The sequence below is a fragment of the Megalobrama amblycephala genome, linkage group LG10 (assembly GCF_018812025.1).
Source record: "Megalobrama amblycephala isolate DHTTF-2021 linkage group LG10, ASM1881202v1, whole genome shotgun sequence".
Taxonomy (NCBI): domain Eukaryota; kingdom Metazoa; phylum Chordata; class Actinopteri; order Cypriniformes; family Xenocyprididae; genus Megalobrama; species Megalobrama amblycephala.
The window spans coordinates 23,570,481-23,858,838 of NC_063053.1; the positions used below are offsets into that span (position 1 = coordinate 23,570,481).

Sequence of the window (288,358 nt, forward strand, 5' to 3'; positions counted from 1 at the left end):
AACCTTGGGTTTAGATAGTGTAAAACATCTTCTTTTTTTTTCCCTCCATAGAAACAGATATAGATAATTGGGGGAAGTGTGCAATTTTCAATGTTAATAGAACAATTTTATGAATGCAGTGACTCGTTTGACTGAATAATAGATGATTTGTTTGAGAAACCTGTTTGGAAACGATCATTATTTTTGCTATTCCATTTGCCACTAGTGCATAAATTGGAAAAAAGGGATAGTTTACCCCAGTGTTTCCCAACCTTTTTTCAGTCACAGCACCCTTTGAAAATTTTCAAAGGTTTGTGGCACCCTAGTGTCTAACTTGCATACTATACCTTGAAATGTATCGATATTCGATACCGCTGAGAAGAATATATACTGTATACTGTCATATAGATATTTTTATATCTATAACAAAAGTAATTCAGTCAAGAGCAGAGAGTGATTTTCTCTTTGTCTTTTGTTGTTTAATTAACATTAAAAACATGGACAGTAGCATGTTTATTAGGCTGCTTTCACTTTAACCCTTGTGCATTAAAAAAAAAAAAGTTACACTTAGGTTCAAAATGGACAAAAATGTCCATGCCAAAAAACTGTCATAGAAATATGATTTATTAATATTTTTTTCCACTTTCACTGATGTCAATTTTTTAACCAGCATCTGTTCTATCCATAGATACCAAACATTCATTAATTTTAAGAACTTTAACCCTTTAAATGCTGGTTTGTTTACATAATGCCATAGGTGTTTTTTTATGAAAAAATTAAAAATAGTAGTTAATTTTCATAAACTAAATGCTAAGCAGAATTTTTTTTCTTTGCTTATTAGATTCTTGGGTGGGTCAATGAAGAACAACAACATTAATTTTGAGGCATTTATATTTTTTATGTAGTGTCAAATTTTTAAAAAAACTAACACTTAGGTTCAAAATGGACAAAAATGTCCATGCCAAAAAACTGTCATAGAAATATGATTTATTAATATTTTTTTCCACTTTCACTGATGTCAATTTTTTAACCAGCATCTGTTCTATCCATAGATACCAAATATTCATTCATTTTAAGAACTTAAACCCTTTAAATGCTGGTTTGTTTACATAATGCCATAGGTGTTTTTTTATGAAAAAATTAAAAATAGTAGTTTATTTTCATAAACTAAATGCTAAGCAGAATTTTTTTTCTTTGCTTATTAGATTCTTGGGTGGGTCAATGAAGAACAACAACATTTATTTTGAGGCATTTATATTTTTTATGTAGTGTCAGATTTTTTACAAAAACTAACACTTAGGTCCATAATGGACAAAAATGTCCATGCCAAAAAACTGTCATAGAAATATTATATATTAATATTTTTTCCACTTTCACTGATGTCAATTTTTTAACCAGCATCTGTTCTATCCATAGATACCAAATATTCATTCATTTTCAGAATTTTAACGCTCTACAAATCGGTTTCTTTACATCCTCGGCTTCTAATGCACCTGTGTGCTCACTGTCAGTGGGCAGCACTAGCTTCAGAGCTTCCTCTGCTGAGTAACGTCTCTTCAAACAATGAAATGATCAACCCCTCAAGCACCACATATTTATAGGTTTGGCTGTGAGGATACCTGTGTGAACTCAAACTTTTTATAAAATCTACCAGACTAAAAAATCAGCATTTTCTTGTGGTGAAAACTAAAACAATGTGTTTAGGGGCTTCTGAACTTCTACTTCAAATTCAATCGTAACTTTTATCTCCGTACAAAAACAACAACAAGTGAAAAAGTGCAATCAAGGGTTAAAATGCGTGTTTGGTCAAAAAAGAAAAACCTCAAAGCCTTCTTTGACCTTTTTCATAGTTTTCACATGACCCTATGACCCTGCCATGGGTGTGACTCATACATGGAGTGGGATTTTTGATTGCCAGTACGATATAATTTCTTTCAAACTAATTACACACAATAAATTTTCAGTAAACACATGCAAACTACACTCTGACATCCTTACCAATATCCCCACACATTTATAGCTGCATTATTTTTCAAATTGACTTTATCATAGACTATAATATGCATAAGCAGAAAACTCAAATAAAGCGAGTATTTCTTTTATATGCCAAATTTTAAAATATGGCACAATCTAGTAAAAAATTGTAAAAATGTAAAATTTGAAGCCTTGCCGATAGAATGAATGCCTATTTGCAAATATTGTTTCATTTTATAGTCAAATGGCCCTGGGTTAAAAAATTGCAGTTTTAATGGGTTTCAATGTGGACATTTTTGTCCTTAAGGTCCTAAGTGTGAGTATTTTTTGTACAGAGGGTAAAATTGATTTTTTGAAGGAAATGAGGGTAAAATATTAAAATTCCAATAAAAATAAACACCTGAGCCAAAATTCATGTAGTTGGCATTAACAAAGGCACACTTATAACAAAAAACAAAACTGAAATGGACAAAAATGTCCATAAGGATGCACAAGGTTTAAGACCTGACGCACTGATCCAATATACTGTTGCACATGCATTTTCTTTCTGAACTGATTGTGTTTATGTGAATACTCTGCAAGACCGACATTGCAACAATATTTTTGTGTATTTGACCGTTTAAGTGCAACAAGCCGCAAAAAAAGAAATCAATTTGGCACTCACAAGCTGTTTGAGAGGTAGCTTTATGTGTGCGCACTTTGGATGTGAGCACAGGATTGAAAATTAGGTGCAACCCCCACAAGTGCACCAAAATTTAGACCAACCTTTCTTGTAACTTGCTATGCTATTTTCTTGTTACATTTTATCGGCACCCCGATACTCACCCTCATATCATTCCACACCGGTCAGATTTTCTTCTGTGGAAGCTCAGAGTTTTTTTGTTTTTTACAATGAAAGTCAATGGGATCCAATGTTGCTTTAGTCCCTCTGACATTCATTGTATGGACAAAAACAGTTCTCCAAAATATTTTCTTTTGTGTTCTGCAGTAGAAAGAATATCAAGTCAAGATTAAAACCCATTCCAAATGTGTAAAAACCTAGAGTAAAACCCCATGGACATGTCTCTTATGGACATTCTCTCCACATTGAATGGAGAGGTAGGACAAGTTGTGCTGAACCTGCGTCTCTTTGGAGCCTTTGAGGTCCAGCAGCGTCTCTATTCTTCTTCAAGCACATATTGTCTTCTGATCCAGCCTCCATCAATAGCTGACATCCACTTGAAATCTTTGAAGTAGTGTGTATATATGCCACAAGTGGTCTTCATGTTACAGTAGATCGCTTTACCCCGTCCCATTACTTACAGGTTTGACGGGGCGACTTGCATTAGGGCTGCGCCGGTGTCAGGGTTTGAGTGGCACATTAATAGCGACCCCTGCATGACACTTATTGTATTCAAATGACTGCAGAAACTGAGTACTTATACATTGTAATTATACACCTGATGTTGATGGACGACTCTGGTGTTTAAATAGGAGAAGAATTTCCTTTGTAAATTAACACTGCTCTAATTGCATCGTCCTTAAAATAACTGGGGCACTGACCCTGGCCAGAAGAATCCAGCAGTGTGAACCTCTCACTGATTTAATCACTTTGCCCTTAATAAGGTCTATTTTTAGAGCAGGGTAAGTGTGCTTCTATGGAGGGTTTCCCAGATCTATCAGTCATCGAGATGGAATGGCTTAAACCCGAACAGCTTCAAATGTACAGATGAAACCTATAAATGCATTAAAAATAATAATAATAATAAAAAATCAGATAATGTAAGGTACATGAGTCACTTTAAAATAATGCAAAAAATAAATAAATTGCTAAATAAATGTAAATAAAATAAATTAATAAATAAATATATGCATTAATCCAAAAATAAATAAAACCAAAAGTTATATTTTATCTAAATTAAGAGGAACATGGTAGTATGTTTTATTTATTTATTTATTTGTGTATTTATTTATTGTATAGCACTAATTATAATCTAATGAGAATCTCCTTTCAGAATAATAAGAATTACAAAAAAAAAAAAAAAAAGAAACGAAAAGGAAATGCACTGTAAAAAAGAATTGTTGGTCTAACTTTAAAAAGTAAGTTACCTGGTTGCCTTAAAAATTTTGAGTTCATTGAAATTAAAAATTTGAGTTAATACAATGAAGGTGATTGGTTTAATCAACAGAAACTCAAAATATTATGTTATCTGAACTACAATAATTATCTAAGTTGATTTGAGAAAAGAAAAAAATGTTATAACAAATCATGAATATATATTTTTAATGAGAATATGAGGAGGGAGAAGTCATGAAAATAGTGCAAAAAAAAAAAAATTTAATGCATATAACATAATGAATTGTATTTCAGTATAGTTTTAGATTAAATCTTACGTTACAGAATAAAACTGACATAACACTCACACCATAATATTATCACCATGTTTTTGGTAATGATGATATTCTTTTAAGTTACTTTGGCACTATATAAATGAATTGTACATTATGGATATGGTAATCACTCACTGCATGTACCATCATACTTTCTTATAATGAAATGTGCGAGTCTCGAAGTGTAAAGAAGGAGTGTGACGGCATTCTTTGGCATAGTTGATGATTTGCCGTGAGTTTTAATGGGCAAAGCTGATTTGTGTATTCATTCAGTACGTCTCATCTGTCTCTCCAGCATTCTCTGTGTCTATCCTGTGCTCATATAACCTGCATGATAATTCCATCAAACATCATTTATGTAAATGCAATTACTGGAGAAACATGATAGCTAGATGCAGGAAATTTATTGCTCAGAGGGGTTTGGCTCTAAACATTCAATTAAAATATTACGTTTCGATTTAATCAAAACATAATAAAATACAGGGAACAACTGGTCTACCAGTGAGGAGATGAGTTCCTCTCAAGAACTGAGATTCCGTGCAGTTCTTTGGTCACGTGTCATGTAAACTGGGGTGTGCGCCAGGGGACCGTGCCAGCTTTGGCCATGGTCGACACAGATGTACTACAGTGGGAACCCCTGGAATCAGACGTACATCAAAGAAAAGACCCGGGCTCAGGTTTCACACTCATTCTGTCCACCTGCGCTTGCTTTTATCTAACAGCTTCAAAGCTGTTTTAATTTTTCTTAAGCCTCATTACGGAACATTCCTCAATGTTGTCACAACACAAGAACTTTTGTAGCTCAGAAACAAACAGCTTTGCGGGCACAGATGTAACTTGAAATATATATATATATATATATCTCTTCCCAAGCAAATGAAATAAACACAATTAAGCAAGCCAACTGGTACTGTAATTAAAGGAGAAACGCACCATATTTACTTACTATTCTGTACACCATTTCTGAGTGTTTAACACGCCAGACTCGATGCTTACAGATGTGTTTCCAAGGTGATAAACCTTTCACTTTGGTAGGTGACGCGTGCTCAGAGGCAGGGGTGCTCGATTCACGCTGTCATACGCAGATGTCTCAGAGGCAGAGACCTGAGGAGGTGGAGGGCATGCAAACCCCAACCAACCCCCCTGCTAACAATTTACCAGCACAGAGAGGTGAACCATGCCACCTTTTTAATTACAATAGCTGTTTTTCATAGTATATGCAAACCAAAGCTTTGTAAGGTGATGAAACAACTGCAGAGTGAGAAGAAAAAAACAATTTATCAAGTTACCCCCTTGTCAAGCGCTCCCATATGTACCTTCCCAGGAGTCACTGCTGTGCTGTTACTCGCATAAGTTTTTCTGAGAAACAACAGAACAAAAACATCCATATTCAGTGTGCATTTAATACTTTATTTTAAGACCCATTATGCATATTTACAGACAAAACCCAATCTGTTAAGTTGTAAAAACTGTCAAAAACTGTATTGAAAATATCAGCATATTATGTTGTACACTGTGACATCCATACACATTAAGACAGCAGCAGTGTGTAACATCTAATAGAACTGGTTTTATTCAAAACTAGTTTAAACTGGTTTAAGTAAAAAAAGAACAATAATAATATTTTAATATGACTGAATCAATCTGGCTCCTTTACTGAAATAAAATTAATTTCAGGTACAACTACTAGCTCCTAAAAAGTAATACGCTATATCTACTACATAAAATTTTGGCAACAGATTATAAGCAATATTATTAATTAAATTCAACAAAGAGAATTGAGTTAGAATTAATCAAATTAATTCCTTAAATGTCAACCATTTAAAATGAGAGACGTCAAAGCTGAATTAAGAGCTCTTTATTTTGTATTGCCAACACTGAAGACACCTGGGACCTGTTTCAATAAGGAGGTTCAACCAACTCTGAGTTAAAGGTGCCGTAGAATGGAAAATTGAATTTACCTTGGCATAGTTAAATAACAAGAGTTCAGTACATGGAAATGACATACAGTGAGTCTCAAACACCATTGTTTCCTCCTTCTTGTGTAAATCTCATTTGTTTAAAAGACCTCATAAGAATCTCAACATAACACCGACTGTGACGCGACAGTTGGGATCATTAATATGTATGCCCCCAATATTTGCATATGCCAGCTCATGTTCAAGGCATTACACAAGGGCAGGACGTCTGGATGTGCACAGCTGAATCATCAGACTAGGTAAGCAAGCAAGAACAATAGCGAAAAATGGCAGATGGAACAATAATAACTGACATGATCCATGATATCATGATAATTTTAGTGATATTTGTAAATTGTCTTTCTAAATCTTTCGTTAGCATGTTGCTAATATACTGTTAAATGTGGTTAAAGTTACCATCGTTTATTACTGTATTCACGGAGACAAGACTGTCGTTATTTTTATTTTTTAAACACTTATGTTTATGTATAATTCATAAACACAACTTCATTCTTTATAAATCTCTCCAACAGTGTGTAATGTTAGCTTTAGCCACGGAGCACAGCCTCAAACTCATTCAGAATCAAATGTAAACATCCAAATAAATACTAACGCGATTAGACATGCTGCATGACGAACACTTTGTAAAGATCCATTTTGAGGGTTATATTAGCTGTGTGAACTTTGTTTATGCTGTTTAAGGCAGTCACGAGCTCGGGGGTGGGGAGAGCGAGCATTTAAAGGGGCCGCGCGCTGAATCGGCGCATATTTAATGATGCCCCAAAATAGGCAGTTAAAAAAAATGAATTAAAAAAAAATCTATGGGGTATTTTGAGGTGAAACTTCACAGACACATTCAGGGGACACCTTAGACTTATATTACATCTTTTGCAAACCTTTAAAACTTGAACTCTGAGTTGACTTACCCTGAAATGGGAAACTCTGAGTTTTCTGTTTCAGAACAGCTGAATTGAGTTAGTTCAGTCGACTCTGAGTAGGTTAACTCTGAATTAAGCGCGTGCACCATGACTTTGAAAAGTCATCATCAACGGAGCTCCGATATTACGATTCACCATGGCAACAGCACGTGACAAAATGACGTCCACATACTTCTGAGTCAATGCAAGTTTAATTCTTATCACTGTTATAATATCAAAGGTGAAAACTGGTAGAACGGTAAGTTGCTGAACTAATATTCATTTTCATTTTATATTTTATACATGCAGATATATACTATTTGCACCTCAGTATTGTAAATTAACAGCATGCAATAATATCAGAGGGTAAATTATTTTATCATTATTAAACACTAGTTAGGCAATTTACTTCAACTTTTAGAACATTTTCTTCATTTTTATTGAAAATAAATGCCTTTCTGATGTGATAAGGAAGAAGAGCGAGCTCGGCGTAAGGAAGATTCGAACCCAGTCAGTCGCATCACAAGGAAATTCTCCGCGCCCAACACGCTACCGCTTACACCACTGAAACCGTAAGATCAATGCATTGTTTTTAACCTTGTGTGATATTAGTGGGCGGAGCTACTGTAAATTTGTTGAAATAGACACTCCGAATAATCTTGTTTTCCATTTGCATTAAGATTATTTTTATTACCACACTGGCAAGTAAAATGCACTTAATTTAGAAACACGACTAAATATCTTATATAATTTTCTTATATAGAAAATCCATTTTGATTTGTACTTATAAAATAAGGAAATAAGACAAAAAAAAAACACTCGGTAAGAAAAGCATTTTTGCAGCGTGAATGAATGAATGAACTATTTACACATTACTTGCACTTTAAAAAGGGGGAGGAGACCGAAGGAAACTCTGGGTTTACCGAACTGACTCTGTGTAGAAGTTACCTCTCTTTCAGAAACGGGCTTGACTTACCCTGCTTTCTCGGGCTTGACATACCTCCCATTCTGAAATGGAAAACCCAGAGTTTCCCTCATTTCAAGGTTAACATACTCAGAGTTCTCACTTAACCTCCTTTCTGAAACGGGCCAATGATGATAACAAGCAGAATCACTGAAGGAAAGAGAAACACAAGAATTAACAGAGGTTTAGATGTTGATGTTGATTTTATCGAAAATGTTTGATCACCATTGTGGTGATCAGTGTTTCATTTAGTTGGGCAGTTTGACTCAGTTTTTTTTATGTCAGTTTGTGGTTTTTGTAATGGTGTTTGCTAATTTTACACATTTTAAATGATTGACTTTTAAGGATATAATTTGATTAATTAATAATATTGCTTGTAATCTCTTGCTATAATTTTATTGAGTAAATAGAGCGTATTACTTTGCTATGTCCACACTAGTGCGTTTTCGTTTTAACACGGTGTTTTAAAATGAAAATGATCCTTGTTCATACTAGCGTTTCCACTGCGTTTCAGAAAAGATCTCCGTCCACACTACATGACTGAAAATGTATGTCACGTGACCATTCATGCACACTGAGCATGCACGTACAATTGCATACATTTCTGGACATCCAAAAGTTCAGTCGCCATTCTTCGGGAACCACAACTTCATTGACAAACATGTCCCAGCAGGCACTGGTCCTTCCTGGCCTAACCCAAAACCGGCATTCCTTGCGCCACTTGAAATTAGATTTGTGGCCGATTTCTCTAATAATACATTGTCTATATAATGTAATATTGTTAACACAGTTGTTGAGGCTGATCTGTTATTGTTGTCTTCAAGTAGCGTAATGGTCATATGATAGAGTCTTGATGAATCAGGGAAGGACTGATCCAGAAGATCCAATCAGGGAGCGAATGTGGGCAGCCACGCCTTCATTTTCAAAAGTCTCCATTTTGGTTTGTTGTAGTAACAAATTGGGTATTCCACTGGGGTCTCCATTAGGACCCCACACGATCCCATTGGTTCAGATTGCTTTTAATATGTACTCTCTTTAGCGCCTGATTACAATTCCTACAAAATCATGTTATGATAAATACTGTTTCAACTACATTACGACCATTTATGTCTATATTAATCAAAGCTTATGTACTAGCATAACATACAGATAGCGATTAGCCTGATAGCTTAGTTTATACACGCATTTGCACTTACCCTACACATATTCACAATCGTCTTTAATGTAATTGTGTTATATTAAGTGTTAAATGTCCAAATATTTCAGTTATGAATAAAACAAATGAATGATATTCAATTATTCACTTAATAGGCTGTTATTATATTATTATTTATTCATTAACAGTTTTTGTTTTCTTATGCATTACACAGTAAGCTATGAGTATTTTAAATTAATATCATTTGTATATACTTAGGATAATTATTAACTGACAGTTTATGGAGACCCGATTTGATTTGTCATGACACCTTATACAATGAAATGCAACCCTGGAGTTCTCAAACTAAAACAGGGTCTGCAGCGTCTCCAAAAGTCTCCATTTTCGGTGGTCGAAAACTCTGGAGGCCAGGCGTAACTATAGCAAAAGTTATGCATTTTAAAATGAAAACATTAGTGTAAACGTAGCCTTAAAAGTCTCTTTTTTTGAGAGGCATGTGTTAGTTAAGTTGTAAAAAAAATATAAACAAATGATGTGTGTGAATTTGTGATGTAACAAATAATTTATATATTTAGAAATAGTTCTTACAGTAGCGTGATTTATAAATAGTGTTTTTTGGACCAGTTTTGCGTTTTTTCCTTTCCACTAAGGAGATAAGTTATTCTCATTCTTCTTGTAGAGGATAATGAGGCATTTTGTCCTAATTTCTTCAAATTCACATTTGAATTGCGTCTCAAAGGACAATCCATCTAAAATGCAAAAACATTCAATGTTTTATGAATACTGTTTCATTCTGATTTGCGAGTCGTTTAGTAGTTTCTCCTCCTTTGCATTGTGTGTCTAATCCAGGAACATGACCTCATTTCTGTAGTTTTTATTCCCTGTGCTTCTTCGCAGTGTTTTCCACATTTAGAGCGCACCCAAAGCCCAGAGCACACAGCTGAACGCAAAGGTCTGCGGCAAAAAATGGTGCATGGAGGGTGAATCCCATTAAAATGATTTATTTTATTTTATTTTTTTATATGTTCACTATATATTGCACTTTTTTGCTTTTTTAGGATCAAGTGGTCTGGCCATGGAAAACGAACAAGAGATTCTGGTGTTCAGTTCCAGATAAAATGTGAATATTATCATAGGAAATCAGTGGTTCCCAACTGATGGGCCAGATACCAAAAATGGGCCGTAAGTGTCCTCCCCTAGGGACCTGAACAGCAAGGAAAAATAATGCTACATTTAAATAATAAAATGCAACTCACTACATAATTGTGTGTATATTCAGTATAGTAAAATAAATTTATCAGCCTATCAAGTCTTATCGAGTCAACAGCAGGCCTATCACTGCTTGTGCTTCCTGTTCAGTACATCAGTGTTTCTCACAGAGTAAAACAGTCGTTTCTTATTAATGATCATCATTTCCTGTCGGTTGTGTTCCAGTAACTTGAGTGCATCGCAATAACATTGATCTGAAGATCCTTTAGCCGAGCACTTGATCCCCTGCACTGTGCTACTGATAGTCAAACCATGTTTTATTCATCTCTAATTAACTATTTTCATTTCAGATCATGAAACTATACACTACAGGTGCCGACATTATTCAACCAAAGTATAGACCTACCAGACCACCATTTTTGTATTTAACCCCGAATAAAACGGCACTCATTAGGTAGTGTTTTTATCTTTGACTTTTAACATTCTTTCGTTATGATTTAATTTATATTTTAGTTCAAGATATTATTTTAGTTGAACTTTGATAAAATCACATTTTCCCACCTCAGTTCTATATAGCACTGCATTATTTCCTTTCAAAATAACTTTAGAATTTGAATGCTGAATCACACATTGTAATGGAAAAATATTACTAAGCCGTGACATTTTAAAACATTCTGTATATTTTACCAATAATCAAACCATTATTTTTAAAGTCGAAATTACATGAATAAAACAACTAATTTTAGAAATATTTTTTGTACAAAACCCCTTAAAACATAATGTTAATGAATAGTCATACGCAAACTGCCTGATGTTGAATGATTTATTTAAAAGTCAAAGCTCTTTTGCATGATATCAGATCATTTCACTAACTTCTGTATCTTGCAAATATATCAGCTGTAAGTCAATACAGGATACATATAGACATATGGGCCTGCCACTGTTTCACACACTGACCCAACCTAACCTCCTTCCAGAACAAAAAGATTTGATAATTTACACTGTAAAAATGTGAGCATTTCACATCCAAACCTGTATGTTATAAATAGTCCTGGTATCATTAAAATGTATAGAAATTGTTATAATAATAAGTGTGTGTGTGTGTGTGTGTGTGAGAGAGAGAGAGAGAGAGAGAGAGAGAGAGAGAGAGAGAATGTGTGTGAAAGAGAGTGTGTGTGTGGTCCTGGTAAACCCTACGTTATGGGGACAAAATTTCCCCACAAAGATGGAAATATCCGAAATCCTTGACCTTATGGGGAAATTTGTTAGTCCCCATGAGGAAAACAGCTTATAAATCATATTAAGTGATGTTTTTTGAAAATGTAAAAGTGCAGAAAGTTTTCTGTAATGGGTAGGTTTAGGGGTAGATGATAAAAAATATAGTTTATACAATATAAAAATCATCATATCTATAGAATGTCCCTATGAAACATGGACAACCCAACTCTCTCTCTCTGTGTGTGTGTGTGCCTGCGTTTTTGTGACCTATCAGGACACAAATGTGTATAATGACATGGGTATGACACAGGTATTACAAGGAGAGGGTGACTTATGAGGACATTACACCATGTCTCCATTTTTCAAAAGGCTTATAAATCATACAGAATGAGTTTTTTTGAGAAAGTAAAAATGTGCACAGTTTCCTGTGACGGGTAGGTTTATGTGTAGGGTTGGTGTAGGGCGATAGAAAATACGGTTTGTACAGTATAAAAACCATTACGCCTGTGGAATGTCCCCACATTTCACAAAGACAAACGTGTGTGTGTGTGTGTTTCTCACATGTCCAGTGCCAATATTCTGTGAATTGCAGATGTCTCACAGGCTCTTTGAGGTTTGACAGGCTGGGATGTTCATCAAAGCAGCAGGGAAGCCTCCATTTCATTTCCATCTCTGCACACATCCTAATTACTCTGCCAACACTAATTAATTTACACCACCTTGCAAGTTATGAAACTTCTTTTTTTCTCATGAAAAATTATACCTGAAGCTAAATTTGAGCTTTGGACGAATATATACCAGCACAAAAACATCCTAGACATGACCTTAAAATGTCCCGGATGCACAAATGTCAGCGCTCGGCTGGTCTGCAGGGTGTCTCAGGTGACAGACGGGCCCGGGTGTGGGGTGAGAGCAGGGCCCGTGCGGACCGCAGTAAGGCCCGTGTCGTGTTGCGTCAGCAGTGAGGACGCACCATCTTCCTGTTTTTAGCGAGCAGGTTCACAGCACAGCAGGAGAATGTGCACACAGTCTCCACCTATCACCCTCTTTCTCACACACACATATCATTAGCTACTACACTTTAAAGTAAACGGCGGCAAAAGGCGACGAGCGCCTCGACACTTTAAATTCGATTTAGCTGTGCATGTGAAAATGCTCTTTGTGCACTTGCTGCTTGAATAAATGAATGGGTAATTGTGCTGTCTGCGACATTACGGAGGGGTTGATGGCAGCTCGACAAAGTCAATGTCGGAACGAGGTCGTTTTCGCATACGGCGTCGTTCTCTGCGTTAGTCTGAGATCCATCCACACCTTCGCGGTCTAAACGCAGGCGTCTTTTTGCGTCGGTGCCAAATGGCTGACACCGCAATTAATCACATCCTAATGAACATCCACCTCCCGCCCGTGTTGTGTCGGAGAGCTTAATGAGCTTAAGATTCGGAGAGCGTAAGAAGGATAGTTTTCATTTTCCCTCCTGTAAGCAGTGAAATAAATGATGCTGTGTCCACTGTGTTCTATTAAATTTCTCATGACCTCTTTTCAACGAGCCAAAGCCACAGCTCTGCGTTATGAGCCAAACAGGAGTGGCGAAAGGACGATGATAGAGCCGCGGGTTGTTCGTCCAGAGACGCCCGGCGTGTATGATTCAGTAGTGTGGTGTTAAACACACAGTCCTCCTCATACTGAGACATCCGCAGTGGCTCCTACAGGGAGACTCTATATGGGATCTGGCTCCAGCGTTGCCCAAATAAGGGCCTGTTGGTTGGCGAAGCCGTGTAACTCATTGGTGTTTATACCTCTGATGTGGAGATGGTGTTACCTGCGCCGGCTCATTTGCTGTATTTCATCCTGAAGTTCACTTCAAAGCGGTGCTGACGGCTGGAAAGTAAGGGAGTCACTGAGTGAGTTATGTTGAGGTATTAAAGCACCTCCCTCATAAACAGTGTGCTCATTTGTTTCTTTAATTCTCTTTAAAATGGCGTAGTATGACGTGCCTGTTGGAATGACTAGCCTATTAAAGGAGAAGTCCAGCCGAAAATGCAAATCCAGTCATTATTTACTAACCGTCATGGCGTTCCAAACCTGTACGCTCTTCTTTTATGTGACACCAGCGAAAATATTTTGAAGAAGCTTTGAACAATAGATCAAAATGACCACAAAAGAACCACAAAATGTGATCCATATGACACATGCACTATATTCCAAGTGTTTTGAAGCCGTTTGAAAGGTTTGCGTGAAGAACAGACTGACATGTAAGTTGTTATTGACTGAAAATATCTCAAATCTCATGCATCATATTTGAACTGGTGCATTACAACTGAGGCTGTCCAAACATTTGCGCGTCTGTCGCAAATCCATTTGTCCTTCGTGTCAGAAGTAGGGCAAGCACGTGGAGTATGTCAGAAATAGTACGGAGCGTTAGTTTACTGTCTGTGATTTGTTGCGTTGCGCCATGCTGATGGTGTTTGCATACGGTCTAGACAATAGACGATACAATAGTGTTTGGCAATGCGTCTATATGCCTTTCTTCTTCTTTTTTTTCTCTTTCTTTTGAACGCAAGCAATATTTCGGTGGAGGGCAAGATTATCAGTCTACAGTAACATGATAGTCTGTTCCTAACACAGAAGATATTGTATTGAGATAAAAATCTTATCTTATATTTAACATTTTTCTAAATTCATTCAAATTAATAATAGTTATATATTAATACATTGAATCATTGTTAAATACTAATAAAAAATGTATACAAAATACACTGTAAGTATATATACATACTTACAGTGTAAAATAAAAATCGTAAAATTTACGGTAAAATATGGCAGCTGTGTTTTCCAGAACTTTACCGTAAAAAATATGGTAGCAATGTTTTAGGTTTTATGGGACAGTACTTAGCTTAGGGACTATTTTACAGTTCAAAACCATATAATTTAAAGGTTTATATTGTAATAATTATGGTTCATAACAGTTTATTTTACACAGTGTAAAAAAAATGCAGTTAAATTTACTGTAAAAAAAACATATTTCATTAACTGATATAATGTTAATTTACCAACCTATTGAAGTACTAATATCTGTTTTGTACCTTTGTAATACACTTACAACCACAAAACAGTGGTGATGAGTCACATGATGAATCAAAAATGAATAAAAGGTGCACACTGTCATTCACACAAACACTAAACACCATCATGGTAACACACATGAAATTTTAAAAATGCAATAAACATTAATTTAACAACATTAGATGTAACATAAAACCCTAATGTACATAACTGATTAGGAAAAAAAACTAAGAAAACTATAAAGAAAGAGAGTTATTTCAACGAAAATACATCAAATGTGAAGTGTCACGCAGGGAATTGTGGGAATGTCAATTTACCATTTTTCACTATAAATTATACAATGACTTGTTATTTTTCACTTCCAAAAACTGTAAATTTACTGTAAAATGACATCAAATGTACCATTAGTCTATTACTGTTATTCACCATATATAGTACACCATATAACTGTCCCTTCGCCGGGAGTTTGATTGACAAGTGATCTAACCAATCATAACGCAGAATCCGTCATTTTGTCCGACAAAGCAGTCAGGAGTTAGAAGATTAACCTCAGTGGACTTGAACTTGAAAAATGGTGTGTACTGACGTCTTACCGCGTTTGAAACAACATTCCTTCTGATGTTCATTCATGTTTATTTGATGCTATAAATTAATTAGTAAGAAGAGATGATCGGTTCACGAGCCTCTTGAGCTGCGATCTGTCACGACACATTAAAGAGCCACAAAACGGTTTTTATTGTTCAAATTTCTTAAAAAATTACACGGTTTGAAAGCTGGGACTTAATATTGTTTAACCCTTAAATGCATGACTGTTTCACCAATCGTTCTTACATATTCGGGTCTTTATCGACCCGGATCTATATCTATCACGGAAGGATCTCTACCTGTCGCGATAATATAAAACTCCTTTGATATTAGAGTAACAATTACAGAAGAATAAAATAAAGCATATTTTGTTACCTTTTGGAGCTTGAAAGGGCTCAGTTTGAGCAGATGTTTTATGCCATCACCACTGTCCTCGTCAGAGCTCATTTCCCAGTAAATTCAGCAAATAACAGGCTAGTTTTCTGTTTGATGTCACGAACACGAGCCCATTCGCGATCTCAAACGTATTCTCAAAACTATATAATTTTCAACATCTTCAAAATCAATATTTCGATCGCTAACAGCTTCACCAGATCCATCCAGTAAGAGTTACAGTCATATTTGATTGCGTAGAGTACTTGCTCTGCAGTAAATTGCTAAGCCATTTCATGTTTTTCTTATTATTTCGTTTTCTGTAAAATATACGTACACTCATACACAGCTCGACCCTATACAATTTTTACAAAAAATGAATACAAAAATAGGCATTCTTTTATAATTGTATGATTTTCTTCTTGTTATATTCTTTATAATGAATTGATTGAGGAACACCAAGAAGGTTGATGTCTAACTTTAAAAAATGAATGAGGAGGAGGGTAGTGAATGACGTCCCGGGTCACTAAAGACCCGAGGTATGCATTTAAGGGTTAATATCATAAGTAACCTGCTCTGTCTTGTCTGTCGACGTGTTGTCGGTGTCCTCTTTGCTCCGTGATGTATTTTTCACTCTGTGTGGCGTGACAGCGCCATGGCTTGTCGGACAAAACAACAGTAACTAAGAGGGGGCGGGACTTTGCGAAGGGTCAATTAACTGTTTTTCACCAATGTACTGTTAAAATCACAGTCATTTTTTACAGTGTACATCACTCTCTGTGTTAAAAATTGCATTATTTATGTGAACATATAACTGGTAATACCATGCTTTCCTTTGGAGTACCATGTAAATACTAATGTATATGAATATGGTAAATTGGTAGGCTACAAGAAGTTACTTGGTATTACCATCTGACATCATCACTGTACTATTATGCAGCCATGAGCCCAAACACGTGTATTACGATGTGCAGGGTCACACCTGCAGCGTTCTGATTCCATTTGTTAAGTGCTTTTCACATTCTTTCCCATTAAGCTGATGCGAACAGTGCCGTAGGACTGCCAAAAGTTCTCCTTCCTCAAGCCAACAGAGCAAGGGTGCTGTCAGCTTATCTTGGGCTGGACTTCAATTAAAACTCAGGAGGGCTGGCCAGAAATACAGTCCTGTGTCAGGCTAGGAGAAATCTGAAGGAAAAAAAAACAGGTGTGAAATGTACAAGACTCTAACCTTCAGTGCCCTTGTGAATTTATTTCTGTGAGATTTTGACAGTGTTGGAGCGATGCCGTGTGCTCACTGTGTATCTAAGCATATCAAACGGAGCTGCATGTGGCAGAAATCTTTCGTGAAATGGCAGCGCAACCCCCGAACTGCTACAATAACAAACGTCCATTACGTCAACTGATATGATGTATATACAATTTGATTATTTATTTTTTTCTGTAAGACTGAAGTGGCGCGTTGAGTGTATAACTGCACTGATGTGAAAAGAAAAGCAAAGTTTACCTCACAAACTTTTGAGTGAACCTGGCAGTCCTTTGGTTTGTATGACTGCAGTACGTCAGTCTTTTCCTCGCTGTATAATCTTTTTATATCCAGTCTCTATTGATTTTATGTTTTTGTTGTCCTTGATTATTCTCCAAAGATCATGAAATCGTGCCCTTTTCACAGATCGGGTTTTCTAATTATACACTGGTCATAACCAATTAGAAACCTTTTAAAAGCCTGATAACCTTTCGTGTATTTTCTGGTTAAGTTCAGCTTGATCTTGATGCCTGACAATTAAATTGGGCTCTTTCATTAATCTCAAGTTGTCGTCTCTGTTTATGCAGGTTGTGATGATGGGTGGGGGTTGAGTGTGTGTGTGTCTTCATAATTGCATCTGCCACCTCAAAGCTAGATGGAAAACCAAAGGCATTACCTCACAGTGTCCTTGAGATATTTTCTGAATTGCTCTGAAATGTTTTTAATGGCAAATCACAGGCACCGTAATTATGCCTCAATGCAGAATAATCATGATTGTTTTAAGGGCAGATCACTTTTGAGGTTTTATGCGTATAGCTGGTCTCTGGATATTCCTAATGTGGTAATGGTGTTGACGTCATTTCACTCACTTTTTTAATCTCTCTACCTTCGCATTTTCCTTGCATTAATCTGATTTTCCACTTTCACAACGTATCTTCTTTCAGCTATGCAGCCTTTCTTGGCTTTATAATGAAAGCGCACTTATAAACCGGAGGGTTTAAGTTGAAAAAAAATTCCTCCTTTTCAAAAAGAGAGACTAGATAACCGCGCTAGGGGGTGAGCTGCTCAGTTGCCACTCTCAGGGGCTCATGGGTAATTATCAGCTGTCATCATTTGTCAGATCACCAGGTATTTCCTACATCCTCCCACATCTTCTCTTCTTGGATAGGTGCTCTAAGTGAGGAATAAGGTGAATAGGCATGACATGCTGCCTGAGACGGATCTTCAACGGTGACCCCCCCACCCCCTCGTCCCAGCAGGAAGGGGGGATTCGTCACTGTGCGACGGCCCTGTGCTCCGGGGCTGCTGCATGCTAATTTGACCTATTGTTTCAGGGTGACTGCTTTCTCAGTGCCTCCGAACAAAAGGCCTTTGCATGGATCTCTGTTTCGCCTTGTTTAATATTTACATTTGAATATTAGCCTGGCTCCAGCGCAAGGATATCAAAGCTACTGTGAAGAAAGGAATTTTGCTTTCTGCTCTTGACTGAAGGATTTTGCGAAGGGATTTGTGTCGACGTTTTGAAGTTTGAGACGCTGCGCGCATTCTCGTTAGCGCCAAAAGCTAGAACACAGAGAATATGTATTTGACAAAGATTAATTGTTACTTATGAGTTAAAACTCATTTTGTATGTCAAATGTTAAAAAATAGTCTGTCTGCACTGGTAAAAATGTACCTTAGCATATTAATCAGAAGCATATTAATGATAAACACCAGTTAATTATAAATGCTACACATTGCTACAAACGATTTCAGTACATAACAAACCAACACAGGTTTGAGGATAGTCCTTGATGCTTTTTTCTAAAATAGCACAATTTTGGGAAATTCGTAAAAATGCATGCAAACCACTTCATGAAAATGTAAAATAGTTGCATAAAATAAAGTTTTCTTGCTAGATTGGGTTGAACAAACTAACTGTATTAAAGCTAAAATGTGTCATTTCTGTTTCACTGGCATCAGCAAACAGAACTAGAAACAGATTTCCTGATTTTTGCCTCCACATTGTCAGCTATTGGTCAGCCAAACAGATAGTCCCGCCCACAAACTCACAGCATTGGTTGTTGCTATGTTGGGCCGATGTTACACATTGATACAAACGGTTTCAGTACATAACAAACCAACACACATTCATGGCAATTTGTAACTATTTTACGTTTTGGCGAATTGATGGCAAAATCATATGAAATTGTACAATCTCATTTGCACGTTTTTTAAACGATCTGCTTATGCCCCACTAAAGGGTTAGGTTTGAGGGTAGACCTTGATGCTTTTTTTCTAAAATAGCATAATTTTGGGAAAAATTGTAAAAATTGGAAATTTGGGAAAAACACGAAAATGTAAAATAGTTATGCTTTTTCGCGAGATTGGGTTGAACAAACTCAACTGTTTTAAAGGATTAGTTCACTTCAGAATTAAAATTTCCTGATAATTTACTCACCCCCATGTCATCCAATATACTTATGTCTTTCTTTCTTTAGTTGAAAAGAAGTTAAGGTTTTTAAGGAAAACATTCCAGGATTTTTCTCCATAGTGGACTTCACTGGGGTTCAACGAGTTGAAGGTCCAAATTGTAGTTTAAGTGCCGCTTCAAAGGGCTCTACACAATCCCAGACGAGGATTAAGAGTATTGTCTAGCGAAACAATCGGTCATTTTCTAAAAAAATAATAAATGAATCATAAACATTTTAACCACAAATGCTCATCTTGCACTAGCTCTGCGATGCACTACACGTTACATAATCACGTTGGAAAGGTCACGCGTGATGTCTGCAAGGCGAATGTGCAAAGAATAAGTCAAACGGCCTTTACAAAAAAAGGTAAAACAATGATGTCAGACAATTTTGAAGTTGGACTAGAAATGAGAGTTTTTCGCCCTACCACGGTACTTCCACCTACGTCACGCGTGACCTTTCCAATGTGATTACGTAATGTGTGGCACATAGCAGAGCAGTGCAAGATGAGCATTTGTGGTTAAAAAGTATATACATTTTTTTTTTTTTTTTTAGCTAGACAAGATCATTATTCCTCGTCTGGGATCATGTAGAGCCCTTTGAAGCTGCACTGAAACTGCAATTTGGACCTTCAACCCAACGAACCCTGTTGAAGTCCACTATTTGGAGAAAATCCTGGAATGTTTTCCTCAAAAAAAAATGTTTTTTCAACTAAAGAAAGAAAGACGTGAACATCTTGAATGACATGGGGGTGAGTAAATTATCAGGAAATTTTAATTCTGAAATGAACTAATCCTTTAAAGTTAAATTGTGTCATTTCTGTTCCACTAGCATCAGCAAACAGAACTAGAAACAGATTTCCTGATTTTACCTCCACATTGTCAGCCACTCATTAGATAGTCCCACCCACAAACTCACAGCATTGGTTGTTGCTATGTTGGGCCAGTTGGGAAGCTTAAAACAGAACAATCTTTTTAAAAGAATGAGTAAAAAGTGCTTTATTTAATTTATTTTTACAAGCAAAATAAAAAAATATATTACAATCTAAATTAGAAATGCAATTATTCCATTAAAATGTATTAAAATAAAAAAGGAACGGATATCAAAAGTGCACTTTCTCATTTGAAGTGCTTTAAATCAGTCTTTTTATTCTAATAATGGCTCTTGAGGAAGATGAACCATGTGCATGGCTGAATGAATCTGACAACAAAGTCTCATCTGAGGTTAGTTACCCACAGCACAGCTCCCTCGCACAAGCCCCATGTTAATTAACACAAACTCCATGCGTTCGCCGTGCCGTGCTGCCGCGGACAGTACGGTAACCCTGCGCCATATGATTACGGTGAGGATGGCCGACCAATCCCGGATCAGGATTTGTGCGTCTGGCTCCTTTAGGCCAGTGGGGAAGGAAAGGAGACGTCTCATAATTAGGAGACATCCACTATAGATACGTCTGCTGTCAGGATGGGTTCATGAGGGTGGCGTGTGCCGTGGAGAGGAGCGTGTCGAGGCCTCGCCGAAGCGCCTCTGTCATTTCTGGAACGCGTCCCGAGGAGACAGATTCATGGCAGGTTGCTGTGCGGTAATTGGAGATTTCTGGTGATTAAAATTCATTTTTTTTGCATTCTCTCGCATCTGCATAGCCACGGGAGAGCCCTGGAGCTGTGCGTCTGTAGGTTTTGGGACATGTCTGAAGAATGGTTCACTTACTCTCCCCCTCCCTTCTTTTATCTTCCTCTTGAACGAGCGGAGCAAGACCAGACTTGCTGTTTCATCTGAAGGCGGATAAGGGTCAGAGGTCACTTGTAATGGCTTGTAATGGCAGAACTGTAAGAGAGCACCGGGTGCCGATCCACTTCACTACACTCCCCGTTCTTTATGCCCACTGCCCTTCTCACGCAGATGACCTGGGCTGGGCCTGCGCTCGCTAATGGAGCGTTTGTGTGTGTGTCCGTGTTTCTAAGTGAAATATAGGAAAGTTTCTTGTTTGTTTCCAGCTGATCACCACATAAGTGATAATGCTTTAGAAATATATTAGAAAACATGTTTAGCTATGAAATATTACTGTAGTTTGATACTAGGTTACACTTTATTCCGATAGTCCACTTTAGACAATCTACTGCTATAAGTAACTTTGCAACTACATGTTACTCATGGTGAGTAGAATGTCTGCTGGGAGCATCAAAATAAAGTGTTAGCAGATATTAAGCACAGAGAGTTAGTTGAGTAAGTCCTCGATCAAAAATACAGTAAAATATTGTGAAATATTATTACAACTTAAAATAACTGTTTTCTATTTGAATATATTTTGAAATTTAATTTATTTCTGTGATGCAAAGCTGAATTTTCAGCATCTTATTGCATTTTATTATTCGATTTCAGATAACACATGATCCTTCAGAAATCTGATGCTCAAGAAACATATGTTAGTATTAACACAGGTGAAACTAGTTGTGTTGCTTTTTTTGTTGTTGTTGAAACCATACGTGTGCGACATAAACTATAATATAATTGTATATAAGATGCATGTCTACATGTTGTTGAAACGAATCCAATGAAATTATTTTGCTTGTTGCACCAATTGTGGTAACAAATGGAAATCTTTTTGAGTCTTCCAGTTGGGTTAGATAACATTGGTTGGAGTTTGTCTACCTGTTTAGCCAAGCGGTGAAAACTCTGAAAACTAATTTTTCAGTTATTGAAAATGATTTGATTAGTGAATTCTTTTTTGTGATTTGTCTTGTCACTTCACGTTTTATTATTCAATTCACTAAAGAAAATAGAAACATGTTATAACATGTTATAATGTAGTAATAACATGTTAATAGATTATTAAAAGTAATAATTTAATTAAATTATTTACTTAATTAATAATCGATTATTTGAATTTATTAATTAACATGACAGTCAGAATCTGAATATTACAACAACAACAACAACAACAACAAAAAGGGTGTCATTCTAAAAAGCGAAAATGTCAGACAAATCAAATTTATTTTTATAGAGCTTTCACAATATACTTTGTTCCAAAACAGCTTTACAGAAAATTATATACTTGATGTTTATAATATATTAATATCTTCATGCCTTATAGTCACATTATGAGATTAGAGATAAATGCAAGCAGATAAATGTCAAGTTTGTCATCCTAACAAGTGAAACTGTATTTAATGTATCCTGCATTTTTGTATTATTCTAGTTTTTTTGTTTTGTTTTTTTTTTCACGGATGAGGAGACGTCTCTCTATGGTGGCATTGGCTATAGCTTTTGCTTATTGACAAATGAATTTGTGCCAAAATATAATAATGTTAGATTGGACATCAATGACAAAAGATATATGAAGCATTTCCTCCTCCCTTTTATTTATTCTTTTTAAAGCCGTCCTAAGTATGCATGATCATATGATTAGTTGCATTTTATTACTTGTATTTAGCATTGTTCTCCCTGCTGTCTGAATCTTAAAAATAAGTGTTCTTTATTGGCATCAATGGTTCCATGAAGAACCTTTAACATCCATGGAAGCTTTCCATTGGACAAAAGTTTCTTTATAATGGAAAAGGGTCCTTTAGATTATAAAAATGTTCTTCACACAGGTTCTTTAAAGAAACCGTTAAGGGGAACCAAAAATGGTTCTTAAGTGGCATCAAAACGCTCATTTGGAACCTTTATTTTTAAGAACGCACTAGTTGCAAACATCTAAGCCATATGCTATTGCATAACTAATCGTTCCAGTGCCCTGACCAAATCAAACTATAAAAATCCCAAAAATGTCAATAACAGCCTCTACTGCCCCAGCTCTTTGACCTAAAAGTCATATGATATCTGTTGGACGCCTTTCATCCTACTGAACACTTAAACAGTACAAACCTACCTAAGTCGAGTATGTTTAGTGCTCTCAGCGTGATGTCTGTAAGCATACACAATCATGCGTCCTGCTAACGATCTGCGCTTGGCTTTCATCATGACATCCATCATGGCTTCTTACAGCTCAGAAGCAGTGTGTGTCGGATGTATGGCTTGTCGTGGTGCAGCGCTGTGGTGAGTTGTGACCGTTGCTGCCTCTTTCCTCTGTGGCTCTGTGTCAGGAAGCAGCTAATCGCAAGGCTAAGGAGAAGATGACAAGAATGCCATGCAGCCGTGAGAAATGTGCTCACTTCTTCTTCACAGACACAAACATTATACGTTCAGATTAGAGGAAAACAACATTTAAGCACAGGATCGTAAAAAGTACATGGTACAGTGATGATATCAGATGCTATACTATTGTACTTACACTGACTGGGATATATCGAAAATGCTGTACATTTAAAAAATAAATATTAAATTCATCACAAACATGAACGTATGAGAATTATTTAGTGACCAAAGTGTTTAAGAAATTAAAACTGTCTATTAAAACTAGTTGAGTAGATTCTGCTTACTTTGGTCATTCTGTCAACCAACTTCATGAGACTTTTGAACAGTATTGGAAGTAGATCACTTTTTGGCTGTTTTTTTGGGTTTTTTTTTTTTTTTTGCTCCAAACAACTAAAAGGAATGAACAAATAAATAAATAAACATGATTTGTTCCCACTTTATAGTAAGTGTGTTTAACTTCTATGTACTAACATTTAAACAATTTGATACATTGCACTTATTGTGTACATGTTTTTACACTGCACTCAATATTTAAAATACCTGCATGTAATTGCATCTATAGTTACACTGTTGACCCTTTCCTTACCCCTTAAAGGGATAGTTCACCCAGAAATGAAAATTATCCCATAATTTACTCACCCTCAAGACACCCTAGGTGTATATGACTCTCTTCTTTCAGCCACATTCGGAGCTATATTAGAAATATCCTGGCTCTTCCAAGCTTTATAATGGGAGTGAATGGTGCCATTTTTTTAAACCCAAAAAGTGAGTCCATCCATCATAAAAGTAATCCATATGACTCCAGGGGGTTAATAAAGGCCTTCTGAAATAAAGCAATGTGTTTTTGTAAGAAAAATATCCATAATTCTAACTTTATAAACTGTAATCACTAGCTTCTCGGTAACGTCTGTCCGCACGTTCACGAGAGAGTCGAGTTCTAGCGTATGACGTATTGTAGGATGTAGGAGTAGTGTAAGCTTAGGTGAGAGTAGACAGCTCTCGCGGTTCAAACAAATAGGGCTGGACAACAAACTCAAGCTCCTCCAACATTTCTCTTCAAAAATTCTCGTTTTAGACTTCTAATTCGTGACCGGTGTTTTGTTTTGCTCTATCCTGTGCGCTTCCGTTTTCATCAGTATGTCTTGCGTCAAATTAGAGGTTATTCTTCGACCGGAACTAGACGTGTGTACGACCGTTAATGGAAATCAGTTATTATAGTTTAGAAAGTTATAAATATGGATATTTGTCTTACAAAAATGCATAGCTTCGCTTCAGAAGGCCTTTATTAAAGGTGCAATATGTAAGAATTTTGCAGTAAAATATCCAAAAACCACTAGGCCAGTGTTATATATTTTGTTCACTTGAGTACTTACAATATCCCAAATGTTTGCAACTATTTGTAAATTGTGAGAAAATTGCAATTTTAACCAAGGCTCCGGGACGTGTGAGGAGTCGCCTGGCATCATACCCGCGCTACCCTCGGTTTCCGGTTTTATTTTGTAGAAAACATGGAAACACCAAAGACGCTTTTTGATATAAATAAGGGAACAACTGTTTTGATATATTCATAGACAGAAAACGAATTATTGTTAAATAGCTCAACACGTTTAGTCTTTTTGTTTAAATCTCATTTTCTTGATTTTTTTTTTTTTTTTTCATGAGTAACTTACCATGCTTTACCATGCCTCAGAGAAAAACACTATTTTGTGAAGTAACTAACATAGCATAATCAGATGCAGCTTTATTTTTATTAATACAGCATTTTCTCCATCATACAGTACATTTTAAAATTAATTGCTTGCCATTTATCAACACAAGCCATCCAGCATTTAAAATGATATTGTAAAATCGATCTATCTTACTGCAGTGTGTAACAGTGTCTCACAGCAGCCGCCGAGTGAACGTACAGAGTAACGTTATAACATTTTCAACACACTCAAATGAATCTAATATGATAAACAGAGCTGTGTTACCTCATACTCATGACCAGAAAAGCGGAAGCGGTGCCGGCGACTGTGTCATAATAAAAGTTCTGCTGCTCGTGAGGCGTGTGTTGATCAATCGCTCCAGCTCCTCGTTCAGCTCCCACAACACTCGGTCTTGCTCTGCTTCATACTACAGTAACGTTAATAATCGCATCCATGAACATGATTTCTTCCCAAGTCCTATCCCAATTCTTTTCCACCATCCGTTGAGGTGAAGACCACATGTCCCAAGATTCCGCGTTCAAACTTGACGTCATCAAGCTACGCCTTTGTTTTGAATAGGCCTCTAGCGACCTCTAGCGAACAGAAAATATTACATATTGCACCTTTAACCCTTTGGAGGCATGTAGATTACTTTTATGATGGATGGATGCACATTTTTGGGCTTCAAAAAAAAAAAAAAAAATAGTACCATTCACTCCCATTATAAAGCTTGGAACAGCCAGGATATTTTTTTAATAGTATAACTCTGATTGTGTTTGGCTAAAAGAAGAAAGACATACACCTAGGATGGCTTAAGGCTGAGTAAATTATGGGATAATTCTCATTTTTGGGTGAACTATCCCTTTTAACCCACCCTTAAACCTAACCAGACCACCAAACCTGACCCTAACCTTACCTGTATCCCACCTCAATAGAGGCTAAGTGATTTGCAATACGATATGAACACAAGTACTTATTTTGATGTAAGCACATAGTAGTTAAAGACACTTAATGTAAAGTGTGACCATTCATATTAATAATGTATTAATATCCAACCATGGTAATATGGTAAACATGTGTTAGTGTAACCTAGTTGTAAAATAATGCATTATGCCATTTCAGCAGTATACTGGTGGCAGTGGTGTGTTGATCCCAAGGGGAGGCGGGTGTGTTTGGGGGGAGTGAGTGCGCTGTTGTGGGATTGAGTTCAGCTCTGGCGCAGGAGGTGTGCTGGAAAGAAAGGCGATCCACATGATGCTGTTTTATTTTCCTGTGCAGACAATGGCTGTGGCCCGGGATGCGCATACCTGCTGTCTCGCTGATGGGAGTAGACACGACCTCCGAATGTGACACCAGAGCCTGCTGGAAAAGGGAAATTTAAATCTGCAATTACACCAGTGAAATCCAGTGAAATATGCAATGAGGTAAAGTACACCAAAACATGAAGATCATTTTACTAATCTGCTGATGATGGATAAATGAGTCCAGTATAGGACTGATCATGCGTTTGAACTGTCTATTATCATCCACTTATGCTTATGTTAATTATTTCCTAATACATAAAGCTGCACAAGATAAACAAAATATTTAAGGCAAGCATCAGAATTATACATTTATTGGGAACACTTTATAATGTCTCATTTGTTACATGCATTATCTGATGTAAACTAGCATTGAGAAATACATATATTCAAAGCATTTATTAATATTGGTTAATTTAAAGTTAGTTCCAAGTGCATTAACTAATGTTAAAAGATAAAACTTTTGGTAACACTTTAGTTTAGCTCCAATTCTCACTATTACTATAGTTGCTTATTAGCATGAATATTACTATTGGCTGTTTATTAGTACTTATAAAGCACATATTAAAGGTCCCGTTCTTCGTGATCCCATGTTTCAAACTTTAGTTAGTGTGTAATGTTGTTGTTAGAGTATAAATAAAATCTGTAAAATTTTAAAGCTCAAACTTCAATGCCAAGCGAGATATTTTATTTAACAGAAGTCGCCTACATCGAACGGCCAGTTTGGACTACATCCCTCTACTTCCTTCTTTAATGACGTCACTAAAACAGTTTTTTGACTAACCTCCGCCCACAGGAATACACAAGAGTTGCGTTTGTAGAGTGTGTTTGTCGCCATGTCGTCGAAACGCTGTTATTTTCATCCTGCAGTCCAATCACCGGGTCTGATTCCGGCTCAAATTGATAGGGTAAAATTAAAGACATGTTTACAATAACACTGAGCGCGTGCATCTCCACGTTATGGTAAGAGGCGTGACCTTTCCGGGCAAGGAGCGCTAAACTGCTGTCGAATCACAACACAGGAACCGCTGGCACAATCAGAACTCGTTACGTATTTCTGAAGGAGGGACTTCATAGAACAAGGAAGTCATCAGCCTGTTTTTATGACCGTGGAAACAGCGGTATACAGATAAGTAAATTATGTGAAAAATACTGTGTGTTTTTACACGCGAAACATGAACACGTTATATTGCACACTATAAACACAATCAAAGCTTCAAAAAAACACGAAAAACGGGACCTTTAATGCATGACCATATTCTACAACCCTTAATTCTGCCCAATAAACATAACAACTACCTTACTAACTAATAATAAGCAGTAATTGGGTGTTTATTGAGGCATAAGTCATAGTTAATAGTGAGAATTGGACCCTAATCTAAAGTGCGACCCAACTTTTGATTCAAGACATTAGTAAATGTTGAAATTCACATTAACTAAGATTGATAGAGCATGTTAACTCGTTTGATTAACTAATGTTAACAAATGAAACTAAATGAAACCTATTATTGTTATTATTGTAAACTCCTAACTCTAATTATCAACATACTACAGACATGAATGATAAATTAAATCATGTGAAAGAGGTGGTAGTACCATGAGTTTCATGTTGTGGATAATGATGAAATTAATTTTTTTTGTATTTTAACTTGGACTAGCCACTTAGCAACCTTTCAGACCACCCTAGCAACCACATATCAATGCACTAAAAAAATCAGAACACCTTATCAACTGCATAGCAACACCCTGGTAACCATCCACAACACCCAATCACTGTGCTAGTGAGTTCTGCAGAGGCACACAGTGCTCACATTCATTCTGGGAATGTTGAAAAGTGTTTTTTTTTTTTTACCTACCATGTTAAGTGTGTAGTTAAATATGTCATCTATAGTTATGTGATGTTCCATCAATTATATCAGTGTTGAAATGGTTGTAATATGAAGTAGCTCTGCAGGAGCGCTGTAACAACACTCATTATAGCTCATCTCCTGAAAAGGACAGCAGTCTCTCCATAAGGTGATTTAAACTTCAGTTACAGGTTCAAGGTCTTCTAGTGTGCTTGAATCAAAGCAATTACTTTTAGACAGTTCCTCTCTCTCTCTTCCGGCACTCGTCGCTCAATACAAAGTGGTGACCTTGCTAACTGTGTGAATACAATGAATTCTAATGAGCACATTACAGACATCACAGCCTTAAAAATATGTGTGTTTAAAGATCCACTTCTTAATCTATAAATGACTGTTGTATTGAACTATATGCGTTGGAGTCAATATTTACTTAAGTGTGTGTTTTGGTATACTGTAATTACTTTCCTCCAGTTTCAAGCATTAGTCTGGGCCACTAATTTGTCTTTTTATGTCATAGGGTGTGTTGTGTGAAAACATTGAGGTAGTGATGTCATAACGGGGGGCTGTAGGGGGCAGCAGGGGCTTTGTCTCACACACACACACACACACACACACACACACACACACACACACACACACACACACACACACACACACACACACACACACACACACATACAACAACAACAACAGCAGCTCTGCGAGAGTGTTTTACATCAGGTCAGCGCAGTGTGTTGCTGCAGCAGTGAGTGAGATAAGGCAGTGGTGTGTTGGGAGACCCTGTGCTACGCTTTCTAATTGCTGGATACAAAAAACATTTGTGTTCAGGGTTTTTTTTTTTTTTTTTTTTTTTTTTTTTTTTTATTGAAATGAATTGAAACTTAAAGCAAACACCCATAAATCCAATACACATATAACAAAATACACATAAAATCTGGTTATTATTTTATGTATGTATTTTTTTTTTTTTTCATTCTTTTATGTATTCTATTGTTTATTTGTGTGACTATTTGTTTACTTTAAAAAATTCATGTTACAATAAGCATAGCAAAAAGTGAGAAGGAGAGAGAGATTGATAGTAACATGCAAGTAAATGGATAAATATATGGAAAAAGAAAAGACAAATATGTCTAGAAGAATATTATAATACACATTTCATTATGAAAATATTATATTGACATCATTGTGGTTAATTTGATTTTAAATTCTATATACGCATAATCTATTTATTTGTTTAATGTGTGTGTGTATTACTTTTTCATTAATTTATTTGTTTATTTGTGTGACTATTTGTTTAATAATAATAATATCAAATAATATATTAAGTAATATTGTTTTGCAAAATTGGTGTTTTATTAAAACTTATAATATGTGTAAAATATATATAATAAATCATATATATATGATTTATTATATTGCCAGGGTAATAATATTAATATCAAATTATATTTCTGTATTAAATTTCTATTTTTTTTAACCTTTATATTTTATTTCTATATTTTTCGCAAAATTGATATTTTAATTTTACTTATTAATACTTAAATTGTAATATACATATCATTTTCTTTTATTATTATTATTATTTCTTCTTCTTTTTTTTTTGTGCCAGGGTAACGTTAAAGCGCCTTGAGATTTTGTGCATTGTGCAAGAGACAAAGAAAGCCCAGGCACCAGGTGATGTTTATTCGCACAGTGAATCCAAACAAATGGTAAATAAGAGAAGAAAAACAAAAGAAAATCAATTAAAATTACACACTGCCCAACATGTGCATTCACAGCTTAGAGGGAAAAAATAAAAATGAAAGAACAAAACAAATTAAAATAACAATACTCAAGGAGAATCACATTTGTTGTGTGTAAGATTTGTATTTCTCTTATGATAAATTATTTAAAAAAGAGTATGGAATAATGGCCTGCGATCAAACTGGAACTGTCACAGCATGTCTTAGGTGAAAAAGCATGCCAAAAATATGATAAAATGCCTTTCCATTTATTCACTTTTGTATATGTGCCCTTGAGAGAACACAAATAAATTTAAGACTCTGGGAGTTTTACAAAACAAACAAATATGTTTAAAAGGATAAAATCCTCCCTGAAAATTCATTATGGTTTGGCAAAATGTTACTTAACTCCTAATATATTGATACCAAATGCATCTTTCTATAACAAATGATGAAAAATAAAAGAGTGTCAAATATCCATATCGCTTTAGACATCATGCTACATGTCATTATGTAGGCTATAGGCTGCATGAGAGAAACAGATAAGTAACTTGTATGCAGTCGGTGTTGTTAACATGTTTGTGGGTTTGGGACGAGTTTGAGTTCCAGTACATAGAGATGTGTGTGTGTGTGTGTGTGTGTGTGTAAGAGACAGCGAGTACTGCACAGAGAGATTTATCGGTTCAGGTCTCTGCCTGTATATTTACAGTCTCACGACCTGAGCAGATCCACAGTTCAAGAGCAGGGCTCTAGTCCTCCGTATACACAAACAATCTAAAACCAACGTATAAACCTTTTTGTCTACAAATTCTGTTCATATAAACAAACCTCCATGCTAATTTTCCAAAGCACTGGGTCTATTTGTCATCATTAGAAAGGTCTGAATAATAATAATGCTCAGTTATGTTCATTTCAGTGAACTTTGGAATTTAATTATATATATATAAATATATATATATAATTTATTTAATCAAAAATACAGTAAAAACAGTAATATTGTGAAATATTATTACAATTAAACTTCTATTGTAATATATTTGAGTTAAGTAATTTATTCCTGTGATGCAAAGCTAAATTTCCAGCATCATTACTCCAGTCTTCAGTGTCACATGATCCTACAATATTTAATATAATTCTTTTTCACTGTATTTTTGCTCAAATATGCAGCCTTGGTGAGCATAAAAGACTGTTTTCAAAAACATAAAAAAAAAAAAAAATCATAATTATTCCAAACATTTGGCTGGTAGTGTGTATAGATTTAAATATAAACATATTTGTATTCCCTCATTGTAAAAAAGAATTGTTGGTTTAACATAAAAAAGTAAGTTACCTGTTGCCTTAAAATTTTGAGTTCACTGAAATTAAAAATTTGAGTTAATACAATGAAGGTGATTGATTTAATCTGAACCACATTAATTATCTAAGTTGATTTGACAAAAGAAAAAAATGTTGTGATAACAAATCATGAAAATATTTTTTTTTTTTTACAGTGCTGAAGGAAACAACTGATTGTAAGGCAATTTGTTTAAGAGAAAATTATAATTTTGACAAAATACAGAAAGTGGGAGAGTAACATGCAAAACTGATAGTAACATACAGAGTGAAGGGATACATTTGGAAAAAGAAAAAAAACGAATTGCAATTCATTATGCAAACAGATGTACGAAAGAATACCAATTGCATTTATGCAAATATTATGATGACTTCATTGCGCTTAATTAGATTTTGAGTCAGTTGGAGGCTTTCAAACTTTAATGTATTTTTTTTTTTATTCAAAACAATGCAAACCCCCTTAAAGTAATAAACTTTACACTATATTTCAGATATGCAGCATACCTGCCAAAAACTGATTAATAAAAATAAATTACAGCCCCGACATTTCGTAACAAACCCCTAAAGTGTTCAGCGAAAAGCTGAAACCCCGAGCAGCCGTGGTGAGCACTGACACTGAGCAGGGATATAGAGTCCTGTCTGACACCCGCTCTCCATAATCCCCTAATACACACAAACTCTGAAAGCAAGCACACAGGGAGATCCAGCTTACATCTCTATTTCTTTCATACGTTTTCTCAGACACACGCATACAGAGAATGATGGATTGCCGCTATGCTAACAGCATTAGCTGTCGTGCTGAGGGCAGACGGGCGGCTGAGCTGCGCCTCGTGAAGCCTGCAGACTCGGACACAACAGTTAAGATGCAGAGCATTAAATAACACAACAGATGCATGTTTATTTATCCAGCCCCCGGGCCAGCTCGACTGGTGAATCAACACCAGGGCCATTTCCATGCAAGCAAATGGCGCATGTCATGGGTGGAGCAAACATGAATATGGCTGAGAGGGTTTTTTAATCAAGAGACAATGCTTGATTTTTTTAACCCCCCCTCCCATTGTGCTTGTGCCTACTGGCTTTACATCTGAAAGCTTTTGAAAGTGACAGTTTTTACTCTTTATCTTTATGTGTGTTGGGTTTAGTTTGTTCCTTGTAGTAAGCTAAATATGACAAAATTTCCCTTTAGGGACAGCTGGAATATTGATTCATAAGTAAGTAAATAAACAAATAAATAATACGGTTACACCTTATTTTAAGGTGACATTATTAATTAACTACATATACTTAATATAGGGTTAGGATTTGGGGTTACACTTTATTTGGTAACACTTTATTTTAGCGCCATTGTTACGCATGTTACATGTCGTTACTGTTGTAATGACTATAAATTATGCATAATTACATGCAACTAACCCTCATCCTAACTCTAAACCTATAGTGAGTGCATGCAGTTACTTAATATTACTCACTACTTGAATGTATAATTACACTGTAACACGGAAACCTTAAAATAAAGTGTAACCCTTTATTTTAAGGTGTCTTTGTTACATTGTAATTATACATTTATGTAGTGAGTAATATTAATTAACTACATGTACTAGGGTTAGGGCTTGGTTTAGGGTTAGTTGCATGTAATTATGCATAATTTATAATTAATACTATAGTAAGTACATGTAACAATTACTCTGTAGAATAAAGTGTAACTGGGTTTGGTTTAGGTTTAGTTGCTTGTAATTATGCCTAATTTACCGTTTTTACTATAGTAAGTACATGTAATGGGTAACTATATCATGTTAAGTGTTGGATAAGTTACTCTAAAAAAGTAATTCATTACTACTGTAGCTACTAATTACATCTTCAACGGTGTAATTAGATTACTGTTCTAATTACTCTCTGGATTACTTACTACGAATTACTTTCTAAATCCCAAATCAAACTCGACCAGATGAAGAGTACAATAGACATGGAACTGCTCTTTTAATTCTTTCAAATTAACCATATTCAATTGCATAAATTATTTTTGAACTGACCAAAGTGTGTAAAGGGAGAAGGTTACATTAAAAACATACATTTTAACATTAAAGTTTGATGTTAAATCCACTATTGTTTTATGTGGAATTGTTGTATAGTCTATAAAGTATTTAATGCAGTTACATTAGAAGTAACTAATTAAATTATAGAAAAATTAAGAGTAGTCCCTTACTTTACTTTTTCAAGGGAAAAGTAATTAAATCACAGAAATTAGATTACTTAGTAATTATTTACACCCAACACTGATCATGTTAAAAATAAAGTGTTACACTATATATATATATATATATATATATATATATATATATATATAACAAAAGTGTATACACTAGGATAGTAAAACTTGAAATCACCTACAGACAACTGTTCCCTTGAGGAAAACTGCTCAATAAACACATTTTAAAAAATGCCTTAATAAAAATCGTAAAATGCAAAAAAAAGGTTTAGGGGATAGAAAATATATTTAGCTGAGTGTAATACAATAGAAGTCTCTGGTATGTGCTCATTTAGATAAGTAAACGTGTACTTGTGTGTGTGTGCGCGTGTGAAAGTCTCTTTCCCTCCACTAATCATGCCGTCGTATTCATGGCTTTCCTTTTCTTCCCACCTCTCTTCATGCCAGTAGAGCTCCAGCCGTGGCCACTCACTGCAGCTTTTCACTTCGCAGACAAAAAGAGGCGACACGGCGCGGCCACGAATAATGCGGTCAAAAAACGCACTGAGAGGAATTGCTGTGTTTTATGAGCCATTAAAATTTTATTCATCCCTCCACTGAAGCAGGTTTTGGCCAGGGGTCGTCATGCTTTAAATAAACTCAAGTCACTCCAGCACTTCACCCCATATCAGCATTTACCCTTGCCTTCAGACTCAATGGTCTGTTTATTAGTGGTGTTTGCTAAGGCAAGCATCACTATTACTCTTTCTCGTATACTCAGGGATATGGATTTAAACACTAAGAACTATACTTTGGTTTGAATTTTGTCCAACACCATCTGTGCTACTGACGTGAATGATACTTCAAATCATGCGGCTTATTGAGAAGAGCTGTGCTGTTAGTTTCCCAAGCAATCAGACTTACAATTTTCACCTTGTAAACAAAAAAGCTCACAGACCGTCATGGAAGGAGGGAGCTGGAGCATTTCTAGAAACCAATACAGCATATAGAGACTTATTAGGCTGGGCCAGTAAACAACCGCTTAGCAACCACAGAGAACACTATAGCAACCATAGAAGCAATGTGCTAAAAACAACTCAAAGCACCCTAACAATTGAATAGCAGCAATCTACAGCAAATTTGCATAGGCAAGCACCACTCACATTTTCTTTTAGTGATGTAAAATTTGCTACAGATTTGTAGGGTGTGTGTATTACAACGTAAACATGAAAGATGAGGACATTTCATGAGTCCTCATATTTAAAACCATACTAAACAATGTTTTATTAAAAATGTGATGGGTAGGTTTGGGGTAGGGGTAGGGAGATAGAATGTACAGTTTGTACAGTATAAAAACAATTACGCCTATGGAATGTCCTCACTTTGTGTGTGTGTGTGTGTGTGTGTGTGTGTGTGTTCCTGCACTGTAAAAAAGAATTGTTGGTTTAACTTAAAAAAGTAAGTTACCTGGTTGCCTTAAAATTTTGAGTTCACTGAAATGAAAAATTTGAGTTAATACAATGAAGACGATTAGTTTAATCAACAGAAACTCAAAATATTATGTTATCTGAACCACATTAAATATTTAAGTTGTTATGACAAAGGAAAAAAATGGTGTGATAACAAATTATGAAAATAATTTTTTACAGTGTGGTATTCCCTACATTCCAAAAAAAAAAAAAAAAAAAAAATGCTGGGTTAAAAACAACCCAAGTTGGGTTGAAAATGGACAAACCCAGTGACTGGGTTGTTTTAACCCAGCGGTTAGGTTAAATATTTGCTGGGCAGTTTTATTTAACCCAACTTCTGTTTAAAAATGACTAATATGGCTGGCTTAAAATGAACCCAAAATAGGTCGGAAATTAAAAATCCGCTGGGTTAAAACAGCCCAATTGCTGGGTTTGTCCATTTTCGACCCAACTTGGGTTATTTTTAACCCAGCATTTTTTAAAGTGTACATTATGGGGGCTAAATGTCCCCACAAGTATAGTAATACCAGTCAATTTTGACCATGTGGGGAATTTTTTTTGGTACAGGACTATATATATATATATATATATATATATATATATATATATATATATATATATATATATATATATATATATAAAGCTTATACAGAATTATCTATTTTTTGAAAATCTAAAATAGCAGAAAGTTTTCTGTGATGGATAGATTTAGGGTTAGGGTTAGGGTAAGGGGACAAAATATACCATTTATACCAGTATAAAAATGTCGCCATAAAACATGGAAACCCCCTCAGAAGTTTTAGAGTCACATGCACTCTTAAAAATAAAGGTTCCACAGCAGTTCTATAAAAGAACCTTTTTGTGAACTTTTCTTTAAAATAATCTTTTTTTTTCTTCCTTAGTGTAAAGAGCATTTAAAAATCTAAAGAACCTTTTTTCTACTATAAAGAACCTTTTGTGCAATCAATGGAAAGCTTCCATGGATGTTAAAGGTTCTTCATGGAACCACTGATGCCAATAAAGCACCTTTATTTTTTAAGAGCGTACCTTACAAAAAACACCCAAACGCCAGTGCTGTCCACTGGCAGATAGGTATCCAGTTCAGCGCTTGGCTCGCATGTTGTGCTGCTGACCCTCCCCTCAACTTTGACTCTTGACCCACAGAGGTATCTGTCATGACAGGAGGCTACTTAACACAAAACGGTGCCCGCTTCCAAGGGAGAGTAGAAAACAAGGCACAAACACACACAGTGGATTCCTTTATACCAGCCCTCGTCTTTTGTTTTGGACTGAAGAACGTGTTGCCTTTTCCCCCCTCCCTTCTGCTTTCTTCCCCTCTCCTTTTTCTTTTCTTTTCTTTCTTTTTTTTCCCCCTGCGCCTAGCAGTCTTCTCGTTCCGCAGCAGGTAGTGGCTGGGAGCAGCAGGATTCTGGGAGATTGTAAGAGAACGCCTTAATGAGCTGAAGGCCTCCTTGGCTGGAAACAAATGTATGCAAATGAGATGCACAACCCAAAAAGGATGGTGGTCCAAGAAGAGAAGACGAACTGCAGCTGACTGAGAGAGGAGTGAGTCCCCCCCCTCCCCAAACCAGCACCAGGATGAGCTCTACTATCTCTCTCATCTGAGGACTGGTAACAAAAGCACATTTTCTCATCCTCCACTGTAGGCAACGGGCTTTTGTTCAATTACACCCCGTGGAATTGTGCTTAACTAGTTCAGTTAATCAGAAGCCAGGGTGAAGCTGGATCGTGATATATTCAATCAGCTTTAGTTGGAATAATTAGAAATGTCAGGAGCATCCTTATGGATAGGATGGAATGTTGGCAGAAAAATGATTGAGTGTTTTGCTGTATGTAATCTTGGCACTTTAATTCTTAGGCATGGTGAACCAATGCTTACAACTCATGTCAGTTGTTAATTAGCTGACGGGAAAAATGTGATGTTTACAGTTATGGCTATTATAAATAATTAAAGGTGTGATTTTCTCCTTTTGGTAAACTTATTTATTGCTATTGCAAACTTACGATTTTTACACGAAAATACATACATTTCTAATAAATACTGAATATAGAATGTTTATGTATGATGCTAATTAATTTGCTTACATGTAAGAAAATGAAGGCAAGTGTCATTTTATAACAAACATAATCAGAATCGATTTTCTCTGCTTCATATAAAAGAGCTGTAATTTCTCAAGTAATTGAATTTGTGGAGAGTCATCAACAGTTTTCTGAAGCGTGTCGTCTTCTCGGGTTTGATTCTCTCACTCTTTTATGTCGCTGGGAAGAGGGCAGAAATGTAATAATTTATCCTTTTAACTGATATTATATTTGCATTTTCATGCGTGTTTCTTTTTTTTCGTTAAGCATCATTTTATAATTTCAATGTATTTTATTATTAAACATTTTGGAATTAGCTAGTGTATGTGTCGTTTTTAATATAAATGCTCGTTTAAAATTCAGGCAAATGACTGAGGGCTTATCTGAGGAGTTTGTTAATTATTTGAAAATCGAATTATTTGACAAAGCGAGAATATGCTTTACGTCTTAACAGGTGACATTACAAGAGACAATCATGTCAGAGTATATTTTATAATATATATTTTTAAATATGTTGTTTTATTTTACATTAATAATAATGTTTATCATTATTTATTAATGTTGGCGCATCTTTACATCGAAGAATAGAACAGAATAGAATAGAATAGAATAGAATAGAATAGAATATTAAATTAATCAAATCAAGAGAAAATGTTTTGTAAAATTCACTGGAAACTGCGCGTGATTTTAAGGGTAAATCATTTTAGCCTGTAGTAATGTCATTTGAGGGTGTTTTTGTCAGCAACGAGGTCGATGGGCATCGCGAGCGCTGCGATTATTTCTCGTTAAGCATCTGTCTCATTTGACTGCTTCTAAAAGACAGAAATGAAGGATTCGCGAGCTCGTGATCACAGAAGAGCTGTGCGCGCGACAGAACAACAGAAATCAGCAGAGCAGAATCTGAATCCCACGTACGTGCCCGCGGGTATAGACACACAGAAAGAGAAAAAAAGAGAAGAAAAATGCAGCCCTAGTGAGAAAATTAGAGAGGCACCTGATGATGGCGAGTTTGACATGTGTTAATTGCTCAACAGCTCTCCTCATTAGGGATTTTGGAATTGTTGAAGTGCTGCAGGGCGGATAGCTGATGTCTGTCCGTATCAGACGCGCTGCCACATTTGTACAGCTCAACACACGCATTATATCAGGATGTTTTGCATTGTAGCGTATTTTGTAAAAAAATATTTAAAAATATCAGTGCATATATACGATATAAATTTTGTAATATTTTAATATTGTAAATTTTGCTAATATACAAGCTATGATTGTATTAATGCTATCTATCTATCTAGTCTTTTTTTATTGTACTGTATTGTAATGTTGCACACCTTGTGCAGTGGTTTAATGTGTAATTTCTCTAATGGCTGAATTCCTGTTTCTTGTTATCATGTATGTTTCCAGCGCCTGGCTTTCATTTGCCCCGCTACAATGAAAGGCGTCATGTATTGGGATCCATTCCTCTGGTAAATTACTTGTTACCTGCTGGCATTTATTTATGTGGCTGTGAATTATAAAGCTTTGTTATTGCTCTGCCTTGGGTGAATTGTTTATGACACCAGTAATCGGAGTAATTGTTATTGTTGAAATGACCTGTCAGCTGGCCCTTGCAGCAGAGCTTGTCCTACTGACAGATAGTGACAGCAGAGAGGACTCCTGGACCCGCACCTCTGATGAGTTCTCCGCTGATAATAAGGAGCGCTGGGCCCCTGATAATTCGCCTGTCAATGCTGCCTGCACATCCCAGATCCTCAGCCAAATTGTTGTCATTCATTTTGACAAAGACAGCAAAAAGAGAGAGAGAGAGAGAGAGAGAGAGAGAGATTACCAAAATAAATTAATTTGTTCACACTTCCCCCATCTCTGTGAGGCTGCTCTCCAACCTGACTCGTAAATTGTGCTTGTCTTGAGCTCACCTGTGAGCATTCATGAAGCTGTGTCAGGCTGATTTAAAATCTCTGTCAACGCAAACTTTCAAAATATAGTGGCCGGCGTGTCAGAAATAACACCAGGCGGAGTGATTTTTACCACAGTTCAGTTTGACCAGAGTCAGATTTCCCTTTAGAAGCTCTTACTCTAGACATATGGCATTAGCAGGTCAGTCTGACTGTGCTGGCGGGCAGATCAACCTCAGAGAGGCTGAAAATCATAATCAATGTCATCGCAGTCCGAGCGCTGCTTACAGGAGACGTATCGGTCTGCGTCATATCTGTGTTAAAACAAATCTGGAGTGTTTATGTGTTAAATTCAGTTTTCCATTCAGTTTAAGAAGCATGTCACCGAGTTTAAGTGGGAATTGATATAGTTTGACGTAAGGTTTCTGCTTCTTGCATTTCTGTTTTTCTTGCAGCCAAAGCTCACACTCATCAATAGCGGATAAAATCACAAGCAATGTGATCCATCATATTTAATTGGGCCTTTGAGTTCCCAGTAACAATCTTTATGATTTCCTGAACCTGTGGAAATCAGGGAAATATGATTTATTTAATCATTTCTTTTGTCACTTCATTTGCTTAGATTTCTTAGAAGCTTGTCATTTCTGATAATTGCTCATAAAAATCACCTAATCCCACAATATGGTTCACCTCAAAGAAAAGGAATACACCACAAAACCTGAAACGGTAGATTATGATGAATATTCTTTGAAAAGCCAAAGCATAAAAATCAGCAGGCTGTGTGAAATTAGTTCTGCAGGGGCGAAATGATGATATGACATGAATGAGGCTCAAATGGCAGGTGATGACAGAGGCTTGATTGCATTTCTTTGGGAACTCTAGACAGAGTGATGTCGGAGCATGAAATAGCTTTCTTATCTCGTTTTTATTTTTATGATTATTGGACTAAGATTTCCTTTAAAGAATACCATTACAACACTCCCGGTCTCAAAATAACCGTAAACATGGCACAGATCGGAACGTTTCTCGTTGCGGATCGACACGCACCCAAGTCCCCTCCTGCTAATATGCTTTTTTAAGCTTTCATTTTTTATTCAAATGATACCATTAACAATCTATTCATTTATCAAGGATGCAAAAATTAGCTTTTAAACAATGCCATTAATTATTGTTTCCAGATGCAGCATGCACAGCAAAGTTGATTATGGTGATTTGAATATAACACAAGCCCACACAGATGGTAGACTTTAGGAAAGAGAAGCCTATTTGAATAGGCTAGCAGACATTAATGGCAATAATGATTTATTTGTCCGGTCTGGCTTTTAATGATATTGTTATTCCACAGTTATGTGCATCCTCGTCCCAAACAGTAGCTAAACTCTCCCATATTATATGATCTCTATATAGTCTGTGTAATGATTTGTAAAATTATCATGCAGTGTAAATATTTTTTTTGAAATCTAGGTTTTCATTTTCACTTGAATTTATAGCAAAAAAGATACAGCTGTTCATAAAATCATTATTCATCACTTGGGTATAAAGGTGCTGAATGATGATTTTCCATTTTATTAATCTGTATATATACAGAAGTATTCTTTCATTGTGAGAATCGGCGGCACATGTTGAGTGCTGGACTGCGGCTGTCCATGTCCACATCTGTTTTTTATTAATACCACTATTTTTACAGAGAAACCTCTTCAAGAGAAAAGGCCGAGCTGCGTAGGTGAGTTTCATCGTCTGATGAGGCGTGGGGTCTCCACAGGGTCAGACACACCATGACACCTCCACCATCTGCCCCACCTCCTTTCCCATCACACACACACATACACATGCACATTACCTCCCTATTCCATTGTGAGATATAAGTACTGGATTGTACAGTATCCTTTAATACGGTGTTTATTCCTTTAATCCATCTCCACTGGCATTTTCTGTGGGAAGAACAGAGGCTGGTTAACCTATGAGTGTGCTGATGCTGATGACTGTTTAATCAGTCTGATATGGGAGTGAAGGTTGTTGTGGTGAGAGTTGGCCAGATGCTGTCAGTGAGTTTTGCTTAGGGAAATATTTGGGTTATGATTTGGTGTGATTATCTGAACAGCCACCTCCTTTTAAAGGTACTTTACCTTAAAGCGAAATTTCAATGTTCAGATTAAAAAATGGTCCATTGATGACTTTTGAAATCGTCATTTGATCAAACATGATGCACCAGATTGAATATTCCGAATGAAAAGTTTTAGTAAATAGTAGGGATGCACCGATACCACTTTTTCCATAACGAATCAATACCTTTACTTATTTTTAGTACTTGCTGATACAGAGTACCGATACCTGTGTTTTCATCGTATTTTTTTTATTATTTTTATGAGCTGCACGTTTCCAACATACTGTTAAACACATGTTTTCTTTCTCAACTGTTTACATTCACTTAAGACATAACCTATGTTATAACCATAGTTATAACCATATAACTATGTTTCATAATTACAGACACTTGCCTATAGGGGCATTTTGTATGGTGGCCCAGTAGTGCACAACACAACACAACACAATAAAGTTAGCTTTCCTTGCCACTGTTTTTTATAGAGTATAAATATATCAATACCATGATTACTTTTAAGTATGTAAACATTGTATATCGACATGAAATATTCATTCAAAATCACTTAGTATGTGCACAATAGCTTCATATTTATACCTGTGAATGATTTGAAGCGCTACCACGGCGCATGATGAAGGGAACGTCTGCCAATTCCACCAAGTGGTTAAAAGTGGTTTGTTTTAACATTTAAAAACAGAAATGTTCAAATTCCAAAGCTTGTTAGTCGCTGCTGGTAAGACTGACTTACTACAGGTGACATTATACCTCCCTGTATGAATTATCAAAATGTCACCTGTAGTAAGTCAATCTTACCAATAGAAACCTACTGCAAGCTTTGGAATTTGAACATGTCTGTTTTTAAATGTTAAAAGTAATTTTAATGAATACAAATTATACATTTTAACCACTTGGTGGAATTGGCAGTCGTTCCCTTCATCATGCACCGTGGTAGCGCATCAAATCATGCACAGGTATAAATATGAAGCTATTGTTCACATAGGTGATTTTGAATTAATGTTTCATGTCGATATACAGTGGTTACATACTATTAAAACTTATTGTAGCATTGATATCACTGCCGACTCTATAGAACATTGGCAAGGAAAACCAACTTTGCAGAGCTCTGAGAGCCCCCCTAGTGGTCAGAAGCATTTCCGTTGTGTTGTGGAATGTTTCTGTTGTGTTGTGGCTTTATTCCATTGTGTTGTGAACTTATGTGTGCTTTTTAAATTTTCTTGTGTTGTGTACTACTGGGCCACTGTAATTTTGACAATTTTGGGAATTTGTCCATTCAAGCACAAGAGAATTTGATTTAACAGGCTATTTGCGCTGTCTGAGAGGCAGCTTTCTTAAGATGTTTGAGCACAGAAAATGTCACGTGATTACTGTACCGCCTTCCTGTAATACTGTAGGGAACCACTCATTATACCAACATCATGTAACAGTTAATGTTTTTTACTTGCACAAACAATTTGAGCGAGTGAGCAATCGGCAATCAAGCGCTCTCTCTCTTTTAACATTAGTAATATGATCCTCATTACACTTTCTATGCTATCGCCATATCCGACCGAACTACAAACTTTCCAGCTATGTCTGTGAAAAAGAGATGAGCTTGATAAGATTACGCTCCCGTGCCGCTGCACAGTCAATACGCTCCGCATTCTCTTATCAGCTTTCTAAATATTTAATTTGTTTAGCATTCTATTAATTCGATACATTTATTTCATAGGCATCCTTCTTTGGTATATCCATTCTGCTCTCTGTTTTCTCTGTTGTCAGTGTTTCTTTGTCACAAGCACTGTACCGTACTCTACGCGGTATCGGTTGTTATTTCGATGACTACGAGTAAGAGTATACACGAGCACAGTATCGGACCCGATACCGATACTTGTTGCATCCCTAGTAAATAGTGAAGTAAACGTTATGTGTTCCACAGAAAAAAGAAACCACACAGAAGATGGTATATGAAGGTGAGTAAATTAGGACATTTGTCAATTTCGGGTGAACCATTCCTTTTGATAGAGAGAGGCAGAATGAGGGCGCAAGACCGCTGCCATGCTTTGTGTGGGAGCAGGTGCCAGAAGAGAGGCTAATAAACACCAGCTACAAGCTGGATACTCACTCCAAATAATGTCTTTTGGCTATGGCTGGGCCATTGATGTAACAATACTGTGTTGCAGTAATGACGCCCATGTTGGGCATCAGTTACGGCTCTTTCTGCTGTTGGCATTGGCTTTCAGGCGCTCTCCGTCTATCTCACTTTTGATTTTGGCTCTTGCCATTTCTTCCTCGTTCTCACCTTGCCGCCTTTCTCTCTTCTCTCTCACCATCTCGTCTCTGGATGCGATGCAGGCCAGTTGGGACTTAATCAGAACCAGATGGACACGGTGTCGAAATTGTCCAAAAGGGTCTGAGAACGTGGGGAGCTGTCAGGCCTGTGGAGAGAGTGGAATTCTTCAGTAATAAAACGTGGATTTATCACCTCTCTACCACAGTCATAGCCCTTTCTGTTAAGAGCCGATAGAGAGAGGGAGGCCACTGTCCATTATTCTCGCAAAACTCCGGCTCAGCTCCTCAGCAAGGCCCAAACTAGCAGCCTTCGGAGAAGGCGCATTAACGGAGAGCTTTCGCGTCCCCTACTGAGTCAAATGAACCTGCTAAAATAGCCGCTTTTCACAATAGGCTGTGTAATTGAAACCAGAATGTGGAGGATTTGATAAATTGCTTGACCCTGTAGGAATGTTAAAGCTGTAAATTTTTAGTGCATTTTGGTTATGTGTTTGGGTAAATGCATGTCTGCGCATGTGTCTTTCGGCGTGTGAGCGCGTCTGTGTTTTTATTATTTTTAATAATAATGGCTTTTCACTGTCGTTTTAGTAAGGGCATGTACACACACACACACACGTACCAAAACCTTTGTGGGCCTTAAAGCACCTTTCCATTCTAAGATCAAATGGTCCATAAATCTTCCGAACTCTATGGAGTTCCTTCACGTACTTGCTGGTTTACATTAAAGATTGAAAAATCCTTGGAAGTCAAACCATCCAATGCATTTTGCAGCATCAAAAGATTTAAGGGCACATTCAAAAGTTGCACTGTTCATATGAAAAATAATATGAGCGAAAGTAAATTATATGAAATAATCTTTTCTATGTAATAAAAATCATTAGGAAAATTAAATTGTAATTTCATTGTAAGTGACTAAAAAATAAAGATGATAATTTTAGAAAAATTAAAAATTGATATCTCTTTTTTTTTTTTTTTAACAGTTTTGTGTTTATATAGGTCATGCGTCCTCCATGGCGCAGATAGAAAGCGATCAATCCGTTCGGGCACTGCGAGGTCAACGCAGTGTAAACACAGCACACGGCACGATTTATGGCGTTTGCTGAGGCTACAACCAGAGGTCTGTATATTTTCACATCATAATTGCTTTTTGCAGCTTTTCAATCACTGAGAGCTCTTTTTGTTTTGTCTCTCACCCTATTCTAAGGCCTGAACCATACACAACGGCCCAGGGGGATTTTCACCTCATTCTTAATTCTTAATTTCACCTCGTCTTAATATATGTCATGTCTTTCTTTCTTTTCTTTTTTTTTTCTTTTTTCAGAGTCAAATGAATTGCGCAGGCCTGTTAAAAGGACCACATCGCACTTGAGAATTCGTACCGCAGGGTTTCTCACTTGTTGACAGTAGTTACCTGTGCCCTGGCAGACCCTTGGCCCTGGGATAAAATGGCTTCTATCATGGGCCAGACACATAAATATTTCCCTTTCTATTTTCCAAAATAGCTTTTAATTTAACAAGTTTTATGGCTCTAATATTAAGTGCATGTGTTTTACAAGACACTGTGTCCTCTGAGTCACCCCTTGGTTTTCGGCTGCTTTTTTACCTTATGGAGAAGAGGAAAAGAGGGGGGGATGTTTGACTGGGCCTCTACCAGACACTCCCCCATGCTCCCCTTGGCCTGGGCCTCTCCTTCTGAGGGACGGCCATGTAGAGAGTCTGGGATTAAGGGACGGGCAACTCCCTCTGTCCGCACTAGTGTGTTCTGGCCCACTGACCTCTCCCTTGGGGTTCCGAAAGTCCAAAAAACCTCTCAATCACTAAAGTTCCTGCACGATGGGGATTCCATGTGTAGAGAGCTCTAGGAAAGGAAAAGGGGCTGGAAGTTACAATAAATATAGATATCTCTTGATTTTAACCATGGTTAGCATTACGTTTATAACATAGCACTTGGTTATGGATTTATCACTGGGGCTGTGTGTGTGTGTGTGTGTGTGTGTAGAGGACCTGAGTACTCTCTGTCTGTCCCCTCTAGGGACAAATTGATGTCGAGTTGTTCTCTCTGTCAGGATTAAATGTCTGTTTGCTTTTTGCTCACATGCAGCTCGATGAATAAAAAAGCTCATCTGACCAAATCAAAAACTTGATCCCTGTATAAAAAGCGGGATGGAAACAACTACTTCACCCGATAATGAAAACCTGTCATCATTTACTCATCCTCATATTGTTCCAATATGTTCCAGTACGACCGATTTTCTTCCAGGGAACACAAAAGCAGAAACTTTGAAGAATTTTGCTGTTGCTCTTTTCCAAATAAATACAATGAATAGTCACTAGAGCTTTCAAACTTCAAAAAGGAAGAAAGAACACAGTACAAGTGATTCTGTCACTGAACAGCACACTGGAGCGGAAGGTTTTTAAGGAATAATTACATACAATTTGGTCAGTTGACCCAATATCAAATGTACTTATCATATGAACCATGTTTACTCTTTTTACAGTGTTTTTGTGTCCTTTATAAAGCTTGAAAGGTATGAAGGTGAGTAAATGATTCATTTCAATATTTTCATCCTCTGTCCTCAAACTGCATGTTTTGCCATTGTGAACTGGTAAATGTAAAATATTAAAATATTTTATTATTTATTTGTTCGTTTGAAAAGGGTGGTCTCTGTTTTTTTTGTGTGTATTTTGTAATAAAGTGACATGCTGTCAATTTTGAAGTCTTATACTGTCATTGTGTTATTTTTATTTCTTTAAAAAATATATATATTTATAAATAGCCTATAGTAATCTTAAATAACCTTTATGTAATTATGTAAAACTCTCACTCTCAAAAAAGTGTGCTGTGAGGTGATGTAAATAATTATAAAAGTATAGGTAACACTTTAGTATGGGGAACAATTCTCACTTTTAACTAGCTGTTTATTAGTACTTTTAAAGCACATATTAATGCCTCAATATTCTGCATGGCCATATTCAACATCCCTTTTTTCAACCCCATACCTTAAACTTAAATGCTACAAAAACTACCTAACTAACTATTAATAAGCAGTAAATGAAGAGTTTATTGAGGCAAAAGTCGTAGTTAATAGTGAATATGCGCTCCCCATCCTAAAGTGTTTCCAAATTATATATATTTACTACTATATTAAAAGTGGTAATATATATAACTTGAATGGGAGTGGTCCATTTAAAATGGTTCTCTGAGTCTTTGTTTATGTGAAGTATTCTAATATTGCTATGGAAAGGAATAATGATCTTTTGATATAAAAATCAGTATACTTCTATTCTCATGCTGTGACCTTGCAAGTAAACAGTGCTGTTTTAGCTCTATAGCGAGAGTTAGCAGAAACTATTAGAAAGCTTCAAATATTCATGTTTTATTTATTTATTTATTTATTTTTTTTAAATCTGTAAACATCATTTCAAATGAGTGATTTTTAAGAAAGAACACATGCAAATGATTCACTGTATATCTTGCATTTATCAAGCAGATTCTCATTGGTTGTTTCTTTAATGATCTTTCATTTAATCTCTCATGGTCTGTGCTCCTGATATATTAATTACCAATCTTTTATATTTCCATATTTCACAAAACAGTCTTTTAATAATTCCATTATTCATTTTTATAAAATAATGTCTGCTAATTGTAAATGCATCATGAACATAATTTAAGTGAGATTTTCAACATGCCTCAATTTCACTCTAAAGCATTTAATCATAAACATTGATTTTATCTGAAATCAAAAAATAAGACTCTTGACGTGAGCGAGGGACGGATAGATGCATTCATGAGAATATAAAAGCCTACAAACTGTATAAGATGTATAAGCATCATCTGTAGGCACATGTAGAATAAACAATAGAGGTTTTCTTCACCGAAAAAAACAAACACCCTCTCACACATACATCTCCAGCGTGCTCCTGAAATTCAGCATGCCATAAATCTGCCCCTCTGAATACGCCTGGCATGTTTTAAGGTTGCTGTGTCCATAATACCATATAACATAAGCACACTGCAGTTAATTGGTAGACATAAACATTGACTGCGGCCCGGACGCAGTTTAGCACCCAGCTACAATTCATCGGTAAACTGAACTGCTGCTGTAAGTGAAAAATCAAGGTCTGTTGTCCCAAGAGCGAGCATGGACTACACCACCACAACAAGAGAACTTTGAGAATTTTGTACCATCATTTTCTTTTCGAAATATTTGAAATACTTTTGCCTAAGGCTAAAATGTGGCATTCATCTAGTCACATTTCTTAAAATAGGCTTCTAAACCTGTATTTTCCATGCATAACCATGTGTATTGTGCAATGGAAAAGAAAACCTACACCACAACGACTAAGAGCACTGGCCTAAAACGCTCATGACATCAAATGCGGTCTACGCTAAAACCGTAAAAATATTGGTATCCTTTTCCATGTATAGGAAATTAGAATAACTCACTGAAACGCAGGTGAAACCGATGAAGATGAATGATATCGCATAGTCAGGAAAGAGAAAGTCATTTTTAATACAACATCAGAGCACCGCATAAATCTAGAACAAAGATGTAAACGAAAATAAAACACGACTCAGGCTGATGGATGTTGTTTTTAATGTAAAATCGAGTCAAAACACCTGGCGGCATTAGAGCGGTTTGCCTGTCCTCTTAACCCTTTAGCCAACACCCTTCAGTTCAAATAATGCTTTTATCCCGGATCTGCAGAGGTGCAACTCAGGTTACTCATTTAAAGTGCTTATTATTTATCTTCGTGTTGTGTTTTACCCATTGACATCCCATTTAGTGCCGATGACCCTGCTTATACAGACCCTAATAATTCAAAAATGTTATAGCGTGTAACACTAACATTCTTAGTTGGATCTCAGGATAATCCATCACAAAGCCTAACAATAGCCTGCCTCAACTGTGGCACGGTGCACTAAAAGCTTTTATGCTAAATGTGTAGCCTCGTCCAAAGTAAAGTGTGAGGGGTCGGGGCAAGGGGTCCCTTATCAGATGGATTTGTTTCCTCTACATCTAAGTGGAGAGGGATTTATCTTATACATAAAACGATGCAGGAATGGAGGTGGCACGTCTTTGAATCTGCTCAAATATTTGGGCGTTCTGTTTCTCACGCATCAATGAATTTGTGTCTTACTCACACTTCAGTTAATCCTTCATTGCTCTTTCAACATATTGCCACAGGTATAGATGTTAAATTACTGTGGAGTGGGAAATAATATTGCGTAAAACCGAGAATTGCAGGCATTTACTTTTTTTTTTGTTTTTTTAAAGGCAAAACTGTAGCTTTGTAACAACTTATGTTAGTTATACTTTGTTAATTTGTTAACACTTTATTTAACAGTGTCCTTGTTACACATGTTACATGTAGTTACTATAGTAATAACTAAAAATTATGCATAAATACATGCAACTAACCCAAACTTAATCCTAACCCTATAGTAAGTACATGTTGTTAATTAATATTACTCATTACTTAAATGTATAGTTACACTGTAACAATGACACCTTAAAATAAAGTGTAACCCTTTTATTTTAAGGTGTCCACGTTACAGTGTAATTATACATTTAAGTATTGTATAGTAATATTATCTATATGTACTTACAATAGGGTTAGGGTTAGGATTGGGGTTTGGTTTAGAGTTAGTTGCATGTAATTATGCATCATTTTAGTTCATACTATAGTAACTACATGTAACGTGTAACAAGGACACTGTAAAATAAAGTGTTACCAAATAAAGTATAACCGATCTTCTTAATTTTAGTGTCATTGTTACATGTAGTTACTATAGTATACATTATGTGTAAATACATGTAACTAACCCTAAACAAAACCCTAATCCTAACCCTATAGTAAGTACATGTAATAACTTAATTTTACACAGTACTTAAATGTATAATTACAGTGTAACGCAGACACCTTAAAATAGTGTAACTCTTAACCCTATAGTAAGTACGTTGTAAATATTACTCAGAACTTAAATGTATAATTACACTGTAAAAAGGACAGTAACCCTTTTATTTTAAGGTGTCCATGTTACAGTGTAATTATGCATTTAAGTACTGTGTAGTAATATTAACTACATGTAGGGTTAGGATTGGGGTTTGGTTTAGGGTTAGTTTCATGTAATTATGCATAATTTTTAGTTAATACTATAGTAACTTCATGCAACATATATAACAAAGACACTGAATACTAAATAAAGTCTAACCAATCTTGGTAACACTTTATTTTACAGTGTCATTGTCACATGTTACATAAAGTTTCTCCAGTAATATTTATAAATTATGTGTAATTGCATGCAACTAACCCTAAACCAAACCCTAACCCTATCGTAAGTACGTGTAGATAATTAATATTATTCAGTACTTAAATGTATAATTACAGTGTAACAAAGACACCTTAAAAAGTGTAACCCCAATCTTTTTACAGCATAAGTTGTTACAAAGGTATAGTTTTGCCTTTAAAAAATATAATATAAAATGTAACAAGGACACTGTAAAATAAAGTGTTATCAAAAAATCACAATTAAAATATTAAATAATTTAATTAATTAGTTTTAGAAATGAGCACCATTCATTCTGTCAAACAATGGTACAATTGAATTCTGTCAAGTACAGGACAAATACAACACCACCGGAGCAGAACAACAATATATAGCGAGTCATGTCATCCATTTTTCATGTTCTTCTCTGCTTTTCAGTTTAAAGAGGTAGAAGTGGCTTTTCCACTTCCTTTAATGTTTGGTTTAGGGTAAGTAGCTGACGGGCTCCCCACTGTTACCTGAAAACCTCCACAGAAGAGTGAGTACACTCTTTCTAACTGAATCTCTTGTGCAGAGGCAGTCAGCCAGTCTGATAGACTACATTGCTCTTTATAAACTGTCTATGGACCATAAACTACACAGCAGAAAGCGTGGCTTTGGGTTCAGGATTAAGACCTCTGAAAGCTTCTATTACTGTAACTGGGTCCCTTTCTCCATATAATACAAAGACATGTAAGCAGGTTATTTGAAGTGCTCCAAACTGTGCATATTTTTGATTTGGGTATCCGAAAATTGTTGTTCTAATATTTTGGCATCATGACACCATGGCAGCTAAGTTGGTAATCCAGCTGAGTGCCCATCCCTGCGTTGCCTGAATGGGTGCGCCTTAAAATGCTTGTGTAAAATAAACAGTCCTACTGGTATAAACTTGCGGCCTGTCACATGGTCTAACGCCCGATTCACAGTCAGACATTGCAAAGCATTAAAAAAGCAAAATACTCGTACTTTAACAATAAGCTTACAGTGAGGGATGACTGAAAAAACAACAACAGATGAATAAATGGATAAATATAAAGATTTTCAAATGGATGCATGAATGAGCCAGCAGGATAATCTGTTTTGATGCCTCTGCAGTGACAAAATCTTTTATAATAAGCACTGTCAATCACGCTAAAAAGTCTGCTATAACGATATAGGCTAATAACTTGAAACAGCCTTTATTGCATGTTAATGACGTGAAGCTGCACAAAGAAATAACGTTCATGTCTGTTTCACCCTTGAGGAATTTGCATTCTATCTAAATAATAGTTTCTCCGCACTTGCACGGTGTTTACAAGTGATGCATTCGTGATAAAGTGTGAAAATGATTCCCGTTGATTAAAAGTAAAAAAAATAAATAAAAAAAAACAGCTGCACACCAAAACTTATAATTAGATTTACTTAATGAACATTGCGAATACATTTCTGATACCATCCTGTGGATCTGCGCGCGCTTCTTCACTGCAACAATAACAGAGTATTGGTGTCTGATTCACGCACTACGACTTAAGGGTGGGAAAGTGAAAACACGCAACTTCGAAAAACTGACAAGGTGAGAGAGCTTCTTGCTGACATTTTTAACCCGCCACGGATGTGTGGCTGATAATTATGCGCGCTGTAAGGCTCAGATACACTCTGGGTGTTACTTGGAAATCGCTACCGGATTTAATTCATCATTAGGAAATGGTTGTCTTAAAACGGAGCTTGATGTGTGAATAAACAACTGTTTCATTTACAGCATTAGCTACTAGAGAATCAGCTCAGAGCACAAAGAAAAGCAGACCAACGCGTCAAGACGAACTAAATGCCTGGTGGGACAATTTTAGGGTTTGCAAAAAGTATATATATATATATATATATATATATATATATATATATATATATATATATATATATAAAAGCTTCCCTGCTTAATATTTTTTTTCTTGACCAACATGCAAGAAGTCATTTTATAAAAAAGGTCAGATTATTTTTATTGTTTTATGTATAGATTTTTATTTGTTTATTTTTTATATCAGATATTTTGACTTTGAAAAAAAAATCAGTAATAAAAAGTTTTGTTAAGGTCAACAAGACTTATCCCAAGTAAACCTCTAATGACTCAAAAAAAAACCAAAAAAACATTAGACTACATAGCCAACTGCTTTTATTTCTTTTTTTTTTTTTACCTTATTTTTTTTTAAGTATTTCTGAAAATAATGATTATGTAGAAGTGCATTCAGTATAGGCTATTTTTAACGTCGTTAATGAAAGCTGTTATAATTAATGAACGTGTAGCAATGTAATAATATTAATTAGGCTATTTTCAGATATTTTTAATTAAATCTTTGATTCACCGATATGTCAATCCACTGATTACTTCTCGAGTTTCACCATAATGTGTGGTAGTGGTAGCCTATTCAAACTGAAAAGAAGGCTATTATAATAGACTACTGTAATTCAGCAATGTACTATTGAATGGTTCTTTTTGATATATCGGTTTTGGTCATTCTTGGCTCGTTGTCCATCAGATTCTTGCAGCAAAACTGGCACATCAAAACGAAACGTTCCCATAGACCGAATTACAGCCTCCGAAAATAAATAAATGAGGAGGCCACTGGCCTCGGGTCAGAGGTTTATCACTCTTCTGCTATGCGAGTGGAATTTGTGACTCTCTGCCTTGTCTCAACTTGCAGCTCACATATTTACCTAAAGTAGTCGTGACCTTTTCACCTTCGGTTTCAGTCACGTGACACACAGGGATTTTATACTGTATCAAAGTTTCTCTCAAGAGGTATTTAAAATTAAAATGAAATTAATAATACGAGTTCATTAGTCTTCATTAGAGGATTACTCATTTCACAGATTTATTGATTTGCATTAAGACACTCCTGATGCCTTTTAAATACGGAATATTTTCATTGTGATTAATTGCTTTAGGAAAATTAGCAATATTGCGACGAAAGCGGTGTAAGAGATAAAATAAAATAATAATAATAATAATAATAATTACAAAATAAATGGAATGCATTCGTTAATATAATTAATAAGTTATTTTCCGTACTATATGTGAGTTGCTATAGCTGAATCAATAATAGCCTATAATTATTCTTGTATGTACAGCCTATGTCTTGTTGAAATGTTATCGAAAAAAAGCTTTCTATTTATAAAATACTATATTACTTCAGTGCCGCAATCATGCAGAAGTTCTCATAACTTGATAGTTTTCTCTTTGAATGTGTGTTGCGTTTATCTTTCGCCCCTAACAGCAGATGCATCGTACTTCACTGTCTCACCGGGATCAAAGCGACGAGAGAACATAAGTGGTTATTGTAAGCGAAACATAATACCTCATAACATAAAAGAGAGCGGAGAGATGATGCTGCTGAGTGCGTTTTGGCATTCATCGAGACTTTTGGGCAGGTGGGGGTCGGTGAGCTCTCATTAAAGCCTAACACACAACGGCTATTATTGGATCGGATCTCACCAGGTGAAGATGGGAGCCGGGCTGGCGCACCTTTCACTGACATCCGAGGCTGCTTTGCCGGCTCTTGTCCTTCGTAAGCTGCAGCCGTGGTGACCTTGATAGTGATCGAGAGAGAAAGTGAGAGAGAGCTTCAGAGATATACACGGTTCTGTTGCACGATGCCCCGATTGTAACATAGCAGCGCTCCTTCTACTTCACCTATAAACTACTAGCCTACTTTTGTCTTCTAAACAGTCAGATAAGTAACCTACCACAATTTACACGAAATAATAATTATTATTAATAATAATAATAATAATTTCTGGAACAACTTCATAGTATTTGCAGGAATCTACACGCCGACTATCTGATATCTATATTGTTATCAGCTCTTCTGTGCCATATAGCAGAGCTAAGAGCTTAAGTTATGCATCAGTAAATAAGTAAATATATTGAAATTTCCAATGGCGTTGTCGCCATTCAAAACAATTCAAAATTGGCTGCCATTAGCGTAAAATATAAAGAGAAACCACACACACACACAGACACACACACACACACACACACACACACACACACACACACACAATAATTATATGTTTATTTTTATTTCTGGTGCAGTTTTCATGATAAATCATTCTCACTTGTCTTCATGTGTAGCTACATCAGTGGGAATGCTATAGCCTACTATCGTCCGTCATACATGGCAATGGACGCATTTGTTTGCTTCGTAGGCTTACCAACCCTCCCTCTGGAAGCTGAAACACTATATTATTGCTTAATTTGCGTGCCTCATTTTGGACTCAACTTCTTAAAGCCATCAAGTGCAATTTGAAGGGGGTGAAGTCACTTGGTGTTTTTAAATATATTCTTCAGGTCCGTTCTGGCACAAACAAAAGGCTATTCGTGCGTTCAGTCCTCATAAAGAGTCTAAAACCATTTAATAATTTAATTTTATGCTATTTTGCAAGCAAAATGTCTCTTTACGCACGTAAAATGTAGAAATTTTGTCGAATGTGTTCACTTAATTGTTGTTCATCATTTTTATAGGCTAGCGCTCGCTTTCACGAGGTTACACAAAACACTGCTATTCTCTATTCTGTGTAACAAATATATATTTTCTTTAATTGTGGAGTACGACGCTGTATAATAAGCGCTTATTGAATTGAACGGACAAGAAAGCAATCCTGCATCCTCTGACCCCCGAATGCAGCCCGCTTTCATTGATCACCCCCTTATGAGATAATGCAATTACAAACATCAATAAGGAGCTGCGAGGGGAATCATTACGTGGTGACAGTGATAGATGATAGTGCAGAAAATAGCGCGTTTCTCTCCAACAATCCTGGAGCCCAGGGGCTTTCAGGGGTGGGCGAAGTCACCAAGGAAACAGATGACATCCAAAATGGCCCTGCAGTTTTGGACAGTCCATCTCTTCTCTGCAGACTTCTCTCTGGTAGTCCACCAGCTGCCACATAACATTATTCGATGTGTGGTAACACGCTGGAGACGTTAGTCAAACAAAATTGCAATTTCATACAGACACATCAGGCATCGGTTTCTCACAATTCTGTCTATTTATTGGTCTTGCAATTTTATATAAATCGACCTGACTGATCATTTATTTAGGCTGTTGTTTATTTGTTTTGGGTTGGCCTGGTGTGATTGCCGAAATGTGTATTTTAAATTTGTCGTCTGTGAGACCTTCAAAATCTAAACAAGAAACTAAAAGACATCATTTGATTCGGTTAGTTAAAAAGATATATAATTTATGATAAATAGGCTACTTCACTTGAACTAGCGTGAAATGTTGCGTTGATCTACCATTGCATTTTAAGTGTTTGCAATACTGTATATATATATATATATATATATATATATATATATATATATATATATATATATATATATATATATATATATATATATATATATGCTACATTTTTTATTATTGTTGTTATTTTTATTTAAGCCTTCATTTATATTACATTTGCAAGTAAAATAATTGATACAGTGTGGGACAATGTAAATGTGCTTGTTTTGTTTCTGCGGTATTTCTCACTAACATACAAGAAGTCACTGACACACGTACACACGTACACACACACACACACACACACACACACACACACACACACTTCATGGAGCGTGGACATAACCCTCTCAAACATGACCAATGAATGGAGAGTGGACCGCATTTGCATCTGCCACTGCTACTGCCTGCGTGCTGCGAAGACACATGACCCTTTGTGAAAGTTTTCAAACTGAAGCAAAACTACTTGAATACAGAGTACAGATGACAGAAACATGCAACAGCACAGCCCATGCTGCTCTTTATGGGAGGCAGAAAGTCCTGTTTGGGCACCTCTGTGCTTATGGAACAAATTTCTTTCAGTCATTACTCACAGAGTTCAGTATGTGGTCAAAGCCAGATAAAAGCTTTCTTCTTTCTTCTTAAACAACAGATGGAAAAGGCGTCGTCTTTATATGTCGTTGACTGCGGATAAATGAAGAAAATCAATAATCATGTTCATTTGCAAAGGTCACGAAACGCTCATTATGAAACTTAGCTACTTACCCAGCAGGAAGAACAGAACTAACAGCAAGCCGATATTTCTAAACGAATGTTCTGTATGTAGGCCTAATGTCTGATAGGCCTACTAAGCCTACTACATTTATTAAAATTCATATCTTTGATGTACGGTATAGCTGTGCATTGGCAATAGGCTAGCTATAACCTACACGCAACGCTTAATACACTTAGCTGTTTTTGTTAGCCTTCATATTTTATCCTACACATTAAAATAATTAATTACAACAATAAACAATGGGTGCTCCAAAAAAGAATGATTAAATATGACATAGGCTACATAATGTTTATAAATATTAGGCTACATATTATACATTATGTTGTACATAATGCTACTCAGTAGTAGCTAGCCTATATGGTAACATGTACTGTAGGCTTAATATAAAGTGTGACAAAAACACTAAAACAGCTTCTTTCATTTCACATAGGTAAAATTATCAAAAGTATTTTTAAATATAATTTTAGTAAGTGACTACTTCAGTCCATAATGAAAAACCTGGATAAACTTCAAGATATTAAATATATATGTGCCCCTTAAGGACAGTTTTCCAGATCCCCTAAAGATGGCAGTCAAACATGGGATTTATCTCAGCCCGTGTCTCCAGAGCACCGAATGGCGAATGGTTGAGGAATTCTAATCTGAGGAGCTGAAACGGTGTCATTAAACCGTCGCCTGTGTTCTGTGTTGCTTGAGAGCAAAACATTCGGCAAAGAGAAGGTAATAAAAATACAATGGCGGTTGAAAACTGAGAGACGGGTTTAAGAAAGGGAAGTTATTGATTTATCATGGGAGTGTAGTTTAACTGACATCACCCGTTTAGTTACAAGCTGGGTAAGTTTTTTCAGAATTCCCACAAGAATATACCACATTTCCATGTCGTAGTCGTATCGAATCCATCGTAAACATACATGTCGACTCGTTGTGTCTGGTTTAGAATTATTTAGGCGCTCGGTTTTAGCGGGTAGCTTGGAAACAGCCACCGCCTGGATAATGCCGTTTCAAGCGCTCTTGACGGAGCCATTGAGTGAGTGAAATAAGGCGTGAGGGGGAACTAATCTTCCCATTTAAGTGTTTGTGGCAATTTTATCTAAATGAATTTTAATGCTAAACGGGGGATAATTCTTCCTTTATCCGTCCCTCCACCTCATCTAGCCCCCCGTTTGAGCCTCGATCCTTCGAACGGGCCGCACATTTGTTGCACATTAGCAAACGTAGGAAAGTTGAATATGACAAACGTCATCAATTTCATTCTGCTTGACGACTGATGATAACATCTTAAAAAAGTGGGACTCACCTTGTGCATTAGCGCCTCAAGTTCAGATCATGTTCATAATTTACAGTGTTCTTGTAACTCGTGTTATTCTAATTAATTACAACAAAATTTGTAATTACATGCCACTCATAAAATAATAACTTCCTGTTCATTTGTGTTACTCAGAACTTAATTTCTCTGTGGACACTGCAATGAAAGGTGTGACCCAAAGATTTTAGATGGGATAAACCTGTAGGCCTAGCCTATAAAAGTCTCAAATTATGATCCCTGGCTGAAAATATAGGTGGCTTATAGACCCATAAAGTTTGATTCAAGCACCAACATAAGCTCTAGGTTTATGTCTGATCATATCACAAATTTGAACACTTCAGTGTAATAGTTTGGGGAATTAGATCAGGAAGTTTAATTTTGGATTCATTACTAAGGGTGGGAAAAGCATGTAATGTGGTTATCAAAATTAACAAGGAAAAAAAAACTGCCAATCAAATTAAAATGAACATTGGCTAATGAATAATAGAACCATTTTGAACATCTTCAGTATTTAAAAAAAAGTAAAAGTTGTCTAATGGGGGTTATCTAATGTTGAAGGAAACAAAGAGTATTACACTCTTATTTGGTAGCTGAAAACAAATATTTAAAGGATTTGTAGTATTTGTGAATGACAACCATACAAAACCTGAAGGTTATATCCGGTAAGCATAGAGCATCAAGTCCTATCTCAAATCAAACCAGGCCAGGAGTCCACAAATATATGAAAATAGCTCATGTTCCCCTCTTTTTACACAAAATTTATTCATTTACAATGTATACATAAACTCTTCAAAATTCAAACAAGTGATAGCAACACGTTAAATCAATATCCCAAAAAACAGGTTTGCTTAATCAAAAGCATATATGAATCCCAAATCCCATTTATAACTTAAACTCTGAAAGTTTGATGGGTTGGCTTTATACACAGACACACACACACACACACACACACACACACACAAAATCATTTACGCTTGCTTGTTCTTCACATTCAGCCTCTCACACATCCAGTAAAGATAAGTGAAAATAATTTTCATTGGTTCCAATGGTGATGTTGGGCCAGTTCAGTTATGATGTACAAATTGGGAATGCAAAATGGAGACCTCCAGAAAGGCAGGAGGATGTGGCTCAGACAGGTAGATATCACTCAGTTTCTTCCTAAGGCCATGATGGGTCTTGGAAAATCCGCCCTCCCACAAGACAAAAAAAAAAAATGGCCTGGCAAACATGTATTCAATGAATTATTGATTTATTCACATATATATTTTTTTCTTGTTTAAACGCAAAGTGATTTATGGAGGAGGCCAAAAGTCTATGGAGATGGCACACACATAGTGTGGAAAGAAAAAAAGTTCACATCCTTTTTAAAAAAAAATCTATTAGAAACAGCATAATATGCAGAACAATACGATAGCATTTACAATACTTTTTTCCCAGTTCTTATGAAAGTCCAATGCAATTTTACAACAGTATACAGTATGTCCTCATCCCTCCCCTTTAGAGGCTGATATAGTAATAAATTCAATCTTTCTTTCTCTCTCTTTCTTTCTTTTTGTGTCTAAGCAAAGGGCACCTCCTTTTAAAGTGTCCCATAGTATACAGAAATCTGCTTCTTTCTTGGTCCGAATTTATAGCCAAGATGCAAGCTCCTCAGTCTCTGTAACAAGTCAGTATGTAATCGGTGCTTCGCAAGCCCCAGAAAAACCAATCGCAGCTCCTCATCTGTCCATCGCAGTCATTTAAAGAATCCGTTTTAGTAAATTACTGGGCATGGATGTCCATGAATTGTCCTCCCATGTTAGGGTCTCCTGGATTGAACATAGGGGGGCTAGAGGCTGACATGGGCATGGCAGGGTGTGGCGGTCCTCCGTGCATTAACATCGCTGGGTGGTGGGGGTGTCCAGGGATGTAGGAACGCATGGGAGGGCCGTGCCGCAACTGAGCAGGGTGGTGGGGCATCTGGGAGGCGCTGTAGCCTGGTTGCCCCATAGCCATACCCACCGGGCCACTGTGTGACAGGTAATCCCCTGGCATGCCTTGTAGTCCTAGGGGGGAAAAAGCAAAAGATTACAGTGATTATTGATGATGCATTTGTAATAGTCAGACATAACATTATCTATATCATGTTTGGGAGGTCAAGCCAATAGTTTCCTTCACAAGGAAGATTTGACTCTGCAATCACAGCACCAGAAAGCATACGAGTCATGTGGTTGCAAGAGAAGCCTTCGAGAGGACTGTCCTCTGTAATGAATGGGGAGAGACTAGAAGAGGAATCTGTGTATTGGGAGAGGGTGGTTCTCTAGGGACTAACTCACTGGCCTGAACACAGCACTTTGCTGCTGCCTGCACCAGGGATCTGTACTCAGTGCCGTATCCATCAGGTCTGGAATCTGTCACGGTCATACCCGACTAGTCAACTGGAAGGTTGTCCTTCGCATAAGGTCAACCAGAAAGTCGATATGTAGCTGTTAGGCTTAATTTGCTAATTTTATATTAATCTCAGTGAACAACGCTATGATAAAATCTATATAATCGGCTCCTTACTGAATTACAGTGATTATATTATAAAAGGACAATCGTCAATAATTCTACTGTCTCTTAACATTTTTTTTTTTTTAAATAATACAAATGTAAAGTCTAATACTTAATGGCACATAGGTGGAAATGAACTGCCAGTTGTCCTAAGCACGAGCCAAGTCTTTATGCCAGAGGAAGCCACAACAATGACAAATGAGGTAAAATAAGCCATGCCTTTATTCTACGTTCTCCCCTCACTTATCTCACTTTAAACACAATGAGCAAAGGTCTGTGGCTCACTCTGAGAGCCCCTCAGAGAAACGGCACCATTGTGCTTAAATTAGAGACGAAAGGTGAAAATTTACAAAGGCCGTCACTTGAGAGGCCTCACCTGGGTGCGTGCACGTGCCACGAGCAAAAAGGCTACTAACCCTGTGACAGCGGCAATACAAAGCAACAAATCAACCTCAAGTTAAAACAGCCCTTTTGTTATTGCTCTGATTACAGGTCTTTAGGTTTCAGCGTTAGAATGACATATATAATGGTTGGTGTTTTGCACTAGTGGTAATCTGTTTGCCCCTGCAATTATTTACTACTAAAGCCCTGACCCAAGCTTTTGAGGGGTCATCAGCTGTATTTGATTTCAATTCTTGAACACGTTGTTTAGTGAGGAAGGAAAACATCCACTCTATCAGGAAAGCAATGCTCGGACGTGAAAAGGGCACACGTTGCAAATGTGGTTTTTCACTTAATAAGTCAATCAATACATTGAGTTCCTTGCCTGTCTATTTTGAGAGGTGCCATGGGACCGAATCAACAGGGGATGTTTGACATAGACAATACAGGAGCCAAATCCCCGAAGACCCTTTCCCCCCTAAAAGTAAAAGTTCAGAGCAGAAAAATGGGTACCTTGACCCTGCAAAAGGTTAACAAACTTCTGCTTAATGAATGGGAGGAATGAAATTTCAGACAAAGGAGTCTCCAGCAGAGCTTCCAGCTCACCAAAGCATACCAGCTGCGTTCAAGTATGGACGGGGAGGGCAACATTTTTGTCCATATGCCCATAATTAATGCTCTCTGCGTTCACTATTGTCTTGAAATTAAAATGAAAAAATTTTGGCCACCCTTGGCTAATTTTGTTGAAGAAACACAAAGAATGGTACAGGGGGAAATGGTCATAAAACAGTCATTCCCCCGTTTATCAAAGGCTCGCCCTCTTCTGCTTGAGTAGCCAGGCTTTATCCACGCTGACAGGTGTATTGTTTCGGAGAGCTATAAGCTCTATAATCGTCATGGGCAGAAAGCATAACGCTTTGCTAAGTAGGTTTAATTGGCTTTGGTTTTAAGTAATGTTGCAGTGTGTCTGCTTGGAACACCTTAATTTCAGGTCTTGGGACTTCCCAGCAAATAACTGCTTAATCTCGCCTTGAGGAGAATTCCTCAACTAATGAAAATTGCTTATAAAATATAATGAAGCCTTGGTCTCTTAATCAAATAAGATAACGTTTTTTGTAATAACCTATTAATTTAATTGGTCACGAAGTATAAAACACATCACTTACATTTAATTGACCTAGAAACTATAGTAACAATATTTAAATTAGACAAGCTAGGAAATTTCAGTGATGAAGCCATAAAGACCAGGCATTCTTCACCATGGCGACATATTTCTGTCACACTCTGCCTCCTTTTTTTTCCTCATTTCCCCCTCTCGCTCGCTCTCTTTTTCCCCTCAACCCATCTCATCTAAGATTCCACACGCGGCCCAATTACAGAATTCGGCAAGCAAATTGAGGCTGTTTAAAGCAGGTTTCTCACATGTCTTCTGGGAACTACGGCAGCTGCTGTAAGCAGCCATTTGGACACTGGGAAACACTCTCAGTGTTTAGATATGCACACAAAGCAGGGATGTGACGTTTCAGAGCACAGAGCTTGTGTTATCAGCCCATGTCTCTCGGTTAAAGACAGTGAAGTAGAGAGTATCTTTGACAACAGAGGCATTCTGTGCTTGGCTGCATTAATGATCGCTATTTTTGTATACCGAATAAGTCAAATCCATTTGTCACACCGCTTGTGATGGCATATTTAATTTGGATATAGTCAATTAGGCTGGACTAAGCTGTGTACCCTGCTGTGCACACCTCCATTTTGCACTCCTTCATCTCCCCTGCCTTTGCCATTAGTAATCCTATTAGGAAAGACAGACAAGAAAATAGTGGACCAAGTCAGGGTCGATAGAAGCAGCTCCACCTAAAACATTCCAGGCAAGACTGACATAATTTCCAAATGTGTGGCTATGTATTTGTCTGTGGGGCGAGAGAGCGATTCTTTGTGCGTTGCCTCGCAGGTTGGTGTATAAATGTAACTCATGCATCAACTGTAGGGAGACAGATTTATGACACTTTGGGGACATGCACTTTTCTCTCCTTGCACTGCTGCAGACTGCTTACATTTTGCCAATCAGTCTGTTGCTATGGTAACACACCCCTCCCTTTCTCCGTCCAAAACCCCAATCTCAATCCCCCCACCCTTCATTCGCCTCTTTCCCCACACAGCTATTCCTCCTCTCTCTCTCTCTCTCTCTCTCTCTCTCTCTCTCTCTCGCCCACACTCATTTCCCCTTTTTATATGACTCTATGCACTGTTTAGTAACATGGACAAAAATGTTCATAAGTAAGAAAATAACAAAGATCACACACATACAAGCACACAAACTCCTGAATGAAGCTTCTCACCCACAAGAACAAGAAATATTAGTATTGGTAAGCAGGAAAAAGCAGTATGTTGTCTGGAGGAAAAGAGACATTTATCTCCCATTTCGTAAAAGCAAATCAAATGAATTGCTGAAAACATTGTGGATGCTTGGTGACCCTGCTTGTGTACTTACTTCCCCCATTGCTTTGCGATTGGTTAACTAGAAGGTTACATGTAGTGCCACTGTCCCTCCATGCCCATATTCATGCCCATCCCACTCATAGGCCCTAGAAGGAGAGAAAACAATCGAAGAAGATGCCGAAAGATGAGAAAATAAACAGACAACAGCTCAGAGACAGGAGGTCAAGAAACAAAAGCACAATCCCCGTTTATTAAAAGAAAAGAGAAGAACACCATATGGTACAAATAAGACAATATAAGTAAACAAACAAGTAAATAATGCATTCAAAGGCTAAAGGTTGGAAGGAATCCTGGCTTTGGACAAATCCAGCAGCTTAACTGGTGAGGTGGGAGGGAATGAGTGGTTAGCGACAGTGACCAGTTGCACAGGGTGGAACAGGCTTAGATTCAGAGAGGAGAGCAAATTCTGTGATGATGGGTATTAGAAAGCAAAAGTCTCAGAAAGGAAACATGAAGGGACAAAGGGGTATAATGCATTGGACCACACCTGTGCTAGCCAAGAGTCTCAGAGTCAGTCTGAGAAGGAGGTAGTGATGGGGGGCTTGTGGGAAGGTGGGAGATGTCAGAGGAGAAGACGACACGCCAAGGTCTTACCAGGTGGTCTGATTCCCATGTGCTGCTGGCCGTCCATCACGAAGCCTCCCATGGGTTGACCATCTGGGTTGTAGGGAGCTCCTTGACTTACTGCAGGAGGGTATGGTGAGGGAATGTGGGGGAAATGAACAGTGGTCAATTAGTGCTTTTAATTAAGTTTCAGTCGCAGGAGAAACATCATCTGTTAACCCACATGCAGACTGAGGCGTTTCGCACAGTTTCTTTGGGTTTTGTGAGAGATAAAACACTTGACAGAACATGCCCAATGAAGCTTAAGTACTGGGATCAGCGAAACTAAGCCTATGTCCTATAGATACGGAAAACATTTTTAGACAGCACTGCAGTGAAACTGTTCGATACAAAATAAAAGAAAAACCAAAAGTTTTTTTTGTTTGTTTTTTGTTTTTTCCCCCCACACAATCTAATTGAGATGTACTTACCGTGAGTTCACACTATTGAAATAAAGTGTGTGTGTGTCTTGGGGGTTATTTGGTCAAAAACAACAGCTCAACCCCAATGAATGCCTTTGAACTTTACTGAGTCCCTAATGCAACCCTGCCCCCTGAACCCTATTACAGGTAATAAACTTTACAGCAGTCCACAACAAGCCATGCACCAGGGGCACTGTTCACTAACAGGAACAACTGAACTAGGAGGCAAACACAGCCACTACAGAATAAAATATATAGTTAAAAAAAAAAAATACTGAGTAATATCCTATATAATATAACTTAAACTGCTCTCCACTTAACTTTTGCAGGATAATGAGTTGGACATGGAGGATCCAGTTGTAGTTACTGTTTCAATACTTTAATCCATCGTATGTGTTTGCTCGCTTCTCTTTGTCACTGGGTTATATAGCGCCCAAGTCAGCATGATTAGTGTTTTGGGTTAATTGGATGGATTTTAGTGGTCAATCATTGTTGACATCCAGACTGGGCTAAGTATTTACCGGCAGGTGGGCCTCCGGGTGCATGGCTTGCAGGGGGCTTTCGCCTGCGGGACTTGAATACAGAAACTATGGGGGACTTGCCTGCTCGGTTGGACTGGTCGATCATGGGCTGCACTATTCTTCTTCTTGCGTTAATGAACCTGTAAAAAACAAGAAGATGCAACATATGATGGAAAAGTGACTGGAGTTTTTGTTGTATTTTTCTGTAAACACAAATCATGTCCATGCCTGCTGCTGTCCAGATCAGCCCAGATAACTAATCAGAGGGGTAATTGGGGGATTTTTTTCTCTAATCCTCTAGTACTCCAGTGGGAGTGTCAGAGAGTTGTTCCATAACACAGAAATGTTCACAAAGCTTATGACTTGTACAAACTTGCGCTGGCTTAATATATATCGCCTACTAAGCGAAGTGCACAAAAGCACTTTGAAGAAAGTGGTGTTTTTCTCCATCTGCAGTTCAAGAGACTCCTTTTCCTTTTTTATCAACTTTATTTTAAACCACTGAGCAAAATTCAAACCCTGATGCCAGATGTAACACAGTTGATATGCACCACAGGAATTAACGTGTTTAGGAAATGTTTGCTAACAGAAAAAGTGTTGCATTGTCAAAGAACACAAGTACAAGCCATGTTTTCTTTTTCCTTGCGTCTCCCTAGAGGGAAAATAATGAAACTGGGAGTTCAATGAGGACTTCTTTTTTTAACTCACTGACACAAGAGAAGGCTACTCTGCATTTCTGCATATTGTGCATAACATTTGCGACAAAAACATATCTGGCCCCTGTAGCTTCTGACCCACAATCTCTTTTCACCATACATCGGAGTGCTCTGGCCTTGTTGTGCCTAAATCCCCTCTAGTGACCCTGTGACCTTGGTCACCTCCAGGAGACTAAGCTCAGGGGTTCCAACTTGATTTATGTCCTCCTGCTGTTACCACAGTTGGACACTTCCATTTCATCCTTTGAGGGGGGAATTAGTAGACTTTTAAGGAAACAATAGCTCCACTCCTCTTTTCAGGCTGAGAAAAGCAAGGGAGGAGAGCTTGGGGTTGAGGGAGAGAGCGAGAGAAAGAGAGAAAGGGAGAAATAAAGAAAGAGAGCAGAACTAACGGACAAAGAAATGTTCACATAGGCATCTGCTAAGCTTCTTGCTTCTTAATTATAAAATGGATCATTCCAACACTAAATTTTGATTGTGTGAGCCGCATTTTAACCCAGAAACCGCCTACAGTTTGAATAATGAACTATATTACTCTGAATATTATTTTATTTTTATTCAAAGTATAATTATTATTAATAAATGTAACTACTCAACAATTTGTGATACACTCAAGGCTGTTCTATTTAAATTTAGCACGGTTAAGGTGACTTTTGGGTACTCTTCATGTTTCTTCATGGGTACTATCATGTTGTAGGGAATGGCCTCTCATGTCATACAGCTTGTTTTTTTATTCACAACACAACTTTCTCAAATATTTATCACCAATATCACTCTACGCCATCACCTTAAAGGCTGAAAAAAAAAATATCGGGGAGGAATGTACTGACATGGCAGTGCACCATCAAATGAGAGAATGTCTGGAGTTTTATCACCAGCAGTGGGCTGGAGAGCAGGGGGAGTCTCAGACTAGGCATTCCTTTTACTGCCTTCATCTCAGGCTGGGGTCAAAGGGGGGGGTGTGGGGGGGGGCACTGTTGTCTATCTGCTGACCTCTGCCGTTTGGATTTTCCTCCCTCGCTTGCTCGCCTTTTTTTCAGCTCGCTTTTTTCAAATTGTGGAAATGGCTGTTCTTTCTTTCTTTCTTTCTTTTTTTTTTTAAAGGTATCTTAAGCTTCCTCTCTCGTTCCTCCTTATATCTAAGGCCAGATGCGCCAAAAGCTGGAACAAAGGACAAGTGCTACACAATACCAGGCAGGGGGATGGAGAGGTGGTGGGGGTGAGGGAGGGGGGTGTAGGAGTGTGAGGAAAAAGAGAAAGAATGGTCATGCTCTGTTCTGTGAGCCAGGCGGACGCCCTGGCGCTGACGGTTAAGAAGGCAATCAAAAGGAGCAGAGAGCCATACGGGCCAGGCTAAAGCTGGAGCCTCCATTAGGAGTAAAAGTTCACCTTTGCGCGACCTCTCCACGCTATAGGACTGCGTTTATGGCCTGTTCAGTTTCTACTTCCCATAGGCACACAATGAAGCCAGCTATTCAGTCTAGCTTGGGACAATGGGGGGCTATTTTAAAGCAAAACGCCACTAGTGGCACCTCCAAAGAAGGGTAAAAAGAGGAGGGTTAAAAATACAGGGCTTCACTAAAAGGATGAGAAAAAAAGATTGAAATAAGAGTGTTTATGAGCCAAATGAACCTTGATAGAGGGCAGTTTGGCTCTTCTCATTCTGTTAGTGTGTGTGTGTGTGTGTGTTTCGTAATGTGTTGGAGCACTATTGCTCATTCCCGACTTCACTGACAGTCGATCTGATCTCTGTCGGGTCTGCCAGGGCCTCCGCTAATATCCCACTCTCATTACAAACGCACAGGTGTAGCACGAACGGCACGTGAAATGGCCAATTAAAAGCAAGAAATTGTCTTTTTCATCAGCTGCCTTTGTTGCGTGACCAATTAGGGAATAATTTAATAAGTGTTGCTGGAAAGATCCGGATTGAAGATACAAAAGGTTATATTTCAGTATGTCTATCTAAATGCATATGAAGTGTGTCATTTTTCTCAGAAATGCCCCCTTCGTCTGCTCGTTCCCTTTCTCTCAGATGTAAACTGTTTGAGGGGGCGCATGCATGACTACGGAGGACCAAATTCACTCATGAAATCACATTTCAACACACTCAGCTACATTTACATGTATATTAAAAACCCACAAACAGGCATATCAGTAATACCGATGGAATAGAATGATCTGATGATTCGGATCTGCATCTGTGGCTCTACTGGAATCTCCAGTAAAAATATGCATTAAAAGAAAATAAATAAAAGATGTTATGATTTTAGTATAATTGTCAGTTTTAAATGAAGTAAGAGTGCATTATCAATTTAGCCATTGTGTAAACTCTGTTTTTGGGAGTAACAAGCTATAAATAGCTAAAAACCACATTTTAGTAGTGTGACAGAAGCTCAGCTGTTTTTAAAACATTGTAGCTTTTCCAGTTACAAGTTACTTTGTGACATAACACTCCATTGCTGTTTTTAATGTTGCACTGTATTTGGCACACACATCAAACTTATAAAATGTATTTATACATAATGTAATGTTCATTGATTTGTTCAAACTAGAACTAAACTTTGAGACCCTGCTTGAAAATGTAGGTCTTTTTTTTTTTTAAGTATTTAAATATAAAGAAAAATATTAAATGAAAAAAGTAAACTTTAAATTAGTGAGCTTTCTAGTTTTGTAGCTATAAATGTATCTGTTCAAGTTTAATGCTGCCATCCTAATTGAGATGTTTATTCATTCAAAATCACTCATAGCTTTGGTGCCAGATTTAAATGATATTAATTCAACTATAATTATAAATTAAATCATCAAATAGTTATATAAATTATATTGCTCCTTTAACAATGTAGTTGTAGTTTGTAGTTGTTAGCTTGTAATGTAATGAGCTACTTTTTCAAAATGATAGCTCAACTGAGTAGCGATTTCACATAATGTGTAACTTGATCATTGGGAAACTACATTTTTGAAGTAGCTGCTATAATTTAACTAGCTAATCACGCAATAAGACCCCTCTGGTGAAACCAACTTTATTATCAGTGTCTGCTCCAGAGATCCATTTACTTAAGTAATTAGTAATTCACATGTTGGCATGCCTCAAGGCAAATTTCATAAATACGAGCATCTCATCTCGACCTAAAAGTCATAAAAGTCCACCTCGGCTCCTCCTCTCTCCGAGTCATTCTGGGGTCAGTCGCTATGGCCTGCCTGTGTTTAAATAAACTAGTCCAGCTGTTTGCTGCACAAATTCCATTTACACTCCCCCCCCCCCCCCCCCCCCCCCTCCCCCCCCTCCCCGATCCACCCACTCTCGCTCACACACATACATACATTTACACGCTCCTTTTAATCAGTGCACAGAAAGCCAGGCCTGGAGGAGTGGTGTTAACCTGCTCCATTGCTAGAGACAGGCTAGGGGCAACGAGGCATACATAAAGGACCAACTTCCAACACCCCTTTGCATCTCTCACCTCAGACAATTCCATTCAGCCACATCACACCCCTCTTCCTCCCCTCGCACTGCATGTTCCTGCCTTTCTCACTTCTCTTCATGTTCTTAATAACACAGGTCTCCCCCTCAGCCCCTCCGCTGCTTCTTAGACTGCCCTGGTTGGTGGAATCCCATAAGAAGAAACCACTCTGCTGGGTCTGTACATACTACTGCTAAAGATAGATGCCACGCTTTCTTCAGAGTGCTTAAAGGGTTAGTTCAACCAAAAATGAAATGTCTGTCATTAAGTACTCACCCTCATCTCGTTCCAAACCCGTAAGACCTTTCTTCATCAACGAGAATACTTTTTGTGCGCAAAAACAAAACAAAAATAACGACTTTATTCAACAGTTTTTCATCTTCCCTGTCTGTCTCCTATGCAGTGAACACAGTGCAGGCTTCCGTGTTCTACATCAGAACACCGATTCTGTATTGGCCGGCTCCTGTGTCAGCATCACACGCATGCGTTGTGGTGCTCACGTGTACAGCGTTGGCCAATACTGAGCCGGTGTTCGGACATAAACACGGAAGCCTGCACTGCGTTCACTGCGTCAACTGTGTTTTGTTTTTGCGCAAAAAAAAGTATTCTCATCACTTTAAAACATTAAGGTTGAACAACTGCAGTCACGTTGACTATTTTAATGATGTCTTTACTACTTCTCTGGACCTTATGTGGTAATTTCATCGCTTTCTATGGGAGATAAAAAAAAATCTTGGATTTCATCAAAAATATCTTAATTTGTGTTCTGAAGATGAACGAAGGTCTTGCGGGTTTGGAATGACATGAGGGTGAGTAATTAATGACAGAAATGATCATTTTTGGGTGAACTAACCCTTTAAGCGAACTACTTGTTAATGCAGTGACATCATTCTCTTTTAGGCATTGACAGCTCATTTGAGGTGTGGTGCTAGAAAAATCACTCAAACATAGGTGTGTGTCTGGACTTATTCGCAAATTTTGCTGTAGCTGCTTACACCAGCTAATACCAAACCTGTTGGCTTCCAGGTTTCTTGCATACAACTGTGAGATTTGCCATAGTTATCATCATGTCAACCACTGGAATTTCTAGAATGACTCTGTTATTCCGTACAGAACAATATTTTGGGGGATTCACTCTCACATTTAAATGTAGTCGTCACTCCCAAAACTTTGCAGTGTGTACATGGCCAGCAATTCATTGCTTCTAATTTCCACAGACATTACCGGGATTACCTGGCCCACTCTAGCAGAGCAAAACAGCCTGCCCAAAGAAAACAGAGGAGATGTAAACAGGGCTTTTGGGGAAGTCTCAAGTAGGGGCTGGTCTAATCTCTGCTGCATCAGCCCCCCTCCAACAGAGGCTGACTATTACTTCAGCAAACTCACCCCCACTAGCTCCTCTCACCAAACAAAGTCGAAACCTTTCCATTAACAGAGCTGTGAAGTCCCCTCTAAAGCTGCTTTTAAAGAGTGGGGCCGCCGCCTGGGGGCTGAGGAACACACTTTATAAACACATAGTCGGTCTGTGAGAAAAAGAGAGGGGCGCAGCAGTGCTCGCTACGACTTGCTCGAGAGAACAATTCAGCCAGGAACATGCATGAAGACTTCAGACCAAAAACGTCCAGCTTGAGGCAAGAGGAGAACCATTGCTGTGATCAACCTCTGTTGTGGCATTCAAACGACCACTGAAAAACAAAGCGGAGCGCGACTACTGCGAGGTGCTGGATATGCTTCAGAGACGGTTCCCCACTCCTCTGGAGTCGGGGACTATGAGGTCATTCTTGGCATGAACGCGGCCTGCCTGCTCTCCTCTGATTCTCCACCCAGTCCAGAGAGAGCAAGAGAAAGAGAGCAATAAATACATCAGTGAGGGAGGGCACCATCACATGCCCACTTCACAAACACAACATTGGAACGCTCTCCATTCCATGTTGTCGTCTATCTCTGAGGGCTCTTCATGCAGACTGATGCCGCAGGCAAGCGCTTGGGCCAGAGGGTACTGCCCCTCTGTCTGGGCAAACATGCAAACAAACAACCGCACAGTGTTGGGACGGCAACAGCAGCCGTGTGTGTGGCAGCACATGGCACATTAGAGAGGAAATGACATCACGGGGCAGGTTTAATAGGTCCTCCGCCTAGCTGTCACTGCGGTGGTCTCTGCCGGGTGCTGTAGAGCTCATGCTGGCACTGCCAGTTCTATTGACACACATATAAGACCTTACACATAAGATCTGACTGGCCTTACTAACCACGCACTAACCAGCTGAGTAAAAAAACTATTTTTACTTTAATAACTGATGGTATGTTAATTTGAATAACCAGTCGAGACCATCAAAGACAAAACGTACTGTGGCAGCATCATGCTAATATCAGATCAAGTATTCTGTAGGGCAGGGACAATATATAGATTCTCGATTCGCAATCCAAAGAATCTCTCGATTCTCTCTCGAAACGATTTTGAGCTTAGATTTTAACAACAGATGACACTACGTTCTTTAGAAACACCCGTACTCTGCCTGCTTGCAGTTCCTTTACACAAACCACTTAAGCCTAAAATAATCATTCATGAAGATCTAAAAGGTTGAAGCGAATTACAAGGGTGTTTGCAGTGGTCTGTGTTTACATTAATCTCGCGTCATGAAAGCATTCTGAGCCGAGGTGCAAGTGTATTTAACCAGCTACATGACTCAGCAGAATGCACGATCGCTGTCCAACGATCTTCTTCATGAGCGTTTGAGTGTGCGGTTAAAAACTAGCCTAGAGCGCCATCTGCTGTTAAAACTAAGCTCAGAATCGATTCAAGAGAAAATATCAGAATCTATCCAGAATCATTGTATCGTGAATCGATGTATTTGATATGTCTCAGCCCTAGTATTCTGATATATATAGTACCATGGTACTGCTTGATTTACGTACCATTATATTTAATAGGTAATATAAGGTGTTGCAAAGAATATATTAAATGTTAAAAATAGAAAGCAAGTGGCATAATGACAAAATGTATCTCTTTGCCGACCAATAAGAGACGGGAGTTTTCATGGAACCTGTTTTTGCAATTTCATTTGGTGAAGCTAATTGTGCAGAAATTACACACTTCACATTTCAAAGAAAACATTATGGCTAGAACAATATTTTTACTTCGTATTCATTATACTTATATATTATACATATAGAATAAATATATGAGGCGTTACTAGCTCTAGTGTGCTTATTTTTGTGGTTGTTGTTGGAGGGGTGAAGTTCAGCATGACCTTGCAATCACTGTAATGCTAAAAGCTCATTAGCTAATCAGTGGTCGGCTCGCTAATCAGCGGTCCAATCTGTTCCTAGATTTATAAACATAACCAATATGCTCTAGTGCCGATCCACCCTCCGTCTGTCATGTTCACATTCCCCCAGAAAAAAGAGGATAAAAAAGTAGAGAAAAGAAGAAAAATGTAGGCAGTGCCTGGGGCCTGTTGTGATGTAAGACAGAGGAGAGAAAGAGGGGGGTGCACCCTTGTATGGTTCACAGACTCTGTACGAATGCATGCATACACACACGCACATATCCTACGACAACTTACTGCCAAAGAGCCATCCATGCACATATATTTCCACATATAGAGACACATTCTCTCCGAGACAAAGAAACTATTTTAACTGCGCTGGTCTCGTTTACACGCACACACATATGCACACCCAGTCCAACGCACATTACTAAAGACTTCACATGACTAAACGCACACACATGCGCACACACACAGAGAGAGAGAAAGAACCACTCCAACTTGTCTGCTGTTGACACAACACAGAGATCAGGTCTGAGCAAGTGCTGAAATTCCAGTATGGCAGAATTGTTAGCAAACACTTGAGAACAGACTGAGCCCAACTGTGCAGAAAGGCAAACAATCCCTATATCCATCCAGCTTCATGGAGCTGAGCTCTCCACTATGTCTCCATCTTTGCCTGATGTAGCAGGGGGATTTTAAGGGTGTAGGTTGGGCCACATGCCTGTGTCTCGCTGGTGTAAATATGTCTTTTGTTTGGCAGTTTGACCCCAGGGTGTGTTGGTATTTTGTTGAAAGGCCACGGATATTCACGCTAAAGCACCTTGACAGGAAGGCTGTGTGAAGGCCGCTCCGGGACATGGGCTATGGCTCATCTCACCCAGACCTACTCACGTCCTTTGGGCCGCTGTTGCATGCACACACACACACACACATATGCACACATATGCATGCATGAACAGTGACACTCACAGAAACACATGCATGCTCAGCTTAAGCAAATAATTGAACTACATCCAGAATTATAGATATAGCAAACAGTCTAAAGCTGGAAGCTGGAAAGAAACATTTTATTGCTCAGATGTTGCTCTTTGATTGCTCAGCAGAATTAATGGTGTGGATAGTTATGTAACTTATGTAAGTAGTTATTTTTTATAAGTATCAATTTGTCTTTGAAATTCCTTGGAAGACATAAAAATAGAAACAAATGAGATATTAAGACCTACTTTGTGACTTTTTTTTCTTCTTTTTTTCACCTATGGGCATTGTGGAAAACCCAGATTAATTGTTTTTTTAATTCAGTTAAGATTCATGCAAGTATGTACGTTGTCTCAGATGTTTCTCCAAAAATTCCCTTTGTAAAATGAAGTAAATTGTTGACATAGAAGGAGGCTGAAGAGTTAATGTGGAAGTATAGCTTAGATCAGTTTTTCTCAACTGGTGGGTTGAGAGCCAAATGTAGGTTGCAAGACCGTTTTGATAATGCAGTAAAAGAAACAACAACAAACGCAAATTATGTTATTCTCATGCAAGATTTTTATTCCAAAAGATGTGCATAAAGTTGTTGATTCTTCTGTTAGATGCAGTTTAAGTAAAGAGTGCCTGAGAAAAAGGGGTTGTCCTGAATCAGTATGTGCGGTCAGATGTCAAACTGTGTCAGTATCATTATTCTAATGCTATTTTCGTAACTTGTTATGAAATAAAAATCTCTCACTTCAGAAAAGTAAACTTTCCTGTCCTATCAGCCATTATAGCTACAGAGCTCTTGGCGCACTCTTCAATTGCATGTGCAAATGCGGCATATGTATATAGTCAAATTCCTCCAAAAAATTGGGTTGCGGCTTAATGACCCTTAATATCCAAACCAGGTGAGAACCACCATCTTAGATGATTTAGACTGGATGAGAAATATTTAGGCTCATAACTGACTTTTATTTTGGTGAATCAAAGCACAGATGTGGAGATCTACTGTACTTTACTACAATGTTTGTTCTCAAACAAGTTTGCTTTACATTTAAATCTCATTGTAATCTAGGAGAAACAACCGAGATGCAACATATATTTCGCTTTTTTGTGACTTTGCTTTGGTATAGGTAAAAACATCACCTCTCCAAGAAACCTACTGGGTCAGGGGTCACATTTTCCCCTAAGCTATAAGAACGCTGCCAGATACTACACACGAAATGCACATAGAGCAATCATCCAGAGCTTTTCTTGAACAAGTTTCAACTTCTCTTGACATGGGCGGGCTTGGCTGTCAAAGAAGTGAAGCATGCCAGTCATCCAGTTCTCTCTCTCGCTCCTTTTTTCTCTCAGGCGGAGAAACCTGATCCAGGGTGTGTGGACGCTGTTTCTCTAAAGTAGCCCCGCCACACTTCACTCCATGCTTTTAAGACTTTCATAAAAGCCGCCTTATTGACAAAACAATCCATCCCTAAGGTTTAAACAGCATCTTTAAAGGGATTATTAAATTCCGTCAGGAAGGGAAGAACGGGCAACATGTGAAACCCGATGACCCGCCCATTGATTTTACATCACTGATCTTTATGGAGTGTTCTGAGAATGCTTCCTCTTATCGTCAAAGGCTAAAACTTTTCTTTCTCTGCATCTTTCCTTTTTCTTACTCTGCCATCGAAGTTTTGCATTTGGATGTTGAACGACTGACTGTACCTCCACATCATTATGTGGTTGTACATAATCCCTATCAAAGCTCTGACATCTGCCTCCAAAAATAGATCCCACAGTCTATCCACATCCCCTCCTCGATACCGCGTTCGCTCGCTGTGTCTTAGGCTGTCTCTGTGTGCTCATGCATGTCCACGGGCGCGCATGCGTCTCTCCTCATGTGTGCATAAGAGTGTCCATAAGGGTGTGACTAAGTGTACATCTATTGCCTATCGTCCAGATTTGAGGAATAGTTTTCAGACACTCTCAGTGCATGTTGACTAAACAACGCACAAGCACGTGGGTCGATTGTTAATATGTGGACCCAGATTTGCAGCGGTCCCTCACGTTATGTTAGCGCCAATAATTCATGAGTGATCAGCACCCCACGTGGCCTTTAGCATTTTTTATTTAATCTTCAGCCCGCGGATTCTCTGAGTCTTCATCAATAATGGACACATACATGTGTGTTAACAAGTCTATGAGAGCAGGGCTTGAGGAAGCTGTCATTTTCGGTTGATCTCTTGTTTAGATCCATCTGTTAGCTGTTTGTTTGGTGTCACATTTCCACATGTTCACCCTTGAGTCCAATAATCAACAAAATTTTTGCTCGGAGATATAGAGAAATGATATGGACTTACATATTAATTGAATGAAATCTAAATGCTTTCATGCTAGAGTGGAATGCTACAATTTAATTATGTAAATCTCGCACGAATATTGTTTGTTGGGAAGTAAGCTATATCGGTCCTGTGCTATGACTAGTCTGATAAATAGAATCACAGCTAGGGAAATTGCCTCTAAAAATCAGCAGGTCAGGAGGTAACATCACCAGGGGTTGCCATGGAGACACCCAATGGTGAGCTTCCTACTAAGCACAACCACGGGCCTATGAAATGACAGATCCTACTCTCTAACCCCAAATGTGCTGAGTTTCTCTCTCTCTCTCTCTCTCTGTTTTCAAACACACTTTCCATGTCATCCGATTCCTTCTACACATACCCGAACACACATCTACTTTGATGCACACAATCTGGGAGAGGGCAGCAAGATCTCAGCATGCAGGGTTTAGCGGCTAATACCCCTTAAATTGACCACCTCTGGTTCATCGCTTAGACAAGTGCTCTTTCTCCCGCATCCACACCAACACAGGCAGCGTGACAATTCTTCCAACAAACACCAAATCCTGCTACAAAATGAGTGCTGGTGTAGGACAGGACAGTGTGTGAAGTAATTGCCTGTGTGTTCTCTGCTAACTAATATGGCTGAAAGAATTGATCTCCCATGGGTTGTTGTGAGGTCACAGAAATTGATAACCCCAACAAGATTCCCCTGTGTCCGCCAGCCTGCGTCCCACTGATAGGACACTTTTGTAAATTAATCCTCATTCTTAGTCACAGGTTGTCTCCAAGGTACCAAATTGAACAATGGTAAGGATTATGTTGTCAGAAATTACATTTTGTGTAATGGGCTTTAATACATCTCCCATCTCTCTAGCTCTCCTAACATCTGGTGTACATAGCAAGAGATTGCTTGTTAAGCTTGAGAATCCTGATGGAAAACATTATTACGTAATTGGGATACAAAAAGTGTTATGGAATACAGTTAAATTTTATAAAAACAAATGCTAGCAGATTTCAAATTTTTAAATAAAAAATGATAGTGCACTAACAATTGCTATAGTACAAACAACTTTCAAATTTGCATTCCATAGCACTTAGCACAAGTTAATAACTGCCAGTTTCTCCAATAAATGCAACTATCACATGTAAATGATATGATGCTGAAATGAAACATGTTCAAACCAATTTTAAAAACTGCCAACTCATTTTGATGACAACTGCTGAAAAAATGCTTTAAATGTATGGATACTTTGTTTTCATGTTCTATTAAAAAAAAAATCTATATAAACTCAGCAAAAAAAAAAAAAGAAGAAGAAGAAGAAGAAGAGACTGTATTTTTAAAGATAATTTGGTAAAATCCAAATTTCAAGCTTCTTACAGATCTTTATTGGAAATGGTTTGAACAATGTTTTTCATGCTTGTTCAATGAACCATATACAATTACTGCACATGTTCCTGTGGAACAGTCCTTAAGACACTAAAAGTTTACAGACGGTAAACAATTAAGGTCACAATTACAATAAGACACCAAAGAGACCTTTCTGCGACTCTGAAAAACACCAGAAGAAAGATGGCCAGGGTCCCTGATCACCTGCATGAACATGCTATAGTCCTGCTGCAGGAGGCATAAGAACTACAGATGTGGCCAAAGCAATAAACCACAATTTCTGTAATGTAAGATGCCTAAGACAGTGCCTCAGGGAGACAGGAAGGACAGCTGATTGTCCTTACAGTGCCAAACCATATGTACCCACAAGACGCAACATAGAACTTGCAAAAGCCTTGGTGGAAGTACTTAAAATAGCTGGTGGACATACTAGATACTGAGAAATTTGTTCAGCTTATGTTGCAGTTGTTGAATCTTTTAATGTACATACAAATATTTACATGTTGTATGGCGGGTTTACTCACCCTCAAGCCATCCTAGGTGTATATGATTGTCTTCTGTCAGACCAACACAATCAGAGATATATTTAAAAATATCCTTACTCTTCCAAGCTTTATAATAGTTGTGAAGGGGGGAGTATCGTAACCTTAGAGGCCTTTCGCAGTTCAAACAAATAGGGCTAGGTAACAAACTTAAGGTCCTCTTATATCAAAATTCTCTAACATTTCTCTTTAAAATTTCTCAATTTAGACTTCTAATTTGTGACTGGTGTTTTGTTTTGCTCTATCCTCTGAGCTTCCGCGTTCGTCATTGCGTCGTGTCGGGTCAGAGGTTACTCTTCCGCTGGAAAAAATGATGCGTACGGCCGTCTGCCGTAAGCTAGTTATTATGGTTAATAAAGTCTTAAATATGGATATCTTTCTTATAAAAACCCATCACTTCACTTCAAAAGGCCTTTATTAACCCCCTGGAGCCATGTGGATTACTTTTATTATGGATGGATGCATTATGTTTGGCTTCAAAACGCGGCCCCCCCATTCACAACCATTATAAAGCTTGGAGAAACAGAGATATTTTTAAATATCCCTCCAATTGTGTTCGTCTGAAAGAAGATGGTCATATACACCTAGGATGGCTTGAGGGTGAGTAAATCATGGGATAATTTTCATTTTTAGGTGAGCTAACCCTTTAAGAAATTTAATTATAATTATAACAATAATTTATATAGTGATTTAGTTTCTATTGCTTTTCTTTTGTAACTAAAAGTTGTTTGATGGAAATGATATTTGGATGATTAAGCTACTGATTACCTTTGTGAGGTAATTATTTTGTGATTAGTAATTTGTTTCAGAATGCATTTTTAAAAAAAGTAAAATAACCCATCCCATGTTTAGAGTGCCTACATCAAGGCCGTTTTATTCAGCAAAATGGATTAGGGCATGTAATCAGATCCTTAACAATATCAATCTCTGACACTGAGAGAACAAGAGCTGAGAGCGATTACGAACAGAATTTCATGTGAGGGCCTGGCGAGGTTGTTGAGAAGAAATATGTGGCAAAGGTTGTTCTTTGTGTTCTCGAATCAAACATTCCCTCCTGTGCTCAGTTTCACCTCTCCACTCCCTATCTCAGGCCTTCATTAGACATGGCTAATAACAGTAAATATGTGCTGATAGCCATCTCTGATAACAAATGCAGCAGTGCAAAGGTTCTGTCGAACTTTACAGAACTTTTGACGTGGGAACTGCGAAAATACTAGGCAGAGACAACGAGACCCGTGTCACAGTGAGTACCGGGCAGACGGGTTTCGAGAAGGGGTTCAGAGAGGCACAAGAGTGGATGCTCTCACAGGGATTCGTATATGAATGAGCGAACAAAAAGAACAATGTTGGAAAAATCCTGGCGGCAATATCCCTTTGGGTGAATTGATTTGCAGGGAGATGAGGCGATAAGTGGAAGACTGATGGGAGGGGCGAGTAAAAGCGGGGGGAGGGGAGTGTATTAATTCAAATCATTAGGAGCCGCTTGCCAGGGGCGAAGCTATTGATTGCATGTAAACACAAAAGTACAATTGACTTACCAGTTGTTCACTTGTAGTATAGTGAGTCCGGTGTCTTGTGCCAGTTGCTTTTTCTGTTCTTCTGAAGGGTAGGGGTGCTGATAAAAGAGAGGGAAAAAACACAGGAAATGATATGAGAAACATTGTAAATAAATCAATTAATGAGCACATTTGTTAGTGAGAGAAAGGTCTGAGGTACAGAAGGGAGACGATGCTCACACGTTTGTGCGAAAAGTGGCAAAGCAGCTGTTAATTAGTGTGAAAAAGTGAGGTGTGTCTCTTTCTTAGAGTCATTAATGGAATATGAAATCGTGTAATTAATGGCAGCGAAAAAGGCAAGCCAATTATAAAGTTAAGTGAAGTGTGGGAACAGAAACAGTAATTAGAGTGCTATGCCATGCAACCTTACTGAAATTTATTCTAGTCATCTTGCTGCCATGAATGCATGATGGAGAATGGATATCTGAAGCCTTGCATGGAATACAGACCACATATATTTACAGGCCTCTTCCCTTTTTTAAAAGCTCTAAGATTACCCTCATTCTTGATGATTAGCCAGTTAACATCTAAATGTTGACAACATGGACAATACCAAAGTACTGAAAATCAGCTTCTGAGTTCTTAAAGTTATGAACTCGTTTTGAGCTGATCCAGCTGTTTAAATAAAGGTGAGCTGAGATTTGCTTGATTTATATTAGCGTTAGAGTGAAGTATTGAGCTAGCTAGCTTTGAGTCTAAACAATGTGCTGTTCATGAAAAAGACAAGACAGAGCCTGTGTTGAGGCCCCTGCTGAGCATGTAAAATGGGAGGTACAGTGTGCAAAGATGTTTACACCATATTTATACCTAGAGAGAGAGAGAAAAAGAGTGAGAGAGAACCCTGTGCATGGCCTCAAATCACAGCAATAACTGCTTTTCCATATCTGTGGAATACTATTTTCTTTTTTATGCTTTGTCAACACAGTACAGAAACCTGGACACCTCCAGTCTTTGTGGACGGCTCAGTGTACTCTTTGTCTCACTATGCTAACAGATTCAGACATTATAAGCCCATTACCAAACCTGGCACAACCTGCTAGAGATTAACAGAGACAGGGGCTTTAACTTGGCTTTGGGTTGCAAATCAACCAATATGACAATGGATTGCTGTTAAATATGACTTCAAACCATAATGAGTCAACATCCTTGACACTGCAGCACAGTGACTGGTTGAGCCATGTATGGGGCAAGGGAAGGGTGCTTATGAATATAACTTGCTTTTACTTTTTTACTTATGCGATCTAACGTTTAGCATTGCAAAGGAAGACATCATCAATTGTGATTCTGATTCACCCTTTGAGAAGTATAATAAGAACAAGGCTTCCAAATGAACAAACAGAAATGTAAAAATGGTTGGCGCCACGGGTTGTCTGCTCTTTTTTTGAGCAATAATAAATTGGAATGTCTTTCATGTTGCTGAATGCATGTTTATTTACTGGTACTGCCAGAGAAAGCAGGCTGTTTTCCTTGTCGCTCTCTGTCATTTTCATGTGATCCAATTGTAGGTAATTGGAACAAACTGTGGATTATTTCATGCAGAAAGTCATAATTGTAGTGTCGCCTCCAGACATTTCTGACTAGATTTTAAGATTCTTAATTTTTCCTTATCATTTTCACTGTCCGTCGTTGTAAACCAAAATGGTAAAGTTTGTGTGAAACCAGGGCCAGGACTGGAAATGTGAGAAAACAACATTCCAGCCTCTCTCACTGTCATCTGATCATTGATAGCAGGCCTGTGAGCATCAAAATATTTAATGGCAACTATAATCATAAAATCAACTCCAACAGTAGATTAATTTTATCCCTTTGTTTTTATGTAGTCCACCAAATCATCTGAGAGGGAAAAGAAGCCATGCTTAACTTTACAAATGGACTGTGTAGAAAAAGTATGGCATTAAGTGTGGCACAATGGCTAGTCAGCCCTATACTGAAGAACATCAGAGGCCTCGTGACTTTTTGGGGGGGAAGGCCTTCCCGAAGGCTATATGACAGCACTAATGCTGCCTGTTCTGCTGCCGGCCCAACAAAGAATGACTCTAGTTCTGGGCCGCTGCAATTCCAGGAATAAGAGCACTGGGACCGGATGAGATTCACACATCCTTGTGTTCTTCTCACCACCTCTCCTACACTAAAACATTTTAAATTCCATTTCACTCAGACAACACAATTTGGAAAGAAGAAATTATCATCTTGCCAGACCATTTACACATAAGACTCTTTTGCAACTGCTATTTTGAAATCTCTTCCATAGCTACATTTTATGAGTCAAACATAAATTATGTGGCCCAAACTTGTAAAGGTAGGGGTAACTAGGGGAATGATTCACACTGATTCAAATACTAAATATCATAAGAACATTGATCAAGTATAAAATGAAGAATGTGGTGTACTGGCTTCACTTTTAAGAAAAGTAATGGGAGGAGGACTGTCAACTAAGGCAACTTGTTAGACAACTTTATAAAATGAAATGTTACAACAATGCACAATGGGGTGGAGAAAACGAGCAGTCGAATTTCAGCTCAACTTAAATGTAACCTAATCCTATCCTAACTTCTCATTAAATCCTAGAAACCCCATACAAAGACCTATTCTGTGATTGACAGGTGGCTTCGACTGTGAGCATTCAGCAGTACCCAAACAGGATTCCTGTACAAATGCCAACTGGGTCAAGCTCTTCCGCCTACAGCATCATACGTGCCTCACCTTTGTTGTCATAATGACCTCGATGTAGCCACACCAGTATTTGAGTAGAATGGGGCAGCAGTGACTGAGGCCCCATTTACACTTATTACTGTACTTGTTATATCTGGAAAATTTCCAGTTATTGTTATTGTTGATTGGGTCTTTTTTGGACAAATTGATTTGTTTTTTTTTTCTGATGTCTGTTCTCAAACAAATAACTGTGCACACTTCTGTCTGCAGATTTCAGATTTGTAAAACCCCCTCCCTCATGGCATCCCTAAATGTTCTTCCATTCTGGCTCTTGCAACAATCTTCTCATACATCTTTTTCATACTTGCTGATGTATTTCATAATATTAAAGCATTCATGAACTCACAAAGTGGAAATGTTCAGAAACCATTTTTTCCCTTTGTCTGGGTCTCCAAACACCAAATTATCTCTATGCTTCAAAACAGTGTGATTTAGATTCTGGTTTAACTGAGAGAAACCAACAGATTTTATTATAGTCAGAGAGCGACTGAGTATTTTAATCCTCTTGGCAGCAGTACTGGGTGAGAATTGTTTTCTCAGGGTCTCGTGATGCTTTAGTGAGAAAGCAATAACACTGCCTAAAGAACAGATGGAAAGTCTCAACGAATCCTCCCTGTTTCCCTTCGCCTATCTTAATGATACGTCTTGTCCAAATATACTACTCCTTTCATCAGAATTTCCAGTCTCTTCTGCACTGGTGGATACCAAGCCAACGATGCTCAACGATCCTCCCCGTGCTCAGTTCTCCATCATGTATCTTATCTTTGTGTGTGTGTGTGTGTGTGTGTGTGTCTACCAGTGCATCAACAATTGTCCCTCCCGGTCTTCCTCCGTGGCCCCCTCAGACAGGGAATGGCGGGGAAGAGCGTAGAGTCCGTGTCCTATCAGCAAGATAAGAGAGGTGAACAGGTCTCTCCCATTCTCTCGTGCTCTCACTGGTTGAGCCGAAGATTGCTGCTCAAAACAGAACTCAGACTTCCCCCCTAACCCTCTCTTGACTTGCTCTCCTTACCCACAATTCAGAGCGATGGATGAGAATGCTGTTTTGAATACAGCCAAGATATGAGGAGTCAAGTTGTGTCAGGAGACCTTTCCGTGGGAGAGGGTAGAATTCCAGTATTTACTGCACTGTACCCTGAAAGCTGAGAGGTACAACCCAGACTATGAGAGCAGAAACATGAGAGGTGTGTACTCTTGGTCTTTATGTCTTTGTGGGGAGAGTTGTGTCTATGTAGAACAGGGAGGAGGAGGTCTGGATGAGCTCCAGCTGCGCTCCTTATCAGGTCCTTAGACAGGATCCTCTGGTTCACTGTGAGGGGAGAACTATTTTGGAAGTTCCTTTCATCTCTGCGTTTTCTTCATCATTTTGCTTCCCCCGCAAAAAAGCCAGAATCCCAGCAGTATTTCTTTACCCATCGACTCCCAGGGTTGGCTAAGGCCATATACTGAACACATCCTCCCCCCAATCGCTGTGGACACATCTTTTTGTGTTCCATTTAACCAGTTAATTACAATCAGCCACAATCTCCCTCTCCCCCACTCTGCTGCCTTCATTACCCACATTACCGTTATTATCGTTATGTTCTATTTAAGGGAACATTTCTCTCTATCCTGTGTGATTTGGATTAAAGAAGCTTTCCATACAAGATTAACTTAAAAAATAAGTGTGTGCTGAACATGGTGCTTATTCCTCACACAGAAAATTAGTGGGGAGGCATGGCACAAAAATGAAACATGGCTCTTGTGTCGCAGGACGCTGTCACAGAATTAATCCTAGTGGCTCCATCCGACAATACTTCCACTAAGTGCCCATCTCCTAGAGAAATGTGATGTCTAATACTAAGTACGTTACAGGGGCGACTAAGGTCAGTGGGTCCTTTCAAGGTATGTGATGGTTCATTTCAGATAGGTCTCCTACTGCAGCCTCACTTCCATATTCCTTGTGGCTAATCCCCATGGAAGCCAAGCTGCCCCTGAGGAATGCCTGAGGCTTGATCCAGGGGCCATTCTGGCCTAGGTGTCTACTGAGTATCATTTCAACATCCCATCTCAGAACCAGCCACTGTACTTGTGGGCTGCGTCCACCCCTCTTCCGTGGCTTGGCCCTTGAGAAAACAGGATTATGTCTGAAGTTTAGTGCTCCACCTACTCCAGCTCTGCTAGCATTAACTGCACCAGAGCCACAGCTTCAGGCCTTTTGCAGATAGGGCCACCTACAATATCCAACCCAAACCTTAGGCCGGGGGAGGAAGGATTACCCTTGATATTTGGCTAAGAGCATTATCGTCTCTCCAGACAATTATGCACTCGTTGTCTTCGTCAGTAAGATCAAGGCATCACAGCTTTGATGCAAAGTTATTTACTATCATTGAAAGGTGTTATTTCTCAAGAAAGCAGAATAAGTCTTGACCTCAGAGGTTTTTCTCGGTTTAGGAAAAGTTGAGACATTTCAAATTCCTTTTTGTGTACGTGGCATAAACATGAAGTTTTGTCCTTCATTAAGGAAAAACAAACCATGCTTCATATGGAAAACTGAAGAGAGAGAGAGAGAGCATAGAAAAGACAAAACAGCAAAGCTTCTGTAACCCAATTTCTTCCTAAGATTGATTCACCAATGAGACAACAACAAAAGAGAGAGAAAGATCTTAGATTTGGAAAACAACTGGAGGCCAGGGTTTAAGATGCCCTGGCGGAGTTGGTGACTGGCTGGCTCACAGAAAGTGGGAATGCTTCATTGGGAGCGCCACTAAGTTTGTAGCGAGCTAAGTCAACACAAAGCCGGCACATGAATTATTCACACACAGTGTTTTTAGAAATCCTTGTACTACAACAAGCTAAAGCTGGGGAAATTTCACCCTTGGATTTTTTTCACCATTTAATCTCTACTTTTGATAAAAGAGGATATGTTTAATTTGGTTTCCAGCATTTTAATTAGTCATCCTCTCAAAAACATTTTTTTGTTGGTTTAGGGAATAGGGTGTAACACAAGTGCTTTTGGGTAGGGAATAGGCACTCTTGTTTTGAAGGCAGCTGAGGACAGAATTTAAGTCTAAAATTAAAAGTTGGGTGTGGGCTGGAATACAAATCAGATCTATCCATATCTGTGTAAACTTCCAAGCCCACAATGCTCTAAATCAACATTATCAAATTTGAGCTAAAGGCTTTGCATCCAAAAATGCAAAGTGCAACAGGCAAAAGACAAAATAACACATATCTGGACACCCGGATTTGTAAGCCACTTCATTTGAAGACGGTGGCTGGTATTTGAATAGCTTTACATAGAGGAGAGCAGAGCTATATTTTTCATGAGGTGGCCTATAGCTTCAAGCGCCTGCAATGAGGTAAGCCAGGTTCAGGCACTGATATAAAAGTCATTCGCAGTAGGGTAGGCAGCCTTTTATTCAGTCTCATTACAGATACCAGTGGAAGGGTGGGGAGTCTGTGTTTAAGGGGGATGCATGTTGTTCCACACCTGCTGTTCACAGTCACACGGTAATAAGGGGGCCAGCCTGCAAACACTGACTGGAGCTTGGTGGACTGCGGCTGATGAGCCCGGGCTAATTCAGGGGTGATTATGTAGTTTACTGGACCACTAAACCTCTTTAAGCTTGTAATTACAGCCTATTTGAGGGGGAACATTCAAAAGCAATTCAGCTGCGCCGTGCCTTGCCACGCCGACCGCAGCTGGAGGTGGGCTGCTGGCACTCGGCGGGGGAGTCTGATATCTGTGGGGATGGGGATTTTAGCACAGTCAGTCAGGTAGCATCACGGACAAAGAGGTACATGCCACCTCGGCCGACCCACTCCGGAGAGTGCCAGCCAGCGGCTGTGCTTGACACACAAAATCAGTGCGGCTTGAGATCGTTTAAAGCTGATAAACACCCAAATGATTGTTTTAGCTATTGTCAAGAGGACTGCGAGTGAAATGCAAAGCAGGGCTATTAATGCATGCTTCGGTACACAAGCTACTCCACCCTCCTGCCTCCCAACAGCCAAAACTGGGTTTGTTGAAGGTGGGGGCCGAGTGGCAGGAGCAGGAACTCATGGTGCATTAAATGTTAAGAGAATCGGGTTACTATATTGCACCTTGACCAAAGAATCATTTCCAATGCCTTTACTTTCAAGGAAATTATCCTTTAGCTAATTCCACTGAAATGTGATACTCAAAGGAAGCAATTTCGGAACCACAAAAAAATTCTAATAACCTGCACGATATTATTATGTTATTATCATAATTACCCTTTTGCCCTGGCCATTTTAATTAATGTTCAATGGAGGGCCTGAGGGGGAGGAGAAACCTGGTCACGGTTGGAAAAGAGTTAAAAGAAGGTAAAGGTATTTTACAATTGCTCCCTTATGCCATTTCACTGCCTGGATAAAAGTGGGCAGAGTGAAGGAAGGAAGAACACAGATACATTTCTCCTTTCCTCTTCTTCTGTGATCTCATTTTATCTCCTTCTCCCACCTCTTCTTTCTTTCATTCTCTCTCTCTTTCTTACTGAGCGGAAGACAGATCCTTCTCCATCGGTGCACAGCTTATACAAATCGATGACTTAATCTGTCGTAACAAACAAGTGAGCAGTGCCTTGCCTCTGTCTGCTTCCTTTTCCACCACAGCTAAAACACTCCGCTGATAACAGAGAGAAAGAAAAATAAAAAGGCCCATAGACCAACACTCTCTTCCTCTCCTAGTGATCTCACGCTTTCTATTAACGTCTGAATCTAATCTGATGAAATACAGCCACGTCTGGTTCAAGACACATATTGCAGATGCCTCGCACAGGGGAGTGATTCCCTGGCTGCACGCGGCAATCTCCATGGGGACGACATGGATCAGCAGGTGCTCTCAATGCAGCTCCCATGCAGCCATGCATCCCTTATTGCGACAGGAAACACCATGCACTCAGCGCGGCAGGAAAAGGTCAAGATCCACTATCAGAGCTAAATGGAGAGAATCCTATTCAATAGTTGAGTATGTGCCAGGACCTGGATAAAGTTAAGGCAAATAAGACAAATCTAGGAGGTTTTAAGTGTCTGAGACCATTTACCCTTTGTTCATCACCTTGGGAAATCAATGACAACAAAGACAACGGCACTTTAAAGGGGTTTTGGATTCAGTGCACAGGACATGCTAGCTCCATTAAACATTTTATGCACTTACGCATGATGGTTTAAACTAATTTCATTTATCTCCTCTCCAAGACAGCACAGTTAATGATAGACTATAAAATGCTTTCCCCCTTATTCCTGTTTTGGCCCACTTTGCTTGCAAAATGAAGCAGTGTCAGTCTAGGTGTTACTGATTCAGAAAGGAGTGCATGTGTTTTAATGTGTGTGTACTTTCTTTCAGACACATTGCCAGACAATTATGCTGTTGATGCTCTGTGAGTCCTTCATGAAGGGAAAAAAAGCCCCATCAAGAGGCCCGAGGGTAGTGCCATTTTCTCCTGAAGAACTGTTTGTCCCCAGATGAAAAGCACAATGAGCTCAGAGCAGCACGCATGGCTGAGATTACAAGTAGGAGGAACCGAATTGATAAATTAGTTCAGCAAACGTGCAAACTGATTACCGCGTCTCTGCTGCCATATAATCCATCAGGCATACACTGGCGCACATGCACACACAAACAGAGTGAGCCAAGAGTATCTGGGACAGACTGCTGGAGCTCTGCTCTGTGGGGGAATGCTCTGCAGTGGCTGTAAGTAAAAGGTATTGAGCTGGTGACTGCAGGCGGAAAGATCCCTGAGCACTGACGATTACAGCATAGCTAGGGTAAATCAGCAAAGCCTGGTCTGAATCTCCACACATAGCTCCATCTAAAAACATCAATGGACCTTTACCTCTTGGCAAGACCATAGTTATACTCTGGCCAACAGTACTCCTCGGATTAAGATGCATTACAGAACAGAGCATGCTGGACTGACACCCAAAGATTCAAATTGACAATGCTGTAGAATGTAGACTTGTATAGACATCCAAATATGACTGTCCTTATGTCACCTCAGGTTGTATCCTCTGCCCTTCCCAGCTCTGGCAGTTGTGGATCAGGCATCTACCATAATCCCTGATTAACATCCTGCCTAAATGCCCCATAAGTCCATCCCAATGACAACTGAACTAACACTACAATGGTCAACAACACTGAGTGATGAATGGATATCTAAATGGAATGTACCAGACTTCAGATATTTATACTGTATTTCCACTATAGGCTATTGAATTTCTTTGACAGACAGACTGCTTAGGAGATGGTGAATATAGGAGAACCTTGCACCACACCTGAGCTCCAAGCTTCTTCTAGAAACCAGCTCAGGAGTTCATGCTCACAGAGCATTTTAGAAACTGCACGGTTTGTCACGTCAAGGCCATGGCTGGTATGCAGACAGGGGACCATGCAGGCCTAGCATGATCTCACACTCAACAGTCGTTAGCGGCTAATCCTTCACAAGTAGCTGATAATGAAATACAATACCGTTATGATATAACAGGCCGGAATATAACTTTCTCCAACTGACAACGTAATGAAAGTGCCTAAGAGTGCATGTTAACAAGCTGGACGGATGGAATTCAGTGAGGCCCACCTGTGTACTAGTGGAAAACTGTGTACAAGAATACTATCCTCTCCAATGACGTGGCTGCAACAGTGGCTGGCCCCGTGGGCATTATAAATTTGTCAGGTTCTTGAGAGCAGCGAGGATGACTGAGGGACAGCTCTCATCTGGACTAGCTATGCTTCAGCAGTTCAGAGGTTACATGAAGTAAAACTTAATTGCCTTTCAGGGACATTACAGAGAAAGGGAGCCGACCAACTGCGTCAGGACGCAGAAAGAGAGAGTGGTGTCAATTAAGCACTATTCTGCCTTTGTTCCAAAGCCTCAGTCCAAAGGTGCAGCTGATGTTGGGGACGCTGTGGTGGGCTTGGGTAGAAAAAGGTCTACTGATGTGGTGCTCATCAATCAGGGCACAGATGGCCTGTGAAAGGCTGTGTCAGCAGTGACAGAGCAGCGTCCATCCACCTCTCCTTGCACCATGTGGAGTCTGCCAATTCGATCCATTCTGTCCATGACACACCAATGCCTTTTACGCTGTCACCCTCGAAGCCTTACCAATGATGGATATACAGTCTTTTTCCACCCTCTCTCTCTTTCTCTCTCTAGGGGTGAGGGGTGGGGGTGCAGGGGGCTGTCTATCCACAAAGACCAGCCCCAAAGAGTTGCCTGCCCCACATCCCAGGGGCCTGTCAGTGGGGTAATTGATGATGTTTTCATTACAAGATGTGGGAGCAGGGGGGCGCATCCTGCCTCAATGGGCAGCCACAGCCCTAAGATTGACTCAGCTGCCTCTTCTTTGACACCAACTTTTATAAAAAGCATCAAGTCATTGCTTCCAAATGTCTCACACACACAAATAAACATGTATCCTTTCTCTCAAACAAAAACACCACAGAGACCAAAAAAAGCTACAACAGCTGAAGTAGAGACCCAGTTGGCTGAATGAAATATAGTAAAACAGCAAAGATACACAGTTCAGAAGAACATAAACTACAGACAGAGTCAAGAAAGAAGCCATTTTTTTTTCAAAGATCCACAGTGCTTGATCCTCACTGTCTGAAGAATTCCTTGAAGCTATTTCAATTTTGTGGCGCCTCCAGTACTCACTGCTACTTAGATGAAATTAAGAAATAACCAGCGACCTTAGGCTGCTAAATTCAATTTGCAAATATTAATCTGCATGCTCTGGTTAAAAATGAATGAATGAATGTAAAAACAATATACACTCAGAGCTCCAATTCTTTTGGCTGCGGTCATTTGATTTGTGTATGCGCATGGCTTTCTTGAGGTTTGGCTTTGTGTCATAAAGGTGAGAGAAAACTTGAGAGTAGGACTCCCCACCAGGCCGAATGCAGAGTGCCACGCTGGGGTTGCCATGGGTGACCAGTGCGCTGACATCTCACGGCAATAAACAACCACGGACTAATGGCATCTAAGGCCTGGTTGACCTCTGACCTCTAATGGATGTGGCGGCTTTTTTGACAAGGCCATTCAGAGTGGGCTCTTGGCTAACTGTTACCATGCCTAAAGTTTGTTTACAAGGATGTCCCTTTTCTTGACAAAGAGGAGCCTCACTTGCAATAATGCTGCCCATGTTTTAAGGCGATACAAAATGGATGCTGTGATATTATGTAGACAGACAATTCTGGGGGTGTTTATGTTTCATGACATGTTGATGACAATACAAATGCTTTTTAAATGTACAAAAAATACTGCTGTATCTTCATGTACACTTCCATGATGGTAATTTCATGGTATTCTTTGGATACCAAATAAAAACCATAGCATATATCATATATATATAGAAGTAGTAGTAAAGTATTTTGTAAAGGCACATTGCAAAATTGTATGTTTGATCATCAAAATTTTATTTTTGTGTTTGCAATGTCCAATTTAAGTCTTTCAAAACTTTTAATTGAGGTGATAACAGGCTAGTTTGACAACCAAAGGTGGTCAAGGCAGCATATCGTCAGGTCCAAACCCTTGTGATAAGATCTGTCAGGGCACCCAGTTGCTATGGCGATACGAGTGGCGGGTCTTGCTGTTTGAACCATGTCAACACACAGCACCATCACAACCATTTCACAGACAACTTTCAGGATGGTATCCAATGCTGGGAACTGTGAATAAGATGGCACTTTTTTCATTCTGTTTGTGTTGGTCATAATAATTACATTTTTAATGCTTCTATTTTGCTATGCTATCTTCACTCTTCCTAGATTTTGATTAATATGTGAGACATGTAAATGCAAATCTTATCTTGACTTGCTGAATTAAAATGGATATGTAGGAAAATTCACTGCTTTGTGCCAAATGTATGACTCCATTCCAGTTTTTTTTTTTTTTTTTTGTAAGTAAAACCGAGAAGCCCAGCCTCTTGAAACCCCCCTCTGTGCTTTCCATGCACTACTTTTTGAGGAGGTCATATGCTGAACATCTGTAATTTTGCCCAGGAAATCATCAGCAGGCCAATTCAAACCAACTCTCTCCCCCTGACTCCAGCCTCCAACTATGGGGCAACAAATTCAGCCCAACTCCCTGAAGAGGACACAGCCCGTTCCCCCTCCTGCTGGTCCAACCAGCTCAGGGCCCTCTGCACGATTCAGTCCATCGAGTGCAGAAATGAGTTATAGCGTTTTTCACACCTGGTTCTGCTCAAGATGCAGCACAGTTGAGGTTTGGCAAAATGTGCTCCCAGCGAGTAAGAGAAAAAAACAAGAATGTTGCCTCCACCAGAATTGTTACATGTGTGTGAAGAGGGTGCTAAATTGGAGCCTAATTGCATTAAAAGCGATTATGCCTTCCAGTTTCATTTTGAACACAAACACCACGTAAAATGGGGGGGGAAACGAGCGATTGCACATTGTGCTGTGGTTTGCTTTTTACGAGCTGTGATGGAGGCTCCCTCCCGCTCTCCGGTTCTGTGTACAAACAGGACGAAGCCTAGAGCCTGTAGTGCCAGCCTAATATTCAGCTGTTCCAGGATCAGTCCTTATTGCGGCTGCATAGCAACAATCTGAAGCCTGGCTTTCATCTAATTACTCTATCACATAATTTTGCAAATTGCCCTTTCACTGGGGAGCTGAGTGCAAAAACATAAGCACAGCGGGATTTGGGGCAATGGCTTCCATTTATTACTCATTTCTTGTTAAATTAAACAAGAAAATACTGTTTGTGAGATAGAGGGTGAAAATCAGGAGGGAACAAGGAATGGGAAGGAGGGGGGCAAAGAGTCCAATTTCACGGCCACGGGAACAGGAAAGCTGCTCAGTGCACCCAGCATTCCTCTCCAGGATGCCTGGCACAATCACACTATCTTTGTTCAGATAAAATAAAAAACAAACAACAGTTAAAGCAGGAAAAATAACAGAAGTTTAGGGCCTCTTTGTTTTTTTGTTTTTTACTTCACCACAAAGTTTATTGGAATGTGTTCACGCCAACTTTACAGCATGCTAAAACACTTGTGAGTGAAGAGTAATTAGCTATAGCATTTCTCCCTCTCTTTCTCTATGCTATTCTCAGACCTGCAAAACTCCCTCTTCCACTCGCCCTGCAAGCCGGCTAATAACTGGGAACTGAAAACAACTGATTAAAGAGCAGCTTTAGGGTGTAGCTACCCCGAAAGCCTTCATCGTCTCCTCTGTATCGTTCTCCGTTCCGCTTATTGTTTTCCTCTCCCCCTCATCCACCGAATGGCTCATCAGAATAATCTTGCACCGCCACCCACTTCACACTTCCGTCTCGGCACAATGGCTTTACTGGTTGATTCATGTGACAAGCAAAAAACGATTTTTTTCTGTGGTTGAACTGTGCAACACATATGTAATCTATATTTCTCTAAGACAGAAGGCTATCGTCTGTGTGTGTTCTTTGTGCCGCTTGCTAATTGCCGCTGTCTTTATCTCCGAGGTCCAGACCTGAGGACTGTTCCTTCACACATTGATTCAGAGGAAAAGGGACATCAGAGGTTCAGCAACTACCTCTTATAGTACATCAATCCTGGGCTCTCACACTTTCTCTTACATCTTTGTGGCCCCAGTTGAGACTTTCCGACATCCTTTGAGTAAAAGGCAGTTGGAAACGGAAGGCGAGACGACTGCATTGTCCGTAAGGTCAGTCATCCGTGCCTCACGTGCTGCGTGTTGTTTTGTTCCCCATACAAATGCTGAGCTGTCAGAGTGAAGCGCTCGAAGCAGGGAGTGAAACGAGTCTAATTTCTCGAGTTTGCAATAAGGAGTGCTGTACAAACCTATTTACAGCAGAGCCTGAAAGTGTTTCCATTTATGTTTCGATCTGACCAAAGCACTCGCTGTCTCTGTATTAAAGTCAACTTCCTTTCTCCCTCTTTCTATGAGTCTCCTAATCTATCCCTTTTTTTCTCTCTCCTCCTTAGCAGGAATTCTGATGCCATGTCATTGTTTCTTTACCTTTTTTTCCATGTCAAGCACTGTGTTTTGCTCTCTCTCTCTCCCTCTCTCTCTCTCTCTCTCTCTCTCTCTCTCTCTAAGGAGTGTTTGCAATAATTTTCAATTAATTGGAGATTGATACATTTCATACAAAGTGTCCCACTATCACAATACAAGTCTGTCAGGGGTGTTTGCTTGTTTGATGTTATGTGATTGTTTGCTAAGTAGTTGCTAGAGCACTGCTAAGCGATTGCTAGGGTGAAAAATTCTAAGTCTTCAATGTAATAGCACATCTTTACTTAACAAATCATCATTTAAGATATACAGATCACGGACAACACAGGACAAGTTATGCTGCAAAGTTTAATACTTAGAATAAGGGGTTTGTTGAGCAATAGTAAGAGTGGCATTCTAAACTCTAACTGTATCATCTAAAAGACAAGTTTTTGCATTTTTATAATAATAATAAACATTTACTATTAATCATTTTTACCTAGAAGATGTCCTAAAAGGCGGGTTTTGTCAGATTTAGCAAACATCCTGGGGACAGTTTTGTCCCTGAAGTATAGTTAAATACAAACACAAACACTTCAGACAGAACAAGCTCTCAATGACACAATACTGTCCACCATAACAGTCAGCCAAGACAAACAGGAAACTAAACTTCCATCAGTCTGTGCTCTTGTGGATATTGCACACTGTTGGTTGTTTGTGTGTATGTATGTATGTGTGTGTCTGTGTGAACTGGCAAATGGCTTTCTTTTCACACACCTTTCTCCTGGGGCTGCTAAAGGTGGGAGTTGATGGGGGTTTGAGTGTGTGTATGTGTGAGTTGGGGGTGTGTTTGGTGCAGGTGAAGTTGTGGGGTGCTCAGGCATAGTTTCTGTGCCACAGATGTAAGAAGGGGGGAGGGGGGGCAGCATGTGGGGACTTTTGGCACTGATCAAATGGGCTCCCTTTTGACTCCAGCTTGGTTAAAAACACATTTCCTTTCAACACCTCAAAATACACGCTGCTAGCCATAATAGCTACTTCAGCTATAAAGCGTATCACAAACAAGTGAAGTCTTAAGTAATATGTTTATTGAAAATACACCTACGTGAACATTTTACTGTCTTTAATTAAGAGACATTATTATTATGAGTTGTGCAGAGTGTGCATGAGTGTGTATGTGTGTGAGAGAGAGAGGCTGACAGAGGTGTGTATAAGCCTGTGAGAAGGGTAGATATATGGAGATAAGTGGTGTCTTGACAGCACTCCGATTACTTTGTGGTAAATGAAATAGTGGAAGTGAAATCCATCAAAGCAAGAGGAAGAGACAACCACATCAATGGTCTGCGCTTCTCTATCACTTCTCCATGGCAGGTGTGGACAGCCACAGTAAGAGAACTAACCACCAACCCAAAAAAACACATTCCACTAACCAGCTAACCCAGTTTTGATCATGTAACCTAGATGTACAGTGGCTCCAAAAAGTATTTAGTATTTAAGTGCTGCACAACTTTTGATATTTTACTACAAATACTTTTAGTCTTCATTTTATATGCAGGGCTTGACTAACTTTTTTGCTCACCAGCCACCATGCCTAGTGGTTTTCCAAAGTTACTAGCCACTCAGCATTTTCACTGGCCACACTTTTGACATCGATACCATGCCATGTAGATATTTTTAATATTATCTCATAATTTGGCAGCAGGTATATTAGGCTGCTGTCACTTTAAGGCCTGACACATGGATCCATTATACTGTTACACATGCGTTTTCTTTCTCAACTGTATACGTTCACTTAAAACATAACTGACTGTGTTTACGTGAATACTCACCAAGACTGGCATTTTGACATTATTTTGTGTGTATTTGACTGTTTAAGTGCAATAAGCAGCGAAAAAGAACTCAATTTAGTACTGAGAGGTGGCTTTATGTGCGCTCACCTCACTTCGGGTGTGAGCACAAAATCTGTGGGAATGAGTAAAAGTATGCGCGATCCAATGCCGAAATTCATGCCCTGTAACACCAACATTATTCATCCAGAACAAATGAAACGAGCGAGTGAGGGGAGGCGGGTTTGTGTGTCAACTGTCGCTGTCGGAGAGATGAGAGAGCAAAAAAAAAAAAAAAAAAAAACGCAACTGGTATCGTATTCTGCGGAAAATAAGTATTGAAAGCGTTTCAGATATTTCAGTATTGATATGTATCGAAAAATCAATGTTTTTGACAACACTACATTGCACTTATTATTTCAGATGCCTTTTAAAAGATTGCCTTTAAAAGATTACAATTGTAACATTTATATATTATTTTATACAATTCATCCTGCCATACATTATATGGCATCTAGACATCTTTAAGTGTTGCTATAGTGCCCAAATATTTTGGGGCAACTGTATATACAATAATCCCCATCTCAAGTCATTGTTAATGTGGATAATACACTGACGCACACTGTATGGAGAACTCCTAAAATTCTCCATGAATAACAGTAGAAAAGAATGGAAAATGACGACTTCTGTATCACCTATTTCTGCTATCTTTAGCTTGAGGCTGTTTTTTTTTTTTCTTGGCTTAAAACTTAGAGCATATGTTGTTAAGGCTGGGCAAGATAAAGTGAATATGTGTGAGTAAGCATGTGCGTTGACCATTTCAAGGGCTTTGAAGTGCAGCAATCAGTATTGGCTGTAGAAGACTCAAAGAGAAGCAGAAAGAGAAAAGATCACTTTATTGAACTTACCGTCAAGTGCTGGAAGAGCCATGCCCTCATAATGTTGGTCGCCACTTTAGGGAAGATGCCCCGTTTTTTATTCCTCTTCTTCTCCTTGTCGGGGTCGTCGTCATCTCCTGTGCTGGGTGACGCCACACTGTTGTCCAGCCCGTCACCTGTCAAAACACACACCGCATACACACAGGGAATCAAGGGATGGTCAGCTCCTGATCAGTAACAGAAACACAGAAGAAGGCAGTGCATTTTTTTTTCTCCCAAAACTAGGCAACAGGGTAAGCTGGCAACAATAGTGCTTCTTTGAAGCGTCACGTCTGAATGCATTCATTTTTAATACTTTTATAAATAACCCCCCTTTCTCATCCCCCACACAACGCTCAGAAAGAGAGAGAGAGAGCACAATGGACTTGTAAGGTCGCATTTCCCCCCTGCCTTCCAACACAGTGAGTCACCAAAGAATTGAGAATGACAGAGAGATTTAGTCTTCATTATCCCAGGGAAATATTGATTGAAGCTCGCCCCGGTGTCTTTTTACCTCAGGTGGGGGAGTTACACACTATGAAAAAGGGGAAGGAGGGGGGTGAATATGGCTGCTGCACAAAACGCCAGCCTTTCAAAGAGCTGCATTTTAATAACAATGCTGCATGGGTGCTTGCAGCAACCTGTGGGTGCTCGATAAGGCTTTATAATGGGCAGTTCAACATACCAGAGCAGAGGAGATGGCTTACGTCGCCTTTTCAGCTTCACATTGCCAGTTTGCTTGCGTACGCTGATTTTATTCAGATCCCCAATTATCGCACGCATTCCCCCTCAATGAGAGCCCAAACACGCCACTGAAAAGACTTCTGATAATTGTTATTATGAGCCCGCAATTCAAATAATAAACCATAAAAGAAACACGAGCAAGGCAAACAACAGCACGTTGCGAGGGTTTCAGTAGCGGAGGCACAGGAATGAAGAGAGTACTTTATTGATTACATATAAAGCACTTCCAAAAGCCCCAGCGCTCTACGTACAGAGAGATTATGGTGGGTTAACTCTTTCTCTCGCTGTAGCTTTCAGTCAGCGACATAAGGCACCTGTATCATTGATAATTAATGGAAATGTCTGCAGTAATCCGGTTGGAGATAATTTTTTTCCCAGCTCCATGCATCAATAGAATAATCAAGGGTCTAAAAGAGTCTTTGCTCCCCATTACCTCAGGCAAAAGAATTCCTGAAAGCATGCCTTGCGGGCACCTGAATTATATACGCCATTAGGAGAGCGAAGGCTTTCTACATTCCATATAAAACACTCCGCCAACCCTCTCTGCCTAGGAGAGAAGCCCCAGAAAAGGCTGAGACTTTTTAAGTGAAGACTTATGTAGATACAATGGCTTTGCCTTTTACACAAGGGCACTTTCCCTCAGCCAGTCACTTACTGAGAAACTGACCAGAGCCGAATCGCCCTCCCCCAACACACACCGACACAAGGGGGAAAAATCAAAACATACTCACTATAAGCCGTCAAAGGCGAGTTTCGATTACATCATTAACTGATGCCAAAAACAGCCCTGGCTTAGAGAGCAGTTTGTCTTCCGACTGTTTTTAGGCAAATAGAACTTCCCCAGCTCCCATCTGGAAAGGCAGTGGCACCGCTGGTTTGTAATCTAAGACACCATTTTCATTAGAAGCAAATGCTCCAAATCCGGTGTAAAGACTAGTTCGTGTTCAGCAAAGCCTAAAATAATAAACCCAGGGCTTGTCCCATGCGAGTTAGCAAAACAGAAGCAAACACTGGATATCAGGTCAGACGGAGGAAGAGGGAAGGGGGGTATGACGAAAGAGTAAAAAAGGGCAGGGGCCGTTTGAGTGATGTCTGAGGTAACTCTTTTGTGTGTGTGCTCTCCTGAGCTTTGGTCTTCCGCCTCTTCTAGCCATTTTGAACTATTTAACCTCTCTTCCCCAATATTTTCCTTAAAAACTGACCTCTGAAGGCCTACACCTTCAAGGCAAACGAGGGGGAGGGAAAGGAAAGCTGTCAATTTTATTGGGATTTCCATTTTTGACGCAATTTGATACTGATTTAACTTGGTCGAGTCTGGGACTAATTTCACCTCTTTTTTAGCATTGCAGTGTCAGCGTAAGCACATGGCAGCGAGTTTCTGTCAAAATGTCAGCCCGTTGCTAAGCTAAGAGTCAACACAACATTAAACATTCATTTACATGCTATGAAAAATGTGGCATGATGTGATTTTTGTTGTGTTGTAAGTGATTTGAACCATTTTGCTTATTTCAAAGCCTCTCGCCAAAATACTGTCCTCCAAAATCATGTCAGAAAAATGCAAAATGGTTCACAAGAAGCGAGCATTTCTGATTGGCTAAAGAGGTGTCACTTCCCTGAATCTTTTTCTCAACGTTCACAGAGTCTAGGGCTGTAACAGAGACGTGCATTCGGGACACCTATCTCAGTGTGCTTATAGCTGTCAATTTTATTGTTTTTTTTCCCCCATCTTCGGTGCAATTTAATACTGGCTCACCTAATTTTGCATCTATTTTAACACTGGTGTGTCGGCATAGGCATATGGCAGTGTCTATATGGCACTTTTGTGTCAAAATGTCAGGCCGATGCCGAGCTTCCGCACTCTACCCGCGCCAAATAAAGACGAATGATGGCGGCGAGACTGAAAAGGTGGAAATAATCATAAAAATGATGCTAGTCCATAAACAAGCTCACAGCCTCATTAGTCCAGCAGCAGGCTCCACTGGCAGATTTATGCGCCTTTTCGCTGATGCCATGAGGAAATGCCACGGGCGAACTTTGGCCAACTGCTAATGGGTTATGACAGCGTCTTAGCAACTACTGCAGGGAGGGGGGACGCGCGGTCCGGTTCGCCACTGACAGAGAAGAAAATGTCATCTCATCTGGCCATGTGTGGTGGAGTCTATGCAGCAATTAGAGAGCAGGCCAGTGACTGGAGCAGGCCAGAGGCTTAGGAGGATGCCCCGCGGCTAACCAGGGAGAGAATTTTTTATGACCCCCTCGTACGCGCACACACACACATCCGTGCGTGAGATCAGCCTGTGACGCTCTAGATGCCTGGCTGCTGCTAAAATCAGGTTAGCTTCCCAACATGCCTTTGTCAGCCAGCTCTTCTGATTGGCTCATCTACTCCATCTCAATACCTGTCTCCTGCTCTCTCAATCTCTCTCTGTCTCTCTATCTCTACCACTCTCTCTAACTTACTAAAGGCGCTTTCTGACATTATCAGAAAGATGTAGGCTAATCTGTTATGATCCGATTACTCAAAAAGGGCACTACCTGTTCCTCTTGCCCTGTGCGTACACAACTCCAAAGTGTCAGCCATTTTTCTGCTGCTTTACAAATTAGCAGAGTGGCACTTCCGATCCATCAAGCACAATGTCAAGCGTTCATTTACATGCTACAAAAAAGATGACTTGACGTGACATTTTTGAGATGGAGATCTACCACCTCTACTGAAGAGACCAGTAAAGCCTCAATTATACTCCAGTTCAGACTCGTGTACGCACAGCTTCGGACAGCACGGATACGGACTACTTGTATTTACACTACCGAAAGTGTATGCTGGGGTCTGCTCGAACAGTAAAACAACATTATTATTGCACATCTTTATACTGTTATAACAACGGATTGTAGAGGTGCGGGTAGCCTCTCTTCAAATTTGACGTCCATGTTGTTTTTACAGCACATGCGCAGTTGGTGCTTTTGTAGCCAAGTGACAAAAAATGGGAGGCCACGCGGATGTCTGCAAAGAGCCTCCGCGTACACCCTACGATTTTTACGTCACGCGGACCCTAGCAGACCCTCGTGTACTCGCATACTCGGAAAGTATATCACTAGCTTTAGGCTGGTTAGGTGTTGGTTTGGTTAGGTCTAGATGGTGGCTCGATCCAGCGAGCAGAACTTGCTGGTAAAGCTAGTTTAAAGCTGAAGTGTGTAATATCTGTGATTTTCTCACATGATAATAGCATTGGATCAACCAATGGTGTGACTTTGTGGGTGGGACTAAGCAATGAAGGAAAGGGGAATGCTATTTTTGCATTTCTGTTTGGTGCCATTAGTGGCGTAGCATTTGGACATTTCACCATTAACAAGGCCAATGGGGATAACAGCATCCAAAACACAACATATGCTGTTTTTCATCAGGGTTTAATTTTAATATTTTCAACATTTGGTTTAGTCAGGCTGTCATAGATCATGCTGTACAGCTTCTTGCCCAATTTTAAGAAGTGTTTTGACTAAATTTTATTGGCCATGGTCTGATGGATGGGGCCAAGCTGTGGAAACAGATTGGCTTTTGCTTTACACCACATTTGGTCCATGGATGATTTCTAGAGCACCTCTGGCCTCTCCCTGCGGAGGGAGTCAGGTGACCTGTGCTGCTCTCTCACTCTCCCTTAGCATTCAAACACACTCTCATATGACTGTACTACGGCTTTCCTGGTCCTGCAAAACCTCAGCCTTAAGGGCCTGCCATCCACCTTCTTTTCACTATGCACACATTCACACACACGTTCACACACTCTTCGTTCTAACACACACACACGCACGCACACAGAGTCGCAAATAAAGAGAGTGGGCGAATGGGAAGAGGGGAGGGTCGAGGAAGAAAAGATAAAGCCGGATTCATTGTATTCAGGCCATTCACATGGTTAGAATGGACCAGGCAGCGGGGGTTCCCTTTGCATGGGTCACAAGCGCCTCCCACCTCAAAAATATTCTGAACATGCAGGAATTCCTGCGGTATGATTCCCAACAAGAGACACTCAGATTAGCAGGGAGCTTTCCGTGCACGCTTGCCCCACCATACATTTTCTGTTCCTAAAATACATACAAACATTAGTAGCGGTCTGCTGACTGCAATCACTTGCTCCTCCAGCAAAATGGCCTTAGCTCCTCCAGTTTCTGACTTGGAAGGATAAATATAAAGGAAAGTAGAGGGTTTAATGAGATGCGACATGGCGGCGATGTGGCAGATCTTTAGTTATGTTTGCCTCTTTGAGAATTGATCACTTGTGTCTTGTGATTTGCATGGCTGTGCATATGTGTGTATTTATGCTCAACTTGCTTAGAAAGAAAAAATAGCACTGTAAATACTAATCTGCGGAGAGTCATAATTACAATCTGTAATTACCCAGGATTCATTTTAAATAATGACAGTAAATAATGACGGTTTTAAATAACTGCAGGCATCTTAAATAATGACGCTGTTTTCCCCCCCTTTTATTACACATGTATGATGACAGTGACAGATCTGTAATTCATAATTTGAGGGAAAAAAGAGTGTAATTACAAGTCTTTCAGCCGTACCTCGTGCGTCTCTGTCATCGCCTCGCAGCGGGGCTAACAGAGAGGGTAATGCATAATGTGGCTCATATTCAGTGTTATAATGCCTCTAATTAAACAGAGTCACCCGCTTGAGTCCTAGCTGAGAGCTCCTCATGCATATTCCCAGGTCTCCGGGATCAGGCCGCTGACATACCCACAGGTGATGGCAAAAATGTCATTGCAAATGTTACGGCTCTTTTTCGTCCATGTCTGTGTAGGGGTCACTTCCACTGAAGCCCCCGACACGTTGGAAAGCGTACCGAGGCCCAGGGGCACAAACACAGCATTAAACTGAGGTCTCTCTCACTCTCTCTCTCCCTTTCCCTTCCCTCCTCCTCTTTTCATTCTTCCACCGGTCTGTGTGTCGAGGGGGGAAAACGGTCAAATGAAAGTGTAGGGCCCTGAGTTTACCCTTTCATGTCGAGCACTTTTACTGTGTAACTATTGATTTTTCTCCTTTGTAATTTTTTTTTAATCTGAAGATATAAGGCGGGCAGAAAAGGCAGGCTGGTGAGGTTCAAACGGGAACACTTTAAGAGTCCTCTGATTCCACCGAGGCAACACACACACACACACTCACAAAGAGTATACATGCTCTATTCTCACTCTCTCTCCCTCGCTCTCTCTCTCAGACAGCTTTTGACACCTTCTCCAGGGCCAGCTTTGTTCGATATCCAGGCAGACCGGATGGCTGAGAGGAAAGTGTTTTTTAAAAAAAGGAACATGGCTCGCAACAAAAGCTAAGAGCCTTTGCTGGTCGCAACAACAGCACTACTGCAGCAATCTGCCCGGAATTCAACTCATCTGAGCGCTTTTAAACCTCTCATCATCTACTCTAGGTGAACCTAAAACAATACACACACACACACACACAGCCAAATAAAGACATGACACCCATCCTCTGACTCAATATCGGTAACAGACAGAGGCCTGGAGACAAACGGTTTTATATTGTTCCTTTGTGTTTTTTTGGTATATTTCGGTAATGAGCGAAACGGAACCAGAGCCGTGTGGTTAACTGCGGCGGTCTTCATTATTGGCTTCTGGCAGATAATTTTCCACATGGCAGCTATCTAAATGACACAGGCTGAGATAAGTGCTCTAATGCACAGGGATTTTCCCCAACTACAGCGTATCGCCATCCATTGGGCTGTAGTACAGTAGATAATGTGAGGGTATTTCACTTCTAATAATAGCCTGCTTGGTCTCCCCTGCGTTTGTTAAATGTAGTTAACATGGAGAGTGAATTGTATGGCAGAATTGCATACAATGATCCCTGCTTATAAAGAAAAGGCGGGCACTGTTATTACTGAAAAGACGGAGGGAAAATAATAAGTCATCTAAAGGATGAAATGTAACATCAATGATAAGCTGCTCTTCATTCAGATCCATTACGTCTACACATGCTGCAGTTTAACAAAGACCCCCGTTTCACCTAAAGAGTGTATAATAACTGGAGAAAGTTAACAGCTAGCACTTTCATTCATCTCAATTCCATCTGCTTGGATGGCTTGTCACAAGCAGACAACCTGCTTCCTGACACCTTTGCTCATAGGCACTCATATACGATGATTTATTTTGGTAACACTTTATTTTAAGGTGACTTAAGTTAGACTTAGCTTTTTTTTTTTGGCAGTCACATATACATATATACATGATGCTGAAAAGAGATTGGTTGGTGGAACTACAAGAACACACATCCAAGCATTTTTGCTGGTGACTTACTGATTTATGTGTTATTTATGTGGAAATTTACATAACAATTTTTTAACGTTTTTGAAAGAAGTCTCTTTCTTATGCTCACCAAGGCCGCATTTATTTGATCAAAAATGCAGTAAAACCAGTAATATTGTGAAATATTATTACAAATTAAAAGAACCATTTTCTATATGAATATATTTTAAAATGTAATTTATTCCTGTGATGCAAAGCTGAATTTCCAGCATCATTGCTGAATCAGTCTTTGTCACAGTCAGTGTCACATGATCCTTAAGAAATAATTTTAATATGCTGATTTGCTGCTAAAGAAACATTTCTTATTTTCATTTTTATCAATGTTGAAAACAGTTGTGCTGCTTAACATTTTTGTGGAAATGGTGATAGTTTTTTCAAGATTCTTTGATGAATAGAAAGTTCAATGAACAGCATTTATTTGCATTTATTAAATTTATTTATTACATTTATTAAAGCATTTATTTAATAGAAATAGTTTGTAACATTTTGTCTCTTTTGATCAATTTAATGCATCCTTGATGAATAAAAGTATTAATTTCTCTCTTTTTTTAATCTCATCACAAATATTTGAATGATATCATCGATTTCACAAAAATGTTAAGCAGCAAAATCTGTTGCAAAAACTAATAATAATAAATGCAAATCACTGAAGACTGAAGTAATGATGCTGAAAATTCAGCTTTGTCATCACAAGAATAAATTACATTTTTAAATGTATTAAAATAGAAAACAATTATTTTAAAATTGTAATAATATTTCACAATATTTCTGTTTTACTGTATTTTTGATTAAACAAAATGTAGCCTTGGTGAGCATAAGTGCATTACAAAAATTTTAATGTTTCCAAACTTTTCATAGGTACTGTATCCAAAGCCCGTTTTGAATGGCGCTCAATGGAGACAGCCATGCAGATAGACAAACCTTGATTGTGAAAAATGCTTAAGAATAAAGAAAAAAATAGTAATTCAAGGATGAACTGTAACGTCAGGGGGCATTTCTTTAATAGGCTGTCCTTCATTTAAAAGTGGCATATTCATTATACCTATACTTACTGCAGTTTAACGAAGGCCTCAGTTTCACCCTTGTCAGACATGCTGAGGCCACAGGAAGTGGAGCAGAGGGAATGTGGGGGAATTGTAGTTCTATCAGCTTGGGGTGAACTAGGGAGATAAGGCTCAGGGCTGGAAGTGACGGAAACAGAGCTGGGCTGAACGTCTGCTTCCTGACAGCAACAGAGCAGGGGCGGCTGGACGTGGGCGATACCATTACAGCTCGGCTCTGCAGTCCTCTATTGAGACCACAAAGCACACACACGCACTTGCACATATATTCACAAAGAGCTGGGACAGCTCTGAGGAATTTTTTGGACATTTTTTAGGTTATCAAGCTGGGAATCTTTCTGGTTCCTGCCATTCTTTGACTCATTCGGGCTCCCAGGGCATAGCTGGTGATCAGGTTACGGCACGCAAAAAAAAAGTGCACGCATGCTCGCACACACATGCATTCACTCTCCCTCAAGCACACATTAAGCAAACACACCCTCTCTCCATATACATACACACCCTCTAAAAGCATACAACTTTTGTTTGTTTGTTATCTCTATTTCACTCCTTAAATCTTTAAAAAAAAAAAAACGCTTGAGGAGGTCTTTATCTTTCCCCCTAAATCCCTTCAGCAGGTATCCATGTCAAAAGACCAGGGCTGGGCTCTGGGAGAGGATTGTTTAGTAAGGGTCAGTCCCGGGTCAAGCTTTCGGCCCGTTGTTAACACAGCCCTCCCCCTGGTGCTTTTTGCACCGGCCTCCATCTGCACACACCTTCGTCGACCGCCACTCCAAAACTCCAGCACCCCAGCAAATAATCCCTCTCTGTGAGAAGTCTCTGGTGACAAATACAAAGGTCAAATAGCTTTAGCACACAGTGCAAGGGAAGCCAAATTCCCCAAATATGGAGCTTTGGTGGTGTTTGCTCGCATGAAATTGGCTTTCTGGGGTGTCTCCAAAAAGGCCTGGTAAATTCCTTCGCTCTTTGTTGGGCTTCATGCATTAAAGGTCTTTGCAACTGAAGTTCTGACATGTCCAAATTTTATTATTTGGTGTCAAGTGGTGGAAAATTCATTGTTATTTATCAGGGTAAATTAACATGTCAGGGAAAACAGCAATGGACATACTAAAAAGGCTTTGGAAAATGTCAATAAATGTGAGGAGAAAGACATATGGAAGAAAAAACTGATCAGAGAGTACAGTTTGGTCTATCAGAGAGTACATTTTGACCTGCTCCCAAGCATCTCCTCGTCATATCTCTTCTGGACGGCTCACATGTCTTTGTAACAGTCCCAGGACCTCACACGCACTGTCCCAGTCACTATCGGCAGGAAAATATTCCTCATGCAGTATTATCGGTAGGGCAGCATATGGCAAACTAGCAGCAGGCTACTCATCCTCATCCTCTTTGGAGGCTAAAATTAGCACAATACTGTTTGTGGCTTTAAGCTGGACTCAAACCCACTGTGATACCGCTAATAAAAAGACTGGCCTCCCGCTTAGAGAAAGAATGTACATCCCTACAGATCACGGGAGGATTATCCTGCTGGGATAATGTTTTTTCCTGCAATGGCTGCAGAAAGATTTATATTTTTAATCTAATTTTATTCGGAAACAATCTATCAGGCGCTCATCATGGTTGACTAAAATAGTTCCTACAGGTCAGTGGGGATATTGTAAAAGAGAATCGTCAACAAGAGATGTCTTTTTGGCAGAGGATAACCCAAAAAGAGATTGCTAATCTCTTTTCAAAGGCCTAAATAAACTAAGGCGAGTGCATGTGACAAAACCACACAAGAGCACCTGATTAATGAACAAAGAGTTAAAGCCTGTTTGTTTACTGTCACTCACTGTTCCTCAAACTCTCTTCCCAACATCCCCCTTTCTCCCTCCCTTCCTTTCCCTTCCTTTTTGCCTCCCCTCTCTGGCCTTCCTGCCCTCTTTATCAGGCGAGCCAAACGGTGATAGCATATCTCATTGGGTGATATCAGCTCTTTCCTAAAAACTTGGATACGGCGTATCTGATAGACGCCGGTGGGTTCGCACTGCTCCTCCCGGGCCGTGCTGAGTAATGTTCACTCAGGTTTTCTAAAGCAGACCTAATGCATTGTGACACATCAGTGATGAGCTGCTCTGATTTGTCAAATTCACATGAACCTCTACAGCACAGATCAGATGACGGGGCATGGCGTGGGGATTTTTCGAAAGGAGCCATGGGGTTTCCCAGCCATTAGGAGCAGATCAGGAAAAGCAATAGAAATTGCGCAAAAAAAAAAAAAAAAAAAACATGACCCCTTTCAGCAGTGACCCTGCCTCTGACGAATCAACTATGAATGAAGTGGAAAGCTGGAGTATTTATCCAAAAAAAGCACTTTCCCACTAACTACTTTAATAATAATTTATCATAATTTATATTCTACTGATGACCGATAATTCTAAGGTTGATCCAATCTTATACAGTAACGTTGCTAACCAGAACATCAGAAAAGAGATGAAAGAATTTCAAGTTCTGAGAATGTACAAGCAGATGAACGATGATGACAGTGAGTGGCTGTGAAGGGAATATTCAGCAAACACCAAAAATCTGGTTTTGGCAAGTAAAGGAGGATTGGTTTAGAAGGACTTCCTGTACACATGGAGACAGATGCAAAGTGTCTACATCATTAACACACCACAATTATAGCATTTGATCTAAATTTACGCCTGCTTCCCACTTAAACTGAACATCACATAGCAAATGACTCCAACCCGAAACTCCTTCTGCCTGGGGCAAAACATCCTTAAAATGTGAAGTGTGGAATTTCTGCACTACCAGTGGTACCAAAGAGAACTGCAAAAATAATGATGGCTTTCAAACATGTTTAAAACACTCTTCCATTTCTCAAATAAACAAGTAGTCCCACCCCACACCATTGGTTGAGAAAATGTTGGGTTGCTTAATTTCAATTCTGTTTGGTACCACTAGAGGCACAACAATTACAAAAAAAAACCTTTACAAAAAGTCTTTAAAAAAAAAAAAAAAAAAAAAAAAAGATGCAACATTATCACATTAAACCAAGCTCAGAGAAAGAGTAAATAGAGGAAGAAAAAGATTTCAGTAGCGCTATAGCCATCCATCTCCCAAGAGTTCACATGGTCAGGGGTGGGGGGATAAGAGAAGTACTTGAGCAGTAGTTAAATCCCAGAGCAAACAGAAGAGCAAACACAACAGTGACACTTTATCATACCAGCTTTATGAGTATTATCTGCCCAGAGACAAGGTGCTCAATCAGGCTATGAAAGCTAGTTAAAGGCAATGATTAGGAAAGCAGAAGAAACAACTGATATATGGGGAAAGGAGGGGGGGGAGGTTGTTTGCTTGTACCTTTTCACTTTTCACTCTCCTTTTTCCCACATGACACAGGACATCAGCCTAATCCCAAAGGCAAACTGTCGCTTGGTGTGGGAACCAGTGGCGTTTCCCCTTTTTTTCACCATGGGACCGCTATGCTTACTTACAGTCTTATCAGGAGTGGGGCCATAAAGCCATTGGTGCTGATTGTTTTCGGAGAAATAAGTGTTAGATTGTTGGTTTTGCCATCACTACTGAGATTCAGTGGGATCATAAACACGCCAGTGGTTCAGATTCCCCTAGGTTCCCCACACTGTCCTTCCCCTAGGTAACCTAACAACATTTGCAAGTGACTCCTGAGGACACGGCTCCATATATGCCCCTCTATGACTTTGACATAATGGCAAAATTCAGCCATTTGTTGGCACAATGTGAAATTCATGAGCACATCATGCAAAGGGGCTTGTAAGAGAGAACATGATGCGTTGTGTGAAATAAAAACTGTTCTTTGATTTCGTACTTCCTGTCAGTGCATTCCCAAACACTTACCTGCACTTACTGGAATTGGTACCTTGCTCTGTTTCCTGTGATCCCTTGCTTTCTCTATGCCTTTCCATCTCTTCCTTTCTTCCCTGCTCCTTCTGTGGGTGTGTATGATGTGATGTGTGATGTGAATGAGAGAGAAAAACAGCAGGGGCTGCTCGGGCCGCCCGGTGCCGGTCTTAGATCCCTGCACTATAAAAACCGCACACCTTTTATCAGCCATTATGCCTCTGATTTAACCAGATTACCCCACCAACGTGCTGCCACTGATACACGGGGAGAGCATAGAGCATTCAGCCTCCCCCTCCTGCGTGCAGCACTTTTGCATGCACAGAGGAGAATCTAGTGAGGCTGGAACAACCGCTGACTGACTACACCTGCATGACAACATACAGCTCCTATTGCTCTTTGAAGCACAACATTCGCACACACCAGGCACGATTAAAGCAAAAAAACAAAGTCAAAGAGCAAGGGCATCCAGACAGCGAGCGAATGGCGAAGCGTCCTCCTAACAGCTCAAAGTGACTGAGCTAAACAAAGCCAGGACCCTGCTGTAAAATCAAAAAGGAAAGTGATCAGCATTGTAGTGCACTCAGCAATTGAGGAGAGCACTGAAAATAGCACATGAGAAATGCAAAGGCATGCAGGCAGCACTCAGAGACAGAAAGAAAGAGCGAGAGAGAAAGGGGCAGGGTTCTTCCAGTCTGCTGGACAATCGTTGCAATTAACGGGTGACTTTGACAAACACGTGAGGCGGGGGCTCGGTGGGCGGATCCAGCCTTAGAGGTTCGCTGGCATCCTGTCAGAGGCCGTGTCTGCTGGTCAGTCTCAGATGTCAGCCAATCGCAGAGCAGAGATGGTGGCCAGGAGCCAATGAGATCTCTCGCTCAGACTGACCTTCACATAGGCCGGTAGCAAACTGACCATTAAGTCAATGATGACAACAGCACTCACCACAATCAATCCAACAAAATAATGATTAGTTTGATGCATGAAGTTTAGCTGCAGCTTTTCTCGACACAAGTAATAGCACCAAACGAGTCCTTGAAACATTCACAGTACTGTTCATTGACCTGTATATATCGTTCAAGCACATTGCAAATTTTTCACACATCTTAGGCCGTTTCAGTGGGTTTTTACAGTACATTGAGCTGTTTACACCACAGCTGAATGGTCACATTCGTCAATAGTCATTCCAGTAGAGTTTGGTCGAAGTAAATGAACTTCTTAACTCGCTTTGAGTAAGCTCTGACTGGCTCCCACAGTCTTACCGCAGTACAGTTTTGGAGTCCATGGCTCTGCATGTAAATTTATGCAGACAATAACAAGAGCCTCACAGGAACTATTTGACTTGGCACACATGGGGCCTTTCGCAAATGGGTCCTGGTAATTGCTGATACATATCTGACTCCTGTAGTCATCACCTTGTTCCCAGACCCTTTGATGAGGCAGAGAAACCCAAAGCCTTTCAAAACACTCAGCATGATCTCTGCGTATGTGAGAGCATGTCATTTTCCACGTGCCCTGCCCTTTTTTGGTAGGGGTTCATATCGCCTTCGTTCTCGCTGCAGCCCAAGGGTGTCTCTTTTAATCTGGGTGGGCGCTGGTCTTGCCAAGCGTCCAGAGCGAGCAATACTCAACAGTCCATAATAATGATTTGTTTTCTTTTTAGCCACTGAGGGTTGATGCTCAGAAAAGATGGCTTCAAGATACAATTCCAGAAGATGTCCCCCGAGAGGGCAGCTGTTAAACAAAGGCGGGTGCGTACGAGCACGCTACGCTAATAAACGGGGTCTAATTAGAGATGGGCAGGACTGAGTCTCTGCTGGACTCCGCTAAGAAAGTTTCTGTGAGTGCAGTGAGGGAGGAGCGGGCTTTATTCTCCCGCCTTAGAGGGGGACACTTGCACTTTGAAGGGCACGGAATCACGAACAAGGAAAATGCTGTCCTCAGTCATACTAAGATGCTATTTAGGTGCGGTATGGAAAACATGGTGTGGATGGCAACCACTAGAACCATCAGCTATGGTGCCAATCTCTACGTTGATGGGTTACAGATGTACGATGTTATGCATGTGGGTACAGTTTGAAGGTTTGTTATGATGCTGTTATTGCATAGAAGCCAATCCCATTTCATACACTCCAGTTTTAATTTCAAAGATGCAGGAAAAACGCAGTAGCAACATAATTCTTTTTTTCAGTGGTTTTATAGATATTTATAAGGTAGATAGCTTGTTAAATCTAATAATAACTGTAAGCACATGGAAAGGAACAGTCTCCGAAAAAAAAGTCTGAGAGTGAGCGAGGGGACCAGTTGGGGACATATTGGCATGGGTTTCTTGGCTAACAGCAGAATAATGGTCTTATTGGGATTATGAAGTCACTCCTTACAGAACATGCTAATGCGGTTAGCAGCACTGCTTTACACAATCAGCAATTAACCCACATTAACATAATACTTCCACTAAACCTCCACTGGCGTGAATAAGACCGAAGGGGCTGAAGCGCTCGGGTCATTTGTTCACACTGAACAAACTCAGCATACATCCAGGTTCATAGCTCAGCCTCACAGCGGCCCTTCCTGCTAGCGCACGACACAACAAACGCTCATCCAAAACACTGGGGTGAGGGAACATGAGGGGAGGATGGAGGGGGGAGGACATTAAAAGCCTGGCGATAATTGGAAGTATGTGAAAAATGACGTGTCACTTTGGTCAATAAAGAGCAAAGGTCACCGTAAGCAGGAGCCCAAACTCGGCACAAAATGTGCTCATTAAGGCATCCAATCAGAGTGTGGCGAGCAACCGGCCATTAGTCATCGGCCATCTGACCGACTCGGCCAGGCCGGCCTCTCTCTTATTGCTCTCCCTCTCTGTGGAGGGGGAAAACCGGCGCTGGTATATAAATCGTTGCTCAGTCATCTGGAACATAATGTGGTCCTTTCTGCTCTCATCCTGCTTTGCCTGCTGGCTGTGCAGCCCTCAAACTGCTGCCTTGACATCCCTTTCAATAATAAATGAAGTTGCTTTTTGCCTACAGTTTGCTTGAAACCCTCCTCCACTCCTCCATTCGGCACCTCCTACACCAGTTCTCACTGGCTGAACCCCACAACTAGCCAATCGCCATGGCGAACATCTGATGACTCTGTTTACGGTTTGAATTTTACTGACATGACGAAGTGAGTGAAGCTGGCTTTCATTCCTTTGAGAGGGAAGTCCTACCAAGAAGATATCCAAAGGAAAATATCTTTTCCCTTTGAAAATTCAAAAACCTTGGACTGGAGTATAACAGAACATATAAAGCTCCATCAATGTAAAATCTCTTTTGTTAGACTGTCATCACCAGCGACTTTCTTCAGACACCCTATCCAGATGGGCCCAGAGGAAGGTTCATTAATGCAGCCTTATCACAACCAGCTGATGGACCTACGCCACATCACCGGCCTAAACATCTGCTTTAACTCTCTCCATACACAAGCTTGGCTTCAAATAGACACATCTGCATCGTCGGACAGTGACACTTTCATAGAAACATACTTTTTACACTGCCCTCTGGAATACTTGACTCTGATTGGTCAATGCTGCGATCAAGTACTGTGCAAACTATACAACTGATCGTTATCCCATGTTTTCTACCTAACTCTGCTAGTTTTTCTCGATTCACTCTGTGGACTCTTTCTAAATCAATATTCCATGTCCTTTGATTTACTTAATTGGTAAGTAGCTGTTTAACATGCAAGATCATTTACACTCTCAGGGTTTATTTTATCATAATAACAGGCTGACTGTACATTATCCCTTACATATGCATCAAAGGATGTCTCAGAACCTTACCTTGTTCGCTGCTGTTGTCACCGCTGTGTGATGTGTGTCCTCCGCTGGATGGTCCCGGTGTGCCCCCGGAGCGTGTAGAAGCTGTATCATCATGGTCTCTGTTCCATGAGGTCTGTGCGGAAAAGGGAGAGAGAGACAGACAGAGAGAGAGTAAAGCTCACAATCAGGCATCAGATCACAGGGAAACATGAACACGCTACAGTCCCATGTTACAAAGACAGCTGGTTTTATCAGATGTTCCTCATTTCGTTGTTTTTCATCCTCTTACCAGTACCTACAACCTTCAATCAGCAAAGCTCACAAGACTTATGGACCAAGCATTTTAATGACACCACATAGTCGCTGGCTTCCTTAGACTTTCACAAAACAAACAAAATGTAGCAAAACAGAAGGCAGGTACTGTAAAAAAACAGCACTATTTTAATTAACACATACTAAATTGTAAGTAAAATAAAAATGTTGCATTACCCGAGACAGGATATCCATAATCCAGAAACAAAAAAATAAAAACAATGAAAGAAGAATTAGCAACAGCAGCTAAGATGTGTATGCCTGTCCATACACATGCACTGGCCAACTTGAGATCTCTGAATACAACAAGAGCCAGTCAGTCATCTCTCTTATATCCCAGAGCGAGGGAGGGTATATGTGTGTGTGTGCGTGTGTGCCTGTTCGCTTGTCGCTGGCCTAGCGAATCAAAATGAAATCAAATAAGAGCCATTCTCCTTGAAGTTGGGAAGAGGAGGAGGAAAAAAAGAGAGAGAAATCCTATTGACAATTAAGCTTAGGTGTATAATAGAGAGAAAGTGTCAGCTGTTGGGCGGATGGTATGTGGCAAATGGAGCAGACATGGGGATAAAGAGAAGTGGACGGAACAATGGCGAGCCGGGGCCTGCACACACTCAGCCCCATGCAGGGCCTACTTGTACTATAGAACAAAACAGATGTTGCCTCTTATCACTGGGTGCCTCCACAAAAGTAACATTAGTGTGGGAGGAAAATATGAGATGAAGGTCGCAGCATCTTTTCTGATTTAGAAAGACGAGGATCAGAGATGACAATGCTCAATAGTGGGCCCAGGAAATCTTTTTTTGCATTTTAAATGCAGATTTTGAGGTGAATATTCACAGTTCTCAGGATTTAAACGTGCTAAACTTAGTTAAGAGTAGTGTATTCTTACTGATGGCTGAAAGTATCATCAAAATAGACTAAATATTGAATAAGCGCTATGAGTAGAACTTCAGGAATGGCTTTACAACTTTCCATTTCTGTGGAAAACTGAGAAGAGTTTTGCACCCACAGATTACTACATGTATGCACAAACATAGTTGTGAAAAAAAAAAAGGGAAAAATGTATTCATGTGTGAATGTGGTCAAATGTTTAATTATTCATAACAATGTCTAAATGTAAACATATAAAGGACAAGCAGTTTGGAAAATGGATGGATGTATGGATAAATGCATAGAGAAAAAATATAAAAGAGAAAGTTTTAGCTTTTGATTTTATGACACTCCTGAAGTAACTAAACATATAAATATTGATTTCTTTTATTTACTGTACTATTGGAATAAAAACCACACAAAATATTTCTTGGTAAATAATAAATATCTTTAAAAAAAAAATGTAAAAATATATTTACAATGTAAATTAACTGTTTTCAATTTGAATATACTTTAAAATGTAATTTATTTCTGTGATCAAAGCTGAATTTTCAGCATCATTACTCCAGTCTTCAGTGTCACATGATCCTTCAGAAATCATTCTAATATGATGATTTGATGCACAAGTAACATTTATTTTTATTATCAATGTTGATAACAGTTGTGTAAAAAAATTTATTTATTTGATGAATAGAAAGTTCAAAAGAACAGCATTTATCTGAAATATAAGAGCAGAAGAGACTATATAAATATATATAAATGTCCAGAAACAGTCACACACACACACACAAAAAAAAAAGGTGTATTCTGCAGCATACCAAAACTATGCCGTAAGAGGTAATCTAGAACACATGCCCAGGGAGCAAACAGTTAAAACTGAAATTGCCAGTTTCTACAACTCTTTGTAAAAGAAAGAGAGAGAGAGGGAGAAAAAAAAATGGAGGGAACTTGTTTATTCAGAGCTTTGTGGAAAAGAATGGTACAGCACCCTGGAGACTGAGAACCCTAGAGTCTCCACACGTAAAAGGATGTTTTTTACGCACAACAAATCCCACTTGAAAATATAATTAGAACGGAGAAAATAGCAAACTATTGCATTAACTGTAATTGAACAAAAGAGCAGCGGGGCTTGTGGGAGGCTGACGCTCGGCCCCATGGGAATGGGGGAGGGTCTCGGCCGAGGGTGAGTGACATCTCCAGGGTGTACTCCAGTCTATTTATAACTGCCCCAACAATCTCGTCCACCACAGATCTAACAGCTAATTAATAAAAAAACAAAAAAAAAACACCCAAAACACAGAGCAGTCCACCATCGAGCAGACACCCGGAGGAAACCGCACAGGCGCATAAGCGAAGGAGTAAATATGTGGGCCAAAATGAACAGCGGGTGGAGGCGGTGTGGATGCAGATGGTTACAGGAGAGATGAGTGCCGTGGCGGAGAGAATGCTGTCCTGCTGCACACAACAACACACTTGATATATTCACTGTCCCTCTAATGAGCTAGCTAGAATTTATTCAGTGCTTTTTTTTTGGTGGGGGGCTTCTTCCCCTCCCCCTCCACGTTTTCTCTTCCCTTGCTCTTTTTTCTCTCTCTCTTTCCTTCCTTATGTCCTTCTCTCTCTCCGGTGCAGGATGTAGATTAATTCAATGCTTAATTGTTTAGTAAATTCAATTTTCCACATTCTATTCTGCATAGCTTTAGCTAAAGTTCTTAAATCTGCAGTGCGTAGCCCAGGGAGCAGCGTTTGTCATCTGTGCCTTTGCTTTTTTTTTTTTTTTGCTTTTTTTTTTTCATTACCATTTTCTTCCTCCACCACTTAATTCGCCATGAAAAGATTTTCCTTGCTGGAAATTCTGATTCTGCTATGATCGGTGAGGCATTCCAATTCATTGCATTTTCATTGTGTTGGGTCTTAGATGGAAGCTCTCTTTCTCTGCACATTATACACGCACTCATGCAAAGAATATTGGGCTTCCAATTCATTTATAATAATAAAGAAAAATGTTTCAGGTTACTGTAGACTTCACAGGGGAAAGAAAACTCATAAACAGTATATGTTTACAATTTCATGCCACAGTGACTGCTCTCTCACTCTCTCTATTTTTTTTAACACACACTCACCAGTGTCACATTGTACTATTTTTGGTTCTGGCTTCATCTAGATAGCACAACAAAACGGGCTGAGAGAGAGAGAGAGAGAGAACGAAAGAGAGAGAGAGTTTTATATGCCTCATCAAACCAGATTAGCAAGGACACTTGAACAAGCTCACTAAAATACTCAAGCTCTGCTGGGAAATACTTGGGAAGCACAAGATTCACACATGAACTTTGCCCAATGGATTGCAACCAAAAACTAAATCTGTTCAGGACACTTGTTTATTTGTTTACCCCGGCTTGTTGATAAGGCTGAGATCCTCGATGTTGATAACAGACCACGTGGCTCTTGGTTCAGCTCTGCTGAAAAACATTAGGGCTTCTTAAATGAATGGATGTGGTAATGGCATGCATAGAAACAAAAAAGGGAGGGCGAATGCTAGAAGAGCCCAATACCCCAAACACCTCCTTTAACAAATCTTACAAAGCAAAATCCAGCAAAATTGGGGAGGAGGGAGTTTTGCTCTACAGAGAAAGCGAAATCTCTTAAAATGGCCTGTGGGTGAGATCTCGTTTAGAAACCAGTATAGTCACTGGGATAATCACACATCTCCTTTAATTACAAAAGCTTTCACCTCACTGGCTAAACGACTTTAGAGTGGAATCCTCATTTCTTAAAAGTTGAAAAAAAAAAAACGAAAAAAAAAAAAACTATGGAATAACTGCAAAGTCTATAGAAAAACTCTAAATAATATAATTTAGGCAAAGTTATACTTAGCATGAAGCAACATTATATGTTTATTAATAGTATATAAATATGAATAGGGCTCTTTTTTTTTTAAATAAATCTCATGAAGTTAACTCAATACATAATGCCTGTTTTCAATTAATCACATATATGAGATCTTCCCATGCCACTTTTTCAAAGGGTAAAATAGTCACGTTTGCTCTTTATAACACTTGTTGAATCGTTGACAGCAGCCCACATTTGTTCAGATAAAGAACGATCTCACCTTCTCATTACTTCAACAAAAGCTATGATTACAGCACATTTTAACATTGCCCACAACTATTGTGCTATCAAAAGACGCAAATAGTCTGCACTTTAAAAAAAAAAAAAAAAAAAAAGACATAATAAATAAAAACAGATTTTGTGCACCGAGTTCTTATCCAAAAGTGCAAAAAGATTGCTTGAGCACAAGTGAAACATTCAACAGTGAGGATACAACCAAAAGAATCTCTCATGACAGGGGAAACAGTGACATTATTTATACAACCCTTTACAACAGGCCTACATGTTCTTATTCACTTTGAAATCACACACAATTATATTATCAATCACAAATTATTAAGCACAAAAACTACACAACTTCTGTGCGGTCTCTATGCCATACATCAATAACATAGCTTACTCTGTAATAACACCCCTAGTTTTTAAATTGTCCCTGAACAAAACAGAAAGAAAACTGCAAACAGAGAAACTATTCAGCATTTCAATTATTTCAACCGCTCTTCAGGCCGCATGGAATAATCTAAAGAGCCCTCGAGTACTGAAGTCTTAAGCACTGCAGAGGTTTTCATGGTATTGAGTTCATTAGCAAATGGCAGTGCCTCTCTGCAATTAAAGACAACTGTGCAAACGCTGCAGCCCATGGAAATGCTGCAGCCCATTCAGACTCTTTACTTTGAGCGTCAGCACGGAGCAAACACGTCACAGACAAGTTACCATGAGCCAGCCAATGGGAAAACAAATTATCCTACTTTGCGCTGAGGGACAAACAGGCAATAAACATGCCGAAACAAAAGATAAAGTCATTACTCTGACCTGACAACACTAAATATATTAGTTGATAAACGGTTGTTCCAAAATCAGTCTGACTAATTTCTATAACACAGCACACTTTTTATATTTAAACAATAATTGTAGCAAATAACAGGTGGGAAAAGATGATATATGGTTTATTCTTCAAATGGGAACATTTTTCTGTTCAATTTTAAAGTTTACATTATAATAGATTTATACTTTTATTGTAGCTTTATAAGTTCTTTTTTTAAAAGGCTGAAACGTTGAATTTGCCAAATTTCACTATTTCGGGTATATATCCCCTACCCAGACTTTTTTTTTTTTTTTTTACTTCTCCTTGATAATAAATGCATAAAAAGTGTTAACATCAGAGAAATTCAACTTTGCACTATTTCATAAATTAATTTCATGATTTCAGTTCATTTATAATCTCAATTAATTTAGTATTTTATAGTTTATAGTTTTATAGTTTTTCCATTTAAAAAAACTTTGCGATAGTGACTTTTTTTTTAACCAATGGAGTTAGTATTTCATAATTTTAATTCAGAAACAACCAATTTCTTTTTATGAGTTTCAAGTTAATTGAGTACTAGGTTACCTGTTGCATCCTGTTGTCATAAATCCAGTCTAGAACTAATTATACAAACATACCCTTGAAGATTGATCAAGCCTGTGATCAGATCAATATTAGAGAAACAGTCTGAAACTTAGTTTAAAAAAATTCAGCTAGTAAAAAATGTGCCTGAAGATGCATATATGTTTGTGTGTGTGTGTGTGTGTGTTTGTCACACTTTACATTAGCGTTCATTTTGTTATAATATACTACTTAATACAAGATATAGCCTGCTATAATGTCATTTTTTTTTTTTTTCCATTAGTGTGGTAATTATACACATAAAATATAAAGTGGTAGCAGTCAAACAACCCAAAACTTCTGAACAGGATCCTCCAGAATGAAGGTACCGCAGTGAAGGGGTTAACTAGTTGTTAACTAGTCCCTCCGCTCGTACGGCACCTGAGGCTCTTATGGCCGCGCGTTTATCAGCGCAGTACGAGGAAAACAACGTGATCCAAACTGGCTGGGCCGCATTCATCAGAGAGAAGAGAGAGAAAGAGAGAAAGAGATGAGAGAGAGAAGAGAAAGAGAAGGGGGGGGGGGGGGGGGTCTTCTGACTTTTTCACCCCTGAGCTCTGCCCTCCTTCTCCTCACTCGATACTTGCAAAACAATGCTAAGCTGGAGTTGAGACATTATTGATACGATGCTTCGGTGCACGGAGGACGAAAACACAGAACAGCGCTGGACCACAGAGTTTAATAAATTCTATGTATATTTCTGATTTTCTTATGCTGCAGTATTCCTGCTGGAATAAATTGGCCTTTGAATAAATGAACCGCCTCTCTCCCTCTTGTTAACATTGTTGAGAATTTGCACAAAGGAGATTTTTTTTTTCCAGTCCAATTCAACTTTATGCCCGAGGGCATATATTAAAAATACATATGGAACGAGATAATGCATGAGCGACGCAAATTCGTTAGGGATGTCACCGCCTAGCAAACTCAGAACTGTAGCCACACACACACACACACACACACACACACACACAGTAAAATACATATAGGACCTAGAGTCAAACCATCGAAGTTAACTTTGACACAGTTAACCAAAAGCTACAGAAATCGCCCACTACGCTTCTAGTTATCTTAAACTTATTTTTAAATTTAAGTTTTAAAGCTCTTTTTTACTGCCTATCTAATTTTAAGCAGTACAATACTAACCAGCGGCATTTATGTACGATTCACAATAACACAAAAACAGATTCTTCCTCGCATTAGCAAACTTTTGAAAAGTTGGTCAGTTTACTTTGGGGAATCAGACTTTCATGAAGATGTAAACACATAATACAAGCCCTAATATTTAGACATTAGAAGTCATCAAGAAAAAAAATATAGGACACGTCTTCATCTTAAAGTCAATTAAAGATCTGAATTCGTGCCCTCGAGCAAAGCATAAATTGCTCTTATCAAGTTATATACCTGCATACCCAGGGGTCTTCATATAAGCCTAATTTATTTCTATCGCTTAAATTCATCTCTGCTCAAAAGTTAAAAATAATAATAATAATAATAAAATAAATAAATAAATAAATTGACATGCCCTCTGATAGAGTTTTGTTAAAGTTATAACACATTATTGACATTATGCTATTTAATGCTGCCTTTGAATTAGATGCATTATCTGTACAGATCTGCTCATTAACATAATCATCAATACAGCCGAGATAGAAGACTAAAGCAACCAGAGCTCGTTTTATTGAAGCCCCAGTTTAGTAATGAATGGAACAAGGTTATCTCTCCCTCATATAAAGGCTGGTGTCCGACGCACTCACTGGAAAGCTAAAACTGGTTTATTCGATCACTCAGCCATATGGAAGATGACGGATTTAAATTATTTAGCCTAATCGCTTCATTACTTTTTATGCTGGTGAATCCACTAATCCCCCTAATATAAGCAATTATTATTTTTTAACAATTGTGCCTCCCAGGACTCATGTTATTAATTAAAAATATATAGGTAGACTATATTTAAAATAAATATTATCGGCGTGTCGCGATTAAACCAACGGACGCGTAAAAGTTTCTTTTAAAGTGCGTAAAGTTCAAGAAACGTCAAAGAATCCACCAACACAAGCTGGCGCATAGTTAAACATGCAGATAATTCCATATTTTCGTATATACACATAATACTGTATGGTACAGTACTACTCAAACATGAACGCGCACTGCTTATGCTATTCAAAGCGCTGAGAGTAGAACTCTGAGCATATGCGCGCTCTTGTGTGAGGAAAAACACTGACAAGGCAACTAATGAAGCGTGAACAACAGCAGAAAACCAAAGCACCAAATCTCTAAATGTCTACCATAGATATGTCTCCATTAGGTTCGTAATATTTTTGTAATATACACCATACACAAGCTAACCATTTGGTTTGATTGAGAAAAAAAAAAAGAAAAAAAAGGCAAACGAGAGAAAAGAAGAGGGAAAGGACTAAATTAAAATCGACAAGAAACAGGTCAAGTTTATGGCAATGCTTTCACGAGCTAATCTCCTCGGGTCAGTTCCGGGATCAAACCGTAATGAAGCAATAATGGGCCACATTATTCCAAATTTTTCAATCCGATGGAATTTAAAAGCCTTAATCGTATGCAAATAACAATGAGGCAGAGAAAGTGACCCAAAAGACGATCTGAATGGCCAGAAAAGAAATGGACTCCTTCACGTACCTGATCAAGGGGCCCCGATGATCTTGTAATTTCTTCACTGTCTGATTTTGATCCTCCTTCTCTGTCGTCTATAACCAAGTCGATGGGCATCTTTCCCTTCAAACAGCTGATGTACCGATGACAGAAATTGTCACAAAGTTCATGTACCTATAGATACAAATGAAAGCAAGGAGGGGGAAAAAAATCACAAAGGGTCATCACAGAGAGTTGACAAGTGCATCCAGAACTCCTATTGACATGGAAAACCTCTCCCAATGGCCTTCTCTGATAGCTATCAGACGCATCCAGAATGGGAAATAACTTTACTGCCTCTCAAAATAGAGATATCGCAGAAAATTGACACTGACAAGACGACTCACGGACTACACCGTATTCAACACCCGTGTTAAATTCATCTGCTCCCGGGGTTGTGGCCATTAGAGAGATGACCTGCTTGACTGACATTTAAGGTAAACTGTTTAATTTCGTCTAGTTATTTCATTACCACCTCTTTACAAGGGAATAATATGGCGGATGACATTCAGTGGCGAGGGGAGAGTTCTTCATTTATGGCTGAATGCTCAAACTATCGCTTTGCCGCGTTATCTCAGCACACATAACCCTAAAGGCTCGTGCAAATATCTGGAGACTTGGAGCCAATGGTTATTATGTGTATTCAATACTGTAAAGCTATATGGTTTGGCGATAAATCACTTGATAGGCCCACTCTAGTCGTGGAAACAGGTGTTGATAAAATTCCTCCTAAGTGTATTGCTGATAACAGAGAAGCGCGCCAAAAGTGCCATCAACATGGTCGACGTTATTCCGCCAAGTCGACATCTTATAGGTAATAAATTAACAAAACACTGCTCACAACTACGTTAGGTGGCACAACAAGCAGAGAAACATTGAAATTACTGCTATGAAATATCTGTGGCCGTGGAAGCAGGTTGCATTGTAATTAAACTCGGAGGAGAAATAGGCAGCGTGATTGATTTTGACACTAATTACAACAGACCAGGAAAAATACATTTATGCAGATGAGGCCCATAGGTTTGAAGAGAGGACCGGCCAGTTGGGGTAAACTTTGATTACCTTTTCGAGCTCCAAAAGATGAAACCGTAAAACTTGAATGGCTTGTATCATCTGGGGGAAATGAACAAATGAAGAAAAAAAGGGGGGTTCACTTTAAAGGTGACGAAATCAACAGGCTCATGACTATCACAAACAATACTTTCCCAATTAAGTGATTTATGACATTTAGGATCATTTAGGACTTGAGATCACTATCTAGGCAATGCATTGCAATTAAGTCAGATTATACTTAATTTATGAATAAATTATCACTTTAATCCATGTTTTAATGAGAGTTATATGTGTCAACATAAGAGTTAATGCTAAGCAATACATTGTATTTAAAAAATTCAACCCTTACCAAAAATAAAAAAAAAATTAAAACCAAAACGGCAGTTATCCATAACGATAAGCAATGCTATCAAGAAATCAACAATCCTTCCTAAACAACACTTTCTGAATATTTTACAAAAGTTTAAAATTAAAACTCTTGCAGGCAAATACAAAATAACAATAATAAAAATATTAAATTGGCACTCACCAAATTATCCAGCTCAGGATTTGATGAAAATAGCGGCTTTTCTGCTCGAATCTGAGACGATATGCATGTAAATCATTTAAAATTGTGAGAAAAAATTACGTTCATTTTTTTTTCCGCAAATTAAATTTAAATGCATGTGTTTATTTGTGATATGTAAGTATTATGATAGTATGGCATAATGTTACAGACGGTACATCAACTACACATTAAAATATGCAAAAACTTCCAGCGCAATAAAACAGTTTCTGACCTGTTTTGCAAACACTGCTATATCTTCATTGAAAGACTCTGATGAACACACATCGCCCCCAGCCACACCGGGCTCTCTAGGTGTGCAAGTGGCTAATTCACATTTCTCAAAAATCAGTGCTAGAAGTGGGAACAGAGGGTGCCTGGAATAAAAACACAGAGGTCATTGCGGGGGAAGCTCTGAATTAGCACATAACACTTCACAACTCCTTCTCATTGTAGAAGAACGCATTCTAACAGACTAATTTGTGTTTGAGAAGTTTATATTTTTACTTTTTAAATTATGTCAGTAAACAAAACTACTACCGTACAACTGCGCCACGATAATATAAAGAAATGTCGATTATTTTCCCGTGACGCATTATAACGAGCTTGTTAGTTGTGCATAAGTGTCAAATCGCATGTAAATCTGATTCCTGAACGTATTATCAAAGACAGCAGTCAATATAAACAGTGGAGTACAAAGTTAGAGCACCTAAAATGCTCACGCTGAGTCTAGGCCAAGCATGCAGTTTAACCATGGTTCAAATAGTGGGCCTATATCTTGAGTAACGTATCTAATCCATAATGAATGAGAGGAAGTTCTATAGCTTGTTACTGCGTATAACAACATTTATATACTGTGACGAGAACTCTTATACTCAAGCAGCTTTTGTATGCTAGACGCATTTGGAGTTACCAGATATATTTGCACATATTATTACCATAACATGTGGGGGGGAAATCCTTTATGGCTTTCTAAGAGTGTTCATCGTAATTTTCATGGGAATCACTTCTGTGCAAATATGTATTTTACAAATAAATAAGTAGGCCTGATGTTAACAATTAAAAAGTTCTAGCTGAAATAGCCTATAACATACACATCGATGTTTTAGGCGCAACGATTTTTAAATGCAATATTTATCGACTTAAATATTAAAGTTTAAAACTAAATATTAGTAAACACATAAAAAAGATCTGTCACGAAAATAAGTTTTTTAAAGGATGAACTAATCCAAAAGTAAGGGAGAAACTTTTAGGAAAGAAAAAAAAAAAACCTTAAAGACAAAAACTAAACATTCATGGCGCCTCAAGTTCTCAATACAGAAACTATTGCGGGCCAAATAATGTGTTATGGACAAACTTCAACATAAAATACATGTCTTGGCTATCTACACGTACCCGTAAATGGCGTCTTTATCTCTTTTTAGAGCGTCATTGACGGATGAGCCCATGCTGGGCGGCATGGCGTTGGTGTGGGCTGTGTGCGGGTACTGGTGGGAGTGGAGCTGGGGCCCGTGATTCAGGTGAACAGCCTGCATGGATCTGGCAGCGTGCGGGTCCCCGTACATCGTGCTCGGGATTCCTACTCCGTCCATCCCATAGTGGGGTATATCTTCGTACTGCACACACACGAAGGGCAACATTCCCATGTTGTCACTTTTATCTCTTACAAAATGCATAAATATAGAGAGAAAAAAAAACTACACTAAAAGAAAATATAAATGGAAGCTACATCGGATGTTCTCGTAATTTAAAAAAAAAAAAAAAAAAAAAATGCGAAATGCGAAATGAAAACACTTTGTTTTGGTATTACAAAGTAATTAAATATATCAACTATACACCCTATCTTGTGCTTCTAAGACTATATGCAAAAAAAAAAAAGCCATTTATTGCAAAAACTATCATGTGCTTTTTAATAAACAGACTTAGAATTCAGCGTCGGTCACATGAAGTACTGAGCTACAGCTTTATTGAACTCATCACAAAAATATCACACGACTGTGCCACTTTTTATATGCATTTTTATTTTCACAAGTGCAACTCGAGTAACAGGTCATGTAATTAGCATGTAATAACTGTTGTTGATTATATTGTTGTCAAACTAAATTCATTATATGCTAGTTCAAATATTAACATATGTAGCACTATTAAGATTAGTCTGATTAAAGACAAATTTACATTGTCAATTCGTGCCTGGCAGTTAAATGGAATATCTGGTTAGTTTATTTAAAATAATCAATTCATCGTAGTAATTATTATAAGCTTCATGATAATATAGGAAAGTGTGATGATGAGAACATGACACATTTAAATCTACAGAGGTGTAAGAAAGACAGCAGGGTGCTGTTGTAGTTCCACCGTCAAAAGCAAAAGGTCGGAGGGTTGCGATCAAATCTACTTTGTGATTGTTTACATTTTATTACAAATGCAAAGAAAAAGTGGCCAACCAGTAAATGTCAGCTTGACAAGTTCAAGCGCACAAATGTTTCATTGTAATGTGACTGTTATTATATAGAAGATAGAAATAATACAGCTCGGTTGATTAATATTCCTGCACAGTGCATTAGCATAACTTGTATTATAATAAGTTTTAGTTATAAAAGTTGAACTATTCAAATAGTTTAAAAGCTTTAAATAATTTGGCCTTTTGAAAAGATACTTAAACAAGCGCAGTGCGTGTAGTAAAAGTATAGTTTAAAAATTAGGAATTGCTCGCTGTCAAACGTAATTAGACAGTATCCTATTTTTTTTTTTTTTTCTCCTTTTCATAAATAGTGTCCCAAAAGAGACATGCAGGCAAGAGAGCGATGTAAAGTTGGATGTAAAAAAAAACAAAAACAAAAACAAAACTGGCAGGCAAAAGAAGAGAAAGTTTGACTGCGAGACTGTCATCGGCCACGTTTCAGTATTTCCAACTGCATTCAACAATACGGAGTCGAAGAAACTTTTCGGGATACGTACCCTCTGCGCCATCGCCCTCCACACTCCCTCGTCTTCCTTTAATGAAAAATATATCCCCTATGAGGCCAGGGTGAATAGGAAATAAACACGCAAATTCCAAACGTGGGATATGTTTTCCCCCAAAAAATCCAAACGCCTCTTTCAAGCGAGCGATGAAGCCAGTCCTTCACCGCAAGTTCAGCCAAACGCGTTCGGCGGTAAGTCCCCTTCGCGTTCTTTCCCCTGGACAGCGACAAGGACCGAGCAAAATCTTCTTTTCCAAAGCAGTATGAAAATAGCCCCTCAAACAAAACTAGCGCATCTCATGGCTTTTTGCCACTCCGGCTGTCAATCAATCAAACGCGAGCTTGTCAAAGTGCTGAATGAATGATGATCCTCCGCGCGCTTCCACTGGTTAGCACCCCTAACGAGAATACTACTCAAATGCACAAAAATGAAGCTCTCTCTCGTTTCTTTGATCACTCTCGGCTCCTGAGTTGATTTTTTATGCAATAGCTTCTAAATGAGATCAAGAGGAGGTGGGCTGATAATTCTGGCTTAGTTTTTCTTAAAGGAGCCACGATCGATGCTGCGAGCTGCCTTTCCCCGTTTGTGTACAATGAGTGTGTGTTGAACGCGGCTCAGCAGCTGAATCTGGACCAGACTGCTGAAACCCGGAAGTAGTGGTGGCCATAACAGGTCGCGTCTTGCACAATGCGATGGGCCACATCAAGTCCCTGCCAAAGCAGGGGGGTGAAATGTGTGGGACGCAGAAAAAAGCGCAGACCACTACCACGACTCGACATGAGCCGAGGTATAACACTCAGAGTCCGCGTTCTGCTTTTGGTTGACGGCGCTGCGTTCATAATGCACGCCAAGAAGTACAATATATAAAGTCATCTAAGTGTTTACATAAAAAAACAATGCTTTAAATATGATTATTAAGGGAGCGTACACTCTTTCACATCAGGTCACACTCAAAACCGCTATTATCAGTTATGACTTTAGTATCCGAAAGGTCGAGAAACTTGGACACCACGTTTAAGCAGCGTAATGAAGTTTACCCAACGCGTCGTGTACTATTACGCGGAAGCTATATAGAATGTACTGCATTAATAATACGAACTATCGTTTTTTCCCCCGAACCATATGCCTGTTTACTTTATATTTCACACAAACATCATTATTCAGAAACAGCATATGCTGCACTTCAGCAGTGTTGTGTGCGCTCTGAGCCAAAACACCCCCGCCATTTGTGAATGGGCTCATCCACTTACTGTAGGATCTTAGGAGTTTGGTGCAGTGTCCAATGAAAGCGTGCTACAGCGAATCAAGTCGTCTATTGGCTCAAAGAATGATCAATCATTAATTTATCGCTCGATATGCTTCCATAAATGAAGAAAGGGTGGAATGAAAATACTGTTATCTGGAGGGAAAATGTAGTCTTCGCATATTCTGTTTTGTTCTAATGCTCTCTCTCTCTCCCCCACATAGTCTTGCTTCTCTCTCCCACTCAAACACACATACTACTCACGGAGATCTTTATTTTTAATATTTAATTGTTAATGTTTGTTTTATTTTTTTTTACTCATGTCATTTGCAATAACTCTTTCGTTCCATATTTTGTCTATTCCCATATCATTCAAAGTTGTGGATAGAACTTTTAACAGGCATTCCAGTAGTTTCAGTGTCAGTCTGCACAGTGATGTACATGGTTAAACAATTTGGAGAGGAGCTTTATGTTCTGGTCAATTTAAAATCCATCTCCCCAAATAAAGAAATCTCTTTGTTATTATAAATAATACATCTTCCATAAAATGCTCAAGTGGAGGCTTTAAACACACACTGACTGGTGTAGGCTGAAGTGCACCATTGTGGGCAATACAACTGACCCGGTGACAAGGTGTATGAAGTTTGTCTGAGGAGCATCTGTCATCGATCAGAAGCGATTAATGCAAGGAACAGTGTCTTATCAGCTGCCACGAGCATCACACAATCCTCGCTTCCCTCGGAAGAGCAGCGGTAGGATCCGCCGCGCGCATTTACAGGCATGAAATTACTATCAAATCCCCAAAGCGCTCGGCAAACGAAGGGTGCGCGCCGCGCGGGTGAGGGATCGGATGTGGACTTAAACACAAATGAAAGGAGGATTCGTGAAGCAAATGTAACAGATATATGACTAACCCAACGCCGTACAACAGATAAACACGCACGGGTTTATTGGTAAGTGCCCTATATTGTCTTTTTCAAGGACAATAAAGTTTTAGTTCATCTAAAATATTGTTAGTTCAAAAAAATGTCTTATAATTTCAAATGTAACGCATATTATGATTTATATATGCCTAGAGATAACTCATTTGTTTTATTGATGTTTGTAATCTTAACATTAGTTTTTGAGTCATAATTGTCTCAATTATGTGAGAACCAAACGGGATGACATGAAAGCTGTACTTACCCAAACGCTTAACTGCTGTCACAGAACCAGAATAGCATTATAAAGTAATTAAGTTCCTTCAATTAGCATCTATAAAAGGACGCAATAGAGCACAATGAGTGCATGGACTTTCACTGTTTAGGTTGCCTTTTAGTGAGGGTCAGAGGACTGCAGCACGCATCACTGAGTTAATGCCATCATTTCAGATCATTTGGGCTTAGAAAGAGATGTGAAACGTTCGACGTAAAATGTTTAAAAATAAATCCGACTATTTGCCGAGTAAACTAAACAGGCATTATCACATGGAAAAGATGGAGCATATCTGTACAACATTTGTACAACTACGCAATAGGGTTGAGTGTGTTTCAAAATATTCATTTATGCTTAATTTAGGTTTAATTTAATTTAGAGTGTTTTACTTACAATGTAGTTACTATAGTAATAACCATAAATGATGCAACTAGCCCTAACCCTATAGTAAGTACATGTAGTTAATTAATATAACTCAGAACTTAAATGTATAATTACACTTTAACAAGGACACCTTAAAATAAAGTAACCAAAATTATTTATATAATTAGGAGCACGAGTTCCAACAATATTAAGGTAGAGTATAAAGTCTAACTTTATAACGAGGGGCTTTTAAACAATTCGGACAGATTTGAAAACAAGAAGGTGTTGGAACGCATGAAGTCATGTGAATGTTTATTACAAAAAAATGTTCCCATTCTCCCTCAATATTTGTTATTCATTTGAATCTTTCTCTCCCTAAGTCGCTATTGAAAGCAACATGCCGCTGTGGTTCAGAAGTCAAACGGAGGTCATCCTTTATATCCCCCCGCAGCGATCAGCGACCAGGGGCCAGTCAGCAGTGAACCCTGCCTTCTCCACTACTGACAACTGCCTGAAAGTTACAAGACTATCGGGAATGGGTAAGACGCACTGGGATAAAACAGCAGGCTACTAACTTTCTTTTTTTAATCTTTCCACTGCATGCGTGTTTCATGTGCTTGTCAAATGTGAAGTGTGTGAATATTCAAATAATCTATGCGTTTCTGTGCGCACAACGGAGACGTGTTAGACAATTACTAGCTAATAAAATAATGAGAGAATCATTAATTACTAATCGTGGGGAAAATGAAATTACATGGCAAGGCTATACATATGAAAACTAAACAAAAACATTCATTCATACGTTTTCCAGGCTACGTGAATGAATCAAATACGTGCACCGCGTCTAGGAATTTAGGTATAATTAATCGGAGGGGGTAAACAATGGATAACATATTTTTTTTATACTACATGTGTAGTTAAAATGACTGGATTTAGTCTATTTACGCACGTTTTATTAGTTGGGAACATTGAAAAGAAAGCGGTATTTTGACAATAAGCATATTTCATGTTTATTTATAGGCCTAATTAAACATAGAAACCAGTGTTTTTATTTGATTTCGCTTTGTGATTTTATTTTACTTTGTCGTTTTATGTTGCTTGATCTTATTTTATTTTCAAAACTTTCTTAATTAAGAAACGTACTGCAGGTCAATTGGATTTGCAATAATGTAAACTACTACACAAGATCCTAAAGAAAAACATATTTTTCATATGCAAAGGCTTGCAGTGACCTGTATGCTTGATCATGTGCGCCTTCTACTGGAAACATGCAGAATTTTCTTTCTTTGTTTCTTAATGAGAGACGCAATGACTTTTCTGACACGCACAAAAACAGAAGAACTGCCGTCAATAATATCGCTTTACTTTTAGATAATTGTTAAAATACTAATTCTTAGTTTATTAATGATGATGATAATCGATTGTGACAATTTAGGAGACTACATGTGTATTAATGACTATTTTAAACAACTTGATTAAGTATTTGTTTGATGACGGATCATTGTGACAGATCCGTCAAAGGTTCAAAATCTGGTAACTTACTATTAATTCAGATTACGCTTAATCGTTATTATTTCATCTTTATTCCTCCATTAGCTGCTAAAAATCTGTGTTGTTTATCATAAAGTAGATACTTATGTGGTCATTTGGATACTTTTTGTTAAAAGCAACGCTAATGACAGATCATCAGAAAATGTCCCACTTCGCCTGTGTTCATATTAATTAGCTAAAAATTAATACAAATCAATTGCCCGTTGACTTCTTTGAGGTTTTCGGCTGTAAATCTATTTTCCGTAACTGACAAACATCAATTAGTAATAAGTAAAACAAAAACAGTAATAGGCTATTAAAATTATACATCTAAATAAATAAAAATGAATATGCAGATGTTTCTAATAGCTTTCGTCAACGCACGCATGTGTCAAAATCAAAAATGAAAAACCGAAATGTCAACAGCACTTCAAAAATGACACGACAGCGTTTACTTTTACCTTAAAGTTTTAAATGTTAGAATCAGTTTTATTCACTATGGATTATGGATACGTATTTTGCACTAAGAAAGTGCATGGCGCATTTTTCAATAACATTAATAGACTGAAGACGCATAAAGAAAAGCACTTGTGAGATTTCAGTGTGTATGAAGTTTGTATTGTTGAACTGAATTGTGTTGTTGAAAATGATTAAACGTGAAACTAACATGAATTCACTGTAAATGTCTGAAAATGAGATTTCTATTAAAACAAAACACTGCACTTGAATTTGTGTTTTTATTGTGAACATCAAGTTTTGGATGATTTCTGAAAATGTCAGCTCTCCCTGTTGACACAGTTGGGATCGGAAAATACCATGTCTGAGTCTCTGAGAGCGGGGTGTGCTCTATCCCACCCTTTCTCTTGGTCTATCAGCTATAAGTGCCAAAACATTTGTCACTTGAGTTATTATTTCAGGTGTGCTAATGGGCTCAGAGCCACGAGAGAGGAGGAGGAGAAGGCGAGGGAGAGAGAGGCAGAAGGAGGGGGTTTGATTAGTGTGATTTCATTTGACCGGAGCCCAGCCACAGGCTGGCAGAGCCCAGAGGTGAAAAGAGTAGGCCGCTGCCCTCAATGAGAGATAGCGAGAAGGGGAGAAAGAGAACGGGAGAGAACGACAGAGGGTTTGTGACGCCTAAGCCAATCACAAAGTGCAGGGATGAGTCTCACACCTCCGGAGGAGGCTGTGAATTGATCAGCACCTTTGAGAGAAAGAGAGAAGAGGAAAAAAAAGGAGGGGTGGTGGCAAAAGAGTGCTTTTGCGGAGGACGTGTGAAGACCCATATATTCGTGCAAGGACACTGGGAGAGCCAGGCCTGGGCGCAGAGTACCAGCACACTCTAATGAGCTCTTCAGCGGCGCTCTGTCTGTACACGCAGACGTCTTAATATTAAGACCATCCTTGAGTGCGCTTCATGAAGATCGTCACATCCGCCTCCTCACATTCAGAAGTTATTGGGCACTTTTTTGGACGTACCGTACATTCCCACTAATGCCAACTAAGGTAATAGATGAGCAAGGACTGTAAATAGTTTTTTACAGTAACCTATAAATAAGTTCCTATTTGTCAAAAATATTATCAACCCGAGGTTACACCAACACATGGGTGGTCTGAGATAGAAATGGCTCTTACCGAGCATAGTTTTCTCCTTAGTGTTGATGTATTACATATTGAAACAATGTCAGATGGGCCCTTCCCTTTATACCCAATAGTCTTTCTACTGCATCATAGCTGTGAACCATAATATGCTTCTTGATATTGCAAAGCAGGTTGTATTAGTAGATAGTAGTAGGTCCTCATTCTCATCTAGAAAGCATTTTATTGGACCGAAATTTGGACACACCCATGAGTGCATGATGAGTCATCAATATGTTTGCTCTGTTTTATTTGATTGATTGATTGATTTTTGCTAAATCGTATGTATTTTACGTGTTGCCAAATTCGTATGAATTAGCACAAATTACCTACCCCTAACCCCACCCCTAAACCTACCCATCACTGGGGTTTAGACAAATCGTACAAATTCGTAAAATACGTGCAAATTAGTCATGAGATAGCACTGGAATATACAACAAAGTTGATTGAGCATTAAGGGAAAGGACATTCCTCATCTGCCGAACATTTTATTTGACCAAAATTTGGACACACCCATTAGTCATCAATATTTTTGGTATGTTTTTATTTATTTTAATTATGTCTATCTGCCAAATTGAGTTAAGTACACTAGCATATAGATGATCTCAATGCTAACAGACATGAAATAAAAGTAAAAAAAAAAATTTTTGGTAAAAAAAAAAATCGATCTCGATCTCCCGATCTCACAGCAATTCGTACATATTTTACGAGGCGTTTTACTAACTCATACAAATTCGTACGTCGTACATATTTTACAAGTTGCTAAATTCGTATGAATTCGCACGATTGACTTACCCCTAACCCTACCCGTCACTGGGGTTTAGACAAATCGCATGAATTTGTACAGGTGAGATCGTACAAATTTGTACGAATTAGCCACCTCGTAAAATACATACGAATTGGTCACGAGATAGCATTGGAATTCATTCCTCATTTGCAGAGCATTTTATTTGACCAAAATTTGAACACACCCATTAGTGCAAGATGAGTCATCAATATTTTACCATGTCTATCTGCCAAATTAAGTTAAGTACACTAGCATATAAAAAATAGATTTATTATGAAATGTACTACTACAATTTCATACAATACAACAAGGTTGATTGAGTATTGAGGGGAGGGGCATTCCTCATCTGCAGAGCATTTTATTTGTCCAAAATTTGAACTCGCCCATTAGTGCAAGATGAGTCAGCGATTTTTCGTTTTTAATTTTATTATTATTATTTTTTAATTATGTCTATCTGCCAAGTTGATTCTAGCAAATAAATGATCTCAATGACAACAGGCATGGAATAAAAATCAAATTTTGATTAAAAAAAAACTTTTCAATATTACATTTACTACTACAAATTCATTTTAACAGTTAAACAAGTTTGATTGATGAGCTGGCTGTCTTATTTTATTTTATTTTATTTTTTTATAAGTGAAACAGAAGACCTCACCTGTGGATCGATATGAGAAAAAAGGTAGACTTCAAGTCAACCACGCACTCAATCAAGCAAATATTTTTGGAGATGGTCATTAGCTCTTTGAAGCACTCGAGTCCCCAGGCTAAACCTCATAGCGGTGCGGCGTAAAGGAGGTTGGTGAGCTTGCGTCCCTGGGGGCCACACTCTTGCCCTGGGGTAGGCCACAATGGCTGAGGCTTCTGACCCAAACACTCCACACTTTGATTGTAGACGCTCTCGATTAACAATAGATTGAATGGGCTCTGACGCTGTGGGTCTCGCCGAGTCCCTAATGGAAACTTAAACCAGAAAGAGAGAGAGAAAGGTGCTCCAAGGCGATACAGGCTGCATTCAGGCAAACATTAGCTCGGACATCGCTGGTCGTGTGCTGATCTGTAATCAGATTTACAGTTTATAAAACAAAATGTCAACATAAACGTCAAAAATTGTGTAATGAAATGACATAGTTCAAAACAAAATGGGTTCACCAGAGAAGGAATTCTCACTCTCAAGGTGAGCCTCTCGTGCCACGGGAAAGCGGGACAGCGTCTGCGAACAAATGGTGTGGGAACAGGAGCGCTGAGCCGGGCCACAGGGAATGTGGTTTACACTGAGGTGCTGGCTGACAGTGAAGTTTACACCACTGTCACATGCAGCACCCCGTTAAATGAGTTTACAGCTCAATTCAACAAAGAACAACATCAGATAAGGTGATAACTACAACATGGTAATGCCACAACACCCTTTAAACATATACAGGAAACTGACAGCTGAGAATTGATGTTATAGCGAGACCTTACACCACCGTTCAAAAGTTTGGAGTCGGTAAGATTGGGAATGTTTTTGAAAGTCTCTGACGCTCACAAAGGCTGCAATTATTTGATCAAAATTAAAAACTGTATTATTGTGGAAAATTATTACAAATTTAAAAGAACTGTTTTCTATTTGAATATATTTTAAAATGTAATTTATTCCTGTGATCAAAGCTGAATTTTCAGCATCATTACTCCAGTCTTCAGAGTCACATGATCTAATAATTTTAATATGCTGATTTGCTGCTTAAGAAACATTTCTTGTTCTTCTTCTTGTTCTTCTTCTTCTTCTTCTTATTATTATTATTATTATGTTGAAAACAGTTGTGCTGCTTAATATTTGGAGGAAACTGATACATTTTTAATTTTATTTTTTTTGCACTTTATTTTACAATATGTGTACTTACATTGGACTTACCTAAGAAACTACAGGGTAATATAAGGTAACTACATGGGTTAAGGTGGTTAAGGGTAGGTTCAGGGTTAGTACCTAGTTATTACCCAGTTATTGCAATTACTATAATAAGTACATAGTATACATGGGGAACAGGAAAAAGTGCTAACACCTTTTTCAGGATTCTTTGATGAATGGAATGTTTAAAAGAACACCATTTATTTGACATAAATCTTTTGTAACATTATAAATGTCTTTACTGCCATTTTTGATCAATTTAACTGTTAAATAAAAAATCAAAAAATCAAATGATAAAACACCACAGATTATGTACGCTATCAGTCAGAAGTGTAAAACTTGACTGAATGTTTCTTATGATTTTAAAACATTTGAATCTAAATGCTTATGCTCCAATGCTTCAGAGTCTGTAGACAAATATCATTTTTATTTAAAAAAAAAATAATAATGAAACTTAAATATTAATTAAAAACAAATGAAATGAATGAGATGGATCAGAAAAGCAGTCAACATGTGTCCAGCAAGTTTCCCAGGATGCTCTTCATGAAGTCGGAGAGAATGTCCAGCAGAGGCACTAGCAAAAATAAGCTCAAATATAACATAGGTTTATTTATTTTTTTGAGTATGCTATAATTCTGATACTTCGAATTGTGTTATTTCATAGTTTTGAATTAAGACTTTCCTATTACTCTAAAATGTGGAAAATAGTAATCAAACTTTTGACTGCCAGTGTATGTGATCTGACATGGCGTAAAGTAATCTGGAGAGAATGCTGGACCACTTTATGGGGGAAAGGAAAACAAAACTCCAGTTCAGGTGCAGGCCACCGGTCCATGTACGACCGAATTTAATTATTGATTTTCTGAGAAAGTGGCATCAGTTACCTTAGTAGTTACCTAAGCCTGCCTTTTAAGCAGAATAAAAGGAAGGTCAGGGCATGTGGAGGTCATTCTACTTTACTGGGGAAGCATCTCAGGTTGGGAGTAATTATATTAATAACTTTGCCATTAGCAGTTACACACGTTTAATCTTTCAAAGTCACCATGAAATCAGAATCGGCAGTTCTATTTTTTTCATTTTTTTTTTTTATGGAATATTGCAGTATGTATTAGAAATGATTTATCTGTGGACCTCATTTTTTTTTTTATATTCAATCTTTAATCAAAATAACTTTTCCCTCTTTTGACAAAATCTCTTCCCTTCTCTGATTATGTGTTTACTGGTGTGAGGGCGGGGCAACCTGTCACTCACATGACATCACAGCAATAGCAAACCACAACCATCCCATCAATTCCAGATGAACGAAATCACGTCCCGCCCTATATTTTTACTTGTTCGAAGAGCCGCTTCACTCGTATCGAGTCATATGTAGGTTTTGGTTCTATCAAAACACTGCATCTCGATCAGTTGAACCAATAGCGTGAGTTTGAGGCGGGGCTGTCAGTTACACTTTATTTCTATGGTCCACTTTAGACTCTGGCTGTGTCCGAAAACCTAGGTAGCTGTCTTGCTGCCTCGCTGTCTTATAAGAGAATGACTTGTACGGCAGCGTTTGTGCATGAAGGTACCTCACAAAACTGATTTCGGAAAGACTTCTGAGGCAGCCTAAGTTTAATGATCTACAGCAATATAGCGCGAGCTTTGGTGAGAACTAAACAAATATTTAATTTTTCTAGCGCAACTGTAACAGAATGGAAAGCACAGGATTGTGGGATATCAAAGGCAGCTAAGGATACATCTATGCTTCCTTCAAAAATTGATCTGAGGAAGGTATCTCATGAGACAGGAAGTGAAGCTAAAATTGGATTCGGACGTGCCTTGATGCCTTACTGCCTTGAAATGTGTCCTCAGAAGGCAGCATTTTCCAGTTTTCGGACGCAGCCATTGTAACAAAGATAACTTTGCAACTACATGTCAACTAACTCTCATTAGAGTATTTGTAGACTGTAGAAGACTATTAGGTTAGGGTTATACCATGTCCTAACCAGACGCGATGTGATAAGATTCCAGCGACAAACAATTTGTCTGTCCACACCAGAAGTGACACAACTATGCGAAGTGATGAAGTCAATCAAAAATGTCAGCCAATCAGAAGACTGCATGGGCGGGCTCTCTCGGAAATGGACAAGTACATAATCAAATTCATGAATATTATACCATTTTAACATTATTAAAAATACATACTGAATTACTGAAACAATCTTTGTCATACTTGTCTGTTCACAATGAGTTGACAGTTTGAACGTTCTTGTTTCCTTTCATTTATTTTGAAGATATGAGGTGAATTGTTCATTGTTGCTTTCAGTACGGCTATAAAAGACACACAAAATGAGATTCAAACTCACTTTAGATGCTTTTAACATTAAATAAAGCACATAAACAGTACCTGAGATTATCATTGCCATACTTTGTGTTGTTGTTCCAGCCACGACGATGAAAGATACCTTTTATCGCATGTTGCGGCGTCACGTTGTGTTATAAGTTGACATGTAGTTGCAAAGTTAATTATAGTCAGTAGAATGTCTGTTGGGGAGCATCAAAATGTTCGCAGATGTTAAATAGACAGTCTACTAATACTCTAATGATAGTTGACATGTAGTTGCAAAGTTACTTACAGTTAGTAGATGGAGGGAGTGTTCAGAAAGCCAGCTTGGAAACTGATTATTTTTGAAATTACTGAATTTTTTAACTGCTATTACATAAAAAAAAGAAAAAGAAATTATGTGTTTGCTGTACATCTATTCTACAAGCATAACTCAGATGTTAACTTATCAAAGACCTAAGATGTTCCTCCGACAGAAAATACATCTTCCGTTGTTTCATTTGCTGCTTCTTTCATCTAAACACCTGGCCGGGCGAATTACTTTGCGCTGGCGTCCTTGTGCCTTACTAATTGAACTGTAAACCCGTGTGCAGATCCATTCATTTTCCCCCATGGCTCCCAGCGGCTGATTTATCTCCACTGATGGCGGTGTGCATCAGCTAAAAGCAATCCTGTAAATCACAGGCCTCTCCCTCGCTGCTTTCATCACTTCATTAATTTAAGATATCATTACGGCCGCTGGTGACATAACTCTGAACAATGGTACACGCTTAAGATATTAATCTGCACGTTGCAACAAAGAGCCTCTCTGTCTCCGGCTGATTTAGCCACTGCTTATTTTACGCTGCTGATTTACATTGGGTCGGTAAGCCACACTGATTTGGCTTCTGTCACTGAAAGATAACACGCTGTCAGAGTTTTACACCTCTATAGTGATTGCATGGCTTTACAAGAAGGTTGTTATGGGAGTGAGCTAGCCTGTGACTTTGTTGACATATAGATGATACTTTCTTTATTAAATAAGTATGCGCGGTACTATGCAATTTTTTAGGTTAATACAAATATCGTCTCTAAAAATGAACTGATGTGTCTCATTATATTTTAAGTTAAAGTTTTAGTAATTTTGTTGTATTGTTTTGTCATTTAAAAAATGGCTATGTAGTGTTTCTTATTTATTAGCTTTAGTTTATTTAGCTGTAATTATGTTAGTACTAAAAGCTAAACTTAATGGAAATAAAAGAAAAAGAAATGTTGACTTGGTAACAAGCTGAAATAAAATAACTTTTAAGTTTTGTATATTTTATTTCAGTTATTGGTTTTAGTTAATGATAATAACCCTGATTTTATAATTAAGTAAAATAAAATATAGACACCATTATGTTCTCCATTATTTGATGCCAGTCAATATGGTGTAGCCATAACCGCCGACTCACTGTGGCGAGAGCCGCCGTTGATCTTTACCATCGGAGACAGCGTTCATAAACACACCCCAGCAGTCTCTCAGAGTTTGAGCCTGTGACAACAAAAATACACATTTGAAGTCATTTTGAAATTTGGGGCTCCTACCAAAATAGCGGGGGGAGTTCAAAATCACAGGACGGAGCATAAACATTTTAGAGACTGACCCCTGACCCTTTGGTGTTGGCGTAATTCCTGGCGTGGGTGGGGGCCCTGGAGCCAGAGTGAGGGCCGTTTCTGTCTCCATGGGCAGGAGTTCCCAGACCAGCATCCCTGCAACACGAGATCCCTTGATAAAGACTCGTACCTGCATTTACGGCACAGTAAAACTACACTCTTGTTGTTCTGTCACTTTACAGCACCATAATTACCCTTGAACAACACATGGTTTTCATTTGTTTCTCCAGTGACAATAAAAGCAGAAAGACAAACACTAGGCTTTAGGCAGAAGATGGCTATATGTACATAGTTATGTGCATGAAATATACAATACGCTATATCAGTAAAATAAAAAAGAACATAACCATACTGCTAGATAAACCTGATAATAAATGAGAATTCATGCTTTTACATGGAGGTTAGTGCAGAGCTGCGTTGCAAATGACTTTGCATTTATTTTTGTGTTGTTTTTTATTCTAAATCTGTCTCTTGAATGAACTTGCATGAATTAAGTGCAATCAAACCAAAAATTATTCAGACATTTTTGATACTTTTTATATAATTTTCCTAGTGGGTGCAGGACACTATAGTTCATTTATGTAAGTAAACTGTGAAATGTTATATATATATATATATGTGAAACTTCTTTCAAAAACATCAAAAAACCTGACCGACACCAAACTTTTGAACAGTAGTGTAATTTCATGTCACGTCATCTTATGTCAACTGTGTATTTTATTATTATTTTTATTTGATTAAGATGATAAATTTAAAATTTCTGTTGTACATATGAGAAACTTAAAATTAAAGTTTAAAAATCTCCCAACGATTTACATTTTAAGAATTTTTGGTAACACTTTAGTTTTGGGTCCAATTCTCATTAACTAGTTAATGCTTGTTAACTAGCTTCTCTTAGCATGCATATTGCTAGGATATTGGCTGTTTATTAGTACTTATAAAGCACATATTAATGCCTTATTCTGCATGACCTTATTCTACATCCCCTAATATCCAATACCTAAACTTAACAACTACCTTACTAACTATTAATAAGCAGTAATTAGGAGTTTATTGAGGCAAAAGTCATAGTTCATTAATAGTTCATTAATAGTAAGAATTGGACCCTAATCTAAAGTTTGACCGGAGTTTTGTTTGCCTTCGTTTGCTATTCAACTGCAAACCAACAGCAATGAACTCAATGTAATATCTGCACACCAAAATACTATCAGTCTTCTTACTTGCATGTATTTCCATATTGAATTTTAACTGTTTTTTTTTTTTTTTCTTTCTTGCATCTTTCTACACTCTAAAAATTGCTGGGTTGATCAACTCAAATTTGAGTCAAATATGGACAAACCCAGCCATTGGGTTAAATAGTTAAATAAAATGTTTAACCCAGTGGTTGAGTTTGTCCATATTTGACTCAAATTTGCATTTTGTTTTTTAGAGTGTACACATCTATTGGTGCATTTAGGATTAAGAAGGCACAAATGAGTGTTGAAAATGTGCTTAACTGTCACGGCAACAAAAGCAAAATAAATACATAAATAAATAAATAAATGGTTCTAATAATATTTATTTCATTTGATATTGGCATGAAATATGACCCAGACATATTCATGACAAGTTTCTTGCCAGGACATTTTTAAAAACTTGGCTCTCACAAGCATGAGGAAAGACAAAACAAGTGTAAACATATAGAGATCAAGAAGTTCTTCACTTACCAGTCAATCGAGTATCTGCTTGGGTTACTTCTTTATCATTCATTTTTATTGCTTCAGCTCTTGATAAGAAACACATAAACCAGCAGGCTACCTTAACATGTTTACAAAGTTTTGTCTGAGCCTAATTAAGCCACATTTAGTCAAGCAGGGTGGGTAACTGCCAAAAGCACTCCAGTTCACCAGAGCAGACCCAACTCTCTCTGCAACGGCCGGGCTAACAAGCCCCAGAAAGACACTATGTAAACACTTTCCTCCAGTGCTCTCCAGAATCAAATGGTTTGAACTATTTGAGCAATGCTCTCTTAACAGTTTAATACGCCAGACAACTATGCCTGAACAGTGTGTTTAGGAACAGCTGTCCTCAAACAGAACTGGGGGAAAATCCATGCTGGCAGATGTCATGTTGCTATAAAGCACACTGCAAAACAAGGATGTAACCACATATTCAAGTTCAGACGGGATGGGAAGTTCAAGTCTAAGAATTTGTCATTGAAAAGCACATGTTGATTAAGAGACGATCTGGATATCAGGGAGGAACATGTCCATCTCATTGTCTACGATGGGGATTTCCATAAAATAAAGGCCCTTATATACTAAAGCCAAAGTTCTTTCATTCTTTGTTAAGGGGTTCAAAACACCTTTGCAGGAGTAAACTGTTAACGACGCTGCTGGCATTTAGATTAATATGGAAATATATGCGCTTTCCTTTCAAAAAAAAAGAAAGAAAAAAAGACAGCGTTGAGAAAGCAGCAGGTAAGAAAGCATCTGATGATAGCGATGTGGATATGTTTGCTCATGCTCTTCAATTAGACACTCCAGTCAAGTCAAATCACTTCCATTTATATTGCACAGATATATAAAAACAGACTAAACAGAGGAAATGAAGCGGAAAAGATTTCCATGTCAAAGATGGCAGAGCCCCAGAGCACAACAAATTATTACGTAATTGCCAAGGACCAATGGTAGTTTGAAGGTGTTTACCAGCTGTTTTGAATGCCCGAAGCAAACTCGAAGGGAACTTCGTTTTGTCCCGATTTCATTCGAACTGATTTTGTTCTTCGATTTCGCCAGTATACGCCAGGCCTTAAACCTTGCTTTTTGTGAAACTGAGCGGTGCTCTTTTTTCCCCCCCTGTGGGGCCTGTAGACCCATGAGCTGGACTGAATAGAGAGCAGAGGGGAAGATTCATTAACAGCACTCCATTAAATTTTTGGGGAGGACTGAGCCTGAAGGACCGGGGTCACAAAATAGAGGAGAGGGGCACTTTTGGATGCTCTTGACTAAAACTTAACCATGTCTATTTGGGCTCTACAAAGGCCATTTTAGGGAAAGCTGGACTCTGACTCCACGACTTCAGATTAGGTGGAGTGATAGGATTAGTCCTTAATGACTCGGACTTTGAAGACAAAGAGAGCCTCAGCAAAGAGGCTTAGATATGGAAGAATTAACAGAGCTCCACCAGCGCCCTCCTCTCTCACTCTCTCTCTCTCATCCTTTCTCTTCTCCTGACTCTGTTTGCTCTGCAGTGCAGGTAGAGGTCATAGAGGGCACAGGGTGACTGCACAAAGCAGTGGTCTGTTTCAAAGCAGCTGTGAGCATGTCCACTAAATACTATACACTAAAGCTCCAGAAACATTTACAGATGGGCCTGTGCTAATAAATGCAAGCAGCCGAACTGCATGTCTCAAATGTTGCACTGTGAAAGTCATGTCCTTTACATACAGTGTTTGGACTTCACAAAAGCGTGCTTTTTTGGTTTTAAATGATAAGCTAATAGATAAAATAATAGAAAATAGATAATACTGTCAGTCAATCATGTTGATAGTTCGTGTGATTTTCTACACATGTGGTTAATCGGATAGGACGCATCTATAAATTTGAGAAGTGACTTCATATATCCACCAAAAATCATCAAAACACCAGTTGATTAACGGACATTGCAAAAACGTCTCCAAAAACTTGTGTGCTGTCTGTTTGCAGATGCCACTTCATTCATATTTTAATGCAATAGTATTCAGACAGTGTTCAAAAGTGTTCAAACTAAACCCCAGTCACGGGTAGGTTTAGGGGTGGGGTTAGGGGTAGATCATTCGTACGAATTCATACGAATTTGGCAACTTGTAAAATACGTACGATTCATAGGTGTAATTTGCGGGGACAGGTGGGACATGTCCCCAAAAGTTTTTGCCAGAGTCAATATTGTCCCCACCACTTTTTGGAACATCTCGCGGCACGGATGCACTAAATACAAAATAAACATTTCCATTTGCATTCATCTGTGTTAAATAAAAAGTGATCTGGCGCTGGAATGCTGTTTTTGAAATCATGCTGAGTGCTCATTGCCGCTGTTATCAGTGGCGCAACAGAACAGTGTTCTCTTGGCGCTTGGCTAGTGCAGCCTTCACACAGACAAACACTTTAATCGCTTAAAGCTGTTGTGTGGATACTCTCTGTTGATTCCAGTGAAATCAGGAAACAAAATGCATTGATTAACAGATGAACATCTTTGAATTTAATGAGAGAAAAAAAAAAAAAAACGATATGAGGGCGGATTAGAACCCAGAACCTTTCTGACATGCTTAACAAAAGGTCTACCACTAGACCATTAAGGAACACAAGCCTTGAGTGCGAATCTATATATTTATTCACTAACGTGAAGAATCTTGGGACTAACATATTGTATTATAATAGATGTCAGCATGAAACGTTAAACATGACTTCTGTGTTGACTAGTGTTAATTTCGTCACCTATTTTTAATTTAGTCTTAGTCTTAGTCTTGTGCCAAATGTCCTTGTTAGTTTTAGTCATATTTAGTCATTCACATATCTTTTTTTGTTAGTCAAGTTTTAGTCGACTAAACGTCTCATCATTTTAGTCTAGTTTTAGTCAAAAGAAAACTCAAGTTATCTTAGTCAAGTCTTAGTCGACTAAAAGTCTTTTAATTTTAGTCTAGTTTTAGTCAAAAAATTGTAGTCTTTTTTTTAAAAATAACACATTATTACTGAGATTAGGTTGGTTAAATGTCATAATTAACTGACAAAATACACTTGTTGAAAGATTTTTGTTGAATGCAAATGTTAAACGTGTCTGGCTTTCAATTTCTGATTTAGGAGACACATTCACAAATGATTAACCTGTTCTGAAGAGTATTTTATTTTAACCATCACAATTCAAAAGCTAGCATGTCGTCGTCGCTCGTCACTCGTGTTCGCTTTGGGTGTTGTGTGTTCAGCAGTTTCGTGTTGCAGCCACAGGCGTATGAGACCTGTAAAGCCTCGTTTACACTGCACGCGTGTGCGGCTCGTTACCGCTGCGACGCGGCTACCGGAGCTGATACACGGCCACTCTAGTCAATGCTTGTGTTTACACCAGCTGCGCCGCGGTGCGTTTGAGAAGCGTCCCAGAAGCGGCTCGACGCGCCGCTTCGCTAAAGATAGGCACCTCGCCTCCAAGACGCAAAGCTCAAATACAAAACAAAGTCAAAATAATCACCCTGTGTAAACTCCCGCTCATATTTTACATCACTAGAAACTGACAACAAGAGATTCGAAGTTGAAAAACTTGAAATTTCTTTGTTTGAGTTGACATCGCGCAGAGGACGGAACAACACCTTGCCGGAGCCGTAACGAGCCGCACACGCATGCAGTGTAAACAAGGCTTCAATGAGGCTTAACTTGAGCAACAGCAAGAAGCCGCGAACTCGTTCTGAATATTTTAAAGGCGTAACAGCTGATGAAAAAGCAGAGACGATTGTAGACGAAAATGAAGAGAGATTTTATCTTAGTTTTTATTTTATACAAAACATTTTCGTCTCGTCTTTTTTCGTCAACAATAATGCATGTTAATTTAGTCTTAGTCAGCATTTTTGGACAGTGGTGCAGTCTTGTCATCGTCTCGTCTTAGTCATGAAAAAAAAGGTCGTTGACGAACATATTTCGTCTCGTCTCGTCTGACGAAATTAACACTAGTGTTGACAAATTAAACCAAATGTACTACTGAAACTGATTTCTGGACATTTATTTTTCTGCAACTGTTACTGTACATATCACTGTATGTATGTCCCACCCACTTTTCAAAACAAAGTTACACCACTGGTACAATTTGGTTAAAAACGTACAAATTAGCCACCTCGTAAAATACGTGTGAATTGCTGTGAGATTGGTTTGCAAATTCTTTCAGGGCCACTGTAAATGCACACATGTAGAAGTTCAGCATGATCCCAGACTAACAGTTTTTGCTACTTTCTGTATTGCTCCAGATTGTGAAGTTTAAAATCCTCAGAAATGAGCAGACCCACAAGGCAATCTGTACTTGCAGAAATAATTTGCAGGTTTCCAGAGAATCAAGATCTTTTATAAAGTTCTGCAAAATATTTTTATTTTGCCTAATGTTTTTATAATGCTTTCTTTTCACGTAAATGTCAAGTCTTGTTTCTAAAAATATCTAATTTTACTACCATTAGTAAAAAAAAGTACAACTTTAAGTATCCTTAAACCAAGTAAAAAACTAGTTAAGACTCATTCTCATAGATTTTAATATATGTGTATTTTGTTTTCATGCATTAGTATATTTTCCTCACGTAGTTTAAGTATAAGAAATCAGTCTTAATATGTTGTGCAGATTTACTTCAGGTAAATTTATCTTGTTTTAAGGACATTTAGATTTTTGTTGTTGTTGGAAAGCAAGACAAACAGTCATTTAGAAAAAGACTTTATGCAGTGTGTAGTACGCTCAGCTCATTTAACAAATTGTGTCATGTTTAAATGTATTCCGCAGAATTGAGCAGATTTTCGCCCAAACGGCAGACAATGCCGGGGAATTTTTCTATTTTTTCAAATTAGTCATTGTGATAGTGATTTTTCCTAAGGGAGGTGTGAGTGTATCTTATGATAGTGTGCCTCATCATTTACCACTTTATTTCATTTCATCTGACTATAGCCAAGATTAGTTATTGATTACTGAGCTTTTAAATTATTCTAAAGCAAAAGCCAAATAGCACAGTCATTATGGATCCACTATTGACATGCCCAGTATTTCATTCCATTTTCTTGGCCATGAAGCCATCAAGTAGAAATGATCAAATAAGATGAACGATTGTTTTATGACTGTTGCCCACTGTCATTAGCTTTTGCATTCACAAAAGTAAATAATGAATGCAGTAAACGTCCCCATTTCAAGCTTTTGTGTCAGCTGTGTTGGTGACAACAGCATTCTTGTGGAACTTTACAATGGGTTTGCTTTTTTGTCAAGATAACTGATTCTGTTGTTGCTTTCAGTGATATTTTTGCAAAAATCATCATCACAACAACTCCAAACTAGAACCTACATGGCAAGCACGAATAACACTGAGCCAAAAAACGGCATGTGCGCTTATCAGATTGGTTTTGCCTGCTTAATAGGGCAAAAGGCAGCAGGGCTGGGTCAACACTGGGGGGTTTAGTACCCAAAGTGGCAGAGAGCCTCGGGTGAGTTTATCAAAGTGTAAAATGCCTAAACCAGCAGGGCAACACAATCCTTAGTGCTTAGCGTATAAATCACCATATATTCTTATTTACAGGGCTGCAGCTAAGCCCTTGTTATGAGTAAATACATCCGCTGGCAGTGATTGTATCAGGGTCCATGGGAGAATTAGACAGCAAAAGAAAGTGGAAAGTGACTCTGTGTGTGTGTGTGTGTGTGTGTGTGTGTGTGTGTGTGTGTGTGTGTGTGTGTGTGTGTGTGTGTGTGTGTGTGTGTGTGTGTGTAAAACATAGCACTTAGAAGAACTAGAGAACTAAAGCATTTGAATACAATGCCTCTTAAGGATTTGTCTAAACTGATAGAAGTCTGTTCTTTTTTTTTGTTAAGAGCACAAAGTGAAGTTTAAGCTATTTTCCTTAACCGAATAACAGGATTCTAGTAGGTCCAAAGGAAACTGTTAATGGCTAATATATCCAACTGTGCTATAACTTTGCCAACTTTGGCATCTTCTTAATTTACTTTTTTAATTAAACACAGTTATCCAAACATGATATAAACCCTTTTATCGAACAACATAAGCTGCAAGTTTTCATCTTACACTGAGTTAGTTGTTGTGTTCAGTTGCATCTATCTCACATAAATGAGACGGGGGGGAAAAAAAAAAAAGAGAAAAGTTTCATATTTCTTTAAACCTCAAAAGTGTTGGCAAACACAAGAGAGGAAAAGTTGGCCTTACTTCCATCTCACGCTGAAGACTTTGCATTTTAACTTAGTGGGCTCAGTTGGCTGAGGTCCTCTTGCCCGTAAATTGGATATTAGAGGGCGATATAAAAGAGGCTATGTGTGCGCTCCTTGCAGGGAATTATTGCATCCAATATCCTATCCGCCTGTGCAGATCCTCATCTAATAAAGGCACAACTATATTGGTCTTCAACTTTATGAAGCTCCATAGTAACACGCATACAATGGGATTTGCCCGGGTCTCTCAAGCAGGGTTTAGGACAATGCAGATATCATTGCATTCCCCTGCTCTTTAAAGCCCTCCGCTCCAATTTAAATACAAGCATCCAAATAGTGCAGTGGCATTCTGTGGATCCAGCTCTATGAAGAGCTCAACTGTTTTAGAGCGGCGTCCTCAATCTTCATCTTTTGCATTGGAAGGGCTTGAGTGGCCCCCACTGTCCCAGACCCTGACCCAGCCCCCACCCTCAGTAATCCTAAAAAGGGGCAACAGCATCAGAGAGTGTGAAATTAAATACATTACAGCATTAGGGATTAAAGTGTTTTATGGGCAGTTGCTCATCCACATCAGACTTTAGCTTTTTAAACCCTAACATTTGATCTAGGTTAGGAACCAATGGCTGAGAAAGGAGTTGGACTGTTTGTAGGACCCACAAAAAGAGGGAAGGAGAGAGAGAGAGAGAGCTATAGAGAGTGTGTGAATCTGTGTAAAAGAGAAGCCATGCGCACTCCTGGGAAGAGAGTATTTACGGCTGATCCTGTTGCTGGTGGAAAAAAGCAAACTGACAAAATCTCCTGCAGGAGGCCGGCCTCGGTTAAGCTGCTCTGCTTTTCATAAGTGTGTGTAACTGAGGGGTTTCCCTGCCACTGTTGAAGAGCAGACGGAAAAGCCACTCTCCAAAGAAATGAGAACTTTAGTGCAAATATTAGTTCATTTAGCAATTCGTTCAGTAATCAGTTTTGATGATATCTGGCTATATAAATAAACAACGCTATCTCACGACCAATTCGTACGTATTTTATGAGGTGGCTAATTCATATGAATTTGTACAACCTCACTCGTACGAATTCTTACATTTTGTCTAAACCTCAGTGACGGGTAGGTTTTAGGGGTTGTTCATTCGCACGAATTTATACGAATTTGGCAACTCATAAAATAAGTACGATTTAGCAAATAAACATACAAACTCGTACAAGTGAGGTCCTACAAGTGAGGTCGTAAAATACATACGAATTGCCGTGAGATCGTGTTGAAATCCCATACAACGACTCGTGCACTGTATTTTAAGTCTTCTGAAGCCCTTTGCGTGAAACTGAATTTGTTCCTCAAATCTCATTTATGCTTGTGCATATTCAAAAAGGACACATCATGCCAAGTTTGATACAGGGCAACTCAGTTAATCAAAAGAAAACTGAAATCGCAATACAGCAGTAGCAGTCTATGGAAGCTACGGAATAAAAGAATTTAAAAAAAGGTAATTTGGAGTTTATGTCTCACAATTCTGACTTTTTATCTCGCAATTCTGAGAAGAAAAATTAGAATTGCGAGATATAAACTCGTTATTCTGTCTTTTAAAACTTATTTGAGTTTATATCCCGCAACTCAGACTTTTTCCCCCAGAATTATGATATAAAATTGCAATTGTGAGCAAAAAATCAGAATTGTGAGATCAAAATGTTATGTTATGTTAACTATGTAAAATGTAATAGGTTTAAAAAGGGTATCTTAAACGATTGTATTCTATAAAAAAATCGATTAAAAATTCGATTCTGACATCCAAAGGCACAGGACATTTTTTCTCTTAGTCCATAGATTTTGCCCATTTTCCAACACTTGTTAGCACTGTTTTCCTATTAGTAGTAGTAGTAGTAGAAGTATTATGGTGATATTGATGTATAATCACAACATTTTTGTACAAATTGTGCATCTCTGGAGCTTTAAAAACACATTTTTAAAAGCCATTGTTTCGCTCTAGTCATATAAGCAATACTGAAATACCAAGTTTGGAATTTCAAAAGTGCAAATAAAGGTTGAGAGCTGTACGCAGAAGATTTTCAGCAAATGGCAAATTCATGAAAATAACTTAATGATATATCTATTTGTCTAGATTTGTTTTTCTTAAGTCAACTTAAAAATCTAAATGCAGTCCCAGTTGACACAAACAGCTATAATGCATTTCCTCCTAAAATCAGCAGTCTCATTGACCACTTCCTGTTTCCTTGGAGAATGGCCCAAAATGGGAATAGCTATCAATATCCAGCAAACCTGTTCCTTTCTTAAACTACCCTAGTCAGATTACCAGCTATCATTAATCTTTCTCAGGAAGAAGGCCATTTGTCCTTGTTTGACAACGTCATGTTCCATGAAGAAACTGAAACATCATTTGGCATTCATACTCCAATTCAGCAATTGCTGGGTTTCTTCAACAAATTATGAGATGAAACAAACCGTTAGTTGTCTAGTACTGAAAGTGCTGAATGAAGTTGAGAGGAAACCCAGGAGAGGAGAGGAATGGCAGCTGTCTTTGAAATCACCGTTCGGGATTCTAATGAAGCTCCTGGGACTCAACTCCAAACTTCATTAATTGGTTTGGACTCTCTTCAAAAGGTTCAAATCAAAGCTTCATATGAAGGGTCACATTGTTTACTTTGATCATCAATATCAATTTACACATCACATACAGAAGTATCCGTTTACAATTCAAGCTGAAATGCATGAGATCCAAGGTAATGTCATTGTCAGACATTCAGCGTAGACAACACATAGTATTCTGTTCAGGCTTCACTGTCAGCATTTGATATGAGATGGGAAAATGTTTTAAAATAGCTAAATGTCACATGCAAGATATCATGACCCTTGAGGGGTACATTAGAAGCATTTGATTCCACGGATTACAATGCTTATTCAGTGCACATGGAGGGAAAATATGAGATGGATCTTTAATCTTCACTCTATGGTCTCCTGCCGTTTGCTGCTGTCTCCGACAGCGGGATTTGATTTCACCTCCTCCAGAGCAGAGAGCGGTCTCCGTCACCGAAAGACCAGAAGCCAGGGCACACGGGGGCCACCCACTCAAGTAGAAAGACATTGGGAAATTGTGCAGTGAAGAAGGCTTAGATACCTTTCCCTCAGGAGTAATACAGGCCCATGGAAAGGCCTTGGCTGAGATCTGGTTGGATCGGAGCCCAGGCTTGTGGTCCAGAGTAAAGGATGAATGATCCACCAAGAGTCCATGTCGTGTGAACTTAAACCATTTCGCTTTCTCCGCTTTCTCTTGCCTGCCGTCTGCTGATGACATACTGTTTTCGGAACTGGATTCTGCACATGCATTTAGTCAGCAGAACATGCTCAAGGAATCCTCGAGGTTCAGTACAGGTAAAGCTTAATCGACAGCATTTGTAGAAATAATGTTGATTAGCTCTAGAAATTATATTGACTCGTTACTCAATTTTCTTTTTTAAAAGGTGAAATAAATCTTAGGAGGGAGCACTTACAATGGAAGTAAATGGAGCCAATTTTTTTGAAACTGTGTATTGCTTAATCTGTAAAGCTGTTTCAGGGTTTATTTTAGGGTTTTATTTTTAATGGCATTGTGTTGACATAGACAAAGTTGCAAAATTGGACATAATGTTACACAGAAAAGATCAGTAAGTGATCCATAAACAGCTCAATACTACAATAGTGAAATATTTGGTAATAGTGTGTGATTGTGGTTTGGGGGGGGGGGGGGGGGGGGGGGGGGGGGGGGGGGGTATGGGGGAGTATTAGTGGTAATAGTGGTGTACCAGTGGAAATTACGTACCAATACGTACATATCAGCTGGTACAGAATTGTACTTAGGATGTGGAAGCTTTGGGTACGAATCCCGTGAAACATGACTCACAATAAAAGAGCTTTCTTTTTTTTAATTTCTCTTTGAGAAATCAAAAACAAGCTAAAATGGCATGCTTATGATTGCGTTTTTATGTCAAATTTGCTTTTGTTAACACTATCGGGTAGGTTTAGGTGTAGTGTAGATGGTAGGCTAAGTTATTTTAAAATGTAATGGAGCATTACACTTTTAGCGCCACTCACCAGACATTTCAAATCAGAACTGCAGTTATACGTACAAAACCAACGTAATATAAAACGTACAATATTTACGTTCATCTATTTAGAAAAAAACTAAACACGCTTTTAGCACATTGAAACGTGGCGCTATGTATTTTTGTTTGGCAAAAATGTTCCCACAGGTATGCTTTTCTAATGAGCCTGGGCTGAAAAAAAAAAAAAAAAACACTTGAATCTGACTATTTTGTCAATTGGAATCAAAAAAACATTGCACACGTACGCAGTGATGCATATCTTTACATACATTTTACAACTTATGAATGTGCAAGTTTGTTAATGTCTCACATTGGTCAGTCTCGAACTGGTCAATGAAGGAGACTGAATATTTTTGGTAAAAGGTCTTCTGACATAAATGTCAGCTTTCTTTTTAGATATGTCATAAAGGCAAAAACGGTTCTGAATGTTTGACTGCTGAAATTTTGGAATACACGTAATACACATGTAAACAAATACGTGAATCGGATTTGCAATGTTTAGTGTTCATATAAACAGAATCGGATTGGATTCCTTCCTATTGACGAAAAATAGTGTACTGGCTCCATTCAATTCCATTGAAAGTATCACAGTGTAACCCCAATTTTTTTAAAGAAAAAAGTTGAAATTAATTTTTGAGGTAGTCAGCATTATGTCAACTGAGCATAGCTTGTACTGAACTTGTACCATGCATAGCGCCGTGTTGTCAAGTGTGGTAAAAACAGTCTAGAATACCTTGGTGTCAGGTGGGTGCACTGCCCCAGGGACTTATGGGAGAAAGTGCAAACAGGGTGAGTCCCCGAGGATTAACTTGATTACTAGACCGAACAGGATTACGGCAAGCCAACTCCAACACGTTTTGCTGCTCTCACCTGACGGGGGCATAAACAGTATGCACATACGTTGCCAAGCACGGCTACAGATTTAAACCCATAAGCAGGTTTCTACAGGTGACAAGTCAATTATTCTCCAATGTAAACATGACTGGGGAGCTGACATCTATCCACAACTGAACATGTCAGCAATGGCAATACAAACAGCCCAATACACACAAACCAAAGTAAGAAAGAACAGATAAATGAAATATCAACAAACAAGGACCAGGCCCTGGCACTGCCTGCTGGAGAAATCCAAATGAGACTGGATAATGTGGGCCTTCATGGGCTACATCCATGGCATTCCCCTTCACATTCCCATTCTTCCTGTTAGAATTGAAGGATTATGGGAAGGAAGTGCTTTGATTAAACACAATGGGCATCTATCCTCTGTTGATTTGAGGGATTCGGGAGGCAAATCCCTTACAAAACCCGATATAGAGACCGAGAGCGCTGGAGGAGGAGGAGGGGGTGCGAGAGGAGGAGGATGAAGGGGTTTGAGGTGGGTTAAGATGCTCCTCTGAAACGCACCAGCTCCTTGAGCCCTCCGTAAACACTCAAATAGAAGCTTCAGATCTTCCATTCTGACTCCTTAAGCTCAAGTGCCAAGTGGGTAAGTTCTGCAATATCCCATAAAATCTTGTATTGCTTATCACAGATTTGATCATTATCGAGTGGCCATGTGGATATGATTCCATGTACAAACCCGATCAGGGAGTTTATGAGCTGGTGATTGTTTCGACCTTGTGGTTTTGTGCGAGTACCAAATAATCAAATAACACGACAACAGGGAATGCAGTGTAGCGAGAGCAGCCTGATATCAAAAAGGTGTTGCTCATAAACTGTAAGACATAATGACAGTGTATACAAAGGACGGGACCATGCAAACAAAACCACTGGGTGGTGGTTGCATAAAGTAAAAAAAAATCAGGGTTATGTAACTGTTCTAATATGATACTAAATTAAAAAGAAGAAAATTCTTGAAAAAAAAAAAAAAACTTTAAGCAGTTTTGCGTAATCCTTTTTTGTATAATTTTGTATTTTAACAAAACTGCTTCAGTCAAAAATACCAGGGTTATACAACTGTTCTAATATTATACAAAATTAAAAATGAAAAAAATCTTGAAAACAAAAATCTTGTCAAGTACTTTTGCGTAATATCATTTTTTTATTTAAAGCTGCAGTCCGCATTTTTTGGCCCTCTAGTGATTAATAAACAGAACTGCACGCGTCTTGTGGAAGAACATTGTAGCCGGAGCTACTTTTCTCTGTGTATGTCTATGGCGAGTCACGCAGTTACTGTGATACTCTGTGGCGGGTCCTACCAGTCCAGTCTGAAATAGTCCCAATATAAACACTTATTATAAGTTTACCATAATGATTCAGGGTAAGACAAAAACACGGTTTGGAAAATGGATTCATGTTGTACATTCTCATTATATAATTTTTGTACATTTTGAACACAAAAAAAGTTATGGACAGCAGCTTTAACGTTTTAGAAAAATATTTTAAATTTTTTTTTAATCCAAATGGCTTCACTGATCCACCAAATTAAAGTCATGTAGTGCAACCAATATGTGGATAAATAAATAAATGATCCCGAAAGACCCCCAGAAGACCCTCCTGACTATCCTTCAAAGTCAATGAGTCTCTTAAAGTATCAGATAATTTGTCTTTTTTATGACAAGACAAGGCTCAGGTTGTTTTACTTGGTTACACCACATGACATCAGTCATACAATTATTTCTTGAAAAAGGTATAAAGGTTTTTCAAAACTATAGAACCAAAGTGAATTCAAACTCAAAATGAGTACTTTCCTGTCTTTATCATGGACACTCTTAAATGTCATCTTTGACCAATATCTTGAAGTTTCCTGAGTTATCTTGAAGTTACTCAAAAAAAAAAGGGTTTCAATTGTGTATCACTCCAACCCAATCCAACTCTCTAAATTCTTCTCTCCCGTATTCAGGAGGAAGAAAACAGGGTTAAAGTCCAATTATTCCATACTAGTTACCTCATGTCCTCATTAAAGACATTTTTTTTCTCCTCGGTTTTAGGTTACAATCTTTGCAAATAGTGACCCAGGTCCTGCCTTGTCAAGCCCCCTTATCCCAAATGAATCATGAGGTCTTGTAAACAGTGCAGTGATCCAGTTTCTTGAGGGAGTCGGGCTGTAAGGGAGAAAAAAGGTCTGGGGATTTGCAATGGATTTACACATATACAGTTTCAGCTAAGTTCCCCAAGGTCGGCCTGCGAGACCTTCACCCGTCAGTGCCTTAAACAAGGCGTTTACCACCCAGTCTCTTCCTGGCCATACCACATACGGAGAGCCAGTAAGGAGGGGGGAGTCCCACACATCAAACGCGTGTTCTCATTTAAATTCTTCTATGCGGGCTGTGGGATTTCGTTTAATGAGCTGAGAAGCGCTGTTAGACAGCTGACTCCGGAGTTGCCCACTGAAGGAGACGTGGGCAGACGTCTCTCACCTCTGAAGCCGGGCCGACCGAACGTACGGGTCCGACAATCTGGTCCGTGAAAGCTCTGAATTCGTCGTGCATTTATTTAAATCTAGAACGTCTCGAGAGAAGAGTCTCTTTTCAAGACCCTGGCTCTGATTTGCGGCTTCGCTGCTAGCGAGTCGCCGTATTGTGTTTTAAGCACAGCAAAACGGAGCAGACCCGATCCGAGCGCGGAGGAGAGGAGGCAGGCCGGGTTTCTGCTGGCAAGGTGAGCACAAAGAGGCTCTTCTGTTCCTGCGGACCCATCCCGGGCCCCTGCCAGGGCACTTTGGCAGCTTGGTGCTTCCCTGGGGCCGAGCACCGGAGCCTGCCCAGTCTTGCCCTACCACAACAGCTGCCAGCTCTCGGCCTCACACACACACACTCCATGGAAGCTCCAGTGCTTTCTCCCCACACATTCAGTCTCTAACCCCTCAAATCTGAAAACTCTGTTTCCTGAGTCTGACACCACTAAGCCTCCCTTTGGCGAGGGCTTTTTTTCCTTCGCCACTTTCTCTTTTTTTCTCCTTTCCATGAACGTCATCTCTCTGCAGGAAATGATACCCCACATTCTTGACTGTTTGGCTCCAAACAGAACTGTGCAACAGAAGGAGAAGCAGAGTATGAGAAGAGACAGTGTCTGGAAGAATTGTCTCTTTTTCATTATCTCAGCGTGCCTCTCCGTATCTTCCACTCCCATTCAGTGTTTCTCACATACAAACACACACATACACACTCCATGGAATTACACAGGACTGTGAGAACATACTGTGACAGCAGCCTGTTTTGCATATACACAGAACTAAGCTGTTAACAAAATAATTGCTAACAATTTCATATATAATGAGAGAAAGAGAGAGAGAATACTGTTAAAAAGTTTAGTGTTGGTAAGGTTTTTTTTGATGTTTTTGAAAGTATTTCATGCTCACCAAGGCTGCTCACTATTTAATAATAAAAAAACAAGTTAAAACAGTAATAATGTAAAATATTACAATGTAAAATAACTGTTTTCTATTTTAACAGATTTTAAAATTTTATTCTTGTGATGAAAAAGGTGATTTTTCAGCATCAATACTCCAGTCTTCAGTGTCACATGATCCTTCAGAAATCATTCCAAGTTGCTGATTTGCTGCTCAATAAATATTTCTTCTTATTATCAATGTTGAAAAAAGTTGAGTTGCTGCTTCATGTTTTTGTGGAAACCGTGATAGATTTTATCAATCCAAAATCGATCGATCAATCAATCAATCAATCAATCAATCAATCAATTAAGCCTTTTTCTTTGTTCTATCTAAAGATGGATTAGATTTCCATCAATGTACTCGTTCACACAAGTTCCAACTTAACACTGTTTGTAGGGTTAATGTATGTTCCATATTAGTTGAGCCATTACCAAAACCAAACAAAAAAGCAAACCGAACTCTAAAGTGTGGCATCATACCTATTTGACAATATTTGTGGGTCCTCAACAATTGTTCATGCTAATAGACTACAGTATTTTCAAATGAGTATTTTTAACAGAACTAGACCCCCCCCCCTCCAACCCCCATTTAAGTGGACCAAAAACTGATGTGAATAGTCTGCTTGACAATGTCAAAGTTTGACCTTAAAACCGTACTGAAATTCAAATTTTGATCCATTTTATACCGATAATAAAATTAATTAAATGAATTAATAAATGAATTGTGCTTTTGAGTTCGTTCAGAGCATTCACATATGAGACAAAATTCTTGCAAAGTTTTAAAACTCCTGAATCCAATTAACACCCTTAGAATGGGCTTCTGGTCATTATGTTTTTACAGTATGAACACCTACTGAGTGAAAATAAACATATCATTAGCAGATACAACGGTCCTGGGTAACATGCAGAGAATGCACCAGGTATGAGGAGGGAAAGAGTTGGCAGCTGTAAGACTTACATTTCAGGACATCTGTGTGTGTGTGTGTGTGTGTGGGTGCTTGTGTGCTCATTTGTGTGTGTAAACACACGGGGTGAGGGTGAGTCTGCTCTAACAGTGTCAATAAAGGGACATCTCTATTGGGCTGTTCTGTTATGCACTTGCTAAACAGCTTTCTGGCAAAGCCACTACAGATTCCTCAGTGATGAATCATGGACAGGAAGCTATGGCGTGACATTAGGCAACAATTAAAATCAAAATTAGAATCAGATGATAAAGAAAGGAATTTGCTTTTCACCATGCGTTCGCTGAATTGTGGCTGCGGGAGAGGAATACAACATGACTTGCAGCAGATATGACGGGGATATCTCCATTTATGACGCACTCTGTTGGCTGAGACAGCGGTGAAACTCACTTGATTGTCATTACCTTGAAAAACAGCAGTGAATCTGATCGCAGTTTGATTTGGCTTGAATGTACTAAAGGTGAAGACAAATCTTTCGAACAAAAGTCTATATTAGAGAAACTCGGCAGTATCCTTACTTCATGATAAACACAAAAAAACTAATCAACTATGCTATGCAGCAAAAAATTATTTAAAAATTATTATTATTTAAAAGATTTTTTTTTATTAAACAATATTAATAATTAATATTCATATTTTTTACTTAATAATAATGAGTAAAATTATAATAATTTACTTTACTAATAATCAGTCTAATAATTAATAAGTAGGTTTATTATTTTTTTTGTGCTAATCCTGAATTAGAATGCTAGATATTAGTGGTAGTAGTATAACAATAATAATAATAATAACTAATAGTAATATTTTAATTAATCCAATAATAAGCCTAGATAATAGATAAGTCAGTTTATTTTGTGCTAATCATGAAAAAAGATTTAGAATGCTAATTATTATTATTATTATGCATATTAATGATTTTAAAAACTAACTGGGTGTTTTCTTCTGATTACTCTTTTTATTTTTGCTTTAATTTTTCAAATTTTTTCAATAATTTACAAGTAAGAACAGGTAAGTAAAACAACAACAACAACAACAACCTGGTTTTAATCCCTTTTGTAATACCCAGGGTTTTCATAATGTTTCATAAATGGCATTTTGGTGTTGCAATATTCCATCTGGTTGGCCAGGAAAAGAACATTTCAGAGGCAGCTCTCATTTCATCCTAACCCAAAGCTACTATCCTAGCTCCCTCTGGTGGCAATTACAAATTAGTGAGTGAAAATCTTTACCTTCCTCTTCGCCAATACAGCTCAGTGCCTTTTGTGTCATGACTACGATGATACATCACATTCTTAGTCAAATCAGACACATACACAAACCTTTGAGAAACAGTACTTTGTACTGGCATTGAATATACACATTCATATATACAAACTTTATTCAATATGACAGTCTGTTTAGTGCTTAGATAGAGCTTACATAGCAGGTAGAGGTCTGTCTGGAGGAGGTCTCTTTCCCTGGAGGCCAGGTCACGGCGCTGCTCCACACCTCCTGCATCATTCAGAGATTTTCTAGATCCAAATGCCTCCTGACGCACCCTGCACAACACACACGGCTCCAGCAAGATCACAGGAGGGAAACACGTGTCCGCGTCAGCCGAAAGCCTTGAGGAAGACTCTGACAACCTTTTAACCCGTCTCCCTGTGAAATAAACAGACGCACCAGGATGCTCAATCCAGTCTCCGCTGGCCGAGCCGGAACTCGGTGGATAATTCATGACAATTCGCATTCAAATAGTTATGAACGGGACATTCGGGGGCTACAGCTCCCAAACAAGAATAAAAACAGATGTATATACTGCAAGCGTAACGTATGCAGAGATGCTTATGCGGCACATTGCAATTCATCGCGTGAAACGGCTCAGGTGGCCTGATGTGTTCGGTGTCAATCACTTTGATTGGCAGGCATATGTCAGAATTGGAAAATGTCACATGGAGAAAGAGACAGAGCTAGGCTTTCCAGCCTAGCGCCAAGGCATGGCCTATTTTAATATTTCATCTAGCCAGAGAGAGTCTTTCGCTCCATAGTTTAAATTCTAATCTTGTTATGGCAGAGGTGCATGTAGTCTGCAGGCTGCGGCACCAAGCAGCTCTAATTCCCTCTGTTTCTCTCTCCAGCTAAACAAATTATTATAAATTCCATTATTTTTCCATTATGCATATATGTTTTGGTGGCAGAGCCACTCTGCAGAGCTCTCTCCATTAAGTGGTCTGGCTTTTCCTCATCAAAGGCCAATACTTCTGGCCCTAAACACAGCTGAGTCCTGTAGGACCCTCGCAATAGGTCATCATTAGTATATCATTCAAATGCCGTTCATTCGCTAATGTGGAGTTATATCTAATAATGGCATCTCTGGTGGCTTTTTTCCCAAACCCCAAAGCAGCTTGTAGCCACGGCCGCCTTATTCATCTCTAGCATCCGAGCCTTCCACGAAAGGAGGTTTTCATCTCTCCTAATAGATAATATTCCCGATATATAAGCCTGTGGAGATTTTTCCAGAGCCTGAGAGACATATGGGGAAATATCTATCGGTCTGATCGATGCACCATACTTTAGCCTTGGACGGCGGGCCGCGCCGAGTTATTTTTGGCAGGAGGAGCTTCTGTTTTCGTACGTTTAATAGGCAGCGTATTTAAATGTCATCATGATTTCACTTTTACTACCTCGTCCGAACTTCCTCTTCCATAAATCCCAGGGTCAGTCCATAATGGAGATGAGTTCATAACTCTCTGCGCGTGTCGCTCTGTTTGCACTTGGTTTTGAGCTTCTTTTGAATGATGCATCTTAGATAAAATGGTGACATGAGAATGAAAATGTATTTTTGTGTAGGTCTTCTCCCCGTTACCCACAGAATCAACTCATCAAGCTACTTCAGAGTGACAATACGGAGTTAAAAACAAGCCGAAATGGTTCAAACTAGTGAGGTAGCATCTATCATGTACAAGTGAATTCACGTCAGTGAGCCAGCATAAATCTGCACTGGAATTGCTTTTCTTCCTGAAGTGGTGTCATGCAATGCCTGGGAAAAAGCCAGTGGCTCATTCATTTGACTGGCCGTGCAACACAATCATGCTAAACAGCTAATCACTCACAGTCTTTTTTTTTTTTTTCTTCAGTCTTAACCACAATAATGTCCTCTGTAAGGCGACAAACAAATTACCAGCAAGTGAGGCGACACAATAAATCCATGTGTTTCTTTTTGTGAGTGTGTGAAGCTCTTTGTGTGCGAGGGAAATGGGGTGTAAGGCACACACAACACACAGCAATTATCTCACAGTGTCCCTGAAGCAGTGTAGCATTACCCTAGACTCCTGAGTTATGCTGTTTAGCTCACTGCTGTGTTCGCCTTTGTTTTAATAGACAAACACAAAGTTTAATTCCTTCTGGGTCAGACAAGAGAACTCAATGAATGGGCTAGACCTTTAAACACACACAAAACGAGGGACTCATTTAGTGTTAATTACTCTTTGTCATTTGCTGTCTATCCAGCAGCGGCGCAGTAAAATGTCAGCGCCGAAATTAGCCTCAGAGCTGAGCAATTTTCGCAGCTAAATTGCCGAATGACTATCGCTCCGTAATAGGTAGCAATCTGCGGTAATATGATGAGATCATTTGGAAAAAGTCAGGGGGACTGATCAAAAGCAGGCATTATCCGCACTGATGTGGTGACCCGGGGAACATGTGGACACAGCTGTAGTGTCATGTGACATGTGGGGGAGCAGGTGCCAGTTGGCAAAGGCGCAAAGGCGGCGAGCGACCGAACAATTACTGTTATTCATAACAGCCGCTACGCACAGAAGACCAAATTCGTTCTTACTTGGAGTTAGATGTACCCTAAGTGTAGAAATACTCTTAATCATCTGTCAGTCCGTGCCTGGCGTGAATACACGCTGCAAGTGCAGCTCATTATTATTCATAATATGAAAAAGATTCTAACATGGAATGTGTGAGTGCAGAACTCTGCTGATTTCCACAGAATTAGAGCTCTCGTCATTCACAAAGTTGACATATTTTGGCTAATTTAATCAGCAACTCTCCGGTCGATTTAACACCTTCTACCTTGTTTAAATCCGTTCCGCAGAATTCCGTAGAATGTTCCGTCTGGGTCTGGTTAGAATTCAAGACAAGGTGGGAAAGAATATTAGACAGAGTATCTGATATCGGCGGTTCAGCGTACAACGCAAGTGTGAGGTGTGTTCGCATAGGGCTTTCTTTGTCTCAGATGTGTGGCCGAGTGAAGTCTCTACATTTTCTTCTAACCCACTTTCTCTTCAAGTAATTGTTATTAAAAGAATAGAAATGGGGTCAGAACTGGAAGCAGTTCTTGCTTCTCGCCCTGCGTGTAATTAACATTTCACAGCGCATATCTCATTACAGAAGACAAGGCCACTTTTACCGAAAAGAGTGTGATGCATTAAGATTTCACCAGGCTATAATCTGACTTGCTATCATTAAAGAATAATGTAAACCTTCAAGTGATTTAATTGGATGTCTATAGAGACATAATAGAGGAGTTAAAGTCTTTGTTTAGTGTTCACTTGAACTGTCTGAATCTCTCTCTGTCTCTTGCTTTTTCACTCACAGCTGAGTGAAGGCCGCAACTAGGACTGTGTGCTATGACGACAGATATATTTATTTAGATATATCGTGTTTTTAAGGCAAAATACATTGTGGAAGTTAGCCATTTATGGTTGTCAAACCATGATTTAACTTTGTGCCGCATCAATAAAGAATTCAAATTCAAAATCTTGCTGGAGGAAATAATAGACTAAAGCGAGACACTTTACACACACCTGAATAAAATCACCTGTTTTGGATTCTGTAAAAACGACGATGTCAAGTCGCGGACACATTTACTGTTGTTCGGCAAATATTTAAGGGCAAAATCCAGTTGCTTCAATAGGAATCCACATGATCGAGAATTTCACATGAGAGTGAAACATCTGACCGCACAGATTTCGCATCGGGTTCAGTTGGTCATGAGAATTTGCCACGTCGATCAACAGAAAGCTGCTTGCTTTGAAAATGACTTCTGAGTGAGCTGTGCTTCATACACCCCTACACTACTGACCACACTGATAAAAGTGATTCTGAAGTACTACAGAAAAAACAAATGATATTTCTACATGAAAAAGTTAGTTCAGGCAAGAATTTAAAAAGTAAATTCTATATTAGTACTCAATTCAAGCTTGTAGAAATTTAAGCAGAAACATCAAAGTTATAAAATTAAGTAAAACCTACTCAATTTTCTGATACTGGTGTTCCCATCATGCACTGGGGCATGAATAATTAAAAAGGTTGCTTTTTTCCGCTGTTTTCCAGTTGTATTTGCAGTGTTTTATCATTGTTTAGTAATTTGCCATTTGTGACATCTGGAGTTAATTTTCTACTCAAAATGACACAATCAAACTCAAAAACGATCCATCGAATGTTACCGTCATTGTGTATTGTGTACCAAGTATTGAGGTCTCTGTGTTCGGGTAGGTACCACGTTACTTCTATTATGTAGATATGTTGTCTACGCAATATCTGCTGTATTATTTACTTAGATGTTTCTAAGTAAAGCACACACTTTAAAAGCATCCTTTAATTGAGTGTTATATTGTGAATTCCATATGTGAAATTTACTTTTAAAAAATCTGTGTGCAAAAACTTGTGAAAGAAAAATTAAAGGGTTAGTTCACCCAAAAATGAAAAATCTGTAATTTATTACTTACCCTCATGCCGTTCCACACCCGTAAGACCTTCGTTAATCTTCGGAACACAAATTAAGATATTTTAGATGAAATCCGATGGCTCTGCGAGGCCTGCATTGGGAGCAATGACACTTCCTCTCTCAAGATCCATAAAGGTACTAAAAACATATTTAAATCGAGTACAGTGGTTCAATATTAATATTATAAAGCGACAAGAATATTTTTGGTGCGCCAAAAAAAAAACTAAATAACCACTTATTTAGTGATGGCCGATTTCAAAAAACTGCTTCAGGAAGCATCGGAGCATAATGAATCAGTGTATCGAATCAGCTGTTCGGAGCACCAAAGTCACGTGATTTCAGCCGTTGGCAGTTTGACACGCGATCTGAATCATGATTCGACACACTGATTCATTTGTGCTCCGATGCTTCATGAAGCAGTGTTTTGAAATCAGCCATCACTAAATAAGTCGTTATTTTGTTTGTTTTTTTGGCGCACCAAAAATATTCTCGCCACTTTAGAATATTAATATTGAACCACTGTACTCACATGCACTGATTTAAATATGTTTTTAGTACCTTTATGGATCTTGAGAGAGGAAATGTCATTGCTCCCTATGAAGGCCTCACTGAGCCATCGGATTTCAACTAAAATATCTTAATTTGTGTTCCGAAGAATAACAAAGGTCTTAGGGGTGTGGAATGGCATGAGGGTACGTAATAAAGAATTTTCATTTTTGGGTGAACTAACCCTTTAAGTACATTTTTTTCAGTGCAGAGCCGTCCTTATGGAGGGGTGACTGCACCAGGCCCCGTGCTTGAGGAGGCACCGCGATAAATGGATGGAGAGGGAACCCTGCTTCCGCTACCTCCCACTAGGCCCTGTGCCATGCTTGGGACAGCCCTGCTACTGACAATAAACAACTGACCATTTTTCCTGAAATTTCGGTGATGTAACCACACCTTTAGACAGTTCGCAGAAAGTGCCGATCAACAGAAAGCTCTTTTTGTACGTTTTTGTACACTTATGGTTATGGTTTTTCTAGTCTAGAATATATAATCTAGATATACCCTTGAAATATTCTGAATCTGTTTCAATTTAAAAAATGTAAATAAAATACCAGAACCAAACATCACTCAGTTCTTGTAAGTGCATTCGTCTTAATGGAAAACTTTAATGAATGTCTCTGGCACTGCAACACCAGTACTGAATCCACAAGTAAAAGATTAAGCATCAAAAGATTCGCTAATGGAAGAGTTACGAATCGTTGAAAATAACACCATTTACCCTGGCATTTGTGGCTCATCCAATCAGATTTTAGAGAACTATCTGAACTATCAGTTACAATATTAGTTACACTGTTTTGAGTCTTTTGTCTTCAACCTAAGTGTAACATAATGTGAAGCTTTTCTGGACTGGGTCCGACTTATTCATTTCTGCATAGCATGGTATTAAATGACTCATATCATTATATAAAATTTTGCTTGTGCCGCCCACCCCTCATCGCAACCATGCTGGTTTGCTTAACCAACAAGCGGTTGGGACCATGATGGGAACTTTAGGCACAACAGCTTGTTTTGAAAGACGTGTATGAGTGAATGGAACCAAACCGTGACGCTCATAAAGCGAGAGACACTCATATGCATCCAATTTCCTACGAACACATAACAATCTCTCACGCGGGGTTAAACGAATCCAGGACTGATCCTTTGCCACAATAAAAGCAAGTCAAGGCTGTTCGAGATTTCCACGTCCATTAAGAGAAAAGCGGCACGGATGGCTCTAAGCGGCGCGTCGGACCGCGCTGGGATCATTTCCATGGCAGGCTGGCAAGGAGGGAAGTGTTGATGGTGGCAGACAGTGAGAGAAGAGACACGGAGATATGTGTCAAATTAGTCATGCCGTCCAGGGGCCTGCGTGGCTTTATCTCAGGACAGTCTCACTCCCACCCCCCACCCAATGCCCTGGGACTCGCGGGGTGAGAGTGCTGTGAATACCTTACATACACACACACATACAGCTTTTGCAGCTGGAATCATGTGCGAGACATTACGATATCGAGCAGAGCATGAAAAGGCACACCGTCTACTACAGCGCCACATTTGAAATGCACACGCCTGTGGTATGTTTTTATTTTCCTCCCAGTCGTTCACACCTCCAGTATGGAAGCAGGTTTGCGAGGAACGTCGAACCCTCACTCAGCCTAAACGAAAGATTGTTGGCAAAACAATAGCTTTTGCCTGTTTCTGTTTTGTTTAACTCTAGGCAACAAGAACAAGACCTTCAGGAGTCATGCCAGATTACCCGCTAACTACATCAGAAAGAGGCTCGTATAAATTAGAGGGAATATTACCAAGAAATAAGCTTCACTGTCTGGAAGATCTGAAAGGTGTCCTTTAGGGAGAAATTAGCGAGATGGCTCTCACACGTCGGAGCCCGTTGTCTGTTTTATTTTGCTCCCTAACGAGCCGTCGTGGCCATACGTGATTGAGATTTTTCATTATTGCCGCACACAGATGGCCATTAGTTAGACGCTACCTCAGCCAGACACGGGCTGTCTTTGTCCTACTGAGAAATACTGCACATGCCGTCTACAGGGGCTCTCAAACATTCAGCCTGCCGCAACGACGGTCTCAAAACATGAGGTGCAGTTCAAAAAAAATATGGATTCCATCCCAATTAACAAACTTTTCTCCTTAAAGAACTCACTTACTTTTTTTTTTTCTTTCTTGGAACCAGCAGGAGTTATATCAAGTGTCCAAAAGCAGAAAGACAGTAAATCAGTGTTGGAGGAAACGACTGTAGCCTGTCAAGCTTCAAGCTAGTGAGAATTTAAAGTAATTCAGCTGCAGTAAATAAAATCTACACTAGTGCAAGCTACCAACAAAAAATATTTAATGACACTGAAGCTAAGAAGGCTAAGAAATCATTTTAAATTGTGCTAAATTAATCAAACTTGAACAGAAGTGTGAAATAATTAAGATATTTGAATGTTTTTTTTTTCAAGTCTTTTATGCTCATTTATTTGATGAAAAATACAGTTAAAATGGGAATATTGAGAATTATTAACACAATTTAACATAACATTTAATATATTTTAAAGTGTAATTTATTCCTGTGATCAAAGCTGAATCATTACTTCAGTCTTCAGTGTCACATGATCCTTCAGAAATCATTCTGATTTGCTGCTCAAGAAATATTTCTTATTATTATCAAATGTTGAAAACTATTTTCTGCTTAGTAATATTGTGGAAAACATAATACACTATCATTGAAACGGTTGAGGAAAATGAATACTTTTATTCAGCAATTAACCACTAATAATAATTAAAAAAAAGATTAATACTTAATAATTGAGCACAAAATGAGCATATATTAATAATTTCCGAAGGATCATGTGACACTTATAAATTGTAACAATATTTCACGATATTACTGTTTTTAATGTATGTTTTTAATGCCTTGCTGAGAATAAATGACTTCTTTCAAAAACAAACAAAAAAAAAAATCTGGGGGTTCAATCGCTTAAAGGCCTTTAAGCATATGCGTAAAAAGGTATTATGTTTCATTTAGCAAGCATGCAACCACTTAGATTATAGATAGAAAATACCATTTACAGCAAATACAGGCAATTTACCAAAGGAAATATATCGTTTTTAAAGCTTTTTAACAGTTATCGAGGTTGAGCCAAAAAACTTAGGACTAGTTCGCCAAAGTTGGCTTTTGAAATAATCTCCAATATTTATTGAACTATTCGATGGACAGTGGCAGTCCTAGAGACAAATTTGCTCAGAATGAGGAATTCTACCATGTGGTATGAATGTTGTGGGCGTGTGGGAATAAACTCACAAAACACCAATTTTTTTTTTTCCGATAAGCCTCCGTTTGTCTGATAGCTGGTCAAACTTCAGTGGCCGATGGTGGACATGTTTTTTGCGATACGTCAATGTCCTCATAGACAATCACAGCACCTCGGACAAAAACACTGCCAATTTTCAAGTCGATCGGACTAACGGTGAAGTAGTTATAGCCGTTTTCAAGTTGCTTTGTTGTTATAGCGCCACCAAGTGGCCAGTCGACACGTCCTTTTTCACGCAACCACAGAATGAGCTTTTGCAAAGGTGTGCTGAGTTTGGTGAAAATATCTCATATCTTCACGAGTTATAGCCATTTTAGTAAAAGTGGCTCTACCCACTTTGAACGTTTTGGCAGCCCCTAGAGACTGTGAATCGAAATTTCAACTTTTTTTTTTTTTTTTTTTTGATAAATATTGACAATCAGACTCTGGAGAATGTCAATGCACTGGTTTGGTTCCAAACAGGCAAAAAGGACTAGGACTAGCTCACAAAAGTAGGTTTTCAAAAAATCCAAAATACTAGAAAATTTCACCAAAAGCGATTTTGTCCAACTTGAGCTAAGGATTCCAATGACATAAGACACTTCAGCCTACGCCTAACGGTTTAGGAGATATGAACTACGTGCTTGAACCCCTTATTATTCCAAACTTTTGAACGGTAGTGTAAATTTGCAATAATGTAACTAAACAACTAGAATACACTTTATATTACTAGAAAACAGCCATGAACTAAAATATGCAGCTATAAATATGTTCCACAGGGACTCAAATTGGTGAATTATTTTTGGAATTTTCCTGTTAGCAAAGCACATTTGATAAAACTACAGCTCACTCAGCAACAAAGTTAAGTGTGTAATACATTGTGGCATTTGCTTGTTTGAAAAAAAGTAATTTGTTACTGCAAAAGCTAGGCTTTTTTTTTTCTTTCTTTCTTTTTTTTACTTCGATAATTGGCTATTGCAAAATGGTCCCCGACTACAATGTCTGTGCAGTTCTGTGTGATGCTTCAAACTGTTGCATGGTGATGCCATATAAATCCTTGGATTAAGCAGTTTTTCCCAACAGAAATTCTTGGAAATCAAGCCATTTATGAAATGATTGGGTTTAAACCAACATATTTTATTTGTATCACTGCCTTTCTTTTTATTCTAACACTTTAGGAGCCAGAATCAAAGTGCCAAATCAAAAGCAGCAGTGTGTGCGTATATAAGCTTAAACCCCAGAGGTCATCTTTAATGATGCCAGCAGTTTAGTGAGGCCAACCCCTTAATTCACACAGGGTCATGAAGCATCAAAGCAATCCATGGTTTGCACAACTGTCAGTAATGAGGATAATGATGTCATTTCATTTTAAAAAACAATTTAGACTACAAATTTAGAGAGATTTCTTGACATTATCATCATGATTTTTGACATCCTGTGTAAATACACATTTAACATGTAACTTTAATAAAGGTTTTAATGCATACAGAACATTCAAAAGGGTAGAATTCGCATTTTCGCAGAGAAAATTCTTGCGATTACTGCGAGACACCGGGTTCTACATGCGCAGATGTGCAGCTTCACTGCTCATATATTTACTGCTCTGGCTCTTTGATAATGTGTTTATGGGCACTGGCAGGCCGGTCGGTTCAGGGCAGGGAAGTACTGCGCTCTCGCTCATACGCACACGTGCACACACACAGATTCGAAGCCTCAAAAATTCAAACTAACATTAAAATTGTTTTACGTGTAAGATCCAGTGAACTCCATTATTTTCCTGCACTATTTGCTTGAATAATTGAAGAAAGAGAGCTGAATTATGGATAAAGTGTACAGTCTGAAAAAGGGGTTCATGTGCAGCCTTGGGCAAAAGCCAGTCCTTAATGATGTCTGGAGTTGGTTGAGGAGAACTCGTTAGCTGGAGAGTAATTTTCCAAAGGATTAAAAAGCATCTTTTAAAGCAGCAGGCTGGGCTCCCAGAATGTCAGGGAAATACCCCCTTCAAAACCAAAGCATTTCACATTTCAGAGGCGAAGGAATTGTTACATTAATTTCTTTTTTGATCTTACAGTGAATTAATCATTTTGTTAATTATTAGTTAAACATAATTATCTTTGGAATTGACGCCTTAATTGCTCTGTTAAATTGTTATTCAACAGTCTCAGTATATGTCAGTTTCCGGCTGTTTTGTCAGTTTCTGTAATTGGTACATAATGATTGAAGCTTATTGACTTGTCAGCCTGAACACTGTTGATGAAGCGTAAGAGACAAAATTAGCAGGTCTTTATTCAATTGCAGCGTGTTTTTAGCCAACTGTCTTGTGGGCTGTGTCTCTTATAAGGAGATTTCAGAGAAATAAAATAAATCATATATACATAACTGATGTACATCTTTTATCTGGACATTCTAAATAATATGCATCCTAAAAAGTTTGGGGTCGATTTTTGAGATTTTTGAAAAAGGTATCTTTGGCTGCATTTGTTTGAACAAAAATACAGTGAAAACCTTAATATTAGTAAATATTATTGCAATTTAAAATAACTGTTATATATTTTAATATATTTTGGAATGTAATTTATACCTCTGATGACAATGCTGAATTTTCAGCATCATTACTCCAGTCTTCAGTGACACATGACCCTTCAGAAAGCTTTCTAATATGTTGATTTGCTGCAATATCCTAGTAATATGCATGCTAAGCAACTAGTTAATAGTGAGAATTGGACCCTAAACTAAAATATAACCATATATATATATATATATATATATATATATATATATATATATATATATATAGTTTTAAAGCAGAACTCAAGGCTGAGGGAAAAACTTTTAAAGAGTGTCATTTCTGCACCACTAGCCACAGAATTGTACAGGGCTCTGTAAGAAAAAGTGTCATTGTTAAAGTTTAAAGTTTGAAGATTTACACAGCCGGTCTGTGGAGGTGACGTTTCCACACGGCAGCATATAAACAACCTTGCCGAGTCAGTGGGGAGTCTTCCTGCAGTTAGAAAGCCATGAGAGAAAGCAATTACACACATTTGTCTAATTATCCAATCATAAAGTCATTATCGGTTTGGCACCTTATTAACATGCCTTGGCTAACACGCAGTCGCTCATTTGGCCCACACTGTGGACTAAAGTTAGATAGCTGATAATAATCACCCCTGTCAGACTAGTCATTAGCCCTGAGCTGCTCACTAAATACAGGCTCACTTGCAGCTACCTACCACACTAAAGTTAACTTCACGACCTTGAACCCACCAGTCAGGAACTATTCAAACTTTAGCACTAATAATGTACAGTGTTGGGGAGTCGCTAACTAAAATTAGCAATGCTGGTAACTTACATTTTTCAGTAGTGTGACAGTAACTCAGCTGTTTTCAAAGCACTGTCACTTTTCCAGTAACAAGCTACTATAGCGCATGTAGGTTTACATTCGAGCAAACTGACATAATAATCAAATGTTCTCCTTAAATGTCCTCAAAAACTCCTTTTCTAAACTTTGAATTATTTTGTAGCAAAATATTTAGTACTTTAGTAATGCATTAATTTAGATATTATACCAGATTACTACAGGAACAGTTGCAAAATAATAATAATAATTTGTATAATCTGACTCTCTCTGAAGCTCTGCGCAATTATAAGAATTCTCTTATGCTCATTAAACCTTATTTATATATCAAAACAGTCATATTGTGAAATATTACTACAATTCTATTTGAATATATATTAAACTGTAATTTATTAGTCTCATAGTCTTCAATGTCACATGATCCTTCAAAAATCATTCTAATATGCTGATTTGCTGCTCAAGTAACACTTATTATCAACATTGAAAACAGTTGTGCTTCTTAATAATTTTGTGGAATGTGAGATTTTTTTCAGGATTATTTAATAAAGTTAAAAATATTCAGAATTTCAAGTTTATTTGAAATAGAATTTTTAAATATGTTAATTTGTTTAAAAAAAAATTATTAAAAAATAATAAAAAAGTACATTGCCACCCTAGTTTCAATGTGATTAACGGCTTGTTTTTAGCTTGACTGTACATTTTAAATTACGAGTTGTACATTTTCAGAGTAGTTTTCCCAATATTGGGAATGTACACATCTTTCTTACTGAGATTTAGGCTACAGTATATGTAACAGTGAGACACCGTTGGGAAGCACTGGGAAATGAGAGAAAAAGGTAAAAGGAAAAAGAGAAGGAGAGTGTCATCTCAGCACATTCATAATTGATAAGTCCAGAATCCCAGAGGGCGCGTGATGCAACAGAAGTTCCAGATTGTTCTCTTCATCCACTCTCTGCCAGTCAGAGGGCCGTGCTGAGATAGGAGAGAGCGGGCCGCACATGAGAGCCGCAGCGCACAGATGTTGGTGCATCTGTGTTAACACGGGAAACTGGGCGAACACTGCAAACGCATACGCACGCAACAGCAGGGAGGACTGATGCAGAAGACAAAACTGCTGGACTGCTGATTGTAGGTAAAAAAAAATGACCAAAATTACAAAATCAGATTTTGAGGCATACTGCATTTGCTAAAGGTCACATTGGTACCAAATTATAGGATTTCTACACAGCGTTCTAAAAGTATAATGAACTATATTGATTATTTTTTATTACTTTTATCCAAAGCAACCTACATATTCATCAGTTCACACATTCCTTTAGACCTTGGCGTTGCTAGTGCCATGATCTAATGTTCTAAATGTGTGACACTATTTGGAAGACAATCTTTGGAATGGATTGAAACATGGTAAAAAGTGTTAAACGGAGCTGAGACTCTTACTGATATCTATTAGACTAGTAAAAACATTTACACAAAGTGTGAGTGGAATTTTGTACATTTTTGTTGGCCTGATTATGAGTTTTGCTTAGGATGTTTTAAGATGCATTTACTCTTTGTGCCAACAGAGTCTATTTGACATTAGAGGTCAGCTTGTTTGGTTGCACAGTGTCTACACTGGATGCGACCCGCAAACTTGAGGCTGTCCATGGTGAACGTGATTTCACCAAGTTCAACCTGTTCTTGGATCAAAATCTTTGTTGGTCCTGGAACAACATTCCAATCAATCAATCAGATGAGGGACAAGTTTACAGTTTATGTCAAGTTTAGGCTTACAACCAGGGTTAGGTGCTTCTACATCAGTGTTCTTCACCTATCATTTCCCTCTGATTTTAGGGGTAAGTTCCGGGTAGGGTTAGGAGGTAGGGATAGGACTAATTTTCGAACAAAAATGTTGTTACAGGATTAAAAAAAAAAAAATCACAGTGACCAGCTGTCTACACTGGACACAACAAAGTGACTGTTGTAAATCCATTTGTTCTATCGTGACAGTATGAGGACCACGGGGAAGCCAGAGGGTAGGAGAAGCCCAGTGGAGCCAAAGGGGTGGAGGGTCGAGGTGCAGCCAGAGACCCTGACGACTGAGCGAGGCTGATCCGGAGGGACGAGGGAGCCCGGAGGAGTCCCAGGGCTGGCGGACCGGCAGAGTTGAGGAAGTGTAGGGCCGGGGCGGAGCCAACGGGCTGACAGGCCGAGGTGGAGAAATGGGCCTGGAGGCCTGATGTGAAGCTGGGGACTCAACCTAAAGTCAAGGGTGGGCCCGAGGTGGAGCCGGAGAGCCGCATGGAGTAAGCAGCGGGGGTAGAGCCGAGGAGCAGGACAACACAAGTGGAGATGTGACCAGGAAGTCAGGTGGGACATCAAAGGAGGAAGATTTCCGAATGGGACCAGAGCATCCAGATGGCCGGACCAGAGCGGCATGGAAGGCGAAGAGTCAAAAGTTGGGGACTTGGGAGGGAATTTGTGGACCACAGACCTATCAGGCAGTAGTCCGCTCTGACATGGACTGGGCAGCTTATGTGAACGTCTTTAAAAAAAAAATTCTGGAAAGGTTTAGTCACCGGAACAATCGGAATGCAGTTAAACAACAGTATAATTCATTAAAAGCACTGTATTCTATCCCTCATAGCCTTGTTTTCATTCCTGTCAAAAATTAAATATGGAGTTACCCTGACTAGGTCTACTGGTCTAGTATATGCTTCATATGAACTTTGGTGTGGTTTGCATTTGGCCAACCCAGGCTTACTGGTTGCCTCTACCAACATTTTTGTAAAACTTCAAAAACGTGCCTTTATATATAATTCACTGTTGTTTACAGCTGTAATGAACACTAGTGGCAGGAAAACACCAACCACTATTACTACTTTTCACACAAATTATGATTACATGCGCAGATTATCGATTAATAAAGACTTGTCATGTGGTTTTAGCGCCACTCATTGGACATTTTACTCTGAAAGCATCACAAAACGTGCAAGAAGCAAGGTAATATAATTTTGCTGAAATGTCACTACATGCACATTTTTCCAATGAGCCTAGGTTGAATTTGGCTTAATTTAGTTACTGATGCTGTTGACATATAATTTGCCTTTTTATGACCCCGGTCAGACATATGGTATAGTATAATGCATTTCTCATAGCTGCTGGTCTCTGAATAAAAAAATAAAAAAATAAAAAAAACTTGGAATCAAACTTGGGTTTAAGTAGGAAAACAGCCTTAAAACATGCACCGAATGATTGAAAATCAGAAGCCCTTGAAACCGCAACAGCAGAAGACAGATGAGGGCTAAAATGAATGAAAAATCAACTCTACAATTACAATTAAACTGTACATCTGTCATTTGCTAAGCATTATTCACACTGCTGCCTCGTGACGGCATTGTATTGGCTGTGTGACATCCTCCCCAAAACATTTGTCTACAGTGCCAGCTTTATAAAATCTTCATTATAAGAGTCTGACACAGATGAAGGTGACTGTAGATAATGGGGCTTTATTCCGCACAGCACAGTCAAGGTATAGACAGACAATCAGTTTGTCTCTATAAAGACACACAGCTGTGTTTCCACACATTCAAAGCACCAGTATTCAACAGAGGCCAATAAAGGACTCCTTTGTTTTAGCTGGCATGAATCGACTAAGCTCTGATTGTCGTTTTATCTTCGTAAGGTTTGTCTCATTTAGAAGAGCTTTTTGTTTTGTTTTCTCAGTCTGAGACTGATTTTCCTGTGAGGAACAATAGTGAGCTTTCTTTGTTTTAAACCAAGAATGTCTGAAGGCCTAATATCTATACGTGACAACTCAATAAGGAAGGAATAAAAGACAGAGTTTCATGTTGTTGCTTTGAATGCTTTGAACCTTAAGAATGGAACTTTCTAAAGATGGAGATGCATTTAATGGAACTTTTGGGTGACATAAAAAAAAAGTGTCATCCATTGACAAAATTACTTATTTGTTAATTTGAATATTTATCTGCCTGCCAGTTGTCAGTTAGGATCAACCTCAGACAGTACGCCCACAGAGCGTTCATAGATCACCTGACATGCAAAAAGGCTGAAAATTTCTTTGAAACTGAGCCAGAAAAATCAAATTAAAAAAAATGCAACTTTTAGTTGATGCAAAAAAAAAGTGGTGTCATCATCAGTCAAGATTCTAAAATGGACTGTCTGACCCACACTGTCAGAAGTTTAAAGGTGATGATACACGGAGCAACTTTTTGAGCAATGTTGCCGTCAATGGGCAACCTGGTGAGACACAGGGCAACTAATTACGGCAACGGACAGTTGGCAGCAACCAATCAGATAGGACCAAATCTATTACCAAACCAATAAATACTTTATTATAAACACTTGTTAGGCACTTTATTTCAACTTGTCAATATTTTCTTAATTTTTATTAAATATAAATGCCTTTCCAATCTGATTTGTGATAGAAAAAGGAAGAAGAATGAGTTTGGCAAAAGGCGGAACCAGAGTCGATCGCATCAAAAGCTACTTTCACGTGCCATACGCCCTACAGACGTTAAACAAATCGCACCTTTTTAGTATTTAACTGAAAATATTTAATGGCTAAATTACAGCCTGCACACATTAAATTGGACACTTGTTGGTATTTTAAGCATTAAATGAGATAAAATCCCTGTTTTGGGTTGACTAATGACAACTTACCAGTGTAAAAAGATATAAGTTCACTCTCCTTTTTTTCGCTCCACTGCTGCTGATGTTTGAATTTTTTCTGAAATCTCCAACCCAGTAACGTGATCGGCTGCTAGCATTCTGATTGGAGGCAAACTGCCCACGACCGATCTAAAGTATCCAGATAGAAATTTGTTTCTCGTTCTCAATGGGAAAGTGCACAAGCAACATTGCCTGGCAACATTGCTCAAAAAGTTGTCCCATATATCGTCACCTTAAGATCCAGTCTGATTTATGCAATTTCCAGAGGATGGTGTGCACAGATTTCAAAGTCATTCTCAGGCTCTATACTAGGGCTGGGCGGTATGATGATTTTGCTAAATCGTGTATATCGCGGTATGTAAATATATAGCACTACTGACACTTCAGAGTGATGAAATGCATGACAAAGAATGTAAAGAGTGGGACGTGATTGATGTTAAAAGGAGTTATAAAGTGCAATATAACCTGAAAAGGAGCTCTGTGAACATCTTGTTGTGCTTGAATGCCCATCAGGTGGAGTATTCATGTAAACACAGCTGGTTATGTCTCAAGAGAAAGTAGAGAGTTGGGTGTAAACCGGATGTGTATCAGTATAATGGATCTGTGCGTTTGGTCTTAAAGTGACAGCAACCTAAAATACCTACCTGCTGTGTTGTTAATGTGAATCAAACAAAAGAGAAATTTACTGAAACTTACTGCTCTTGACTGAATAACTTTTTTTTTTTTTTTTAGCTCTAATAAGAAAATATTTATATTTAATTCATACAGTGAAGACAATATTTTATTTTTACATTTGATTATTAAATTTCTGTACTAATTAACATGTTAAATAAACCTGTTGTACCTGAAAAACTTAATTTGTTTAAATCATATTTTTGTTATATCGTATTTGTACAATTGCTTGTAATTTGCTTATTTTTTCTTATTTTTAATAACAGAAATGAGATAAAATAACACAAAATAACTATATATTGTGATATATATTGTTATTGTGAAATAAAATGTCTCATATCGTAAAATAAGAATTTGGTCATATCGCCCACCTCTACTGTATACAAGGAAGAACTAGTTGCAAACGTATCAAATTATTTAAAGATATTTGAGATTGTTTTCGAGAGACTTAATATTATAAATACAGTGGGTATGGAAAGTATTCAGACCCCCTTAAATTTTTCACTCTTTGTTATATTGCAGCCATTTGCTAAAATCATTTAAGTTCCTTTTTTTCCTCATTAATGTACACACAGCACCCCATATTGACAGAAAAACACAGAATTGTTGACATTTTTGCAGATTTATTAAAAAAGAAAAACTGAAACATAACATGGTCCTAAGTATTCAGACCCTTTGCTGTGACACTCATATATTTAACTCAGGTGCTGTCCATGTCTTCTGATCATCCTTGAGATGGTTCTACACCTTCATTTGAGTCCAGCTGTGTTTGATTATACTGATTGGACTTGATTAGGAAAGCCACACACCTGTCTATATAAGACCTTACAGCTCACAGTGCATGTCAGAGCAAATGAGAATCATGAGGTCAAAGGAACTGCCTGAAGAGCTCAAAGACAGAATCGTGGCAAAGCACAGATCTGGCCAAGGTTACAGAAAAAATTCTGCTGCACTTAAGTTTCCTAAGAGCACAGTGGCCTCCATAATCCTTAAATGGAAGACGTTTGGGACGACCAGAACCCTTCCTAGAGCTGGCCGTCCGGCCAAACTGAGCTATCGGGGGAGAAGAGCCTAGGTGAGAGAGGTAAAGAAGAACCCAAAGATCACTGTGGCTGAGCTCCAGAGATGCAGTCGGGAGATGGGAGAAAGTTGTAGAAAGTCAACCATCACTGCAGCCCTCAATTAGTCGGGGCTTTATGGCAGAGTGGCCCGACGGAAGCCTCTCCTCAGTGCAAGACACAAGAAAGCATGAAAGCCCAACTGAAGAACTCCAAGATGGTGAGAAATAAGATTCTCTGGTCTGATGAGACCAAGATAGAACTTTTTGGCCTTAATTCTAAGCGGTATGTGTGGAGAAAACCAGGCACTGCTCATCACCTGTCCAATACAGTCCCAACAGTGAAGCATGGTGGTGGCAGCATCATGCTGTGGGGACGTTTTTCAGCTGCAGGGACAGGACGACTGGTTGCAATCGAGGGAAAGATTAATGCGGCCAAGTACAGGGATATCCTGGACGAAAACCTTCTCCAGAGTGCTCAGGACCTCAGACTGGGCCAAAGGTTTACCTTCCAACAAGACAATGACCCTAAGCACACAGCTAAAATAATGAAGGAGTGGCTTCACAACAACTCCGTGACTGTTCTTGAATGGCCCAGCCAGAGCCCTGACTTAAACCCAATTGAGCATCTCTGGAGAGACCTAAAAATGACTGTCCACCAACGTTTACCATCCAACCTGACAGAACTGGAGAGGATCTGCAAGGAGGGATGGCAAAGGATCCCAAAATCCAGGTGTGAAAAACTTGTTGCATCTTTCCCAAAAAGACTCAAGGCTGTATTAGATCAAAAGGGTGCTTCTACTAAATACTGAGCAAAGGGTCTGAATACTTAGGACCATGTGATATTTCAGTTTTTCTTTTTTAATAAATCTGCAAAAATGTCAACAATTCTGTGTTTTTCTGTCAATATGGGGTGCTGTGTGTACATTAATGAGGAAAAAAATGAACTTAAATGATTTATGCAATATAACAAAGAGTGAAAAATTTAAGGGGGTCTGAATACTTTCCGTACCCACAGTAAATATTTAGTCTTGCACTATTTGAGCACCAGCATTAAATCTGATTAACTTTGCTGCTTATTCTGGTCAAGAAGCACTACCCAGTTGTGCAAACAGGAAAGTTAAAATGCAACAAATAAATGCTGAGTATCTTTCAAAGATTTGTTACCAATAACCCATCAAACTTTGTTCCTCAAAAGCACTCACTGCAGCAGCCTGGGACACTTTAAATAACCTTGTTGCCAGCAAAACACCTGCAAGTGCATGCTGACTCCTGGAAGTTGCGTAAAGCCATCCAATTTGATTGGAACTGTTGATTTTCAGCCAGAATTTGCTAGTTTTGTGGGCAGTATCTATCAGAAAATCAGAGAGTGTGCCATCTGAGGCTGAGGATGCATGAGACAAATTGTCGATAAATATAAATAAACCCTAATAGTGCAATGAAGTGAGTGTTCTGTCAGTAAAGATGTTCTCTGAGATGACTAAGAGAGCACACACACACCTCGCACATTTCCAACGTCCGTGTGCACCACATTCACTCCCTTTTCACGTCACTTTCAGGTCATAATGTGACATGACACCAGTGTGCTGTGTGGCCGGCTAGCCAAACCTGAGCGTTTAACTTCAATGAATCTCATTTGCTCCTGGCTGCTCACTTACGCTGACAGACGCTGGCACCGTCAGCCTCCATCAGCCATCAGTAGAGGAACATGTTCTCAAGCTTGACTGTTATCTCTCACACCTCTGTCCGGACTCGCATCGAGCCTCAGACCAGCTCGAGGGCTCACTCAGTGTTGGGCAACGCTAGCCGGTTGTGAGGTCTTACTTAAATGGAGATCTGAAGATCACACCAGGTGTTTAGTAACTTCTAATCAAAACCATCAGAAATACAATTGAGAGTGTTCACCCTTTGATAGCGTTTTACGTCTGGGAGACGTTCAGATCATGTCTTTATGACGTCCGTAAGTTCAGACCCACTTTTGTACATCTGCTAGATGTGCAATACAGGTTCAATATTTGAATGTCTGACTAGGACCCCTTTTGGACATCTGTGGACATGCAAAAAAGGTTCAATCTGAACGTCTGACTAAATCACCTATTGAATGTTCTTTTGCGTCACTTTTTAATATAATTTTCCACTAAGACAGAAAGCGTAACATCAGTGTGTGATTTACAAAGCTTTTGATCAATTTAAACGTGCGTTCACACGAGGGGCATTATTGCCTTATGACGCAGGGACGTAAACGTGATGGCAAAGACAGAAGATATTCTGTACATTACCAAAGACTGAAGATACCGATAGATCCTTTATGTAATGTATTTAATTCAGCTGTACGTTGAGGACATTTGAAAAAGCCTGCACAGGATGGGACCCTATATAGGAACAGCCTTCGACACTTCAACCATTTCAAATTCAACCCAAAATTCAAATCTCGAATAATCTGCCAGACGCGGATGGGTGCAAAGGAAAAGGTAAGAATTATAAATGTATTTTTATTTGTCGTTTTGCCAGATAAATGAATTAAATTGATCTATTTTACTTATTTAAGTTCGTTGCTTAACACATAACATCACAATAATATATTTTATATTTTTTAAGCTTTATCTTGTGTTCTTGGCGCTCGCGTGAGCCTGTGAAAGGCCGCCTAAAAAAATATAATTCACGGAATACTAAATTTCAGTCTGGTGTCATTTTCTGAACATTTGTTCACCACTGGGGCCGAAATGAGCATTTTTAAAGTTATATTTTTATTTATAATCGTTTATATTTGAAATGTGTTTCAGGGCAGTTTGTGAAGACGTTGTGACAACCTGGACAAAAGTCAGTTCCATTTCCACCTGCCAGACTCCCTATACTGACCCAACTAAACCAAACTGTTTGTCTTTACTTATTTATCCTCTGTATTTTGAGTTGTTTCTTTTATATTCATGATTTTCTGACAAACACACACTGTCTTTGAGTTACTGTGCAATTACAAATGGAAATTACATTGAATTTAATTACGTTTAATTACGTTTTAATTTAATGCATGCTGAGAGTATTTATTTTGTCCAGAAACAGTATAAACAATGTCCAAATGAGACTTTATAAGACATTGAAAATACATCCACAACGTTCACTATTATGTTACTTGGACGTCAATTGTGAACGCTAAAAAGTCGTCTAAAAAAGGCGTCACAAAAACGTTCATTCTGGCTCCTCAGTGGATGTCTTTTGAACGTTCACTATTTTTGTCACTTGGACGTCAATACTGAACAGTGAAAAGATGTCGCAAAAACGTTCATTCTGGCTCCTCAGTGGACGTCTTTTGAACATTCGACAAAGACGTTAAATTGACGTCTTTTGGATGTGTCTGTGTTTAGTGGGATGATTCAGCCTCAATAATTGCCCAGCAAGAAATATAGCAGTGCTTTACAACTAGGTCAGGAAGAGCTAAATAAATTTTCAATGCATCTAAACCAATAACATGTTTATTAGATCCAATACATGCTAAACTACTGAAAGAGTTGTTACCTGTAGCAGAAGAGCCACTTCTCAATATTACTAACTCGTCTCTATCTCTAGGTGATGTCCCAAGACCGTTCAAGCTGGCAGTTATTAAGCCTCTCATTAAGAAACCACAACTAGATCCAAATGAATTAGCAAATTACAGACCCATTTCAAATCTTCCATTTATGTCTAAAATACTAGAAAAAGTTGTGCCTGCTGAATTATATCTATGATATCTATGAAAAGATTACTTACTTCTATCTTCTGACCAAGGCTGTATCTCAATACTAGTTTTATTTGATCTTAGTGCTGTATTCAACAATATATATCATAACATACTCTTAGATCGACTACAAAATTACACTGGTATTCAGAGACAAGCTTTAAGGTGGCTTAGATAATACGTATCAGACTGTTACCATTTTGTCTATTTAAATGGGGGAAAAAACCTCTGATAACATCAGTAAATTACGGAGTGCCTCAAGGATCTGTATTAGGCCCTCTCTTATTTTCAATATATATGCTGCTTGGCAATATTGTAAGAAAACACCGAATTAGTTTCCACTGTTATGCCGATGATGCTCAGTTATATATTTCATCACGACCAGATGAAATCTCTAAACTATCCAAGTTGACAGAGTGTGTTAAAGATATAAAATATTGGATGACCAGTCATTTCTTCTATTAAATTCAGATATGACTGAGGTATTACTTACTGGACCAAAAACCTGTGCATAGAATCTCTTAGAATACAATTTGCATTTAGAAGGATGTACTATTACTTCATCCTGGGCAGAGTTTCCCAAAAGCATCGTAAGCCTAAGTTGATGGTGGCAATGGAGCTACGATCAACTTAAGCTTACGATGCTACGATGCAAAAACAGCTTTCTTCCACCTCAGAAACATCGCTAGGCTGCGGAACATGTTATCTGTGTCTGATGCAGAAAAGTCAGTTCATGCACTCATGATGTCTAGACTAGATTACTGTAATGCATTATTAGCTGGTTGTCCTGCATCCTCAGTAAACAAGCTAAAGTTAGTCCAAAATGCAGCAGCTAGAGTTCTTACCAGGTCAAGAAAATATGATCATATAACACCAATTTTATCATCTCTACACTGGTTACCTATTAAGTTCTGTATCGATTACAAAGTATTGCTACTGACCTATAAGGCCCTAAATGGTTTAGCTACTGTGTACTTAACTGATCTTCTATCGCCCTACAATCCATCATGCTCTTTAAGGTCACAAAACTCTAGACTTTTTGTAGTACCTAGGATATCTAAGTCCACTAAAGGAGGGAGAGCGTTTTCACATTTGTCTCCTAAACTCTGGAATAGTCTTCTTGATGATGTTTGGGGCTCAGAGACACTATCCCAGTTTAAATCTAGATTAAAGACATCTCTTTATCCAAGCATTCACATACCGTAATACATCTTATAACCTTGTACTCCTATATCATGTCAAATGCACATGATTATATTTGCTTGAAATGTTATGAACAGCAGCTATGCTAATTACTTTCCATTCGCTATTTTGTATTATCTCGGGATGCTGTCAGATTTATGTCATCATTATAACAATCCACTTTGCTGTAGCTCTCAAATCTCATTTGCAGCTGCGTTCTTCACACTTGCCATGTCATGACTGGTCACCTGACACCTGGAAGTCAGGGAACCAAAAATGCATTTTGGTGTCAAAACATCAAAAGCTTGAATGATAAACAAAAGCACAAATGTTATTTCAGAGCTTCAGCAGAGAGGAGGATTGTTGAATGAATAACAAAAAATGTTGTTCTGCTCATCACACAAAGCTGTTGTATGACTTTAGAAGACGACATGGGATACAGTGCATTAATCATATGAACTACTTTTATGATTAGCTTGACACGATGAATCTCCAGCCACTGTCCTTGTATAGAACAGAGCAGCATGGACATTCTGCCCAACATCTCAAGATGAGGGTGAGTAAATAATGAGAAAGGTTGGGTGAACTGCTCTGTAAAGTTGTTCTTACAGAAAATTCAACATAAGGAGAGCAACCCAAGATGCTTTGCATATACCCCATATAAACCTTCTTCCTCATTCAAAATATTTGCCTTATATGAGCCTGTGGGCAATTGTTAACTAGGAACTTCTTGGGAGTGACCCGTTTTATAAACTGACAACTTCGGATACATGATGTTAGCTAACTGCATAATTTGTATTATCTTGGAACTGTACATTTCTGCCATATGGACAGTACTTTGACAGTCACCTGATAACAGATTACTTAATTTCAAGGTAGAAACATGCATTTCTTGTAAAGCTGCTTTGAAATGATATGTATTGTGAAAAGTGCTAAACAAATAAATGTGAATTGAGTGGAATTGAACTATATGTCAGCAGGTTATCCCTTCATATTAATAAGCTCCAGTGCTTCATGTTAATAAACTATAAGCAAACTGAGTGTAAAGTTAGATCATCTTTAAAGATTTTACACTTGCTTCTTATTTAATAAAACTGATTGTATAACTTGTCTAGGATTAGTATCTGTATTTAATCGTATTTAATAGTATTATAAAAGTATAATATAAGATAATATCATTTTCCATAGTTCATTAACTAAAAAGTTCAGAAGTTGGAGATTTTCTGAGAGTTTCATTGGTATAAATACTTTGTTTGTTCATTGGGCCACAATTCTTCCCTCAGAAGAATCCCTCATTTATTAAATTACTTATATTACGATTAAACAGACCCAGATTTTGACATGAGTGACATGCTTTTCCTTGCCCTCTGATTTAATCGAAATGCATGACTCTTAGTAAAGGATATTTTGCATTTACTTTATCTACGAAATCTTTCTAGCTGCCAGACATCCTGGATATCAAAGCAGATTGCAGATACAGGAACTAAATTGCTATTTCATCAAATTAAGGTTTATTAAGATAAAACGATGCTTTGATAAGCCCAAATATCAGGAAGTGTGAGACAAGAGCAAAAAGGCAATCTTCCCTCCTTTTAAAAAAAACAACAACATATTGTAAAATGCCCGGAGCTATCCAAACACAGAATAAGTTCTCAAAGAAAGTACAGTATCGATCTTGAAGGATGAAAAAAAAAGCACACACATCGGAAGGGTGTGCTGTATAAAGTACAGCAGTCATCTGGCAGGGAAATAAAGACACCAGAGTAAAGGGTTCTGGCCCTTTGAAGATGACAACTTCACCAATTTACAGTTAATTATGTCGCAGTCATAACTTTGGGATTCGCACATAAAGAGGCGACATATGATAGCAGCTGGAAGAAGGTTTGTTTCTCATCCGTCTCCACTTACTAAAAGTACTTTTATCCTGGCTGTGAGGAAACTAACGAGGGAATTAATGTCTCTGTAAGCAATATGCCATTTTTAGGCCATGTATTTCTCTTCAACACGTTCGGAAAATGTCCCAAGTTATTTCATCAGCCATTACGATTACAAGCAATTTTATAAACACTAAGAAAAATTGGGAATTACGTCACCACTGGAGAATGAAAAGTCTGGAGGTCAAATAAAAGAGATGAACAGAGACTGTAAGTGTGTGTGTGTGTGTGTGTGTTTGTGTCTGTGTGTGTGTGTGTGTGTGTGTGTGTGTGTGTGTGTGTGTGTGTGTGTGTGTGTGTGTGTGTGTGTGTGTGTGTGTTCAAGATGGAAAGAAACATATTGTAAAATGACCTCCATAAAAATACAGTATTCAGTATTCACATTCAGTATGTTGAGTGTCTAGGCCAGTGGCAGTGTTTTCATACAAAGTTTACATTCAGAAAAAGTAGATTAATACAGGAATATGGTCATATTCTGACTGATTGTGTAAATGTCTTAAACCAAGTGCCATAAACAGATTAAGTCATTATTCCAGTTCCTGAAAATCTGAATATTACAGCTGGCATATTCCTTTTATGTATTAATCAAAAAATTTTATTTTACTTTTTAAATAAGCCAATTGTCATGTACACAGAAATATTCCAAATGTCGTGAAGCATGTGAACCTCTGTGTGAGAATTTAGGCTTAATCAGAATATTGACAATACTGTGTATGTAAACATAGTCACAGTTTTTATTTTGAAGTTAGATGTTACATAGTGTTCCAGTATTCATCTGAAACTAAACTGGTTTTATATATATATATATATATATATATATATATATATATAAAGATAACATTCTGTAAAAATAAAAATAATTGTTACTTTAAAATTTTAAAAATTTAAATTGTTACTCTTTCCCACTACAGCAGAATTCAGAAATGACATTTAAACACGTTGTGCCAGTAAACACTGAATATTGTGCAAGTTGTATAGGCTACTTTTATGATGCATTTTGTTCTTTTTGGCGCTTCTTTTAAAGTATTTTTTTAATGAAAGAGTAAGTTGGAACAACATGAAGGTTAGTAAAACAAAATGACAAAATCACTATTCCTTTAACTAACGAAAAGTAAACCCCTGTGTGATGCTAAATGGAAACATTTAGCCAGGAATAGATAGAAATAAGCAAACACAGCGAAAATGTGTGTATCATTATATAGAGAGCAGGAATATCAGGGTGTGCTTGTAGCATGAGCATTATGGGAACTAATTGTGAGGCTGGATGAATAATGAATAACGGAGGAGATGTGCTTCCTGGAACTGCGGCGAGCCGAGCCGAGCAGCTCCCTGAAGAAGCCCACAGCTTCCTCTCCCTGCATTTGCCTCCAGGTGAAAAATCTGCCATCTCCCCCGCCCCCACCTCCTCCTCCCCCTCCTCCTCCTCTACTGCCGCTGCCGAGACCAACGGGAGCTGCAGCCATCTTGGCTGAGACAAAACACAGCTCTATAAAACACAGGCCTGTAACTCAAAAATAACCTAGAAATAGTACCTTTTGCATGAAATTAGAGTTTCTAATGTAAAAAATAATAATAAAGTGGAAAATCAACAAACATATTTAATTTAAAACAAATGAAAATGAAACTGTGAGGGATACAGTATAAGCTATATAAGTTAAATAGCCACTGATATGTAACTTCTTGTTGATCGATCAACTGACGAAACTGCTCTGAGTAATATCCATGTTGTTCTTTTTGCAAAATATTTCAGTGTAGGAAAAGGTTGATTATACTGGTTTGTATACTGTTAACCTTTACAATGTTACAAATTTAGATTTTCTTTTGATCCATATAACTTTCTATTTGAATATATTTTAAAGTGTAATTTATTCTTGTGATTTCAAAGCTGAATTTTCAGCATCATTACTCCAGTCTTCAGTGTCACATGATCCTTCAGAAATCCTTCTGATGATCTGCTGCACAAGAAACATTTATTATTATTATTTTCACTGTTCAAAACAGTTGTGCTGCTTCATATTTTTGTAGAAACAGTCTTTCTTTCTTTCTTTCTTTCTTTACCCCAAACTTTTGAATGGTGTATCATGGTTTCCAGAAAAAAAAAGCAGCAAAAACTTTTCAACATTGATAAGACGACATGTTTCTAGAGCAGCAAACAGCATATAAGAGTATGTTTACATGACAACCATGTACTAAAAATGAAAACAAAACTTCGCGTTTTTGAAAAGTTTTGTGTAAAACAACTAAAAACACTGTATTACTCATGCCAGGCCAGTAGTTGGCGATGTCACTTTGTAAAGAAGCATTACTTGACTATAGACTGAACACGTAATGCGCATGGCCTCTACGTTCTCAGAAATTCACATTTTTGTACTTCAAATGAAGACAGAAATGGTAGTTTTCAAAAGTTTGCATTTTCAGGGCCCTCAAAATTATGTTGTTGTGTAAACGAAGTACTAAAATGCATAAAAAAGTTTGTAGTTGAAATCGGTTGTGTTGTGTTGTGTAAACGCCCCCTTAGAATGATTTCTGAAGGATCATGTGAATAAACTACAGAAATAAATTACATTTTAAAATATATAAAAAAAAATAAAACAGTTCTTGTAAATTTTAATAATAGAATTTGTAATAATATTTCACAATGTTACCATTTTTACTGTATTTTTGACAAACATTTTGATACAATTTTAGCCGGTATTGTAAGTGTGAGATGTTTCTGATAACAATACAATGCATTTAGCCTACAGTATCTGTTTTATAAATAAAATGTTTTATGTATAGCCTCCACATGGTGTAAATTGGAGTCCTCGTGCCCATAAACACTCACCACTGCACAGGAAGCCAGACGTGTAGCACCATCTGCGCAGTCAGTCACCTTTTCAACACATCCACCGTTGACCTGCTTCAGGAAACAAGCGGAAGGATTTTCAGCCTGCAAGGAAGGAACAATGACAATTAGATTCAAAGCCAAGGGCCCTGAACCCGGTCAGTGCAAAGTCTAAACTACCATAATCCTCTTACATCTTTTCAACACTAAAACTGTGGCTTTTATTGGTAAATACCCATATCAACTTTGTTGATTCTCATTTTATTGTAGCACTAAACCTGTCTTCCATATGACTGAGAAAGTTGAAAGCTCACTTTTTCTCATTTGAATAAACAACACTTCAATCTTATCATCAGACAAGGAGGATTCCAGAAACGTGCGTGGGTGCTTAATACCCGCTTTTATACCCTTCAACAAACAAATCTGATGACAAGCGCTTGTTAAAAAGGCTTTTGGTGTCTGAGGATCTGAGCGCGCATCTGCACGTGACTATTTGACGAGGAGAACGAGGCTGCTTTCCCTCAAAATCTCTACTTACAGTTTTGGCCAAAGGAACAAGGATCAATTTGTAGAAGTTTTTTTTTTTTTTCTCATTAGAAGCAGACTTACGTTACATCTACATGTGTATTTCTTGAAAAGAACAAGGCCGCTTTCCTTCAAAAGCTGTTTATGAAAGCTTTATAGACTTTTGGGCGTAAGAACAAACATCATTTTATAACATCAAAGTTTCTCATTAGAGGCAGACGCACATTGGACTCTGATCAAACAGAGATTGCTTTAAAATCGTGTGGATGGATAACTTTATCTCGCGGGGCTGAGATATTGTTCTCATTTTCAGGCTTTATCAAGATAACCGCACGTCTTGGTTAAGTCTATCGATTCGCCCCCGAAAACGGTTCCATTCATCCACGAGTAATGCGGTGTAACCAGCGGCTGTCAGAGGAGAGTCACTCCGGGACAGTGAGCGGTGTGCCTGCGTGTGCTATCGCTATTAAAATCTTTTTAATTTGCAGGCGATGATTAGATTCCCTGGCATCTCCGATCAAGGCACGGCGAGTCATCCGCGAGCTGCCGAGTGATGTCGGACAGCACCTATTAACGTGATGTTTGATTTATTTCAATTTGATGCGGACCACACTGTAGATATATTAAAGATAGATCCGAGCTCTTTTGTTTAATATGCTTGACCCAAAGCTTAATTTGATAGGATCACTCAAACTGGCATCAAAGTGATTAATTCTACAAGCAAACTGCTAGCGGATCATGTCCCCATGTGCACACGCCAGTGAGACAGGGAATATGGCAGTAATTGGCTTTGCTGCAATTAGAAACTCTTTTACCTAGGATGCTCTTTGTTCCTGGATTTAGGCTTTTTTACATATCTAGAGTATTACATGTGAGAACCATTTCCCATGAAGAAAAAAGGCAATATACACTCCATTTTGTCTAATAAAATGATTCAAGCTTTCTTTGCCAGGTCATATAATCCCAGAACACATAAAAGCCTTAATAAAAGGAAAAACTATGCAAGCATATGATTTGTGCCTGGAAGAGCAAGGATAAAAACTACATTCTTACATTTTCTGAAGAAATTGTGAAGTCTGCCATAAAAACTAGGGTGTTTATATTAAATACAGCTTAAAAAAAAAACTTTGTACAGTAATTAACAGTAGCATTTAAGTCAATGTTTTGCTTTTAAAAAAAATCCACATATAGGTTCTGGATGGTTCCTACACCCTTAAGTCTCAGTTCTTTAATGTACATTTTTCAATGCATATTTATTTCACTCTTTTTATCCTCTGCCAAAGTAACAGTACACCTCTCCTCAACATGCCTATATTTCTTGTCTAATTCATATATATGCAGTTTCTACAGCCTCATACTAATTGAGAAACAGCATCATTTATTTGTACATTTAATAATTCACTTGTCACACCAAATTTAAGAGAACTGTAAAAGCTAAAATGTGATTAAAATGAGAAATATACACTTCCACTTATACATTTTAACCAAAAATAATATATAATAATAATAATTGTTATTAATTGATAAATTTTTAATTAATTTATTTTTTATATTCCTTTAAGGATTCCAAGGCTGCTTCACAAAGGAAAACCGGAATAAATAAATACATAATCCATGCAAACAAAACAAAACAAAACAAAAAACAATAGCAGACCAAACAAAAACATATTTGATGACACAGTTAGAATGGATATTTGGATATTTTTAGTGCTTTCTTTAAAAAAAAAAAAAAAATCGTCATGTTTGCAATTGTGTTATGACTACTTTAATATTATGACCATTTTTACACTATGAATCATGATCTCTCACTTAGCATTGCAGAGCTGAACCAACCCCTAACTCTAAGTATGAACATTAGAAATGGCCTTGGCAAAGACACCAAAAATATTAGAATTACCATCACTAATTTTAAAAACATTGTCAAATATTTGTCAAATGTTCTTCTAAACAGAAAGCAAATTTGAGAGAGAAATTATGTTCAACAAACAACCATAAAAGCAATCATTTCCTTTTGAAGGAGAATACAAAAAAATTGCATTATATATTTTGGTTGCCTTCCTCTAATGTTTTCTGACATTTGCCTATTTTAACATTATTATATTATATTACCAAGGACCTGTAAAGTAGGAAACATAAATAATTCCAGTGCTTTTGGTTCAGAGCTGATCATCTAAAACAAGCCATGTTTCAGCCTGGAAGACTGGCTAGATCCAAAAACTCCATTAACCAGGTGGCAGCGCATGAATTAAAAATAACCCAACACGGCTTTGCAGTCAGACCCTGTTCCTGCCCGCTGCGCTATTGCACGCCGTGACTGTTGTTGCCTCGCTCTCGCTGTCTTTCTTTCTCTGAGCCATCCTACAGGAGCATTGGTCTAGTGTACATTTCCACTGACCCGACCCATCACACAAGGCATGCACATGATATAGTCTCTCTCTGTTTCCCGGCGGACAGCATTACCGAATCCTCCACGGCGGTGTCTTTACCCTGTTTCGGCTGCACTTTTGTGAGTACATGTGTCTGATGTGTGAATTAGACGGCAAATGGGAAATGTAGCAGAGACACCTCAACCGGCTCTAGTTATCGAGCTGTCATTGAACCGCAAAACCCCACGCTTTACTGGAGAAGAGGTGGAATTAGCATCAGGATGACACACCGTTCGAATACAACGTGTGTGGGGTAAAATTCCAGAGAAACGTGTGCACTGACACACGCATGCTTATTTAAAGCTGTGATATGACTCCCCCATCACAAACCTCAATAGGTAATCCAACGAGGAGAAGAAAAAAAAAAGAACAAATATCAGCGTATGTGAAAGTATGTCAGTCCCTCAGAAACTGCTGCCATGTTGAAACTGAGAAGGTGACGTTGGGGGGGGGAATTGCAGGCCCATTTCGTGTCCCAAACAACAGTCTGGTGAGGTGGGCCACCCCAGCCTCCCTTATCTTTAATGGGTACTCCATCATTCTGCCTGCTGCCCGCTATGTTCGTCTTTCCACTGGGTCGCCCAAACAGATGGGCTTTGTAAGGCTCAATGGCACATTCCGGCATCGCAATCTGTTTCCGCGAGTCCGTGATCAAATCAGAAGAAAAGCTACGTCTCGCGCACATTGCGGCACATATGTACCGCCTTAGCTTGTGCCTATGTCAGTGAAATTAAAATCACTGGAACGTTTTAAATACTGACGGCATGACAACAAAGAGAAAAGATGGAAGGGGAGGGGGGAGCTGAAATAATCGCAGCTTGCTAAGGAGAACTTCTTGCAGTACATGCATGGAAATAAACAGTGGGGGGGGGGAAGCCTTGGCCAAAGTGGATATTATTATATACCATTACAAACATGTTTATCTCAATCCCTCACGCCCTCCGTCTGTGGGTTAATGCTGTGTGACGTAAGTTCAAAGCATTGTAGCCTTCACCATGTAACAACCTTATCCGAAAGGATTTCTTTTCATTGTCTGTCACAATTCCAAATTTAACTGGAAGAAAAGTCTTTTTGAGTAAAGTAAGAGCGGGAATTGAAAACATTTTACTTCCTCTTTTGCTTGATTCTTATTTGTTGATTTTTTTTTTTTTTCAATGACCCATTTCATACTCAACAATTTCCTCTATTTGAATTTGAAGGCCTAAAAGTTGTGACACTGGGGAGTGACTAACTAAAAAGCAGCAACACTGCTAACTTTTTTAAGTGGGAGAGTAACTTAGCAGTTTACAAAATAGTGTAGCACAGCTTTTAGTTTGTAGTTTTCAAGTTTGATTCTGTCATCCTAATTGAGGCCATTCATTCAAAAACATTCAAAAAACTTTTTTTTATTTTTTTTATTTCATATATATGGTCAACAGTTTGGAATAATTAAGGTTTTTTATAATGTTTTAGAAAGAAATCTCCTATGCTCCCCAAGGCTCCTATGACAGCAAAGTTGAATTTTCAGCATCATTACTCCAGTCTTCAGAGTCGCATGATCATTCAGAAATCATTCCAAAGCTGATTTGCTGCTCAAGAAACATTTATTATTATCAATGTTGAAAACAGTTGTGCTGCTTAATATTTTTGTGCAAACTGTGATAAACTACCATTCAAAAGTTGTATGCATTAAAGAGACTACAAAAGTAAGTATGCATTAAATTGATCAAAAGTGACAGTAAATACATTTCAATCATGACAACTCTCAGAAGATTTTTAGCATGTTACATGTAACAATGTTAATTTATTTGGTCTTGGCAGAATAGATCTGCTACGATGCTGTAGAATATTGTTGTTGTAGATTATTGCTGCTGCGAGTAAGACATAGTTCTGCCGCACAAATAGCATATATCAATAACCCATAGCAGATCTATACAGGTGGAGCTGGGGAAGGTGGAGGGTTTTAGAGGAACTCTGAAGCTCACTGCAAACTGCTATAGTGAATGAAACCAACCAGCCATTTAAATGTGTGAGCAACAAGCTCATTGGCTGCAGAACATGAGCATGAACCAATCAGCTTGTGCCAAGTAGTTAATGCTGTAATTATCATCAGCTTGCATTAAGGACCCATCAGCCTGCGCCATCTAGAGTTTCATGACTGAACTATGTATTTATGATACAAAATATTTATATTTCAAATAAATGCTATACACTTCACAGTACTTCAATAGTCCACATTCTGCTAATTATAAGTAACTTTGTAACTACATGTAAACTAACTCTCATAAAAGCATTAGTAGTTTTAATGTTAAGCAGCGAGTTTTCAACATAGATAATAATGAGAGACATTATTAATAATTGAACACTAATGAAAATTGATAATTGAACAACAAATCAGCATATTAGAGTGACTTCTGAAGGATCATGTGACACTGAAAACTGGAGTAACGATGTTGAAAATTCAGCTTTGACTTTCAAATTAGTGCTGTCAATCGATTTAAAAAACAACAACTAATTAATCACATTTTTTTCTGTAATTGATTGCCAAAACATTGGAGTTTTTAATATTTTTATTTTGTAATAATTTCACAGTAACTCTCCAAATTAATGTAGAAACAACTTAAAAACAGTATATTTTAAATATTTGTTTAACCCTCTGGAGTCTGAGGCTGATTTGGGGCCTGGAGAAGTTTTGACATGCCCTGACATTTGTGCTTTTTTCAGTTGTTCATAAACATATTAATGGAAAAAGTGTCATTACACTGTATTCAGCACAAACTAGGCTACAATAATATGTGAGGAACATGTATGTACATGTTTGTGTTTTTGAAGGAATAACATTTATGCGTGGTTATTGAAAAAACAAAAAATTTAAGTCACTGAAATAAGGCCAAAAAAAGTATAGTAAATCTGTGTTTACAATACTTTAGGGTATTGGAGGTTGTAAACTAGAGTTTTTGCGTCAAAATTATGTAAAAATTATGCTGCCTACTCCTTCATATAAAACAATATATTGATTTAGTTTTTGTAAGACACTTTTTGCCAAGAAACACAGTATGCGTGGAGGCGTGAATCACCACTGAATAATGGGCCATTCTCACCTGAGAAGACAAAAGAATTGCATAGTAATGAGCTGAAATGACTTGCATATTAATGAGGCCTTTCAGTCAGGTAGGCTGTGAAAAAAACCTTCTGTGATGTCTCAAGCTCATCATGATATATGAAACATACAGAAAAATATTATTACAATACAAAGTAATGGTTTTATATTATACTTTAAAATATAATGTATTTCTGTGATGCAAAGAGTCTGAATATAGGCTTTTAGTTTAAAAGCATGCACATTTGGAGAAATATTGGATTCTCATATGCTTATGTCAATTTTCTATACAGAGGAGTTATATTTATTTAATATTCATTGTCATTACTATGAGCGCTGGTGTTTTCAATTCATACTTGAAGTCGGAGGGCGCTCTCTGTGCATTTTTAGTCCACAAATTCATCTAAAAGAAGAAGAGGCTATTCCATGAATGGAGTTTCCAATTCATACTGCAGCCGGAGGGCGCTAAAGAAACAAAAACTCATCTAAAATTCATCTATAGAAGAAAAGAAAACAGGCACTAACTGCATGTCTTCTAGAGCTCGCTAACCATGACTTTTACATCCAGATAAACACTTTTCAAGACAATAAATACACGATTGAGACGATGAATGCATGTATTGCCTCTGAATAGCGCTGGCTCCGTGGGCGTGGCCGCATTAGCAGATAATGAGCTGAATCATGGACTTCTGACATGGCTCTCTTTTCATACAGATTACATAAACACAGAAGGTTTGTTTTCGATTTGACTTACATGATTTAAAACCTGACATCTTAACGTTTTTTTAGACATAAGTTTAATTTTTCTGTGATTAGTATTCACTAAGTTACAGTTCATTTTCTGAGAACTGTCAGATTGGACTTCGTTCAGAGGGAGAGAAGAAATCACGCATCATGTTAGTTTTCTTTATTTTACAAAAAGCACAACTTTTAGTTTTTACTCTGAGTGTATACAAATAAAAGAAGATATTCTATAGTTTCAATTGATATATTACTTATGTCTCTATGACAAAAAATGACGGAGTATTTTAAGTCTGTTTTGCTGCAATGTGAAAAAAAACCTGCAAAATGCGCCGGCGCGTTTTCAGACCTCAGACTGTTAATTGCATGTTTTTATGAATGAAGGCCAGTATCACTGATATTACTGCTACTGATGTCTCTATGAAATAGATTTTTTTTAAACAAATTATAGACATGCAACATTACAGTATAACAGAAAGCTATCAATTTCAACATTTATTAGGCTTTAAAAAATAGCAATTTTTATTTAAAGTGAACTTAAAACAATCTTCACATAAACCCATTATAATAAATGTCATATTTACCTGTAGCCTTCCTACCGGTACTGGCGCGCGTCTTTCTGTCTACATGAGTCGTGCGTGTGTCACACAGTATATGTATACATTAAAAAAAAACAAAAAAACTATTTTGCCAAAAATATAGGTCAGTTGTATTTGAAATACTTTAAAATTTGAGTAGGTTGCATAAGTTTCACAGTAACTTCCTCAACACCAGTAGTATTTTATTTGTCATTTTAGTCCATGTTTTTCTCCCCATGAGGGGTAGATAACGTTCTAACAGCATTTATCACGGCCCTGCAGTGCTTGGTTTAAGACAGCAGGGATGTAAAATGGAATTTGACCTGCATGATTCCCGAGCTGTGAAAAGAGAAATTAACAACTCCCGTTACATTTTTCATCCATCCCACACACGCAAGGTGAAATAAGTGAAGTACAGCAGCGCCCGGACGTGTAAAATGTGTTTGGATCCGACCGCGAACACGGCAGAGGAACTCATGAAAGATGCATGGTGCCACTGGAGATGTATAAAGAATTTAGATATATAAAGGATATATGACAAATAAATCAGGATGCAAATCTCAATGGGTGCCTTTGGGAGTTCTCAAATGAAAATCACCTGAAATATTAAACGGAGAGGAGAAACATCCTATCAATGAGCAGAGGAATAGAAAAAAGCTCTTCATTGGTTTTCTTTTCTTTTTTTGTGGTATGTTCTTTTTTTAACTCAAAGGCAGAATACACTTTGTACAAGTGCTAAATCATCTGAGCATTTCTGTCTTTACAGCATTTTTCGCTCAGTGCTTTTTTTAGTCTTTGACACCTTCTCAAGTAATCTAGTCTCTCGAAATGGACTGAATGTAGTCACAAGGGGGATAAGTCCAAGACAGGAACAGTGGTTCTATTTAAAGGAATGTTCTGGGTTCACAATAAGATACAGTACGCTCTTTCGACAGAATGTGGTATAACGTTAGTTAGCATAGAAATCATTCTGATTCGTCCCTCGGATTGTAAAAACTAAAATAGTGTTTATAGTAATGCACTGACAAAGGAAGGAAAAATTCCAGAGGACAATTCATGAGGGTTTAAAAGCAGACATTTGAAGGTTGTATTTTATTAAAGCACTAAATGAAATCCTCTGTAGAAAAATGTGTTGTTTTAGCAATAAAGACTAAATTGTCCTTTTAGCGGATGGAAACCTGACAAAGTGGAGGTTATGTGTTACCAATGTACTTCCTGTGAGTGGATTTATGTCTATGTGAAAAGACTATTGTCTGTGTCATCTGAAAATTACTGGATTTAGTAACTTGGTCCTGACAGAAGGTAAAAGGTTAGATGTACAGTACATGTCAAAAGTTTGGAAACATTACTATACAATTTTTTAATGTTTTTGAGAGAAGTCTCTTATGCTCACTAAGGCTGCATTTATTTATTCAAAAATATTGTAAAACCAGTAATATTGCGAAATATTATTACAAATTAAAATAACTGTTTTCTGTTTGAATATATTTTAAAATGCAATTTATTCCTGTGATGCAAAGCTGATTTTCAGCATCATTACTCCAGTCTTCAGTGTCACACGATCCTTCAGAAATCATTCTAATATAATGATTTACTGCTCAAGAAACATTTATTATTATTATTATTATTATTATTATCAATGTTGAAAACATTTTTGTGGAAATGGTGATACTTTTTTCAGGATTCTTTGATGAATAGAAAGTTCAATGAAGCATTTACTACATTTATGAATGCAATTACTATCATCCGCCATATCTTATTGTTTATCGCCCCTGAGGTCAGCTAGGTAACTGGAGGAGTTGGATGTGTTACTCTTATCCTTCCCTGAGGATGGTACTCCTTTTGTAGTACTTGGAGACTTCAACAAGCACCTAGAAAAACCTCAGGCTGCTGACTTCCATACTCTGCTTGCCTCGTTTGACCTCATGCGAGTGTCTACTGCGAGTGTCTACTCACAAATCAGGTAACCAACTGGACCTTATTTACACACGCTACTGCTCCACTGATCCTGCGCTGGTTACTCCACTGCACACCTCGCATCACTTCCTCCTCACTCTTAACCTCAACCTGGCTCCTGACACAACACACACTCCTCCACAGGTCACCTTTAGGCGTAACCTACTCTCACTCTCACCTTCCCGCCTATCCTCTTTGGTCTCGTCCACATTTTCATCAACCTATACAGTTTTCATCACTAGATACTAACAGTGCAACTGATGCTCTTTTCTCCACTCTAACATCTTGTTTCCACTCAATTGAGACTGCCCTTTTCTTGGTTATTAAAGTTCTGAGCCTGACAAGAGCAGCTTCCAAATCATCCGTTCTCATCTTGCTGTATCTGTCTGCTGCCTTTAACCAGATCCACCTGTCAACCCTCATAATGAAGGGCATCTCAGGAACTGCACTCCAATGGTTCAAGTCTGCATGGTGTTGTGGAGGGCTGAGGTGTCACAAAATCTAGCTACAGGGGTGCCTCAGGGCTCAGTACTTGGACCACTTCTCTTCTCCATCTACATGTCATCACTAGGATCTGTCATCCAGAAACATGGTTTTTCCTATCACTACTAAGCTGATGACACACAAATCTACCTCTCATTCCAGCCAGATGATCCGACGGTAGCTGCTCGCAACTCAGCCTGCCTGACAGATTTCTTTCAACTCAACATTGCAAAGACAGAAATACTTGTGGTCTCAGCCAACCCAACACTTCATCACAACTTCTCCATTCAGCTAGGCTCATCAACCATAACTCCTTACAGGACAGCCAGGAACTTTGGAGTTTTGATTGATGATCAGTTAAACTTCATGGACCACATTGCTAGAACTGGACAGTCCCGCAGATTTGCCCTATACAACATTAGGAAGATTAGGAAGGCTCTTCATATCAGAGCATGCTACACAACTCCTTGTCCAAGCTCTTGTTCTATCTAGACTGGACTATTGTAATGCTCTCTTGGCAGGCTTTCCAGCATGCACTGTCAAACCTCTGCAACTGATCCAGATTCTTGCAGCGAGAGTGGTCTTTAATGAGCCGAAGAGAGTGCATGTCACACCTCTCTTCATAAACTTGCACTGGTTACCAACTGCCACTCATATCAAATTCAAGGCACTGATGTTTGCCAAAAGAACAACCACTGGCTCTGCACCCCTATCCCTAAACTCACTACTTCAGATGTATATGCCCTCCAGAAGCTTACGTTCTGCAAGTGAAAGAGGCCTTGTGTTGCCATCCGAAAAGGAGAAAAATCACTTTCACTGACCTTTACCTGGACTGCTGGTGGAATGACCTGCCTAACTTGCTACATGTACTGTGCTAGACTAGTCACAGCACTTACATATTGTTGCCCTATTGTTGGTTTGATTGTAGTCTATTATAGTTGCTTCAGATAAAAGCATCTTCTAAATGATTTAATGTAAATGTTATAAATGTCTTCACTGTCACTTTTGATCAATATAATGCAGTGGTTCTCAACCTTTTTTCCCAGTGGGCCACACTATAGTCCAAGTGTCATTGGCGCATATCATTTACATATGACGTCACCAATGAAAACCAATCAGATTTAATGTTATGGTATTAGCAGATAATTTTATTATACTTAGATGTTGCACACACAGAAGAGGTGGTGTTTTCTGGTGGCACATACAGCATTTTATTTCTGTCACAGCTGCAAAATCAACAAATAGCCTACTATAAGAAATGTGTTTTTGTTTCAGTGTGTTGAAATGGCTGGCTTCTTCATATCAAAGTGAAACTCTTTTGCTCAATAAACTCATGTTACACAATCCCCTGATATAGGCCTACAGTATGTCACAGAAAATGAGAACAATGTATTCCACCAAATAAAAACTAACTTACTGACATTAGCATTACAGTAATCAGATAATAATGCTCAATGAACACACACAAAATGTATACAAGCACTTTAAGTAACTATTTAAAGGGTTAGTTCACACAAAAATGAAAATTCTGTCATTTATTACTCACCCTCATGCCGTTCCACACCCGTAAGACCTTCATTAATCTTCGGAACACAAATTAAGATATTTTTGTTGAAATCCGATGGCTCAGTGAGGCCTTCATAGCCAGCAATGACATTTCCTCTCTCAAGATCCATTAATGTACTAAAAACATATTTAAATCAGTTCATGCACAGCGGTTCAATATTAATATTATAAAGCAATGAGAATATTTTTGGTGCGCCAAAAAAACAAAATAACGACTTATTTAGTGATGGCACACTGCTTTAGGAAGCTTTAGAGCGTTATGAATCAGCGTATCGAATCATGATTCGGATCGCGTGTCAAACCGCCAAACTGCTAAAATCACGGGTAACACTTAATAACTGCACACTATGAAGAATTAGTTAAGCATTAGTTAATAGTTAATTAATCACTTATAAAGCATTAATAGACATTAGTAAGTAGTTTATAAATACAGCTATAAATGCTTTATTCTTGATTTATAAGCATATCTATAATGTGTTTAATAATTAATAAAGTGTGAAAATACAATTATCAATTTATCATTTCTAAATTAAGTATTAAACCAGTTATTTGCGAGTTGTCAGTAATTCATTTAGGAAGTGTAAGTAAATGATTAATAAACTATTTAAACATTCATTTATACATCTTATTATTTACATATAGTAATAGTTACTTAGTGTGTTAATAAATGCTTTATTAACACATATTCCTACTGTAATTCATGATTATTCAGGTAATTATAACACATTTAGAAGTTGTCAGTTAACTATTTTTGTGAGCTCATCTAAAGTGAGCACTATTTATGCTTTGTAAAGCTTTTATAAATGAGATTCAGTGATCTTCTGCTGTTCTCTAATGTTTTAAAGTTAGTACTGAGATAGTTTTGACACTATGAATATGTGTTGATAAAGCATTTACTAACACACTAAGTAACTAATACTATATGTCTAAATAATAAGATGCATAAATGTACATTTAAATATTTTATTAATCATTTACTTACACTTCACAAATGATCTTATGAACCACTGACAACTCCTAAATAACTGGCTTGTGAATAATGTAATACATAATTTAGAAATTATAAATTGATCATTAATAAAGTATGAAAATACAATTATTATACTCATTATAGATATGCTTATAAATCAAGAACAAAGCATTTATAGCTGTATTTATAAACGCTTACTAATGTCTATTAATGTTTTTTAAATGATGAACTGACTATTTACTAATGCTTAACTAATGCTTCATAGCGTGAGTTATTCTAAAGTGTTACCAAATCACGTGACTGTGGCGCTCTGAACCGCTGATTTGACACGCTGATTCATTATGCTCCGAAGCTTCCTGAAGCAGTGTTTTGAAATCAAATTCACAAAATCACTATATAAGTCATTATTTTGTTTTATTTGGCGCACCAAAAATATTCTCGTATATTAAAGTGCAAGTTAAACATTTTTTTCGAGATGAATATATAACCTTGTACAAAAATACCATATAAAAAGGTACTGCCAGGTTTAAAAATGTTTTGCAGGACATAAGGGCATGAATTTAGTAGATAAAGTGACGGTCTCTGTAAAAAACGCTTTTTTTTCAGCGTCGCGTCATTTTACGTCATTAAAGGGAGTCGTTCGCCGAGCTCTGTGTTGACTCAGTGCAGAGTAGGTTGGTGTTCAGTAACAGCAGTCGTGAATCAGTGTGTTTTTGGTAGTTTTTGTATTCTATTCATCATCGGATTCGTCATGGTAAATTATTGTGTTGGTGGAGGCTGCACAAACTCCAGCCTGTCAGGACATCGTATCCAGTGGTTTACTATCAAGAAAAAGGACGGTGCTGCTATCTTCCATGCCGGGGTGTGTTTTGTGCAGGTGAAGTGAAGGGACTTCACTCCTGCAGTTTTGAAAAACAGATTCACTTTAGACCGGAGGATTATCATCCCTGCGATATGATGAAGTTCATCATTGTAATACTGCTGTAAATGATTATATTAAATGAATAAACTTACACACACGATGCTTCTTCACCATTTTTACTTGAATCAATTTCAATACTGATGAATACAAATTATGTACACAAATGCATACAGTCTTGCACTCACACAAAACAGTTTTGAATTATGTGCTGGTAATGCAAATACTCCAAATGTCAGTCATACCATGTATGTAAACTTGACTGTAAACCTATACATTCAAGTTCACACAACTACATAATCATGACGTCATATACATCCCCACACTATCAGTGATCGTCACGGAATAAACTTATAACACAGAATTAATGAATAAAGGATAACATGAAACACATACAGTAACCCTACTTATGTTCGGCCGCCGGCAGGAGACATGATCACGGATCCGTCAGAGAGAGGAAAACGTGAACTGTGCACCGTAAGTCTTGTTTTTTTTTTTGTTTGTTTGTTTTTTGTTTTTTTACATTTGCTAACTACCAAATCAGTCGTGATGAGAAACCGCTATATCACGTAACATTAGTGTGGACGGATACTAACGAAGTTTATTAGTTTCTGTTATTAGTAATCAATAACGTTACTCCTTGATAACCAATAGCTTTGCTATTGCCTGATTCATGATAATAATCTGTACAATATTGTGATCTGAGCACAGTGTTGCATATCGTTACCTAAGGTGTATATCTACGAGCTAACACCGGTCTCTGCCCTGTTCTCCACTGGTTCTTCTCACACCACAGCTCAATTTGTCTCCTCTGACCGTTGTTCTGTCTAATCCTGGCCTGTCGCTGCTCTCTTGACCACATAGCAGGCTAATTGTATGGCTGTGGTCTTTTATACGAGTATGAATAAACATTTACAATTTCCTCAGCGTCCGAACTGTCATTGCGATCCATTGTTTTCCTATTGTTTATATTGATCGCACTCCCTCCATTTACGTCACTTCCGATTTGGCATTTTTCAAAAGCGTAAGTAAAATTTTCTCACAAAAAAACGACTCCAGAAGCCTATGTAGTGTATTTATACGTGTTTTTTCAAGAAAATCTGTTTCATACAATATTTTTCTATACATTGAAACACTGAAGCTCTAACCTGCAATATGCCCTTTAACATTGAACCGCTGTACTCACATGAACTGATTTAAATATGTTTTTAGTACATGAATGGATCTTGAGAGAGGAAATGTCATTGCTGGCTATGTAGGCCTCACTGAGCCATTGGATTTCAACAAAAATATCGTAATTTGTGTTCCGAAGATTAATGAAGGTCTTACGGGTGTGGAACGACAATGAGGGTGAGTAATTGACAGAATTTTCATTTTTGGGTGAACTAACCCTTTAACTCTGGATATAAATTATCTTCAACAGCATCGTTACAGTCACCAAACAACTACAGAAACGCCTTTAATAAGCAAATGTTACTCAACTGTCTTTACAAACAACATTAAGCGCTTTCTCTGACGATATCAAGCATCCTGTCACGTCGCAATCCCTCGCGCAGCAGCCGCGATGCGCAGATGCGGTTATTTTTTTTCGATTTAAAACACAAGTACATCAAACAAACACGTCGAATTCACGTCTTTTTATGTTGTAGGTTTTGCATTTGCCAAGTACTTTACTACAGAGCAAGCAAATTCTGCCCATCTCGCTCTTTGACAGCAAACTGATTTTTCAATTCTTCTTACCTTCGCTGCTGATGCTACAACTCTTGATGTTTGCAATGTGTTCCTTCATTGGCATTTTCCTCATTTCGTTTTTCTCCTCTAATAACAAATTTGCCCATTTTGATCCCTGAATTTACAAAAATAATGGCTACTATTAGAATTCTGCCAAAGCGCGCGCTTGTGAGTGTTCGTTGAGTAACTTACTCGTTCGTTGACCGCATGTCTGAAAATAATAGGTCACCAAAATGATTTTAAATGACAAACAAACATTATAGTTCAAACTTTTATTCATTTAATCCATTTTAATTTAATTTAAAAACAAAAATAAATTGTAAAACTTTATTTTTTTTAAATGTGGTTGACGTTTGCATTCGTGACGGACCGTGGTTGAAAACCACTGATGTAATTGTAATGCATAAGTACACAATCACATTCATAAATATTACTCAATTTTGTAATGTTTTAGTGTTTAGTGTAGTGTTTTAAAGCTAAACTATGCATTTTCTGTTTGTGCTGCAAAGATAGCAGCTAGGCTATGTCATTTAATAACAGATACTTGTAACTAGTTTGAATCATTTTGAACACAATGGCTTAAAAAGAATAAGATCTAAGATATAGAAATGTCAAAAATGTTACAACCATCCTATAAAGGTCACGCAAAACAATATTCAAACTCACATTAGACACTTAACATTAAATAAAGCACACAAACAGTACCTGAGATTACCATTGACATATTTTGTGCTGTTCCAGTCACGATGTTGCAGAAAAGTATAAACCGCTCTCTAGAATTTATTACTGTATAGTAATAAAGATGTACAAAACTATAGATGTACAAAACTATTAAAATGTGAAACTATTCTGATATTTTTGGGGAAAGTTTCTTGTGACTGTCCATAAAAATAGTGAAAAAGCAACTGAGCTTAATGAAAAACAACTGAAATCACAAATATGAAACTATCCCGCCGATTCCGTGTAAATTTGCCAATTCTTTCCAAGTGCAGCTGGAGGAAAATGAACAAATACCTATCACAGTATTTACCAGAATCCACTGGGGATTAAATGAAAATACAGCAAGCACTCAAACAGTAAAGATGTCTCCATTTTCCTAATCTTTTTCTTATGCATGTCTAGTGCTTTCTTATATGCTCTAGTACTTTAGCAGATGTGATTCTTGGGCCTGGCACTTCTCCTCTTCGAGTCTTGTTTTCTCTCTTGCTCGCCCCTGTCTGTTTCATAAAAAAAGAGCCTTGGCTAGAAAAGGCCAACATTCTGAAAGGAGATTTATATAATGGCTGTATGTGTCTGAAGGCAGACATTCAACATCAGGAAAGCAACTATCCTAATGGGAGTGATCACCATGGTGATCTTGGGTAGCCGTACAGGACTGTCTTGGCAGCCGTGTGTGAGGATCTGGCTCGCTGTCGGTGGAGCACATTGATTAGTGCTGGAACACATCGGAGCTGCTAGAGCTATTAAACCCTGTATTTTCTTAAGGGAGAGAGGCACCAGAGAAATAAGAAACAAGGGAATCATGGGTTTTTTTAAGTTTTTTTGGGTTTTTTTTTTCTCTCTCCCCTGGCCACATACTGCTGCTTTTATAGACATAATGACATCATTAACTTAGATAAAAGAATCATCAGCAAATCGTTAAAAGGCTCATATACAATTCTTTTGCAAACCTTTTTGACTATTATATATTTGGGCTGTCCCCTCCTTCACAATCAGAGTCTGTGACAGACTGACAAAACAATCTGTGCTAAAATGTGCCACAATATGTTAAGAACAGACTGAAATGATCAGGGATATTGCTAAAAAAAAAATAAACTTGAGCTTCTCACCTATGTTGGATTCCTCGGAAGGATCTGCAGAGCGGCAGGTGCTACACACAGCCAGAAACCCCATAAGGTTTAAAAGACTTTTCTCACATTTTAGTGTTACCTTTAGTTCTTCTGCTGTTTAAAAATAATGGGATCTATACAATTTCCACCTTAATTACCACATGTTTATGAACATTGGTTAGGTGTGTAATTGTGGGCGGTCATGTGTTCAAATGTATTCATCTGGGCTGCGTTTCCCAAAAGCATCGTAAGCTTAAGTTGATCGTAGCTCCATTGAAACCAATGGAGCTACGATCAACTTAGGCTTACGATGCTTTTGGGAAACGCTACCCTGACTTTAAAAAGTTGCCAAAGTTCCAAATGAGGCATTTTAAAAAGTGATTAATTCTTACATATAGCCCATTTAATGCTTCGGATTCTAATCCCTCTTCATGATTCTGGTTCCTTAAAGGCTCCATTAATGGCACATTGTAAAAAAAAAAAAAAAAAAAAAAAAAAAAAAAAGTTTTACAAAATTTTACAGAAAAGTTTTTCTTTTTTTCCAGAAAAATAGTGTAAAAAGGTTTATCATCACATTATGTAATTTTAATGTTTTTAATAGAATTGTAATAGAAAAAAAGTGTGGTTTTTTTATACATTTTGTGTTTAATGTTTATTGCATTATTTTAGTGTCATGAGTGATGGTTGGGGTTTTGTCTTTGTGCGTATGACCCTGTGCACCTTCTATTGACCACGTTTACCATGTTTTGACCATGTTTTATGAAGTCGCTTACGATGAACTACTTTGGTAGGTATATTAACATTATAGGCCTATCACTTGATGAAATATACAGTTATATGTTGTAAAATATACAGGCAAAATGTAAAAAAACACAGTCACAGTGTTTACGTTTTTCAATCACTAAAAAGTTCATAAGTCATTTGTTCTTCATGTATGGTATAGATTCACAAAAAAGAACAGGCTCATTGAATCATTTGCTCAGTAATCAAACTACAGATTTTGCATTATGTTTCTTGATTCACCAAGAAGAACCAACTCATAAATAGGAAGAGCCACACATGATATGTGGAAGAAAAATAATAGATATTGTAGCCAAAAATTAAATAATTATTTTTTTTATTCATTTAAATCAGCCACATCATGTTGTACGAATACATTCCCTTGTTTTAATTTAGTTGAATTGTTAAGCCTTAATGCATGGCTTGATTTGTCTCCCCATGTCATGTAAAAAAAAGTCAGATTCCTAATAATAAAGTTTAAAAAAAAAAAAAGAAGATTTAAAGCATTTCCTGCATCTGGCATTAACAGGACGTCTCAAAGCCGTGCTGTGTGAGGCTTGTGTGAGACTCAACCCACATTCTCTGTGGCGAAGCAGCATCACACGCTGACACTTTGACGCATCCTGGCATACGCTGAATCCCCTCCGCTGTTGTAAGGGTGGCAGTGTTTTCCACCTTGAAAAGGAGATGAAAGACATTTCCTCCTTTTAGCAAAGGGCACATAAAGGTGGCCAGGCGTCGTGAGGACAGCACTGGAGCAGGGGGCCTTTGTGCCACCCCCCGGTCATCCGGACACATGCCCACTTCCATCCACAATGGCTTTATTTGGCCTTGGAGAGCCGCCATGAGCAGGGCCCATAGGTCGTCCTGGCAACACTGTCGCATCAACGGCATCACATTGGACTAGGTGACAGCATAAATGAACACCTACACTAATAAATCGATTGACATTTAAAACGAATGAATAACTGCATGAAAACAAAATTATTTTTAATTTATTAAAACAAAATATACAACAAAATGTAACAAAACTATAATTAATTTATTTACTTTTATTTATTTGGAGATCATGAGTATGAGAGAATTTCTCTCTGATGCCTCTGTCACTGATTTAAATTTCAGTAGCAAAAAATAATAATAATAATAATCTGTGAATCAGTTCAAAATGTCTGTTTCAATTAATCAATTCTAATAAATTGTCTAATACAGTTATTTTTTTGCATTATGACAAAAAATGCAATGCAAGACTCCTTGTAGAATTTTTAATAAATTAAAATGTTTAAATAAGTAAATATTGCCATTTATTACTAGGTATTGGTGGATAAAATGGAAAAAAAACCTTTGAAACTTTTTTTCGATAAAAAACAAAATGTTATTAATGAGAAAGTGCAAAAAAATACATCTTCCAAACCATTTCTATTACCCAAATACACTTTGATAAATCTATAATAATGATATTTTAGAGCTGTCTGGATGGATTTCATAGGAAATTGTGCACATACGTCAGTTGCCCGTGTGTCATGCCATAGTAGCTTTATCTACGGATAGCAAGTTTTAATTGTTAAAAAGTTTTTTGTGATTGAGTTTATATCTCACAATTCTGTAAGATAAGCTGCGTCCGGAATCGAATACTTCCCTAGTATATAGTACACGAAAAACTGTATGCCAAAACAATAGTATGTCCCAATACAGAGTATTTGAAAAACAGTAGGTGAAAAGTCACCGGATGACCTATTACTTCCACCGAGATTCTCAAGTGTGCAATCGATGGACACTTTACTGTCCCATGAGGCCACAGAAGGGAGTTTATGAATGGAAGTGAAGTGACGCAACTGATGCTGGTGGGTCACGTGACACTAACAACATGGCAGATGTATGTTCAAATTCAAATGTAGTACCTACTCAGAGTCAGACAGTACACGATTTCAGACGCAGTGATATATTCACAATTGAGCATTCGCAAAGACCCACCCGCCTTAGTTACTGTTGCTATGTCTGACAAGCCATGGCGCTCTCACACATCATGTTCTCACTCAGTGAAAAAATACATTGCGGAGCAAAGAGGACATTGATAACATGTCGACAGACAAGACAGAGCATGGTTACTTTTGGTATGACACAAAATCTCAGCTTTCAAATTGTGTAATTTTTTTAAGAAATTTAAACAATATATACCGTTTTGAGGCACATTAATGTGTCGTGAGTGACAGATCACTGTAACGCCTCAGTTTAAGCAGCACATGAACAGATCATCTCTTCCTACAAGCTATAGCACAAAATAAACAGGTGTATAAAATCAAGCACCTAGGCATGCAGACTGCTTCTACAAACATTTGTGAAAGAATGGGTCACTCTCAGGAGCTCAGTGAATACAAGCGTGGTACCGTGATAGATTGCCACCTGTGCAATAAGTCTATTCGTGAAATTTCCTCACTACTAAATATTCGGTCAACTGTTAGTGGTATCATAACAAAGTGGAAGCAATTGGGAACAACAGCAACTCTGCCACAAAGTGGTAGGTGGTTGGTAAAATCACAGAAGGCACACAGTGCGCAGAACTCGCCAACTTTGTAGAGTCAATAGCTACAGACCTCCAAACTTCGTGAGGCCTTCAGATTAGCTCAAGAACAGTGCGTAGAGAACTTTATGGAATGGGTTTCCATGGCCAAGCAGCTGCATCCAAGCCTTACATCACCAAGTTCAATGCAAAGCGTCAGATGCAGTGGTGTAAAGCACACCGCCACTGGACTCTAGAGCAGTGGAGACATGTTCTCTGGAGTGACAAATCACGCTTCTCTGTCTGGCAATCCGATGGACGAGTCTGGGTTTGGCGGTTGCCAGGAGAACGGTACTTGCCTGACTGCATTGTGCCAAGTGTAATGTTTGGTGGAGGGGGATTATGGTGTGGGGTTGTTTTTCAGGGGTTGGGCTTGGCCCTTAGTTCCAGTGAAAGGAACTCTTAATGCTTCAGCATACCAAGACATTCTGGACAATTTCATGCTCCCAACTTTGTGGGAACAGTTTGGGGATGGCCCCTTCCTGTTCCAACATGACTGCGCACCAGTGCACAAAGAAAGGTCCATAAAGACATGGATGAGCGAGTTTGGTGTGGAGGAACTTGACTGGCCTGCACAGGGTTCTGACCTCAACCCGACAGAACACCTTTGGGATGAATTAGAGCAGAGACTGTGAGCCAGGCCTTCTCGCCAACATCACTGCCTGACTTCACAAATGCGCTTCTAGAAGAATGGTCAAAAATTCCCATAAACACACTCCTAAACCTTGTGGAAAGCCTTCCCAGAAGAGTTGAAGCTGTTATAGCTGCAAAGGGTGGGCCAACTCCATATTAAACCCTACGGATTAAGAATGGGATGTCATTAAAGTTCATGTGCATGTAGAGGCAGGCGTCCCAAAGCTTTTGGCAATATAGTGTATGTTGTTTCAACAACGGAAAGACATCAATACACAATATTTTTTTAAGTTCAAGTCCACTGATGTTAATCTCTCCTGTCTGGTTTGTTTGTCAGACAAAATGGTGGATTTTAGATTTACAAACAAGAAAAAAGTCAGAATTGTGAGATAAAAAGTCAAATTTTTTTAATGCTTTATTCCATGGCTAAAACAAGCTTCCATAGATATGTCATATCTCTTGGGAAAATAATAATAATAATAATAATAATAATAATAATAATAATTTTAAAAATAGATATTCTGCATTAAATTATTAAGACACCAGGTTAGTCTGACATGCGTGCCTCTAAATATAGAAGCAGGGTGTGGATTTCCTGAGCATGTTTGCCTTATCTTGTTACTTCCAAATATAATACCTCTGAAATTTAAATAATGTTCCAACAAGAAAGAGCTTGTTCAGTCCTCTCTTAAACGTTTTATATACGTCTCCTGCTTTTGCCAACATTCTCTCACTTTTTTTTTTCACCTGGGGCACAAAAGAATATGAGAACAGTGTTTTCATTTTCACCTCATAAGCATCTTTCAGCCTAAAAGTGTGTGTGGGGGGGGGGGGGGGGGGGGGGGCTCTATATAGTCTCTGCTATATAGAGCTTCATCATATGTTGACTGACACAGAACCAGAATGTTTTCACTAAACAGAATGATGATCCATTTAAGAAATACATAACCAATAAAATTCATAGTTATCAATTAAAAAAAGAAGTGTACTTCAAATCTTAAAAGTATATTTCAAACACTGCATTTGCAGATAGCAGAATATTAATAAAATAATAATTACACTTTCATAACTATGTTTCTTAACACATTTATGCACACTTAAAAAGTGCACTTTGTAAAGTCAAGTTGTCAAGTTTTACTTGAAAGTACATTTTAAATCTTTGCTTTAAAAATGTTTCGTCATGCTTTTAAGAAATGCACTTACTTTGCCTAACATACTAAAGTACTTGACTGTAATTTTAACTCTATAGTGTGTTATTTAAAGGGTTAGTTCACCCAAAAATAAAAATAATGTCATTTATTACTCACCCTCTATGCCTGTAAGACATCTTCGTTCATCCTCAGAACACAAATTAAGATATTTTTGATGAAATCCGATGACTCAGTGAAGCCTCTATTGCCAGCAATGTCACCGTCACCTCTCAAGATCCATAAATGTACTAAAAACATAATAATTTTAAGCTATAATCCATTTTCATTTAAACATGCAATTAAGTGTTCGAAAACATTACATTCTGTTTGCACTGAAGTATACTTAGAAAGTATTTTATTTCTGTAATAAGTTGTCTTTTTAAAAGTACTTTTTTTCTACAAATGATATGATAAATAAAATTATTTTATTTCAGACAGATAGACAAATTAAAATGTCTGGAGAAGCTGCATAGCCATCAAAACAAAGTGGCGGTCAACTGAATGTGTCTCGCAACATGGGACAGCGCATTAGACACTGATTGTAATGGCAGGCCAAAATCTAGTTTTGTACAAGTTTTGCATTTTGAGTCGAGGAAGGTAATGAGAGTGCAGGTCTATAGCAAAAAACCAACCAGGCCTCCTCTTTCTCTGTATGCATGCGCCTCACATTGAGGCCTTAGAGCATCCAGCGGTCACTAGCACCAAGGACAAAACGGGTAATGTTTAAATAAATCCCTTTTCCAGTAGGGGAGCCGGGCCAAAGCAGGTCCTGCCGGCAACTCTCCCACACAAGACCACAGTGTCTTGCTTTTCCAATTAAATTATCTTTCGGACAATGCAGAGTCTTCCCAATTCACACCTCAATTGACAGTGTGGCGGCTTGCATTGTGAGAAGACAGATTTCCATTCGCTCAAAAATAGATTTTCCCTAAAGAAGCGACAATGGATTGCACAATCCCTCCTCACTTCCTCACAATGAAAGAGGGATAAGGCCGAACTGTTAAAAATCACCCCCGAGAGTAACAGAATGACTATTTATTGTGAACTCAATATATTGAAATGAATTTTAACAATAGCTACTATATCGTCAAAAAACACCTCCTGGGGTTAATCAAATTTTGCACAGTACCTTCCAAATACACAACAATCCAAGATTTTCACCAGCTCACTTTAATGCTGAAAATGATTATGATGTGTGACCTTCTCTACTGAAGCTACTTTAATCGAATTTATTGCATAAAGCATGCTATATGACTTTGGAATATTGTTCAAAACACACTATTACATGCACCTTTCAAGAATAGTCTTGAAGTGAAGTATAAAGTATATTAAATCATCATCTGTCATCATGTACTGTTCTAAAACTCCATAAAGTATAAAGGGCACCATAAAAGGTTATATGATTTGTTTGCTCTATTTCAAGTCTTGTACTCCAAATAATAGCATTATATCATAAACAGTCTGAAATATATTACTTGCATCATAATCAGATGTTAAATTGGGATTCTGAAAGTGGAGGAACCTAGCCTGACGTGGTCATACTCAATTCTAGTTCGAATATGAGTCTGATACTGCTCCATTGGGCTTTGATTATGGGGGCGTATTTCAACCGATCCAGGAAAGACCTCAATTGGATAGACCTACAACCAATCAGAGCTAGTACAGAGTAAGTGACGTATGTTGAGCGACGCATAGTTGTCAACAGAACTCTTCTTAGCGACCATGGTGCCAGCTGATAAATCAAACTTTTGCCGAATCCCGTAGGAAGGACGGCAAAGACATCTTTCTAGTGATGGGCAGATCGAGGCTTCATGAAACACTGAAGCAGCTGAATCAAATGTGCCGTAATGATTCGAGGCTTCGGAACAATCTGACACCCGTCTCCACGGTGACCCCTAGTGGTCAGAGCAGTGCAAATGCAACAAAACTCAGGCCAAACATGCATTAAAAATACACTTTAACAAATGTATTTCAAAAGTTTTATTTAAAGTAAAATCAATTAAATGGAATTAACTAATCATCTAATAAGATTAAATATAGAGTGTCTGTATAATTTGTGTTCTTTTATCAATTTTAAAGGCTTGTTTATCTGTTCCATGGCTCAAGCTAAACAGGCCAATAAGAGATTAATAACTACCATTATTCATTTTAATTATTCTAATGTAGGCCTATAATTAAAACATCTACAACTGTATAAAACTGATCGGAGATCAGGTAAAACCATAGGGTAAAGCCCTAGACACTTGTTCAATAGTTCTCAGTAAATCTGCATGATTCATGGGCTCACTTTATCATCGCCCTCTATCGGTGAACCACTGAAATTTCGAACTGTTTCGAAACAGTGATGACGTAATGAAGCCTCGTTTACTAAAATCACGTGACTTTGGCAGTTTGATACACGCTCCGAATCACTGATTCGAAACAAAAAGATTCATGAAGCTTCGGAGCTTCATGAAGCAGTGTTTCGAAATCGGCCATCACTACATCTTTCCCATCGACAAATGCCTTGATCGCGGTCCTCTGTTCCTCTTTTAAAATTAATGCGCTGTCGATATCTTCTATAATGGACGCGATGGCGGAATCTACACATCTCAGTTCTTCAACAGCCATCATTGTTGTAAACTAATTGACCTTTCGCAAAGACTCCCCCCCCTTAGTTACTGTTGCTTTGTCCGACAAGCCGTGGTGCTGTCACGCCACACACAGTGAAAAATACACATCGACAGACGAGACGGAGCAGGTTACTTATGATATTAAACAAAGTCCCAGCTTTCAAACTGTGTAGTTATTAAAAAAATTCAAACAATAAAAACCGTTTTGTGGCTCTTTAATGGGTTGTGACCATGATCGTGACAGATTGCTGTAGCGCCTCAGCTCAAGAGGCTCGTGAACCGATCATCTCTTACTACAAGTCCATTTATAGCATCAAATAAACATGAATGAACATGAGAATGAATGTTGTTTCAAACGCGGAAAGACGTCAATATGCACAATTTTTCAAGTTTAACTCCACCGAGGTTCATCTAATGCTGCATTCACGTCACCTCGTATTTACCGGAATCTTGAAATGACAACACGTGACGTTATATTCGGAGCTGTTCACGTCCTTTTGGTCCTTGAACTGGGAATTATGCGTTTCCATTGCAGCACTATCGACGCCTAAATGAATCTACAGCGGTCAGGTGGTACAGCGCGGCCACGTGGTACATCTGGGAGCTTTCAGAAAACTCCCAGCTTACAAGCTGTAATTACGAGCTCTATGAGGACGTGAACGCTTTTTACAAGCTAGAATCTCGTAACTACAGGAATTACGAGGCCGCGTGAACGCACCTTAACTCCTGACTGCTTTGTCGGACAAAATAGCGGATGCGGCGTTCTGATTGGTTAGATCGCTTGTCAATCAAACTCCCCAAGCGCTCTTTGATGACGTGGCTGATTACGTTTCTGGTGATAATCTGTCAATCATCGCCCTGACAATGTGATTGGTCCGAACAGTTTCTGTTCGGGCATAATTACTCCTCTACGGATCGAGTCCAGACCGAACTCCCCGACCTCAAAATGTTGTGGGCGGGTCTAAGTTCGGCTGGCATCCAGGCTAGGAGGAACCCTAATATTTATAAAATAAATAAATAAATAAACGTAAGTGCACCTTTGGACAGTTGGTGGCGCTAAAGGGATTGAGTTAGAGACTTTAAAATTGCTGTGGTTAGTGTTCGAACTCTCCTCTAACTGTATGCCAAATTTCACAACTTTTTACCTTAGACTCAAGAGCGGAAGAAGAGGAGAAAGAAGAAGATGACGACAACGACTAACGGTTACAATAGGTGCTTCCGCACCTTCGGTGCTTGGCCCCTAATAAATGTTTTCTATTTGAATATATTCTAAAATGTAATTTATTCCTGTAATGGCAGGATTTTCAGCAGCCATTACTTCAGTACATCATTCTTTACTGTCAGTTTTGATCAATTTAATGCATCCTAAACAAGCAGTTTAATATTTGCTCCAGCACAACTTTTAATAAACCCTGCGAACTTGCTACTTCATATCAGTGAATGAATATCTAAAACAAGGGGCTTCAAAACCGCCTATTGTGCTGCACTAAACAATACCAGTTTGGAACAACAGTAGTGAGTAAATGATGACAGAATTTTACATCATAATTTTATGACACAATATATTTAAACATCTGGGTAAACATAAAAAGCCCATCAAGGAGTACATCTAGCAGAAAGAAGAAAAAGGTGAAAAGAAAGTGACACATCTGAATATTTTCAGTATGAGCTTGTAGAGTTGATTTTGTGCCAGTGCTATGACTGGGCATGTGTGAGCATTTGTCACGCATGTTTTAGTTTGAAACATTTCAACTTGCAGAGGTAACCATGAATTGAGTCATTATAACAACAAACCAGGGCAACTTGCCACAAATGAGGCGGGTTATAACCGTCAACACTTGTCCAACACCAGCCAGACTGCAAAAGCACATTCCAAGAATAGATTATGTACAGAGAGAAAATAGTGTTCAATGAGTAAGTACAATATCAGTAGGATCTCTAAGACTATAGAAGCGCATTCAGCATGTAGTTGTCTGTCACGTCATTGACAAATTTAAAAAAGCGTGAGCTGCAAGGGTCATATTTTGCTATTAATCACTAATGCTAGAGCTGTCATCTCTCAGGTTATGGAAAATGGCAGAAAATATGGGTATTGTGTGATTGGAGAGTGAGACAAAACTGGTAAAAGTGGTACACTTGACCAGAGTCAAATACCCCCTTGCTTTAGTAGGAAATACTTCTTTGCAAACTTTTTGTCATAATGGCCAGAATACAAGAATTCAAAGAGTAAACGTTTTGCAGCAGTGAGTTATTTGCAGCAACGTGGCCAAAGGCTGCAAAGAATAGTAAATACAGAGAAAGCGGCACGATGGAAAATCCGGAAAAACTAACCATTGTCAATTCTGCCCAACTTCGTGAAGCAAAACGACATTATGTACAGGTAAATATCTGTACAGACAAAAACAACCGAAACATTGAGAAAGACTAAATACTGTGGCAAGACACTTGAGGAAACCTACCTCCAAAGCTACCTGAAAAACTCTGCGCAAGTGAACCTAGGACAAAAGCGGATTTAAACACAAAGGGTGGTCACACCAAATATTGATTTGATTTGGTTAATAGAAGTTAAATGATAAATAAAATCCATTTATGACAGCATTTTTGAAAGCATCCTCACTTCATTTTTACACAAGTGCGTAAAAGTTTTCACAGTACAGTATCTTTGCAGGTAGGTTTCTTCAAGAATCTTGGAGACATTGCCGCAGTTCTTCTGGATTTAGTTTCTCTCAGTTTTTTCGGTTTCTTTATGTAATCCTAGATGAACTTGATGATTGTGAGATCAGATCTCCACATGTTGTCAGACTCCTTGTGCATACAAACATCTCACTCGATTGTTACAATTAATGGCAAAAGGAATGTTTGGAAATGTAAACTGACATTTCCTACTGACACACTACAGCAAGAGATATAAATAACTGGCTTAAAATCCACTTTTTGGTGAAAATTCTAACATACCTAAGACTTTTGCACAGTGAGAGGATGAAGCAGTGATGCTGAACATTCTTTTGCTGAATTTTTCTATATGGGGGAAATTATTCAAATAGAAAAATTATTAATTATTGAATACATTTAAATAAACCATAACATTTAAATAATCCATAATTGATTTTTAATATACTTCCCAATATTTATGAATCAATATTATCAATACTTGCTCTGAAATGGCGTAACAGTGTTATTTGTAATAATACAAGCCATAATTCTAACCAAACAAACAGCTTTCAAACATTTAAAATTAAAATATTACGTGAAAAATCAATGAATAATGATATTAAACAGCAATATTTACCTAAAAACATATTTAAAACATAAAAAATGCAAATATCACTGATGTTGCAAATCAAATTGTTGAACAAGATTTGAATCATGTACATAGAATGAACTGATTCACGAAAAATAATCTTGGCAACTTAAAAAGTTTTACTGTTGAACTTTAATTTAATCATATTTGCAACTGAAAAAAAAAGTTGTTTTAAAGGTGAAACAAGTTATTATGTATGTGTTTCAGTATTAGCTGTGAATGAGTGCTGAACGTCAGTGTCCCTGTAGAGTCTACTGCAGTTAATACTGGGAGGGGGGGTCAGATTTGCACCAATTACTTCTAATTCTACTATTTCTAGGTCACGGTGTAATTGATTTACTGATTAGTAGACCATCATACTTCTACCGGCTTTAAATACCTATTACAAGTAGATTAAAATTGGAATGGAGAGACATACTAACAGACAGACAAAGACAGAAGTGGGGGGGCCAACATATGTAGTATCTGTTCCTTGATTGACATGCTGGTTAAAAGGTAATAATCCAATCTAAAATTAACTTGTCTAAAGCACATTATAGTACATTTTATTCAATAGCACATTAAATGGGTTCCCTGGTGCAAAGAATAATGAAAAACGCCCAAGTTTTACTTGGAAAACCAGCTCTGAACAATCAGCATAAACTTGGACAACTTGAGCAACTGAGAGGCGAATTTATTAAAAAGCTTTGCCAATTTTGCACGCTGCATTTCAGTGAAAAAACCTGTGTCATATTTAGAAACCATCATCAACAATCCAGTTTAACCATGCGCTAGCTGCACTGTGTCAGGCTGTTTAAATAAAGCCATTGTCATTCTTTTCAGCATAAACATGCCTCCTTTCAAAATTAGGCTTATTATAAATGCCATCTTAGACCTGTTTCACACCGCATGCAAAAGTTTTCACGCTGCCCGCATAAGCTCAAATGAACCTGAATGATGTGCGAGAAACGTGCTGTGTAACGCACGAGAACAAACCTCATTGGTATGTTTGAGCTTCCACAAGAGGTTTGTCCTCACGCGTCTTTCATGTTCAGTTGAGCTTCTGCTTATGTTCGCTGATCAATGTTTATATGTGAATAAAAGCCTAAATTAAATCTGTTCATCATAAAAAGTGATTGAGTCTCTTCAGAAAATTTGGACTAAACCGCCCAGTTCATATGGATTAGTTTTATGATCTCTTTATGAACTTTTTGAAGTGTCAGCGTTTGAATTGTGTTGCTGTCTATAGAAGGAGAGAAAGCTCTCAGATTTCATCAAAAATATCTTAATTTGTGTTCCGAAGATGAACGAAGGTCTTACGGGTTTGGAACGACATGAGGGTGAGTAATAAATGACAGAATCTTCATTTTTGGGTGAATTAACCCTTTAAAGGTGCCCTAGATTCAAAAATTGAATTTAGCTTGGCATAGTTAAATAACAAGAGTTCAGTACATGGAAATGACATACAGTGAGTCTCAAACTCCATTGTTTCCTCCTTCTTATGTAAATCTCATTTGTTTAAAAGACTTCAGAAGAACAGGCGAATCTCAACATAACACCGACTGTTACGTAACACCCCAATATTTGCATGTGACAGCCCATGTTCCCAACATTATGAAAGGGATTACACGTCTGGACGTGCACAGCTGAATCATCAGACTAGGTAAGCAAGCAAGGACAACAGTGAAAAATGGCAGATGGAGCGATAATAACTGACATGATCATTGATATCATGATATAAATTGTCTTTCTAAATGTTTCGTTAGCATGTTGCTAATATACTGTTAAATGTGGTTAAAGTTACCATCGTTTCTTACTGTATTCACGGAGACAAGAGCCGTCGCTATTTTCATTTTTAAACACTTGAAGTCTGTATAATGCATAAACACAACTTCATTCTTTATAAATCTCTCCAACAGTGTAGCATTAGCCGTTAGCCACGGAGCATAGCCTCAAACTCATTTAGAATCAATGTAAACTTCCAAATAAACACTGTACTTACGCGATTAGACATGCTGCATGACGAACACTTTGTAAAGATCCATTTTGAGGGTTATATTAGCTGTTTGAACTTTTTTTATGTTGTTTAAGGCAAGCGCGAGCTCTTGGGGCGTGGAGCATGAGATTTAAAGGGCCACACAGCCTGAATCGGCTCATTTCTAATTATGCCCCAAAATAGGCAGTTAAAAAAATTAATAAAAAAAAATCTATGGGGTATTTTGAGCTGAAACTTCACAGACACATTCAGGGGACACCTTAGACTTATATTACATCTTTTAAAAAAAAGTTCTATAGGGCACCTTTAACAACTTTGACATGAACTAACAATGAAAAGTTTTATTTTTATTAACCCTAACAAAGATTTCTAAATACTGTAACAAATGTACAGATGTTGCTTACCAACACTGTTAGTTAATTTCAGTTAATGCTGAATTTTATTTTCTTGTAATTTTTTATAGCAATTTCAATTTCAATTTTATTTGTATAGCACATTTACAACAGCCCCCAGGCTGACCAATCTACATCCCTCTACTTCCTTCTTTAATGACGTCACTAAAACAGTTTTTTGACTAACCTCCGCCCACAGGAATACACAAGAGTTGCGTTTGTAGAGTGTGTTTGTCGCCATGTTGTCAAAACGCTGTTATTTTCATCCCGCAGTCCAATCACCGGGTCTGATTCCGGCTCAAATTGATAGGGTAAAATTAAAGACATGTTTACAATAACACTGAGCGCGTGCATCTCCACGTTATGGTAAGAGGCGTGACCTTTCCGGGCAAGATGCGCTAAACTGCTGTCGAATCACAACACAGGAACCGCTGGCACAATCAGAATTCGTTACATATTTCTGAAGGAGGGACTTCATAGAACAAGGAAGTCATCAGCCCGTTTTTATGACAGTGGAAACAGCGGTATACAGATAAGTAAATTATGTGAAAAATACTGTGTTTTTTTACACGCGAAACATGAACACATGTTATATTGCACACTATAAACACAATCAAAGCTTCAAAAAACCACGAAAAACGGGATATTTAAGGATGGCCCACACTAAAAGAGCTTGACAATCTTATCAGATTTTCAAAAAGTGAGAGACCATAAACATGAGGATAAAAAAAATGATTGTGTGGAGTGCCACAATGTGACCAAGACACACACCATACACTAAAAGATTCCATTCACAGACAACCAGAATCCAGACTGTGAAATCTTGCAAAATCTCTTGTGGTCAAACGTGACTTTAGAGTAAACAAACATGGAGGACAACGGGCAAGAAGAAATGGCAACAATAGTGTTTGGACTGCTTTTTATAGAAAAATTGTGAGGGAAAAAAAGAAAAAGGTTTGGATGAAGTCGAGTTATGCTTCCGTCTTCCATCAGCTTGCTTTCTGATTGGGTATCATTTCGGTCCATGTGACAATCTACAAAGTGGGTGCGTGTTTGTCCTCAGGGTTCCCCCACGCAACAGGTTGGATATTTACGAGAGATCGGTGCGGCCCCGACATTCTTCAGGACAGCAGATTCAGTAACTCTAACAAACCTCACACCACAGGAAAACCATCAAGATAATCAGGACTTTACCCAAGATTGTCGGAAGGGGAGAATTGGGCCCAAATTCACAGGCCCTATTATCTTGTAGTGTGTAGGTGCCTCTTAGTAGAGAAGCAGTTTGCACAACAACCAAAGTTTGACACATTACTTTTTTGAATCCTTGTTTTGATTTGTTGCTGTTCAGCCAAGATGCAGTAAACCCCATTTAGACCTGGGATGGTGTCCATGTATTAGGTCTGTCCTTAATAGCAGCTTAAAGTTGGCTGTGTGTGTGTGTGTGTGTGTGTGTGTGTGTGTGTGTGTGTGTGTGTGTGTGTGTGTGTGTGTGTGTGTGTGGTGATGCCATATTTAATTTGAATGTAGGTCTTTTAGAGACAGCTTCATTTTGTTATTAACTCAGACACTTAATTACAGTGCAAAATGTTTGTCATGCTAACAGCACAAATATGAAAAACAAATAAAGTGTGAGAAAATACACAGCACATGCCGCTGAAGCTTATGCTAAATGAATAAAGAGAAATGATCGTTTCGTTGTACATTACATTAATTACAGCAATCTCCTCTTCAAAAACACAATATATGCATGATTTTCAATCAGCTCTCGTAATTATCCGATCAGAGGCCTAATCGACATGCCCAAGAATAGAAGCACAGCACGACGCCTGTGCAAACAGAAAGAACAAAGTTTCCACACCAACACACCGCAGGGAGATTTTCCACTTGTTTTGTCATGCTTAACGAATGAACATCACAGACAGGATAAAGCTAGACTAAAGAAGTTTAAGAAAAAGATCTGAGATGAAGTTGATACTTAAATGAAATATTGAGTTTCCTGTGCAAAGAAAGAGTAAACTTGTTTTGTCCAAAACGTTTCCCACAGGAAAGAAAATTCACAAATGTGATCGTATATATATATATGTTGATTGGTCTTTTTAATCTCATTACTATCAAAACAGATAGAGTGGAGTTTTCAATATGAAAACATGGTAACATTTGTTAACATTAGTTAACTACTTTAGTTAAAATGAACTAACAATGAAAAATACCTCTAAAGCATTTATTAATCTTAATTTTAATTTCAACATTCACTAATACATTATTAAAATCAAAAGTTTTATCTGTTAACATTATTTAACGGACCTGAGTTAACAAACTTACAATGTATTTTTATTAGCGAATGTTAACAAGGATGAATAAATACTACAACAAACGCGTTGTTCATTGTTAGGGTTAATGCATTAAAGTGTAACTAGTCTATGTAAATGAACAATGTTTACTCTCTTCTTCATGTTAGACCAAGAAATTCAAGTTTATTTGTCAGCAAATGTCCAAACAACAAACAAAATGTATCATCTGGCGGACTTTTGACAGCTAGGGCTTTTGTGAAAATTACAGATTATACTTCTGTATTTTGCATCCCCGCTCACGGACAGTCTGATCAACAGAGGGTTATTAACAGAATAGTTATTGTAAGGGTAGGTTTATCACTGACAATTGTATTGTACTCTGTTTACTCTTTAAACAGCATTATGGTGAAATGGAACACTATGGCAACAGCTTTCTTACCTGTACGTGACAGCGTTTTGCTTCAGGAAGTTGAGGAGAACTGACAGAACAGGGGTTTCTTTCAGGTTTTCCACTCCGTTTTGCATAAAACAATGTGTTCATGGTCATCCATGGTCATCCCATTGTCTCTAACATTTACTCTTTGAATTCTTGTACCCGGGAACAATACAAGTCGACACCATTATGACTAAAAGTTTGCTAAGAAGTATTTCCTACTAAGGCAAGGCAGTATTTGACACTGGTATCCATAACAGACTGGTGGGAGTGGCCTTCACTGTAAAAAGTCATTCTGTGGGTTTGTAGATTTCATGGAATTTAATATGTAAACTTTATTTAACTAAATTAATTTCTTGTTTTTTGGACAGTTTTTGTGTTAAAATTAATTAAAATAGTCCATAACAAAAATCTACTCAATTTTGTCATTAAGAATTTATCTATTCTTATTGAGTAATTCCAAACAGAGAGAAAATTGAAGGAATCCAACATGATGGAAATGAGTTGTTTTCAATTGACAAGCATTTCCGTTTGCAGTGCGCGCTTTTAAGGAATGACATGGAGTTTCCTGCAGCAGACAGTGTGAGGACACTATTTTTTACTCTTATTTTTGTGTTAATACGAACAAAGAAGTCTATATAAGGCAGCTGTAAACCTATTGAGCAATGCTATTGAATGGTTTATATTCACGAGGCCTGGCTTTACTGCATTCCCGCTGACAATGTGGAGGCTGACGTAGATGACGATCTGACGACACTATTTTTAACTAATTCTTTGACAAAGGTAAGGAAGATAATTTTTATTTCTTATTTTCTTAATTTTATTTTTATTTCTTAAAACTGTTGTTAATTGTCCAGGTTGTGTGTTATTACCACCAACAAAGTAGAAAATCATGTTTTAGACTGATTAATGGCTAAACAGATAAGTTAAAACGATTAGCCTATCGCTGTCATTCAACAGTGTATGCCATTTCCAGTGCTCATATGCACCCTTTCAAGCCCTTATATTTATCATTTCAACATTTTGTTTAACTCTTACAACAAACTATGAACATAGATTAATTTGGTTGCACAGTATCATTAGGTACTGTAGTAGAGCTACAAAAATGAAGTGCAAAAAAATGTAGTTAAAACATCTAAATCTACTCATGTGTGTGTGTTTTTTTTCTCTCATGTGTTTTTTAATAGGTGCAACATAATGACATGGTGGTGTAAAATCTGCAGATTGCAACAAGTGGTGATCTTTTACACTACAGACTACAACACCGGTCATCTGTACCTGGAAAATCAGTCCTTGTCTGCATTTCCATTGGCCGATTTTCTAATAAATAAAGAGTTCTTAATCTTTGACATCTGTCTGTTATTTATACTTAAAACCCGATTTAATTAATTACAATACATTAATTTAAATAATCCACTTAATATTATTAATAATATTAACTTAATTTTGTGTAATGTCAAAATAATTTCATTAAGTAGTATTCATTAATATTGTTTTGTTTTGTCTTGTCAACCTAATATTTTTGTTTAAATTTTACTTAATCTTTTTGTGTGCTATTTACAGTTACTCATTTTAAATGGTTCACTTTTAAGGAAGTCATTTGATTAATTTTAACTCAATTCTTATTTGTTAAATTTTACAAACCCGATTCCAAAAAAGTTGTGACACTGTACAAATTGTGAATAAAAACAGAATGCAATGATGTGGAAGTTTCAAATTTCAATATTTTATTCAGAATACAACAAAGATGATATATCAAATGTTTAAACTGAGAAAATGTATCAGTTTAAGGGAAAAATAAGTTGATTTTAAATTTCATGGCATCAACACATCTCAAAAAAGTTGGGACAAGGCCATGTTTACCACTGTGTGGCATCCCCTCTTCTTTTTATAACAGTCTGCAAATGTCTGGGGACTGAGGAGACAAGTTGCTCAAGTTTAGGAATAGTAATGTTGTCCCATTCTTGTCTAGTACAGGCTTCTAGTTGTTCAACTGTCTTAGGTCTTCTTTGTCACATCTTCCTCTTTATGATGTGCCAAATGTTTTCTATGGGTGAAAGATCTGGACTGCAGGCTGGCCATTTCAGTACCCGGATCCTTCTTCTACGCAGCCATGATGTTGTAATTGATGCAGTATGTGGTCTGGCATTGTCATGTTGGAAAATGCAAGGTCTTCCCTGAAAGAGACGATGTCTGGATGGGAGCATATGTTGTTCTAGAACTTGGATATACCTTTCAGCATTGATGGTGCCTTTCCAGATGTGTAAGCTGCCCATGCCACACGCACTCATGCAACCCCATACCATCAGAGATGCAAGCTTCTGACCTGAGTGCTGATAACAACTTGGGTTGTCCTTGTCCTCTTTAGTCCGGATGACATGGCGTCCCAGTTTTCCAAAAAGAACTTCAAATTTTTATTAGTCTGTCCACAGAACAGTTTTCCACTTTGCCACAGTCCATTTTAAATGAGCCTTGGCCCAGAGAAAACGCCTGCGCTTCTGGATCATGTTTAGATATGGCTTCTTTTTTGACCTATAGAGTTCTAGCCGGCAACGGCGAATGGCACGGTGGATTGTGTTCACCGACAATGTTTTCTGGAAGTATTCCTGAGCCCATGTTGTGATTTCCATTACAGTAGCATTCCTGTATGTGATGCAGTGCCGTCTAAGGGTCCGAAGATCACAGGCATCCAGTATGGTTTTCTGGCCTTGACCCTTATGCACAGAGATTGTTCCAGATTCTCTGAATCTTTGGATGATATAGACCTTATGTAGCCCCGCCCCTTTTCAGCGTTGCGTTCGTTGTCTTTTGACTTCCGGTTTGTATTTCCACAGCGATATTACATTTATGAATGAACTGCTCGTTTTAAAATCTTCCCGATCTACTGACATTTGTTAAGACATCTGCTTTAAACATAACAATGCTCATGATAACTTTCATTAACTCTACAACAAGTAAATCCACTTAACCAACTAATTATTCTTTGACAGCGATGCCATAGAAATGTACAGAGCTACCGCAAAACGGAAGTTCAAAGACAATTTTATAAAGATGGCGGCGCGCTTGTTTGTCTGGTAAATAAGGTCTATTATGCACTGTAGATGATGGTAACTTCAAACACTTTGCAATTTTTCTCTGAGAAACTCCTTTCTGATATTGCTCCACTATTTTTCGCCGCAGCATTGGGGTAATTGGTGATCCTCTGCCCATCTTGACTTCTGAGAGACACTGCCACTCTGAGAGGCTCTTTTTATACCCAATCATGTTGCCAATTGACCTAATAAGTTGCAAATTGGTCCTCCAGCTGTTTCTTATATGTACATTTAACTTTTCCGGCCTCTTATTGCTACCTGTCCCAACTTTTTTGGAATGTGTAGCTCTCTTGAAATCCAAAATGAGCCAATATTTGGCATGACATTTCAAAATGTCTCACTGTCAACATTTGATATGTTATCTACATTCTATTGTGAATAAAATATAAGTTCATGAGATTTGTAAATTATTGCATTCCTTTTTTATTCACAATTTGTACAGTGTCCCAACTTTTTTGGAATCGGGTTTGTAGTTAATAATATTGCTTGCAATCTGTTGCCACAAATTTTTTGAGTAGATATAGGGTATTATTTTTTACAGTGTTGGAAGGCAACATGCCCAGTCCATTATGGGTGTTGAAGTTTTCATACCTACAGCGGTGAAGTATCCCTTTAACTAATGTTAACAAATTTGTAAAGTGTTACCAAAAACATTTGTCATGCTTCCACATTAAATTTGTATCGTTATACTCTTCAAGTGTCAACTGTGTCAACTGTGTAATTTGTTCCTAATTTTCCTAAAGACTTTGATACAGTTGATGCTTCAAACATAATTAAAAACTCAATTACATCAACATTTTGTTCCTGACAGAAATTTAAGCATCATGTGTCTGACCTGTGTTGTTGTCTAAAATGCAAAGTCTTATTTAAAAGAAAAAAAAAAATGATAAGAGGCCTAAGAGGGAGAGCAGAACATGTGTAGTTGTTTGTTGTTCTTGGCATGTCAATTCTTGTGGGCTCTTCACATGTTGATACAAGACTGGATTAACTGTGTTTGTTGGATATGTTGATGAAGTGGAAATGGTAATACAGAATAAGTATCTTTAGTCTAACTGATGACACATTAATCCTGTTCTCAGGTTCTGTAGAGGTGGAAACTCAAAACAAATCTGATGCCTCATTAGAAAGGCATCCGGCACAATGCCCATAATCCTTGTTGTAGCCACCTCTCTCTTGCAACAGAGCATTATGTACAGTATCTAAACATGTCAAGAACTACACTAAAAGTCAAAAGTTTGGACAAACCTACTCATTATTTACCTGCAAGAATAGTCATCAAAACCAAAACACTAATTGAACTTCTTCTTTGTCTAGATTCCAGCTCCAATATGGGCTTCTCTTAATTAACCAAATTTTAAAACAGCATTGAAGGAGCTGTCATGTTTGCTGCACAGTGGATGCCTGATTTTCCTTAATTGTACAATTCAGTTTCAGTTATGTAAAGAAATTGATATGTCTCCAAAACTTGAAAGCATTTAAGCATAAACCTTTACAAAAGAAGTTCTGAAATCACAAACGTGGTGTACAGTATTATATAGCTCAGGTCCAAATGAATGTTTTACTGACTCTGTTCAATATTAGCGTTTTTAGGACAACATTCCACCACTTTTTAAGCATTTAGAGGCACAACTCTCATGTTTTTTGGTTTTTTGAGGATGAATAGATATTTTTAATGAACTGCTATTTAACATAAAATGAACCTACCATAAAAAAGTATCTAGTTCTAAATACATTAAATGCCTGGTCTGTATCCTCCTCTTACAATGGTGATTTTGACACACTGCTCATTTGATACTGCATTTTTGTAGAATTATTTTAACAAATTTTAATTAAAAATGTAATATTTATCTTCATTCTGATTTTTTTGTGTCACTTTAATGTGTATTTTTCCCCGTTACAAAAAAAGTCCTTAAAAGTATGGAAGCTTGTTTCCGGCACGGAATAAAACATTTTTTTTTAAAGTAATTGGGGCTTTTTATCTCACAATTCTGACTCTTTTTTCTTGTGATCGTGAGTTCACATCTCACAAATTCTGACTTTCTTTTCCCCTCAGAATTGCATCATATAAACTTGCAATTCTGACTTTTTTTCTTGCAATTGCGAGTTTATGTCATATGGATGCTTGTTTCCGCCACGGAATAAATCAATTTAAAAGATAATTATGACTTTTTATCTCTGAATAAATTTTTATTTTATATCTCACAATTCTGACTTATTTTCTCAGAATTGTGTGATGTAAAGTAGCAAATGCAAGGTTATCAAGTCGAGTTCTGAAGATGTTTATATCCAATTCTGATGAGTTTATATCATGCAATTGCAACTTTATATCACGTTATTCTGAGGAAAAAAGATAAAAAGTCGCAGTTACCTTTTTAATTTTTTTTTTATTCCGTGACGGAAACAAGCTTCCATATTAAAGTGACACCCAAGAAGTAATATTATTTAGATCCCTTCTACAGCATGACAGAAGACAAGTAAATAATCTAATTTCATTTCAACAATATTTACACAAAATGTTAATACGAATGTGTTCTTTAATTTGTGGGAAATCATAGGTGATCAGTAACTCAAATACAACATTTGCTGCAGACTAGCTAACCCCTAACTGAGTGGCAATCTTAATTTAGGCTAAATCATGTTACTTGCAACCTTTTCACATATTCAAATCATTGAGATAAACTGCATGTAAACATGCCTCAAATCTTGGTAACAGGGTTGTAAAAATTACAAAATAAATGGAAAATTAAAAAAGCTCCTAATATTTGATCTGAGGTTGATGGCCAATATTTTCAGAAGCAGCTTATTTCACTGAACATAGACTGGAAAAGAAAAGAAATTTAGCAAAGACAAAGACTACAAAGACTAGCTTTGAACATTTTAGATATTGCCTTGGGACCACTTGGAAAACATCATCTACAGAGCAGAGGACCAATGTACCAACAAAGAAAAATAATGAAAATGAGTACTGAGAGCTTATGAGACAAAAACATGCTGAATTGTATAAGTCTTTCTCTCCAGCACACTAAGTAAAATGGTGTGAAAAGCAGAGCGGAAATGACAAGCACGTCAAACGTTAAAGATACTGTGGGAGAGTTAGAGCGCTCGTTCACTCACGCCAATATGCTACTCTAACCCCCCTTTACAAAAATAACGTCTTGTGTTTGGTCTACATTGAGGGCAATACTTTTCAGCAATTTGCCAGACATTACAGAGATATTTTTATACACAGACTGTAACTTTATACCTCCCTCTGATTGTGATCACTCCCAGTAGAAATCCCCACTCTACGATGAGGCTAGGGAAGCTGAACTGCAATTATAAGACTTTAAATAATTTTAGAAGAGTAGACCAACATTAAATAATTTACACAATTTGATTTAACTGAGGTTCTCAAAAATTTAGTTAGTAAGTCTGTTTGCAAGCAACTTTAGAAAAGAAAATATTGTTTTTACTCTGTCTTCCACTTTTTCCACAGCTAAGATAAAAAAATTAAAATTAGTGTTTTGAATCTGTTCCAGGTTTAGTACAAGTTAAAGGAATGGTTCATACAAAAAATGAATCAAGAATTTTATCAAGATTAATCTCAAAATACACACAATTTCACAAGTAAATCAACAAGACATAAACATTATACTAAATAACATTCAGTGATAAAATAAAATTATACTTGTCTGTGCAAAGTTATATTCAATATTTCAGCTCATGCCAACATAAACAGCCAGTAGTGTTATTTTAGTATTATTTATATACATTAATAGTATTTATTAAAAAATTTAATATTTTAAGTTTTCAATTTAATTTTAAAATAATTTTTATTTTATTTATTTTTATTATTTTAGTACTTCAAATTAATATTATGTAACTTAGTTGCCAAGGAAACATTTCTAATATTTACCTTTTATTTTTATTTTTTTTTTAAGTTTAAGTTTTTAATCTTATTAATTTATTTATATTAATTTTAATTTATTTATCTTATCATTTTATTTTATTTCAGCTTTATTCAATTACAGAAAACAACGTTTGGTTAACAATAGCAACCTTACCAGTTACATGCATGACATGCATGCAAGGATAGCAAAAAGGTTGCATAAACATGTGTGGCAATCCAATATTGGAGAAAAGGCCAGGAACAAAGAAGTAGGTCCCAACTAGAAAAAGTCATCAATTATGACTACTATGACCACCTTCTCACACTCCAAACACGGACCCACTCACAGCTGTAGCCTAGTATAATGTAGCTGTGGTAATAATGGCCCAATGGACGTCACTATAAATCTGGGAACTTTGCTTCACTCAAGGTTGAATGGTCCTGGGTGCAGACACCCCCAGGACGAGGTGCGGAAGCACAGGGAGGCCTAGAGTGAGACCGGCTGAAGAGAAAAAAGACACAGTTAAGCTAATAACCTCTGCTTTACCAACTTTGCCTTTCTTTTGTTCTGTCCTCCCCCTTCAAGGTGGCCTAGTGTTCAAGCAGACGAGGGGAACACGACTGTCATGGATACCCCAGACCGGGAAGAACCTAAGTTCCAGTTTAGATTCCTTTTGGCCATCCTATGTCCTTGGTTAAATAAAAGATTATTCCTGTTAACCCAGCTCCTGCCTCTCCTTGCATTGAGGACGTGTCACAGTTGGTGGAGAATGCGGGCAGAGTGGCCAGTGCTTGAGTTGTCACAAATCTAGACCCAATGGAACTTTACAGCTAACCCCCCACAGCCCCCACCACACACACACACACACACACACACACACACACACACACACACACTAATGTAGTACTGTATATAACCAATTATCCATGCTAATGAAAACTCTTTGGCAGGCCTTTACTTGAGAAACAAGGACATTGGAAATAAAAAGTGGCCTTCAATGCTTAATAACATAGCAAGGTTCCATGCACAAAAACAAATATTGAATTTTTAATGAGTTTTTGCCAAAACATAACACTCACAGAGAGCACAGAATGTCATTAATAACTAAGTCATGCTCATCAGACTGAAATGGCCCATATCATATATAAAACATTACATATATGAGCATAAAGGCATGTATGAATGGACCAAACAACTGAGGGGTGCCTCCGTGCTCAGAATTAACCAATTAAAAATGAGTATTTATACAAACCATGTGATAGGTTATACTGCTTTTAATGTTGATTTTTTAAAAATTATTATTATTATGTATAGTGACTCAAAATAGTTTATATTTGATGTTATACAGTTAAACTATTTAATAGTTTATATGGTTAAATTGATAGATTGCCCTGAATGCTTGGGGAGCAGAGTATAGTGCATGTTCTTCTACTCATGAATAACTTGCGTGGCATACACTGCCAAAAGCGTGTGGTGCGCCATGCTAGTCAGCTGATGTGCATCTCCAGAGACCAGAGATGGAAACACGAGTCGCACTTAAGTGTAATAAAGACTTATTAAAGAATAAAGTCTTTATGTAATAAAGACTTGCAACTTGACTTGGACTCGAGAATATCTGACTCGAGGTTTGACTTGGACTTGAAGACAGAAACTGTTGAAAAACACTAGTCACATGACAGCATCAAACACCACATCTTTCTATTCAGCCATCAATCCATTCATTTCCTATCAATGGGTGTTTTTGACTTGAAGCAGCTCTGCATAGACCGATCGGTGTATGACATCAAAGTACCTTGAAAGTGATTGGAGAGCAGATGGCTCCATTTGCTTGAGAATTGCTCTCGTGATTAGCCTGTGCAGCGCCGCTTCTAGTCCAACACACCTAATATGTGCTGCTGCAGCAAATATCACAGCAGTTCATCTCTAAACACACCAAAACAGCACCAACTGGAAAAGTGCTATTATATAAATGAACAGCAAACAATAACAATATAGCCAAGTCTTATCTTGTGATAATCTACGTGTAATTTAATTAAAAAAAACATTTAAATCCAAAATGAAGCTGTGTTACACAGTTGTCAGAGGCTTGCCTTTAAGAAGTTTTTCCCAAGTATTAGCTAACATATGCATATAAGTTAAAGGTTTAGTTCACCAAAAAATTAACATTATGTGATAATTTATTCATCTTTATGTTGAACTAAAAAGAAGATATTCTGAAGAATGTTGGTAACCAGACAGTTGACGGCACTGAAGGCATTGAAGTCAATAGCTACCGTCAACTTGTCTGGTTACCAACATTCTTCAAATTATCTTTGTGTGTGTGTGTGTGTGTGTGTGTGTGTGTGTGTGTGTATGTTTGTGTTCAACAGAAGAAAGAAACTCATACATGTTTGGAACAACATGAGGGTGAGTAAATGATGACAGAATTTTAATTTTTGGGTGAACTAACCTATAACTAGTTTTGTGTTTGAAAAATACAAGACAGCATCTGGTCTGTAATATACGGACACTTCCATACGCATTTTATGACCTGGTCTAACTCATTTTCACACATCGGTTTGTTGAATGATACAATGCTTTATCACAAATGACACACAGATTGGTATGTTGTTCTTCGTTTACTGTAATGCTTATGATACATGTGGTTTATTACCGCCGGTACTGTGCCAAATTTCAACTCCCTACCAAATTGTTACACCCTCATTGAAGTCAGTACCTGATTGCCTAATTCTAACCCCACACCTAATCCTAAACCTACCTATACTAGAGGAGTAATAGTCTGGCCGTGGTCAGAATTCGGCACAACACCCATCATTGTTTGAGAACTACAACAAAGTACGGCAACTCATATAGCGCATGGTAACTGTACCTGTGTTAAACTGAATTTCCAAAAAAAAAAAAAGGATTTAATGTATAAAAATTACTGTAAATGTAAATTAATAAATGATTTGTGGATGTGTTGTATGTTGCTCTGTTCCTGTTTGGATCACCCATTGGATTTATTAAATATTTCCTGTTTGCCTTTATCTTCATCTTCGTGTGTGTTTATATAACCACCGGGCATGACAAGAATAAAGTACCTTAAAACCCCCCCAAAACTAGTCTGGCTATCACCAGACCAAGCTCAATTTAAAATTGAACATTGGTCTGGAGAGTCTGTATGGATTTTCTTCTGCACAAGAGGCGTGATCAACGAGCATTAGTCACGCAATTGGATAGTCCTTCAACCAATCAGATCAACGATCCGGGTGACGTACTTTGCAGAGCAATGCGAAAACTCCAGTGTGTCTCAATCAGCTCCCTAGTTCAGTAGTCAGGGCACTGATCAGGGAATCAGCCACATTCACTTTCATGATATACTGATTCATGACCTAGGGAACTAGGGAGCTGATTGAGACGCAGGTTTAGTTTGTAGCATTGATCCGCGGTTTGCAGAAGCAGAAATGGCATCGCGCGATTTTTGCAGGTTGTGCCAAAAACATGAAAGTGAGTGGTATTTACACCCAGTCGAGCGATTTGTTTGCTAAACTAAATAAGTCATTCAGCATCGTCGAGAGGTTAAAAGGCGACTCTGATACTGTTCTGGTTCAGTGTAAATGAACACGGAATATAGCCGCCCTAAACTACGTCATTGTCATGACAACCAAAAGAATTCCAGTAGGCTCAGGCGGCGCAACATTCAAGAAGCAGGAGACGAAACATATAGAGCAAATAATAAAAATATTGTCTACCAACAAGGGGCATTGAAGTAAAAGAGTCCTGTACTCACATCGTGAAGCAAACCACCAAAATAACAGCAGAGAATCGTCGTGTGTCATCAATTGGCTTTCGCCGTTTGTAATCTTCCTATGAAGAGACTGTCGGATCAGCGCTCTGCTACATTTCTCTCAGATAAGGTAAATGCTTAACACAATCGGCGTCACTGTGATTGTGCATTGTTATTTTGGAGTGACGGGTAGATCAGATTGAGTTTGAAAACGGCTTGCCGTCGCTTCTCTATCGTCATCGTGTTATACCCGCCAATAGCGAGCAAGGTGGATAAGCCAGTCTGTGATTGGTTCCCGCAAAAATGTAAGAGATGCAGCAGAATTGAATGTACGGGTTTCCAGACTGAGTTGCCGGGCGAAATCAAATTGCCGGCAGATCAGGCTGGGTTTACCCAGACTACCCCAAAACCCATCTAGCAGAAGCTTTTACATAAAGCAACTTTAGTACAGATATTACCATCCCACTGAACTTGATCTAGCTTCTACTTTCTGGCCCTGAATGATTGATTCTCTGATAAATCTTTTTGAACTAGTTCTTATGAGTGAAATGTTTAAAGTGATTCACACGTCAGCTGCTAAAACTGAATTATTGAATGATGTTACTAATTAACTCAGTAATCTGTAATTTGGACAGATTGAGTCATTTAATTTGTGAATATGTTCTATAGATTCATTAGAAAGAAACAGTGGTAACACTTTACAGTAAGGTTCATTTGTTAACATTAGTTAATGTATTAACTAACATGAACTAACCATGAGCAATACATTTGTTATTGTATTTGTTAATCTTTGTTAACATTAGATTATGAAAATACAGCTTTTTGTAGTTTGTTTTTGTTAGTTCATAGTGCATTAACTAATGTTAACAAATACATCTCTTGATTTTAAAAATGTATTAGAAAATGTTGAAATTAACATTAACAAAGATTAATAAATGCTTCAGTTCATTATTAGTTCAGGTTAAAGGGTTAGTTCATCCAAAAATGAAAATTATGTCATTAATGACTCACCCTCATGTCGTTCCAAACCCGTAAGACCTCCGTTCATCTTCGGAACACAGTTTGAGATATTTTAGATTTAGTCCGAGAGCTTTCTGTCCCTCCATTGAAAATGTATGTACGGTATACTGTCCATGTCCAGAAAGGTAATAAAAACATCATCAAAGTAGTCCATGTGACATCAGTGGGTTAGTTAGAATTTGTTGAAGCATCGAAAATACATTTTGGTCCAAAAATAACAAAAACTACGACTTTATTCAGCATTGTATTCTCTTCCGGCTCTGTTGTCAATCCGCATTAATGACATAATTTTCATTTTTGGGTGAACTAAACCTTTAACCAATGTAGTTAACTAATGTTAACTAATGAACATTATTGTAAAGTATTACCGAAACAGTTTAAAAACAGTTTCAATAGTTTCTAAATGACATTCAATTTTGATTAAAAAAAAAAAAAAAAAAATATATATATATATATATATATATATATATATATATATATATATATATATATATATATATATATATATATCTCCAGTATTTTGCAGGTATATGCAACACACTAACAACTGACAATCTGAGCTAAGGAGTATTTTTGACTGTTCAACTTGCAGTCAATATTGGCCTTATTTAAAAAGCTTTTAATGCTCCAATTAATATGGATATTTTTTGAACATTGCATTTGGAATTGGAACTTCCATGTAGAGGGCCCAAACTGGAGGTTTATCACATGAAACTTGAATGAGGACATCCATTAATCTGGTTGTTATCATGCTTTATGTATAACTTGCTTTTTATATCATGTTTCTGGTCATTTTGCACTTTATTGCATTTCTTCAGCATTCACTGAAATCAAAAATTCCTAGAAGTGAAATATGCTTTATCCAGGTTGAACTTCATCAGCTATGCATTTCATGTACTCTGAACATGCTTTATATAGAAAAACAATCTTTTCCTATATTTACTCTTGTTTTTTTCCATTTCTCCAGGGACCTCTGTCGGTCATGTGTGGTGTATTCATTATGCATAATGAGAGAATTTTAACCACACAATGGTTTAACCAGCCAGATCAGCAGCTATAAAGTCAACATGAAATGTACTCGGTTACTAACGTAACCTCAGTTCCCTGAGATACAGGAATGAGTACTGCGTCTTGCTAGGCGCTATGGGGAAAACTCCTTTTTCTCCGATAACTGAAGACTGTTTCAATAACACAGTGAAACTGCACGGCCATTGGTTCGTGCGGTGAGATGAAAATGAACCAATGACAGTGCAAAAGAGCTGCATGAGCCTATGGCAGAGCAGCCCGCCAGAGCCTGCCGAAATGGGTGCGGCCATCTGGCTATATAAGTGGGCATTTTGCCATAGGATTCTCAGGTTAATTCGAAATTGGGAGCTTTGTCCCGTGTCCTGCAAGACTTAAGTAGTGTCCCGCATTTCATTTATGTCTATAATTTTTTTTTTTTTACCCACGCCTACCTGTAAACTACAGCTGGTTAAAGGCTCGCACACCCCGTCCGTGTGCAGGACGATCCGCGTGTACAACAGATCATGTGTGAGTGACTTGAGAGCTTCAAAACAGCAGTCCACTAAATCCGTTTCGGATTCCGCACTCACGGCCAAAGGAGTATAATTTGAAAGGCTCACGTGCTCAACTGTGCGTGAGATGCAGCTGGTCCTTTATGCCGGTGGAATGGCAATCGCGCTTGCCTATTAATCAGCCTAATCTGCAGCACAATCGGCCAAAGCCGATTAATTAAAAAAAATGCCAAAATCAATCGGTCAACCTCTACTACGCAGTACTCGTTCCTGTATCTCAGGGAACCGAGGTTACGTTAGTAACTGAGTACGTTCCCTTTCGATACTACACTCGTACTGCGTCTTGCTAGACACTATAGGGAACCAGTAAAAACACACCGTGCTATGATCGAAAAACAACTGAAGAGTATTACTCGTTACAGGTACAATGGAGGGCCTGAAACCAAGTAAATAAAAGAGGAAGCGCGATGGCCCCTGGGGCTGAGCCCTGCTCCATCAAACGTTCTATTAACACAGAATTAGTACAGTGTAGACACCTCAGGCAGGGGTCCTTGACATGCACTAACAGCTAGCAACTTGGACATAGTCGGGGTTTCTGAGAGAAACCAGTGAGTTTAAGAGTTAAACCCTGTAGAAAAGGTCCTGCCATAGGCAGGTGCATGGTTCCCAGACATAACGAACTCAGAGAGGTCAATACTTATGTGGAAAGAACACTGGCCTGTAAGGCAGACATGTTCAGGTTGTAAAAACTGGTGAAGGTGGCAGTGAGGCCCAGCCAGCTGCCGCACAGATATCCGCAATGGACACACCACTGGACCATGCCCAGGATGAGGCCATACCTCTCGTGGAGTGGGCTCGCACACCAATGGGGCATTGCAGACCCAAAGAGGAGTATGCCAGTGCAATAGCATGCATTATCCAACGTGATAGTCTCTGCTTCGTGACCGGGTGCCCTTTGGTGCAGCCTCCGTAGCATACAAAGAGCTGGTCTGACAGTCTAAACATAGCAGAGCACACAATGTAGATTCTCAATGCCCTGACGGGGCAGAGAAGATTCAGCTCCCCGTCCTCCTCAGAAGAGGGGAGGGCATAGAGGGTAATGACCTGTGCTCTGAACAGAGTCGAGAGAACTTTAGGTACATAACCATGCCTCGGTTTTAGGATGGCTTTGGAGTCGTCAAGCCCAAACTCGAGGCAGGAAGGGCTCACAGAGAGAGCCTGTAAGTGACCTACTCGCTTGACCAACGCCAGGGCCAAAAGCTGAGCAGTTTTAAGCGACAGTGGCCGAAGGTCGGCTGTTTACATTGACTTGAAGGGAGTGCTCTTGAGCGCCCTCAGAACCGTAGATAAGTCCCATGTTGGGATCGTAAAGGTGCAAGGAGGGTTTAACCACCTAGATCCCTTTAGAAAATTAACAACTAAGTATTTCCGTCCCACAGAACATCCAGCTATAGGAGCATGAGAAGCTGCTATGGCTGCCACATACACCTTGGGAGTTGAAGGGGTGCAACCCTTATCCAGCAACTCTTGAAGGAAGGACAGTATTGTCGGTATGTTGCAAGAGGATGGGTCCCTGCCGTGGGCTGTGCACCAGGAGGAGAAAACAGACCTCTTAAGGGCATAGAGGCGTCGTGTAGACAGGGCTCTAACCTGCGAGATGGTATTCAGAATGTTCTCAGGGAGGTCCAGAGGTTCCTGTCGAGATACAACACATGCAGGGCCCACAGCTCGGGCTGGGGATGCCAAATCGTTCCGTTCGCCTGAGACAGAAGGTTTCTTCTCAGAGGAATGGGCCACGGGGCTACTCTGAGCAGCTGAGACAGCTCCGAGATCTGTGAGGTGGTAATTGAGAGGCTCTTTTCGGGCATAAGACATCTGGGAAGTGGGAGTAGAAGGTTGGTATTTCGACTGACTGTTGGTCGATGGGACTTTCTATACAGGTGGAATTGATGGAGATGGTCATGGATTGCTGGAGACAAGGAATGGGATGGCTAGGAAAACAATGTCAGGGAAACGATCACCCCACTTCAAGATGTCTCCCTTTCTCCAGGAGAGGACTGGATTGTGTTTAATGAGCCAGGGGTGCCCTAACAGAATACCGTTGGTGGACTCCAGAACCAGGAGTTTGATGTTTTCAACAGGGAGGCAACCAATTTGCAGCTTGACAGGTCCTACACAATGGCAAATGGCTTTCCACTAAGTGTTTTACCAATTATTGACTGGACTTGGTAAGTGGCTTGACTTGCCCTCTGTTCAATTTTAAACTGGTAGCAGAGTTCCAGAGATAAAGTTGCCGACTGGCCCAGAGTTGATAAGAGCTGTGATAGAAATGGACACAAAATGGCAGTAATGGTGTCATGATGGTAAGTGGTGATGAGTCATGGTGGTAAGTGCTGATGAAATGACCTTAGGACAGGTAATGTAACTCACCAGGGCACATGGAGGCCCAACTGGACATGAGGCAATAACGTGTCCACTGGCACCACAATATGAACAACCTCTGGGTCGTTGCATATTATCAACTTGGATGGGTTCCTCTCCTGGTTCTGGAGTGCCGGATTGTACTGCAAGGCAGATTGGTCTTCCATACAGTTCTTCATACGTCAAATGACTGAACGAAATGCTCCAGCCACATTGTGTCATCATATGCTGAGAGATGCAGACGCAGAGCTGATTCGAGTCCTTGATGGTAGGTATTGAGTAGCGTTCACCCATTGAAGTACTCATCTAGATAGCAGGAGCAGGATGAAGGATATTTTAGCTCTCTCAGTGGAGAAGCAATGCAGCTACATCTCTAAGGTGAGTGAACATTGTAGGAAGAAGCCATTACAGTCCTCCGCCGAACCAGAGTATGGCGCTGATTGACCATGGGCCTGCAACAACTTCTCCATCATAGGGAGATGAAGGAGACACAGAGGATCAATGAAGTAGATATTCAGGACTTGCAAGCTTAGCCACCAAAGTAGCTAAGGAGTCTACATTCGAGGCCAGACAATGAGTGACTAATAGGCATGTGCATTTGTACTGGTGCTGAGTGCTATGGTGATGAGGAACAGGTGCCGGTGATTAGTATTCAGGGGAGAGTGAGCGCTGTGTGGGTGTGATGGTGGAGCCTGGCGTGTCCATGATAGTGTGTTTATTTTTTATTTTTTTATCTGCATGTGTGTTCAGTACTGAACCCATGACCTTAGCATTGCTCTACCAGTCAAGCTACAAGAACCAATATTAAGTTTTATAAAATAACACTAAGCAACTAATACAAAAAGTGCAGAAAGTAAAGAAGGTTAGATTTGATTTCACGTTGACTTTAAAAAAAAATGTCAGTTTCATCCAAATGTTAGGATGAAAGTTTAGCAAATGACACTCCTCATTACTGTGTTTTGTGGTTGCATGTGTTTTTATATAGAATGGAGGAACACTTATGATCTGAAAGCATTCTGTGATGAGATATCATGACATCAGGTGTGTTTGTATACTGTTTGTGTGCAGCCCATTGAGAAGTTGCACCCTATGTGAGGAGTATGGAGTGGGCCTCAGGGCAGGCTGTTTGATGTGAGCCTGGAAAATGGATTATCTGGTGGCAGGAGAATGAATGGGACTGTCTAGCCGCTTGAGGCAGGCTTCACACCAAAATCCACCTGGCCGTGAGGGAGCAGGCCACCCCGAAGGACACACAGCCTGCAGGAACACAGATCTCTTACACGGGCCTGTGTTAATGCTCACTTTGTCACCCAAACAGGTCGGGAAAGATAATCAATAGCCTTTGATAGCTACTATTAGGATTTTAACAAGCTTTTGCTCACGCTGCACTGCTCCTGAACACAGAAAGGAGCACCTGTTTAGCTCCACATCTTCCCTCTCTTTAATATCGTCCTTTTCCAATCTTAGCAACTTTTAGCAACCTCACTCAAGCAACTGACGGCGATCACAGGAATAACATACTACAATTTCAGTACAATCTCTGCAGTATATAGTAAGTATATACTATTCACAATACAGAAAACCCACGGTGACCTAAGAAACTGCAGTATACAAAAGAGGGAATTGTGTAGAATACCGTCTCCCACAATGCAATGCATTCGACTTGATTTGCCATGTGACAAATTAACCAGAAGTAATATCAGTCATTTTATTTTTTAATCAGACTGCTAAAAGTTAAAGCATTTTATAAACTTTAGCTCACTGAATTAAACGTGCAATGTGATAAGATCATGTAATGAAATTATACTATCATTTCAAATGTTAATTGTTGCATTTAGCATACTTGGATGTCAACAATGCATAACTTTAGACAGTTGTGACTGATTATGCTTCTTAATTTTTTCCTTTTTGTAATATGATAAAATACAAGTACTTAAAAATAAGTTTGTTTGGGTTTTTTTTTTCTTCAAATTTCTGAAAGTATATAAGAATGCTGCTAAATACCTTAAATTATATTTTAGTTCATTTTTATTTTATTTATTTATTTATTTTTAAGTTTTATTGCATGCTTTTAATTTTCACTTGAGTGTTTGCTGCTCAGAGATATCTTTTTGCATTCAGTTTGACCGAGAATCATAGAACATGAACATCAATAAAATGTGCTGAAACTTTTATAGTTTTCGAGCCTGCAGCTCCTCAGATATTTGTGTCTCTTACAGGTTGGAGATTCAACTTCTCCAGTCTGGTTATCAGCTCTAAAACTCCACACACTGTTGCTAAAGCTTTCTGAACACCACCAAAACTAATTCCAATTTACAACATTTGCGATTGTCAGATCATTAAAATAATTGTTCCCTTTTCCGTTTCCCTGCTGTTTTCGATCAATTCCCCCCCAAACCAAATGATCTGTTCATCTTAAAAGCTCATCCGAGTTTTTTCCTTTCTCTTTAAATTATGCGTTCACTTAGAACACATAACGCTAATGACAATAATTAACCAAAGATGGAGTCTGAATAATTACAGGCAGGGAAGGGACTGCTCATCCGCAAGTTCTTGCATTCAGCTTGCATTTAAGGCTGATCAAGCTGTATTGTGTTTTAATTCCACCGCGTCTCGCAGGCGCTTGGTAGGACATCTCCAGAGGTCAAGCTTGATAGGTGTTGGGGCACCCCATAAAAGTTGTTTGCTCGTTTGTGCTTCATGTTTTTCAAGTGTGAACTCCAGATCGTCACGCAGCCTTGATTGATGACCTTCAAAGGGCCAGGAGACGTGCAGTGAGTGATGTCACTTCCCCCCCACTGTGCCATGAGGGCAGAGGCGGGGCTGGGTGAGAGGTGTGCGGTGACCCAGGTGGGTTTAATCTCCCCCTCACAGAGATTCAATAAGTCCTCATTACCGAGCCTCGGGTCTGGATTCATTTGAGAACGTCACAGTTAACAATGTTATACAGTGGCCAGATGAAGAGGTAATGTAGCCTCTGCCATTCTGCGAATAATTCATCATCTGAAATCTTAGACTGCGCTGTTGCTGGCGCTGACATGCACTTTCTTTTCCACCAGCAGCAGTGTTTGAGGACAGCTCATCCCATCATAAATTTGTGTAACTTCAGCCACAGCCTCATGCTGTGTGGTTATAGATATTGGACTGTGTCCTTGTCGAGCAGGAGTTTGGCTCTCCCCATCCTGGAATTTGCTTCATGATGGTCAAGGCCATGCAGGGAGGGAAATTACCACCCGCTACCAGTGGCAGCGGCAGTGGTGGGCGAATTTTCTTGGATTGGCCTTTGACAAGATTGCCATTTAGTTAAAAGGATTATTTTTAAATGGACACATTCATATATTATAATTCATATATATGTAACCCGTGCTGGCAAAATGAGTCGGAATGCGCACGGGCTAATTATGAGCTACAGGCAAAACAAGTAAAAAAAAAAGTCAATTTTGGTCGAATTTTTGTGGTTTTCACACACATTAGTTCATTAAGCCCTCGTCTAGTGATCCAAATGCTTCAACTAGCAATTAAACATCTAAAAATATCTTTATTTGTATGTTTTCTGAGAGGAGTACATTTGCTTTGTCCATGAAAAATGCTGTTTTTCTCTGCTCACTTCACCACTCAAGTATGGTATCGTTTTAAAGAGCAGCATTCCAACTTTGTTTGTGGGGCCTTATGTCTCACACGGAACAACGAGGATTTAGTATTCATAGAGAATTTTTGATGGCATGAGTCTGAACCAATGAAATGTGATTTTCAAACTCATGCTGAATGTAAACAAATCGGTCTTACTTGTGTTGACGGACCCGAAGCGTGCACACATAGACACCTCAGACAGCATGTGATCCCGATATACACATATAAACAGAATTACAGTACATCAAAATACTGAAGTAAAATATTGAAAAAAAAAAAGTTGAATTTATATTTTTCCTATAGATATTTGGTTTTGATGAGGTGTCTGCCAAATTAGGTGTTATTAACAGGGATTTTAAGGTATGGTTGCTAGGTGATTTTGCTTTGGAACCTTCAGAAAACTTTCAACTCAACTTCAAACAGGTGTAGCTCAGTCATTTGTCCTCTGATTCCAATAAATCATACAACATTTTGAAAGTTTTTTAATAGAGATTGTGCAAATAACAACTCATTTTTGAAAATTTGCTCATTGCGACTCGTTTTGCCATCACAGGTCACATATATATTTAGTTATATTTATATATTAGTTGAGGAACATATGAATGAAAAGCTAGGAAGATGCATCTAAGTGGCTGTTCATTCCAATCTTGTTCATCCACAACTGTTTTTAACATTATAATGGTAACACTTTAGTTTAGGGTCCAATTCTCACTATTAACTAGTTGCTTAGCATGCATATTTCTAGGATATTGGCTGTTTGTTAGTACTTATAAAGCACATATTAATGCCTTATTCTGCATGACAATATTCCACATCTACTTAATCCTACCTAATACCTAAACTTACAACTACCTTACTAACTATTAATATGCATTAATTAGGGGTTTATTGAGGCAAAAGGCAATAGTTAATAATAAGTTAATAGTGAGAATTGGACCCAAAACTAAAGTGTGAGCATTATAATGATAAGAAATGTTTCTTGAGCAGCAAATCAGTATATTAGAATGATTTCTGAAGGACCATGTGACACTGAAGACTGGAGTAATTATGCTGAAAATCCAGCTTTGCCATTACAGGAATACATTACATTTTAAAATGTATTAAAATAGAAAACAATTATTTTAAATTGTGATAATATTTTTATGTTTTAATGCACTTTTGATCAAATAAATAATAATAAAAAAACATATGAAAAACCAACCTCAAACTTGTAAACGGTAGTGCATGTGCAGTTTCTGAAACAGAACTTTGTCTTATATCTGAATGTTGCCTTAAATGAAAGCACTTAAAATGTTAATTAAGAATGCAAAAATATAATAACAAAATAAAATTAAAGCTGCAAGCAGCGATGAAAGGGCCCTCGCACCAGGGGCCACCACCACCCGGTGGCTTTAGAAAAACAGTGAATAGTGGGTGACATGCATGTAAGTGAGTAAATACAGGAGAAATATGGCATTAAGTCATTTTGACATGCCACACTTCCTGTTTGACAATAACAAGATTGCCATGTAGATGTCTTTAGGCCAGGACTACTATCAAACATGTGAAGTTTGGAACAAAGTTTGGAACAGAGTTACAACAACTTCCTGTTTCATGGCGTTAATCGCATACTTTAGCACTTAGCCAAGTGTTGCATAATTTAATGTGTTTCTAACATGTTTGGAACTTCATGGCATATTGAAATGTGTTTCAGGGAGTGAATTACAGTGCAAAGCATGCCATTTCCTGTTGCCAGCAGGTGGCGCTATGACTAACTGAAAATTGGCATATAGATGTCTTCAGGCCAGGACTATTATCACACATGTGAAGTTTGGGGCAGATCGGACACAGTATGCCTGAGTTACCACAGCTTCCTCTTTCATTGCGAAACATCAGTTTGTCAGGCCGCCACGGACACACCCTTCAACGAAAACTCAAGATCTTTGCAATTTAACATCGATAAGGCCTTAAGATTAGACTGCCCAGATATGATGTGGCTCTGGTTAAATCTCAATAAGGAGTTAATCACAGTGTAAAACATGTCATTTCCTGTTGCCCACAGGTGGCGCTATGACTGTAACTGAATATTGCCATGTAGATGTCTTCAGGCCAGGACTTCTTTCATGGCGAAACATCAGTTCCTTATACCGCCACAGACACGCCCTTCAACCAAAACTCAAGATCTTCGCAATTTAACATTGCAAAGGCCTTTAGATTAGACTGACCAAATATGATGTTGATCTGATTAAAGCTCTAGAAGGAGTTCAATAAAGTACAACATCTGGAAATGACAAAAACTGCAAAAATTTTGCAGAGAAAATTAAAAATATCTCACTTCCTGTTGGGTTTTCAGAATTTGCTCCCAGGGGCTTTTTTGTAGGTATTGGGTTGTTACATGTGTCTACCAAATTTCATACCTGTACGTGAAATGTAGCACAAAGGGCACTCAATTGAAATTTTATAGGTGGCGCTATCGATCCATTTTGCCACACCTAATTTTGAAACCCATATCAGACGTAAATTTTTACCACTTCTGACGCATGCAAAGTTTCATTAGTTTTCGAGCATGTTTAGGCCCTCAAAAATGCAATTCATTTTGGTGTAGAAGAATAATTGACTGAGCAATTACAATAGGGTCCTAAAACCATTGGTGCTCGGGCCCTAATAATAGTGTTTTCAAAAAAAGTATATGGAAGCCCATTTCTTTCAAAAATAAAGTCGTAATTTAAAAGAAAGCCATAATTACAAGAAATAAAGTCACATTGTGAGATGAGGTCACAGTTGTCTTTTTCACATTCTTAGGTGAAAATGGGCTTCCATAGAAAAAGAACCGGAATTTACTTTGTGTAGCCCAAACTAGTTACTTATACAAAAGTGGACAAAGACTCAGGATCATATGCGCTTGCAAGTCCAGGAACCAGTGTGAATGCAAACAGATCCAAATTCTTGATTAAGAAACGTTTTATTCCTTTGTGTGTTTGTGTGTTCAATTTTACATATACTTTCAATTGATATATAAATACAAGTGCCTTGTAAACTGGCATTTACCTGCAACTGTGTCTGGTGATCAAGAAAGTCAATTTCTCCATCCTGGTCACTGCGGACGTGGCGAAAGAGAGGAAGAACAACAGACCGACATTAATGGAATCTTCCTTTGCTTCCATCTCCTTTTCCTCTCTCTGCTACGAGATCTCAATCTTATCATACAACAATAAAACCTGGGAAAATGGACAAGGGAGGGTTTTGCTGGCTGGGATTTTATGGAGTTTACAGTAATGCGCAGAGGGTGAAATTATTCCAAGCCAAGTTTAATTATTTCCTTCTATCAATACAACTGGCCTACGTAACTTCCTCGTTTATCTGATTACTGAAATATTAAATTCTGTTGAGCCCGAGCAAATTGACTTTGGTGCCAAGGTCTTGACAAGACACAGACACGGAGCTTCATGCATCAGTGACAGCGTAACTGCATTACATACGTGCCGCTTCCCTTGGCACTGAGCTCAGAGAAGCCTGCTCGCCGTAAAGAGAAACAGATGAGGGAGAAGATGCGCAGGTACATCCTCACTATTAGCCTTTAATTGTAGTCATCTTGTGGGCTGATTTTTGGACAGACGGCCTGGGTCTGGTCCTTCTGAATAAAGAGGCCAGTTAAACCATCGCATGAGCTCATGATCGCCAGAGTGCAGCCGTGCGGCAGAAATATTCACTTGCAAGAACAGGTGTTTTACGCCCCACTTCCAGTCCTGATTAAGACCCTCCATGCTTGCATTCATCTCGTAAAAGAAACAATTATTGAGATCCGAGCCGGCTTACGAAAAACAACAGCAAATGAATCATAAAAAGACTCAACGCATCTCTGCCCTCTCTCTTTTTTGGTCTGTTCCGTTTGTTTTAGATTACAGGTCAGGTGGGGAAAGTTCAGAGGATTCAGCATGCCGTCTTCCTCCTGTAACATAGAGAGCGTACAATTGGACTCTGTCATCCCAAATAATTACACAGGAAAGAGTAACAGGAGATTGTGTTGGCATAGACTGAGACGCACTGTAAAACGATGCCAAATTGGCTCAGCTTGCTTCTCCTCCAACCACTTTGATGTACATTATCAGTTGTAGGTGTGGATATCACCTCTCAGCTCTCAGGATCATAACATCATGTTACCTTTAATATTAAGGTTGTTTGGCACAAGAATATGTCCCTATTGCCTCACAGATATCACTGAAATATGTGTCCTATCACACTCGTCTCCACAACAGTCATAGACTCTGAAAACAGCAAAAATAATGGTAACACTTTAGTATAGGGAACACATATAAACTATTAACTATGACTTTCCCCTCAATAAACTCCTAATTTACTGCTTATTAATAGTAAGGTAATTGTTAAGTTTAGGTATTGGGTAGGATTAAGAATGTAGAATAAGGTCATGCAGAATAAGGCATTAATATGCACTAATAAATAGCCAACATTCTATTAATATGCATGCTAATAAGCAACTAGTTAAAAGACCCTAAAATAAAGTGTTACTGAAAATTCTGTCATCGTTCACTTACCCTCATGCCATTCCAAAACTTTCATTCACAAATTAAAAAATTTAAAATTTAAAATTAAAATTAATTTTAATGAAACCTGTTAGATTTCTGTCCCTCCATTGAAAGTCTATTCACCCAAAACTTTTATATAAACATTGCACAAAGATAGAGCACGTCAAATATAGTTATAAACGGAAGCTCAAATGTGCTTGCACTAGAACCAATGAGGTTAGTTCTCAGGCAAACAAGCAAGTTTCAGCTTCCGTTTACCATATTTGATGTGCATTTGATGTGCTATGTTCGTCCATTGATCAATGTTTATATGTGAATAAAAGCCTAAATTAAATCTGTTCACCATATAAAAGTAATTGTGTCTCTTTAGAAGACTTGGATTAAACCGCTCGATTCATATGGATTTCTATTACAATTTGTGTTGGTGAAATGGCCTTTTAATGGAGGGACAGAAATCTCTCAAGTTTCATTAAAAAGTATCTTCATTTGTGTTTGTCGAAGATGAACAAATGTCTTATGGGTTTGGAACAACATGAAGGCAAGTAATTAATGACAGATTTTTTTTTGTTTTTGGCTGTAATATGGCTTTAATTAAAATGACAGCAATATTCTTCCACAAAATAATGAAGTTCTTTAGTCGTTTACAGCTGACAAGCAACATAGTATCTTAGCATCTTAATATGAAATGTGCAATCACAGATGTGAGTTTATTAGCATTTTACAACGGCTACATCAATGACTTATTCTACCTCACTAAATTCCAACCATAGCCCAAAAGTCAACCATAACAGCATTAAAGCAGTGATGACGTATTTTTGTAGGCCAAAATTCAGAAACAAGTTAGCATTTTTCTGAAAGAAAGAAAGAAAGAAAGAAAGAAAGAAAGAAAGAAAGAAAGAAAGAAAGAAAGAAAGAAAGAAAGAAAGAAAGAAAGAAATTGAACTAATGTCCAACAGTAAAACATGTTAAAACATTAAAACATTATTGTATACAGTCCATGGATACATAGTGATTATGACTAATAAGTATTTTAATAAGTATGTTTTATCCCGCCCAGTTTATGTGAACATGTACAGTGAGGGCCAGCTGCCCAGCCAGATGCCTATGGGAGTCGTGCCGGCATTCCCAGCCCTGAGCGCTATGGAAAACAGTCCAATCCCACAGACACGGGCTTGAATCATGCAAACATCTTTTGGATCTGTGAACCAAAACACAAGCCCGTAATGAGCCTGGTGAGATGAAACAAGCTTTTGTGGAACGTCATATGAGGCGTGATTTGCTGTTGCAATTAAGTTTTATCATTCTGAAAATTCACTTTTTACGAGATGAATTGACTTTTGCAGCATAAAAATCTTGAAAATCCTCATAAAAGGAGATCCAATGAGATGACCAGAGGGGCTTTTTGGAACTGCTTTACAGGGAGATGAGAAGAGAGGGGGAGAGGCGTGCTGAGAGACAGACGGAGAGAGAGATGGAGAGATAGCGAGGCAGAGAAAGAGCGGAACACAAGGGATCTTCTGAGGAAGAGAGAGAGAAACAGAGAAAAGGATTAGACGGAGAGAAGCTTGGCATGACCGTGTGTCTGATGATGGCTGTCTATGCATATCTCACTGTCTGCATCAAAGACACAGAAACACAACACATACACATTCTGCCTCCAGCTACAAGCACCGCTGCAGCCCAATTAGGGCAGCGGTGAGGACTAAGACAATCAGTGGACTACCTTCTCTTTTCATGGTTGGGGGAAGCCATCCCCTGTTGGATAAAGCCTTGCTCGCTCCTTGGAAAACGGCCCAAGAAAACTTATTATCCTTGTTCCCATTGGAGGAAAAAAAACTGACTGTGATTTAATAAACAATTTACTCAGGAGACATAACTCTGCCAAAGTAAAACCGCTGGACAGGATACAGTTATCAGGAGAGCTATTTCCTATTACAATCCTTGTCAATTTGAGACAAAGAAGCTAAATACGTAAGCTCCATTTCAAACCGTGCCTCAAAACAACAGACTATCCAGTCAGGTGCAAAACAAAAACATCAAGATAGTGTTGAGAATACTGTACATTGGTGCTTGTGTAGAATTGTCAGAATTTCAGAAGATTCTAACAGTTTATTATTGGTGCTCATATTTAAAAGGATAGTTCACCCAAACATAAAAATCCTGTCAATGTTTACTCACCATCATTTTCCAAACCAAAATGCATTTCTGTGCTACACAAAAGAAGATGTTTTGAAAAATGCATCAGTGTTTCTACACTGATATCCATACAGTGAAAATCAATGCTGTTTGGACTCCAACTTGTTTTGTGTTGCACAAAAGAAAGAAATGCATACAAATGTGAAACCACATGATGGTATGAGGACACAATTTTCATTTTTTAATCTTTTAAAGGTTTCTTCAGGTTGTTAAAGGTAAGATAATACCATTTCACAAGTACGAAAACACAGATGGAAAGCTTTGTTGATGCACTGAAAGCGCACACTTAGCACATCATTACGGTGTTATCTAAAGTGCTCAACTTGACCATAGCAGGGTGGTTCTCTTAACAAACTTCTAAGGGGGCCTGAAGATTACTTAAATTATTTCAAATAAGACAAAACAAGCATTTAAAAAAGACTAGAAATTGGGTAGAAATTGTGAGTGTGTGGGTCCTCCAAATATTGTTTTGGACAATAAGTCAAAAAGGTCTGCCATAGAGCTAAACTAAAATGTGCTAGTAATCCTGAGGTGTTATTAGCTAACATCCAGCAGCTAGCAGTTTGCACTAATGGCTGAAACAGCACTTCAGCACTTTTAAGTTTTAAGTTACTGACTGCAATGCTGAGAAAACAACAATGTACTTTACAATTAGAATTTCACATGAAATCATCCTTCCATAGCTAAAATACATATGCATACTGTAGTATATGGTGTTGGTATTAAATTTAGACATGTAACTCATCCCGCATAATTTGGGGTAGGGTTGTTGTAATGCACCAGTGTCAACAATAACTCTGATATTTAAAAAATGAAATACTGATATTGTGTCAATACTACACATACAATAATATTGTATATATTCCAGCAGCACCAATAACTATACGTATGACATTCCAGCATTGTAGGTCCAACATTGTAATGCTGAGTGCCACCATCATTTAACAGAAAAAGACAACTAAGACACTGTGTGTAGCTACTACTGCTGCACAAAATCATGTTGATGACATGAAAGCGAGACATTCTACCAGCACCTAAAAAAAAATAGCTCACCATAGAGGGAGTTTTTTTGAATTCTGTAAAAAAGATGGGGTATTAGATATCCAAGTCTGCAAAAAGTGCCAATCAACAGTTTTTTTGAGCTTTTGTACAGTTAAGGCCGGAACACACCATGCCGACGGTCGGCCGTCGGGCAGTTTTTATTCGTCGACCGACCAAGTTTTCTCAGTGTGTTCCGCACCGTCGGCTGAAGTTGGTCCTCGTCTGCCTTTTTTCGGCCGATTTGAAATGTTGAATCGCCGTTGGAGCTCGTCGGTCCGTCGGGCCATCTGATCATTCTGATTGGCTGTTCAGCTACTGCCGACTGCTGGTTCGGAAAGGCATTTCATCTCACGCAGGCGCAGAACTGACATGCTGCTTGGCCGTCAGCTGTTTAGCATCGGTTTGGTGTGTCAGGGCAACTTTGGACACAGATGCTGCCGACGTGAACCAAACCCGCAGTCTGCTTTCGTCGACACTAGTTCGTCGGCGTCGGCTTGGTGTGTTCTGGCCTTTAGGGTTATAAACTCTCGCTCCACCTCCCTATCAGGGCTCTAGACTACGACTAAAATGGTCACAAATGCAATCAATTTTTGATCATGTGTGAGTTAAAATTTCACACAGTCGCATTGGTGTGAGTGCATAATGTTCAGGTTGTTTTGGTACCTGGCTAGCACATGTACTCCGTTAACCCTTTGATGCATACGATCACACTGGTGTGATTAGAACGTTCAGTGCATCACATGATCGACTGCTAAATTCAAAGGTCCCACTTTATATTAAGTGGCCTTAACAACTATGTAAGTACATCAAAAAATAAGTACAATGTACTTATTGGGTTCATATTGAATTGCAAAACACATTTGCAGCTATTGAGGTGGGATACGTGTAAGGTTAGGGAAAGCTTTGGTGGTATGGGTAGGTTTAAGGGTTAAAGGGCACCTATTATGCCCCTTTTTACAAGATGTAATATTGGTCTTGGGTGTCCCCAGAATGTATTTGTGAAGTTTCAGCACAAAATACCCCACAGTTAATTTATTATAACCATTTGAAAATGTCATTTTTGGGGCCTGTTTTAAAAAGAGCTGTTTTGGTGTATACCACCTTAAATATAAATGAGCTGCATATCCCCGCCCTGCCTTTGGATGAGGGCGTAACTTGCATACCTATGGCAATAAACAGAGGGTAGAAGCAGAATGGCTGAGAGTGAGAGACCCGCTGTTTTGTATGGCATTCAGCCGTACATGTTTGAACCGGAATCAGACCTAGATGATGAAGAGACTCCGGCAGAAGAAACACAATTGAGAATGGAGCAGGACGTCTCTGAATGGTTATTTGATACATTTATGTACTTATAGAGTTTTAATCGCGTCCCCTTTGCAATTATGGATGTGCAACACACACACATACTGTGATAACGTTTGCTAAGTAAACATACACAGTTTGTAATACAATATCTTTAAAAAATATATATATACGTGTGGATACACATTATACAAACAAGGTTTAAATTATATACACAGACATTCTACGACGACGACAACAACTTTAGACGCATTTGTTATTGAATTGGCTGACATCGACTGAAATGACTATTTGCTCAAAAAACATTAAATACACTTACTTCTTCTGGAGGTGACGTTGGATCGCGAACAGTAGGCAACGATCCACACTTGAGGATTAACTTTGAAGCAAGACCTGCTTTGAATTGACCCTCGTTCTCAAAACAGTCAGTCAAAAAATGATTCGCGCAAACATAAACGTATTTTGGAATTTTGAGTGGCGCCTTTCCTTCGTAAATAAAATCCATCCACTGCGTTTTCAGTGGCTCTGATGTCGGAAGTAAGTGAAAACTACTATGTTCATTTTTACATCCCACAACAGAACACTTATGTTTCTTAGGAGACATTACCGGCTGTCGTTAAAACAATGGAGGATGGTTGACGGATCACAGAGGGCGGGGTCTATGCCAAAACCAGATTGTCAATCAAACCACGTGGGTGGGGCTTAGCGCAATTCTACGTCACAGTGAGAGCAATCTTAGAACAGGGCGTTCTGAGACAGTGCTTATGAATTATTGAGATTGTAAAAAAAACACTGGGTGGATTTTTCTCATTCTAGGGTGGTTTTGCTCACACACTGCCAACACACATTTATGGTCAAACACCATCTAAAAGTGAATTTTGCATAATAGGTGCCCTTTAAAGGGATAGTTCACCCAAAAATGAAAATTTGATGTTTATCTGCTTACCCCCAGGGCATCCAAGATGTAGGTGACTTTTTTTCTTCAGTCGAACGCAAATTATGATTTTTAACTGCAATTTGCGTTCGACTGAAGAAACAAATTCACCTACATCTTGGATGTTCTGGGGGTAAGCAGATAAACATCAAATTTTCATTTTTGGGTGAACTATCCCTTTAAGGGATGGGTCAACAGTGTAATTATAAATGTATTTACAGAAATTAATTAGAGATGTAATTACATGCAGGTGTTTTTAAAATATAAGTACAATGTAAAAACATGTATGTACACAGTAAGTGCATTGTATCAAATGATTAATTCAAATGTAAGTACATAGTAGTTAATGCCACTTAATATAAAGTGGGTCCAATTCAAATGTGCTTTCCAGAGGTGTAAAGTACTTGAGTAAATGCAACTAGTTACTGTACTTAAGTATCTTTTTGGCTACTTTGTAGTTATACTGAGTATCAAAGATATTGGCAACATTTACTCTCTACTTGACTACATTTTTGAGCAAGTAAATGTACTTTTTAGTCTACTACATTTGTGATGAGTTATGCTAACTTTTTCTGCAGCAGTTTGTTTCTGATATAAAGAAGCGATATTGTTATCTAAGGGCATTGAAGGTACTATATCTTGTGCATTTTGCCTTTACTCACCCAAAACTTGTCAACAAGGATACTTTACGTGAATGTGAGTGCATTAGCAGGTAGTTGCTGAATCGCAGATGTTTTATTTATTAGATGAGGAAATGACTGCAGCTGGTGATGAGGCTCAAACCAGCACATACAGTACATTTTGACTATTTAATTTTACTTAACATTGTTTTATTTATCCGCTATATTGACAAGACCGTTTTGAAGGATATTGGTTTACTTATGGCCTTTCTGTGCACTTGAGCTTTAGACGTTTAAAAGGTTGTTGTGTCGACCTTGATTTATTGCAACATTGAGGTGTTCAGCTTTATTTTGAATTTAGAAAATAATCTTGATTTCTCATCGTGTTTCTTATTTTCACTGGCATGTTTCTCAGGACTAGTGGATCTCTGAGCCTACATTCAGCATGAGTAAAATACTTAAGTACTGTTAAAATCAGATATTTTAAGACTTTTACTCAAGTCTTATTGGAATTGGTTACTTGTAACTTGTACTGGAGTCATTTCGATGTTAGGTATCAGTACTTTTACTCAAGTATGGTTTTCAGGTACCTCTGGTGCTTTCGCACTTTGGCTAGCGCTGAGCCAGATACGGAAGCTCTCAGTGCTTGAGATATATGACAACTATTCAGTGTTTTCAACCACATAAGGTTTATTTTAGGTTTCAGACATTTAAATACACATTTCTGCAAAAAAATACATTTATAGTTTGTAAAATAAACTCTATTCTTCTACCACATCATTGGCCACTTACTTTCATGTATTTTGGGAGAAGTGGATGAATTGATGTGTTGTAAATCCGACACATCCGATTCTTTAAACTAAGGCACAAACTAACATGGCTGTGCCCATCACGCATTATAGATCAACTAACATGATCATTATAAACATTTTTTCAACAACAAAATACATTCACTTACATGTATTTGGGAATCTGAATTTCAGGTAGTTGATGATAGAACACATTTGTGAATATTTTGAATTAAAAAACGAAAAACAAAATAAAAGTGATACATCTGCCACACAGTGCTATTGTGGCTATAGTGTGTCATGTGACAAGCATGACGCGTCGCCATGGAAAAATACTTTAATAAAATAAAAACACCCATGGGATGTGTTTGGTGTGGCCAGCTGAGAAAGTTAGTCCCACTAGTGCGACCAGTGGGAAGAATGAGTCTAGAGCCCTGCCTATGCTATAATTTTCAGTGTGAGTGAGTGTGGAAGAAAACACAAAATAAAGTTAAATATGATGACTTTATAGTTTTTTTTATGGATAGTGCAATAATATCATTATTGTGAATTCATTTGGCCACAATAATCATGTAGTGGAAATCAAATATTGTGACAGCCCTAGTCTGTGGTATAGTATGACATGGATGAGTCTTTCAAATCATGCTGCTTAATAAGGAGCAGTGTGCTATCACTTTGCAAAGCAATCTGATTTTCACCTAGTAAACGATAAAATGGGTGAGGAAAATAAAAACATTGTTTAGACTTACACGAGAGAAAGAGAGACCAGAGGAACATCTAGGAGCCAGAATATCATTGACTTTATGGTGGACTAATTGGACTTGGGCCAGGAAATAACCACTCAGATTTCCATGAGCAAGCACCAGTAGCTCAACTAGACAGATAATCTAACATTACAAATGTAGTTGCTAATATCATTAAATCCCAAAGACTTTGATTGCTAAAGATGGCAGCTTTTGCTTTCGTAATCATTATATGTGACTGGACACTTTCACTGGTATTTCAAACATTATTTCAGGCACTCAACACAAGAGGAATTAAACAAAAGAAAATACCTGCTGGCCCAAAACTGGCTTTCCATCTGCCTACCTCTTGGACTCAGTGCTTGTACAGCCTGTGAGTTCCTGCTCCGAGAATCTCCCAGCTACGCTTCATTGGGGATAACCAAGCAAAAGTAATTCTGGCCTACTTTCCCTGCCTGGAGCTCAATGCTGTCAACACTAGAGCAAAAAAAGAGAGTGAGGGGGGGAAAGAGAAAGAAAAAAATGACATGGACGAAGAAAGAATTTCAATTTGCATGATTGCACGAGGATCTAAGAGTAGGAATGAGTTGGGGGGTAATCCGAATAGCATGGATTGACCACATAATTAGTTCTGTGGGTTGGAAAGTAAGGACCCTCCATCAAAATATTTGGAATAATTTGCTTAATCTTCATTTAGCATGAGGCTAATACCTGGGCTCGTGCCATGAACATCTGGCCCTATGACTGTGTCATGTGGAAGGTGCCAAGGCTACTTTGGAGATGTGGTGTTTTAATGGAAACCAGTGACAGCGTAGGGTCCTGCCAAACCTCTGGGACATCTAGAAGCTGCCGTTCTTCTCAAAATAAGCATATTAGTTAATGCCGCTTCCTGCGCAATCAGGTTTCCTGCGGTCTGTGCCAAAACCAGACTTGCGCCATGGAACACTTGCATGCCGTATGCTTGTACTGACAGGATGAAAAATGATATCTGGACTATGTCAATAAATTCTCAGATCATACATGAACAGTTAGGAAGATTTGCCTCTTTGGTCAATGAAGTCTTATGGTTTGAATTATTTCTGTTAGGTTGAACTACGAGCATGAACTTCTGCACTTGTTTCGTACAAATTCTGCACTATAGGTGAAAATTCATGAGCATTATAAGGCTGCATTGTTATTTATTTTTTTTAGAAAGAGGGCATGGAATAAACATTTGTATATGAGCACTTCAGCTCAACTAGTCAGAGCATGTGAAATGGCTTAACAAGTGCAGTATTCATGTATGTGTATGCACATATTTCCTGTAGAGTGAAACTGTCGGTTTCCTTAAGTAAAAATGCCATTCGTTTTCTTTGCAGGGGAATTGATTTTGAATAATAACTCATAAATCTTTCAAGACAGACCTACTGTCAGCTATGAGGTTGTTAATCAATGGTATATTCTTTTGTTGAAGCCGTCAGCCTGTATTATTTAAACTTATTTTTTCAATATTTGCACTTAACAGTGTAATTCCTATTGAAAGACTACATTACCCATGATTGTGCAAAAAAATGTCCACCAATCAGAGAAACACGACAAGCAATTCATGCCCACTCCTAATAAACACTGTAAATGACATAGAGTCAGTTTCCCTACGCTCTAAAATTTAAATATTTGTATGCATTTCATGTAGGGGAAAAATAAAAAAAGGGACAACACTCCCCCCACCTACATTTCCTGCCGGTACCGAGACTCAAACCCGCACCCTTCGGGTTACAAGTCCGACTCTCTTACCATTATGCCACAACTCCTCCAATTTACAATTGTATATTTTGCAATCAATGTAAAATATATTGATTCTATATACATACTAAACATATTTAAATCCTGTTCTATATTTCTCCATCATTTTTAACACTCAGAGGTCGGTGGTCACGTCGGCGATACCACCTCAGTTTTTTCTTACCAGTGTTAAAGAGACTAAAAATACTCCAGCAATTTGGACGTACAAATAAGAGTTATACATTATTAAAAACTGTGGAATGTCTTCTTTTATTTGTGTACACTCACAGTAAAAACAAAATGTTGTGCTTTTTGCAAAATAAAGAAAACTAACATGATGCGTGATCTCCCTCTGAATGAAGTCCATTCTGATAGTCCTCAGAAAATGATTTGTATCACAAAAACATGAGACATATATCTAAAGAAATGTTGAAATGTCAGGTTTTAAATCATTAAATTGAAAACTAATATTCTCTGTTTATTTAATCTGTTTGAAAAGAGAGAGATGTCAGTCATTCACGAGTCAGCTTATTATCCACTAATGCGGCCACGGAGTGCACAGAGCTTTCAAACGCAAATTCTGAGGCATTACATGCAACAGAGAGTGAACGCCCGCATCAGCTCAGAAAGATGCATCAAGCTTAGTCAGATTCATGTACATCGTTTTAAGATGTGGTGAGGAATAATTCTGGAAGTATTTAACTCAGAGGAAGAGCACTTTCAATTTAATTTTGATGGAGGATCAACTTGATGATTGTGAATGGTAAGTTTTATTCTTACGTTCTTTTTTTCTAATTGCGATATAGTGTCTGTGAATATTAAATGGCAAAAGGACCATTTAAATATGAATTCCACATGTTCTGTGTGTCTCTGTATGAATGGCGCAGATGCCTGTTTCGTTTACTACACATACAGTAGCCTAACTTACATTAGTAGACAATGAAGCTTTTGTTCACTATGATTCTCAAATCTGTGAGATAAACGAAAAAAACATCTGTGAGCATGCTGATAACAGGATCATATCAGCTATTGTATTAACGTTAATATAATATTGTTAATATAATATGTACTATTGCTACTCGGAGATAACATTCTCATTTTATATTGATTGGATTAGCATAAATACACATATCTGAAAATGATTTGTCAACTTTTAAGAGTACAATAGCATATGAATGACCTCAAAGCTAACGGACATGGACTTCAAGCCACAAGACTTCAAGTGCAATTCAATGGAGCCTTGAAGACCTTTTTGGGGGGTTGGGGAGTTGATCCAACTGAAGAAAAAAATCCTATGATTCATGTTAGATGTAATAATAGTCTTGCCCTCTCCATGTATTAAGAACGATGAGAGAATGAATCATTGGGTCCACTGAGATCATTCGGAGATGTCAGGTTATGTTCATTAAGACATGACATGGAGGGGTGTCCTTGGTGAACCGAACCCCTTTGGCCAGTTTCTTCACTCAGGGACAGATATGGATTGAGCTGGGCAAAGAGGACAGCCAGACATCCCTCGGGTCAGACCCAGCTGCCAAACATGAAAGGTGTGTCTCCACACACGGGTCGTTTGTCTCAGGCAGTTCTCTGGATGCCTCATTGGAGAGAGCGAGGACCTTCATCTCTCACCATCACAGGACCTTACCACAAGGCCCCATGACAGATGACCCATAATTCATTTCGGCGTCACGTTAATGGCCTTGAGTTGTCCGTGGTAATAGCACTCTGTGGGTCTAAATGATAGTGGCTTCGAGAACAGTGGCTGGGCGTCCATTCGTGTATGAAGGTGGTCACTGGTTAGACTGACAAGCTTTATACTTCATATCTCACAGCACAGCGGAAAAGCTATCCCAGAATGCAGTACAACGAGCTTAGTAGAGGTGTAATGATACACTGTTATCTAGATATTGTGAATAAAAAATGCAATGATATATATCTGTGATGAAAATTATATGATTCGCGATATAGAGAGTTAGTTTAATCCAAGGCTCAGCTTACAGTATTTATGAGGTATAATTCACCCAAAAATGTAAATTATGTCATCATGTATGTTCAAATGATTGTGTGATGTGCAAAAACAACATGAGAGTGAGTAAATGCAGAATTTAAATCTTTGGATGAGCTAATCATTTACAGTTTAGGAATAGTCATTTTGACACGGTTTCTTGCGATTAGAACTGTGATTGATTGCATTGATCATCTGAAGTGTGCGCTAGAACGGTACTTCTCAAAGAAGCGCAAATATAATTTAAATCACCATATCACCGTGTTTACACCGACGCGCCACAACAGTTACAACATTATGTCATAAATAGAACAAAGCATCAGTTTACTGTCGGAGATTTGTCGCTCATGTCATGCCGCATCCAGTATAGACAGAATCACTGTTTATAATGAGTTGTTTTGGTTTAAGCCGCATTGAGTCGCGTCGCTCGTCCGGTGTAGACAAGGTCTAAGGGTTGGTGAAAAAAAATGTATCCAAGATGGTGGACAAAATGAGAGAAATTATGATTATTAATATATTTAATTCAATGCTGAGACATATCAATATAATAAAAGTTACATAAAAAAAAAATCATAATATTTGTGTGTGCTATGGATTTTTATCCTTATTAGAATGTAAAAGTGTTAGCATAGCAGCATGCTAATGTCAAACTATTTTGAAATCAACCATTGTCCTGTCCCATTGGTATACTTTATGAGTTCCTGTGTGACGTCACTTCCTGTTTGTTGCTGCCGCACTGTTTGAGCTAGAGCTCCATCGAGCTGATTCCTAATTGCTTGTTTTTGTCTCTTAAAATCAAACTTATATCACTCTTTCTTTTTCGGCAGGGGAACACATCCCCAGCATTATTTTATATAAAAAACACTCGGATTGCCTTGATATCGCTAGTTTTATCTGACTTCCCAAACATTCGCTATTAGCTTTAGCCCGTTAGCAATAGCAGCGCGGTCACTCTAGCATTTGTACTCTTCTCTCACTATATTATTGTTCGTATGTTCTAATGGCGAGTGTATCGGATGTTTCTCTACCTTTGTGTGCAGGTGAGGACATGTTTGAGCTGCATGCACTGCAGTTGGAACTGGAGGCCGTGGAGCGACAGATTCAGACCCTTCTCGAGAAGCAGGCCGAGCTACGCGAGCGGCAGACAGCGCTGGAAACATCCCGTGCTGACACTCACCAATCCTCGGTAAGTTTGCAGCGCGATATTAACACTCCTGCTTCCTCTACGCCGTATGTTTCTCTGCACAGGGCCCGAGCACCCAGAACGCATTCATCCCAGCCCTCGTTCACTCCGACGCCGTCACACCAGGGACCTTGGGTTCTTCAGCAGCGGAAGACGTGAGCCAGGCCTCGGACCAGGACCTCTCTTCCTCCGCCGCCCCTGGTCTTCGAGGTCTCGACGCGGAACCGCTTCTCCCCTCTTCGCAAGGCGGAACGCGACGCCGTGGTCATCGGAGACTCCATCATCCACCACGTCCACGCTACCACAGCCAAAGGTAAGGTGCGCAGTCACTGTTTTCCTGGTGCTCGTGTTCTCGATGTCGCTGCGCAGGTTCCCGCGATCCTCAGCGGTGCTGAGACCATCGGAGCTGTAGTGCTGCACGCGGGGGTGAACGACACCAGGCTGCGGCAGACGGAGGTGCTGAAGCAGGACTTCAGGAGCCTGATCGAGATGGTACGAGCCATCGTGTCCGGACCGCTTCCGACGTACCGAAGAGGACATGAAAGGTTCAGTAGATTATTTGCTTTAAATGAATGGTTGATGTCTTGGTGTAATGAACAGAAGCTGCTCTTTATAAATAATTGAAATCTTTTCTGGGAGCGACCTAGGCTCTTCCGTGCTGACAGCCTGCACCCCAGCAGCATCGAGCTGATCTTCTGTCAGAGAACATCTCCAAGACACTTCGCACCGTATGACTAGTAAGTCAAACCTCAAATCACAGTCTGTGTTCTGCCCATTTAATTGATAGAAATGTGAGTGTAGTACAGTCTATAGAAACTGTGTCTATTCCCCGAATAGTGAGGTTTAACAATAAAAATAAAGGATCTAGAAAAAACCTGATTGTGATCAAACCAGAAATTCGCAAATTTACTGAACAAAAACAAATTCTAAAGCTAGGGCTACTAAACCTAAAGCGGTTATTATAAATGAAATGATCACAGATAATAGTCTTGATGTAATTTGCCTTACTGAAACATGGCTTAAACAAAATTATTATTTCGGTCTTAATGAGTCTTGTCCACCTGGCTACTGTTATAAAAATAAATGCCATCCGATTGGCCGTGGCGGTGGTGTTGCAACAATCTATAGAGATAATCTTAATGTTACTCAGATAACAAACTACAGATTTAATTCATTTGAAATTCTTATGCTAAATGTTACACTCTCAGATATAAGTAAAAAGTCGCTACTATCTCCTGCTTTAGCTACCGTTTATAGACCTCCAGGGCCTTATGCTGATTTCTAGCCTGACGTGGTCATACTCAATTCTAGTTCGAATATGAGTCTGATACTGCTCCATTGGGCTTTGATTATGGGGGCGTATTTCAACTGATCCAGGAAAGACCTCAATTGGATAGACCTACAACCAATCAGAGCTACAGAGTAAGTGACGTATGTTGAGCGACGCATAGTTGTCAACAGAACTCTTCTTAGCGACCATCGGGGCCAGCTGATAAATCAAACTTTTGCCGAGTCCCGTAGGAAGGACGGCAAAGACATCTTTCCCATCGACAAATGCCTTGATCGTGGTCCTCTGTTCCTTTTTTTAAATTAATGCGCTGTCGATATCTTCTATAACGGACGCGATGGCGGAATCTACACATCTCAGTTCTTCAACAGCCATCATTGTTGTAAACTAATTGACCTTTCGCAAAGACCCGCCCCCCTTAGTTACTGTTGCTTTGTCCGACAAGCCGTGGCGCTGTCACGCCACACAGAGTGGAAAATACATCGCGGAGCAAAGAGGAAACTGACAACACATCGACAGACGAGACAGAGCAGGTTACTTATGATATTAAACAAAGTCCCAGCTTTCAAACTGTGTAGTTATTTAAAAAATTCAAACAATAAAAACCGTTTTGTGGCTCTTTAATGGGTTGTGACCATGACCGTGACAGATTGCTGTAGCGCCTCAGCTCAAGAGGCTCGTGAACCGATCATCTCTTCCTACTAGTCCATTTATAGCATCAAATAAACATGAATGAACATGAGAATGAATGTTGTTTCAAACGCGGAAAGACGTCAATATGCACAATTTTTCAAGTTTAACTCCACCGAGGTTAATCTTCTAACTCCTGACTGCTTTGTCGGACAAAATGGCGGATGCGGCGTTCTGATTGGTTAGATCGCTTGTCAATCAAACTCCCCAAGCGCTCTTTGATGACGTGGCTGATTACGTTTCTGGTGATAATCTGTCAATCATCGCCCTGACAATGTGATTGGTCCGAACAGTTTCTGTTCGGGCATAATTACTCCTCTACGGATCGAGTCCAGACCGAACTCCCCGACCTCAAAATGTTGTGGGTTCGGCTGGCATCCAGGCTAGCTGATTTCCTGAGTTTGCAGACTTTCTCTCAGACCTATTGGTCAACGTCGATAAAGCGCTGATTGTTGGAGATTTTAACATTCATGTAGACAATACAAATGATGTGTTAGGGGCTACGTTTACAGATTTTCTAAAGTTGAACTCCTTTGGGTTCAAACAAAACGTCACTGGACCCACTCACCGTTTAAATCATACACTAGATTTAATTATATCACATGGAATCAATCCAACCGTTATAGAAATTCTACCGCAAAGTGATGATGTCTTTGATCACTACCTTGTAACTTGCGTACTGCATACTGCATACTGATGATATATGTCAAATTGCGCCGCGCTATCGACTAGGCAGAACAATTCTCCCGACAACTATAGATAAATTCACAAATAAACTGCCTGATCTGTCTCAGCTGCTAATCGTACCTAAACACACAAATGATCTCGAGAAAATGACTAGCAGCATGTGCACCATTTTCACTAGTACATTAGATACTGTTGCACTGATACCTTGGTACAACAGTATTACTCACGCTATCAAAAGAGAAACTCGTAATCTAGAACGCAAATGGAGACAAACTCGTTTAGAGGGCTTCAGAATCGCGTGGAAAGACAGCTCGTCCCGTTATAGAAAGACTCTAAAAGCAGCCAGGGCCGAGCATCTCCGCAAACTCATAGAAAATAACCAAAACAATCTAAGGTTCTTGTTTAGTACGGTGGCTAGATTAAAAAATAAACAGACATCACCAGAACAAAACATTTAATTACAGTTTAGTAGTGATGACTTTATGAATTTCTTTACTGAGAAAATCGAAAGTATCAGAAATACAATTGTAAATGTACTACCTTTAACAGAGTTTTCTGATTCAACCTCAATTATCACCCCTCAAGAACAGTTGCAGTGCTTTACAACTATAGGACAGGAAGAGCTAAATAAATTTGAAAAGCACTATACAAATAAATGTGAATTGAATTGAATTGAACTTATGATCTTCCGGACACAATGTGCATCCACAAGAACATAGGGTATCCCATTTGTCGTTTCAGAAAGGTGCTCAATAGAGCCCCCTTTTTGTGCCCTTGAGGCCAGCTCTACAGAAGACTTTACCTGAGAGTCAAAACAGTATTATGCCTATGCAAGTAGTAGACAGAAAGGCAGTTCATGTTTTGGAACAGAACCATAGAATTTTCTCCTTTCTTGGCCTGCTCTACAGGACATAAACATTTATCTAAAAATCAGTTTCATCATTGCAAAATCTAGTTCCGAGGCCAAAGTACATAATATCCAGAAATGATGCACAAATACCTACCACATTCATGGATCTGTTTGCATCTTGGCCCAGAATTTCTAACTGCCCAAGGGTGTGATTACATTTGGTAAGCACGTCAATGGCCTTGTATCACCTCATTGAGTTCATCCTTTGTTTAGATTCACTGTCCATAAGCGAACAAGATAAACTGCTAATTGAACATTGCATCAGCTCAAACAGACGCTATGGGTTTTCTTCTCCTCACCAATCAATTTTATATTATTTGGCCCAACAGGCCCATCTTGCACAGAAGGCCAAAGTGCACTATAGTGAAAGCCTAACTGGAAGTAAGGTTTATGATATGCGATTATCTATGTGGTCAAGCATTTACTGGTTTGCATGGCGCAGTTAGCCCCTGCTGGTAGTCACCATAATTACACCACTGAACCCGCTGCAAAATCTGCAAGAGGAAATTTTGAAATGTCTGGATTGTCTGTGAAAATTTTTTCCAAGCAACATATAAATCATAAATATGTATTTGTTTAGATGAGCTCTTAAAAGTGTGAAATTGACATGCAGTTTTTCCCTGTGTGCCCTGTTTGACATGATAGTCTCCTGTGAATGGCTTGTGTGCCATGTGCCAGCTGAGCAACTGCCATTGAGATGAATGGGAATGCTACGGTTTTATTTCTCCAGGTATTATAGACCTTCTAAGTACTGCGAAGGAGGGCTGCAGAAATCCATCGCAAGAAAATAAAATGCTGGTTGTATCCCTAGAATGTGCGCCTACGATAGAGGAATAAATGTGGCTCAGAGGTGATCAAATCCAAGGTCTCCATTTAAACGTTCCTGAACATCTATACTGTGTTATTTTAGCGTATAATGAAATGAAAACTTGCTGCCGTGGTTGTTTTTGATATCACGAGTAGGACGTGGGCTGTCTTCACGTGTAACCGATCTGCTCTTCTTACCGTTTAAGCACACCATGCTTTTCAGCACGTGGTGAAGAAAGCAAGCTCTTATTAGAAAGAGCGGCACTGGTTTCAGCAGTGTAGGTGGACTCCCACGGTCCATCATATTCAAGCGAGCAGCTCGGATTTGAAGGAGCAATAATGCTTTTTTAAAGCCTCATACATTACGTTTGCAGGGGAAGATGCTCGGTTTTTATTAGGCCATTAACGACCGCTCTGGCGATATACACCAGCAGCAGAGAAATGGAGAGATTTTATCAGGCACTTCTACGATGGGGTGGTTTAAATACAGAATACGGTTCATCTAAAATGTATAATATTGACCCGACGAAAAGTGCTTTTTCTCCCAGAATCCTCAGAGATTCACCCCACACAATGCTATTGTACATCCGGATAATAGGGGCCACGTAATCACAAAATTACACGAGACAGAGATGTAATTATCGTTTTCTACATCTGCAGATTCTTCAGGGGTGTGACACAGCAACCTTTCACAAGGAGAATGTCGCTTGTTCACATTATACATGGGAAAGAAAGGCTCCCCTTGCATAATTGATTCCATGAGACTTCTTTGGCCTATAAAAATATGAATATTAATATTTGCAAAGACTTGTTTGTAAAACAATGAGTATTCTAAAAGCTCAGAGGGGAAATCTGGCCTCTGCGGTTCGCCCCATTTATGTGAAGGACAAAGGCAGTCACATCGCGCTCCTCCTTTTGTGGAGAAAGAGAGGCTCAGGGGAAGTTCCCTGAGGCGTCCCTCAATCTTTCAGACAGGAAATCATCACAAAAAGCATGTCCCCATGGCGATTCACATGAAGCTTGAAGGCTATTGGCCAGTTATATATTCAGCCCCAGTGAACCACGTCAGGCCAAAATACGAGAAGAAAAGACAAGGGGACACCACCATTCCACATAATAATCAAACTGTGCCCTACATAACAGTGAGACGCCCTTGTTGACATAGAGGTGCTTGACCTTTGGTCAGGCTTTGCCAAAGAAAATTCATACCGGATTCATCCATTCATTAAGGCATTGATATGAGGCTCCATCTCCACAAATCAAACCAAAGTGCCACAGTGCAATAGACTGATATATATCTGGCCATTTTCTCATCTGATTGATCTGATCTGACATTTCATTCATTAATACTGTTTATTCACTATAGTTTAAAAAAATGGTATTAAAATATAAGATCTCAGAGTGAAACTGTGTCAGAAAAAAAAAAAAAAATAATTATGTCAGATAACACTTAAGCAAAACATGGTCAAAGTGTCTGAATAATTTTTGTTTCCAAATTTTTATTAATTTTACTGGTAGTCCACTGTATGAAGAATTTTTGGGTATAATATGTCACAGTTTACTTTATTTTGCTATCCCACTTATATAAATTAACTATAGTGTCCTGCACCCACTAGTAAAAATAGATTAAAAAAATGTCTGAATAATTTTTGGTTTGACTGTATATTAAAAAAATAAAAAAATAAATAAATTGTTTTCAAATGCTTTTCAGGGAACTTTGAGTTTTTGGGTAGATGATGCAAAATACTTTTTTTGTAACATCTAGTTGACACATGTTTTACTCCACCTAAAACTAGCATTTTGTTAATACTTTTGTAATTATAATGCAAATGGTATACAAGGTCTATTTGTACTTAAAAAAAAAAAAGGAAAAAAAAAAAAAATCATTTGTAGCACTAAAGGCCTAGACACACCAAACCGACATCAAAAAACTAGGGGTGACGAAAACTTACAGTAGTGTAGCTTGCATCATGGGCCAAAAAGTTGAGCTGGAACACACTGCAAATACAGCCAATGGCCAACTAGCATGTACGTTCTGTGTCTGCACGAGAGGAACTAACTCTCCAAACTAGCAGATGGCAGTAGTCTGTATTTGTCATTCAAAAAGGAAACCTGGAAGAGCTAGGACTGCGCACATACAAACCACAAAAGCACTTGCTTACAATTTTCACACCATTCTTGCCGACAGGGGTCCAATAGTGCAAACGGTCTTGAACATATAGCAAAAACCAGACAGACAGATGCTCAAAGACAGCCCTATGTTGGACAACCGGATTGGTGCGACGTGGCATTTAAGGAACATTTAAAATGAACTGTCTGTAAAAATGGTGAAAAACATGATAAATGATGACAATACACTCCTGGGCAAAAACAAGGGGCCAAGCTATAAAATAGTAAAATATTTAGTGCTCTTTTAATGGTCTTAACCATTTTAATCACAAATCTCTGGTCAGGAAATTAACAAGAATTGCACAAATACTGTAGATAAAGTAACTTAGCACGGAATAGACAGGAAGAAGAGTCAGTGTTGTTCCACTCAATGTTAATGGCTTCAAACAGTTCATGAGTAGTTAAAAAATGACTCCCAGTTCATTTGAGTTTAATGTGAGACCAAATATTCAGTATTCAGGACTCTGACCAGGCCAAAACATGACCCTGATGGACTTGTTCTCAAGCCACTTCTTAGTTGTCTTTGCAGTTTGGGCAGGAGCATCGTCTTGTTGAAAAATAAAATCTGATCATTCCTCTTTAGATGACAACTTTGCATTTGTGGGAAGCAAGCCATTCTGCAATATTCTCCTGTACTCCAAAGCAATAAATGACTTTTCACAGTGAAGTAGCTCACCGATACCAGCAGGTAAAAAGACTCCTTTCACAATGACACTCTTCTTCCATGCTTCACTGTGGTAGAGATGCATTTATTAGATATTTTGCAGCAAAATTTCAAAGACACCACTCTGGAGTATTACCATGCAACTCATGTTTCATTGATTCATTACTCCGCACACAACTTCCCATATTCTGCCAAAAACTTCATTCTGTCTTTGATGTTTTTCCTGAGAGAGTAATGGCTTTTTAAATTTTGCTAATATCCTGACCAATAATTTGTGGTTAAGGCAATTAAAATCTTGGGCTTGGCACATTTATTTCCACTTTCATATAAATTAATCCAAAAGCTTACGCAGGGAAGTCAACATATGAATGGCATAATCGTCTCTACACATTAACCGGTAAAGTATTTAAACGTCGAAAAATTACACAAGTCACCTTTAAAATCCAGTGCTTTTTTCCAGACTTTTACAACCAGCCATAAAGTAGGATTTTATGTACTTTCCAACAGCTCCAGATCAACATACACGAATGCAAATGAGAGAGAACCAGCGGGGAACGTAGATCACAACCGTCATGTGCGTGTGTGTGCGTCATAGGAGAGATGGAGGCTGGAGTACTAATCACTGGAACGCAGACATTTAACAGCCTGAGAGTCATCAGGAATGACCCATCTGAAAACTCCATTACCCAGCTGGCTCGCTGCTCCACCAGGAGCCTGTAGGGAGTAGATGTTGTTTTAGCATTGAATATAAATGTAGAGCTGGGTGGCTCAAAAATGCTTCTGTGATCCAGGCGTCTATTTCAAAAGTCCAGCATTACGGCTTTGATCCGGCAGCCAGTCTGAGATCTGAGCACATGCCTGCAGGTGCACCGCAGAGATCTATGAAATCAGAGGAGAAGCGGGAGGGGTGCGGCTCACTTCCACAGTCCACAGATCCAAAAAAGGGAAAACTCAAGAGAGCGCTCTCATATTTCCCAGCTATCTTCCTGCAGTGCAATCAGAATCCTTTAAGAGCAGCGCATCATATATTTACAGAGCTGGACGGAGATGCCTTACCTGGAGGCCTCCGGTGGAGCAGGCAGGAGTTAAATATTAATTGTGAGTGATTCATCGCCTGAAGCCTGGACAGGCCTGCAGCTCAGCTCCAGCTGTTGGTTGAGCCTGGTCTCCTTCCAGGCCTGGCAGCCATAGCTTGGCTCGGGCAGCAGAAGCCACACATCAGGGTGTCAGTTGGAGCCAGCAGACTGTGTCACCCATGCTGGGGAGGCAATGAGGCAAGGAAGCCTCCGCCACATGTGCAGGGGGATCCGAGGGCTAATGCTGGGACCGGATCAACTTTAGATCGAGCGGGTGAATCTCACCAAAACTGTCACGAACTTGTCTGCGTTGTCACATTTCCCAGCAGAAAAGAAAAAGTACTGTATATATCCACTGCAATTAGCAATTTGTACTGTATTACAGTAATGCAACTAATCAAAGTAAAGATTTAAAGGCATAAACTTTATACTATTTAAACAATATATACTTTGAAAAATTTGAAACATTGGGGAAATTTGATGATACCTAAGAAAAAAGAAATACTGGCGGAAATGTTTTGTGCTAAGAAGCCCTTTTTCTCTTTAAATGCATATGACTGTTGTTGTGTTTGTGTTAGCAAAACACTGAGGAAAACGTTCCGTTTGTTGTCTAAAAAAATAATAAAATTATTGCAATACAAATTATTATTGCAATACGATTTTTGCTGTGCTACAGTAATCTTAATAATCATCTAATAATCAAAAAAATTATATATATATAATGAGCTTTGTTTTGTACAGCTAAAAGTAACTGGAAATTATGGAAGCTTGTTTCAATCACTGAATAAAAAATAAATAATTTCAACTTTTTTATTTCACAATTCTGACTTTTTTCTCAGAATTGCATGATATAAACTTGCAGATCTGACTTTATTTCTCAGAATTGTTTGTCATAATTCTGACTTTAAAACTTGAAAAAAAAAAGAGCAGAATTTGCATGATATAAACTAGCAAATGCAAGAAAAAACTTCAGAATTGCGAGATGAAAACTTGCAATTGTGAAGAAAAAAGTCAGAATTGTGAGACAAAAAGTCACAATTACCTAAATTGTTTTATTCTGTGGCGGAAACAAGCTGACACCGGAAGAATGTAAATATATACATATATATACTGTGTTCCATTAAATTTGTTTTTATTTATTTATTTATTGGCATTAAGGTAACAAGAATTTGATTTTAACATCACAATATATCTTATTTCTTTCTTTCAATTGAGGGGTAATGTGACCTGGACATGTTCTTAACATCTATGTTAATTAAATAAAAAGTTCTAAATATGTCCTAAATGAATTTGCTGTTAAGTTTGTTTAACAAAAGACCATATTAATCATCCTGACAAGGTTTCAATCGCAAACACTTTCCAAGTCTAATGTCTGATGCACCTGATATGAATGGATTCGAGGCTGGAATGAATAAGTGATCATATAGCGCAGCCCCTGAGGGCGAACACCGTGCCTATCCTCCGTCTTGTTGGGTCACGTGATGTGCAGGATGGATCTGTGACAGAGGGAGCAGCCAGACGGTAAGCCCACAGCTGTTCCTTTGGCCTGGACTCAAGACTTAATGTAGCTTGCCCGATTCTTCCACTTGGAGAGAACCAGCCGTATAGCAAAAAGACAGTGCTGGATAAGAAGCACTATATAGTACACCAAACTGTTTCGAGACATTTAACACACACAGTATTTTACAGAGCAAGGGGCAATAATATCAGGTAATATGAAAAGCAATTCTGTCCTACATAACTTTACAGTGAACTGGACATTTGAAATACAGTTATGTAGGCAAGCCAGGTTGCCTTCCTGATATAATAAACAATATAAGAGTTCAGACTGACTTGGTTCTGTTCTCACACTACAGATCTAAATGACTGGAAAGAGTTTATTTCTTTGTTTCTTTCTTGCTTGCTTTCTTGTTCCTATGGAGAAAATAATGTGTTTTCCACACTGATTTTAATATTTAACCATTTTTATTCAGTGATCATGATTTTTGATTTTTGATTTAATATATATTCTCTTAAGGATTAGTTCACTTCAGAAAATTTTAATTTCCTGATAATTTACTCACCCCCATCCAAGATGTTCATGTCTTTCTTTCTTCAGTCGAAAAGAAATTAAGGTTTTTGAGGAAAACATTCCAGGATTTTTCTCCATATAGTGGACTTCCACAGTTACCAACGGGTTGAAGGTCCAAATGTCAGTTTCAGTGCAGCTTCAAAGGACTCTACATGATCCCAGACAAGGAATAAGGGTCTTATCTAGCCAACCGAATGGTCATTTTCTGAAAAAAATAAAAATGTAAATCAAAGACAATCACATTGAAAAGGTCACACGTGACCTAGGCAGAAGTAGGGAGAGCGGGGTAAGTTGTCACACTTTTCACACTGTCTAACATTTACTGAGCACCATACATCACAATGGTATAAATGTCATACCAAACGAAAGAAGGAAGTCTTGGGCACATATGTTGTATTCATTACATTTTCATATCTTATCTCATGACAGAGTTGTAGACTGTTGAATAGAGAATGTGCACTTGTGACAATTTGCCCCGTCGGCGGGTAAGTTGTCACACTAGATTATCTAAAAATAAGAACACAACTACTTAATTGTTATTATTGATTTTAATTTTTAAATTCAAACCAGAACTGGAAATATAAACAATCATGCCTAGAGAATTTGGAAAAACAATTATTTCAATCCAAACAATACACAATCAAAACACATTAATCCAATCAAACACATAGATCCATGATAACTGAATGGAATACTGCAAATAACTCACTTAACTTAACATGTTTAACCTCTGAACATAACTGACTTAACATGTTGAACCTCTTTTTTGAGCATGTTCTGTGTGTTTATTTGTACTGGGGAAAGTTGTCACATGTGATGACTTGCCCCAAAGTCATTGAGACAACTTGCCCCAAACTGACATGTGTGCTAATGTTGGCCAAATCTCAAGGTGAGCTCAACATAGCACGTCAGCTAAAGTATCAAAAGACATGTTATTGTCTCCTCTATGGTGTGCAAAATAATAATTTTTAACATTCATATTTAAAAAAGTTGTATTGCATAAAATTTAAAGTGCAAATTTTTTACTTTTTAAGCCAAAAAATAAGAAAATTGTGCTAACCTCAGATTAGAGCGATCTTGACCACATGTGACCAGGAAGTTGACTATGGAAGAAGTAGTCACACAAAGTGGCTATTTGATTTTTTGAGCCTCTAGTTTTGGAGTAATGAAGAGTGTGACAACTTACCCATGTGACAACTTACCCCGCTCTCCCCTACTGCAGTAGGGCAAAAAACTTGGTACTTCCACCTACATCACGCAAGACCTTTCCAACATGATTTTGTAATGCGTGGTGCAATGCAGGGCAGTGAAAGATAAGCAATTGTGTTTAAAAAGTATATACATTTTTATTTTTTTCAGAAAATGACCGATCGTTTTACTAGATAAGACCCTTATTCCTGATTTGGGATCATGTAGAGCCCTTTGAAGCTGCATTGAAACTGCAATTTGGACCTGAATTTGGTAGCTGTTGAAGTCCACTATATGGAGAAAAATGGAATGTTTTCCTCAAAAACTTTAATTTGTTTTCAACTGAAGAAAGAAAGACATCTTGGATGACATGGGGGTGAATAAATTATCAGGAAACTTGAATTCTGAAGTGAATTAATCCTTTAAGTAAGACAGAGAATGATTCATGATATTCAAGTTCATCAGCAAAAACCTGATTTGATGACAATTCTTTACTAAAAGATGTGGATCATGAAATATGAAATGCATTAATTCCATACTAAAAGTAGACCAGGGATATATACACTATATGATGGATTTTGGATAAAGGCCCGTTCACACTAGGGACTGTAACTATAATGATAATGATAATGATAGAGATGTAGTTCTCAAAATCGTTCTAAATATAAAAGAATAGCAGAGTCCACACCACAAGTATAACAATAACATCATAGAGGAACGATATCATTGGAATCACTTTCAGAACGATTTTTTTTTTTTTTCCCAGCGGATGAACGATAAAAACATTGACAGAATCCATGCTGCTTTAAAGAGCTCAAGCATTTAAAGCGACAGACGACAAAACTTCAGCGCATGCTTAGAATAAACAGAAGTTAGACAGTTTCTATCTTTATAGTTCTAAGAATAGCTTAAGAGAATAGAAGAGTCCACCCCACAACTATAACAATAACAGCACAGAGACACAGTATCGTTGGAATTACTTTCAGAATGACTTTTCCTGCTGATGACAATGAAACAACATTGACAGACAATCAGAATGCGTCCTGCTTTAAAAAAGCTTGAGCATTTAAAGCAGCGGACAACAAAACTGAAGCGCATGTTTATAATAAACAGAATGTTATTGTGCGTTGGTGTGGAGGCTAATACAGTTATGGTTATAGTTATCGTTCTTGGTGTGAACGGGCCTTAAAAAATTAACATAACAAACGGATTATTCTTGTTACCAGCTCAACTCATTTTACCCCTCTACCACATAACGTCAAAACCAACCCCATAAAACAAAGAAGAAAGACATTTGCGGCCTGACAGTCCCATTCACAGGAGCAAAATGACACACTTACTGAACGCCAAACCTCTCTCTTCTCTCTAACACCTTTCTCTGCCTCATCCGGTCAGCTCATTCTTACCTCCCGCCAGGCTGAGATGGAGAGAGGAGGGAAAATATAATACAGCATCTTACATTATCAAAAAAAAAAAAAAAAAAGAGCCAGGTCATGAATAATTGAGGAGATCACTTTCGTCTGAGACCGGAGTGAGAGTGCTCTCCTTGGCTTGTACCTCTCCACGCAGTCTGGAGGCTAATTCACTGGGGATCGTAATTTATGGACAATTGAAGCAGCAGAAACATCTCTTGGAAGGCGACTGGGGGATCCATAGCAACAATCCTTCTGGGGCATATTAATCCCCTGCTTTATGTAGTGCTAAGTGTACAATAGTAATCAGTAGTGGAGCACAGGCCGCTGATCATTAAGGGAAAAAGCTATATAAAGAATTCATAATGGGATTAGCCTGCGGCGAGTGGAGTGCGAGAAAAAGGGAGAGCGGGAGAGAGAGAGAGAGAGAGAGCGTGGACCAAATTAAATCACCCATCAAATTGCACCAAGGAATTTTAATTTACAGGTTAATGTTGAATTGTGTAACTAATCACAGCTAACATTTTCAGTGAACCAGTGGAAAAAAAAGAAGAAAAAAAACGTAGCCATTTTACTAGCTTACGCTACAGAACTGCACATTCAAATTAGGGAAAGCCTCATTCTGCAGGCTGACCTTTCAGAGGCCATCAACTGTCCATCCTCACTTATATGTGTGCTGTTACTACAGCCATACAGCGAAAAATCATTTCTTTCTAGAATAATATGCTTGCTGGAGGTCAGCCTTCTATAAAATGCAACTATGTAGAAAGAACAAAAATGAACTAAAAAAGTTTATTTCGTGATGATACATTTCAGTTCCAGGTAGTAACTAGGTGGTTTCTTACTAGTCTAAGGGTCAGTAGCTATGTTTCCATCCAAAGTTGCAAATTTAACTTCGCAAAATTGGAATTTGACATAAAACATTTGCGAATAAAGCAGCGGTTCCATCCCATGTGTTCAAGAGGACAAAATCGTAACTTCCTGGTGCAGAATATCTGTAATAAAAATGGAAGTTGCTACAATCGGTGAAACCACTGTGGATCTTTTTTCCTATACCATAAATGACTCGCATCTCAGAGTGTGCAGACGAAACGCAATAAACGCTGTCATGTTATCTTGAGTTCGGATGCTGGTGTTTGTGAATGCAATCGTGTGAGACGCTTCTGGGAGGAATTAAACCAAATCATTCTGATGACAGACTTGACAGAACGATCAAACCAACATTTGAAATGCTGTGTGATGCGATTGGTCCGCTGGTTAGTCCAGTAATCCAATCACATCCACTGTTGAGGTGCATGTCTGCTTATGGGATAAAAAAATTATTCAACTCAATTGAGCGCATACGTTTTTTTATGCACATTTTTAGAATTTATGCATATCTTGGTGTTTCCAGCCAGCGTTTTTTTTTATGCAATATCCCAAAAAAATTGCATAAAAATTGATGGATGGAAACATGGCAAATTACATGATGCTCTAATAATTAAAAACAACAACAAAAATGCAATTCATACATGATTTATATGATCACAATATTTCTATTTTTATGAATTTCTATTCATTTTGACATGTTTTGGGGAATAAAGTAAACAATGTCAGGGTGATACATCTGGTATCTCAATACCATACAGAGGAAAAAAGCCTCATTAAAACTAAAACAGTAACACTTTATATTATATTATATTATATTATATTATATGATATGATATTATATTATATTATATTATATTATATTATATTATATTATATTATACACACACATATATATTATAACAATTTATATTTATATCCATAATTATGCAGTAGTTAAGCATGCCTTTACTATATGTTCAGTTAATCATTAATGTATATTACATTAATGATTAACTGAACATATAGTAAAGGCATGTTAGCCATTATTTACGTGGTAAGCTTTAACAAACCAGTATTTAATAATTAATTGAATATATATTAAGGACATGTTAGCATTATTTTCAGCTTACCAAAAATTTGAAGGATTAAACATTTGAATGATAAATAAGCAGAAATAAGCCTATAATTAATGGTTTACTGAATGTACAGTAAATGCCTTTTAGGGTTATTTTATTATTATTATTATTATTATTATTATTATTATTATTTAGACATTCTACTAAATGTAAGTAACTTTGCCATTTCATGTCAACTAACTCTCATTAGAGTATTTGTAAAGTATTTGTAGACTGTAGATGGTTATAGTTAGGTTTAGGGTTAGTAGAATAAGTTGATGTAGTTGCAAGTTAATTATAGTCAGTAAAATGTCTGTGTTACAGTTCCCTCGTCTCCAAGACTCCATTTCCCATGATCCTCCTGTTTCTACACCTGCACTCACTTCCCTCGTCAGCTCCTCATCATGACCCATCACCATCACCTGGACTTCCTCGTTTGCACTCCCTATATATATGGACTCACTCCCTTCACTCCTTGTCTGTTCTTTTATGTTATACCTTGGATTTAGATGTTGCGTCTCCACGTTGTGTCAATAAAATACCCATTTGCTGTGGACGTCCGTGAATGCCTCTTCTTGCAACATCTAACCGTAACAGAAGAACAGACCACAACCGTTGGACTTCCACACTTTAAAAATGGGGATTTTTCTTCAAGCGGTGGCTCCAGCTTTTCCTGTGCCTCTCTATACGATGTCCGCGGCAGAATGTCTCTTCGGGCTCCTTCAGTACGGACGTTCGCTGGAGAGGTATGTGGAGGAGTTTGTAGAGCTTGCTTTTCTGACTAACTGGTCAGATGCACATTTGAACGCCCTGTTTCTGGATGGACTGGATGATGACACTATCCGTTTTAATGAACCTGAAGATTCTTTTTCCTTGAGCGAAACCATTAATCTAATTTTGTATTTAAACGGATCTAATTTCTTTGTTGATGAGGTTCAGGATAAGTGTCAAGTTCATCCAGTCCCTCCAGAGACAGAGGTGGCCGGGCCAGTTAGTCAGGCTCCTTCTTCCTCCGCATGCCCCTCCAGCGAACGTTCTCCCTGTGTTACACTGGACCCTCACTCCTCCGCTGGGTCCAGAAAGCGGAGGAGGAGGAAGAAAGCAGCTCCAGCCGCCGCCGCCGAGCCCTCAGCTCCAGCCGCCGCCGCCGAGCAAACTTCTCCAGTCTCCACAGTGCCAGCCCCAGTGCCTGTGGGGATTCTGATCGAATTTGAGGGGATGGACTGGACCCCTTTTCCAGCCCTCTCCAAGCCAGCCGCTCCAGTCTCCGCCGCCGAGCCAGCCGCTCCAGTCTCCGCCGCCGAGCCAGCATCTCCAGTCTCCGCCGCCGAGCCAGCATCTCCAGTCTCCGCCGCCGAGCCAGCATCTCCAGTCTCCGCCGCCGAGCCAGCATCTCCAGTCTCCGCCGCCGAGCCAGCATCTCCAGTCTCCGCCGCCGAGCCAGCATCTCCAGTCTCCGCCGCCGAGCCAGCATCTCCAGTCTCCGCCGCCGAGCCAGCATCTCCAGTCTCCGCCGCCGAGCCAGCATCTCCAGTCTCCGCCGCCGAGCCAGCATCTCCAGTCTCCGCCGCCGAGCCAGCATCTCCAGTCTCCGCCGCCGAGCCAGCATCTCCAGTCTCCGCCGCCGAGCCAGCATCTCCAGTCTCCGCCGCCGAGCCAGCATCTCCAGTCTCCGCCGCCGAGCCAGCATCTCCAGTCTCCGCCGCCGAGCCAGCATCTCCAGTCTCCGCCGCCGAGCCAGCATCTCCAGTCTCCGCCGCCGAGCCAGCATCTCCAGTCTCCGCCGCCGAGCCAGCATCTCCAGTCTCCGCCGCCGAGCCAGCATCTCCAGTCTCCGCCGCCGAGCCAGCATCTCCAGTCTCCGCCGCCGAGCCAGCATCTCCAGTCTCCGCCGCCGAGCCAGCATCTCCAGTCTCCGCCGCCGAGCCAGCATCTCCAGTCTCCGCCGCCGAGCCAGCATCTCCAGTCTCCGCCGCCGAGCCAGCATCTCCAGTCTCCGCCGCCGAGCCAGCATCTCCAGTCTCCGCCGCCGAGCCAGCATCTCCAGTCTCCGCCGCCGAGCCTGCATCTCCAGTCTCTGCCTCCCAGAAGCCCACTCCTGCCCACAAAAACACTCCCTTCCTGAAACTTCTAAAAACTCTCCTCAGCCTCCCCAAGTATTTTTTTTTTGGGGGGGGGGGGGCTAGTACCGGTTCCAGTGCCTGTGGGGGGGGGAACTCCTGGGCGGGGTTTCGGGAGCACCAGAGCCCATGGCTCCAGACCCTCCGTGGCAGCCCGCTGCACCTGACCCTCCGTGGCAGCCCGCTGCACCTGACCCGCCGTGGCAGCCCGCTGCACCTGACCCGCCGTGGCAGCCCGCTGCACCTGACCCGCCGTGGCAGCCCGCTGCACCTGACCCGCCGTGGCTGCCCGCTGCACCTGACCCGCCGTGGCTCATGGACCCGCCCTGGAGACCTCCACTCCTACCCATGCCTCTCCCTGCACCGGCATGAGGTCTCCAGGGCGCCCACCCCCCTCTCCCCGGTGTTACATCTACGGCGCGAGGTCGCGCCTACCGGGAGGGGGAGGTACTGTTACAGTTCCCTCGTCTCCAAGACTCCATTTCCCATGATCCTCCTGTTTCTACACCTGCACTCACTTCCCTCGTCAGCTCCTCATCATCACCCATCACCATCACCTGGACTTCCTCGTTTGCACTCCCTATATATATGGACTCACTCCCTTCACTCCTTGTCTGTTCTATGTTATACCTTGGATTTAGATGTTGTGTCAATAAAATACCCATTTGCTGTGGACGTCCGTGAATGCCTCTTCTTGCAACATCTAACCGTAACAGTCTGTTGGGAGCATCAAAATAAAGTGTCAGCAGATGTTAAAGGGTTAGTTCACCCAAAAATGAAAGTAATGTCATTAATTACTCACCCTAATGCCGTTCCACACCAGCAAGACCTTCGTTAATCTTCGGAACACAAATTAAGATATTTTAGTTGAAATCCGATTGGTCAGTGAGGCCTGCATAGCCAGCAATGACATTTCCTCTCTCAAGATCCATTAATGTACTAAAAACATATTTAAATCAGTTCATGTTAGTACAGTAGCTCAATATTAATATTATAAAGAGACGAGAATATTTTTGGTGCACCAAAAAAAAAAAAAAAAAGACTTATTTAGTGATGGTCAATTTCAAAACACTGCTTCATGAAGCTTGGGAGCATAATGAATCAGTGTATCAAATCAGCAGTTCGGAGCGCCAAAGTCATTGATTTCAGCAGTTTGGCGGTTTGACACGCGATCCGAATCATGATTCGATACGCTGGTTCATAATGCTCTGAAGTGTTTTGAAAATATTCTCGTCGCTTTACAATATTAATACTGAACCACTGTACTCACATGAACTGATTTAAATATGCTTTTAGTACATTAATGGATCTTGAGAGAGGAGATGTCATTGCTCCCTATGAAGGCCTCACTGAGTCATCGGATTTCAACTAAAATATTTTAATTTGTGTTCCGAAGATTAATGAAGGTCTTACGGTGTGGAACGGCATGAGGGTGAGTAATTAATGAGAGAATTTTCACTTTGGGGTGAACTAACCCTTTAAGTCAACTGAACAATATGAATCATGTTTAATTAGTGTTGGTTTTACAGTTTTGAGTAATACATTGCTAAAACTGTGTTATTATAAATAAAGACAATTTGACCTCCTGTTCACAAGTGAAAAGTATATCCACACTAATTATTGATTTGTATGGCACTCACTGAGTGATGTTCAAGTTTATTCACCAGAATAAGCAAATTATGGCTAAGTTACCAGTAATACAGTACTACTAAATACAATTTCTGGTGTATTCAGTATAACTACTGCATAAATAATGGATAATATTCCTTTCCTTTACTATATGTTAAGCTAATCATTAACTGTTGTGTTAATGCCTAACTACTGCATGATTATGGACCCTTAAAATAAGGTGTTACCAGAAAATGAGTTCAGGTTAACACCCCAAAAATGTATTTGTATATGATATTTGTATGAAATCATGATAAATAAACATTTTTGAAAATAATGATCAAGACACATGCTTAAAACTTGATTTTTTTTCTTTTCTTCATCGTGGACACTCTCTGCCCAATAGGTTACAATTAAACTGCAGCATTACGGTCTCTGCCACCTCTCATTGAAAATGAAAGACTTTGTGCTGCAAATCGCTGTCAGTGTGAACGCTCGTTAAGTACTAGCAACAGTGATGCTCGCATTAGCAAGCACCAATAATAAAAAAAGAAATCCAAATAAGTTTAAAACCGTGGGGCCTTGTGATTTCACCATTTCAAATAGGAGACAAAAGTGCTAACATGTGGAATGAGATGAGTGGCTCATAAAAAAACCAGTCTGTTCTGTAGCCTGGGCTGCTTCTTCAGTTGCAATACTGCATTTACAATCAGCTTAATTACCCCCACCCCTCTCATCCCCCCTGACATATTCATTTGAGGGATTTTGGCAATGCAATGAAGAGAGAGAGAGAGGAATATGGGAAGAGAGGAATGGTTCCAAACACAAAAACATTGCACCCTTCAGCAGCCCTGCAATAACTTTAGTCAAGCATTTCCAATTATAATTATATTTTCATCCCTCCCTCAGCCAGAGGAGCTCTTTATCACCGCGGCAGGCAGAGAATTACTTTATTACAGCTACACCTCGTTAGGCTGAGTGCTCCTAATGAAGCAGCCCTGTGATCAGACAGGAATCATGCTGGAGGAAGCCTGCATCATTAGGCCAGCCTTTAATTACTATGATATATGGCCGCCCGCTGCTCTGCTATCACCTTCCATTTTAATGTGACCCCAGCACAAACTCCAAGTAGTGTACAGAACCCATACGCACTGAATAAAAGACCACTCGTACATAGGGAATGCGATGCAGTCCTCGTGTACTATAGAAAATGTGGCACTAGGGCTGGGTGGTATAAACCAATCAACAACTGAAATACGATACATAGACTGGTAGAGGCAATATATGTTTATACTGTGGTATATGCATGGCTGTTGTTATTAAAGGTGCTGTATGTGAAACAAATTAAAGGGGTGTGAAACAATATTTCACACTGAATATTGAACTGAATATTGGTTCTGTGAAACATAGCAAAACCAATGTTAAACCAATGCAAAAAATCTGTTTTCAGGCCTTCCTTCTTCGGTCTCTCCTGTGCTGGAAAGCTTTTCTAATATTAACACAGGTCCTAAAGCTCTTGCCTGATCATAGCCCTTCTTTATCCAGTGACATCACAGAGCAGTGCAAGACCCTTATTCCTCGGCTGGGATCGTGTAGAGCCCTTTGAAGCTGCACTGAAACTGGATTTTCAGTGGATCTTCAATCCGTTGAACCCCACTGAAGTCCACTATATGGAGAAAAATCCTGGAATGTTTTCCTCAAAAACATTAATTTCTTTTCAACTGAAGAAAGACATGAACATCTTGGATGACATGGGGGTGAGTAAATTATCAGGAAATTTGAATTCTGAAGTGAACTAATCCTTTAAGACAACTTTAAAACATCATTGAAAAATGATTGTTTTGGTTAATAGAAACTGTAATTAATAAGTATAAAATACAACATATTTATATTTTTATATGTTATACATACAAACATGACGTGAAAACCTTCACACTATAAAAACTACAGAGATACAGTCCTTCTGACAACCATGTGAGAAAATGTATATAAATAAAAGCCACTGATTACTGAAGGTGTGATTTGTTAATGTCATGCCACTTATTTACAGAATACATGTTCATTGTTTTTTCTCTGAAAGGCCATATTTTTCTTTAAGGATCATTAACTGTAATTTTCATGAGGTAAAGTTTAGGTCTTACTAAGCAAGTTGCATCCAGTTTTATCTTCTTTTGCCAATTACTTGCATTTCTTTCATTCGTGTTAGTTTTCTTACAAAAAAAAAAGAAAGAAAGAAAGATAGGAAACACTTCAATCTAGTTCATGCAGTTTAGAAAGGCTAAAAAAAAGTATTGCTAGTAACACTGCTGAGTGGACCTGAACAGAAGAACTGCACTTTGATATGCAAAAGAAACATTTGCAAGTAGGCAGGTATAGCTCATTATTAAATCACACAAATGGGACGTGAGATTGGGGTGGCTTTTACTTAATGACTTCTAAAAGGCTCCTGTGAAGAAGAAAAAAAAAATACCTGCATTTCAGAGCAAAGCTTCATAGCGGTGTAGCAGCACTCTGAGCACCTGAATTAAATATGAAATATTGAACAAGATGGAGGTAGAATTCTAGGTTTATTATTTAGGCCAGCGGGGACTAATTGCGTTAATGCAATTCGAGAGTTGATCTTAAGTTTCCACTGCTCTGAGCCACTTTTCAGCTACCTGGGCTGCGCATTAGCTGAAATGGCCCTATCCCGGCCAGGCCTGTACATTAAAGGTAGACATTAATTACTTTTTAATTTGTGGAGAAGCTTCTCAAACTTGTACATTTTTAAAGGCAGGCTCTCAACCTGCACTGATTCACAGGTAGAGGGTTTTACAGTACGCGTGTTCATTCACAACTGAAGCCATGTTTGGGAAAAACATAGGAAAGTCACTTACGATTCTGAAATAAGAGTTACACCAAACACTCTGTCAACTCTCTATAGGCCTAGAGTGGTTCCAAACCCTGGTTCTGGAGTACCCCTAACACTGAACATATTTGATGTCTCTCTTATCTGACATCAATTTAAGGGCAACTGGCAACTCAGGCCCTCGAGATCCACTTTCCTGCAAAGCTCTAACCCTATCAAACACACCTGAACAAGCTAATCAAGAAGGTCTTCTGGATTATTAAAAGATACAGGCATGTGATTTTGGGTTGGATCTAAACTGCAGGAAAGTGGATCTCGAGGGTCAGAGTTGCCCAGCCCTGTCTTGGAGTCTTTGGGTGCATGTCAATCAGCTCCCTACTGTAGTTCAGTAGTCAGGGCACTGATCAGGGAGTCGTCCATTTTAAGGGCTGTCTCAATCGCAGCATCTTTCCGGTGCACTGAAACATTTGCTCCCTAAAAAGTCCCACAATGCACCGTGAAAACCAGGAAGCATCGATGCTCACTATGTTCCCTTAACTGAAATTCTACAGTGTGAAACATAAAACACACAAGCCAACTCAATACACATCATGAAAGGCGATAGAAAAAAAAATCATTATTTTTCAGGGCTGCCAACTCTCACGCATTCAGCATGAGACTCATGCAATTGACACAAAAGTTATTGAGTTAAGAGCAGTGAGTGATTTTCTCTTTGTATTTTGTTGTTTGATTAACATTAATGACACAGACAGCAGTAGGTTAATTAGGCTGCTGTCACTTTAAGAGCTGAACGAATCCATTCATAAAAATAGTTTGTGTGTTTCTTTCTCAATTGTTTATGTTAATTTAAGACATAACCCACTGTGTTTATGTGAATACTAGCCAAGAGGGGGCAGTCGTGGCCTAATGGTTAGAGAGTCAGACTGGTTGCAGGTTCGATTCCCAATACTGGCAGGAAATGATTAAGGTGCCCTTGAGCAAGGCACCTAACCCCCCAATCGCTTCCCGGGCGCAAATGGCAGCCCACCGCTCCGGGTGTGTGTGCATCCACGGTTTGCAGTGTGTGTGTTCACTACTCAGTACTCCTAATGTGTGTGCACTAACTTGGATGGGTTAAACTGCGAGTATGGGTTATACTTGGCCTTCACATGTCACTTTCACTTTAATTTTGACATAATTTTGTGTGTATTTGGTCAGCTGCTTAAGAGAAAAGAATTTGGGATCGCAGCTTTCTGTGCACGAGAGTACTACATTGAGTTCTTTTCTGTGGCTTGTTGAGATTAATAACACTTTTTTAACATTAAGCATGTCACAAGTGTGTAACAGTCACGTGTCCAGTCTATTCTCTGCTATCTGCATCGGCCTAAAACTTTTCATAACTTTTTGAATTATTAAAATCATTTAGTTATTGCAAGCCGTTGCGATATTCTAGTAACATAATGCAATGTGTACATTTGCAATGTTTCGATAATGCTGATATATTGTGCAGCCCTACTTCTTACCCTGAAAGTTTCCAAGAATATTAAAAACTAGCCAGACTCTCACTTTTGGCCCAGGTATAGTGCTGCATGATTAATCTAATTTAAACTGAACTCATGATGTCTTAATATCATAATGAAATTACAAAGGCTACAATTTAATTAAATAAATTTATGTGCAGCATGTTTCAGAGTGAAGCCCGATACAGTGTTCTTGGTGTTAGCAGCGGCTCGGTTCGCAGTAAATGATGCTCCACAGAACCTCATATTTGACGTGTATTTGGGAACGCAACATGCACCAACCATCTTCCATTACTTGTAATGAGAAGCACTTATCAGCAAAAGAAAAGCTTTAAGGAGTCCTTGGAGTTTTCCGTCAAAATAAAAGTTCAATGACTTAACATCTTAAAATGAAGAAAAAAAAACTTAGCCAAACTGTACAATTTATTTATTTTTTTTTTTTTTTTTTTTTTTTATTATTTACAAAGAAATGATTTGTGATAGTCTTGGAAGCAACAGCAATAAAATGGTTGAAATATATGAAGCATATAAAATATAAAAATACATAGATACAAATATACAGTGCTCAACGTAAATGAGTATACCCCCTTTGAAAAGTAACATTTTAAACAATATCTCAATGAACACAAAAACAATTTCCAAAATGTTGACAAGACTAAGTTTTATATAACTTCAGTTTGACTTATAATGTGAAAGTAAGGTTAATAATATAACTTGGAGAACAAAATTTTCAATTTTACTCAAATTAGGGTGATGCAAAAAATGAGTACACCCCACTGAAAGTCTCTGGAGCAAAGCTAAATTTTAGACTACAAATGTCTTATTTAAAGGAGCACTCCACTTTTTTTGAAAATAGGCTAATTTTCCAACTCCCCTAGAGTTAAACAGTTGAGTTTTACCATTTTCAAATCCATTCAGCCAATCTCCGGGTCTGGCAGTAGCACTTTTAGCATAGCTTAGCATAGTTAATTGAATCTGACTAGATTGTTAGCATCTCGCTCAAAAATGACCAAAGAGTTTCGATATTTTTTCTATTTAAAACTTGACCCTTCTGTAGTTACATTGTGTACTAAGACCGACGGAAAATGAAAAGTTGTGATTTTCTAGGCCGATATGGCTAGGAACTATACTCTCATTCCGGCGTAATAATCAAGGAACTTTGCTGCTGTACCATGGGTGCAGAAGGCGCAATGATATTACGCAGCGTATGCTAAAAGTGGTACCGCCAGATGCAGAGATTGGCTGAATGGATTTGAAAATGGTAAAACTCAACTGTTTAACTCTAGGGGAGTTGGAAAATGAGCCTGTTTTTTAAAAAAAGTGGAGTGTTCCTTTAACAAGAATTTAACCACAGGTGAGTCTAATTATTCATTACACAGGTGTCCATCAGACAGTTGACTATAAAAGGGTGTTAAAACTTCCCAATTCATGCTGTCAGCAATGGCACCATATGGAAGAGAAATGTCACAAGAAAATAATTTCTTTACACCAGAAAGGTGAAGGCTACAAGAAGATCAGCAAAGCTTTACTTATCAGTCAGAATACTGTAGCAAAAGTGGTACAAAAATTTAAAAAAGATGGAACTGCAACCATCTCACAGAGACGTCCAGGTCATCCACGGAAGTTAACACCTCGACAGGAGCATCTTCTGATGAGAAGGGTTGAAGAAAATTGGCATGCAAGTTCACTGCAGTTATCTAAAGAAGTAGAAAGCCAAACTGGGGTGACTATTTCCCGTGACACAATACGCCGTACACTGCAGAGGAATGGCATGCATGGGTGCCGTCCACGAAAGAAGCCTCTCCTAAAGCCCAGGCACAAAAAAGCCCGCCTAGAGTTTGCCAGGGCCCATGCTGACAAAGATGAAGACTACTGGGACTCTATACTCTGGAGTGATGAGACCAAGATAAATGTTTTTGGAACTGATGGCTTCAAAACTGTATGGCGTCGCAAGGTGAGGAATACAAAGAAAAATGCATGGTGCCTACAGTGAAACATGGAGGTGGCAGTGTCCTTATGTGGGGCTGCATGAGTGCTGCTGGTGTCGGGGAGCTGCATTTCATTGATGGCATCATGAATTCACAGATGTACTGCTCTATACTGAAAGAGAAGATGCTACCATCACTCCGTGCCCAAATTAGGCCTATAGTACCTACTGTTTTTCGGCAAACTCAACGGTCCTCTGAGAAATCTAGTACAAATGTGAACGTCTGTGATTACCGACATTGTATTATACTAAACCTGAGCTACCATTTGCCCACTAATCTTTCGCATGCTTTCATTTCATTTCAATATGAATGATATCCAAAGAAAAAAATGTAATTATAAAATTAAAAAATAGAGGCCAATCGTGAAAACAGCGAAGACTGCCCACTTTAATATCAGCGTCAGGTAGGATACTTGTCTGGATTTCTCAGCTCACTTATGTGGGTTTATTATAAACAGCCACTTCTAAACTCAAGTTTATTTAAATAGGCTTTTTATTATAAATTAAAGTTATATCAGTAAATAATTCACTAAAACATATTCGTCATATGTGATGCACGCAAGCACAGCAGATTACTTTTTGTAATGCCCACGTCTAGAAAACACACACGCCCACCTCTGTAATGAACACAGAGATGTTAGTCCTGTCCAAAACATGAAATCACAGATGTCAGGTGATAAGAACTGTAACTCAAACGTTGTTTAGAAAACTAGTCCTGTCCGAATAGGGCTTTAGTCTCGATGAGGGGTATGCAAGACCTGCGTAACAGAAAATAGCAGCTATCCTAACTGCAGTGCCTGAATTAAAACCCTTGTAAAATGGTGTTTGAACTATGGTTCAGAAGAACCAAAAAGTCATTCTTCTCAATGCATTAGAATCCAAGAGGCTGAGATATATTAACAAAGAGCTCCAATTCATCAAAGGCACTCCAATGAATGTGACTCAAGTGGACAAGTGAGACGACAGAATTATGAAGACATAAAAAAATATGTGCAGCCATTTCAATGCAAATGCTCCTCAACTACATAAATAACACCATTCTGTAGGTGTTATTTACGGATACAGGAACCTCCCATGACAGCGTGAAAGGATTCACTCAGACTGCATCAGTTCAAAGACACACACAAAAAAAATCCACTCTGAAACAAAAGTGAAAGGACATTCATTTAACAATGAGTACACCATACTGTGTCTCAGGCGCCAGGCCAAGGCTTTTGTTCCTTTGCCCACTTAGTTACATCAATCAGTACACTATTTTCGGGGCCACTGCATCAGTGCTTTCTGCCCAGTATCGGCTCTTCACTAGCTCATTCCTCAAGTGCAAAGATCCGTTGTCACAACACAAACAAGATATGGAGTGTCCAACTAATCAATGATATGGCTGCTGATTGTCTGAGCTTTTATCTCTTTATTAAAACAAAAGTAGCTTTGACATATTCTGTAGGAGATTATGTGTGCTTTTGCTGCAATCCTAAAAAGATCAAAGTGATAATACTGCAGGCCCACAGGTTGAAATGCAGTCAAACCAAAAACTATTCAGACACTAGATATATATATATATACACTTCCGCTCAAAAGTTTGGGATCGGTAAGATTTTTAATGTTTTTAAAAGTAGTTTTATCTGCTCACCAAGGCTTAATTTACTTAATTAAAAATACAGTAAAACAGTAATATTGTGAAAAATTATTACAATTTAAAATAACTGTTTTCTATTTGAATATATTTTACAAAGTAATTTATTCTCGTGAATTTTCAACATCATTACTCCAGTCTTCAGTGTCACATGATCCTTCAGAAATCATTCTAATATGCTGATTAGCTCCTCAAGAAATATTTGTTATTATTATCAATGTTGAAAACAGTTGTGTACTTTTTTTTTTTCAGGATTCCTTGATGAATAGAAAGTTCAAAAGAACAGCATTTGTCTGAAATACAAAGCTTCTGTAACATTTTACACTACCGTTCAAAAGTTTCAAAATGAATACTTTTATTCAGCAAGGATGCATTAAATCAATCAAAAGTGGCAGTAAAGACATTTATAATGTTACAAAAGATTAGATTTCAGATAAACACTGTTCTTTTGAACTTTCTATTCATCAAATAATCCTGAAAAAAATATTGTACACAAATATTTTGTACAATTGTAAACAGCTTTGCCAACACAAGAATAAATTACATTTTCAAATATTTTCAAATAGAAAACAGTCATTTTAAATTGTAATAATATTTCACAATATTACTGTTTTTACTGCATTTTTAATTAAGTAAATGCACCCTTGGTGAGCAGACGAAACTTCTTTTAAAAACATTAAAAATCTTACCAATCCCAAACTTTTGAGTGGTAGTGTATATATATATATATATATATATTTTTTTTTTTTTACTAGTGGGTGCAGGACACTATAGTTCATTTATGTAAGTGAGGATAGCAAAATAAAGTAAACTGTGACATATTACAACCAAAAATTCTTCATACAGTGGACTACCAGTAAAATTGATAAAAATTTGGGACCAAAAATTATTCAGACACTTTGACCTGACCATGTTTTGCTTAAGAGTTATCTGACATAATTAAGATCGATTTTTTTCTGACACAGTTTAACTCCGACATCTTGTCATATTTTATTACCATTTTTTTTAAACTATAGTGAATAAACTGTATTAATGAATGAAATGTTCAATAAATTTTGGTTTGACTATATATTACAAGGTGAAAGAACTGTTTTCATTCATTTTGACCATAAATAAATAAATAAATAAATTTAATAATAAAATAATAAATTCCATAATATTTGGTGTTATATCATATTATATCTCTATAACAAAGATCTTACCCTAAGTGTTACATTTGCAAGTGCATAAATGGTCCCACTCCAAAGTGGAAGAATTATTCAATTTGTGATTATTATAATTAATAATAACTTTGTTTTATTTTATGAAAAATTATTGTATTTTTTATTTTTATTTAATTATTTTTAAATGTACTTATTTTTATTGTAAACAAATGAACAAACTTCATTAATTTATTAATTAATTCCTTCATTCCATAATCTTTGGTGTTATATAATACTAGTGCCATTTTAAAAAATCTTTTCAACAAATATCTTACCCTAAGTGTTACATTTTTGTGCGTAAATGGTCTCACAACAAAGTGGAAGAATAATTAAATTTGTGATTATTTTTATTAATTATTATTATTAATTTTGTTTTATTTTATTCAAATATATTATATTTTTATGTTTTATTTAATTCTTTTTAAATGTATTTATTTTTATTGGAAACAAATGAACAAACTTCATTCATTCATTCATTCATTTCATTCATTCATTCCATAATCTTTGGTGTTATATAATATCAGTGCCATTTAAAAAAAAAAAAAAAAAAAAAAAAAAAAAAACTCTGTAACAAACATCTTACCCCAAGTGTTACATTTTTGTGCATAAATAGTCCCACACCAAGGTGGAAGAATTGTTAAATTTGTGATTGTTATTATTATCAAATCAACACATTTTATTCAAATGTATTTATTTTTTTATTTTATTTATTCAGTTTTTTTTTTTTTTTAAATGTATGTATTATTATTGGAAACAAACAAACAAACAAACAAATAAATAAACTATCAATCTACGAATCTATCTGTAGGAATTAATTAATTCTGACATTAAAAAAATGAATTTAACGTAACACTCAGCCTTCTGGTCTTGTAACAAATTCTTAACTCTAAGTATTACGTTTGTCTGGCAGAAAAAGGAACACCCTAAACCACTCAGGACACCCTTGCAACCTCATAGTAACGTGCTAAAAGCCACTCAGAACACCTTAGCAACCACATAGCAACACCTGGTATCACGATGGCACCGCTCTCACTTTTTTAAGAAATGATAAAATTCTAGTTTTGTGCTTGTTTTTGTCCACGTTATTAAGTGTTGATGTTGTGCACAGGGATTGGTGGAGCTGTTTCCCAGGCTCTGAATTCTCTTACACTGGGCCACTCCACTCATTTGCATATCGATGGCGGGCAGATTAGCGACATTCCGCTGCACACAAAAAGCCAGCCACAGCGACACACACTGAAGCAAAAAATCTCACCCGATTTCACTCTCACCCCCTTCAGCTTACCCAGTCAATGCATTCCCCAGCCACAGCCTATTGACAGGGAGGCTCTGGAACAATACCAAGACGCAATGTAGGATCAATCCTGCTGTTTGCTCCTTCTCCCCAGAGTGAACAAAGACTGGAAAGAAAGGGCCCGAACCCCACTGTTAAAAAAAAAGGTGGGGAGCGACGGGGCAGAGAGGGGAGGCGTTAGGCAGAGCAGAAGCAGGGGGTGATGGGTAAGCATTAGGGAAAATGGGCTTGACGGGCAGCTGGAAAGAGTAAGCTCATTTAGAAAATCGACATCCCCAGCTGAGATAAAACCAATGATGATTTGTACTGTATCTTCAGGGGATAAAAGCACTTCTATAGGATTTCATAGCACCCAGCATGAAAGAGGTGGCAGGGGGAAGAGAGCGCTACATTTCTCTGTGAGGGAGAGGACTTGAATTCCCATAATAAGTAGAGAGAGTTAAACACTGATGCTGAGCGAGGCTGCTCGACTCGGTTGGCTCTCTGTTTGACTCCGCCATATCAGAACACTTTCAACTCCGCTGTGCCATTTGAATTAATGTGGACTTCTCCATCCCAATAACGATGGACTGCCTCGGCCTGCGGTCCAAAAACAATCGGGGAAAACAGTTCACGTGAATTATTATGGAATATTAAGGCAGTGATACTGACTGTAGAATTTAATGCAGAATAACACAGCTGATGGTTAAGATGAAAGTGACCATTTACAAATACCAGAAATCTGATTGGACGAGCAACATTTTGTTCTAATATAGTAAAATGGTACTTCAGTTGATTTATTTCTGTAAATCAGTTCATTTCTGTCATGACAACTCTCTAAGTGTTTGGCATGGTAATGGATATGACAACGTTGATATATTCGGTCTAGGCGGAACAGGTCTGCTATGCTGCTCCCGTTGACTTCCATTCATACCCATTGAGTCAGAGCGCTCGTGCGAAAAGTTTCGCATTTTGCTGCTTTCCAAAGTTCAAGTTTGGTGAACTCTGACCAGCAAATTCGCATCACGTGAAGACGTGCGACCAGTAGAAGACTGATTCGTCACAGCATGACCTCTTGGCTGAATATGCTGAATTCATGTTTATTAAAAAAAAAAACGTGACATCATATCACGACCGTTGCAGCATCCGATGAAATTTCACACGTTCAAAGTGACCGCGGGCGGATTAAGTACGGGACTTGATACTGCCAATACATACATGACACGTTGCTGTGAACAATTAAGACATGCTGCTGCTGTACAATATAGTGTACATGAATTACCTGTAGCAGGTGGAACTGGGGAAGGTGGAGGGTTTCTGAAATTGCGCTGCACTGCTAAGTCAAATACTAACCAAGTATTTGAAGGTTGAGCAGCGAGCTGGCTAATGATACAGCAGGAACCAATCAGCTGTGTCCTATAGATAATGATGTGATTACGGGCAGCTTTAGTTAAAGGACCTATTAGTCTATTTGTTTCATGACAGAACTTTGTATTTCTGTGAACCCATCAGTTACCAAAAATTGATTCAAAACTTGAATCAGCAATTTATATGTTTTATATTGGTGCACTGAAATGAAAATTACTTAAAAATTTTTTACTTAAACGTTAAACTTTTTCAATATATCCCAGCAAGCAATAGCCATCATTTTACCATCTCGGTTAACTATAGACCCCGGCTATGAGTAACCCACTTCTAGTCAAAATAACCTTGAATTTAACCTTTGGTTAAATGTCGTTTTTGCCAAAATAACTTGCGAGATGTATGATATTCCATCATGTAATAAAAGTCAACAGTGATTAAAAGGTGTTTGGTCTATTTATCTAGTCTATTCTTGGGCTACGGTTAGTCGTCTATTAAATTAGCACATCCCAAATTTTGCCTTGCCAAATTTTGTTTGGACGGCTATTGGACATCTTTTAAAATCAAAATTGCTTGCTGGGATCTGGCGGCAACTGCTGTTTGGTTGAATTTTTATTCAGTAAGTAAATAAATAAATAGGCAAGAAAATAAATCAATTAATAAATAACCTTTGATACATATTACATATCATTAAGAAGCTGCAAAACACCTGTATTTTTGATCAATGCTGTCATTTGAAAGAGACTTATTTCAAAAACGTGTTTACCGACGCCAAACCTTTAAACATGAATATAGATCTGAGATATAGATTTTTGATCTGAAATATAGATTTTTGATATATAACCTGGCCTAATGTGGTACTGACAACGTTCATGTCAATGCAAAATATTGAGGATAAAATTTCAAAAACTTCAAGTCTCAAAGTCGGGTTTCCTGGCAGACGTATAATGCCTAAGGGTGCAAAACAAGCTATTTTATTACCCTCTCTTCTTTATCTTCCCCCCTTGTCTTGTGCAGCAAACAGGGAGAGCTCCACCTTGATCAGCCCGTCTTGATAAATGACACCAAACAGGTGAAAGTGAAATATGACAGGGCCAGCTCTTGGTCATCAGCCAGCGGTCGCTGTACAAAGGCCCCCGGGTACTCAACAGAATGAGAAATTTGGGCCTTTTTTTCTGCCTCTGTTGTTTATTGATTGGAGACTTCATAGACAGCGTCCCTTAATGTTTTACTTTCATGTCTGGGCTTTGTTGCATGGATGGTGAACAGAATATTGCAAATTGATCTGTCTCCTCAATACTATTGGTTAGTTTCTGAGTGAAGTACTATTGCATTAGCTGTCTCTTGACTTGTCATCTCCTGATGCCCTCCACTTTTCTGCTCTCTTGTCTTGCCCTCTCCTTCTCTTTATTGGGTGGAATGAGCATGGCTAAACAGCAGCTACAGAGCTGATTAATCTTATGCACGCTCCACAGGTTCAGTTGATGAGCTAGCTGTGATGATCTATGCGGTAAACTGACCCATTTGATTTTCTGACCTACACGCCCTCGAGCAGCTCCACTCATGCTTCGACCTCAGCGGCTAGTTATGTTATTTTGTCACCTCTATAAACACATAAAAGACTAAACAAGATCTGGAGCCTCTCAGACACCTTCTGTAAAGGTTCTATTAAGACTTGGAAATAAACAATCGGTTCTTATTCAGACAAAAAAGAGTGATCATGCATGATACACAATAAACAACAGATTATTTTAATGCATTGTCTCTGTTAGTTGCAAGCCATGGTTCTTTTAATGATTCATGTGCTCTTCAGTTTGTATTCTAACTAAAACTTTCAATCGACTGGAATGAGGTCTGTGGATAAAATTACATTCTGTTATGTTTTACAAAATTGAATTATTCCATCATACCTCATACCTTTAGAAACTGTTATGTACTTTAAAATCACAAGTTGCTGCAATGGTTGTCTGATTTGTCAAGAACATTATACATTATATAATGCTTAATTATTTAAAATACATTCAAATTATTTAAAATGCATTTCAATTATTATGAATGATATTACAAAATATGACTGATATTATAAAATTAATTAAGCCTTTTTTAAGAATTACAAATTTTAATTGTATAGTAAAATTCCATCAAATTGAATTGAATTATCCTTACATATTCATGTTATGGATTAAGAATTAAAAAAAAAAAAAAAAAAAACTATAGATCTTAAAACATTTTGTATAAATCTTAATGGAACAAGGGAATGGGCCATTTAGATTATGTGATTTGTATTCATAAATGTAAACATTTTCTTTTTTTCCCCCCTAAAAAACACATAAACTGAAATGGTCCATTCCATTTATAAAAGATTTATAAAAAATGTTTTATTAGCTCTTTTTTTTTTTTATACGCATTTATAATTCCATAATAATATGAATAACGTGTACGGATTATTAAATTCCATTTGATTTAATTTTACTATAAAATTTAAATTCATAAGTCTTACATTTTGAGTACAGAAAACTTTCCATTGGACAAAAATTTGGACACACCCATGACTGCAAGATGAGTCATCAGTATTTTTGGTCTCTTGTCCTTGAAGAAATTTTAAATTTTAAATATATATACACATTTCCATTCAAAAGTTGGTTTGTAGTTTTTTATATATATATACATATATACATATATATATATATATATATATATATATATATATATATATATATATATATATATATATATATATATATATATATATATATTTAAAGGGGACTTATAATGTACAACAGTGGTCACCAACCTTTTTAAGCCCAAGATCCCTGACCTCTACCTTTTTGAAAGACAAGATACTTGATAGAAAAAGACCAGATTGTATTTATTATTTTTTTTCGTGGCCATTTCGTGTAGATTGTGATTTATTTATTTATTTTTACAAGCAAGTTAGCCGATTCTGATACTGTTTGCAGATATTCATTATTAATATTATTATAATAAACAAAAATACATAGCCATTTCAAATTGGGAACCACTGCTTTTTAATCACAATCCAAACAAAGATGCTACGCACGTTGCATAAGCAGTTGTTTTTTTGTTTTAATTAGATTTAATTTCTAGATTTAAAGCAAAAACAGAACGGTCTGACTTTATCTTTGTGAAATTATAAATGCTACACACACAAAAAAGCATGAAACAAAAACAGCAGGCTGAATGGGACGCAAATTCAACAGCAGGTGGCGCTTATGAAGCAGCAGTGATACATTGTTTCCTTGGTTACCGCTGTAAACAATACTGAAATGCGCTAATAATTAGCTACTTTATTCTAAGGTAAGAGGAAAATAAAATGCCATTGCCATCGAAATCTTTCTGAAGACTGATCTCCTTTTAGAGATGCATTCATATAAGCCCTCACCCCCAATTCAATATTTATATTTTCTTCCTATATTTCGAGCATCGTGAACAGCGAGCTGATCTGCCTGCTACAGACTTTTCTCCTCTTTGCGTCCGTCTTCAGCGTTTCTGGCCTCTACTCAGACATGATCTGGGCTATTTACCTTTATCTGTCTGTCCCAGTAGCTTCGAAAATAAAATAAATACAAAAATACAGTACAAAGACTGGAGAAATGTAATGTATTTTTGTACTCATATTTCTGTTATTTTCGCGAGCTACTGGAACAGTGATAAAGATCGACCAGTCGATCGCGATCGACGGGTTGGCGACCACTGATGTACAAGATGTAATATAAATCTCTGGTGTCCCCAGAAAGTGTCTGTGAAGTTTCAGCTCAAAATACCGCACAGATCATTTATCATAGTTTGTAAAATTTGCCCCTATTTGTGTGAGCAAGAACACGCCGTTTTTGTGTGTGTCCCTTTAAATGTAAATGAGCTTTCCAGAAGAGGGCGGAGCTTTAACAGCTCACGCTTCGGTTTCTCAACAACAAAAAAGCTGGAGAATCTCACGCAGCCAAAATGAGGATTGTCAGTAACGGTGTTCAGCCTTACATTGTTCAAACTGGAGTCGACACTGATGGAGAGACTCAGGAAGAAGTTACAACTTTTAGAATGAAACTGGACGTTTCTGAATGGTTAGTGGATAAATTTATGTAGTTGCTGTGGAGTTTATTCAACTCATTGACTAGAATGTGTCGTCATGTTAATCTTCTGTGCAAATCCAGTGTTGAATTGACCTTCATTTGTGAAGCTGTCCGGCGTAAAATGACAACATGGCAACAACTCTCTACTACAACAACTCTTCCTCTTCTCTAAAGCAGCCCAACATGGCCTCACCCCCTTTGTTGCGTGTCCTCGGGGGCGTGGTTTATGTCAATTTTAGGGTTAGTGATGTCGCCAACCCGGGAAGAAGCTCACTGTAGTCCCTACCAGCCATTTGTTGTAGTCCTTAAACAGCGATTTCTGTAAAAGAAAATATCTCCCTTTACACTGAACTTTTTGAGAGTTGTAACTTTGCAGATGTTGTTTATGCTCAAACAGCAACATTACACACTAACTAAAGTTAAAAAAGTGAAATCATAATCAACCACCCCTTTAAGAAATTAATACTTTTATTCAGCAGGGATGCATGAAATTGATGAAAAGTGACAGTAAATACATCCATAAGGTTACAAAAGATTTCTATTCATACTAATATGCGTGCACCATCTTGGTGTATCTAAAGTCTTTGTTAAAATTCCCATCCCTAACGGAGTCCCAATCACGAAAGTCCCGCAGAAAAGAAGGTATGTGAGCAGGAAAAGGTCTAGACTGTCTATCACTATGCATCCCTGAAGACCAAATGAAAGTGTTCAGAATACACCTGAAAATGTAAAGAAAGTCTTTCTTTCCCCCAGCAGTGCGGTGCAGATGCTATGCAGGTTGAGCTTCATTTCTCCAGAGCAAATCAAAGAGGCGGCATTCAATCCAGGCATAATTACACTCAGATCACTTTCTTACCATGGTGGAATTACAGTAATTAAGATGGGATATTCAGCAGCCCCGGGTCCCAGATCTTTTGTCATGGCATGAGGGCGGCTGAAGGATGGCAGTTGTTGGCGGTGGGCGTGGGCTGGCGGGAAAAGCAGTTGAGGGACCGCTGCAATCATCTTGATTTCATGTGCTGAACGATTACATGCCATGCTAATTGCTAGCAGAGGGATCTTTAATAAATATTTCATTCAGCGTAGCATCATTACTGCCTAATGCCGTTATTAATCTCTACCGGTAATTTCTATTGAGGAGGAAATGCTCTTTTGTGAGGAAAGCAGCGTTTCCCCAGCATGGAGAGAGAGGGACATGGCCAGGAACAAGTTACTTGTCCATAAAATTACATTCAAATTGTTAACATGACTCTCCTATCTCCCTGAGTGGAAACCACGCAGGCGTTCTAATTAATGTCCCTCTTAAAAATGGATCTTCAGTGATTAAGAGCATGACAATGTGGTCAGTTTCCTCAAAAAAAGACAGAATAAGAGTCCTGCTGTTGTAGCGATGCATCATATTTTACCCATAGATCAACAATGGCAAAAAACATCTCCTGTAGGTGGTGTTTTTATGTGAACATACTGTCTTTTGTCCCAGTTTTACATACAAAGTCATTATGAAAAATACATTTAAATGATATTTCAAATACTGAAATATTTCTTAGTTCTCTTTTTGGTCAATTTTATGATGGGGTCCACTTTCGACACCTTTTTTGGAACCCAAATATTATTAGGGCAGTATGATATCTGCAATGTATGGAAGAGGATTAGGGCCAAGCAATAATAAAAAAATAAAACCATCTCGAGATTAAAGTTGTTCAATTTCGAGAAAAAACTTGTTAAATTTCGAGAAAAAAGTCGAAATAAAATGTTGAGAATGAACTCGTTAAATTACGAGAAAAAACTCGTTAAATTATGAGAACAAATTCATCAACAAATTCGTCAGCAAATCAGCATATTACAATGATTTTTGAATCATGTGACATTGAAGACTGGAGTAATGATGCTGAAAATTCAACTTTTTTCTCGAAATTTAACGAGTTTTTTCTCGTAATTTAACGAGTTTATTCTCAAACATTTTATCTCGACTTTTTTCTCGAAATTTAACAACTTTAATCTCGAGATGGTTTTATTTTTTTATTATTGCTTGGCCCTAATCCTCTTCAATAGCAATGTGAAAAACCCAATGTGAATGAATAAATCAAAAGGAGGGTTGTACAATTAATTACATTTTAATAACGACTAGTGTC

At 38.3% G+C, this 288,358-nt stretch overlaps 1 protein-coding gene and 3 long non-coding RNA genes across 12 annotated transcripts; 2 read left to right on the plus strand and 2 right to left on the minus strand.

The window, feature by feature from the left end:
* The first annotated feature begins 26,582 nt into the window (after nucleotides 1–26,582).
* Nucleotides 26,583–46,163, plus strand: LOC125277180. Its single transcript, XR_007186838.1, has 3 exons — nucleotides 26,583–26,710; nucleotides 44,504–44,640; nucleotides 44,845–46,163. It is a non-coding gene; the product is annotated as an uncharacterized LOC125277180 (long non-coding RNA).
* Nucleotides 45,254–56,810, minus strand: LOC125277181. The gene is made up of 3 exons (XR_007186839.1): nucleotides 55,685–56,810; nucleotides 53,300–53,393; nucleotides 45,254–45,381 (listed from the first exon to the last, which is right to left on the minus strand). It is a non-coding gene; the product is annotated as an uncharacterized LOC125277181 (long non-coding RNA).
* A 1,102-nt stretch (nucleotides 56,811–57,912) lies between these two features.
* Nucleotides 57,913–197,436, minus strand: meis1b (Meis homeobox 1 b). 9 transcript variants are annotated; one of them, XM_048205500.1, is made up of 18 exons: nucleotides 197,286–197,435; nucleotides 182,303–182,407; nucleotides 154,784–155,005; nucleotides 136,067–136,172; nucleotides 135,875–135,954; nucleotides 131,383–131,443; nucleotides 130,889–131,287; nucleotides 121,913–122,133; nucleotides 120,753–120,894; nucleotides 120,503–120,553; nucleotides 119,983–120,033; nucleotides 118,909–119,055; nucleotides 110,565–110,676; nucleotides 94,746–94,891; nucleotides 78,331–78,407; nucleotides 64,212–64,270; nucleotides 63,179–63,268; nucleotides 57,913–59,217 (listed from the first exon to the last, which is right to left on the minus strand). In XM_048205500.1, exons 8-18 carry the CDS (start codon nucleotides 122,107–122,109, stop codon nucleotides 58,934–58,936), a joined length of 1,356 nt encoding a protein of 451 aa, XP_048061457.1. In that variant the 5' UTR covers nucleotides 122,110–122,133; nucleotides 130,889–131,287; nucleotides 131,383–131,443; nucleotides 135,875–135,954; nucleotides 136,067–136,172; nucleotides 154,784–155,005; nucleotides 182,303–182,407; nucleotides 197,286–197,435; the 3' UTR covers nucleotides 57,913–58,933. The 9 variants fall into 9 exon arrangements, 8 of the variants coding, with proteins under 8 accessions (XP_048061457.1, XP_048061459.1, XP_048061458.1 ...); XM_048205502.1 differs by lacking the exon at nucleotides 154,784–155,005; XM_048205501.1 differs by lacking the exons at nucleotides 130,889–131,287; nucleotides 131,383–131,443.
* On the plus strand, nucleotides 124,359–128,539 carry LOC125277179. Its single transcript, XR_007186837.1, has 2 exons — nucleotides 124,359–125,677; nucleotides 126,662–128,539. It is a non-coding gene; the product is annotated as an uncharacterized LOC125277179 (long non-coding RNA).
* Nucleotides 197,437–288,358: the final 90,922 nt, after the last annotated feature.

What these genes read in the sequence shown, in the direction of transcription:
- meis1b (XM_048205498.1), bottom strand. Translation starts at nt 154,864, where the DNA reads ATGATGCAGGAGGTGTGGAGCAGCGCCGTGACCTGGCCTCCAGGGAAA. An exon ending in ATCTTTTGGAGCTCGAAAAG is followed by an intron (nt 119,056 to 119,982) that starts GTAATCAAAGTT and finishes TTGTATCTATAG; the next exon opens with GTACATGAACTTTGTGACAA. An exon ending in GGCTCTTCCAGCACTTGACG is followed by an intron (nt 78,408 to 94,745) that starts GTAAGTTCAATA and finishes CTCTTTTATCAG; the next exon opens with CACCCCTACCCTTCAGAAGA.